This window comes from Lissotriton vulgaris, chromosome 9, assembly GCF_964263255.1.
Source record: "Lissotriton vulgaris chromosome 9, aLisVul1.2, whole genome shotgun sequence".
NCBI classification, from domain to species: Eukaryota; Metazoa; Chordata; class Amphibia; order Caudata; family Salamandridae; genus Lissotriton; species Lissotriton vulgaris.
The window spans coordinates 782,086,756-782,375,113 of NC_141697.1; the positions used below are offsets into that span (position 1 = coordinate 782,086,756).

General features: G+C 46.3%; 1 protein-coding gene across 1 annotated transcript; it reads right to left on the minus strand.

Moving 5' to 3' along the window:
- Positions 1-64,845: 64,845 nt before the first annotated feature.
- ZFPL1 (zinc finger protein like 1) lies at positions 64,846-191,305 on the minus strand. Its single transcript, XM_086938507.1, has 8 exons — positions 191,100-191,305; positions 121,180-121,304; positions 120,081-120,192; positions 118,847-119,040; positions 96,039-96,114; positions 80,898-81,077; positions 70,121-70,244; positions 64,846-68,164 (listed from the first exon to the last, which is right to left on the minus strand). The coding sequence occupies exons 2-8, from the start codon at positions 121,279-121,281 to the stop codon at positions 67,978-67,980; spliced, it is 975 nt and encodes a 324-aa protein (XP_086794633.1). The 5' UTR covers positions 121,282-121,304; positions 191,100-191,305; the 3' UTR covers positions 64,846-67,977.
- Between the last annotated feature and the right edge of the window lie 97,053 nt (positions 191,306-288,358).

The following is a 288,358-nucleotide window of genomic DNA, read 5'->3' on the forward strand; positions in this document are numbered from 1 at the left end:
GTGACTGCAATGAAGCGAGGGCCTGCTACAGAGTCATAGATACCCCGGTTACACTACCTTGGAAACAATGATAAAACAAAGACATTGCGAGGTGCTGGGGAGGTGAGGCGTCATGGGTGCTGGTTCGGCGTTGTTTTTTTGCTGTCGGTGCAGGTCGTGGGGACATCGGAGTTCGGGGCATTGCAAGGCCCAGAGGAGGTGATGCGGTGTTGGTGGCAAGGCATTAGTTCCCTTGGTGGTGCAGGGTCAATGAAGTGTTGAGAGTCAACCCTTGCAGCGTTGATTTCACAGTGTTGATGTCACATCACAGAGCTATCTGTGAGGCAGCAGAGTCGGAGTCGGTGCAACAGACTTTGGTGATGTGGTACTCGGAACTGCCTCTGTGGGGTTCCTCAGAGGTGCTGCAGTGGCGTCAAGTCTGCATTGCAAGTCACGGTCATAGCATTGAACAGGAACCACTGCTCCAGTGCAGGCAGCGGCGCACTGTCTGAGAGCGGTGCCAGCTGGGAAGTCACGCTCAAAATCAATGTGCTGGTATGTTCTTTGTTGAACACAGCAAGGTCAAGTCCAAAGGCCCAGGAACTGTATTTGGCACCACTTGTTAGAGTAGGGCTCACAGCAGAAAAGCCTAGATGCTGCAGGTGAAGTCTTTGATAGCCCTGAGACTTCCAACAGGAGGTAAGCTCAACTCAAGCCCTTGGGGAAACTTTGAAAGCAGGATGTAGAGAGAAAAGTCCAGTCCTCTCACTTCCAAGACAGAAGCAGCAATCAGCAGGCCAGCACAACAAAGCAAACAGCAATGTGGCAGTTCCTCCTGACAGCAACAGAGCTGCTCTTCTTATTGGCAGAATATCCTCAATCCAGAAGTGTACCTCGTATATGGTGTCAGATGTCCAGTACGAATAACTATTTCAGCCTTTGAAGTAGGAAAACTTCAAAGGAAAGTCTATGTAGTGCACAAGACTCTGCCCTTCCTGGCTCAAGACACACTGTTGGGGGGGTAGAGACAGCTTTGGGAAGGGACTGGCACAGCCCTATTCAGGTGCAAGTGTCCGTTCTGTCACCACTCCAGCTCAGGAAGATCCATCATCCTGGTGATGGGCCATCAGGATATGCCATGCACAACTCAGCTCCCTTTGTGTGTGACTGGCTAGAGTGAATTCACAATGCACAACTGTCTTCCAACCCAGATGTGTATTCAGAGACATGCAGAGGCACAGAATGGTTGAAATAAGAAAATACAAACCTTCTAAAAGTGGCATTTTCAGACCTGCAATTTAAAAACCAACTTCACTAAAATATGTTTCTTAATTGTGAATCCAGAGACACCAAACTTCACTTTTCTTTCCGCTCCCGATTGGAAGACATACTTGTAAAATGTTACAGGGCAGCTCCAATGCTAACATATGGGAGACATAGGCCTTGCTGTAGTGAAAAACGTAGTTAGCATTTTTTCACTATCAGAACATGTCAAACTTAAACCTACATGCCCCTCTTTTTAAATACACAGCACCCTGCCCATAATAAAGGGTAAGGTTTGGCCCTGGCAAGTGGATGCACTTGCGAAGTCGAAATGGCAGTTTAAAACTGCACTCACGTGCATTGCAGTGGCAGGCCTGAGGCATGTACGCAGGGCTATTCATTTGGGTGGCACAGTCAGTGCTTCAGGCCCACTAGTAGCATTTGACTCTACAGGCCCTGGGCACACCTCATACACAGTACCAGTGACTTACTAGTAAATCAAATAGGCCAATCATGGAGAAAGCAAATACCATTACATTTTAGACAGGGAGCACTTGCACTTTGGCACTGGTCTGCAGTGGCAAAGTGCCCAGGGTCCTAAAGTCAGTGAACATGAAATCTAGCGCACAGTAAAAAACAGGAGATCAGAGGCAAAAAGACAGGGGAAACAACACCAAAAGATATCAGGTCTAACAGGCTCATTCATGGAGAAAGGAGCAAGATGAAGAAAGGCAGAGAAAATGGAGAGAGGAAGTCATCGAGACTGTAGGAACCTATCCACTGTTGGTAAAGGAAGAAACTGAAAAAGTTAAAGAAAAACCCAAGCAAGAAGCAGATAAAGAAATTGAGGAAGAAGACACCTGGATAGAATAATTGCTTACTTGTAGACCCCCTGTACAATGCCACTACTTTGGAAGTGCCGAGTGCCCCGCACTGGTAATACTCAAGAATACAGTAACTATAGGATCCTTAGTGGAGCCTTGTGAGCCCCCAAGCCCCAGACCTCTGTTCTGACTCCGAATCCTGTAACAGTTGTAATAAGTACCTTACCCTTACCTAACATATTTCCAGCTTCTATCATTGAGACTTTTTCTAACCCTGCCCAAAGGCAACCTGTCCTGAATATACCACATGATACAGCCTCAAGTGCAGAAAGTATGGCTATAGTTCCTTACCAAGGGTGAAATATAATCAGCAGAGAAGGTTGGGACAATCAACTAGTACAGATTTATCTATTGCTTCTGTCAGTTTAGGGATACCCACCTCGAGAATTAATCTATCACAGTTAAAAACTGAATTTGAAGAGATGGTGAAACGAAATGTGGGAATGGATTAACAACTGGGATATGGGGAAAACGAAATGCTGTATTTATGTAAGGAAGCAGAAACAGCAGTGAGTGCTGTATACGAAAAGATGGAAAAAGTGGTAAATGAATGTTATGTTGACATAACTCAGCGGATGCAGCTGCAAAAGAACACTAGAATCGATGCAACCGAAAAAGAGCTGCGAATGTTAGAAGATCGTGAACGCATGTAAAAGAATTAAATGAGAATATTAGAGAATGGAATTACACATACAAACTCTGCGACTTATGGTCAAAAAAGTCAAGGTTATAACGAAACTAAAGGGGAAAGAGGGAGAAGAAACTGAAATGAGAGAAAAGATAAAAGAGTTTCCACTACGAATGGTTCAGGCTGGAGTATATGTGCCTCGTTCTGACCTTTTCTATTTTACTAACACTCTTCCAAAACAAAAGAGAATCCAGATAAGTGGTCCAGATGTAGCATATTCCGATCATATTAAAGGTTTTGTGGGAAGATTTGGATGTGTTATTTGAAGTATCTGTCCTGTGGGCAGACCTGTAGGCAGAATGCAAGAGAGCCACTGATTGTCCACGCAAGAACCACCACAGGTACAAGAGACTAATACCCCTTCACCCATTGTGAAGACCCAATATGAGGAAATAATGAGACATTTAAAGACTAAAGTCGCACAAAAGGAGATTAATTGGCCAAGAATATTTTGAACTTCACAAGAACCAAAGGAATCAGCGAATGCATAGTTTGAGAGATTAATGCAGGTGTAAAGAGAGCATAATGGAATGAATGATCCGAATTGGCAAACATATGGGAGGATTTCATGCATCTTTTGTGAATGGGTTGAGACCAGAAATTAGTAATCAAATTACGCAAGGTGTTATTTGTTGGCAGAGCAGATCACCAGACGAGATCTTACAGTATGCCAAGTATTCTAGAGAGAATCTAGAAGCAAAACAAAAAGGGTTGAAATAAAGGTTTAAGATCGCCCAGACTCAATTAGCTCAGAATTGTGGGACAAAGGGATACAAGTCTCCAGTACAGGTACCTGCGTTAGATGCAAATTAATCAACGCAAATGCAAGGAGTTCAAACAAGCTATGGTGGAAATATACCTGGAATAGGTAGAGTTAGGGGAAAAAAGACAAGGGCTAACATAAGTGCCTTGAAGAAAGTTACCCTGTGCCACATATGCCACAAGGTGGGGCATTGGAAGAGGGAAAGTATATGCAATCCAGATCGATTTGCAGTAAATTCCCAAGGGGTAAATCTGATTAGTGAAGAAGAAATGTTACCAGAATGCTATGGTCGCTCAGAAAGTTCCAGAAGCTGGTGTGCTCCCAAAAAGTTACAATCCAATAAAGATGCAAGAAAATATTACCAGCACCAGCACCAAAAGATAAATTACAGAGTTCCCCCAACACCCGAAGACAAAGCAAGGAGACCCAGTCCTCATGATGTTTGAAACTACCCTAAATCAGGACCAATAGTGTTGCCTGACGGAGGAGGAGTGTGCACGTGGATCAGAGTGGACCATATGTTGAAGGAGAGGTAAATGGGCATCCCACTTCTTTCCTAACAGACACAGGAGCTACTCGTTCAACAGTTAGAACAGCTGAGGTGCCTTAATTACCCCTCTAAAGGAAAAGAAGTACAAGTTGTAGGTATCACTAATCAGAAGCATACTAATCGAATCACTGCCCCAGTGGCAGTAAAAATAGGAGATATCAAAGGACACCATAAATTTCTAATTTGTGATTCGAGTCCTGTAAAACGTATAGGTAGGAATCTTCTTTTCAAGTTGAACTGTGCCATACATTGTTCGTAGGATGGTGTAGGAATCTAGACTAAGCAGCTGATGCTGAGTTTAAACTACAGTCACCAGAGTCTGTTGCCACACTCTTTCCTGTCCTCACCTATTGATTTAAGGGAGACAGTTAAGGAGGAAGTTTGGGATTTCAACGGAACAGAAATTGGGTTGATTAAAGGTGCCCAGCCTCTTAAGATTACCCTTAGACTTAATGCTGTATTTCCTCAGATGTGTCCATATAGAATGAATCCAGAAGCCATTGAAAAAATCAATGAAGTAGGGTTATTGAACATATGAGAGAGCAAGAAATCTGAAAGGAAGTAATTGGAAGTCAGCGCAACTCACCTATATTGGCCTTACAAAAATGAAATAAGAAATGGAGAATAGTCCAAGACCTCTGTAAGATTAATCAGATTGTCGTTCCATGCTATCCTGCAGTACCAAACCCTGCTGTAATTTTGTTGCAAATTCCTTTAGAAGCAGAGTAGTTCACGGCCATTGATCTTTACCAGCCATTTTCCTATGTTCCGTTGCATGAAAGGAGTCAGTATCTCTTCACGTTTGAGTTCCAAGAGAAAACCCTCAAGTGGTTTTGTGCCTCACATGGCTATACAGAGAGTCCTTCCTATTTTAATCAGATTCTGAAAAAGAACCTAGAGACTTTGCAGTTACCATGTAGTTTGACCCAAATCTACTGAGCCGCTCAATGAAAAATGAAGTTTGCAAACAAGATACCATTGCCTTACTCAATCATTTAGCTGAGAATTGACATAATGTTTCACCTAAGAAGTTATAGTACTGCTAGGAAAAAGTCATGTACCTAGGTCACAAAAGATCAAAAGGTGTGAGATGGGTGTCTCGTGAACAAATAGAGACAGTCCTTAAAATTAAATTCCCAACTACTCAGAGAGAAGTGAGAATGTTTTTGGGAATGGTTGGTTATTGCTGACAATGGATACCAATCTTCTCGTTGGTTACGCAGCTTTTTATATTAGGCCCATGCATGCCGATGTCAATGACCCGATATCAAAGGGTGATGATTGCATGGAAGCCTTCCAAGAGCTTACAAATGTACTTTGCAATGCACTCTCTCTTGGAATGCTAGACTATAAAAAATATTTTGTGTTCTTTTTTCACAAAAGAGATGGGCGTACATTTTCTGTACTAACTCAAAGTTTATGGTGATACCAAATGTCCAATTGGCTATTTTTCAGCAACTCTTGATCTTGTGGCCCCAGCTTTGCCTAGTTGTCTCAAAGCGGTTGCAGTGGTTAGATTTAGCATTCAGCAAACAGAAGAGAGTGTGTGTTAGTAAAATAATACACTATATTTGAATTACTGCTAATATGGACCCATGTATACATCGTCTACTATCTTGTTTAGACATCATCCTATGTAAGGTGATATAATACTGCTGATTCCGCTTCTAAAATAAATTGAAACTGTTTTGCACAAGTCAGCAAAATAAGTTCTCAGAAAACGCTTCCTGAATGTACTAAGTTAATGAAAAATCGTGCTTGTTCTAGTTCTGTTAACCATGTATTAGTTAAACTGTATAACTAAGACTGTGAGAACGATTGAACCATAATGTATTGATGGTAGGAAAATCACTGAATGCATTCTAAGCAGAAATGTTTCCTTAAGACTATTTCCTATTTTGTTAAACTAAATAAATCATGTGTTCCCACCGAATCCATGAGCCCATTGTTCAAAGTCCTATATGAGAGTGTGTATTTCTCTCACAATGGAACAGAGACCCCTACTCCCATTCTTAGAAGGCGAAGCCATGCCAGATGTCATACTGAATTGTACTAAGTTCTTTACCTATGATTAGTATGCTATGCTGCTAATTTACTGATGGCAAATTTTGTATTTTGACTTAAACACTTACATAAAGCATTCAAAAAGATCTTTGGGAGGAGGAGCTACGACGGCAAACAAGATGGCTGCTTAGGCTCTCGGCTCCGCCGACCTCTGTATCCCGCCGCAAGATCCTGCATGATATCCTGATTTTACGCCCAGCCCCTGCGTACATGAACAGTTCCTCATTCCGAAGGTGAAATCCGGGGAATTTTATCGGTCGGTTTCACAGAGTTACACCGGTAGTGCAACAACAACGGCTGGGAGACCCAGGCAGGGTCCGGTCGATCCTAGTGGAGGCTTCTTTTGCGCCTGGAATTGGCAGTGACTGCTCTTTTTGCTCGGCACTGATGGAGTGGCGACCTTGCTTGCTCCTGGCGGCGGGCGGGGGTTCCCGTCCCGCGGACCCGGTGCCGGCTCCCTCCGGGGCTCGGCGGGTCTGGGCCCCGGCCTGCGGCGATAAGCCGGATGATCGCGGCTGTGGAGAACAACGGGCAGCTGTCTACGCTTGCATTCTTGTGATCCCTGTCGGTCCCCCCCGGCGACACCAATCCACTCGGTGGGCGATTGTGGTCGGTCTCGGGTGTGAGACTATGGATCGAAATGTATCCGAGCCATCGCTGAGGCCATTATTGGCGGAACTCTGGGCGCTTCAATCGCAAATGACTGTCTCCATGAATAAAATGGATGCAAGCCTGTCGGGGATTTTGCATATTGTACCGGACCCTGCCCCACTATTTGAACTACCATCTGTAGCCATTCAACCAGCGGCCATTTTGCCTCACTGCGAGGACCCGAAGGGGACGCGATTATTGGAATCACCGGACGTAGCCCTGGATGATGGTGTCCGGGAGGTCGTGAGAGTGCCACTGCACCTTCCACTGTTATTGACTCTCGAGGAATTGAATGGCTTCCTACCCCCGGAGACTTGTGTTGTGGACCCTTTTTCATCTGGTGATCGTCTCCCCCCCTTTTTGGAAATGTCGCAACCCCGGGGCAAGAAACATCGAGACTGTCTTGTTGGGAGAGGGAGGCTTTCTGTACATGAAGCTCCCGTGGACTCAATTGCTGCAAGCGGTAACGGATTGACTTTTGGTGACTTTCCTCTCCTCTATGACTTGCTTATATGCCATTGGGTCTCATTGGGGAGGGCTTGTGTGCTGGTCCGGAAGGGTCAGGGGTGAGATTACTTAACTTGGGGCGGATTGAAATGCTATTGTGACTGTTCGACTTATGATGATTTGAGTTCAGAGGCTGGGCGGTGTGTCATGGTTCCCCCTATTTACTTTCATAAGGCTCGCATAACATCCGTTTCTTTGCGATAGGGGGTGCCTGTTTCTGGCGGGGGGAGTAAGGGGCTGGGGGCAAGTACTACTTGGCCCTCCTCCGTTTTTTCTCTTTCTTTCCCTTCTTTTAGGGGTTTTAGTTTTTGGGGCGACAGGCACGCTGCTAGTGGGGTTAGGCTATAGCCATAGGCAGGGGTGCAGGGTGGGGGGTTGGACAGGGGGGGGTTTATTTTGCCTTTCTTATTTTCTATGGCCTTTTTCTCCCTTCCCTTTCTTTCCTTTCGGGTCAGTATCGTCTGTGTACTATTCTGATTACACTGTGTTCTGGAATTTAGTGCTTTCTAGGTTAACCGACAGTCCGGGTGGGCAGGATCTGGGAACTGGCGCTTATGAAACTGTCTCCTGTATTGTTGTTCATCTCGCTGTATAGGTATTGGCACCAGGGTCCCTCATATTGTTGTTTCTGACGTATATCCTGTTTCTTGACCTGTCCCCGTCTCCTTTCACTTGATTATATGGCACCTGATCCGTCTATCTCTATAATATAAAATGAAACCTTTATTATATTCTGTACCCTATTCATACGCTCCAAGATAAACGTTATCCTGAATCGCTGCCGGACCTCAGGGCGGTCGGCTGATGAGCTGTGTTGAACCGTGATATGTTTGGTTACATTTCTGACTAGCGGCCGGCCCCTGCGGTTGTAGGCCCATACTTGTACTTCTATAGTGCTGAAATAAAGGTTTAAAAAAAAAAAAAAAGATCTTTTGTCTGTCATTCTTATGAGAATGTTTCATAAGTGTTATCTGGTCTGATACAATTATTTGGTGACAGTTCCAGTCAGAGAGCACCAAAGTCTGAGTTCAAGGGACTATACCACTTCGAAGATTGAAACTGTGGGCCTGCATTTGGATGCACGCCGTCAGACATATGGAGATGACTCTTTTCACAAAACACACGATACATGACTAATATGGTGCATGTAAAAACTACAGAAACACAACATCCTGGAAAAAGTGAATACTCTTAGGGGATGCAGGAGTAAGGAAAATGTGAAATGTAAGCAGGAACAACATTGCTCTTTCCAGACTGAAAAGGTAGTGTCTGTTTTGGCCAGTTACGGGTGGTGGTGGTAAAGTGGCCATGTTCAAAGGAGGCTGTACAGTTATAGCACTCCTTGGCGATGCCACTAAATCACTGGTGAATTCAGGCACTCAATAAATCATAGTACATGCACTCTGTCACTCATCCATGAACTCATATATTCATTTATCCATCTACTGGTTCATTCTTGCATTCACCCACTTAACCATCTGCAGCAAAACAGAAAAACAAATTTAACAAGCATATGAAAGATTAATTAAAAGAATAAAAGTAAAGTATGTGGCCTCCTAGGACCGTCTAAAGAGCTGCTGAATATATAAACATGCAATGGCATAGTCAATAGGTCTCGCCTTTGGGACCTTTTAAGTGTTTAGCCATGCAGTACATTACCCTGGTTGCTGTGCCGCCAAGAATTAACGAGCTATATAATTACTACACACTCGGTCATGCAGTCTGTTGTGAGATGGTTACTCTCTCGTGTTCGCTTCAGACTGTGTAAGCAATAGAAAGGTTTCGATCTAAATTGATAGGTAGTGGAGCAATATGAGAGCTTTCGGTGACTTCACACCAATCATCAAAGAAACCCACTCCGGCTACTACACTGGAAGATATCTCCTCAATGCCCTGGAAGTAGGTGGGTAGTTGTATTATGTATTGTGTTGGGCTGCATAAGCACACGTGGTGGAGATGTGGGGAGAGACTGTCCAGAAGAGATTGCATCTCCTGTTAATGAGAGGGAGCTCTATTAGCTGTATAAAGATGAGATCAGTACAGCAAGGGCCCAGCAGTGCCCTCTGACTCGCACTTGTGTTGGGAATGGGCTTCTTCTTGTTAGCTTTTAGAGGAGGGGACGTCAGCAACATGTGTTTGGGACACGAGGTCCTAGTGGCAGCATCAGAGGAGTGGCAGGCTTTCACGTGGAACAGTTTAGGACCCTTACTGCAGCATATGAGTTTGCCAGCAGTGACAAAAGATTTAGGATATAAGAACCGCAAGTAATAAGCAGCAGGCAGGTAATTGTCAGGAGGTGGAATGTGCTTGGCCTTACGAAGGGCGATTGGACTTACTTGGGCAACGAACACATGCGCCTTTAAGCACACAAGAGGCATTATGGTGAAGGGACACAGTTAGTGTGTTAGATTAGAGAGGCAGCCTGTGTCTTTTTTGTTAAAGAAGTTATTTATTTTTATACATTCATTTATTTATTATACATTCTGCAATCAGCATAGAGCTATTGACAGCACAGACTGCCTGAGTATTGTCACTTCCCACACCGCCCACACTGTGTAGGGACAGCACTAAATCCAGTAAGGTGGGTCTCAGGCCTGGGCTCTGTATTGCTGTTTAGCTTTGCCCCAACCACCTTTAATTTAAATAATAAAAAAACAAGCATTGCCGCAAGCACAATCTGTAAGAGTTCCAATGAGGACTGTTGGCAAATAGTTTTTAAAAGTGAGCGCGTGAGATTTAAAAATAATGGAGATCAGGGGCCAGGGAATGGGAGGTGGGTTTAAAAACAACTTATAGTTGGAGGAGGGCACGGATGAAGAAAACGGTCTGAAAAAGAGTACTTTATTATAACGGAGATGGGGCGGGGTGGGATTAAATCAAGTGAGATTGGAAGGATGGCAGGGATAAAGACAAGGGCACAAAAACTAAAACTAGTAAAACATTGGCAGCTGAGATGGCTACTGTAGCCAATGATCTCACTGTGACACAAGAAAAATAAACGGAAAAGAAAGTGAAATACCTGCTGCCCCATCCTTTTGCGGATGTATTCAGTGCTCTCTGTAGAAAGAAGTAGCAGAGGTCATCCGAAGCCCTGCGCACACAAGGGGCAGTCTGCGGCCGCACAGAGCCCTGTGATGTCTTATGTTTGCTCCTCCCAGCCCATGCCAAGGGCGAGAGCAGGGAAACCTCTTGTGCCATATTTAGGTAATTGTCGGTTTCTGTCGATTCTTTGCGCTTGCCCGAGGCCACGCAGTGGCCATAGAGAGGGCGGGCTCCTAGTCTCAGAGGGCTGTCCCGCCCCCAGTAGGATGTCCAGCTTTCTCCTCCTCCCTGGTTGGAGGAGGCGGCTGGCGGTGTTTCACGTCCGGGGCCGCGGGGAGGGGCCTCCAGGGGTACTTAAGTTCCTGGACCCTGTCGGAGGGCCTCTTTGCCGCTCCGGACGCCATCGCGGGCTCATCGGGACATTCTTTTTCGTCGGGACTCTCACGGTGAGCGGGGCCTTCGTGCCTACCCCCCCCCCCTCCGCCTACTCCCTCCCTTAGAGGCGTGAGCCTTGGCCAGGCGGCCCGCTTAGCGTTGGGCCGCTGTGGAGGGGGGGACGTTACGGTTTCCCTGGGTTTCCTTGTCCTCCCTTTGGGGGGTCTGGGTTGTGTGCAGCCTGTTGTTTCCGTCGGGCCCCGGCCGGGCTCGGGTCCCGTGCGGCCTTTCCCCCGCCCCCCCCCCGGCCTGCATGGGAAAGTTCGTAAGGCCAGGGGGTGAGGTGATTTTCTGTTCCCGTTGGGCAGGCTGCGCATTCCCTTCGATCCACCGGTCCCGGGCAGTCTTAATCCAGGTTGGGCCCTGTGCCGACGTTCGCCATTCTCCTCTGGTCGGGTTCCCTTAGTTCCCAGGGATCCGCGAGTGAATCCCACCCTCTCCTTCTCCGCCTCTTCGGGCCGCCATCTTGGGTCTGTGTTAGCGCGGCGAGCATTGTAGAAGTTTATTGGTGTTTTGCTCGAAGGGTCAGGGGTGCGTGGGATTCTTTTGTAATGGCGTTTCCTATTGCTCATGCTATGTTATGCGCTTTTGAAAAATGTTCAGTGTGCGGAGCGGGTAGGATCGATTGTTGAAAAGATACATGGCGGCGAGGTCGGTGTTCGGTCCACGTGGGCTTGGGACCCGACGAGCAGTTCATGCAGGGCTGTGTTGGAGTTATGCTGCTTATACGAAATTGTGCTGTTTGTTGTACTGCATTGCCATGTATTGTATTGCTTTATATTTGAATGGTACTTAATTTTCTCGTTATTGCTGTGAAGCGAGGTTTGTTTTCTGGCAAGAGGGGTGCAGGTCTGGCCTGCAGTGGGTTTGCACATGGGTTCACCCCCTTTTGCACTGCTTCGGAGGGGAGGTTCGATCGGATTGCAGTGTGCGGGCTAGTTTAATTAGCTCTGTTGGCTTCGTGATCCGACGTAGGCCATTCGGGCACGTGGGACGTGCTTAGGTGCGGGTGTGGTGCACTGTGATTCATCAAAAGGGTGGGCTAGCCGGGTGCTGGAAGAACGGGGCAGGTGGTGAGCTGTGTGCTTACAATGTTTAGAAAAGATCGCTGGCTGTAGTAAAAAAAATTCCCCCTGGCCCCGCCCGTGCTTTCCGCGTCCCGCTCCCCGCCTGCCCCAGTGCAGTGTCTGCGAGGCGATGCGTGTTCTTGCAGGGGGGCTGTCAGGCGGGTGAGGACGGCCGTGGCCCGTACTTGGGGATCTCGAATTTGTACTTGACTCAGATGATGCTGCCTTCTCCTTCAAGGGCAGAGGGACATGTAGTAGGACTGCTGTGGCATTGGCTTTTATTGAAACTTCTTCATTAGTTATATTATTTACTTGTGTGCTTGTGTATAACACTTTTGTAATGCATTTGTCTCTACCTGATGCTCAGTTGTGGCGTAGCTCAATAGCTAGCACTGCACCCATCAAGGATAGAGCGTGGGGACAAATCACAGTTCAAGACCCAAAACCTGCGTCCGGCGTCGGTAGGTTTCCCTCCCGGGACGTGTGCAGCGCTGCCAATACGATCCGCTCTCCCGCTCCTGTGAGCGCACGTCCTACGAAGCACAGGTGTTTTGCCTTATTTAATGTTGTCGTGTTTTGTTTTGCAGACACAGGTTCCGTCTTGCGACCGCTTGGCGCTTCCTCGGCCCTTTGCGGAGCTTCCGCCCCTCCTTCCAGCACTAGTGCAAGGTATGTACGACCGGGAGTGGTGGGCGCGGTTTTGCTTTTCATTATGCTGTTATCTTTCTGCCTACTGCTTATTGCACGGGTACGGGTATGTGTCGGGGGGGGATGCTTTTCAGCGAGACCAGGTATTGTGTGGTCGCTTCGTTTCCGGTTCCGGCCGGTAGATTTATCCAGTCAGTGGCTAATCTTTCTTTGTCTTACACAGCTTTCGCTCAGTCACAGCAGCAGCCTCGGGGGGCGCCCCATATTCCCGGCTTCCGTTAGCATTCAAAGGCATATTAGGAGAGGTATGTACAGCAAAAGTGTTGGGACTGTGGGTCTGTACTGGGGGGGGTGCTGGACGCTTCCTGGCAACCACTCTCCCCCCCCCATTCCCGGGACAGGATCGGTTCTTTCCCTTCTTTTACAGGTCCAGCGCTAGATTCGCCCCCCTCTCCTATCATTCATTGGCAAGAGAGTACTGGGGGGGGGGCAGTCATTGGGGGGCTTTCTTTCGCAAAATGTTGTGGTCGTGTTGGCTCATGGTTATCTTTCTTTCAGGATACGTACAAAAGGCACCATGGAGAGTCAGGGGTCCCCCTCGCTATTTACGCAGACGTCTCAGGTCGATGATTCGGGTATAGGACCTTCCCAGGACCCACAGATGAAAGCTTTGTTGGATTTGATAAAATCAAATGGGGTGGCATGGGCCAGTGAACTTTTGTTGGCCAACCCCCCCAAAGCCCCCGGGGCGGCCTCCCCCCCCTGGTAACTGAAATAGACATAGAGGAGGACCCGGCCACTGTGAGGCCTAAGCGCACTAGGAAACCGACAGTGAAGGACTTCCCAGCGGAACCTCCCCCTAAGACCAGGGCGGCTGACCCGGTCAGGAACGTCATTGTGCACGCCCCGGCGTCCCCACCGGCGGTGATTCGGGTTTGCCCCCCCTCACCCCCACGCCCGGCAGTGCCCAGTTCGGAATTTGCTACCCGGGAAGATCTGGGTAAGATTACAGACTCGCTGGCTTTGTTCATGTCAGAAATCAGAGCGGGTTTGCACGCTGCCCCGGTGTCAGAACCGTAAAGGATACACTGGTTCGGCCCCCTCAGGATCAGAAGCTCTTTCCTCAGTACCCCTCAAGCCAAGACCAGAAACCACTTTGATAATGCAGTCTCTAATCCTGACCCGCAAGGGAAAGGGGAAGTGGACAGACAAAACAAGAGAGACTTCTTCCTCGACTGGTCTGCCTCAGGAGTCTTTTGGATGAACTCGCTGCAAAGGAAAAGACAAATCTTTAACCCTCTCTACTTAACATTTTATGTTACTCTGTTCTATATTATCGCTCTGAACTCTAAGCCTTACCAATGCAGACTAGGAAGCTAGCCACTCTCCTTAGTGTAGTGTCTGAAGTGTTACTACCGGTTCACTGGAAGAACACTCAAAGGTCATTGGAAAATTCTTGACTGGGTAAGTCGCTCTGAACACCCTCTGAACTGTGATACTCAAAGTCTTGAACTCAGAACTGTGAACTCTCTCACACACTGGAATTGTCCTGAGAATTTCTTGTAAATAAGTCTTTTCAAAATAATAGTCTTTACTATTCTGGCATACTCTGAAGCTTCAAAGTTTTTATCAAGCAATTCTCTTCAAAAAGTCTCTGATAGGCTCTAGACGCAACACGCTCTTCAGCCTTCTTGCTAGAATGAGTCCTTAGAGTCTTTAGTTCATTGCCTTGAGACTTCTCTTGAATAACCCAAAACTACTACGCTTACTTGAATGTCTTTGAGGGAACTTCTCTTGACTGAAGTCTTCCCAAAACTCCGACTCCTCCTCACGGCTACTTCTCTTGACTCCGACGTCGTGATGCTTCTGGTCACGAGGTTACTGAGGGAAAAAATGTTCATTAGGAAATGCTATTTACTTTCTGAGAAAACGTAACTCAGTTACTTTCCTTGAGGTTTCAGTTCGGAAGCCTTGTCTGACAAAACTCTGGTCGAAAGGAGAATTTTCTCTGAAGAGAGCGTGAGGAAACACTCTTCTCCGGTAAATTCTTCAGTTGAAGTGCGCAGCACGAATTGCGCGTGTGCGCGAAATACAGACGCTCTAGGAACAACTGCAAGGCTAACCGCCGGGCGGAAAAAGGAATTACTTCCGCATTCCCAAGATGGCGGACCTCCGCAACGCTGCCACTAGAAATCGCAGTGAAGTCTTCCAGCAAGGGTGTCTTAGCTTGTACCTTCTTCTTGATCTACCCTTTTGATGAGGAGATGGGCGGATCCTGACACCTGGTGCAGTCTCCTGATTTAGTACATTCCCAGTCGGTGGTGCCGACAGCCGTGGCGCCACTTCCTGCCGCCGGGGAGGTGGACGTGGCTCGAGTTTGGTGCGGGCTTTCTGTTCTAGGGGGGGACATTGCCAGCCCCCTGGTGGGTGTGGTTGCCCTGCCTGTCAGCACGGCTCAAAGTGTTGTTTCTCCTCCGCTTCCTGCCCCAGTGTCGCCTCTGGTTCCGAGTGTGCTTCAGGATGCCCCGACACCCGCAGCGGCCCTGGCCCTGACACAGGCAGTGATCTCAGCCGCTCCTACACCCTTGGCGTCCCTTGCCTCTGCGGGAGCGGCCTCCCCGGCTTCGGGGGTGGCCACTTCTGCGCCCACAGTATTGATGACCATGGCGCCTCTCTTGTCAGGCAAATGCTCCCTAGCCTGGCAGGTCCCGCAGGCAGCGAAAGAGGGCATCTGGCGTAGAGAATTTATAGACATTTTCTCCCTTCTGATGTTGGGTGCGGATGGGGTGGATGTGAGAAAAATGGGTTCCAAGGATGAGGAGAAGAAAGCGCGTTTTCAGTCTTGGCCAGAAAAGACAATTAAAAACTGGCGTCAGGCATTTGCCATTCTGGCAGCTGTAATCACAGAGCGCTTCCCAGATCAGGCGTAAGGTTTATTCCAGTATAACAGTGTCATAATTAATGAAGCAGAAGCATCATCCGGCATGGGGTGGTACTTATATGATTGTGAGTTCCGCAAGAAAATGTCTGTCTGTCCAGAACTAGATTGGGACCAGGTGGAAGTTAGACTGTGGATGGTACATATGGGTAAAGGAAAGGCTGAGAGCGGGGTTAACATGAATGTTCAGGTTAAGAAGGCTGAAAATGACGAAGTGTTCACTCAGAAGAAAAGTAATTTCAGGCAGTCTTTTCGCGGGGGCGCGGTGGGGGGAGTTTCAACAGACAGTACTCCAAGAAAAATGTCTCTGCCACTTGCAGGTTGTTCAATGCAGGTAATTGTACCTGGGGGAAGGCGTGTAGATTCTCCCACGCCTGCAAAAAATGTGGGGGTTCCCATCCAGAGTCATCCTGCGAGAAACGGACTTCCTCTGCCAGCGCAGCCAGTAAGGATAAATAGTATCCCCTTGATCCCATCCCCGCCCTTTGCCCCCCCGGCTGCGTCCCTCCCTACTGCTTTGCTCTCTGCCTCTCCTGCCCTAGAGGAGGGTCCTTTCACGGTGATGCCCAGCAGGGACCCCATCCCCTCAGTTCAAAAGGCCCGTCCCCAGTCATCATCCCCAGCCTGCTGGCCCTTCTACGTGCTTATCCCAATGAAAAGTATAGGGATGTCCTGACCTTAGGTTTCCTGGAAGGTTTCAAAATCCCATATCAGGGTCCTAAAGTCAGCAGGGATGCAGAGAATCAAAAATCTGTTAGGGAACTCCCTGAGGTGGTGGACAAGAAAATTAGCAAGGAGGTGGCCTTGGGGAGGGTGGCAGGCCCCTTTCCGTCCCCCCCCTCCCTGACTTTGTGGTGTCCCCTTTGGGTGTAGTCCCCAAGAAAGAACCTGGGGCTTTTAGGCTGATTCATAACCTTTCATTCCCAGAGGGGAACTCCGTCAACTCCTGGTTACCAGAAGCGGCCTGTTCTGTCTCTTACTGTTCCCTTGACATGGCCATCGACTTAGTGAGGAGAGCTGGGGAGGGGGCCTGGCTTGCTAAGGCGGACATCGAGGCAGCCTTCCGCTTGTTACCTGTACACCCGGACAGCCAGCACTTGCTGGGTTTCAAGTGGAAAGGGGGGTACTATTTTGATAAATGTACGCCAATGGGTTGCGCTGTCTCTTGCGCCTTCTTTGAGGCTTTCAGCACCTTCTTACAATGGGCCCTCACAGCAGAGTACGGAGTGTCAGCGGTGTCACATTACTTGGACGACTTCCTCTTCATTGGGAGGGAGGGCACTCAGGAATGTCAGGAGGGCCTGGACTGTTTCATTGACCTGGCTAGTCACTTAGGTGTTCCGCTGGCGCCAGGCAAGACTGAGGGCCCTGCTCAAGTGCTGACCTTCCTGGGTATTGAGCTCGACACGCTTCAGGGGGTGTCGCGTCTCCCAGCAGAAAAGGTAGTTGGTTTAAAGAAGGACATTCATGCCTTGCTAGGTAGGGATAAGGCACCTCTGGGGGTCATTCAGAGTCTTCTAGGCAAACTGAACTTCGCTGCCAGGGTCATTCCGGTGGGGAGAGTTTTTGCGAGGCGTCTAGCCAGGGCTACTGCCAAGGTCCACAAGCATTATCACTTTGTTAGATTAACCTCTGGACTCACGAAAGATTTGCAAATGTGGGATGATTTCCTATCTGATTTTAATGGTGCAGTGATCTGGAGGTCCCCGTGGGTGGAGAGCCCAGAGTTGAATATGTTCACTGACGCCTCAGGTCGGGAGGGCTTTGGGGCTATTCTGGGAGAGCTGTGGTGCGCGCAGGAATGGCCCAATGCTTGGCGCAAGCGTGGTATTACTGCTAACATAACCGTCCTGGAACTCTTTCCCATTGTGATTTCTCTACATCTTTGGCCAGGTACACTGTCCAACAGGAAGGTTTTGTTTTGGTCAGACAATATGGCAGTGGTGCAGGCAATCAATGGTCTAACTGCTAGTTGCCCGCTAGTGCTGTCCCTACTCCGTGAATTGGCTAGCAGGTGCCTGCGTTGCAATGTGGAATTTAGAGCTAGGCACATTGCGGGGGTCACTAATGTCGCAGCTGACGCTCTTTCTCGTTTGCAGTGGGACCGTTTCCGGGCGGCATGCCCACAGGCGAGAGAGGAGATGACCCCCTTTGCACCAAGGCTTTGGCGCATCTTGGAGTGGAGCAGCAATTGAGAGAATTAGGAGAGAAATCTTTAGTGCTGGGTACAAGGAAACACTATGCGAGTCACCGTTCCACTTTCCTTAAAGCCATCACTGACTTAGGTTTACAAGCCTTGCCTCTGGAGGGTAGAGTTCAGGCATTTGTTGTGTGGGCAAAGAAACAGAAAAAATCCCACTCCTGGGTTTGCGGCCACCTAGCGGCCATTAGCCATGAGGCTAGGTTGTGTGGGGGGAGTGACCCAGCCAAGTCCTTTGTGATTAGGGCCGCTTTGAAGGGTTGGGCTCGGGAGGAACCCAGGGTCCCGGATGACAGGTCCCCCATTGATTTCCCCTCGCTACAGGCTATGTTGCTAGTGGTGCGGGCGGTTGTGCATTCGCAGTATGAAGCGGCCCTATTTTCTGCAGCCTTCATTCTAGCATTCTTTGGGGCCTTCCGGAGTAGTGAACTGGTGGCCCGCTCTAAGACAGATGTCTCTGGGGATGCACTGGGAGTGGAGGATATCTCTTTTGTGGAGGGTTTGTCCATCACGCTTAGGCGGTCCAAGACTGATCAAGCTGGCAAAGGCTCTGTCATCAGGCTCTCACCCCTTGGGGATCCCCGCTTCTGCCCGGTGTCGGTCTTACGGGCCTTCCTGGCTATGCGGCCTACTGGGCCGGCTTACCTTTTTGTCCATGCTGACCTCAGCCCCTTGACTAAATACCAGATGGACAAAATCATGCTGGCCTGCCTGGACAGGGCTGGTCTGGTAACGCAGGGGAAGAAGTTTTCTAGTCATTCCTTCCGCATAGGGGCGGCCACATCGGCTTTCCGAGCTGGTATGCAGCCAGATCAGGTTCAGTTAGTAGGGCGCTGGGAATTGTCTTGCTATAAACGTTACATTAGGCCCTGATTCCTTCTCATTTTGTATTTTGTGTGCTTTGTTTGCTGTGTTTTGATGTGGCGATATTGTTTTTCTTGTGATTTACTCAATAAACACCCTTGAACATATTGCGTCTTTCTTTGACAGGTTCAAGAGTATGGGTCGTGGGGCACTCCATGGTCGACAGATTGGCCCGGTGGGCAGCGATCAGGCAGTGGACTAGTGGCTTCACAAGTATTGACTGTGTGTGGTGGGGTTTCCCGGGCATGCGCTGGCATAGCTTACTTTATCGGCTTCGGGAGGCCCTTGCCTTGGATGGACCCCCTCCCCACCACTTGATAATTCACCTGGGTGGCAAAGACATTACGAACTTGGGGAAATCTACTCTGCTGCTTAAAATGAAGACCGACTTGGGGATCATCAGTGGGCTTTTTCGGGAATGCGAGGTCTGGTGGTCCGAAATAGTGCCCAGTAGATCCTGGTGGGGTGCTAAGTCTAGTGAGGCGATTGAGAAGTCTAGGAGGCGGATCAATGAGGCCATGAAAAGGTTCACCCAGCGCAGAGGTCTAGGCTTTATCAAACATGATATGATTCAGGACAAAGTAAAAGGTTATTTTGAGGCGGATGAAGTTCACCTCACGCCTGTTGGCTTAGACCTCTTCCTGCTGGATTTGAAAGAAGCACTCATGAACAAGGGTTGCAGGTAGCGAAGGTAGCAATGGTGGGGGGGGCCGTGGAGCAGCGGGTACCACCGCACGGGCTGTGGCGGAGTTACTGGGCGATCCGGAAGAAGAGAGGTGCAAACGATGTACTTCAGCGGGCACATAGGGGTGCCAGAGCCTGGGAGGTGCAGGAATTCGTGTCGGCGCCCCAGTAGTCCTTCGGGCGGTTGTGGACCTGTGCAACCGGGGGTTTGCCAAGTCACGCCCCGCAATGGGCGTGTCAGTATATATATTTTAATTGTGCAGCAGTTGGGTGGTTCGCCACTGTGCTGTTTGGCTCAACAGGCGGGCAGGTGGCGAGAATGCGGCCTGCCCTGGATCGCCCGTAAGTTAACCCACCATCATTACATATGTTGTATGTAATAAACCTGCAGCAATTTTTTTCCCAAACCTAACTCTGTGTTTGTGTGTTATTTGCGGGTTTGGGCATTGGGGGGTGGGGGACATCTGGTGGCCCTGATGTGACTATGCGCTTGCCCGAGGCCACGCAGTGGCCATAGAGAGGGCGGGCTCCTAGTCTCAGAGGGCTGTCCCGCCCCCAGTAGGATGTCCAGCTTTCTCCTCCTCCCTGGTTGGAGGAGGTGGCTGGCGGTGTTTTACGTCCGGGGCGGCGGGGAGGGGCCTCCAGGGGTACTTAAGTTCCTGGACCCTGTCGGAGGGCCTCTTTGCCGCTCCGGAGGCCATCGCGGGCTCATCGGGACACTCTTTTTCCACCCTTCCTCGAACCCAGAGTGTCAGTATGAGGGGGCTGTTGTGGGAATTTAATGTGTTCCTTTCTCGTTGCAGGCGGAGTTACTGGGCGATCCGGAAGAAGAGAGGTGCAAACGATGTACTTCAGCGGGCACATAGGGGTGCCAGAGCCTAACCTGTAACCTCATGGGAGGTGCAGGAATTCGTGTCGGCGCCCCAGTAGTCCTTTGGGCGGTTGTGGGCCTGTGCAACCGGGGGTTTGCCAAGTCACGCCCCGCAATGGGCGTGTCAGTATATATATTTTAATTATGCAGCAGTTGGGTGGTTCGCCACTGTGCTGTTTGGCTCAACAGGAGGGCAGGTGGCGAGAATGCGGCCTGCCCTGGATCGCCCGTAAGTTAACCCACCATCATTACATATGTTGTATGTAATAAACCTGCAGCAATTTTTTTCCCAAACCTAACTCTGTGTTTGTGTGTTATTTGCGGGTTTGGGCATTGGGGGGCGGGGGACATCTGGTGGCCCTGATGTGACTATGCTAAACGTGAATGACAATTTAAAAAAAACAAGCCCGGTGGGGGCGAGGCAAATGAAGAGGCCGCGTGCCTTTCTTTTATGAACATGGCACCCAAAGTAAGCAACGATGAAGCACGACAAATTAAGTGGCTTTCTTTTAGGTTCTTCAAATTTATCCATTTGCTTCTTTGAATTGCGTCATTCCCCCACCTCTTGCTCTCTGCACATCTTTTCAATAAAAACAGTTACGAAAAGATGTACAGTTTTGAAGGTAATTAGGAAGCAACGATGTGTAGATTATGTTCATTCAACGACTCATGCATTTAGCGGTGCAGCTGGTATGCGTTTGATGTAAGTGGATCGATGGTGATCTTGATCGAACCATGCTAATCAGGACCACAGAAATGGTACCACAAAAGACGCTAATAGAAGACTGATCCTATCATGCCAGTTTAGCTCTCACCGAAATTCTAAGCCACATTTTTTCCATCTGGAGTTTTGTCTGAGAGGAACTGATCTATAACCAATGCCACTGCCATGAAAGACCGTGCGGCTTTCGGAAAGTGTCACCCTTATTTGCCTAAAGCTCCTTCTAAGTTTCATACTGGCACTTTATTTCTTAGGCCATTTTGTCGCAAAACATTGATCAATCCCTAGTGATTTATCACTCTGAGCATGTTCATCGTGTATGCCCCAAGTCTCTTCTGAAACAATACAACCATGGCACTTTTTATAAACCTGAGCCTGCACTTCATACTCCGGTTAATGTGGATGGAAATTCTGGGTTCAAGATGAAAGTTATTTGTGATTCCCTATTTTTCCATGGTCATCTTTGATTTTGCAATGAACAATGTGAAATCAGCACCCATCTAAGAAATGTTTATTGGCAGTCTCTATTGTTCTCAATATATGTAAGAGTTCAAGATCTTGTAATAAATAGGTCCGGACTGTTGCAATGTTTCTGATTCAAATTCTTTATTGTGGTAATCCAAGACAGGCAAAAATCCAAGAACATATGTGGATTTCCCTTCTTAGCCGACGCGTTTCGTCTCAAACACTGAGACATCTTCAGGGCTAAGGATCAAACATAAAATGATTACACACTATTCAACCTTTACATGCATCTTTTTCTGTTAATTTTTCTAAAAACAAAAACAGAATAGAAATTTTAGATCAATATAATTTAACATAAGTGTAATGTAAAATAAATTCATCCGAATTGGCTAGCACTTGGACTAGTATCTTTGACAGAACGAAAAAACAACAATGTACATAAGGAAAAATCTCAGTACAGTACAAAACAGTATCCTATATATTCCCAAACGATACTTTGAGCTATTTGGAGAAGGATCCAATATTAAAAACCTCCTAAAAATAGATTAATTTACAGATGATCATTATAATGAAAGGACTCCAAGGAAAAGAAGTGAGCATGGTGCATACCTCAAACATCAGTATTAGTTCAAAAATCAATACAGCAAAGTGAGATTCCTTGGGAATGGCAGGTTCATGATTCCTGAAGAAACATATAAACAATAAATTTAATTTTATAACAATAGTTATGCTATTAATTAAGCAATTACCAATCAGTAACACGTTTTTTCTATGTTTTGCAAGGAAGAACATGGTCCTAGGCATCTCTATTCACTTGCTGCATAAAAGTGAAAATTCTCCTTCAGAGAGGAGTATCTCAGTTTTATAACATATGATTATAGATTTTTTAGAATTGTAGCACATGTAAGAAATGGTCTTGAATGAAACCCATAATATGGACTTGTTCTACTTTATTCATGATCTTAGTCCATGATTTCTGAACATAACTTTGCACTTAGAAAAATTATTTAATCATCATCAAAAAAGCTCGGTATTTGCTAAACTGAAGTTCTTACGTTTGATTTATTTTTACCTCTAGATCTTGAAAAAACATAATTGGATAGCTTGCACAAGGAATAACTGTGTATATCGTGCTTATTCTTGTTAGGCTGTAAACAAGACATAAAAAGTACATTTGCGACATGAATTATTTCTTAGTCCACAGAAAATAGAATTCTTGACTCTTTAAAAATAAACTTGAATATCATGTATAAAATTAAAGAGTACCTGTTTACATCGTACTTTGTCTTGTTATGCTGTAAATGACGCACCGGAAAGGGGAAGAGAAGGCAAAGGCCATTTTCTGTTACTAATCCATCATCATATGTCAGTTGTTAGTAATGACTTATATACAATCTATCACTTTCCCAGGTTAAAGTTTTTTGGGCTTTGCCCATGAAGGAACATTCATTGCAATTTTTGGTCTTTGCCCTTGAAGGAACATTCATTGCAATTTTTGGGCTTTGCCCTTGAAGGAACATTCATTGCAATTTTTGGGCTTTGCCCTTGAAGGAACAGACGGGGTTGTGTTCCTTGGAGTCACAAGCACCATCGCCACAACTCTCAAGTCACAGGTGAAAGCAGGGGCTGTTTGGTTTGCCTCAACCCTTGCTTTTTGAAATAAATCATCTTTGATTTTGGTTGCATGAAAGAGTTATTCTCCTAGTGATAATTATTGAACCATTTTGTTCAGTTATGTTGTGTGTACTTGTAAAGCGCATTACAATGCAAGTTTATCATGGCGCTGAACCTAGTCCTGGTCTAGGGCAAGTTGGCTAATTTAAAAGGGAGGACTTTAGCTTCTAGCGGAATTCAAGAAGAGAGGAGGAGGCTCTTGTGTGGAGTGGGAGGTCATTCCACGCTTTAGAAGCGATGTAAGAGAATGCCCATCCTCCTGATCTGGGTCCGTGTGCATGCGTGGGATGTCAGTGAGTATAAGTCTTGCAGAGCGGAGGTGTCTTGGTGGTTAACGGAAGGAGATGCAAATGTTTAGTTAGGTGGGGCCTAAGTTGTGTAGTGCCTTGAATATGTGTGTGAGTATGACAAGTTAGCCTGGCTTATGATGCCAACTAGTTCTAGTGGGCACCTTGCAACACTCTAATCGACCCGTATTGATGGTGGTTGTAAAGTCAACCTTATAGAAAGTTATCCTAGGGGTAGCAGTGGCGAGCAGTCTTAAGGCTAAGACTTCAGAGAGTGAATTAAGCTAGTTCTTTTACCAATTATAATCCCTGGAGTACCAAATGAAAGCACACCACACAAGGTATATATCAAATATATATGTATTTATTCAAAACACAACCCCTGTGCACTCTTTATGAGGTCAGAGGTAAAAGTACAATACACGGAACTTAATTAGCATATGATAAGTTGCACTGTATACGTTTTGCCCTAGGGGTCTCACAAACAATATACTAAAATAGTGGTATAAGAACCACATCTGAGATACAAAGCAGGCCTAGGACCTAGGGAATCGCTGGGGCTTCTAGGAACAACAAAGGGTTAGGAAGTTGGAGGCCCACGGGAGACGCGTGCAGTGTCTAAACACAGCCATTGACTTTCTATGGGAATCGAACAAGTTACAAATTTACAATATAAGGACACTACTAAACTAACTACGATGGAACCCTTTTAGACTTAGACACTTGGAGGGCCAATACCCTCGAGACTACCAGAGTACTTGTGTTACCTCACCACACGGAAGCCGGTTGAATAGGTGTCTTTTGATGCCGGGTTTCGTCGTCGATTTCAATGGAGAGCTGCAAAGAAGTGCTGCATGCGTCCAGAGGAATAGTGTCCGGGTGGATCCAAGGGTGGATCGAAGATCTGAAGAACCTGAAAGTAGAAGGGACAGAGTCTGGGTCACTTTCCAGGATTGCTGCCAGCCAATGTCGGGTGATTTCAGGGGAAAAGGTGAAGTTTGTCTCTTCAGCCACAAGGTCCAGGAGGCGTCGACGATAACCATGAGCTGGATTCGAGCTGTCCCACAAAGGATCTAGCTGACTGTGGTGTTGAGATCCGGATTGGACCCAACAAGCCTTGGCAAATGCAATCCATGCAAGATGTCCAGATCGGCTTCCGTGCAGACCAGCAAGGTTTGGGGCGCTTCTCCTTTGTGGGGAAGCAGGAGCAAGACTGGAGCAACGAGGAAAGCAAGTTAGATTCAAAAGTAAGTCTTCAGGGGGCTCACTAGCCAACGGCCTAGGAACCGGGAAGACGCATCGAGCTGAAATGCAAAAGCGGGGCCCACGGGACACTCGTGGAGTGGGGGCCTCGGTGCTTTGATGCAAATGGGGCTCGGGGCTGGGGCTTCAAATACTCCAATGCACAACTTCGGGATACCTCGGTAAGTCAGTGCAGGTAGCAAAATGCAGGATGTCCAGGAGTTCCGGTCCCACGGCTCTCGTGTCCGCTACGGGTCTCAGCTTTGCTGTGAGCGAAGGTCGGGGTCAGAGATGTCTGGAAGTCTATGTCCTGTGTCGCAGATTCTTCAGGATCCGGCGGGAGCCTCAAAAATGCAGACCAGTAAAGATGCTGTTGGTGCCTGTTTCAACAGGGTGGTCACTCCTTGACCACAAGGGAGATGTCTTCCATCTTCCAGTCGAAATGAAATGTCAAAGGTCCAGGATTTATGTTTCAGAGTTTCGTCCAGGGTAATCTAAAGTCCTAGGGACTGGGATCCTATACTTATACTAAGTTTAAGGGTTGGACTAACTTTAAGGTCCCTCCTATGGGTGGACCTGGGGAGGGGGTGGTTACACCCCTTTCCCTTTGTCCAGTTTCACGCCAGAGCTGGGACAGAGTGCCACAGCAACCGGTTTGAACTGGGAAATGCATGGAGCACCTTGTCTGCCCCAGGCAGTGTCTGGAAAGCATTCAGTGAATGCAGCCCTCCCTGCCCCAATACACAAAAGCCTGTCTGGGGAGGTGCCAGCACCTCCCTGGACAGGAAACCTATTGTCCAGGCCTCCCCTGCAGGAGTTTCGTCCAGCAGCAGGAGGGCAGACTCGTGTCTGTGGCAGCAGCATCCAGTTTGTGATGCTGAGGCTCTGTTTAACTTTAACCGGGTTTACCAGTAACTACAAGTCTTCTCCCTCTAGAAGGGTGGAATGCTACCCCCGCCGCCAGGACTGATGGGGGGGTAGTATTCCAAAGTGTTTGACACCTCACGCAACATGTTTTGATAAAGCCAAAGTTAGCATTAACCGCGAGGATTGTAATGCACTTAAGAGTATATGGTATGGCTATATCATAGAACAGCTATAAGGAGATGGTTCCGAAAGCTGCAGAGGGGCTCAGCTCATGCTAGGGCACCCTCTCACATAAAACCAAGCACTCTGCCTCTAGGATTGTCGAGGTCTGCCTTAGGAGTGGCTTATAGGTGTATATGTGTCTATATAGGTATATAGATATAGGTATACTATATCTAAGGAAGGGGTGATTACACCACCTTAGTCAGACTGGGTGAACAGACCTGTGGTGTCAGTTTGAAAGGCAAACCAGGGGTGGCACAATACATGCTGCAGCTCCTGGTAGGCCTAGGGTGCACCTATGCCTTGGGTACCTAGGGTGCACTATACAGGGGCTCACAAGGGTGACCCAGTAACTAATCTGGTATGTACCTAAAGTACATGGTATTAATTTAAGGAGAGACCAGCTAGGCTGTGGGCCTGATTAGCAGGCCACAGCCAGACTAAAGTTGAAAAACCAGAGAATCAGAGCAAAAAGTGGGGGTAACCATAGGAAGCAGATCCTACTCTCCTACCCCCCCCCCCCCCAAACGCAGGGACATTAAACTAACCTTGACCAGTTGAGTCTTCATGTTCTAAGTGGAAATATCTGGAAAGTCCATCTGTATTGGCATGGTAACTCCCAGGTCTATGTTCCACTGTAAAGTCCATCCCCTGTAGGGAAATGGACCACCTGGGCAGTTTGGGATTTTCACCCTTTATCTGTTTTAGCCACAAGAGGGGCTTATGGTCTGTCTGAACTTTGAAGTGAGAACCAAACAAGCATGGTCTCAGCTTCTTCAGGGCCCAAACCACAGCAAAGGCCTCCCTCTCAATAGCTGACCAGCAGACATCTTTGACCCCGACCATCGCTCACAGCAAAGCTGAGACCCGTGGCGGACACGAGAGACGTGGGACCGGAACTTCTGAACATCCTGCATTTTGGTACCTTCACCGACTTCCCCAGCTATCCCGAAGTTGTGCATTGGGGTATTTGAAGCCCCAGCCTCGAGCACCATTTGCACTGAAGCTCAGAGGCCCCCACTCCACGAGTGTCCCGTGGGCCCCGCTTTTGCATTTCAGCTCGATGCGTCTTCCCGGTTCCTAGTCCGTTGGCTAATGAGCCCCCCGAAGACTTACTTTTGAATCTAACTTGCTTTCCTGGTTGTTCCAGGCTTGCTCCAGCTTTCTCACAAAGGAGAAGCGCCCCAGACCTTGCTGGTCTGCACCGAAGCCGATCTCGACATCTTGCGCGGATTGCGTTTGCCAAGGCTTATTGGGTCCAATACGGATCCTGACACCGCAGTCAGCTAGATCCTTTGTGGGACAGCTCGAATCCAGCTCCTGGTCATCGTTGACGCCTCCTGGACCTCGTGGCTGAAGAGACAAACTTCGCCTTTTCTCCTGAAATCACCAGACATTGGCTGGCAGCTTTCAATCACCATCCTGGTCACTGGCAAGTGACCCCGACTCTGTCCCTTCTGCTTTCAGGTTCTTCAGATCTTTGATCCACCCTTGGACCCACCCGGGCAGTTTTCCTCTGGACGCACGCAGCACTTCTTGGCAGCTCTCTACTGAAATCGACGACGAAACCTGACATCAAAAGACACCTATGCACCCGGCTACTGTGGGTGAGGTAACACAAGTACTCTGGTAGTCTTGAGGGTATTGGCCCTCTAAGTGTCTAAGTTTAAAAGGGTTCCATTGTAGTTCATTTAGAAGTGTCCTTAAACTGTAAATTTGTACCTTGTTTGTTACCCATAGAAAGTCATTGGTAACCCGCGGCTGTGTTTAGACACTGCACGCGTCTCCCGTGGGCCTCCTACTTCCTTAACCTTGGTTGTTCCTAGAAGCGCCTGCGATTCCCTAAGCCCTAGGCTTGCTTTCTATCTCAGACGTGGTTCTTATACCACTATTTTAGTATATGGTTTGTGAGACCGCTAGGGTAAAACGTATACTGTGCAACTTATTGTATGCTAATTAAGTTCCTTGTATTGTACTTTTACCTCTGACCTCATAAAGAGCGCAGAGGGGGTGTGTTTAGAATAAATACATATATATTTGATATATACCTTGTGTGGTGTGCATTCATTTGGTACTCAAGCGATTATAATTGGTAAAACGACTAGCTTAATTCGCTCTCTGAAGTCTTAGCCTGAAGACTGCTCGCCACTGCTACCCCTAGGAAAGCTTTCTATAAGGTTGACTTTACAACCATCATCAATAAGGGTCGATTAGACTGGCGCAAGGTGCCCACTAGAACTAGTGGACATCATATGCCAGGCTAACTTCTGACAGTGAGGAGTTTGAAATCATCATGTTTGTTTATCAGGAGCCAGTGAAGCACCCTGAGGTTTGATGTGCTGCGAGTTCTGTGTGGGAGATTGAGGATAAGTCTGGCAGCAGACCTTTGGATCGTTTGTAATCTTCTTATGAGTTTGTTAATTCTTGTGTAGAGGTTGTTCCAGGTCTTCTTTCTGTTGACTAGGGCGTCAGTTATGGTTTTTCTAGTTTTCCTTGGGAACCATTTTGAGATTTCTCCTTGCATGTTCAGGGTGAGGAAGCAAGATGAAGTGACAGCGTGCAGTCATGTCAGTTTGCTGTTGAGTCTGAAATTCCAGGCATGGGTGCTGAGTGTGGGACCGAGTTCGGCCAGCCAGCAGTTGGAGTCCCATGGCGAGGTGTACAAGCCATGTTCAGTCTCTGCTTTGGTTCAGCCTGTCCTTGGATATGTAGGCTATTAGAGTGGGGTGTCAAGTTGAATAGAGCAACTATTACATTGTTATGGTTCAACGAGAGCTGGTCCTAGTCCATTTTGTCAATGACGCTCATCAGAGAATATTTACTTAGAAACTGGGTATCTGTAAATCTAGCCCAAGCACTTCCAAGGTATGCATTTAGCGGCCATAGCTCGAGCCTGAACATAGCACATGCAATTGCAACCCACGAAGTTCTTCTGGTTCTAACCAGTTCATTAATTGGTGGCTCCGGTGGTTTCCAGTCTGGGGAGTTGGCATGGGTTGGTTTGTCGGAGTCGTAGAGGATGTTTTAAAATGGCATCTTTGGGGAAATGGTTATTCGTCCCAGAAGACATTGCTTTTCACGATTTAATTATGGAGATTAGTTATTTCCAAATTTTCTGGACTAATCAGTCATTTATAAGTAGTCCTGTAGTTGCAGCTTTCACCTTCCTTCCTATTTTCTTACAGGTATATGAATGTTAAAACTATAACACTGGAGCATATGCAAGGCTGGTAGTCCTTAGGGCAAGCCTCTCATTTAATAGCTAGAGTGTATGCTAAACAAGTTATCTCCTTCAGTAAGAAAAAAATAATGTATGCAGTTATAATTCATGGACAATAGTGCATGCTGATTGACTACATTCAAGGACCATGAGTGTCTGAAGACTGGAACATCCCAGAAGTGACATTCATAACCTCCATCTAACTGCGGATGACTCACTGTCCCCCATCTCATGGTTCAGCGGGGATACCCGTTTAACATCTAAAAAGGACCCAAGTTACAGAACGGCACACGTCACTAACAATTTTGCCACATTGCTCATCTAAGGGAACAGAATGGGAAAGGGACAAGAAACTGATGACAGGGCGAGGGATGGAGCTTAGCTCCAACACTATACGGCAGAACAGAGCCAATGTGAACCGCACAGAGCCACCTGCCACTGTACTGGAGAACTGCTGTTGAAGGTCCCCAGAACCAATCTGGCACCTTGGGATATTCTAAATGTGAGCAATGTGTGGCTAAATACAGCATAGACTCGAAAGTAAGAACGTGATCACCTTATTGAAACTGCTACTGAATCCCAAACTCTTCTGAGCAGATCAGAAGATCCAAGAGTTCTCCGTCATATACGAATATGCTTCATAGGATTATATGTTAACTGGATTCCTAGAGTTTAGCATGCTGATACTATACTTTTTTTTTTTAGTCCGGTCTCAGCCTCAAAAGGTGCTCGACACTTCTGGTATCTACCCTGGATCATAGCTTTATGTGTAGATTATTCATCTTATGTTAAAGAATGAAAAGGCTGATTGTACATAATTCTTATGAACTATTACTCCTTAAGTGACTGCACTATGAGGGTTTGTCCTTACACCACTACCTGGGTACGCCTAGAAACTCCACTCTGCTCCTCTGTGCAAGTCAAGTGCTAAATGGTATCAGCTAGATATTCAGTTGAGGTTCACTAGAATTGTGGGCCTCCCAAAAAAATGGTTAACGGCCTCAGTTGTAAATTGGAGCTCAGTAACCTATGACTGTCCTGGCAGGCCTCAAAACTCCAGTCCCAGGAAACCTGCCAGAATTAACACATTCATTTACAGTCAGTTTTGCAGGCATTTCCATGAAAAGTGTTGCAATAACACACATAGAGCTTAATGAAATTATAAAGCACGCTATCCCCAGAACATAGGGCATCTTGGCACTGGTATAAAACAAATATAGAAGCATAAATACTAGAAATATTATCTTCCAGTTGGAACTCTTACAAGGAAGATTGCATGTTTCCCTCAGTAAGCTGGGCAAATTGTGTTGCCTTCTTCCAATGAATCAGCTGTCAATTGGTGATGAGGGATCCGTCTGGTTGAGGACACCTTTGTAAACTTCAGGTTCTGCACCTACAATGGCATACTTCCTAACTAAATTAAGGCAGGATACCATTTCTCAGGGCTCTCTCAAGATTCTCCACTTAGGTCTTTATGGGAACGTTTGTGATGATAACATTTCCGGTGTATTTAAATCTATCTTCAGTATTAGGTCTAGGCAGCCTTGCAGCCCTTTCAATTAAAGTATACTGAGAGAGGGTCTTCGGCACTCAAACCCTGGCTTTTTCACTAACTTCTTATAGCCAAGGGATTCAGAATTTGTCCATCATGTCTTGCCTTAGCCCACAGGACCATCACTCTTTCACCTGGTGCCTTTGGCTGTAAGCATGTGTCATTCTGTGTCCGCCAATGCAGTGCTTGCATTGAAATGCATAAAGGACTATTTCACAACTATAGGTCTCTCAGCTCCCACATCTGACGGCTCCTGCCAGTCCCTCCCTTTCCCTGTCTGTCCTGTACTTGATATCTTCCACATACACCACCTATTGTTCCTTCATCTTTCCCATGTACTCTAAGTTCGTAGAATCTAAACAATGACCATAATGATGGTCCCCGGCTATCTGACCCTTATTTGACATAGAAACAGAAAAAACAGGACTGTATCAAAGACAAGGGAACCCTTAAGTTAGACAGTCATTCTTTTCTTTGTCTTTAATGCACATGTTAGAATATTAACCTCACACCTGTTGTCTTTACCAATGCTTATTTTACTTGAGATCGACATTTTCGATTTCAAACTATTGCATCAATTTGGTTTCATGTTATCCTGAACTTCACTTTCCGCACACTTTTTCCCTTAGCTAACTCTGGTCACTAATGGAAATGGAATGTGTTTCTGGAGTTTAGTTCAATTTTATCTTTTTCTTTTATAACGCTAGCTGTGGCTTTAATTCGAGCTACAATAGGTTGAATGGGTTTCTAATGGTGTTCAACAACAATAAGGATTTCCTTATTTTTTGTAAGATTAGGGTTTTACTATCATTCTGCATGGCTGTAGGGTTTTTCACAATGTCTGCTCTTCCACTTCCTGCTGTTTGGTACCATTACTCTTTATCTCCAATTTTTAGCAAAGCTGATCGAGCACACAAACTATTATTTTATGAACATGTACAATAGTAATCAGAGTTAATGTATCACAATGAAAAAACATCCGGTAGCAGAATCTTGGATATTTTTTGGAAGTTCAATCTTTATTTTGGTTCTTCACAATTGTAGCCAACGCGTTTCGTCCTCCACGGACTTCTTCAGGGCAAATAGAATGAATTCTTCCTGCGATAAAATTTGAATGTATTCTTCCATCCAGACAAAGACTGGTATAATTGAAATTTCTTCTCTTTTCGAGTAAAGGACACTTCTTTTTTCACAACCAGGGTCATTCAGGTCAGATAGCCCGATTTGATAGAGATTTGTAAAAATAGTTTATGCCGGCTCCATCGCGTGGCGTCTCCCGTTGTGGCGTCTGAATAGAATTTTGATGAAAAAACACCAAACAGGTAGAGCTCAATGCTCCAGGGTCCTGCTAACAGGAGCAGGAAAACCGAACTGCCAATGGCTGTGCATCACAGGATACTGGTGGTCTCTGGATACTCTTAAAGGCACGTGTCCATTTGAGACATATATTAGCAGCCTATGGGGCTTCTCTGTACTACCCTTTCATTTCTATCATGAAAAAGAAAAAAAAGAGTTTTGTGAAGGGGAGTTTTCTTTATGTATTAAACTCCATAAATTGCAAAATGAAAAGTTGCTGGCTGTCTTTTTTCACTTCAAGATGAAGTAATGGCCAGTGTAGCTTAGTTAGTTATGCTGCATTATTGTCTTTCTATCTCTTAAGTGTCTATGCAGGACTTCCCAAAGAAAGGCGAAAGATGACAACTTAAGAAGATATATCTAAGGAAGTGCTCCGGGGTCCCCGCACGTGGGCAGGACTATTCAAGTACTTATGACTATACACGGAAATCCCCTACAAGAGAATAGAGATGTCCATGCGTATGTATGTATAATAAGATAGAGAACTGCTGAACCGGGTGGTGCCTGTTGTTGAGCGTATGGATGGTGTGCGTGTCGTGGACCCGATTGATATAGTCCAAGCATTTGCCCAGCACTTTCAGGCGGTTTATTCGCCAGTCTCTGATATGCCGGAAGAGGATTCGCATCTATTGCTTCGAGATATCGCCCTTCCTAGCCTGTCGGATTCGTACAAGGAGCTTATGGAGGCGGATTTCTCCACCGATGAAGTAGCGCTCGCTATCCGTTCACTTCGTTCCGGGAAGGCCTCGGGCCCGAATGGGATACCGGTGGAACTGTATAAACTATGCCCCAACAAAATGGCGCCGTATCTTCGTCGGATGTTCCTGTCATCGCGAGATCCCGGCTCTCTTCCTCGAGATCAGAGATTGGCATCCGTTGTGGTCATCCATAAAGATGGCAAGCCCCGTGATCATTGCTCATCGTATCGGCCGATTTCGCTCTTGAACGTTGAGCCCAAAATTCTCGCTAAACGCTCAATCTACGTCGCCTCCATGGCGTCTTAGCAATGGCGTGGTCTCTTCGAGAGCCGGCCATTTTGGTTTCTCTTGATGCCTCGATGGCCTTCGACACGGTTGAGTGGCCATATTTGTGGGCTGCTCTTGCTAAGTTTGGTTTCGGCCCTAAATTCATTGGGTGGATTAGGCTTTTGTATGAGCAGCCGCTGGCACAGGTGGTGGTTAATGGTAGGGCTTCGGAGCCCTTCACCCTCGGACGGGGAACGAGACAGGGGTGCCCCTTGTCACCGCTCCTCTTTGCGCTTGCCCTTGAGCCCCTGGCTGCATGGTTGCAGTGGGAACCATCGCTTAAGGGCATCCAATGGTCGCCTGACTTCGAGGACCGGATATCACTCTATGCTGATGATATATTGTTGTATCTTACCTCGCCTCGTAAGTCGTTGGGAGTCCTGTTTGATGTGTTACGCTCCTTTGGGGGGAATTCCGGTCTGGTCATTAACTGGGCCAAGTCCTGTATTTATCCACTCACGGACGATGAGCCTCTTCTTCCCCGCAATTGTCCGATACCGGTTTCTAGGGATGGCTTTAAATACTTGGGGATCTACATTTCACTGGACCCCAAAGCCCGCTATGAGCGGAATTTGTTGCCTCCGCTCTCCCGGCTTCGGTCGGATGTTGCGGCGTGGTGCGGCTTGCCACTCTCCCCCTTGGGAAGGGCGGCCCTGTTCAAAATGATGTCTCTCCCCCGCTTCGTGTATGCCATTCAAAACACACTTGATTTGGTACCTGCCAGCTATTTCCGAGAGATCGAGGGCTTGCAGAGGCGGTTGGTATGGGGTGGGCGGCCACTTATCGCACTGGCGAAATTGACTTTGCCATGGTACGATGGAGGTATCGCGTTGCCCGACATCAAGCGCTACTACTGGGCTTCCCAGTTGAGTGCTGTGAACCACGCTATGTACGGCCCTGTCCCGAACCCCACGTTTGAGATGGACAGATGGCAACTCCCCGTGGGGGATTACAATCGAGCGCTCTATTCTAGAGCCGACCGGAAGCACCTCACAGGCCCTACTGCAGTGGCGGTGCGAGTCTGGGGAAGCGCGACCGCCGCCACGGGATGGACGGATAAATTGACGAAATCGACTCCATTGTACGCCGCGGAAGCGCTAGGTGGCCTGTGGACGTCGAAGGGTTTTGACAAATGGGATCTCATCGGTATCAGCAGGGTGGGCGACCTCTGGGCCAAGGGCAAAGTTAAGACCTTCGAGGCACTCCAGCGGAAATATAAACTGAGCGACAGGGAATATTACCGTTACCTCCAAGTCAGCCATGCGATTAACTTGGTTTTCCCGGCTGACACTACTATCCCGGAGTCCTCCCCACTTGAGGATAGAGTGCTTGATGGATACATCCCCGACAGCCCTATATCTCTTTTTTTTTTTTTTTTTTTTAAACCTTTTTATTAGCATTGTGCATCACAGAGTCATGACAGTAACAGCATCAATAATCCAATACAGTATCGATTACGGTACATTCAGCGGACAAACATCATCTACACAGGGTAAGGGACAACATAGATGTATTCCTTCAATGTCCTGGAGCCATAAGCCGCTGTGCCTGTATCCACCCTCCAACCAACCTAGCTGAGCAAGTAGCAGAGGGGGGGGGCCTCCCCACCTTCGTATTCAGGTATCACCTCGGCAAGGAAGAGAGCAGTCCGTAGTGTCACCAGTCCACGGTCTCCCCATCCCCAACCAGTGTCCCAACCATGTCACCTGGTATATCAGTATGTTATTTGAGTGCCAAGTGTGCGTGGCCCCGCTTCGCACCCCAGAGAGCTGTCCATGGGAGGACAATTAAAGGCGGAGCTCAGCGGGTCAAGGCCCGTTCTATCGCGCGGAATGCAATATGGTGAATGTGGCGTATAGTGCATACGAGTGCTCACAGGCCAGATACCGGCTCGTCATCTCCAGAGGAGTCGCTGTGGGTCGCTTGAGACAACCAGTAAACCTGTAAGGGGGACCAAAAGTCGCTGGGTTTACAGCGGGCAGGCATCAGGTCTGCATAAACGCCGTGTTGGTCCTGGCAATACGTGAGATCGTCCAGCCATTCCTTAAATTTTGGTGCCCTCCCCCTCCCCCATCTGCAAGCAATTCTCCGTTTTGCAAGAAGGAGTGCTAGATCAACAAACTTGCGATCCGACTTGGGAACGTTTTTGGTATATCCCAGCAGCATCACCACTGGTTCAAAGGTAAGAGGGCCATCGATCATCACCTGGAGCGCAGCATGTACCTGCTCCCAGTATTCCTGTATTACTCCACATTCCCAGGCCAGATGGAGGAAACCTGCGCCCTCTGCGCGGCATCTCGCACATCTGTCGTCTTCCGAGAGTCGAAATCGCAGTTTCCTGATTGGGGTATAATAATACCTCTGTACGAATTTATAGTGGATAATTTTCAGTCTACAACTAGAGGAAACTCTGGCAGTAACCGAGCAGCAGTATCTCCACTGCTCGTCAGTGAGTGCAGCGGGTAGGTCAGAGTCCCAGGCAGGTCGTGCCTTGGACAGAACAAGGGGGCGTTGCTCCCGAATGGCTGAATACAGTTTCGACACCAAGTGTCTGCCGTCCGACACGAGCATGGCGTGCAGCGGCAGGACCGTGCCCGGTTCCTCCGGGTAGCCAGGTATTATCTCCTTCATACCCTGACGGAGTCGGATGTAATAAAACACCTCCATTGGCGTCGGGGGAGTAGCCCGAAAGAACTGTTCCTTTGTGCGGAACCGTTTCTCCTGAAACAGATCACCCCAGGTATGAAGTTGGATGCGGTTGCACATGGAATGAGATCCATTTTCCGTTAGGAGCGATAACATCGGATGGTACGAAAGGGGCAACGCCGGTGAGTAGAGCATGGGGGCTTCCAGTAGTCTAGTCACTCTACGCCACGCGTCCATTGTGCAGGTAACAGTGGTGGCAGGCGTCTCAACGTCTCCAACCAAGCCCATCAGCATGCCCTTAAGCGGCAGCGGGTGAACTATCCAATCCTCAGCTGCAACCTGAGGCATAAAGGGAGTGGGGTTAATCCAGTAGTAAGCATGTTGAGCCTGAGCACTGAGATAATACACCTCCAAGTCTGGCACGTCGAATCCGCCCCTGTCATACGGTTGTGTCAACACTTTCCAGCTGAGGCGCGGTTGTTTTCCGCCCCAGAACAGGCAAAGCAGTTCAGACCTGAGTCTTTTAAAGAAATAGGCTCCCGGGTAATAAGGTATATTTTGAAAGAGGTACAGGAAGCGTGGGAGGATGACCATTTTTATCAGGGAGGCTCTACCCGCCATCGACAGCGGGAGGGCTAACCAGCGAGTTACATTATCGGCTAATTTGGAGATGGCCACCCCATAGTTCAGTCGGATCGTGTCCTCCTTAGTGAGTGATACTACTATTCCCAAGTATTTCAAGTCCGTACTACACCACTCCAACGGGTAATCAAGCGGGAACTGGGCTACCGAGGGCGTGAGGGGGAAGAATTGCGACTTATTCCAATTGATGTGCACTCCGGAGACGCCACCAAACAATACAAATTCTCTCAATAGTGGGTTGAGGTGTTCCTGTGGGGGTCGCACATACAAAGTAACGTCGTCCGCATAGAGGGATATGCCGATCTATCTCTGGTTACAATTAAAGGCGCTGGCCTTATGCAACTGCCGGATCCTGCAAGCCAGGGGTTCGATTGCTAGGGTAAAAAGCAGGGGCGACAAGGGGCAGCCCTGTCTAGTCCCTCTCGTGATTGGCATCTGCGATGACAGCACTCCGTTGACGATGACCCTAGCAACTGGAGAGGTATAAAGCAATGTCACCCAGGCAATGAAGATCCGGGGGAAGCCCATCCTGCCTAATATGGCCAGTAGGTAGCCCCATTCGACCGAGTCGAACGCCTTGGTGGCGTCCAGAAACACAGCAGCGACCGGCAGGTCCGGCGAGATGGTAGGTATGAGGGAGAACAGGGTGCGGAGGTTATGGGACGTAGCTCTCCCTGGGACAAATCCAGATTGATCCGGCAGCACCAGGGTAGTCATAAGTAGGGATAGTCTAGTCGCGAGCACCTTCGCTAGAATCTTTGCATCGCAGTTTAGTAGCGATAAGGGCCTGTAGGCATCGGTATCCCTCGGGTCTTTCCCTGGCTTGAGCAGTGAAGTGATCGCCACCTCTCTCATAGAGCCCGGCAGTATCCCCTCCTCTAACGACTCCTCAAACACCTCCTTCAGCACTGGTGCCATTATGTCGATGTAGCATTTATAAAATTCGGCCGGTAGGCCGTCCAGCCCTCCAGCTTTGCCGTTACTGAGTGACATGATCGCTTCACGGATTTCATCGATCTCAAATGGACATCCCAGGAAAGCCCTATCGCCATCGCTCAGCCAACACAGTGCAATGTCATCGAGGAAACTGCCGAGGTCCACCTCCCCAGTCTGCTGTGTGGTATACAGCCGTTTATAGTGCTGCAGGAAGGTGTCCTGTATCCCCCTAGTGTCCTGGTAGGTTCTGCCTGCATCATCAGAGATTTCCAATACGTGCGTGGCAAACCGTTGATGTCTTGTGAGTGCCGCCAGAACTTTTCCCAGCCTATCCCCCTCGCAATAGCGCCTAGCCGTCCAGTACTTGCCGCGGAATTTGGCTTCCCTGGCTGCTTCCTCCTCAAATGTTGACAACTTGGCTCTGAATGCTATCGCTAGGTCAGGGCAAGGGTTACTGACCATCTCCGCTTCTAACGCCTTGAGTTCCGCTTCAATGCTCGTTAGCGTGCGCACAATTTCCCTTAACACGCCACAGCTCTTAGATATTGTAACACCTCGCACAGTAACCTTGAAAGCCTCCCAGATCGTCTCGACCTTAGCAACAGATCCCTTGTTCCTAGGGAAGAAGGCCTCAATTTCCTCCCCGAGTTCCTGTTTGAAGACCGGGTCAAGGAGGGCCGAGGGGAAAAGCCGCCATGGTGGGCGTACTCTTGCATAGCCAGGCAATTCCAGGACAGTCAACACGGGGCAGTGATCCGAGTATGTGCGAGGCAGGTGTCTCACCTTGACGATGCCACCAGCTAGACCCCGTGAAATGAAACAGTAATCGATCCTGGCCCATGAGCGTGCGTGTGTGGTGAAGTGGGTGCCTTCCCTAGCTGCCGGGTGTGAGTGTCTCCAGCTGTCCAATAATCCCGCTTCCGTCAGTATGCCCTGCAGCGCGTCTCTAGCCTTCGTGTTGTACTGTCCGCTACCGTCTGACCTGTCCGCCCCCGGGTGTAAGGAGAGATTGAAGTCCCCCCCCCAGACTACGTGTGTGGCCTCGACCTCTAGTGCATGTCCCCATAGTGACAAGAAGAACCCAGGTGTGTCAATGTTGGGTGCGTAGCAGTTTATGAGCATTACCACATCAGTGCCCAGTCTCCCCCACAGGATCACGTACCTCCCCTCGTTATCCGTCCGAACACCCAGCTTCTGGAACGTCAGTCTTTTATTAATCAAAATGGCCGTACCCCTGGAATAGGTGGAATAGGAGGAAAACTCCCTCACAGTCGACCATCTATTTGCAAACTGAGGGGCACATCGCGGATTAAGGTGAGTCTCCTGGAGCATAGCTATCTGCACCTGGTGTCTATCTAAATATCCCAGTACATTTCTGCATTTCCGCGGGTTATTAAGGCCTCTAACATTCCAGGACAGTATAGATACAGTATGCAAGGTATGATCACCCGTGCTTAACATCACATCTCTGTAACCAATAAATGCAGAGTGCCTCGGCACTCCGTGGTGCCGCATCATGTACCAATAACCTCATCGTACAGTACTGTCTGTTCTTCCGATCATTCATGCTGATACAACCCGTAAATCCAATCCTAACACACATGCCATGACCACCATCCGCACATTCATTCTCTCTCTCAACAAATCCCACCCCAACAAGTGAACATTCCTCCCCTCTCCACCCACAGCAACAGAAACCCCACTCCCCAGATCCTCCCCCAGCCCACTGAAGCAACCCAAACTTGCCAGTACTATGATCCCTCCCCCCACCCCAAACCCCGTACTCAATAACCATAGAAAAACCATGTGGGGAATCCCCTCCTGGGGGCATCAGAGGTACACATCCACTCACCCCAACACTCCCCTCCCATCCCGCATATACCATATGGGGAAGACAGAGAAGAAGGGGTGGTGCCTGGCATGTAGTAGTCCTGCAGATATAAACCTTGACAAAAAACATCAGTGCCGGACCCACAGCCCCCTAATTATAGAAGACAGCAATAATTTCAATGGCATCGCCCCTTTCCCAACTGCCACTCGCAAAGTCACCTGCAGTGCCATCAGTGCGTGCATCCCAAGCGTCAGTCAATCAATGGAGTAGTTCGCACCAGCATGATCAGTAGTCTGCTGAAGGTCCATGGTGCAGGAGGGCAACTACCTATGTAAAACTGTGAAGGAGAATACCACCCTGGAGCATCCAGGGCATAGATTCCAATTATACCGCCAGCAGTGCCCAGATCCTACTCCAGCAGTGTAATAGGGTGCGAGTGGCCAAGCCAGCATGAGGGTACCTTTATGATTCATCTTGTTCAGCAGGATTCCCTCCCGCTATATCTTCTTCCTCGTTTCGCCTGTCTCTCCTTTCAGTGCGAAGCCTCCTAACATAATCCTCAGCGTGCTGTGGGTTCGTGAAGAAGTGTTTGCCCTGATGGGTCACCCGGAGCCGTGCCGGGTACAAAAGTGCGTAGTCGATCTGCATGTCTCTCAGTTTCTTTTTCACATCCAGGAATTTCCTCCTTTGGTCCTGTACCATGGGCGTGAAATCTGGGTATAGGGAGAACTGTACACCATCACAGGACAAATTCCGGTGCGTGCGAGCAGCTCGCAGTGCCACGTCCCGATCTCGGTAGTTAAGTAACCGGGCAATGATAGGCCGCGGTGGCGCCCCCGGCTTGGGGGTCGGGCCCAGAGAGCGGTGCGCCCTTTCAACGATGAATTGGTTCGAGAAGGCCTCCTTGCCCACCGCAGTTTGCAGTATACGTTCGACATAGTCCTCCATGCGGCCAGTGTTGGTGGACTCTGGAACCCCCGTGACGCGGATGTTATTGCGTCTACTCCTCGCCTCCAACTCCTCATTCTTCGCCGCTATCACTCTGAGGACATTATCCATGCGGGTGAGGCGCGTTTCGTGTGTCGCGGCAGTGTCCTCCGTAGTGGAAATGCATCGCTCTGCCTCCGATAGCCGTTCTTCGTGTACCTCCACTTTTTGCACGACACCATCCATCCTGGAGGACAGCCGATCCACCTTATCCACGACAGTTGCGAAACCCTGTCGCATCTCCTCTATGATCAGGCGCAATTCAGGTGTCATGAGCGCAGGAGGTGTCTCGGCGCTTGTCGGTCCTGAGGAGCTCCCGGCGCCTGTCGTGCCACGTGTTGGTTTCTTTGCAGGCGCGGGTTCAAAGGACAGTTTTGGTTGCTTGGCATCGTTCTTGCCCATGGCGACCTATCTGCTGGCGCCCAGTGGTTCCAGTGAGTGGTGGGCCCACCAGTCTCCGAAATCAGAGCACCCGCAACAGTCGTCCTCAATATGGCTGCCCAGAGACAGGAGTAGCAGTGGCTGATCAGTAGTATTGAAGAAGTCTCTCGTATATCCACTCACACCAGCCTTGTAAGCCGGTTCAACCAGGAGCACTCGCGCTTGCAGTCGTGTCGCCACCACCCTGGGCTCAGCACAGCAGTCCACTACAGCGGGAGCACCCCGGATAGTGAAGGGCAGTGGGGGCGAGGCGAGCGTGGGTATGTCCTCGCCGTAGCTGCAATAGGGACACCGCCAATATCGGCCCGCGATCGCCGGTGGCGCCCCAGGCCGCAGCGTATAGGTGCAGCGGTGGCGCTGGCGTGGTCCGGGGGGGTCCGCCAGGAGATGAGGAGTGCCTTCAGGGAGGTCTGCAGCAGCCCCCGCAGGGACCAGGGGAACACTCACCCTTTCGTCCGCCGCCGTAGTAGGGGCGCTGGTGCGACGAGCAGCCCCCCCCTCTGTGCAGCGTCCTTAGGGGGGGGTGAGACTCACTTCCGCCAGCCCTCGGCGATCGCTCAGCAGGCCACCCGCCGCTCCTGCCGAGTTACGCGACTTCGAGGCCTAGCCGCCTCGTGGGAAGCCGCGGTCTCAAGTGGCACAGCTCCCGGTTCTGGACAGCAGCCCTCCGCAGCAGCGCACCTCGGGGCTCGTTCACGGCGCCACAGCTCGGGCTCCGGACCTCGGAACTTCTCCGGATTTGGACAGGCACCGCAGCTCGGGTGTAGCCAGCAGCGGTGCAAGTTTCAGGCGTCTATCTGCAGGGAAAGCGGATCAATGGAGGATGATTCTGGCCAGCCAGCCAGAGCCTCACAGAAGTGCGGCCATTAGCTAGTGCGCCCTCTAGCGCCCCCTCCGCCCTATATCTCTTATTTATAAGAAACTGATCAACGATCGCTCGAATCTCCTTCTGCAACTGCGGAATGCTTGGACCAGTGACGGGTTAGAACTGGATGATGAAGACTGGCAGGCGGCGATATCTTCCCCTAAAGAGGTGGCGATTCCGGCACATCTTAGGTTGGTGCAACTCAAAATACTGCATCGGGTATATGTCACGGGCCCACGACTGATACATATGGGTTTTTCAGTGGATGGATTGTGTAGGCGCGGATGTGGTATGCTGGCTACTCTTTTGCATATCCTCTGGGAATGTCCGGAGGTGGCAAAGTTTTGGCGCTGAGTGCATGCAGTTATGGGTGAAGTGACGGGTGTTGTGTTGTTGCCTGAGGCCAGACGTTGTCTGTTGAATGTTTGGGAACCGAATGACTGTACTGTTGCTCAAACTCAATGGTCACATTGGGTAATATGGTTGCTAAACGGGACATAGCCCAGTTATGGGGTTCCCCAAGGCCGCCAACGCTCTTAACGTGGAAAGAAAATATGGACTGGTCCATGTTCAGAGAGAAAACTGTATATGTTTCCCGCGGCAGACCCAAGAAATGGGGTAGGATCTGGGGTCAATGGAACGCATACCGTGGAGAGATTTGCACCCCCCCATTCACCGACCTTCCGGATCCGCTTCTTCTCCCTTAACCGTGCGTTCCCTGTACTTAGTTTTTGTTGACTACACTGTATTGTTTTGCCCCTGGGTCCCCCCCCCCCCTACCCTCCCCGATATTTCTCCTCTCTTATATTGTAGCACGTCTTTCACCCGTCTCCCACTGCCATAAGGGACAACCAATTTTTACACAGTAATGCCTCAACCTTTTTTGTGTTTTGTTTGTGGTTTTATTTATATAAAAGATAAAATGTGAAACCTTTCACTGATCCTAGTTATACCACCTGCTTCTACAAGATCACGAGATATCGCTGCCGGACCCCCGGGTTGTCGGCTGAAGAGCGGTGTAGTTTGATGTTGATGATGTTGTGTTTGACTGACCAGCCTCCGTGGTTGTAGGTCTGTAACTGTCTCTTTCTTTACATAATAAAGGTTTTTAAAAAAAAAAAAAGATAGAGAACTGCAATTTGTTTTTCATCGAAGAGGTGTTTTCAGCCGAGAGGTAGGTGACTGCTCCTTTTAGTGATAGTGCGCATGGGCATCGATTCCATTGTTAGATTGTTTTCCCGCAAAGGGTGAGAATAGAGTTAGTAAAAGTAGAATAGAGATGTCCATGCGTATATGTATGTGAAGTAGGAAAAAACTTCAACAGCTACAGGTACCCGGGGAGGCAGGTGGGTGCATGTGAATCTACAGCTGTATATGCCAAGAACAGATGTTTACTGGGTAAGTAACATTATCCATTTGAGACACGTGAGCTGTAGATCACATGCTTTGCATAGATTAAACAGCAGAATTCTTCCAAAGCGCTGGCTAACCTGTAACTGTTGGAGTTGTCTGAAACAGAGTTCCAAGTACTGCTTGGCCCACATTAGCTTGTTGTCTCGCTAACACATCTACACAGTAGTGCTTAGTGAATGTGTGTGGTGTAGACCATGTTGCAGCTTTATAAATGTCAACTATGGGATGTTTCCTAAGAAAGCCATAGAAGCCCCCAATTTGCGAGTGGAATGCGCTCTAGGGGGTATCGTTAAAGTCATTTTTGCTTTTGCATAACAAGTTTGAATGCATTTAACAATTCACCTGTCAATACACGACTTGGAGATATGATTGCCCTTGTGTGGTGGTGCAAAAGCAACAAAAAGTTGTTTGGTTTTACGAAATGATTTTGCTATCTCAATGTAATATAAAAGGTTCTTCTGACATCTAAGGTGTATAGAGCTCGTTCTGCCACAGAATCAGGTTGAGGAAAGAATACGGGTAATTCAGTGAAGTGATTGCAATGAGGAAAGCAGTTTTCCAAGAGTGAAATTGTGGCTAACATTTATGCATGGGTTCAAAAGGTGGGCCCATTAACCTTGTGAGGACTATGTTAAGATTCCACACTGGGGCAGGTGGAAGTCTTGGTGGTATGACTCTTTTAAGTCCTTCCATGAAAGCTTTGATTACGGGCATTCTGAAAAGATAAATGTTGCCAATTTTGTAGATACGCAGCTATTGCAGCGAGATGTAATCAGTTAGAAGTGTAAGCTCATCCTGACTGCTGCAAGTGTGACAGGTAACAAATGATGCTTTGTATTGAAGCATCAAGCGGATTGATGTTGTTATTGCAATAGATAACAAAACGTTTCCATTTAGCTGCATGATGATGTTCATACAGTCTGGTGGGAGATTTAGATAACCAAACTGTATGACTTCAGGAGCCAGATTGCGGGGTTCAATTGTTTGGGATCTGTGTGTCTGATTTCTCCATGGCTCTGTGTGAGGAGACTGGACTTGAGGTGCAGCTTTTGATGTGGAACCAAAGACATCTCCAACAGGGTTTTGAACCATGGTTGACGGGTCCATGTGGGAGCTTCTAGAATCAGTGTGAGGGATATTTGCCTGAGTTTCCTAACCACTGATGGAATGAATGGGAGAGGCGGAAAAGTGTAGGCAAATATCCCTTACCAGTTCATTCATAGTGCATTGCCTTTGGAGAGCGGGTGTGGGTACCTGTAGGCGAAGTTTGGGCATTTTGCGTTTTGGTGTGTGGCAAACAGATCTATCTGAGGGACTTTCCAACTTTGGAAGTATGGGAAGAGAACCTGAGGGTGTAGTTCCCATTTTTGTATTTACTGTCTCTGTCTGCTGAGGAGATAGGCAATCTGATTGTTCACTCCTGGGAGGTGTTCCGCTAGGAGATAGATTTTGTGGTAAAAGGCCCACCTCCAAATGTCTTGAGCCAAGTTTCACAGTTGGATAGTGTGTGTGTCCCCCTGCTTTTGCATGTAATACATAGCCGTCATGTTGTCGGTACGAACTAGGACTGCTTTGCCAATTAGGTGAGTCTGAAATGCTTTGAACACTAGAAAGATTGCTAGTAGCTCTAGACGGTTTATGTGGAGAGATTTTTGCTAATGGCCCCACAGGCCTTGCACTGTATGGTGCTGAAGATGAGTTCCCCAGCCAGTGAGGGACGCATCCGCTGTTAGCATTGTCTGTGGAACTGGGTCTATGAAGGGCCATCCTTTTGATACATTTTGTGTGTTCCACCACTGCAGAGAGCGATGAGTACGGCTGATTACCAACTAGATCGGTTAAAAGACTTTGCGATTGGTTCTACAGACTAGCTAAGTACTCCTGTAGGGGACGCATGTGAAGCCTGGCAGGGGGAACGATGATGATGCAAGATGCCACCATACCCAGTAGTTGCATATACACTCGACCTGGAAGCGAGTGATTGTATTGGAACTGGAGAACTAGAGCCTGAATATTGTGAAGTCTGGCTGTGGCGGGAAAGCTCAGAGCCTTTTGTGTATCTAAAGTGGCTCCTAGATAGTTTTGAGTGTTGAAAGGTTGGAGATGCAATTTCAACACATGGACTGTGAACCCCAGTTGGTGCAGTAACTGTAGTGTCCTGTGAGTATGTTGGAGACACTTTGAATACGTACTGGCTTTGATGAGTCAGGCGTCCAAGTAGGGGAAGACGTGAATGTGTTGTTTCCTCAGGTGAGCAGCGACTACTTCCAGACACTTTGTGAAGACTCTGGGAGCAGTGGTAACTCTGAACGGGAGTACCTTGAATTGGTAATGTTGGCCCGCTACCACAAATCTGAGGTATTCACAATGAGAGGGATGTATTGGAATATGAAAATAGGTGTCCTTTAAGTCTAGAGTAGACAGAAAGTCCCCCTGCTGCAGAAGCGGTAGCACTTGTTGAAGTGTTACCATGTGAAAATGGTCTAACGGTATGTAAAGATTTAATTGTCTGAGGTCCAAGATTGGTCTGAAAGAATCAACCTTTTTGGGTACAAGAAATTAAAAGGAGTATACGCCCGACCCGTGGTATTGTAGTGGTACGGCCTCTATAGCCCCCTTTAGAAGGAGAGATTGAACCTCGTGTTTGAGGAGGTTTAAGTGATCTAGTGACAGTTTGTGTGACTGTGGAGGAATGTTTGGAGGATTGTTAGTTAACTCCAGGCAATAACCAGAATGGATAATTTCGAATACCCATTTGTTTGTACTTATGGACTGCCAGACAGGTAGGAAATGTGAAAGTCGGCACCCGACAGGTGGTAAATGGTCGGGGGTGCAGTGTAGGGAAGTCAGTGTTTGGTATTGGAGGGGGAGGTGCATGTATTGAGCCTCTACCTCTACCTTTACCATTGTTGCCTCTGTAACCCCCTCTGAAGTAACTCTTAGAGGCAGAGGGTTGATTTTTGCCTTTATACGTGGTGGTGGTGGTGGTACTATCTGAGGAGGTATTCTTGGACCCTCAATGGTAGAAGGAACGCGGAAAGGAACCACGTCCTTGTGTTAATTTAAGGGCTCCCATAGATTTGGCAACTTCTGTGTCCTTTTTCATTTTTTCTAATGAGGAATCTACCACAAGGCCAAAGAGGTGTTCCTTGTCAAATGGTGTGTTCAGGATGGAAGTTTGAACCTATGGTTTGAATCCTGAAATACGTAACCAGGCATGCCTTCTTAAAAGGATGCTGGTGTTGACAGGTCTAGCAGCAGTGTCTGCAGCATCTAGGGCACATCTGATAGTATTATGGGAAATGAGCTGTCCTTCTCGCACTAGGTCTTGTGCTTTGGACTTGTGTTCATCAGGTAGAAATTGGAGCAACCTAGCTAACAGAGCTTGTGTATTGGAGATGCACCAAAAGTTTGCAGCATGTGAGGCTAACCTTTTCCCTAAAGCGTCAAGCAGGATTAGTTACTTACCTGTAATCCTAGTTCTCTTCCAGGGGTATCCTCATCAAAGTCATAAGCATTAGAATATTCCCGCCCATGCGCGGGACCCTGGAAACACTATATTATATGTGCCCCACATATATATACACATATATATATATAAATAATATATATATAAAAACAAGCAATAGCAGCCAAATCACATTAGAGCTGAAATATGCTGTGAAGAATTTCCACCATACATATATAATAAGCATTAGAAACATGAGAAACAACACCAAAGATTGTTTAGAAATTGTTTTAATGCTCAGAAAGCAGTAGAAATTCTCATAACTCACTGGAAGCATAAGAAGCTCCCAGGCTGCATTGCAAACACACAGTCTAAAAAGACTGAAAAGCTAACCTGTAGCTGAATAGCAAAAAACTGACACTGTGCCTTTAAGGCACTCATGACCCCCTGTATCCCATCATGCCCCAGGGGTGACAGTTAGGTCAGTTGTTCTTTTCGGAGACTGAAAAACAAACCCAATAACAAATAGGTTAACAATATATCCTTATTAAAGAGTATCCTTTGCCCGGGGAGGCGGGAGGGTTGCTTATGACTTTGATGAGGATACCCCTGGAAGAGAACTAGGATTACAGGTAAATAACTAATCCTTCTCTTCCAGGGGATCCTCATCAATAGTCATAAGCATTAGAATAGAATAGCGAGCCTCTCCTCATCCCTGCGGGCAAAGGAATGATAAGACAGAAAATCTCATCAATAAGCCTGAGTAGACTATAGACTACCCAAACAGATTCCTCAAGGAGGCTTGCCCTACTTGAGTATCGGTCCTGGAATCAGATTCGAGGCAGTAACGCCTCATAAAGGTATGCAAGGATTTCGCACAGGGGGATACACTTTCTTCAATCCCTGGAGGAAATCCTTGACCACTGGAACCTGAAAGAAAGACACCTGATCAGGTGACTTTCTGTAAGCCACAATAGCTGACAAATGCACTCTAATTGAAGCGTACTTTAAACCAGCAGTTGCGAGGGAAAGGAGGTATGGTAAGATGACGTCCTCCTGCCCCTTAGTCGGATCCAAATGATGATCTCTACACCATAAGTAAAACCTTTTCCACTTGAAGGCATAGGATGCTCTCGTGGACGGTCTCTTAGCCTCCTTTAAAATGTTCATGCAGTCTGGAGGCAGGTTCAAATGTCCATGCTGTTAGGTTCAATGATGGGAGGTTGGGATGCATTATCCTCCCGTTCATTTTGCTCAACAGGTCCGGCCTGCAAGGGAGTCGTTTGTGTGGACACACAGACAGATGTAGAAGGTCCGGATACCACCACTGCCGAGGCCAGTATGGAGCAATCAGGATCATTACCATGTTCGTCCTGAGGAGCTTGGAAACCACTCTCGGAATCAGTGCCAGGGGAGGATACGCGTATGCGAACATCCCTGCCCAATCCAACAGCAGAGCGTTCCCCTGCATCCCTGGCCTGTGGAACCTGGACGCGAAGGCGTGGCATTTGGTGTTTTCGTCGTCTGCAAACAAGTCTATGGATGGACGACCCCAGCAACGAAAAAGCTCTTCTACTACTTCGTCGCTTAGCACCCAGTCTGGCTGATCTTCGAAGTGCCTGCTGAGTGTGTCTGCCTTGACGTTCAACTCGCCCGGAAGGTGCACCGCCACTACTGTGAGACCTCGAGCGAGAAGCCAATGCCATATTGCCTGAGCCTCTCGAGACAGTGGGCGAGATTTTGTGCCTCCTTGTTTGTTCAGATAGAACATGGTTGTCGTATTGTCCGTCTGAACCAGGACTGAGTTGGATTTGATCGCTGGCAGAAAAGCTTTGAGAGCCAGGAATACCGCTCTGAGTTCCAGCATGTTGATGTGGTATGTCTGCTCCTGCGCAGACCACTGGCCTTGAATCTGAAGCGGACCCATGTGTGCTCCCCAGCCTTGCAGGGAGGCATCTGTCACTATAGATTGGGACGGAATGGGTTGGTGAAACGGCACCCCCACCATCACATTGTTTCTCCGAGTCCACCATCTGATGGACTCTTTTGTCGCCTGGGAAAGATTGATTCGATCCTCCCAACGCCCTGTCGTTTGGTCCCACTGATCCTCCAGAGCCTGTTGTAGAGAACGCATTCTCAGCCTGGCGTTTGGGATGAGAAAGATGCAGGACGCCATGGAACCCAGTAGAGATGCTACTTGTCGGGCTGTTGGAGGCCGAGACTCTAGCAGAATCCCACATTTCTGTTTCATGGAAGAAAGTCTCTCCTCCGAAGGAAACGCTTTTCCCACGCTTGTGTCCAGAACGGAGCCTAGGTAGTGGATGGATTGCGTAGGCCGCTGGACTGACTTCTCCAGGTTCACATGGAGGCCGAGCCTGTGCAGTTGGTGCAGGCACAGTTGCAGATCTTGCGTTACCCGTACCGGAGATGGACCCTTTAGGAGCCAGTCGTCCAGGTATGGGTAAATGAAGAGACCCTTCTTGTGAAGAAAAGCCGCCACCACTGCCATGCATTTGGTGAAGACTCGTGGTGCGGACTTGAGACCGAAGGGTAACACCTTGTACTGGTAGTGTTTGTTTCCCACAACAAACCTTAGGTACTTGCGATGTTGTTGGGCAATCGGGATGTGAAAGTACGCATCTTGCAGATCCACCGAACACATCCAATCTCCGGCTTGTAGATGAGGACATATCTGGTGAAGCGCTAACATGCGGAACTTTTCCTTGACGATAACCTTCTTTAGGAGTCGTAGGTCGAGTATTGGTCTGAACTTGTCCTCCTAATCTTTTTTGGGGACAAGGAAATATCTGGAGTAAACTCCCTTTCCTCTTAGAGCGAGAGGAACTTCTTCTATCGCTCTTTTTTGCAGCAGGATTTTTACCTCTCGTCGGAGCAAGCTTAGTTGGTGAGGGCAAGAGCTCTTCGGAGGGACGCTCTTTGGAAGAGCACGGAAACATATCCTGTATCCATTGCGCAGTATATGCAGCACCCACGGATCTCTTGTGATGCTGACCCACTCTGCCAGGTGTTGTGAAGCACTTCCTCCCACTGGAGTGGGCAACGGCGTCAGAGGAAGCCACCGTTCAGGCCTTTCCTCCTCTCGTGGTGTTGGAGGACTGTTGGTGACCTCCTCTACCTCTGCTGGGCTTGCCACGAAACTGGGGTTTCCCTTGAGTTTTGGTTTGGGACCACTGAGGGGTTTGAACCCTCTGTTGAGCCCCTCTCCCCCTGTTGGTCTTGAAGCGGCGCTTGAATTCCTTTTTCTTCTCCAAGCCCACCGCCTTCACCGTGTCCAGCTCAGTCTTCATTCGGGTCATCTCTTCGTCCGCATGTTCGCCGAAGAGAGCGGACCCTGAAAAGGGAAGATTCAGAATCCGATGCTGAGCATCCGGTTTCAGACCTGTAAGGCGCAACCAGGCCGATCTTCTGGCACAAACTCCATGGGAATAGGAATGAGCCGAAAGCACCGCCCCATCCGCGGCCGTGCTTATCATCTGGTTCGCCACCAGACACCCCTCCGTAACAGTTTCTTCAAAGTCCTGCTGGTCCTCTTTTGGTAGCTTGGCTTTGAATCTTTCCATCGAGTCCCATAAGGCTCTGTCATACCGACCCAGAAGCGCAGCTGCACTAGCGACCTTAAGGGTAGAAGCAGCAGAGCTGCAAACCTTTCGACCCCAGGAGTCTTGAGTTTTGCTGTCCTTATCCGGCGGGACTGAAGAGGAACCAGCAACCACATGTGTCTTCCTCGCCGCTGCCACAATGACAGAGTCTGCTGGAGGGTCAGATTTTACAAATACCGGGTCAGAAGCCGCCGGTTTGTACTTCTTCTGAATGCGTGCCGGTACTGCTCCGATTGCTGCAGGGGTTAGGAAAACCTCCTTGACAGGGTCCATAATCCCCGGAACCAAAGGCAGCAGAGGTCTGGAGATGGCCTTCTTGTGTAAAGTTTCAAAAATGACTGTCGTCGTTACTTGAGGGACAGACATCTCGATGTTCAGTTTAAGCGCACCTCTCTGCAGTACATCCAGATACGTGCCAATATCATCCACTGGGGAGGACCTGGACGTTGGACTGTCCGTCAAAGTCGGGGAGTAGTCCCTCTTGGACGATCTGGTAGAAGAGGTTGAAGAAGTAGACGGAGTACGTCTATGTCTACGGTGAGCACTGGGTCTCCGCTCCGGTGACCTCCTTGAATGCTCCTCCCGTTTAGGGGAGCGAGATCTGATCCGATCTCTTGTCCGAGGTTCCTTTCTAGGAGATCGGGGTGTTCTGGGAGATCTGGCTGGCGATCTCACGGGAGATCTGCCCCTAGGAGAACGAGACCTCATCCGACCTTCCATTCTAGGTTCCCCTCTAGGAGAACGGGATCTTCTCGGCGCTTTGGTGGGTAGTCTCACAGGGGATGTGCGCCTGGGAGGGATACGCTTGTCCATCTCCTCCACCAGGTCTTGGAGAGGAGACCTGTGGTCTGGGCTGGCATATTCCTGCATACGCTTGGTAGGCCCAGCATCTCGCCAATGGTCCAAGGCTCTGTACCATCTAGGCGACAGTCTGATTCGCCCTGTCGATGGATCTGGACGACGCTCAGGAGTTCTGTGTATAGGGCTTCTGGACCTTGAATGCTCAGTTGAGGAGCCAGAGGACCGATAAGATGAATGGTGAGAAGCAGATTCCGTCACCAAGATAGTATCTGAATGTCTCGACGTCGAGCGTTCTTTCCTCGCCGTCGAACGCCTTCGGGGAGTCGGAGGATCAAACAATCTCGACCCCGAATGTCCATGAGAGGTTCTGTAGTCTCTCGACGTCGAGCGGCGATGAGTAGCCGTCGACGGAGCCCTCTGCTTCGACGACGAACGGCGGTGTCCGGCCGCCGACGGAGACCTCTGCCTCGACGTCGACCGACGATGTCCTGTCGCCGACGGAAGCTTTTCTCTCGACGTCGAACGACCTCGTCCTGTCGTCGACGGAGCTTTCTGCCTCGACGTCGAACGGCGATGGTCGGCAGTCGACGGAGATCTCTGCCTCGACGTCGAATGCCTGTGCGACGATGGCGGAGGGGTATTGGGCACCCTCGACGCCGAGCGCTGATGCTGCACTGACTGAGACTGCGTCCTCGATGCCGATCGACGAGCTACTGTCGACGGCGGAGGGGTCTTGGTCCTCGACGCCGATCGCCGCTTCTTGGACGACGGCGGAGGGGTCACAAATCTCGACGCCGGTCGTCGCCTGGTTGACGACGGCGAAGTGACCTCCCTCGACGCCGGTCGTCGCCTGGTTGACTACGGCGGAGGGGTAATGGATCTCGACGCCGACCGTCGCCCGGTTGACGGCGGCGGAGTAGCCTTCCTCGACGCCGATCGTCGCCCGGTTGACGACGGCGGAGGGGATTTCGACGACGGAGCCGGTTCTTTCGACGCCGTCGACGTACCTGGTCTTCTTCTCGACGGCGAGCCCGCCGTCGACGGTAGATTCGAAGAGGAAAACTCCACCTGTGGTTCTTTTCTCAGCGCCGAGCCCGACGCTGAAGTCGAAGGGTATGAAGATTTCTTTCTTGAAGATGTATGAGTCTTCTTGGAGCCCTTCTTTACTGGAGATCTCCCTCTTGAAGCCCTGTGAGCCAGGCCATAAATTCGAATTCTTTCCCTGTTTTTGAGAGTTCTTCCTGACAGGTTCTCACAATGTGAACAGGTGCCTGGATCATGATCTTCAGGCAGGCAAAGGATACAGACGTCGTGGCTGTCTGATTTTGCCTTCTTGTTGCCACAAGAAGGGCATTTATCAAAGAATGAAGGCATTCTCAGAGGAAAATGCTCACTAAACTGCAGAAAACAAGCAGTATCTTACTTGACTAGATGTAAGACGTCGAAGTAAGAGCAAAAGTTTGTAGGAAGGTAGATACCTGACTATGGTTACCCCCAACTTTTTGCCTGGTGTTTTGCTGGTTTTCCGACTTAGTTGACCTGGGGCCCTGCCAATCAGGACCCCAGGCCTACGGCTCTCTCTCTAAAATGGATTCCATGTACCTTAGGTACATTTCCAATTGGGACTGGGCCACCTTATCAGACCCTGCAACTCAGGGCATAGGTGTACCCAGGGCCTACCAGGGGCTGAAGCATGTATTATGCCACCCCTGGATGGCCATCTAAATCTGACACAACTGGCTGCACGACAGCTGGGGCAAGGTGGTGTAATCACCCTTTGCTTTAGATATAGTATACCTATATCTAACCCTAAAATGGACACACAGATTCCTATCAGTCACTCCTATGGCCTTGACAATCCTGAAGGCAGAGTGCTTGGAATCGTGTGAAATGGTGCTCTGGCATGAGCTGAGCCCGTTTGCAGCTTGCGGAACCAAGTCCTAACAGCTGTTTCATGATAGCGCATACCATATACTCTTAAGTGCATTATAATCCTTGCGGTTAAATGCTATCTCTGGTATTGCTTTATCAAAACATGTCGAGTAAGGTGTCATACGAATTGGAATACTAACCCCTCGCCAATTCTGGCGACGGGGTTAGCATTCCACCCTTCTAGAGGGACACGACATGTATGTAACTGTGAACCCCGGTTAAAGTTAACTGAAGCCTCAGCTCCACAAAATGGATGCTGCCACCACAGACACGAGTCTGACCTCCTGCTGCTGGGAGTCCTTCCAGCGAGGAGAGCTTGGACAAAGGGTTTCCTGTCAGGGGCGGTGCTAGCACCATCCCAGACAGAGTTTTGTGTATCCTGGGTAGGCAGGGCTTTACAGGAAGGTGACTGCTGAGTGGCACCCCGGTGCTCACTACGCATCTGCCGGCTAGAACCAGTTCCAGGGGCACACCAGCCCCTGGCCTGGGGAAAGTCCGGCATGGGAGAGGGGTGTAACCACCCGCCTTCCTGGTCCCACCCCTAGGGCAGGACCTAGTCGCGTACCCACCCCTTTCTTTAGGATAAAGGCAGGAGCGGGGACCCTTCCAAATTAGATCATCTTTGAATCCTGAAACTACTTTCTGCGAAAGGAACTCAAGACTTCTTCTCAAGATTTCTCCAATGTGACTAAGGAGTAGTCACCCTGCATCCGCAGGCACCATCTAAGAACTCTGCGGTTTGCTGCACGTCCTTCCTCAGGAATCCGACCGACCAGCACGACGAGACCCGGCTTCCCTGGCACCTCTGACCTCTACCTACCTCTACAGCTAAGCTGAGAACCGTAGGTGCGACGAGACCTCGAGGGACCGGCCATCATCAGAACTGCACGACTTCCATCCAGCACGACCGCCGAGGGATCCTCTGGTGAGTGCTTTGGTGTCCGAGAAGCCCCGACCCTGAGCAGCTCCAGCACCGAAGTCCAGCCTCCCAGCATCTCCACGATCTGCGTGGGGCCCTTCTGCTTTTTGCTGCTCACCGCGTTGTTTGGCTACTAGCCCGCTGGCTTGTGGCCTTCTTAACGACGCCCGACGACATCACTGCTGCTGGTCTGGTTGCTCCAGACTGGCCCTTGCTCCCTGCCAAAAGAGGAGCACCCCGGACCCTCCTGGTCCACTCCAGACGCCATTTTGAGTCCACCGCGTGGGCTTGAATTTGCCAAGACTTGTTGCCCCAATCCTGGGTCCAGCGACGTCGACAGCTTCATCCATCGTGGGACAGCTCGCACCTCCATCCTGGTTGCCGACAACGCCTCCTGGTCCGTGAGATCTGCAGAGCACAGCGTCGCCCACTCACCTAGTCGAGGTGACTACCATCCGGTGCCCTCCTGGTGCCACCTGACTACTGGCTAGTAGTCACGAACTTGGTCCCCTCTGCTTTCAGGTGTCATCCATCTTCGATCCAGGCTTGGATCAACTCGAACTATCTTCACTGGTCGCCTGCCAGCAACTTCTTTCTTCAGGCTCCTGGTTCGTCTACGAGGATTCCCGACGTCTTTTGAGACATATGCAGCTGCAGCCCCTGGGCTAGGTAACTTCGGCATTTCGGTGCCCCAGCATAGCCTCACTATCCAAGGGTCAGGATCCACTGTCGTTTTCGATCTACCTTATCGGGTTCGCCCGAGAACACTAACTTTGTCTTTACTAGCTCCCATAGACTTTGTCCCGCATCCCGCGTGAGAGTGCACACTCTGCACCCGAGTCCCCTAGGCCTCCTACTAGTAATCTGAAGGTTCAGTAACGTAGTCCTAGCGATTCCAAAGCCTATTAGTACAGTACTTACCTGCTAGTAATTGCGCATTCCACTTTCATAGTATATGGTTTATCGTGCCCCTCAGGCATTTGTGTAAATTGTGCAACTTGAAGTATTTTTATAAGAGTTTTGTTTTGTGCTTAGTACCCTGTCCTCATAAAGAGTACAGGGATGTTGTGATTCTAATAAATACACTGTTTATTTTCATAACACTTGTGTGGTGTCCTTTCACTTGGTGTTCAAGGTGTATATGTGATGTTATAGCAGCTGGCTTAACACGCCCTCTAGAGTTTAGCCCGAAGACTGCTCGTATCCACGCTACTAGGATAGCTGGTCCATAAGGTTGACTTACAACCAATCACCTTAAGGGTTGTTTGGACTGATACAAAGTGCTCACTAGAATAGTGAACATTATATATCAGGCCAACTTCTCACAAAGTTGACAAAAAGAAGTATTTTTCTGTCAAAAACCAGAAAAATAGTGGAGCTGTGTAACCAGGGTCCTTCACTGAAGGAGCCGGAAAGAACAACTGACCTAAATGTCACCCCTGGGGCATGATGGGATTCAGGGGGTCATGAGTGCCTTAAAGGCAGTGTCAGTTTTTTGCTATTCAGCTACAGGTTAGCTTTTTTCAGTCTTTTTAGACTGTGTGTTTGCAATGCAGCCTGGGAGCTTCTTATGCTTCCAGTGAGTTATGAGAATTTCTACTGCTTTCTGAGCATTAAAACACTTTCTAAACAATCTTTGGTGTTGTTTCTCATGTTTCTAATGCTTATTATATATATATATGGTGGAAATTCTTCACAGCATATTTCAGCTCTAATGTGATTTGGCTGCTATTGCTTGTTTTTATATATATATTATTTATATATATATATATATGTGTATATATATATGTGGGGCACATATAATATAGTGTTTCCGGGGTCCCGCGCATGGGCGGGAATATTCTAATGCTTATGACTATTGATGAGGATCCCCTGGAAGAGAAGCTTAGATTCTTTGTCTGGGGGTGGAGCACCGCCTGTTGTTTGTGAATTGGCCTTTTGCGTGCGTTGAAAACTACCAAGGAATCCGATGGTAACTGCCCCCTTATGTATGCTGGATCTGATGGTGCCGGCTTATACTTCTTGTCTACCCTAGGGGTGAGGATATGTGCCCTGAAGAGGTCATTAAAATATTGTCTACGTGCCTGATCATACTCTTGGGCATGGGGAGTGTGTGCAAGGACTTTTGTGTGGTGCTAAGAGTCTCAAACAGGAAATCCTCTTCTAGGGATTAGTTATGCAGCTGGACCCCATGGCAGTTAGCAGCTCTACCCAACAGTTCTATGTATCCTTTATAGTCGTCCGGTGGAGAAGGCTTGGCAGGGTACAGATCAGGATCATTTCCTGTGGGGGAATTGGTGTTATAGTGTGTCCAGGGGTCTGGGGCTATTGGCTCATTGTCTCTAGCCCCATTCCCATCATCCCAATCTGCAGGTGTATGTGGAGGTGAGTGCTCAGGTGAAATTAGTAAGTGTTGAAACTGAGGAGAAGGAGATGATGGAAGAGGAGGAGAAGGATTAGTACCAACATTTTTCCTTTTTAAAGGAATGTCGTAGACCTCTACTGTGTCAGGTTTGCGTTTAATTGTAGTTGGGTTGATACATAGCTCCCTTTGTTTCGGATTCAGTTTGGAAGGCGGAGCACTGAGATGTTGTTCTTAAGATGGAATCGGCACATCCGCTTGTTTCGGTATCAGAAGTTTTGGTGCCGGTGTTTTGGATGCTGGGGTTTTAGCTGCAGAGGATTTCGGATCCGAAGTTGTTTTCGGTGTCTTAGGGGGTGGGATGGTGCCTGTCTTTGACTTGGATCCCAAAGCTTTTGGCTCGGTGCCCTTTTTTCGAACAGCTCTGTTCGGAGCCTTAAGGCCTTTGGGTGTGTTTCGGTGCCGAGCCGGAGGGTGGGGCGTCAGAAACATGTTCTGGGTGCCAACCATTGCCTGGAGGCAGGGGTTGGACCGAAGCCTTCTTTTTAGGCTGAAGTGGAGTTTGGGGCAAGGGAGGATCTGTATGCACGGTACGCTGCCCTTGCTGTATTTATTCGCCCCCTTGGAGCTGTAGTCAGAGATGGAGATTGGGTCTTGCTCTTCACTGGCTCCCATGGCGTCTCCTGCCTCTTGTTCCGAATTTTCTCTGAAGAGGTCCGGAATGGAACTTGTGTGTAGGCTCTGCATGTTGCGATGTCGAGCCCGATGGCTGCGAAGCTTCTTTTTCGACCAGAAAGCCTTACAAGCATCACAGTCCTGTTCTCTTTGCTCGGGAGAAAAGCACAAGTAGCACACTACGTGTGAGTCGGTGCGCGGAAACTTCACGTGACACTGAGGGCAGAATTTAAATGGAGTTTGTTCATCAACTCCAAGGCGGATCAACGTGGGTAGGCCCAACGGCCTTCTACGAGCTACCCGATCGAAAGAGGGTTTTTTCAGTAAATACGATACACAGAGAATGGGATTACAAGATTGAAAACAATACCGTTGAGAGTGAGTGTCTTGGGCACTGAGGGAAACCAAAGAAATGGTGTCAAAATGGAGCACAGCAATTCACGTCCGAACCCGATGGCAGAAAAAAACAATCTAACAATGGAGTCAATGTTCATGCGCACTATCACCGAAAGGAGGAGTCACCTACCTCATGACTACTGGAAAGATTTCTTCGAAGAAAAACAACTTGCAAACATACAGACCCAACACTAGATGGCAGGAGTATGCAAAGCATGAGATCTACAGCTCACATGCCTCGAACATAGTTTTAAGAACATGAATCTACCAACTGTAGATTCAAGTTGGATGTGAATTTAAATGATAGCCCTGAGGAAGCAGAAGAGATAAAACTCTCCGAAACACATGTTGGCTGTTGAAGAAGCAAACCAGTATATGTTATTGCAAAGGGATGGACTACAATTTTTCTTAATCCTTCCACTAACATTTTCAATCTCTAGCAATGCTTCGCTTTTCAAGAGAAGCATTTATTTATTTATAAAGTTTTATATAGCGAGAACTTGATCCCGAAGGATATCAGAGCGTTTTACAATTTGAGGCAATTCAAGAGATCTATATTTATTGTAAATTACCTAACCACTGTGCCTTAAATAGAGAATCAAAATTTAGCACTTTTTAAAAATATCCAGGTGCGGGATGTGCCCCATGTGTCATGTGGGAGCCTTTTGCCTAAAGGTGCAGGATGGGCTTGTGCTGTCTTTGTTCGACATGTTGGAGGCACCCTTTGTGCGTGTGTTTCAAAAGGAATTTTAGCTTCTATTTAACATTTCAGGAAGATTGGAGAATTTTAAACTGTTTAGGATTGGAATTTAGGACGGAAATCTACTTAAAGCTAAACTTATCTTCTAGAACCGAGAATTTGCATTCCCCTTCAACTCATGTCTCATTGCAGCTGAATCAGGGAGAGTAATACATTTCGTGTCTGTGCCTCAGCAAGGAGCCAGTTGCTGTTAGAAATTTCTTTGGTCCGAGAAAGAATCCAAAGTATCAGACATCTTTCTGTTGCACAGATACACAGTTTTGTATCCCAGTGAGGTGCCTGCTCATTGCTTGAGTGTTTTCTTCTCCTCAGATGCCCTTGCTGGCCTGTCGACACATATGTCTGCTCCTGGCATCATCAGGCACCTAGGGAAACATATAGTTTCTTACCTGTCGGTGTAGTTTTGCAGCTTGAAGAATTTCTGGATTCACTATGCTGTGCATTATTCTGCCATCTAGTGGTTGGGTACGGAATTGTAGTCTTATTTCTTTTTTACGTGTCCCAGGTAGGAGTCGACATACCACCATTTGGTGTACTTGGTGTCGTCGGCGTGCTTCCTCCGGAAGCTCCCACCTTTAGCCACCAACTTTGGATTCTTTTTTCTTTCTTGTGTTACTCTTGTTTTCCCCCTTATTTTTGAAGTCTTGTTCATTCTTATTCCCTTTCCTCCTGTCTCATCTTTCTGGCGGAGGAGGGTGGGTTCGCCAGTGAATCCAGAAAGTCTTCAAGCTGCAAAACTACACCAACAGGTAAGAAACTATACATTTTGCAGCGTGAATCTTTCTGGATTCACTATGCTGTGCATAGACTTTGTAGCAGTGTGTCCTTATTGTGGTGGCTGGGTGGAAGATGAGCACAGGTTACTAAATATGTGTTGTAAGAGCTGTCCCACATGCGCTTCTTTGTTCATTTGGATGTCCACACAGTAGTGCTTAGTGAACGTGTGCACTGAAGACCATGTTGCAGCTTGGCAAATGTCTTTGAATCGGTGTGTTAGCTAGGAACGCAATTGTAGCTCCCTTCTTCCTTGTTGAGTGAGCATGAGCTGCTCCCTGTAACTGTTGCCCAGCTTGTTTGTGGCATAGTTGAATGGTTTGTACAATTCATCGTGCAATGGTATTTTTGGTAACTGGTTGTCCAAAAAACTGCGTGCGAATGAAACAAAGAGTTGCTTTGTCTTTCTGCACTCCTAGTTCTTTCTTTAAAGTGCATCACCGTCCTTCTGGTGTCCAGTGTGTGCAGCGCTCTCTCCGTGCTTGTGGTTGGTTTTTGGAAAAAACAAGGTATTTGCATTGTTTGGCTGATGTGGAACCGAGACATCACCTTTGGCATGAAGTGTGGGTCTGGCCTCATTACAATCCTATCACTGTGTATCTGCAGGTAGGGCTCTTGAAGGTTTAGCGCCTGCAACTCACTCACTCTCCATAGTGATGTGATAGCTAGTAAGAAGGCTGTCTTTAGTGTGAGCATGTGCAGTGTAACCTTGTGCATGGGCTTGAATGGTGGTTTCATCAATTGGGTCAGCACTACGTTGAGGTTCCATGCTGTTGCTGGCATTCTATTTGGAGGTGCGATCCTCTTCGCCCCTTCTAGAAATCTCTTTTTGACTTGGGAGGTGTAGAAAATGTTCCCCGTTTCTCCTCTAGTGTAAGCCACAATCGCCGCTAAGTGCACCCTTAGGGACTTGTAGCTTAGTTTGCTTTGCAGTAGATGTGTTAAGCATTTTAACACTGTTGACTTCCTTGTGATTTTACTTTGCATTTTTTCCCTAATGCACCATTCTGAGAATCTCTTCCACTTTGCTACGCAGCATTTCCATGTGGTAGGCCTTCTTGCCTCCCTGAGCACTGCCATTGTGCTCGCCGGTAGTTTGAGGTGTGCAAACTCTAGGTCTTCAGGAGCCATGCCGCCAGGCTGAGGCTCTCTGACTCTGGGTGTAGCACCCTTCTGTTCTTCATTGTTAACAGGTCCCTTCTTTATGGGAATTTGTGAGCTGGTGCCTGCGCCATCTCCGCAATTTGCAAGAACCATGACTGTCTGGCCACTGAGGCGCTATTAAAATCAGTGACATGTTGCTGATCCTGCATTTGCGGAGTACCCTGTGTATCAGTGGGACTGGGGGAAAAGTGTATGCAAATGTATTTGACCAACTTATCCATAGCGCATTTTCTTGAAACCGATGGTCTGATTGTCTGGATGCGAAGTGTTGGCATTTCGCATTTTGGTGTGTTGCAAATAGGTCTATTTGCGTGTACCCCACTTCCGGACTACTCTCTGTAATTCCTGTTCGTTGAGCTCCCATTCGTGGGATGCTGACGTCTGCCTGCTGAATCTGTCTGCCTCCACATTGTTCTTCCCTGGGAGATGTATTGCTAGTAGGTCTATCCTTAACCCATATGTCCTGCGTTAGCCTCGATAGCGCTACTGACTGAGTTCCTCCCTGCTTTTTGATGTAGAACTTGGTTGTGGTGTTGTCTGTTTGGATCAACACCCCGTTTCCGTACAGCTGCTTCTGAAATACTTTCAGGGCTAGGAACACTGTTTTCAGTTCCAGGTAATTGAAGTGCTTGACTGCATCCTGTTGCGAGCATAGCCCTCTCACCTTGAGCTTGTGCATATGCGCGCCCCACCCCAGCTGGGAGGCGTCCGTCGTGATGGTCACTGTTGGAGTTGGTTGTGTGAATAGTTTTCCCTGACATATGTTTTGTTTTTTCCACCACGCTATTTCCTGATGCACTGCGTATGTGACAACCACTAGATCTTCCCAACTCCCTGTTGCCTGTGACCATTGCTGCTGTATCCATTCCTGGAATGGTCTCATGTGTAGTCGAATATTTTGGACCAGGTGAATGCAGGACGCCATCATTCCTGTTAGCTTGCTCACCATCCTCACTGTCAGAACTTGCCCCTTGCGGTAAAGACATGTTTCCTTCAGTATCACCAATGTTCTCTTCCTGCTGGGGAACACCTTGGCTTGTATGGTGTTGATCTCTGCCCCTAAGAATGTCTTGATTTGCTCTGGCTCTATTGACTATTTCTCCCAATGAAACGAGAAGCCCTTTCCTGTCAGTGTTAATATGACCTGCTGGATGTGTAGTTTTGCATTGATCATACGAACTTGCCTTTATGAGCCAGTCGTCGAGATAGGGGTATACGTGTATCCCTTGCCTTCGTAGGTGTGCTGAGACAGCTGCTAGGCATTTTGTAAACACCCTTGCTGCGGACTTTAGGACGAATGCCAGTACTGTGAATTGGTAACAGCTTTGATTGATCACAAACCTTAGTAGGCGCTTGCATTTGTAATTGATGAGGATGTGCAAGTATGCGTCCTTTAAATCTATGGTAGCCAGGAAGTCTCCTTGCTGTATTTGTGGTATTACCTCTTGCAAGGAGGTCATCTTGAATCTTTGAGTCCTTATGAATTTGTTCAGGAACCTTAGATCTAGGATAGGTCTTTGTGTTTCGTCCACCTTTGGCACTAGGAAGTAAGTTGAGTAAACCCCCTTGTTCCTTTGGTTCTGTGGTACCACCTCTCTTGCCTCCTTGCTGAGCAGTTCTTGTGCCTCTAGCTGCAAGAGCAAGAGCTCCTTTGCTGTGTGGGCCCTTCTTCTTGGTTTTCTGTTTGGAGGTTGTCTTTCTAACTCTATACAGTATCCGTGTGTATGATGTTTAGTATCCATTTGTCCGATGTGACCTTCCTCCATTCCTGGATGAAGTCTCTTATTCTTCCCTCTACCGGTGTTGAGTGTTTGAGGTACTGTTTGTCGTTGAACGTTTGGCTACATTTTAACTTTTTGTCCTTCCGCCCACCCCGAGGTGTTGGTAGGGTTGGGGCCTGATGCATGGCGGAGTCACTTGATGGAGGGTTGTTGTCCTCCCCTTCGTGTTTGTCCTCATCCGTTTTCGCACCCTCGAAAAAACTGTCCCTGGGGCTGGTACTGTCAGTTTTGCTGCTGCTGTCCCTGCTGCTGCTGCTGGCCTTGGTTGTTCCCTTGGTAGCCTTGCTGGAACGTGTGGTGCGATGTGGTCGGCACGTTGCCTCCACTTCTACCACCTGGCCTCCTTGTGGGTGTGCCTCTTCTCAGTCCCCTGGACCTTGCTGTTTCGTTGTCCTTCGTGAGCTGTGTCAACTTGTCGTCCACTGGTGTGCCAAACAGTTGGTTTTCCATTAAAGGGTGTATTTAAGCCAGAGGTACTTTGTACCTCTGGCTTGAATCCCGAAATTCTGCGCCAAGCGTGCCTTCTCTCAGTCACTCCTATCATCATTAGCCTGCTTGATGTTTCTGCAGCATACAAAGCCGATTTCAGGCATGTGTTTGCCATGCTTTTTCGTTCTTCTACCAGGTGAGCTGCCCTTTGTTGGTACTGGTCTGGTAGATGCTTTAGGAGCTGCCCCACTTCATCCCAGTGTTGGTATGCGTGCCTGTTGATCAGGGCATTGAAATTTGCGATGCGCCAATGTATTGCCGCATTTCTCTCCACCTTTCTCCCTGTGAGATCCATCCTCCAACTCTCCTTGTCTGGAGGTTGGTCTGGCATTTGTGGGAACATTAGCCCTCTTCCTAGCCGTTGCTGCAATTATGGAGTCGGCTGGGACTGACCCTTGGATGGATGCAGTGTCCTTTGAAGAATGTTTGTACTTCTTCTCTGTTCTAGGTGTCACAGCTTTGCATACTGCTGGCTCCTTAAAGGACTCTCTTCCCTGGTCCAGCACACTAGGGAGCATGGGCAGAAATTGGCTCCTAGTTTGTTGAGGCAGTAGAGTTTCCAAGAGGAAACATGCCTTGGGCTTCTCCTCCTCCATTTTCACTCCATAAGTCTGTGCAGCCTTCTGTACGACCATGTTGTAGATCCTTATGTCGTCTGGCGAGGGCCTCGAAGGGTAAGAGTCTACGCCTTCTTCCGGCGATTCAGCGTCGAGATCTTGCCATTCCACGTCTTGTGCCTCTGAGGACGTTGAGTCCCGGTAGGATTGCAGATCTTCGTCGCCTTCTTCCACAAACTAGTAGTCGTCCTCTCCCAGTTCCTCGACCAGTTCGGGCGTTTTCGGCGGTTCCGCGTCTTCGTCGCCCCTTTCGACTTTGACCACGGGTTTCGACAGGGTGGTATATTGGCTCATCTTCTCGTCAAAGTCCTTTTTCTGCTGAAGGTTGCTCGCCATTTCAGCCTCGAGCCTCCTCCTCTTCCTCTCCATCTCGGCGGCATGTTTGCCGTCGAGGGTTGGAGTGCTTCTCTTCAAGTCCGTCGACATCGACCCTTCTTTCCTCGGCGCCGAGGTGTCCTTCTCGAGGGCAACCTTCGACATCTTTTTGAGAGTTTTCGCCGATTGGGAGTCCTTTTCAGAGGATCCGCTCGGATGTCTGTCCCTGGAGGCTGTTGCTTTCGTCGAGTGCTTTGGCGGCAGAGCTCCTTTCCAGGACTTAGCTTCACCTCTACGAGTGTCGCTCAGGGCTTTTGCTTCACTCTTTCGAGTGTTGCTTGGATTTTTAGGGGTTGACTACTCCCTTACCTCCTTCGACGTCTTCTTATGGACCTCGACGACTGTGCAGTCCTCCGGTCCTTCGGCTATGTTGTCCTCTTCTCCACTGGAGAGGCGAAGTCTCGTAGCGTTGGAGGTGGACCCTGCCCCTGCATGCTGTGGTTCGCCCTTCTCTGCCTCTCCCTTACTCTAAGGGTCTTGGGTGTAAACACTGAGCAGGCGTTGCAATCTTCGCTTCTGTGGTCGAGAGGCAGGCAGAGGTTGCAGACTGGATGCTGATCCTTCTGGGCATTCTTATGGTGGCAATTGGTGCAACACTTGAATGGTGTTTTGTCCATCCCCGCGCTCAGGGAGCCCCTTGCAAGCGCATTCTCCGTCGAATGTTGAGGTTTTGTTTGTTAAAACTTCTCCCTCGTCACTCCGGGTACCTGACCTGTAGTCCGGTGTAGTTGAAAACTTGATTCTTCGTCGATTTTCTTCAATTTTGCTTGATTCCTATTCCAAAACTCTGGAACTCTTCGGCAATCCAGACCCAACGGCGGAAAAAAGAATCTGAAGATAGCAGCCAAAGGTGGGAGCTTCCAGAGGAAGCACGTCGACGTCACGAAGGACACCAAATGGTGGCATGTCGACGCCCACCTGGGCCACAAAAAAAAAGTAGAGAAAAAAAGACTACAATTTCGGATCCAACCACTAGAATGCGGAATAATGCACAGCATAGTGAATCCATAAAGATTCACACTGCAAAACCTACAATCTTTAACTATTTTCTAACACTAGACACATGAAGGAGCCTCGGGTAGGGTACCTTACAAGGATGCCACTACTTTTTCTTACCTACAATTCCTTGCACTGACCAAACATTGGCTTTACAAAAAAGTTTTGCCTCACATTTCAGGGACAGAAAGACGAAACTCCCACCACTCAGTATTCCCAAACTTCTACCAATACAAACAGAACATACAATGTTAAGGTGGAACTATAGTAACTGACGGAAACAGACCACATATGAGACTGTGTGATATTAATATAGTGTTTATGTGGTCTTCGCATGATCACAAATTTGGCCCGTTCCTTACCCATGCTTATATCTTCTAAGGCCTCATTACATGGTTCCCAGAAATCCCAATTCGGCCAGTAACAGGAATTACTGGCTGAATAGGGATTACAAGATCTGCTATCACTCTGCAGATCAGCAGTATTTCACCCAGAAACTCCACCTGCTTAAAGGTAGAATTTCCGTGTGAAAAATCATTGTGTGGTAAATGAGGAATGATAGAGGAAAAAATGGTCCAAAATTACAGTTTCTTTAGCAATTCTACATTTGTCAGCCCTCAGTGTTCCAACAGTACAGTTTATTGGACTTCGTAATGTGGCGTAACTATTGTGGTGAGAGATCGGTATGGTCGCTGAAAGTAGGAGAGCTTTCAGTGGTACAAGGGATCTTTTAAGAGCTTTAATATTTAAAGTTTGGCTACGACAATGGTATCAATAACAGTCCCAAAGTCTGTTTGGCTTTTAAGTGTATTTTAAGGAAAACATGACTGCTGTGGATGACTTAACTGTGCGTTCATGTGTGTTTTCATGAAGAAGTTGAAGTTTATCCAAACACCAAGGAATGTATCTTCTCAGGTGAGATTAGGCAGAATAAACTACTTGAGCGAGAATAACTCTAAAAGTGATCTTAGCTTACAGGGCACTGAAAACTTGGATTTGGAAGGATGTGCAACACTCGTAATAGGAGAACATGTTTAACCCTAATATAGATTCTTTCTTCAAGGTTCAACTGCTTTGGTTCATAGCAGCCCCTGTTTAAGGCATTGTTAGCGACACTTTTTTATATGAAAAGGAAGAAAAGTCATACTGCTGATGTGAAAGTCATACTGCTGATGTGATCAACTAAACACTGATGAGACCCAAAAAACAGGAAGCCAAAAAATGAAGAGGCACATGTGCACCGTGCTCATGGCAACCACCTGCCAAGGTTCCATATTTTATTCAAACCATAAGAGTTACAGTCCTTCCAAACAAAATTCAAACATAAATATAATATTGCAAAGCGGAATTTGGGGCAATAAAGTGCACAAAACTAAATTTTAAAATAATAGCATTTTACACAGTTGATTGGAAAGAAGTACATAATATTGTCTGGAAGAATTTTACTTTTTTGTCTTCACTGTTCACCCCTTCTGCCAGACTTTACATGTTGAGAATCCATGGGGGTTTGAAGCAATCCCTAGAATCAGGTCACATCACAGTAATGCAAGAATCAAGACTTGCAGCAGGATTCCGAGATGGGCAGAATTAGGTCTATTCTCCCTGCTACCAACATGAGAGGCGTCAGTAACACTGTGCACCTTTTGTCATATTCAGTTCTATTTACAGCCATGTTCTTGAGCACAACCACACCTTTGCTTAAATCAACATTTTTCCAAAAAGACCAATCCTCATTTTTTTTTATGAACTAGTCACTTCCTCTCTGGAACACTTCAACATTCTGCGATGAAGGAATTTATTGAAATTTGGTCTGGACTAGCAGAGATCTTTTTTTGTTGTTGTTGATTTTTTCAAGATGTAATGTGGGTGACCATTTACTATGGTACTGGAATGGGCAAAAAATGTATATTTTGTTTTGGGTGCAAACGTTTTCTTAGGAATGTTGCAAGCACATTTTTTCAATATTTAGTTAGCTGTAAAAATGTAAAACAAGGCAGGTATTCAATTAGTTTTTATCCATTTCTTGTTTCACCTCTATTAAAATAGCAGAGAACATAGTTTGCAAAGAGTAGATTACTAACTTTCACGGGAGTATTGATGTCAGCTGAAAGCAGGCTGCTGCTTAAGATTGATCTTGCCATGTGTTGTGTGGGGAACAATGGTACCTCCTATTTTGTCATAACAGGCCCCTAAAGACACAGGTAGAGTTGTTCATATGGTAGAGAGTACCATGTTAAACAAACCATGGAGATTTTATAACAGCAAGGAATCAAAAAAACAAGGCTATTTCCCGACTCAATTCTCATTGCTGGGTGCATTGTTTAAGGTCAGTTCATCTCACTGTGTTTGTCTCTCAATAATTAAGTTTACAGACAGAAGACCAGACACGCTTCAAACGTTAGAAACTGCAAATCAGCAAAAGGCAGAATTATTGGAAATCTTTCTGTACGGCTACCGGTGTCCCTTTGTCTGTTAAAGGTGGAGGACTTTGAACTATGACTGCTTTGTTCAAGAGATTTTGGGGTTTAGAGGCTGGTAGATCAGATTGTGAAAGAAAATAACATGATACATCTTTTATACTCACCAGACTAGTATTTTTTTTCTATTTTTGTTTATACAAATCATGTAAAACTTCAACAACAAGCAAGCAGGCATCTTGCCGTTCAAACTAGAGGCAGGAGAGTAGTTTGTCCATCTTGAATCTGTAAGCGTTTCTCCTCCAAAAAACCTTACATTGAAACGCTTCAAGGAACTGAGGTCTCCAGCACAGTTGTTAACCGTTAGAAGGATGTGAGTCTGTAGCACACAGAAGAAAGTGGACGGGACAGTGCCAGTGGCTCTTAGGTCTCCCTAGAGAAGTCTACAATCCAAAAATACAACAATAAAAATATTAAAAGTATGAGCTCTAGTTTATTCTACCACAGAGAGAACCTACTTTCAGCCACTATGTAAATGTCCCCAAGTGAATAATTCAGTAAGATCTACAGCCATCAGCGCTGAATCCTGGTTGGCTGACAGAGAACATTAACGGTTTAAAGATATATTGTGAGCTCTCTCTCTACATACATTTTATACATAAGGGTATTACTGCTGAACTAAAAGGTGATTGCCTATGGTGATCCTGCTAAAGATCATTTCAAATGAATGAAAAAATGTTGTGAGAAAATTGAACCCTGGTGAGGAATCCCCATTTGTCAGGAAAACAAGTGATCAGAAAGACATTGATGATGATGGTTGGTTCTGTGCACATGTATAGTACGTGTTCATTTTTTAAACCTTAATATGAAAGACTGGCTATATGTGTGTATGGGAGCAGGGTAAAGTGTTATGGAGTTAGAGAAGCGGGTGGGGGGAGGAAAGAGCATTTTATATTGTTAAGTAAATTCTGTAACCTTTTTTTAAATATGTGAAAGATAATCATTTCCAAATTAAGATAGTGTAATCCCTTATCCTCAGAGGCAAAACAAAGTTTAAGTATTATCTGTTTTTCCTCCTGCAATAAAGTGATTTAGTATGTCTAGCATACACAATGGCACCAGTCTTGGGCGACAGGTGCTTGGCATCCTTAGACCCATTCGGTGCCTTGTTAGACATCAGCAGGGTAATGGATAGAATAACCAGTCACTGGATGTTCATCCAATCTAGTGTCCCAATTGAATTCTACGAAGTATGTTCGATTCACTTAATCTGGTGCCCCACTAAAGTTATACATCATTTTAGTTGAATGGTTCTGTCTGTTAAGGCACTATGACTCATGTTATTATGCCAGGAACAACAGTTGTAGACCTTCCACGTCCATATTTATGATGCACTTTTCTCGCAACATAGCTGTTCTGACCTTGGTGCAGCTGAAAATTACAGGTAGTGGTAAAAAGAGCCAGTGCTTTAGAGAAAGAAACATTTATAGAAAACTAACTGTCAACACCATTTGTTTCTTCTTCCATTAAGCCTCATATTGACTTCCATTACCTGATATACCCTGGTATGTTCTTGCATAACCCATGTCCTCTTAAATCCTAAACATCCCTCCATAGGAGGAGTGCAGGTAGTGTAGAGCAAAACTGACTTGGCTCTACGATGCCTCTAATGCCACCTGGCCATTCTACCTTTTTCACCCAGCCTCTTTTTTTATTTTAAATCTATTTTTATTTATTAATCTAAGCAGAAAGAAACTTCTCCCCCTGCATCGATATTTCAAAAGCCTGCGAAAAAACACAGCCAGTTCCCATAAGAACACGCCCAAAGCTGTGAAACGGAGATGGGAGATACTTAAAGAGTAGCTCCGACTCTATTCTGGGCCTCCAAAACCGGTGCTTTTACTCATTCTTGCCAATCCCCCATTTAAGTCTTATAAAGCACAACTTGGCACAGTCCAGTTTCACTCTTGCCCAATTCGGATGTTAGGGTTCAGCAATGGGTTTAAGTTTGGGTCATTGTCAGCAGATGCTCGCCCCAGCTTAGACATGACCAGGATGAGGGTGAGAAAACCGATGACGCCGATTATCAAGATGACCAGGCAGCGTTGCATCCGAGAGGCTGGGCGCTTCTTGGACCCTGAGCGGTTTCTGTAGGGGAAACAAAAGAACGTTTAGATTAAACAAACAAACACCTTCAGTGGAGCCCTGAAGAAACAGACATTGATGGCATCTTGTCTCCTCCTGGGCCCTGCTACATTTCAGGCTCTGTTTTTGCTGTCACACACCAATTCCCACCCTGTTTGTACCACTAGCTTAATGATTTGGTCCCCAACAGAAAGTACACAGGGAAGACAGTTTAGTACCTTCAGCATGCTTTTTCTGGAGAGCATTGTTATTACTGTGCTTTGCCATTCAAGGCATGTCCTGTCATGTATCATACCCCCTTATTCTAGTGCTGCACATTTGTTTGATTTGTTAATTATATACTTCTCTCCCATCCACAGAAATACGGACACTCCGAAAAAGGACATACCTGGTGAGCGTCCACAGTTGTGATTTATGTTTACACATGCAGCCACAGTAGGCAAGTGATGTGTCCTTTCACCTCTTACAATAACGTAGACACTGCAGTGATTAGGGACTTCTATTAATAAAGGGCAGTGCTACCCTTTATTGTAGGGATCACAACCCTACTTGCTTTACGGCAGTGTCATTGAGGGTTACGTCAATAATCCCTCACGGTTTATGAAAACGATTGGACGGCTTTCTACCAACTATTCACTAGAAAGTGTGCCCCAAACAGAAAGTGTTATGTTACAAAGCGACATCCTTATATAACAACCACTACACAGTCAAGGTAAGTGCCACCATGGACTGCGGGGTCTAGCCTTACATTATTACACAGCTTCTTTTCTGATGTACCATGAAGCTCACAGAATACATGTAACCTACCTACATATCACATGCATATCAGCCACCTTTTCAAGATCCACCTGTAACCAACACCTTTGCAACTATGCACCAAATGGACAAAAGGACAAACGGCGTTCAGGAACCTGATGAAAGGTGAAGTTCATCAATTACCTTTGTGGCTACTTATCCATCAATTCACAAGGATTATGGACCGTATTGCATTAATACCCACACAATACGGTAATCCATCCACAATTTGGGGAAGAGTCAGTTTATCATAAGGGAAAATGTCTACCCAACAGAAACCACTGAGTGTACAACTTTTTGAACCAAAGGTAGTCTGACAGGGCCCGACTAGGAGACAGTAAGACAGCCAGACTGTCATAAGCAGTTCCTTGAACTGTCTGGGGTAGTGCTGGAAGGTGGCCAGGATCTGTTATCCACCAGGGGATATATTCTTGTAATTTGTGCCTGAGAAAATGGGTTGCTGGATGACTTGCTTCTAAAATAATGTTTCTGGTTCTTGGCTTTTGTGATGAGATTGTCTGTAAAAGCTCCAATGAGATCTTTGGAGTGAAGGATCTTGGTATAAATGCATTCTGTGTAACACAATTATGAGATGAACCTATGCTGTTCCTTGAATGGGCATTTTGCTTCGGAAATCTGACAAGAATGCAAAGGTTGTTTTACTTCTTTGGCAGCAATTTGTCCATACTGTGTGATGATGGCGAAAGAAAGAGTGAATGACAGCTCTGAAAACAAGAACAGTAAGTCAGTTTCGGAAGCTGTCACGCCAGACTAGGATAAATACAGTGCTGTAGGGAGGGCTGCATTCAGCTGCATCTTGGTGATAGAAAAGTTGGTGATGGAAAAGTGGGAGATGGCGCAGGTATCATGAGTGGGGACTGTCCTAAGAATCTCCTTGCTAAGCACCAGTTTCCATGCTTCCACTGTAGCAGTGTCTTAACAACCAACTCAACATGAACCCAACCCACCATAAAAACAGAAACAATTACTCAAATTAGTATCCTGCTCAGCCTAAAGGTAGTTTTCACTAGGGAGGCAGCCTCAGGTATCAAATTCTCTTACTCTCCCTGGCTTCTGAATACTATTTATAAGACAGCCCCTTGCATGGCAAAGTCATCCCTTCCACGCCCCACACAGCCAAAGAAACAAGAGAAAATTCTTTACTTGAGTAACTGTGCAAACCAGCTAAGGGCAGGCCGCCTTCGATACTTGTCGTCATCAAAGTCAATCTTTGTATCTGTGCTGTTGCCTCCATCCCGTGTGTCATACACTTTCCTTGGCGTAGAGGCTGTTGAGTGAGAGACAAGACCAAGTAATATCTTTGAAACTCATTAGTAAATCATGTACTGTAGGATTTCTATGGTTTAATGGTTCCACTTTACTTTTATAGGTCTGACCTAGAGAAAACTGCAGCCATCTCGCCTAGCTCATGTTTTCCAAAAACATAATAAAAATACATACATATACAAATCAATACAGTGACTTTCGATTATCCATCTTCCTCCATTGATCTGTTCATTTGTCACACAGCAAAGAATACAGGGTAATGGGTCAGACCGCTTCAACTTTTAGCTGTGTCACACTGTGATTTATGGCAAGATTGGCAGAAGTGAGAGTCCGCCTGGAAGGATAAGGTATAAGTCTTTTTTAAGATAGGCAGGGCTCGGGTGGTGGTAGGTGCTCTGTGAGAAACAGACATTTTTAAAAGAGAGCGTTTTTTTTCATAAGGAGCCAGTGAAGGTCTTTAATGTACTGCCAGATGTAGGATCTAACCACAATATTAGGGAACAGTCTAGCTGTTGAATTTTGGAACAACTGTAATCTTTGTATTAAGTAGTCTGGAATACCATAGTAAAGAGCAACAGTGAGTGTAAGCAGGGAGTGGATGACAGATTTGCATACAGATAGGGGCAGCAAAATGAAAACTTAGAGCAGAAAACAGTCATGGTGATTTTATTGACCTGTTTGATAATGCAAAGTTTGCCATCAGTTATGACACCAAATGTTTAGACAGATGATGCAGGAGGAGGAGATGTGCTCTAGTCAGCAGGCCACCATGCTGCGGTACAGCTGGAGGCGGAGCTTGTCAAACAGAAGGACCTCAGTTTTATCACTGTTTAGTTTAAATCAACTGGCCCTCATTTGAAACGCAATGCAGGACATACAAGACCTACAGTTTATTTAGATGAAGAACAAGTTTTCAAAGACCGAAACAATAATTTCAGTGTAACATAGATAGTAATTATTCCAAAGCCGAATTACCTAACTAGACTGAATGAGGGTGAATGTAAACATTAAAAAAGTGGGAGGGGGGGGGGGGACTCAGTGAGGATGTGTGAGCAACGCCTCAAGATATCGTAATTTTAGATGAGCAATATGGAACTAGATAAGATATTCTCTGTACTGGAGGATAAGCAAAAGCTCAGCCAGTTTAGGACTGTTAAGCAGATGCGTAAACAATATGGGGTGGGATACAGGCTTGAAGGTTGCAGAGAGGTCTAGTAGAATGAGGGCGGCAGAGCTAACCTGGTCCAAAATAATACAGAGGTCGACTGTGGTGGAAAGTAAGGCAGACTGAAAGTCACATTGTGAAGAAGCTAGTAGAGGGATGGACTCAAGATGGTTGTAAGCTGTTTATTTTCTAACTTCTCAACAAAGATTGAAGGTAGAGGAAGGAGGAACATAGGACAGTAGTTGTGGAATTAAACAGTTCAGCAGATGGGTTTCCAGGAGTAGCAGAACTAAAGCTCGTTTCCAAAGTTTGTGAACTGAATCAGAAAGTGAAGCTGGTTCTGTAAAATCAAAACATGAGGGCAAGGATCTAAAAGTGAATCAGACTAAATGGTGGGAAAGATCTTGACAGCTTCCTCATGAGATACAGGAGGGAATTCGGTCAGAGAGTCTAAATTCAAAGCAGAAGAGTTAGATTTGAGGAGATCTAAGGAGTCCAGAGACGGCTAAGGCTCAAAATGACATAGAATGGTGTTGATTTTATCTTCAAAATGCTTAGGAAGCGCTGTGCACAGTTTTTGGGAAGTTTGGGTGACAGTGCTACAAAACTCACGATACAGGAATACTTGGCAATGGTGAAGGTTTTCCTAGAAGTATTACTATTACAGACCACCTGTTCAGGGTAGTAGAAATGGAGCAAGGCTCTTAATGCCTACTGTTAGAATTTGATGGCCTCCTTGCAATCTGCTATGTACGTATCAGAGTTTGAGCATCTCCAGCTGCACTCTGTGGCCTTACATTGGAGTGCTTGTTATCTCTTAGCTCTTTCATGCAATTGCACATTTTAAAAGGGGCAAGGATGTTAAGAGCTTTAGACAAAGACACTGAAATTTATTGTAGCAATTTCTATGTCTGGATTAAGATAAGGTACCTTAACATTATTAACTTGTTTCGACTTATCTAAATCTATTTTGGCCTAGTTGTGAGTGATTAAAGTAATAGAGGTGGAATCGGTGGGCCAATGTTGATGGTTGAAAAGGCCATTGGAAGTGGACAGCTAAATGGACCCTCCAAAGTACAGGTGACAGGGCTGAAGTGGTGTTACCACGAGAATGGGGAACACAGGATTGAGTGTGTGCCCTGTAGAATACGTGGGATGACTGAACTATTGATAAGCCCCAAAGAGTCCATATCTGAGAGCGAGTATATGGAACCAGATTTTCAAGGTTGCCGAAGTTTACACTGAGATCACCAATGACAGAAAAGTTGGAAGTATTAACAAAATAGGAATGGAGAACGTATAACAGTTTAGAGTTATAGCCTGCTCGAGAACTAGAATGGCAGCAAACAATTGCTCCTTATGAATGAATGAATGAATGGATTTGATATAGCACACAGCTACTCAACAAGAGTGTCCTGGCACTGGAGGAACAAGTGTCAGGACTCTGTTCTTGAAGAGCCAAGTTTTAAAATGTTTCTTAAAAACTGCCAGGTCAGCAGTGGCTCTCAGCGCAGCCTGAGCACCCAAAAACCCGAAAGATTTGCCCCTCATGCGAGCCAAGCATACTTTATGGGTGCGGTTGAGATCAGAGGAAGAGGATCTTATTGTGTTGGAATGTAGCGGTTTACGCACTTATTGAGATAGCTGGCTCCTATACCATGGAGGGCTTTAAAGAATATCACCAGGGCTTTGAACTTGATACTTTCCTTCATTCGCAGCCAATGTAGGGTATTAAGGATGGGGGCATATGAGACCTGGGTTTAGGTCTAAGGATCGCCCTAGCCGCAGTATTTTACACCATCCGGTTAGCCGGGTAGGCCCAGGTACAAGCTGTTAGTGTAGTCCAGTTTTGACTTCACCAAGGCTTGGACCACTATCTTCCTGATATTGAATGACAAAAATTGAAGGAATTATTTTAGCATACAAAGTATACCAAAACAGGAGCCAACCAATGCTTGAACCTGGGAACTAATGGAGAGGGCACCCTCAATGAAAATGTCCAGGTTTTTAACCATCTTTTGGGATGAAAGGGGGTGGGGAGGGGGGTGGGGGTGGGGGGGGGGGGGGGAGACGACAGCTCCTCCCGCCACCATAAACTCGAATTGCTCACTACAGGCTGGCTGAAAAAGACAATCTCAGATTTATCCAGATTGCATTTCAACTGATTCACTTTGAGCCAGTTGAACACCTCTGTGAGACTAGATCTAATATTGTCTCCATCAAAGTTGACTCCTTTTTCACAGGTAAAAATCAGTTATGTATCATCTGCGTAGGAAATACTCTTGGCACTGTAATCCTCTACTAAGGGTGCAAGAGATGACATATATAGATTGAAGAGAGTGGAGCTGAGAATGGAACCCTGGGGTACTCCTATATTTATGCTAGGCATGGGGGATGAAAAATCAGGTATTCATATTTCCTGAGATCTGTCTTTCAAGAAGGAAGTCATCCAGGCCAGTGCCGTACCACCCATGCCCAAGTTCCTCAATCTATCAAGAAGTCTCTCATGTGGGACGGTGTCGAAGGCCGCCGACAGGTCCAGTAATATCAGAAATGTGCTACCTCCCTGATCAAGTTTTTCCTTCAAGTGCTCTGGCACTTGCAACAGGGCAGACTCTGTGCTATAATATGCTCTGTGGGACATATGCAGCAAATTGTGACTTTCTGCATGCTCTGAAATTACGCTGTTAATGTGTTTCTCTAAAACTTTAGAGAGGGCCGGGAGGAGAGAGATAGGCCTATAGTTAGTCGAATCATTCTGATCTGCGGCCATTTTTTTAAAGAATGGTAGGATTTTTGCCTGCTTCCAAATATGCAGTATTTTGCCAGTGGACAGAGATAGATTAAGCACCTTATTGACTGTGGGATTGATAGTGGGAGTTAGAGGTGCTAATAGTTTAGCTGGACAGGCATCTATTGGGGAGCCGGACTTGAGGCCTTTAAGGTAAGTAAGTGACTCGGCTAATTGTATTTCAGGGAACTCTAATAATGCAGGAGGCTGCAAGGGACCAGACTTTTCGTTCAGATGTTGATATAAGAACTCCGAAACCTTATACAAAGACTGTTGGATTGTAGCAATCTTATTGTGGAGGGATAGAGCCACCTGCTTGGTCCACTAAGCTGAATGCGAGGATTGGGGAAGTAAAGGATTTCACAATATTGAAAATGTCCTTTCCCTTGTTGTGAGCCATTTCAATCTTCGCTTGCAAATAGTTCTTCTTGCCCTCTTTCAACACAGAATAATAGGATTTTAAGGCGGCCTTTTAAATCTTCCAATCTTCAGGTGTGTAGAATTTCCGCCATTTCCTTTTAAGGCCTCTACAACTACTTTTACCAGTTCTTAGGGATTCATTGAACCATGGAATGGAGGGGCTTGTCCTCCTTGAAGGACGAGAGGTCATAGGGGAAGCAGTGCCAATGGTGGACCTAAGCCTGGATTCGAGCGCAGGGGCATCAAATTCAGGGTTGCCGGATAGCGCCAGGATGGAGAGTTCTAGAGCCTGTGCCTGCACCGGAAAGGATATTTTGTTTAAGGCTCTGAAACTGTGTTCTGTCCCTGCTGCTTTTGGCAAAGAACCAATGCCTAAGCTAGGTATCTTAAAATGTATAAGAAGGTGATCAGACCAGGTAATAGGGGGATGGCGGATCCGCCACCAGTTCTGTGTTGCAGAAAATTTGGTCAAGAGTATGGCCCCTATTATGTGTGGGAGTAAAAATAAGTGGGGTCAGATTACAGGCCAACATCGTATCAGACAGAGAGATTGCTGAAGGATGCAGTAGTATGTATGATGTACTAGGATTGACTTCCAGGTTAAAAATCATACATTTAATTCATGGCAAAGTGTGAGATGCCATGATTTTGCACAGAACAGAGGAGCATTGAATAACTGCAAGGCCGCCACAAGTTTATTGGAACGGTCACCGTGTCAGATAGAGTGTCGTTCGTGCAGTGGCAGCTATGTCAGGATTAAAACTGGGTCGTTAAAATGTCTCATTCATTAACAAAAAATATCTTTAGACGAAATGAAGTCCTAAATATTTTTCTGATATTTGGGTAGTGAGTGAACATTCATATGGCAGCAGTTCAGAGTATGAACAGTGTGTAGGCCAAACATATTGAAGTAGTGATTTGCTCATGGTTATAGAAGGTGAGAATTTATAGTAGAAACTAAAAATGTGTTGTAATAAATGAGATTTTAGTATACTACACGGATGCTGCTTACCAGATGGAGGCTATGAAGGCAGCAGGCAGAGTAGGTGACTTTAGGAAGGGGTTTGGAGTGAAACATGTAGGGTTCATCGTTGCATTTGGCACTCTAGTGGCACGGAGCACTACCAGTTAAGTATCCTTCCATTAGAAGGGGGCATGACCCAAACGAGGAACCACTAGTGCGCTAATTGAGGCACCAGGATTAAATGGAAGAAGTTAAAGAAAACCCAAACAGGAATACTCCTGAACTGCCCAATCAGCCCTCAAAGCAGTGGCCGTACTGGGAATGCAAAACCTAATTAACATTAGTAGCAGTAAATAAACTCATAAAATGAGTAAAAAAAAAGTTTTGCCTAAAATGACTATTAGCCAAATAGTAGAGCCAGGCAGATCCAACAAAGCAGAAGGAAGAAAGGTAATGGGGATTCCGAGCCCAGAAGTCTATGGCTTGAAAAGTTCTTTTTAGCCAGTGTATCTGGGTTCAGATGTGCAGCAGTGTTAGGTAAGTGCCCATTTATTAGACAGGCTTCCTTTACTCGTGTTACAGGCAACAATACATTTCTCATCTTGTCACAGAGGAAAAAACATTCAGCTTTGGCTTTATTGAGGTGCTCCTGGTGAAGGGGATACAGAGAGGGACAACTTTTAACAAGGAAGAATGGAAGTTTTGAGGGAAATGTTTCAAAGTAAGAAGGTGGAAACAGTGACCGTAAGACTTTACAGGTGGTGCTGGGCATTACTGAGGTGGTGGAGGTTGGAAGTGCAGAGAGAGCTTAGGAATACGAGTGGTAGGAAAGAGTATCAGGCAGATACGTATTGGTCTGCACACCAAGATGAGTAGCTAGTACTAGGATCTACTGCGTGATAGTTGGCAAAAGGAGGGTGTGGACTAGTGACAGAGAAGAGTGAAGAGAATGCAGGTTGCAAAGTTTTTGTTAAGTGGGCAAAGAAATATTTTAGAAGACTGAGAAGTTACTACTGTTATTGTAAAGTTTGCTTGTAACCAGCATGTTTATGATGGACCATAAGGGTGGAACAGGAGTTGGGTGTGGGTTTTACCGGTATCAAATAGTTGGTAACGTGCTTAGGCAGACAACGGTGATGAAGGAGAATTTTACTTTTAGAATAAAAAGTACTCCATAATTTATATAACGGAAGGTTGACAACATCAAGGGACTAGATGGAGTTAAGGAGGAAGATAATTTTGATTACATCAAAATTGCGGTTAGAATGAGGGACCGTAGACCCGTCTAATGCTTCATAGCAGTGAAGTTTGTGTGAAAAAAGGAGGTGTGAATAAAGTGAAAGATAACATGATTTGGGAGGTCATGGGAGTGGAGGCAGAAGGAAAAGCCAAAAGAATAAATATACCCAAGGATGAGGTGTAAGGAGAAGATTAAAGGGTCCACGACAGAAACTTGGGAAAGGCACAGACAATGACCAGCCCTTTCCAGATTTAATGTCCATATATTCTTTAATATTCCATGCTGTGGTGACGGATGTTAACTGTTAAGCTAAAAAGGGATCCTATGTTTGGGAATCAATGCAATGATTTCTGTTTTTTTGTTTTATATAGCGTGAACTCGACCCAAAGGTATCAGACCGCTTTACACGAGCACCAGTTACGTTACAGACAGACACATTCATTTTTATAAGGCACGCAGAGATTAAGTCATTTTCCCAGAATCACAGGATGTTGAGCGCCCCTGCTAAGACTTGAACCCAGTTCCCCAGCTTTGAGGTTGACTGCTCTAGTCGTTAGGGCACAACCCTTCCCCACATCAGGGTAGCTAAGCCTGCCTCTGTCAGATTGTCGCCAGTAATGTAATGGGGTAACCCAAAAGGTACTGGACCAGGGTATCATACGATATTAATAAACAGTGGTCCGAAACCTCTACACTTTATAAGCTGAATTATTCAGTCAGCAATCATCATTTAAACCAATTTTGGAGCATGTACAAATCAATCAGCTCTATACAATATATGCACATATTCATACAGAAACATAAGAAGACAACAGCACCAATATAGGACCAAGAGCAATTTTTTAATCCATTCTCTCTAGGTCAATCAAGCCACACAGTTCCTGGCTATAGATCAATGCGCATCATATTGGTTGCCCCAAATGGAGCGTGCAAAAATAGAAAAGGGGTGCGATAAGACGTGTTTGGTGGTTAGAAAGAAAGGAAAAATTCAAAGAATAGTGACATATAATATTCACAATAGCTATACAAATCAGTCCGGATCTTCAATCATCCGTCCTGTACAACCTGGCCACTAAAGAAATTAATAAACCAAACATTTTCATAAATTTTCACAAAACAAATATGTAACCTTAATATTTGCACATCAATATAGAAAGCAAGAAGGTACAGGTTTTAATATACAGAGCGTCAACGTAAACCAAACAACACTATGGGGTCTCCTCCCAATGAAAGGCCACACTAAATGTGGTTCATGCAAAACATGTTCTCTCACCATAGAATGCACTACATTTACCTATAATAATCAAGTACATATGTTGAAAGAACACAGTAATTGCAATACCACAGGGGTGATTTATGCCATCTTATGCCCCTGTGGTTTTATGTATGTGGGCCAGACAATCCAGAAATTCAAATGCCGCATTCTACAACACACTAGCCGCATATGCTGCAAAACTGTAGGAGCACCATTAGTGGAGCACTTTACCACTTTTGAAAATGAGCCTAACAGTTTAAGGTGGTGGATAATTGAAAAGGTGAGAGCTAATCCAAGAGGGGGTGACCTGAGCAGTACCTTGAGTCGAAGGGAATGCAAATGGATACACGGTCTAGACACGGTGAACAAAGGATTGAATGAGGTGGAAGAAATTAACAGACAGGTGGCACTCCTGTGAGTATAGTGTTCATGTTAGTTGAGATATAGTCTTAACTTTTTTGCCAAATCCCACTTGCATACACCAGGAGCCCATATGAAACAACTGTCATTGATCCATAAGTTCAGCATATGACTTAATGTAATTCAATATGATATGACTTTTTATGTAATTGTGTTTATTAATGTTTTGTTATATGTTGGTCAAGAAAGGTTTTATGTATATATGTTGTGGGTCATAGAGGGCGGTATATACATCTAATGCCCTACTTGAATGATTGAATCCCACCTCCTGTTGCCTCTGTTAATGCAATTAGTGATACAGTAGCTTTGAGGTTTACAATCAAATATGGTTTTTTAATGATTGCTTTAGCTGGTTTGCGCGATTTTTAGCGCCACAATGGTTGTAATAAATAGTTGTCCTGGGCCACTTTTGGCCTTGTTGAGCGGTGATACAATGGGTCACTTATGATAAATTCTTGGGATGATCCTTGTCGCCTCAATTTCCGCCCGCTTCAACCGGAAATTGAGTGGAAAGGTTTTATGCAAATAACAGCATGAATATATAGCGGAACACAGATAATAATTGATCTTGGCCTACATCGACATTATCGGCATAATGTGACATCTTTTGCATGTAATAAGTACAACTATGAACTTAGTTAATAGACAATTGGATTGATCCATGTTGTTCCATCCCAAGATGGACGACATTTCGAGGACCATCTTTAATACACTAAATTGCCTTATAATTGTGTATAATACGATTCATGCACAAGAGCGCGCCAAGAATTAAGTGGCAGTGACATTATTGGCTCCACGTGACAACTGTGCAGTCTGTTTGTAGTTATGCGTGAAATAGCACAAACAGGAACTAATGTAAAAGACATTCGGTCCGAGGTGTTGTGCCCCAACCTAAGATGGCCGCCGCTCTGAGGATTATCTCAAATGTATCAAAATTGCCTTAAATCTCACTATTGTAGACATAACGATTAATGCACATAGGTGCACCAACAATTGGGTGGCTGTGACATAATAACACGACCATGTCCGATTTTCCGGCATTACGGGACACGCGTGAAGTCCTTCCTCAATTTCCATCAATTCAGATTGGTTTTCAGCCGTTCGTTGCAGTCGCGTGGTGACTCTGGATTATGATGGGATGACGTGAGGTAGACGAAACGTGAGCGTTTGCTTTGAGGGAATTCATTTTTTGACTGGCTTTCTTTTGGATCATGCCAGCGTTTTGAATATCCTGTATGCCTTGGATATATTTCAGCTACCTGATTCGTAGAAAAGGACCTACTAGTACCTAGCACGATGGGTTACTATTTTTAAAGAAGAGGATTGCTACTTCTTTAATTCTGGATTGCTGGAACAGGTAACATTCCATCTTTCTGGACAATCCCTTTTATTAACATCAGCAGGGATGTGAAGGTCCTGATACACACCACTATTAATTGTTTTACAGATAAATACTCGTGAGTGGCAGGACATTGACGCTCCAACTCCCATATTTGAGCTTAAGGTAATTACTTTTGGTCCTCCTTGTTAATACTTTACAGCAAGCAGTTTCCAATATCGATTTTGATACGACCCTATTGTTTATTGCTTTATAGGATTGAAAACTATTTATTTGAACGTGGGAATTAACACCACTTCTACACCTTTGAAAGTAAGCAACTTAGATATACTTGGGGCATCAACTTTAGATACACATGCCCTGGCAACAGCCTAAATATTTATTCTCCTCCTTTGTAGGGTCATCTCTAACCCTTGGTTGCCCCGTTTTTATTGTCCTGATGAAGACTCGCATGGCCCAGGCATAAATGACCGAAAGGCCCTAAGACGATTCGAAACGTCGACGCTCTGTATATTAAAACCTGTATCTTCTTGCTTTCTATATTGAAGTGCAAATATTAATGTTACATATTTGTCTTGTGAAAATTTATGAAAAAGTTTGGTTTATTAATTTCTTTAGTGGCCAGGTTGTACAGGACGGATGATTGAGGATCCGGAATGATTTGTATAGCTATTGTGAATATTTTATGTCACTATTCTTTGAATTTGTCCTTTCTTTATAACCACCAAACACGTCTTATCGCACCCCTTTTCTATTTTTGCACGCTCCATTTGGGGCAACCAATATGATTCACATTGATCTATAGCCAGGAACTGTGTGGCTTGATTGACCTAGAGAGAATGGATTAAAAAATTGCTCTTGGTCCTATATTGGTGCTGTTGTCTTCTTATGTTTCTTTATGAATATGTGCATATATTGTATAGAGCTGATTGATTTGTACATGCTCCAAAATTGGTTTAACTGATGATTGCTGACTGATTAATTCAGTTGATAAAGTATAGAGGTTTCTGTCAGATTGTCAGCCTACCCACAAATGTCCACTCATGCCTCAAAAACTCACCTGCATTGAATGAGGCTGCATCACTGCTCACATTATTCATGTTGATGACGGAGTGTATCTCCTCTTTAGCGTCTCCACCATTTGCAGAATGTTGTGAAAGGTGGCTTGAGGTTGCACTAGAGTAAGGAGGCTGTGTTTCCTGTGGAGATGCATCCTCATTGTTGTGATGATTCAACGTTGCTGTAATAAGAGGAAAATCAGGAATGATGTGACTCCTGTAAACCATCAAACACACATAAGGTGATGGGAGGGTGCTTGCGAAAAGTCTGACCCCTAAAACAAATTGCTCGATGTTGCATTCCAACACATTGTTCTTTTGTTCACCATGCCACCTCAGATTAGACCCAGCCATATGCAAATCAGTCTTGACCCTGCTCCAGAAGTGACAGTCTAGACTGAACTGCCAAGCCAGGTCCTTTCTGAACCAGAACACAAGCGACCCAAGACCGGTTTTGCCATGATTGGGGCTCTACCGTTGGGTGGAAATTGGTTCCAGTGGCACAGTGAGCAAGGGACCCATGTCTGAGAATACCTTTGGCCACTTAGGTCAGTACTGCAAACAAAACCTAGGAGTTTTTCCAATAACTTCACCATAACTTATGAAAGATGAAAAAAATCTAATCTTGGGTGGAACAGTTTAAGCAGTTGGGTGCCAGACCACAGAGAAACCTGTTCTTGCCCATTGGCAGATAAAATCTGACCAGGCAATTTTTAGAAAGCGACAAAACTGTTTTAACCAACAGCCATAGCAGAAAAGGGACCCTAGAATGCACATTAAATGCACTGCAATGTAGAATCACAAACAGAAACCTGGGTAAGGTGCAGTGCGACATTGTTTCAATTGATTCTCTGTCCCATAGTGGAAGATGTGAGAATTAACATTTCAAATAACACATTTTACTGAGGAGAGACTCTGCAAAACTAGGACACAACTGACCTGGCGATGTAAGCAGGAAGAAGTGCCATCATTGACTAGCTAAAGAAGAGTGTTAATACATGCTCAATAATTGTTTCCATAGCTTTTATTTGAGAACAGAAAAGGTGGAGACGGGACTGTGGTACTTCTTTCTTAGGAGAAAATCTACACAGACTATGATAATCTATTTCATTGATCATCACATCTATTGAGCTGAAAAACAGTTTTTTGAACATGTAAAGTATTTTAGCTATACAACTTTAGACTTCGAAATAAATCTCTTTGCTTCCACAACCCAAAGACTCCAGATTTGTGCACTAGTTCAGAACAGAGATCAGGTGTGGAAAGTTGGCTTACTTTCTAAACAGGTTTGTTGTTTGAGCTTTACCATCATTGTCTGCCTGTCACACTAGGAGTGGTTGGTGGTTATGTGTGGAAAATGCAAAACAAACCGGCTTAAGAAAATATGAAAGATAGAGGAACGTGGAGTCTAATATTCTTATGAACCAATAAGAGGCACCTGTTTATTAGAGGTTAAAAATGTGAAGTAAGATGCTAGAAACTGATGCTAATAGAAAATCATATGCCACAATCAACTCTGAAGCGTAAATTGATATTCAAATGACTGATCTTGCGAATGCAACTGACTATAACATCTAAGTGATAGTACTGCCTGCAGGACAAATCATTAACCACAGTGAGGCGAGCCACACAGTAAGGACTGGCTCTTCTGAAATCTTGTAGATACTCAAGTCTTCTAAAATGTTTTTCTTCCTATCCCAGTCATCTGGTTTCTTGCAATTTAGGCATCAGTCTCTGGGTTGGGAGAGGGAAGGCAGAAATCATTTAAAGTGAAATACAAATTCATGCACAGTCAATGCATGAATTTAAATTGCCCATAATCAGTTTACAGTTTAACCTGTTATGTTAGTTAAATGTTTGTTTCTTGTTCTATCATATCATATTACTTTACCCGACAGAATGATTAATTTGTTGTAGATCAATACAACATACTAAATATTTAGAATGCTTTTTATCTCAACAAAAGACACACAAACGATGGACGGAATGCGGACTAGATCAAACATTCACCCCCAATCTGGAGATCTGGGTTAAGTCCATCATTCTTTTGCTCACCATGCCACCCCAGTTTAGACCCAGCCATATGCAAATCAATCTTGACTCCGCTCCCCATGGGAACAGCGCAGGCCGAACTGCCAAGCCAGGTCCTCCCTGGACCAGAAACAAACATCCAGGGACTGGTTTCGGGGTATCGCTCCTCATCAGCTAGGCTAGCTTGAATCCAGTGGCAGAGTGAGCCTGGGACACACACCTGGGGATACCCAACACACTTAGGGCAAAAAAGCAAAAGACACACAAATGATGGACAGAATGCAGAACAAATCATACATTCACCCTCTGTCATGAGAACAGGGTTAAGTCCATCGTTCTTTGGCTCACCATGCCTGTGGGCAGGGACGACCTGGCTTGGCAGTTCACGCTGACTGTTCTCATGAGGAGCATGGTCAAGACGGATTTGCACATGGATGGGTCTAAACTGGGGTGTCATGGTGAGCAAAAGAACAATGGATTTAACCCATCCATCATTTGTGTGTCATCTTGATAAAAGTCATCTGTATGCACCCCCATTTGCATTCCCAAAGTTGTACTGCCCTAAGCTATGCATACTTTTGTCTTGCCTACCCTATGCTTTTCCTCCAGTAATATGTAACAGGCTAGGTGTACACAGGATATCTGCCACAATGTTGATTGCTTGTGAGCAATGCCTCGTTCTGCTGACATGGTTGATCCTATGTGAATCTCCAAACTGAGTCTGTGGATACTGCCACCTCCTTTCATGCTATGATAACACTGCAGATAGAAGCAGTGTGATTCTAGCCCAGGAGTACAGGCTCTGCCAAATAAACACCTTCCTATCTTTCTCAAATAACTAGGTTCCCCGGGGAGAGAGAGGTTGTCTTTGTGATGAGGCAGACTCCACACCACTAGCCAATGGCACACTTGCCAAAAACAAACTTTATGTCCAGCGGAGGTTATGCATGGCACATGTTACCCAAAAACGGTGATCCCTTCCCATCTCTTTATGCGTTTCTGGCTGTCACTTAAAAACAGTGGGCTTCAACTGGTCCATGATGCCCCTATACCAATTTAAAGCTAAACCTCAACCAGGCAGAATAGGTCTGGCCTCAGACTCTCTGCTCTGGATGCCCAATAAAACGCTTCTGTAGAGAACAACACAATCTTCTAGGACAGGCTGAAGTACTCAATTTTGGAAAAGGTTGCACTTATGTTGGCTAAGGCTTCTCACTTGTACCCCTAAAGTGGTATATGGTTTGGCCCTCTGTGCCCACTGACCTGTACATCATTTGGAGCTATAAGAGAATATGTGGACAATCCACAACCAACCTCTTGCCATGAACTGAGCCTCTGCTAGGTCACAGGTTACCTCCAGAAGGTGGGGACAAGTGGGCAAACACTTGGAAGAACCCTTGCTGCTATTACCTCTTGAGAGAAGAGGAGCAGAGCTGCCCTACAAAAGGAGGAAACTAATTGTTCTCTCTTACTATTGAGAAAATATAGGGAAAAGCTGCATAGGGACAATCAGAGTGGCAAATATGTGAGGAGGATGACCAAGGGAATGAGGAAGCCCAGGAGCCACAAAATTTCTACAGCCCAGCTGGCACACCGAAGTAAGGATTAGGAGCTGTCAAAGTCACTGAGTTTCAAAGACACTATTAATTTAAGTGAACTAATGAGCCTGCTCAGCCCTCACCCTATGTACTTTTAGGGTGCCCTGTTTTGCACCATCCACAAAGCTTGGGGAAAACAGTGGCCAATGTCTGCAGTCTTATCACCCATAAGGGTGTGGTTAGGATCGGTCTTGAATCTGAAACCTTCTGAGTCGTCTCTCTGACTCATATGACTCCAAAATACATTTTTATTTGTAGTGGTGGCTGACCCCAAACCCCAATGTCGAATTCACAGTGGAAACTGGCAAAACCCTGCGGCCCATTACATGTCCCAGTCACTGGAGATATCTAACAATGACTGGTAATTTCTGAGATTTGGTACGCCTATGAGAGCTTATAGGAGGCATTCATCCACAATTGCATCTGACTCACTGCAAAAAGTCTGTTAAGGCATACATCGGTTTTGAAAATACTTCAGCTAAGTCTAGATGGCATTTTAGTCAACAGATCCCAAGACGCCATTGAATCAGACACCAATGGACTGAAGGAACCCTAACCTGCATCGCTGACTGCATTTTGGTGTCAATGCAAGTTATTGGTTTAGTAACATTACTAGGTTTCTTTTTCGGGTGAGTGGAAACTGAGCAGCTTCACTTTGCTCGGTTGTCAAGGTGCTTTCTTTTGTTACATGATCCTAGATGAGAATCTTTGAAGCATTAAGGACAATGTTACTTACCCAGTAAGCATCTGTTCTTGGCATGTAGAGCTGAGAAATCACATGCTTTGCATACTCCTGCCCTCTAGTGTTGGGTCCGATGTTTGCAATTTGTTTTTCTTCAAAGAGGTGTTTCCAGTCACGAGGTAGGTGACTCCTCATTTTGGTGATAGTGCGCATGGGCTTCAATTCCATTGTTAAATTGTTTTCCCGCAAAGGGTGAGAATGGAGTTAGTAAAGGTAGAATAGAAATGTCCATGCGTATGTATGTGAAGTATGAAAAAATACAACAGGTATAGGTGCCCGGGGAGGCGGGTGGGCGCATGTGAATCTACAGCTCTACATGCCAAGAAAATATGCTTATAAGGTAAGTAACATTATCCGTTTGCGGCATGTGAGTTGTAGCTCACATGCTTTGCATAGACTATACAGCAGTAACTCCCAAACCGGTGGCTATCCTGTAGCTGTTGCAGCTGTTTGAAAAAGCGTTTTAAGTACTGCCTGGCCTACATCAGACTGTTGCCTCGCTAACACATCTACACAATAGTGTTTGGTGAATGTATGCAGTGTCGACCATGTTGCTGCCTTACAGATGTCAGCTAGGGTAATATTCCCTAAGAAGGCCTTAGTAGCCCCTATTTTGAGGGTGGAATGCGCTCTAGGGGGTATTGCCAAGGTTCTTTTCGCTTTCACATAACATGTTTGGATACATTTCACGATCCAACTTGCAAGGCCTGATTTAGAAATGGGATTGCCTTTGTGTGGTGGCGAAAAAGCAACAAAGAGTTGTTTTGTATTACAAAAATCTTTTGTTCTTCCCACATAATATAGTAGAGCTGTCCTAACATCTAGTGTATGTAGAGCTCGTTCCGCTACAGAATCAGGTTGAAGAAAGAACACAGGTAACTCAACTTATTGATGTGAAAAGCGAAAACTACTTTAGGAAGAAATTTGGGATTAGTTCCAAGAACCACTTTGCCTTTGTGAAGTTGAAAGACAGGCTCTTGTATAGGTAGGGCCTGGAGTTCACCAACTCTCCTTAAGGAAGTGATTGCGATAAGAAAAGCAACTTGTGCATTGGTTCAAAAGGTGGACCCATTAGCTTGGTAAGGACTTTGATCAAGTTCCATACTGGAGCAGGGCGAGCTCTTGGTGGTATTACTCTTTTTAGTCCTTCCAAAAAGGCTTTAATCACTGGTACCCTGAATAAAGATAAGTGTTGTCTGTTTTGTAAGTATGCAGCTACTGCTGCTAAATACAATCGAATGGATGTGTAGGCCAATCCAGATTGCCGTAAGTGTAAAAGATAACAGATTATGTTTTGCACTGAAGCATCAAGGGGATTGAAATTGTTAAGGTATATAACAAATCTTTTCCACTTTGCTGCATAGCATGCTCTAGTAGCAGGTTTCCTAGCTTATTTTAGGATATTCATACCGTCCGGTGGTAATTACAAATAACCAAACTCTATGACTTCAAGAGGCAAATCGCCAGGTTGAGTTCCTTGGGATTTGGATGACTGATTCATTCATGGCTCTGAGTGAGGAGACTGGAGTTGAGATGCAGCTTTTGGTGTGGAACTATTGAGAGCTCTAGCAGTATAGTGTTGACGTGCCCATATGGGAGCTATGAGAATGAGTTTGTTGGATGATTGTCTGAGCTTCCGAACTACTAACGGAATGAGTGGGAGAGGCGGATAAGCGTAGGCAAATATCCATGACCAGTTCATCCATAAGGCATTGCCTTTGGAAAGCGGGTGTGGGAACCTGGAGGCCAATCTTGCATTTTGCGTTTCGCGCTGTGGCGAACAGGCCTATGTGAGGAAATCCCCATTCCTGAAAGTAGGGAAGAAAAATACGGAGAGGAAGTTTCCCACTCGTGGATTTGCTGTCTTGTTCTGCTGAGAAGGTCTGCAATTTGATTGTTTACTCCTGGAAGATGTTTTGCTAAGTGATAGATTTTTTGATGTATGGCCCATTTCCAAATGGCTTGTGCAAGGCATGACAGTTGGAGAAAGTGTCCCCCCCCCTGTTTTTGTATATAATGTCATGTTGTCTGTGTGGACGAGGACAGTTTTGTCTATTAGGTCAGTTTGAAAGGCTTTGAGCGCTAGAAACATTGCTAGTAGCTCTAGGTGATTTATGTGAGGTCCTTGGATTGTGTGAGTTTATAGGTGAGCGCCCCAACCAGTGAGCGATGCATCTGCTGTTAGCACGATCTGTGGAACAGGGTCCAGAAAGGGCAGCCCTTTGGATAAATTCTGGGGGTTCCACCACTGCAGAGAGCGAGGAGTGCGGCCATCTACCAACACTAGATCGGTCAACTGACCCTGCGATTGGTCCCACTGACTTGCTAAGCATTCTTGAAGGGGACGATTGTGAGGTCTTGTGTGGGGGAACAATTATAATGAAAGTCGCCATCATTCCCAGCAGTTGCATGAATACTTTCACTGGTAATGACTGGTTGGGCTGAAATTGAGTGAGAATTGACTAAATATTGTGAATCATAGCTGCATTGGGAGAGGCTAGAGCTTTCTGAGGGTCTACTGTGGCTCCCAGATAAGTTTGTGTGTTGGAAGGCTGTAGATGAGACTTTAACGCATTCACTGTAAACTCTAAATGGTGAAGTAAGTGTGAGTTTGAGTGTGTTAGAGACACATTCGCTAATTGCTGGCTTTGATGAGCCAGTCGTCCAGGTATGGGAAGACATGGATGGGTTGTCTTCTTAGATGTGCTGCGACTACTGTGAGATATTTGAAAAATACCCTAAGAGCAGTGGTGACTCCAAACAGGAGTACTCGGAGTTGGTAATGATGACCCGCTATCATGAATCTGAGGTATTTGCGGTGAGCGGGATGAATTGGAATGTGGAAATATGCGTCATTTAAGTCTAGAGTTCACATAAAATCGCCCTGCTGTAAAAGTGGGAGCACTTGTTGAAGTGTTACCATGTGAAAATGCTCTGACATTAGATGGCAAGAGTATGCAAAGCATGTGATCTACAGCTCAGATAACTCGAACACACTGTTTTCACTCGTCAGCTCAGCTCCACTGTAGTGCACATGTACCAAATAACATCAGGGCACACACATACATACCTTCGGATATATAGTCAAGGTACAGAGATGTGAGACCAAGAACATTAAATCCAAACTTGCTATATTGTCACTTATGTTCTCAATATTGTAGATACAGTATTTTTGTATGATGATATTTTTGATGTTGATAAGCAGACATACAACCCAGGATACTTGCTAAAAACTTCTGACTGCCCCATGTAAAGGCCTCATTACATAAACTACTGATTGCCTCTTAAATCTTTAAATCTTAACTTTAAATAATAGTCATTGAAATTGAATAATGTGCATTCAAGTTAATAGAAGGTGCAATGGTTCATGGAAAATAACAAGTTTAGACCAAGATTATCACCGTAGGTTCCATATGTCGGAAATGCAACTATTTTCATTTATATACATCATCTAAACTTGCGGCTCATATGACCTTGTGGAGAGATGCTGAACTTGCTTTCTTAATGAATCCTCATCAATGCTTTCTGATCTCCATATTGTTAAAGCTCTCCAAAAAATGTCCAGATCACAACTATAGTCCAATGAATTAGTGCAGCAATAAATCTTTTAAATTAAATGAAGACTTAAATAACTGCACTCTTTTTTCAAATACATACATTTTATTGCTCAATAAAATCATTTAAACACTTAAAAACCTTGTTAAGAGTTGGATCCATTTCCTTTTTATCATGAATGTTTTTTTTCCCAGTTGATACAATCAATTAGCTTGAGTTGTTCTTTTTATTTTTATATAACAGGGCTGTGAGTCTGTTTATGTGAACTTATTAAGGTGTGGACTGCTTTTATAAATTATTATTCATTGTAATGTGCATAAATCAAATACTGCTACTGGTATAAGAACCCCAGCTGATAAATGTCAGTGCAATCCTATTTTATCACAAACGTTTTGACTCAGAATGTGCCACTCATGTTATATGTATGAACGACTGCAATTTAATAGCTATTCTGTGCTGGTGACAATGATAGCTTTATTTACTAAGAAAATAGGTTACTTACCTGTAACTATGATGCTCCTGTATTGGTATCTTTCATAGACTCACATGCTTGAATCATTCCCCGTCGTCAATTTGGGAGTCCCATATACAACTAAGTGCAAATATTGTTTCTGATGCGTTTTTCGAAAGGCTGGGTGGCTTGCGTAAGGCCTCAGGTGTCCAATCAGGCAAGCTGGGGAATTTTCAGGAGCTTTACATTTTTTTTATCTAAATATGGCAACACTGCAGCTACTGTTGAAGGATTTTTCATAGTTTTAATACTTCACTCATATATATATATATAATCTACAATTAAAATAACTCCTATGGTCTTGCGAGATGTCTCTTTGAATTCGTACAAGAAACTGTCTGATTGTTTTGTAGTCATCGGAAAATCAAATCTCTTTGCTGCTCTTTCTAGGAGATTATGAAAGCCTCCTCTATCTTCAGGCGGAGAAGTAAGTAGTCATCCCATTCAGTATTTACGTCTCTCACTTTCCCTTCCTCTCTTCCTACCTCTAAAGACATACTATCATCCACTGGATTTTTTTTTGTTTGTGGTGTATGCCTTTGAGAAGTGGCTATTGGTATAATATGCTGCATTTGTGGGGTCGAAGGCTGTATTTGTGGAGATAGAGGAAGCACTGTAACCTGCCTAGATGAGGCAGATGTAGTAGGGAATCTTTTTTAGTAGTCTGTAAGCATCAGTTGTAAGTCTGTCATTAGTGCTTTTGGTACACATACCATGTCCTCCTGAAATTGTTGTTGTGGATATGATTGGAATTGATCTGCGTAACGTTGTTCCTCTTGTTGAGGAGGATACTACTGGCCATAGCAATCATCTTCTTCCTCCTCTTTATCCTGCTGGTACTTAACATGCAGTTATGATGGACTATCTGCCACACCAAATGGGCCACTGTCGTCAGTCTTGTCCTCATCTAGAAGATCACTAGGTGGTAAGGAAGATACTCTACTAGGAGATGTGTGCTCTGGCATTAGAGAAACCGCTTTCTCTACTTCTTGTCTTTCCCTTGTCGACATCGATGTCATCAACAATGGCCTTATTTGCTATGTAGATGGTATTGTTTTCACGGTCAACAGAGTTACCACCGACAAAGGAACAACACACTTGACCATCAACGGTATTGTTGACATCGACTGTGTGGTTGTCAATGTAGTTGTCGTCGTTGGAGAACTGACTATGATCACCGCCATCACTGGGATTGTGGTTAATGCCTCTGCAGACAGCATAGAAGACTATTTCTTAGTCTATATGTTACTGAAGTGAATGTATGAAAGCCTTTTCAAATTATGTTTAACTTTACACTGCTTTTCTAGTTGTACCATGGGACACACACTTCGATTACAGAGAACAGCAAATACCAGCTCAAATCAAAGTTCTAAGTAACAAAGTACACATCCAACAGATTCAAAGAGCAAAGCATTTTTGATTGGAACATGAGAATAACATAGGCAACTTCCTGGCTGCACAAACTCTAGAACAATGAAAGGTTAGAGAGCTTTGGAAACTAAAATGACCAAAGTGGACTTGAGTTTGGACCAGACTGGAGTAGCAGAAGAATTCTGTGCATCTACAAACAACTCTATGCTTCTGAGCATAACATCTGTACAATAAGGTATATGGAGACGAAGCAGTTCTTTAAATCAAGGAACTAACTCAGACCGTTTAGGCAAGACCAGGACAAACTAGATAGACCAATCACTTTGCAAAGAGTGCTTGACAACATGAAAAGTGACAATTAAGGAAAGCAATTCAAGTTGACGAAATCCCGAGTGAAATATATCAAGCACTGATCTCAGTTCTAGCACCATTATTCCTAAAGATGGCAAAATAAGTATAGGATGGGGGAACTTTACCAGAGTTGTGGCATTGTGCCTGTATTATTATGTTTTGTAAAAAATACTTAAAACTCAAATATGTAACCTTTGTGGGACAATGATTCAGAGGATCTGGATTTGCACCTCAGATCCATTCCCTGACTTGAATTATAGAGATCCAGAGATGCAGGTCCATTACTGGAATGTCCATAGTCTAGAGAATTTCCTGAATTCCAAGCCAGAGGTACGTATATCCATTTAAAGGCACAATATATGCAAGGTGTCCAAGACGTAAGTGAAACCAAGCTGGTTTGACCTGATCAGGAACTGTAAAGCTCCGTATCATATGATGGTGTTACCAGGATCTTCTTTTACTTATGACTCAGTTCTAGCTTGGTGGGTGGAGTTCCTGACCTATTTTGTAGGTTAACAGTGCTACTCTATGCCACAGCTGCGGACCATACAGAGAATACTCGAAGGCTCCAAACAAGAGACAAACCTTTTAAAGGTTTCTTCCCCCAGAGCACCTATTATGGCAACCCTAGACCAGACTCAACTGCCAGTGGTAAGATTGCATAAGGAACTACCTGGTACAGAATCGGATTCTGCTGGATCTGGCTGTGATCACTTTGTGACAACAAGGCACAAACAGAGCAAAGAGGCACACGTTATACAGCTTGTCAATCTATAATATTGCAGGTCTGTCTGCTTCACAAGGAACGCTCATGTTGGCAGGCAACCCACAACTTGCTAACAACAGTACACACTGTATGTCCTTCCTCATACATTTCATTTCAAAGACCTTTATTTCGATCACAGATCATAAAAGATGCATAGTATTTGTACACAGTAAAAAGAGATTAAACATAATGTGATCCAATGATTAAGAACATTTTAAGAAAGAGGAAACATACGTGCAATAAAAGTAGTAAAATTTTCAGGGGTGCTATTATATAAGTCTTTTGAGCGCTCGATTCCGGGTGAACCACATAGAAGTCAAGAATTTAGAGAGGGCGTAAACCACAATGGGAGAGAGGTCTGACTTTAAAATTCTATAGGCAGGTTGGAAATTTCTAAAGCCCATGTTCTTGAGTAGCGGGACTAGCCAGTATCTTCTGCTCTTCTCGTAGCCCTTACAGAAGAAGACGGCATGAACATCGTCTTCTTTCTGGTGAGCACACACTGGGCATAGTTCTGTGGTGGATCGTAATTGCCATGACGCTGTGAATGAAGCTAGAGGGAGGCATCCATACCTCCACTGTAGGAATAGTTTTCTCGTTAGTGTTGGGGAGATTGAGTCAAGGACACTTTCAAGATAGTAAGAGTCTTTCACTTTGAGGAACGAATGTGTCAAGGATCCTTCTCTCGTGACATCAATGGCTTTTGTCAGCATCAGTTCATAATAGGCTCTCACAAGTACTTTCTTTGGAGTCTTTGCACAAGAGTTTAAGGGATCCGTCCATAGTTCCGGAAACCCTATCTCCTCCAGCATTGTCCTGACATAGGTCAACCATGGAATTCGTTTGGCGTTCCTCAGCTCTAGAAATTCCTGTAATTCCTCTCTGTAGCTTATAAGGTCTGGGCTAGACCACAGGCGTCTCCAAAAGGTTAGCGGTTTGATTCCCAGCTCTTCTGTTATAGATCGAATTCCCAGGTCTAATCTGAGGGGGAGTAGGGGGGTGCTCTGGGGTAGGGCGACAACCTGTCTCAGGAATTTGTTTTCAATTGTCTGTAGTTTTGGGAGTTTGGAATGCCCCCACAATTCACCCCCATATATGACACCCGCCCGGGCCTGAGTTTTGTAGATATGAATAATTGGGGATAGTGGACGATACGAAGATTTGTTCGCCAGACGCATCGTGCCACCCGCCAACTGAGCCAGTTTGATGGTCACTTTGGTCTGGTGAGTCGTCCAGGTTAGATGTTCATTTAAAGTTATCCCCAAGTATTCAATGTTATGGACACGTTCTAATTGGACAGTGCCTAGCCTGGGTGGGGCTCGGTTATGGGGGTTTGGATTTAATATCATAAATTTAGTTTTTTGTGGGTTGATCTCCAATCCACGTTTGGAGCAAAACTCCAGAAAGCCATCTAAGATGCGCTGGATTCCCATAGGGGATTTAGACAGCAGCAGGGTGTCATCTGCAAACATAATTGCTGGCACCCTGCTGCCTGTCAGCTTAGGAGCGTCGGTGTTGGCAATCCTGTTTAGGTGGGCAACAACCCCGTTCACAAAGAGGCAAAACAGGGTCGGTGCGAGGACACAGCCCTGTCTCACTCCTCTGCGAACGGGGAACCTTTCGGTTAGCTTACCACCTTTGCCACACCTTACTCGGGCATAGTTGTTGCAGTGGAGTCTCATCAGGATTGCCAAGATATCCCCAGGGACGTTTAGCTCCTCCATGACCCTCCACAGCCTCGCTCTGGGTACCAAATCGAAGGCGGCACGTAGGTCTACAAAGATGGTATATAGAGTGCCGCCCTCAATTACAGCTGTTCTCCAGTAGAGTAGGTTTAACCTGAAGATCTGATCTATGGTCGAGACACCCTGCCTGAAACCTGCCTGGTAGGGGAACAGGATGTCCATCTCTTCTATCCAGGCCTGTAAACGATTCAAGATCAGTCTACCAAAGAGTTTCTGGGATATGTCGATGAGACTGATAGGTCGATAGTTCGAGGGAAGCAGAGGGGATCCCTTTTTATAAATTGGAACCACCTCAGCTCCCCTCCAAGTATCGGGCACCTCCATTCCCCCCAAGATGGCATTGAAAATCAGCGTGAGGTAAGGCGCCCATATCCCCGGTTCTTGTTTAAACAAGTCCCCTGGCACCCCGTCTAGTCCCGGGGCTTTTCCTGCAGCTAAACCTTTTATGGCGTCTCTCACTTCTTTTTCATTGAAGGGAGCTCCAGTGGCACTGGGTGTGTGTGTTATTGTGTCAGTATTTTGATCCCCCCCTCCCTCCGCATACAGGGCTTCAAAGTGACTGTGCCACACCAGAGGGGATATATTGGGCTCTATTGCGGAGGATAGGTCCTCCGTACCATTCGCGACTATACGCCAGAATTTACGGGAATCTCTTGTTGTTAGTGCTTTGGTGAGATTTTCCCAATAGTCGTGGTCCCATTCGGCCCGGGCATTCTCCAGGAGAGTTTTGTACGCTTTCCTCCTGGCACGGATTTCTTCTCTACCAAGGCGTTCTTTTATGGCATGTAGCAGGAGGGTTTTAGCTTCCCTACAGGTGGCGTTATACCAAGACGTCTTGGGCGTGGGACCTTTCCTTTTCCCAGAGGAGAAAAATAAGTCCTCTTCTAGGGAATTAATCATATTGGCATGTGTTAGTGCAAGCTTATCTCTGCTGGCATTGTCTTGAACCTCATTCCCAACCTGGAAGGCAGTCTCCAGGAAGGGGATGATCCGTTCATATAGGCGGGATATCCTGTCTATACTGTTAGCCAATTTCTCCCACTTAACTTTCCTCCGATTGTTTTCTAGTAGGAGACCCTCCTTTTCTTTGCCTGTTCCATGGGGTGTGACCTCACCCCCGGGCAGGGAAAGAATCAGTTCCAGTGCGTTATGGTCACTATCCTTCCTCATACAACATGAAGGTCCCAATAAGTTACTGCCGCTAAGCATGCAGAGTGGAAAAAAATCCTATTAGTTGGGTTATTGGACATTTTTTTCCAATTTCAAACTATTATGAACAAGTCTCTATTATCTGTGTGAGATGCAGTGGTGACAGAAGAAATCATCATAGTAATGCCACATTTCTCATATATAATATTGGCGGAAACTCCAGTAGCATTTTTATGATGACAGAATTGTAATGGCCAGTTATAAATATATCAGAAATGTGTGCTGTTAGAGGTTCTATTGGCAGCCCTTTGCACCAAATTTGCTGGCCAAGTTCATAATTGGAGATTAGACGTTAATGGTGGAGTTCCAAAATAAGAGTTTTGCTACATAGTCCTCTAGAAAAGGTGGCATAATTGTTTCTGCAAAGAAATATAGTGCACAGTCTGGAAAACAGGATTGGTGCTAAACTTTGATTTAAAGCCACTTTTGGTCTTTCCCACGTGATATAGTTTTTCGAGTTTTGCCATTTTGTGTACATCTCTATTTTTTCCATACTTTGCCACGCTACTTTCCTGAATCTAATAAATGTTGTTTTTCTATTTTTAGAGGAAAGTGCAGCTATCAAAAACTCCATACTTTTAAATTTACGTGTATCTTTTTAGCCATTACATAACTTTTTATTCACTGGCGTTCCTGACATTTTCTAGTACTAGTTAAAAGAGATGCAGGTAGTACATCATGCAGATGTGTAGAAGGCACTGTCATCCGGGAGTGTACTCTGGCCCTGAACAGATGTCAGTCTACTTTTGCACTCCTCTTTCAGCATAGATGTCGATGACAAGGTCAGCATGCTTTCTTCTCATGAGGTTCATGCGATCAGTCATGAAAGAGGATATCTGATCCTCTTTGTTTAGAGCTGCTTTGAACTGTTGGTGAGGCAAGTGTAGGGTCCACAAAGTGGCAGCGCCTTTTAACTCCAAGGCTTCTGTGAAGGCTTTTGACCAAAGACTGTGAGGTGGCAGGCTACTTGGGGCGCTACTTCCAGCCACATTAGATTCTTTAGAAAACCTTCCAAACTGCTTTTGTGTGGTGTATGTACTTCAAAAAGCTAGCTTTCTGTACGAGATGTTGGAAAAGTTACAGTTTAGCCAACTGAGTTTAATATAAACCCTACTGTGGATCATGGACCTCGTTGAGGGAGACTTTACATCAATCCCAGGTCTGAAGTGAGGGGAAACAGTACAGATACCTATTTTTTCTATTAGATATAATAAGGAAACCAATCAGTGCTCCTCCACATTCGAAAGGGCTCAAAAACACTCACAGTTGAAACTGGACCAGTCTGTGTAGTCAGTAGTGTCCTGGGGCTCCAGCTCTTGGATTAGCTCAGTCTCTTCAATCTGAATGGTTGCAAAGACAAAGAGGTTAGGAAAAGAACCAAATAAAAAACCTCTGTAAGCCTCATATACCGAAGTCTAGGCACTCCTATTTTCATATCTTGCATATACTGTTTTCTCACAAATGTAACAAAGATAGTCAACTATAAGCTATTCCAAGTTCAAAGAATTACATTGTTTAGATCAGATATGTGCTGTTTTTGTTGTAAAAGTTATCATCACCATAGCACTGGTCTCAAACAAATGCGAACATGCAGATTAAATGTTCCAGATACCATCTACCTTATGACTTTTTAGTAAAACAAAAGAACATGTTAATGAATCTATCATTCCAAAGAGAAACAAGAGATATTAATGCTAATCGGTATGTCTTATAAATGAAGTACTCTTTAGTCAATAGTAAGTTTGGATATGAGCTCCATCACTCATTCGCGTACTCATCCATCCATTCACCCACTAATTAATTCTTAACCCGCTTACTAACCCAAAACAAAAAACAAAGTCATTGTATGCAATATAAACAGATAACAAAAAAACACATGCTGCAGCATAAATGTGATTGGTGTTTGTATGTAACAAAAAATAAAATTATATATACTGGGCAGCTGCCTTACAATGGTATTGTATATACTGGATCGTTCTTTTAAAGTTGCAACATGGCTATCACATTTAGAAGCAATGCGCTAGCCAACTAAAAGCAATAAAACAATAACACACTATGCAGAGTACCATTCCAAAATGGCTACTCAGTGAACATAGCACTGTCAGCCACCTTGGAATGGTATTGTGCTAAATGTAGAACTGTTGCACTGATTCAAGATGGACAACTCAAAAGGAGACAGCTTCAGGACTGAATGCAGAGAATGCCTCACAAGTACCCTTTTCAAATGCTGGCTGTAAGGGAGACTCCTCCCAGCAGTCAACATGATTTGCTTTGATTTGGGTTTTGTAGAGCAATGCATCTGCCCGTGGGTGTCTTGGTGCTGCCATCTGCTGGAAGGTAAGAGAGCTGCCTAAAGTCTGCCTAAATATGACCTACAAGGGAAGAGTAAACAGACAGGTTTTAATGAGTTTTCTGAAAATAAGGAAGTTTGGCTGATTTCTTTAAATGCCATGCAATGGGATTTGATTCCAGAGATGGGAAGTAGCACGGGAGAAACCTTTAACACCCAAAGAGGCTTTGTGAATTAAGGAAAAGAAGCTTTCCTAGCTGTGGCTGATCCAAGCAATTTATTAGGAGGGTATCAGGATATTTGGTTCTTAAGAAAAGCAGGGCTAGGGTGATTATGTTTTGTATGTTAGGCAGAGTGCTTTGAAAGCTACTCTTTTTTATAGAGAGACAACATAGTTCTTCCATGGCCTTAGAGACTGGTTCAAATTTCTTAATATTTTTAAGAAGTCTGACTGCAGCATTTTGCAGTCTTGAGTTTTTTTAAGAAGCTCTGCTGAGCACTAATAAAAAGGGCAATACAATAGTCCAACTTTGATAACGCAAGAGAAGTGACCACTGCTTTCTGAAGGTCAAAAGCTGAAAAGGGAAGAATTTTTCTTGAGGTTTTCAAAACACAGAAATATGAGGAAGTGAGTTGACTGATCTGATCTCTAAAAGAGAGATTGGAATTGAAGATGATTCTCAGGTTCCTTGGTTTTGATACTGGGATGGGGAGAGAGCACAGACCACAACGCAACATTCCACGGGGACGTGTCCCATCCAAAGAGGAGCCCCTCCGTCTTTTCGGAATTTAATTGAAGACAGTGGATGCTAAACCAATTGACTATTGCACTCATGCACTTTAAGAAATCGAGAGGCCACCTTATCTAAGTTGTTGTTCATAGACACCCCAATTTGGGTATCAGCAGCGTAGGAGACAGTGGAGAAGCCATAGGATCTTAGCAATTTCAGAAGGTAAAACACAAATATATTAAATAATGTGGGACTTAATGAGGACTCTTGTGGTACGCCACAGTGAAAGTTGAAACCCATATTAACTATTTTCTCACTTCATTAAACAAGCACTGGCGTTGCCAATAGGTCTCGCAGTAGGAAAGTTTGAGCTATTGGTTGTGTAAATGACAAAGCCCTTTATGTATTCTAAATGATAACAACAGTGAAAGGCATTGTTATTTGTCATTGTAATAGTTCCACCTGTCGTACTGCGCGATCTATTGGCAAGGTGAGTGTTGTTCGTGTGTGAGTGGCGTTGTGTGTGTGAGTGGCGTTGCGTGTGTGAGTGGCGTTGCGTGTGTGAGTGGCGTTGCGTGTGTGAGTGGCGTTGCGTGTGTGAGTGGTGTTGCGTGTGTGAGTGGCGTTGCTTGTGTGAGAGGTGTTGCCTGTGTGTGAGGCGTTGGCTGTGTGATTTGTGTTGCCTGTGTGAGTGGCGTTGCCTGTGTGAGTGGCGTTGGCTGTGTGAGTGTTGTTGGCAGTGTGAGTGGCGTTGCATGTGTGAGTGGGGTTGCATGTGTGCGTAGTTGAGTGGCGTTGCGTAGTTGAGTGGCGTTGCGTAGTTGAGTGGTGTTGCGTTGTTTAGTGGCGTTGCATGTGTGAGTGGCGTTGCATGTGTGAGTGTCGTTGCGTAGTTGAGTGTCGTTGCGTAGTTGAGTGGCGTTGCGTAGTTGAGTGGCATTGCGTAGTTGAGTGGCGTTGCGTAGTTGAGTGTCTTTTAGTAGATGAGTGGCGTTGCGTAGATGAGGGTGAGGTGTTGAGGGTGAGTAAGGATGAGTGAGAGTGAGGGTGAGTGAGGTGTTGAGGGTGAGTGAGGAGTTGAGGGTGAGTGAGGTGTTGAGGGTGAGTGATGGTGAGGTGTTGAGGGTGAGGTGTTGAGGGTGATTGAGGTGTTGATGGTGAGTGAGGGTGAGTGCGGGTGAGGAGTTGAGGTGGAGGCGTTGAGGGTGAGTGAGGGTGAGTGTGAGGTATTGTCATTGAGTGTGAGTGAGTGTGAGTGAGGGGGTGTGAGGGTGATGGGGTGTGAGGGTGAGGGTGTGTGAGCGTGAGGGTGTGTGAGTCAGAGTGTGAGTTATTGTCATTGAGTGTGAGTGTGTGTGAGTGAGGGGGTGTGAGGCTGATGGGGTGTGAGGGTGAGGGGGTGTGAGTGTGAGGGTGAGGAGTTGAGGGTGAGTGCGTGTGAGGGTGAGTGAGGGTGACTGTGGAGTTGAGGGTGAGTGAGGTGTTGAGGGTGAGTGAGGTGTTGAGGGTGAGTGAGGTGTTGAGGGTGATTGAGGGGTTGAGGGTGAGTGAGAGTGAGTGAGCGTGAGGGTGAGTGAGGGTGAGTGTGAGTTTGGGTGAGGTGTTGAGGGTGGGTGAGGGTGAGGGTGAGGCGTTGAGGGTGAGTGAGGATGAGTGAGGGTGAGTGAGGAGTTGAGGGTGAGTGAGTGTGAGTGAGGGTGTGTGCGGGTGAGTGAGGGTGAGTGAGAGTGAGTGAGAGTGAGTGTGAGTGAGGGTGAGTGAGATAGTGAGGGTGAGGTGTTGAGGGTGAGGTGTTGAGGGTGATGTTTTTTGTGTGAGGTGTTGAGGGTGAGGTGTTGAGGGTGAGTAGTTGAGGGTGATTGAGGGTGTGTGAGGTGTTGTTATTCAGAGTGTGTCTGAAGGTGTTTGACGGTGTGTGAGGGTGAGGCTGTGTGAGGGTGAATGTGAGTCATTGGGATTGAGTGGGGGTGTGAGGGTGATGGTGTGTGAGGGTGAGGGGGTGTGAGTGTGTGAGTGTGAGGGTGAGTAAGTGTGTGTGAGGTTGAAGGTGTGTGATGGTGTATGAGAGAGATGTTGTGTTAGCGTTATTGAGCGTGTGTGAAGGAGTGTGATAGTTTTGGTGTGTGAGGGTGATGTTATGAGTGTGTGTATTTGAATATTAATTAAGTAATGTGTTGTTTTGAACAAAAGGTGTCAGATGTTCCCTTTGTATTCGTTCTGTCTTATGTGTATATTTGTATGTAATGTAAGTGTGTATGTTGTGTACTAACTGTGTGTTCTGTTTTTAACGTGTTTGTGGAGTCCCTTTTTTATTTTATTTTTCAAAATGGCCGACGTTTTGCGTCACGTCGACGTCGGCTATGTTTAGCGGTCTAGTTTTTTTTTGAGTTGTGTGTGTTTTTTGTTTACGTTTTTTTTTAGCCAATCGGAGCGCGACGTTTTTGACGTAGCGTTCCGATTTGCATACGTCAACGGTGGAATTCCCCAGAACTCGAGAATGTTGGTGCGCGGAAGGCGTGTTCTTGTTCCTGTGGTGTTGCTGCGTCGTTTGACAGGTAAGAATGTAATCCTAAGTTTGTTTTAATGTAATGTAATGTAGTATATATACTATTTTTAAGTTAAAGACTTGCGAAATGTTTTTATTTCGATCGTAATATTTGTAAATGTTTGTAATGTAACGTAAAGTATATTTTTTTATTGGCGATATGTAATGTATATGTTTTGTAAAACTGTAATGTAATGTTTTTTTTGTTATTTTTGGTAATTCGACGTACAAAAGATGTTTTTTGAAATTCGAAGTGTCAAATGTGTTGTAATATATTGATGTAAGTTGTGTCTGCATTATGTTTTCGTGTGATGCTGAAGTAGTCGGATAATATGTTATTGACGTACTTGATGTATGAAAGGAAAATTTGTGTCTTTGCTGACTTTAGTATTCGTAGCAATGTATGAATTACATGTACAGTGATGTAATGTATTTTTTGTTTGCTTTTTGTGAAAGAATAGTTCTATTTTCGTAAGATGTATCTTATATTAGAACAAATTAAGTGTGAATAACTGCTATTGTGGTATGCTTATGGCTTTTTGTGTAAGTGTCGACTATTGTCTTTAATCCGTCCCATTTTACGGATGAATCGTTCTTGTTTATTGCCCTCATAAAAAGTTGACTGTTTCCGAATAGTTGTCTTTTTGTTAATTTTTTTTATATTAGATGCAATTCTGTGTGAAGAATTGCTATAGTTGTATGCGTACGGTTTTTAGTGTAACAGTTGACTATTGTCTTTAATCCGTCCCATTCTCCGGATGAATAGTGCTTGTTTATTGCCCCACGAAAAAGTTGGCTGTTTCACTTTTGTCTTTGTACATCCTCGTCCTCGCTTCCTGGCACATATTTGTATTTGTTTCATTTGTGTAATATTGTTGTAATATTGTACGAATTAGATTTTATTTTTGGGCCGAAGCCTGATTACCATCCTTGCATCCTTTTCGGTCAATTTTGTGAATTTTTTTTTGTGTCTAACGTAGCTGATGCAGTACTCCGTCGACCCCCTTGTTTTCCGTTGTGAAATTTTTTTATGTGTATGAAAATGGCCTAACATTCCTAAAATTGCAGAGTGGGTGAATGATGCATATTGTGTGAATGATGGAGATTGGGTGAATGATGCAGAGTGGGCGAATGAAGCATATTGGATGAATGATGGAGAGTGGGTGAATGATGGAGAGTGGGTGAATGATGGAGAGTGGGTGAATGATGGAGAGTGGGTGAATGATGGAGAGTGGATGAATGATGGAGAGTTGGTGAATGATAAAGAGTGGTTGAATGATGCAGACTTTGTGAGTGATGGATAGTGGGTGAATGATGGATAGTGGGTGAATGATGGAGAGGCAGAGTGCTGTGGCGTTTTTGAGGGTCAGTGTGGGTAACTGAGGGTGAGTCGTTGAGGGTGAGTGAGTGTGATGGTGAGGGTGAGGTGTTGAAGGTTATTGAGGGTGAGGGTGATGTGTTGAGGGTGAGTGAGGGTGTTTTTCGAGGGTGTGCATTTATGTGACGAATGTGTGTTGTGAATGAGACTGAGGTAAAGACAAGGTGGGATAAGGTAAGTAAGGGTGGATATGCTTGCAAGATGCACGTGTAAATGTTGTGAACGTGTGCGTGTTTCCGTGGATGAATGGGAAAAGACAGAGTCAGAGGGCTGTGTGTTAGTTACTGTGGTGCGTGTGGACGGGCGTGATCCGCACACGTAAAATATGGTGTTATGATGGTCGATTTGTTGTGGGTGAATGGCCTAAGCAGGCCCTTAGGGATGTTGCTATGCATGTTTTGTGTGTAACTTAGCACTATGAAACGTAAGTATAAAAACAAACAATAAGACCATTGTACGTGCATGTCATCGAATGTGTAAAAGAACGTGCTGCTTGACACATTGTTTCTAAAGTTGCTTCCCTTGCTTTATGGTTTGTGTGAAAAAAAAGGCGCCTTTCGGTCTCTTTAGTTAACATTTGCATTTCCCCGCGGATGGCCGACAACAGATTACAATCTTTACGACTCTGCTGAAAGCAATTCAGTCTCCTGGGGTGGTTAGGCCACAGACGTTTGACTCTGGCCCCCTCCCCACCTTACAGAGGTGAAAAGAAAGAAGAAAAAAAAAAAGTTGTCGTGCATGAAAGAGAAAGAGTCTAGCCTGTTTGTTTTAGTGCGTATTTGCGCGAGTAAAAGGACGAAAGATGCAGATGAAGGAATAATGATAAAGTTAAGACAGGGATGGATAAGCTAAGGCAGGGTGGGTATGCTTGCAAGATGCACGTGTAAATGTTGTGAACGTGTGCATGTTTCCGTGGATGAAAGGAAAAGAAATAGAGTGTGATGGCTGTGTGTTACTGCCGTGCGTGTGGACGGGCCTGATTGGGATAGAATAAGCAAGAGGCACGACCAGAAAGCTGTTTTTGGTGGACTGTTTGTGCATGTTGCCTTGCGTGCTGAATGCAACCGAGAGATGTTTTGATGTTATTGTTTCATTAATAGAAACACACGGTGTTATGCTTAAAATGAAAAAAAGTGCACGTCTGAATACGAAAGTCAGAAATGTGTAGATGAATGAATGAATGAGACAGAAGGAAGGGGGTGTTTGTTTGCAAGAAGCCCGTGTAAATGTGGTCAAGGTGTACGTGTTTCTGTGCGTGAATGCAAAAGAGAAAGTCTGTTATTTTTTTTGTGCATGTTGTCGTTCGTGATTGGGATAGGATAACAAAGACACGAACAGAGATGTATTTTTTCTTGTATGTGTCCCAGCCATTTAAATATTGTAAAATAATTTGATAGTATGGATTGCTGAGTCCGGTGTCACTGCACCTGCTGCACGAACGGAAAGCGTGTCTCTGAAAGAGTGTGTGCAAGGGAGAGGGGAGAGGCATGGTGAGCTGTGCTTGGTGTTTACTCAGAAGGAACATGTAGGGCGTTGTAGGTGACAGGCCAAGTCAGCATAAGATATATATATTCCAAAGAAATGCGCGTCCAACATTATTTACTGTGAAAATAAAGATAAAGATGTGTCATAAATGTGCTAGACGTAGAGGTATTGTTCGGAAGAGACAGTAGCAGGGGGATTTTGTTTACAAGATGCACGTGTAAATGTCGATGCTACAGAGTTTTCTATATGTGTCGGCGTGTTGTGATCTGTGCGTGCATTAGGAGGGAGCTGCCGAATTGGATCAATATACTGTGTAGATAAAAGGTAGTGACGAAGGGTGTGCTATTTAAGAACACATACATCTGTAGTTACTATATAGTATTGAAGACGTGTGTCGTTCTTTAGAGTGAGTGATGGGTGCACTGTAAGTTCTGTCTGTGTGCAGTAAGTGTGTGCAGTACGCACTGATAGCGTACTGTATGCAGTGTGTTTTCTGAAGTCTGTGTAAAGTGTTAGTGAGGGCTGTGTGCACTTTGAGTGAGGCCTGTGTGCAGTGTGAGTAATTGCTGTGATCAGTGACTGAGAGGTGCTTTCACTGAGTAACGCACTTGCTTACAGTTTTATTTTGATTGAAATGCGTTAGTGATATGTTTAGAATGAGTGTGCCCTGTGTGTTTGCAAAAGGAGTGAGCTGCGGATGGCCTATGGAGTCATGGGCCAAATGTGTCTAAAATGCCGTGTAATATTTCCTGTTATTTTTCACGCAAAATATTTTCCAAGATGTTGCGAAGTTGTGTGATCTGCATGTGCAAACTGAGTGAGCAGCAGAGTTGTTTGTCGAGGGTGTGCATTTATGTGACGAATGTGTGTTGTGAATGAGACTGAAGTTAAGACAGGGTGGAATAAGGTAAGGAAGGGTGGGTATGCTTGCAAGATGCACGTGTAAATGTTGTGAACGTGAAAGTTTCCACTATGAAACGTAAGTATAAAAAAATAAAAGTAAATAAACAACAATAAGACCATTGTACGTGCATGTCATCGACAGTGTAAAAGAACGTGCCGCTTGTTTCTAAAGTTGCTTCCCTTGCTTTATGGTTTGGCGGAAAAAAAAGGCGCCTTTCGGTCTCTTTAGTTAACATTTGCATTTCCCTGCGGATGTCCTCCAACAGATTACAATCTTTACAACTCAGCTGAAAGCAATTTTGTGTCCTGGGGTGGTTAGGCCCCAGACGTTAGACTCTGGCCCCCTCCCCACCTTACAGAGGGGAAAAGAAAGTTGTGCATGAAAGTGAAAGAGTCTACCCTGTTTGTCTTAGTGCGTATTTGCGCGAGTAAAAGGACGAAAGGGCCAGAGGAATGAAAAGACTGAAGTTAAGACAGGGAGGGATAAGCTAAGGCAGGGTGGGTATGCTTGCAGATGCACGTGTAAATGTTGTGAACGTGTGCTATGGATTGCTGAGTCCGGTGTCACTGCACCTGCTGCACGAACGGAAAGCGTGTCTCTGAAAGAGTGTGTGCAAGGGAGAGGGGAGAGGCATGGTGAGTTGTGCTTGGTGTTTACTCAGAAGTAACATGTAGGGCGTTGTAGGTGACAGGCCAAGTCCGCATAAGATATATATTCCAAAGAAATGCGCGTCCAACATTATTTACTGTGAAAATAAATACAAAGATGTGTCAGAAATGTTATTTACTGTGAAAATAAATACAAAGATGTGGTAGAAATGTGCTGCAGGTAGAGGTGTGGTTCGATGGCTGTGTGTTACTGTCGTGCGTGTGGACGGCCCTGATTGGGATAGAATAAGCAAGAGCCACGACCAGAAAGCTGATTTTGGTGGACTGTTTGTGCATGTTGCCTTGCGTGCTGAATGCAACAGAGAGATGTTTTGATGTTATTGTTTCAGCAATACAAAGACACGGTGTTATGCTTAAAATGAAAAAAAAAGTGCACGTCTGAATAAGAAAGGCAGAAATGTGTAGATGAATGAATGAATGAGACAGAAGGAAGGGGGTGTTTGTTTGCAAGAAGCACGTGTAAATGTGGTCAAGGTGCGTGAATGCAAAAGAGAAAGTCTGTTGTCTGTTTGTGCATGTTGTCGTCCGTGATTGGGATAGGATAACAAAGAGACACGAACAGAGATGTATTATTTGTGTATGTGTCCCAGCCATTTAAATATTGTAAAATAATTTGATAGTATGGATTGCTGAGTCCGGTGTCACTGCACCTGCTGCACGAACGGAAAGCGTGTCTCTGAAAGAGTGTGTGCAAGGGAGAGGGGAGATGCATGGTGAGTTGTGCTTGGTGTTTACTCAGAAGTAACATGTAGGGCGTTGTAGGTGACAGGCCAAGTCAGCATAAGATATATATTCCAACGAAATGCGCGTCCAACATTATTTACTGTGAAAATAAATACAAAGATGTGTCAGAAATGTGCTGCAGGTAGAGGTGTGGTTCGGAAGAGACAGTAGCAGTATACTGTGTAGATAAAAGGTAGTGACGAAGGGTATGCTATTTAAGAACGCATGTGGCAGAGATGTAAACAAACTACATGCGCGGCCGCCATTTTTTTTTTGTTTCCTGGGAGGTGCTGGTGTGGCCGGAGTGCTGATACGGCAAGGCTGTGTTGGCGGGGAGAAAGAGAGGAGGTGCTGATGTGGGAGGGGGAAGTCACGAAGAGAGAGGGGAGGTGCTGTTGTGAGAGGGGGGAGTTGCTGGTGTGGGAGGAGTGCTGCTAGGGCAAGGCTGTGTTTGCGGGGAGAGAGAGGGGAGGTGCTGTTGTGGGAGGGGGGAGTTGCCGGTGTGGGAGGAGTGCTGCCAGGGCAAGGCTGTGTTTGCGGAGAGAGAGAGGGGAGGTGCTGGTGTGGGAGGGGAGAGTTTCTGGTGTGGGAGGAGTGCTGCTAGGGGAGGAGAAGCCCTGGACGTGAATGCTCGTGCATGTTTGATCACGTGATTCACATGAACTGCAAGAAAACCGCGGCTGAAAGCCCTTTGGTTTGAAGAGAAAATAGCCGACTTGAATTCTCCCCATTTCCCATTCCTGCGGAATGGTAAAGGCGAGACCTAAAAAAGGAGCATAGTAGCTTGAAAGCTGAGTTTTGAACACCGATCATGGTCAGCAAGTGCTTCAAAAACACGTGACTCACCATGTCAAAGGCTGTGGATATGTCCAAAGGGACCACCACAGTTAGCCTTGCCACCCTTGTCCATTATGTCCCTTATCTCCTCTGTAACTGCTACCAGCGCTGTTAAAGTGTTGTGAGCTTTCCTAAAACTGAACTGGGCTCTATCCAGGATGCCATTCTGGTCCAAAAATTCAGAGAGCGAGAGATGTTTAAATGTCTTTCTAGAACTTTAGCAAGCGTGGGGAGCTGGGAAATTGGTGGTAGTTCTTTTCATCTAAGGGATTTAGAGTTTGCTTTTTTAGTAACGCCACAATGGAGGCCTTTTTCCATTGTGGGAAAAGAACGGGACTGTAATATATTATTAAGCAATAAACCCAGTGGGGCTGCGATTAATTCAGCTATCTCTTGCACCACCTTAGCGTGACAGGGGTCCGATGGGGCTAAGGACTTAGTTCAATTTATCAACTCGTACATACATTCTGTTGTGATAATGGGAATCTCTCAGACAGCAGGATGGTCGGGATCTAACAGAGGGCGCTTGAGGTAATGATTCAGTAAACTTGCAAAGGTTAAAATCAGTGTAAACTGCCTCTACTTTACTTATAAAATAATTTGCTAAATTATTGCAAAGCTGTTGTGTGGGTAGTATCTTGCTGGCAGCAGGGGGAGTGGATAATCTCTGTACTGTTTGGTACAGTTCCCGAGGTGAATTTGTGGTGGACTTAATCTTTTCAGAAAAGTAGCTGGTTTTCTCTGAGATTATCAGGTTTTTGCAATCTTGGATAAGTAATTTTTATTCAATTTTTTCATCTGAAGCATAATTACTCCTCCAGACTCTTTCTTGACGGCAACTCTTCTTCAAGTCCCTGAGCTTGGGGAGTACCAATGGGCCGAAGGACACAATCTATGATTAATAAGCAAAGGCACTGTGATTAATAACCTTCTTAAGCAGGCCCAGTTTATTTGCTACATCCGGAATCCAGTAAAGGTAGTTAGAAGCCGCTATGTTAGTATCATCAATAAAGATGGGTTGAGAAGCCTCTAGGTTCCTTACTAGATCCCTTCTATTGACATTTACTCAAGGGCTAACCAATTTTGCCTACCTTGTTTGGTTAAATATTAATTTAATAACCTTGACACAGTAATATATGTGAAAGTTGTCAAGTATCTCCTTAAGAGGGTCACAGTTAGATGGAAAAAACACCACTAAGAGTAAAAAAAACACAATGGAGATAGTACTTAAGTAACAGCAAGGAACAAAACTCCTCCAGACATCAGAAAGGAGAAAAAATCCAGGCAAACTTAAGAGTAGATTTCAGAAGAATGATGCAAAAAGTGAGAATCAGGGACAAAAAACAGAAACAACGGACGAAGATTGCGATGATAAATCAAGAAAATAATAAGTTGAACTGCATTGCTTAATAGCCTCCTTTATATATGCCTTAAATAGGAACTGACATCACAAGAAATGTCTATGCTACATGTAGGATTGGAGAACCCAGTCAAATCGCTACTGCGGAGATGGCCATCAATCCAGGTGCAGAGGACACCCAGCCACAAGCTAAGTGTTGCATCTATCAGATGGGCAGTGCGTGGAACACTTCTTCTATTAAGTGCAATTGGTCCCTAGTACGCTCTAGTTACTGTTCTCATCATAGAACGTGGCACAGATGTAAAAGGCAGCCATCTTGCAACTTAAAAGAATAACACACACTGAACAATATCATTCCAAGACGGCAGTGCGGGATGGAGCGCAATACAGATGGAGTGAGTGGTAAGTATCCTGGTGGCACTGGCTGGGGAGCTGCAGGATGCACTAAAAATGGAAATGGAAATACATGAAAGTGGACCTATGAAAAGAGAAAATGCAAAACCAAAGGACTGGTCCACCAGTCATGTCACTTAAGCGCACTCCTTTTCCAGTGGATGGGCGCATGTGATCAGGCAAAATGCAGAGTCAATGGCTGTAATGGGCCAACTTATTGTGCCATGCTGTATTTGTCATAAGCAGAAGAAGAATGTGACCGATACTTAAACAGACCAACAGCAGAAGAGGGCTGACTGAAAATCCCTCCAACTGTGTGTAGGTATGTATGGGTCACAATGTTAACACTGTGTAACCAATATAAAAATATTAAATAAAACAAATAGTTGTGTAAAAAATATCATCTGACACAAAGATTGTCGGCAAATATTGTGATGACCATATCATCGTGGGGCAGAATTTTGACAGTAAGATTATAGACTGCTGCACCACGCCTCTCCTGTGATATGTTTGCGCAGACCACCCATACCCATGTGGCGGTTATGGTCGGAGGTTTTAGCAGATGCTGCGATCCTTTAACATACCAAAGACTTCACTAGACATTACTTCCTGGAAAATCTGGGGTCTACATACAGACAGTAGAGCAGTGGAGTGGGTGGCCTATAAGGTTGCTCTTCAAGGAAAATGTAGATCAAAGAACTTTGGATGCGGAACACCTGGAGAAAACCTTGTTAGATTAAGACACATAGTTAGCAGGCTTAGACTTCCGTGCTGTGACAGATCTGGAGTGTTAAAAACAGCCATTAGAAACTAAACGCCAGATTGAAGACACCTGGTCCCAGATTGATATATACACTTGTAGGTGCCACAGGCTATTTTGGGAGGGGGACAAGCCAGGCCACCTTCTAGCATAGCTATTAATCCTGGAGAAACCTCACACTCGCATATTATCCCTAAAGTGATGTGATGGGAACATGGCGGGGTCCAGGGAGCACATTAACGACCTCTGTAAGAATTAATAAGAGAGAGGGGGATTCAATCGATTATAGTGAATGAACAGAAAGTTAGCAACTTATTTGGTGGGTTATGACGCCGTGGCTTTTGCCCACACAGTGGGAGGCACTTTAGGTCCCACTTGCCTTGTTTAAGGGGAAGGAAGATTTGGCCGGGATGGGCCAAGGTAAAACCCTAGGGTTGTATGGTCTCCCAGCAGACCTCTATCAGAAAATGCCCTTGCTCCTCCTGGAGAAACTGCTGAAGGTACTATAGGAGGCCCAAAAGGTTGGCTGACTGCCGCCCATGATTCAGGAGGCTTATATAGGCATAGATGTCATCCTATCATCCGATCTCCCTGTTAAACGCGATGTCAATGAATCGAGTAAGACTAGGTACAACAGACCACTGGGAGTCAGTCAGTCCCTTGTGCATGACAGTGTTCAATCCCGTAGGATTACGGGATGATCGGTCTGTACGTGGAGCGTGCTTTTGAATGTAGATGGACTTATCTATACATTCTCCTGGACTCTCTGGGGGCTTGTTCACTATTTTATAAGCTGGGTTAAACTATTTCATACAGACCCACGGACTAGGGTACAGACAGGCAGCATTGTTCTGGGATGCAAGGATTCTAAAACGTGGTACCTGTCAGGAATGCCCACCGTCTCCTATGTTTTTCAGCTGAGAGATCGGCTAAATTGTTGGGGGGAGTTCGGTGGGGGCACAGGTACATACAGTTTCTGTCTAAGCCAATGATGCATTGCTATATTTGAGGGATTGGGCTCAGTCATTGCCATATGCGCTGGCAGAACCACAAGGATTTGTGAGATTGTCTGTGCTACACACAAATGCAACTAAGTAAAGTATTTTCCAGCTTGGTCAGTTGGCATGCACTCCAGTGTTTCAGCTACCTGAAAGAGAATATACTTGTTAGATGTAGGGTGGAAAAATGAAAGAAAGTTAAATATAGAAATGCCGATAAATGCTGGTCTTGTGAAATTGCATTCTTTTAACTGTCCGTACCGCAAAACAAATTTTTTTTTTTTTTTTATAGAAATGGTGCTGAAAATGCTCAGTTTTGCCACCATTTTCTGAAAATTATCTTCCAGGAAGGAGAACCTGCAGCACTGCTGGGTATTATCAGGACTAGTTATAACACCAAGAAAGGGATGAAATAGTTCATGTACCCCGCTTCAGAACTTAAAGCTGCGTAGCAAAGGTAAGTGAAAAATGTCTTTTAGAATACACTATTTAACCTCCTTTTTAGGTCGCGTCTAGGAGAGGGCCTCTTGGAATCACTTCAGACTTCCAAGAGACTTCTCCGTGTGGGTCTGCCTCCTCCCACACATCCCATTTGCCTTTGCGTGTGGCTTTCAATAATGAAAGCACACAAATGGCCAAAAACTGGTTCATGTCCCGCCTTTTCTCAAAACGTTCACTCCCATGGCCTAGGGGTCTCGGGAGAAAGCAGCGGCGCGCTTTATGCCAGCTGCATTCCGACCTGATGGTTAGCTTGGCTTTCGCGGGCACCCTTGTTTACACTTTGTTTTTCCCTCCCTCTTTCATGCTTAGAGCTCCTGCCAGTTCAAAAGGTCCCTTTAAAAAAAATAAACACCAAAACGTTTAAAGCATCGACCAGTGGTACATTAAGGATCTGTCTACGCGCATGGGGCAGGCGGGACGCTCTCTATTACCACCAAGGAACTTAAGCCAGGAAGTGCTTCGGAGCCCTTCATGTAACACGTTCACGTCATGAAGACTCTCCCTGGTATTGTGCAACTGCCAAGTGGTGCGTGTTAGAAAGAGGATGCCCGGAGCGCGCGTTATAACCATCGGTCTAATGCAGCTTATGTACCAGTGGTCGGGGTTTCAACCCGCTGAGCTGTAGCGGCGACTTCATCCCATCGGTCCTCTTCTAGCGCTATGCGTTCATAAGGGCGAGTTTGTTGTTGTGTTTGAGTGGATTAAAGTCAGGCGGAAGCCTGCAGCCTAGCTCCAAGTTGAATTATTCGGTGTTGTGCAGTTTGTTTACCCGTGGGTGGGGTGTTAACCCCACTGAGTTGGCGAGGTGCTTTCTCTCTGTTGGTCCTCTTCTAGCGCTTGGCGGGCCTGGCGACATTCTGTGTAAGAGGAGCTCTGCACACATCTTCCAGGTTCCCATCCTGCAGTGACCCACCGGGTTGAGGTGCGCGTGCAAGTCACGGGGCGCTAGTGAATGTCACGCGGGACCCTCCTTTTTTCCTGCAACCTGATATGCAAACGCTCCTGTGCAGTTTTTTATATTCACGGAAGCAAAATGCAGCTAATTAGTCTGTGCTCCTTGGAGCTCCACCTCCTGGCAGATTACATAAATTAGATAAAACGAGCCCTGTTGTACGAGTTACTTACCTTCAGTAACGATGTATCTGGTAGAGACGATTCTAACCGCAGACTCCTTCTAGTAGAATTATCCCCATAATAAACGAATCAATGACGTGGGGCCACCACCAAATCAAATCCCAACTTAAATTGGCTCAAGTAGCAGGAGGCATCACTAAATTTGCGAACAAATCCACTATCAAACCAATTGGGCCACCCCATGCGATATATCGACTTCAGGCGAGGGGTGCCGTATTATACGGTGGCGAACTCTGGGGTCATACGTGTCGAAATGAAATTCTTGCCACTGAGAATAAATTCCTAAGGCAGCTCATGGCTCTGCCCCCAAGCACTCCACTATTACCCCTGAGGCTCGACACGGGTCTCAGACCAATAGATGAGGACCTGGGCCTAAAGCCTCTCACTTTCTGGCGGAGACTATGGTCAACGCCAGAGTTATTGAATTACAGTCTCGAGCTACAAGAAATTTTAAGTCTTCCGAAAGCGGGGAAAATGCCATGGCTCAATTACGTTAAAAATGGCCTCGGGATGTTGGGCCTACATTCACTGTGGTCTGACCCGGAGACCGCATGTAGTCGGGTCTCACGTAAGCATTTGGTTTCACTGTATCACAAAAGCAAAATCTCGGCCTCTATACATAGCACACTGACCGGCACCCTTTCAGGATTGTTTTTAATGACTAAAGATTGTTACCAATTTGAGCAAGTTTTAGATGAGATTTATCCTAAAATCACCAGGAAACTATATCTGCAATGGAGGTATGGCACATTGCCGATCAGAAATTTTACAAGCAACTGGTCCCCGACCTCCTCCAAAAACTGTCCTGGTTGCAATTAAGAGCAGGAAAATTGTATACATATAATGTTTTTTTGTCTAGTTTATGGTAAAGCAAGAAGGCACTGGATCATACCCACTTACGATTAAATCTTACTTTTTAGCCCATGGGGCACTGTGACAAATGTTACACTATCCTCCTTGTATTGTGAGTTGATGTATCTGACTCATTATTACTGTATTGTTTTTAACTTCTATTATGCTGTGTTCTCTTTTATGGCAAAATTGCCGAAATAAAGAAATAAAAGAAAGAATTATCCCCAGGCGTGAGACTGGATCCGGACACTTTTTGCTACAACATCCCTGCGCGCCAGGGGAGGGGCAGCATCACGCGACTCCGCCCAGGCGGCGTCCGCATACGTGACGTCAGCGAAAGTCAAGGAAGCCCCACCCCGGGGCGCCTACGTCAGTTTTCTTCTGAGAACTTTTCCGCACCACGACGTGGAGCCACCAGACAAAAAACAGTGGGAGCATGGGAACAGTGTGCGAGAGAGTAGAAAAAGAGGGAAATGGAGACAAGCGACCCCATAGGGAACAGTACAACACTGCAGTGTCCAAAGGCAGGGCAGAAGAAAGAGCAGAGCCCTGAGCAGCCACCGTGCCAGTACAGAAACAACCCCACTGTCCCGGAGACAAGGAACATGCGTCAAAAGTCACGGCACATGCAGCAGGCTTACCACCCTCGTCCAGAAACAAGGAAGGGGAGCCAGTTCAAAGGCAGACAGGAACCACAAACTTCCAAGCCACCCCAACATAGAGGGCAACCACCCCCCCAAGGGACAAGGGCAAAACATGGTCAGATGACCCTCATTCAGAGGTTAGCAAAGGGGCTAGAATCCCAAGCAGTCAGAAGAAGGGAAGGGAGGAAAGGATTGAGATTGAAGGCAAATCCCCCCAAACCTGGAGTAGCCAGAGCAGCGGGGCACAGGGGCACCGTAACCCCATCCTCCAAGAACCAAAGAGGAGTAATGAACCGCAACAAGAATGAGCCATCCGTCAAGAGCAAAGAAGGCACTCACAGGAGACACAGTCCCCCACAGGGAGGCAAGTACCGAAGACCAACCCAAGGGTCCTCGCAGATCGGTGCAGAAGGGCGGGCCGTGAAGGAATCTGCGGCTAGAATCATCTCTACCAGATACATCGTTACCGAAGGTAAGTAACTCGTACATCTGGTAGAGACTACTAGCCGCAGATTCCTTCACATAGAATAGATACCCTAGCCATAACCATGGGGAAGGAGGGTCTGCGAAAAGACCCCACCAGCCAGCACACAACTGAAATGCCCACACAGGACAGGGTGAAGAGCTCAACCCTCTCAAGAAAGGAGGCGGTTGACCCCCACAAGCAGAACACCACCAACCCCGAGAGGGATGTGGGAAGAAGAGAGAGAGTGTAGAAGAATTCAAAAGAATTCTATTCACCCTCAGCAGAGGAACCATGGGCAAGGCCAGGAATGCCGAAGCACTCCACGCCCCTACAAGGCAACAGAGCTTCCATCCAATGCCAGGCAAGGAAGAGGAAGAAGAAAAGCCAAGAGGGCCCAAGGAAAACGAGGGGAAAGTAAGCGAGCCCACCATAGATGGAAGGCAACCGACCAGACAGAGCGGCGCACGCAGCAATAAGCCGCCGGAAGCTGGACGAACAGCCCGGGCCCTCATGTAGACCAGGCAGGCTGCGTCCAACAAGGGGAGAAACAGAACCATCCCAGCCCCCAGGACAGGAGGCTGGAGGCGAGGAAATGCCCAGACAGAGAACCACGTGGGGTCCGCGCACACGGCCCAAGTACCATCAGCAACATACATAAACACCACGGAGAGCGGCGGCCCAGAGACAACCAGAACTCCCTAGCATAGCACAAGCTATATAACAGCTACCTCACATAGGGTAAGTTAAGTCACAAGACATGGGAACCCTCTTTGGAAGGAACTTCCGCAGCAGAGGAAAAATCGAAAGAGCCACAGGAAAAAACCCAGCGGGAGGCTTGCCAAGCAGCTCAAGAGAAAAACAGAAGGTCTAATCTCTGGGCCAAGTCTGTGCAGATAAATCAATCAGATAACACACAGGTAACAACGGGCCGTCCAGCAGCCAACAAAGCCACATTCCCAGCAAGGAGGACTCGAGTGACCATAAAACACACCTCACAGCAAGGATAACCGGCCCAAAAAAGATGTCCAGAACCAGCTCAACTCAGCAGTCACTGAGGAGGGGGAGGAGGAGGAGGAGGAGGAGGAGGAGGAGGATGGAGCCCTGTCAGGAACCCTTGGATGGCGAAGTCAGCCGGGGCATGGAACAGGCTGCCATCGAACGGAAGATCAATCAGCCGTTCCCAAATATTTTCAGGGACCACGCCATCCCGAAGCCAAGCATGGCGACAGAGGGCAACTGAGGAAGCCATGGCCCGTCCCAGCACCTCCGAGATGTCCAGAGCGGAGCGGAGAATAAACGTTACTAGCTCCCTGCCATCCAACGCATGATGCCGTAAATCCACCTGAACAGTCTCCGAGGAAGCTGCGGATCCCAAAGACTCAGCCGAGTTCCACAAACAAGAGGAGGCCCTAGCCAACACACATAAGGTGTTAAGGGCCCGCAGGGCAGCGCTGGTCGAGGCGAACATGTTGCGTCCCCAAGAGTCCAACCAGCGGGCCTCCCGGGACGGCAGAGTAAACAGTGGCGGCAGGGAGGGAAAAGCAGTTCGCAAAAGTGGACTGGAAGCAGAGGGGTGGAGGGAAAGACACGCCGGGTCACGTAGCGCCGGGAGGTGCCGGTGCAGAAGGTGGTGAGGCGCTTCCAAGCCCCCCTCAGGGAAGAAAGGAGCGAACCTTCAAAGGGCAGCAGCTCCTCCGTGGGCGACGGCTGCAAACTAAGGCAGCCGTCCCCGAAGCCAAGCAGGGCGGGCAAGGGCCAGACTTGGAAGTCAGAAGGAACCGAAGAATGGGGGACCTGCTGCTTCTCCGAAGAACACCTTGGGCTGGAAAATGGCGGGAGCCGCCCTTCGATGATGCCGGTGAAAAGGACACCACGCGACGGCCTGTCTCCGGGGAGGATGACACCAAAATGCAGCCAACCTCCGGAGAAGAGTGTGCGTCCGAAGACGAATCCGCGGCACGACTCCTGTGCGGAGCAGTAGAGTCCGCCGCCCGAGGCTGAACGTTGACACCATCCAGCGCTACAGAAACGCCGAAGAAGGCTCCTCAGAGCCACCCCGCGCCGTGGACCGGAGCAGGGCCAGAGCCGAAGTGGCGAAAGGGCGGCGCTGGAACGGCTCTGACTCGACCTCCGCCGAGGCAGCCTCCTGCGTGGAGGAACAAGAGGGACCAGGGGAAAGACACGTAACCCTTCTCCAGCCCCGGCCCAGCATGCATTGGAGGTAGTCCGGCGATCCATGCGGTGCAGCCAGAGCAGACTCAACCTCCGACTCGCCCTCCGACGAGGCAGCCCCCTGCGCGGAGGGATGAGAGGGGCCCAGAGGAGGACGAGGGGTACCCAGCCAGCCTCGACCCAGAGCGGGACGAGGAGGGGCCACCGAAACCTGTGGCGTCGCCTGGACCAGCAGGTGCCGGCGCCGTTGCGGCGTCAGCTCAGCCATGGACAAGGCCTTCGCCCGCCCAGAGGGCCGAGCGGGGCTCGGGGATGCGACCCGAGTCCCGGCAACCTCCAGCGACACCACAGGGACTCCCGTGGGAGTTTGCGGCGGTTCAGAGGCGCCGTGGTCTTAATGAGGGACCCCAAAGAGCCGCACTCCGACAGCACCACATCCTCCAACCCTGGATCCGAAGCAGTCGGCGCCAGAGCCACCGCTGGCGCCACGGAGGGCCCCGCACAAGGCAAGGGATCCGCTGACGCCCCAGGAGGGGAAGGAGGAGGAGACGATAGCGATGCCTGCAAGGCCGCCGCATAAGTCTCCATCTGAACTCTTAGCACTCCGTCACCGGGAAACGGTGGATAGGAGGTCGACACGCAGGGCCGCAACACCCGCGGAGAGCCCACGCCCCAGGCAGGCCGCACACCAGCCGGGGACAGACTGCAACACTTACCCACTGGGGAGCGACGCTCTCGCGACATCGGAGAAGGACGAGGACGACGACAACAGCTGTATCTGAAGCCGTCTGCCGAGGCTGATCGAGGAGAGGAAGCCGACCTTGAGAGACGCGCCGAGAGTAGTTTCATCTGGCACTCCCGCCGTGACTTTGGCTTCAACAGTTGGCATGCCTCACAATCAGTGGTGCCGTGATCCTCACCTAAACACCACACACAAATGAGGTGAGGGTCCGTCGCCGACATAAGACGTCCACACGATCTGCAAGTCTTGAAGCCCGATGGCATTCGCACACTGTTCCACCAAAAATGTAGACCATGGGGAAGAAAAAAGGGGCCCCAAACAGGCATGTAACAGAGACCGGATCCGCGTTGCGCGCGGAAAAGGAAAAACTGACGTAGGCGCGCCGGGTGGGACTTTTGTGACCTTGCTGACGTCACATACGCGGACGACGCCTGGGCGGAGTCACCTGATGCCGCCCCTCCCCCGGCACGCAGGGATGCTGTGGAAAAAAATTTCCGGATCTAGTCTCATGCCTGGGGATAATTCTGAGTGAAGGAATCTGCGGCTAGTAGTTTCTATCAGATACTTTATATATCTCACCTGAGGGGGGGGGCAACCAGGTGGCGGAGAGCGAGCCCCCCTTCCGTAGGGTTTGGTCCAAAGGGAGCAAATATCCCAGTCTTGGACTGTAAACTCGTTTCTTCCTTATTACTTTTGGGGGGGGGGGCGGGTGGGGTGCAGTAGGTCCATTCCTTTGAGATGGTCAGATAGCGCCAAGAGGTGAACCACTCTCTGCCCTCTTGTCTACCTTATTGGTGTTTCTATGCACCCTTTCTTATACCGCAGTAAGATTCTTCTAGGCGCTGATGCCAGGGCACGCTTTGGATTGAGCAATGCAGAGGAGGATTGGTGCGGGCATGGAATACGAACACAGGAAAGAGGGCTTCATTGAGCGAGGCTGTGTGGGTGTCCCAGCACTCCTGGTGAAGTCCGTGCGGCGTGCTCGTGCGATGGGACTGTGGCCCTGGTCTTTAGGTGTGCTGGGTAAAAGTCTGACACGAATGGACCAGGTGTTTACAGGATGGTTCTTGAGCACAGGTCAGGCCGTAATTATGCACCTTATTTAACATGGCATTCAATAATGAAAGCACGCAAATGGCCAAAGAGGTCAACTTCACAAACAAAACTTCACTAGATGTGACTGAGCAAATCTCTAGAGAGGTCAAAATACCCTTGGATAGTACGTTTTTAATATTTTCTTTACAAACCTAGATGGACAGTTTTAGCCTTGGGGACACTTTTATGTAAAATGCATTTAGAAGGTTAAGGGAAAAAAACTTCAGGATAATGTGCTGCATGGCTAAATACTTATAAGGTCCCAAAGGTGAGATCTATTGGCTATGCCAATGCTTGTTTAAAAATATTTCTCAAGCAGAGGGAATCCAGTACCCCTCATCCTCTCATTGGACGCTCCATGAGAAAGCGGGGATTGCTCTTTTCGTCGCTGCAATTTGCAGCATATATTATGCGCCATCATTTTAAAAGATCACCAGCAGCCCCTGTGTGCTGGTAGCACTGGCAGCTACACCACAGTCTGCCATTAGCAGCCAAGCACTGAGGCATTGGCATATATACTCTGCGCCAGCAGTAGACTGGCAGTGGAGGTGGAAGAGGTCTGTGCCAGCAAGTGGAGTCCTCCAAAGAAAATCTTTGGGCTATGGAGTTTATTTACAAACCAAGCACATAACTGCAGTACATAATATTAGAGGCTTTTGTTCTTAACTAGCCCTTCCAAAAACAAGTAATGGCTCAATGAAGCAAGCGGCAAGCAGGTGTACACATTCTGCCTAAATGGACATGAAGCATCTGCAGCACATGATGTACGAGGCCGAATGATGGTCTGATAGTTACAAAGCCTGAACCTATGCGCATAGAGACACTGCACACATTGGTACGAATCATGCACTCTTTCTTTTTGGCTGTGCAGCCTTGTAACAGTAAAACACCAGGTCTGTATTGGCACCTGTGAAACTAATTTGAGCAGCTATCCAATTTGCTTTTATTTGCCACAATCAATGGCAGCCTGAGCCCAAGCACTGAAAGTGCAAAGCACATCTGCTGCTGCAATGGGTCACATGACCTCTACACCAGGCTGCACTATTGACAAGTACACCATCTATCAACAGTAGCATGAAATCAACCACAGGAGCCAATAAAATAAAGGTCGTAACTGTGACTGCCTTGATAGCAACATATAAAATAACCCTGACATCCAGCCATGAACTTAACATACAATCAACAAGGAAAGCACCAAAGAACAAGTCCAAGATGCTCTAAGTGAGCCACAGGTGAGATAAAAACACGACTGGCAAGGAAACAGGCAAAAAACAGACTAACACTCTTAATGTGGCCATACAACTGCATGGGCCCTAATATATACAATGGCCCCAACCAAACACCTACCATCACTCCCACGAGTACACAAAATGTAGCCTTGTAGTAACACTCACCAATGGAAGGCCTAGACCAGCCCGGGCCCAGTTGACAGTAGATAGCTTCTCTCGTAGGGAGGAGGCCACAGGGCTCACCAGATTGGCTGGAGGGAAGACAGGACCCTGGCAGCTTGGACACTGATAGCCAGCAGGGGCAGTATTTTCCGGTAATTGGTTGGCCATTTCATTCAAACATGACCAATGGAACAAGTCTAGGAAAGAGAGAGACAGGGCTGAGTAGCTGAATTTCTCTGAAATACAGAAGGGTGTAGGAGTCCTGAATACATCAAATCTGCATTAAAAACGTTCTCATGTTTATGTTCTTGCAGAACAATGACATATCGTACACCCACATCATTTTAGCAATAAAGAAAATCCCACTCTCTCCTCCTCCTCCTCCTCCTCATTTTTGAAAAGGAAAATAAGCAGTCAGGGAAATAAAAAATAACACAAATCTAACAGCATATCGGAAAACAGTGGCGAGTCAGAAGAGAGAGGTTATCCAGGAACAAAAGTGGGAAAATAAGAATGCTATAATACCCAAAGATAATGTCAATCACATGTTCCCCAGAGCATGTATTCCACTGTTATCAGTGTACAATGGCCTAGTAAAACTACTTAACTGAAAATTCAATTAAAAAAATCAAACACATTGTTAAAAAAAATGAGTAAAACAATTCACCAGCAACCTTTTGGTCGCTTCAAAAGCACATAGCTATCAGCATAAATCTCAAACTCATATGCATATCTTTCACCCCTATAAACGTTCTGTAGAGAACACTTCTCTTTTTAAGATCACAGATAAATTTTTAAGTAACTTTTCAGTCATAGAAAACGGAATCTGGCCTCATTGGAAGCTAGAAATTCCCCTACCCTTTTCAACCTTTGGCATAAACAACTGTTCCAACTGTCAGATAGGTAAAAAGGAGAATCAGTGTGCATTTGATACTCCGATTTCGTTATTTGCACCAAATTCTTTCTATGCAAGCCGTGGAAACAGCACCTTTAACGCCTGGTCTCTAACTGCCTATAGGAGAGATGATCCAAGCGCACTGGATGTATACGTACACCACGTTACATTTGCCATCACAATGTTTGCTATGTTGCAAATATTACACTCTGCAGGTGGTTACAACAGATTCCAGAAGTAGCAGTCTGAGCTTGTAACACGCCTTAGACTAAACCATTGTTCTAATCCAATGATGCACTGCACAGGCAAACAAAGAAATCTGAAGTAAAAAAGCCAGATTACCATAGCAGACAAGTCGTGCGGTCTCTCTCGAGGACAGAAGTGTGTTGCACAGTCGACAATTTGGGTTGTAGTCGCTGTCCTGCAGCCACTGAAGATATGACTGGACAATGCACTGAAAAAAACACAGAACAGTTGATTCTCTTTAAGATGAGCTGCAGATTGTCATTTCTGAAAAAAGGGTAAAACAATGCTTATCATCAGTTTTCATTAGGGTCCATGAAAGGGAGGCTTCAAAGGCGTGCTGCCTTTGAGAGCAACCCCAGCCATTTTCTGCTATCAGCAACTGGCCCCAACCGGTTCCGACCCTCACTTTGGGCAGGAGAATTGGAGGGAAAACCAAGTGAGGAAGGGAGGTGTGCCCACCTTTGCCAACCCCACCCCTCAGGTGGGAGAGGCAAGGTGAAGCACAACTTTAAGTCCCCGCCATCTTGCAAATGGGGGGACCCATCCAACCAGAGAGAGGCATATGGCCCCTCCCATTGGAGCGTGGTATAATAGGGGTGTACCCACCCCAAGAAAGGCACCCATTGGTACCGACCTTTACCTACCAGCAACAACCCTAAAATTAGTATTTGGGGGCAAGCCTGAACCTTGCCTCCTCAGCCAGGAACTGGCCAGAAGAAGAGAAGAAGAAGGACCGAAGAAGCCGTGCTGAACTAAGAAGAGGAGGACTCCCACTGACTTGGCCCCAGCATTACCGGCCTGTCCTCACCTCAAACCTGCTCCAGCGAAATCCTGGTGTGTCCTGCACCCAGCAGCCCTCACGAACCCTAAGGACCTGCCCTGCTTATCTGGCGAGATAATTATCACATCTGACATGGGACACTAGGAATCAGGCTAAAAGTGGTTTAAGATCAAAAGTGCACTTTCAAAATTGAGTAGGTGGACAATTATTTTTAGAGCAAGTAATGGACAAGCTGCTACGTACAAAGATATTTGCTGTAATCATTAAGGTACATTAAAAAACCACCACAACATTAAGCACCTGTTTGGAGAAGCTCAGTAGATAAAATGAGTATACAATCAGTTCTTTTTGGGGAACATTTGCCACTGCAGAGTATTTTGCGAGCAATGATATACTTGATGTCAATTGGCTTACCTTGGAGTGATTGGCCACCAGGCAGTGCTCGCACACATTGACACGATGCTCAAAACAGAACAGATTGGTCACTTTCCTCTTGGGACACTTGCATAGCCCCATTTTGCTTCAGATATTCTGGGAGACTGGGGAATAAAAAGAAACTGTAAATGCTTTTCAGAGAATATATTGAAATATGAAAAACTATGCAGACTTAATGCAAAGAAGGCCGTCCTATAAAAGAGTAGCATTCAGAGGTGACAGCCTAGAGAACAGGTGATCAACACAGGTTCAGGAGGGATGGATTCATGCCATATTTTCAGGTTAGGTTCAAACTAACAAGAGCACAACCCAAATGTCCATGTGAACATGGGTATCAAGTGTATAACTTGGGACAAGTGTTCACATGGAACTCATTTTCTAAAAGCAAAATATGATAATGGGGGAAACACCAACCAGTAGTCGCAATAAGTTCAATTTAGCCAAATCAAAGTTTCTTCCTTCATAAATTAAAAAACCCTGAGTCAACAGTCAGGTGAGTGGTAAAAAGATATTGTGCAAGAGCCCCAAATGCAAAGAACCAACACCATTAAAAAAAAAAGAAAAAGTGATAATGTGAATAAACATTCATGGTATATGGGTTATTACATTAAGACAGCCAAAATGCATTACATATATTTCAAACACAGAGGGTAAAATCTCTGTGTTAATTCACACATAAAATTCACACATAAATATGGTCTGTATTTTACTGCCGTCCATGGTGTTTCGACTCAGGATGTGTTAATTTATAAAAGAATAAACTTACATTTGACTGATTCGAAATCTATTGTGAATACTGGTTGGTGTTTCTTTTCTGTAAAACTTGTACTGTTCTTCGTAAGATTAAGTCTATCCAGGAGTTTCTATATGATCATATTTTATTTTTAGAAAATGGGTACCATGTGAATATGTTCAGGTTAGCCACTGTGTTAAGTCTTGAGGAAGGTTCTTCACAAATGATTACAAAGGCCATCAAGTAGAAGAGGGCATGTTTGTTATTTACATGTTCTGCCCCTAGTACAGTGTCCGGTATCGAGCTCTGGTCCAAGCTCTTTTATGCTGACAAAGCCCTGCACAAAACAGTGAAATGCATTGATAAACAAGCATTTGCAATGCAACAGGTCTCGCATTTGCGAGAGTTTATGCTATTGGCATTGTAAATGACAATGTCTTTTATTTATCTGTTTTGATAATTAACATGTTAAAAAAAGGCATTGTCATTTACAATGCCAATAGCTCGAACCTTTGTAAATGGGAAACCTATTTCACTTCAAAGAAGCGGTCGTCATTGTCCCGTGCTGCTTGGAAAGTGAAAGTCCGCACGGCACTGAATGTTGCAGGAAAGCATGTCGCGCCTGCAGTAGGAGAAACTCTTTAAAGAAAATTGTGCCTAAAGACCAAATAAGACACACTGTGTAACAACAGAAGTTAAAGGGCCAGACAGTCCTCCTGGGAGGTTTCAAATGAAGAAAAGGTGATACTAAGGAGGGACTAACAAGCCTATTAACGAATCAGAAGCCAGCATTTTCGAACAACAAATACAGTGAAAAATATGGGCGGAGAGTGGGTGGAGCTTTAAGTCCATACTACAATACAGCATGCCTCTTAGAGCAGTGCATGCGCTGCCCAGGCTCGACCTAAAATATGAAAGACTCATTCTGCCTCAAATCAATCAATCATAACACTTGTATAGCGCGCTACTCACCCGGAAGGGTCTCAAGGCGCTTGGGGGAAGGGGGTCGCTACTGCTCGAACAGCCAGGTCTTGAGTTGTCTCCTGAAGGCGAGGTGGTCCTGGGTCAGCCGAAGGTGGATGGGGAGGGAGTTCCATGTCTTGACCGCCAGGTAGGAGAAGGATCTGCCTCCGGCGGTGGCTCTTCGGATGCGTGGTACGGCGGCGAGGGCGAGGCTAGCGGATCGTAGCTGGCGGGTGGGCGTGTGGAAGGTCAGGCGGTCGTTGAGGTACTTGGGGCCCAGGTTGTGGAGAGACTTGTGTGCGTGGGTGAGGAGCCTGAACGTGATCCTCTTGTTGACGGGGAGCCAGTGCAGGTTCCTCAGGTGGCCGGAGATGTGGCTGCGTCGAGGGATGTCCAGGATGAGTCGGGCGGAGGCGTTCTGGATGCATTGTAGTCTTTTCTGTAGCTTGGCTGTGGTTCCGGCGTAGAGGGTGTTTCCGTAGTCCAGCCGGCTGGTGACGAGGGCCTGGGTGACCGTCTTCCTTGTCTCGATCGGGATCCATCGGAAGATCTTGCGGAGCATGCGGAGGGTGTGAAAGCATGAAGAGGAGACGGCGTTGACTTGTCCGGTCATCGAGAGGGAGGAGTCCAGGATGAATCCCAGGTTGCGTGCGTGGTCTGTCGGCTTGGGGGCGGTGCCCAGGGCTGGGGGCCACCAGGAGTCGTCCCAGGCAGAGGGTGATGGTCCAAGGATGAGGACTTCCGTCTTGTCTGAGTTCAGTTTCAAGCGGCTGTTCTTCATCCACTTTGCGACGTCTTTCATCCCTTCGTGAATGCTGGATCTGGCGGTGTCGGGGTCTCTCGTGAGGGAGAGGATCAGCTGGGTGTCGTCGGCGTAGGAGATGATGTTGAGGTTGTGTTGGCGTGCGATGGCTGCGAGAGGTCTCATGTAGACGTTGAAGAGGGTGGGGCTGAGTGATGATCATTGTGGGACGCCGTAGATGACTTTGGTGGCCTCGGAACGAAACGGGGGGAGGCGGACTCTGCGTTCTTCCAGCGAGGAACGAGATGATCCACTTCAATGCCTTCTCTTGGATGCCGGTGTTGCGGAGGCGTTGGACTAGGGTGCGGTGGCAGACAGTGTCGAACGCGGCGGAGAGGTCCAGGAGGATGAGTGCCGCTGTTTCCCTGTTGTCGAGAAGGGCTCGGATGTCGTCGGTGGCTGCGATGAGGGCGGTCTCGGTGCTGTGGTTGGCTCTGAAACCGGACTGCGAGGGGTCGAGGGATCCATTCGTCTCGAGGAAGGCGGCAAGCTGTCTGTTGGCGATCTTCTCAATGACTTTGGCAGGAAAAGGGAGGAGCGAGATGGGGCGGAAGTTTTTGAGGTCGGTGGGGTCCGCTGTTGGTTTCTTCAGTAGGGCGCTGAGCTCGGCGTGCTTCCAGCTCTCCGGGAAGGTGGCGGTGTCGAAGGAGGTGGTGATGACGTCTCGGAGTTGGGGTGCGATGGTGGAGTCGGCCTTGTTGAAGACGTGGTGGGGCAGGGGTCAGTCGGAGATCCGGAGTGGATGGTGTTCATCGTGCGGGCTGTGTCTTCGGTGGTCACTGCGGTCCAGGTGCGGAGGGTGGCGGTGGGGTGCGTTGGTCCAACGGTTGGGTGCGAGGATGGTGTGGTTGTCGGCAATCTTGCGGTGGAAGAACGAGGCGAGGGAGTCGCAGAGATCTTGTGAAGGGGTGATGTCGTTGTTGCCGGTGCTGGGGTTGGAGAACTCCTTGACTATGCTGAAGAGTTCCTTGCTGTCGTGGGCGTTGTTGTCCAGTCGATCCTTCAGAGATTTCTTCTTGGTGGTGCGGATGAGCTGGTGGTGGTGCGGATGAGCTGGTGGTGCTTGCGGGTCGCGTGTTTGAGGGCGGTCATGTTGTCAGTGGTCCGGTTGAGGAGCCAGGCTTTCTCAAGGGTGCGGCAGGTCTTCTTGGAGTCCTTGAGTTCGTCGGTGAACCAGGGGGCCTTCTTGCTTCTGGGTTTGCTGGGAGGGTTCTTCGGTGGTGCGAGGTCGTTGGCGTCCGGTGTGCTGGCAGGTGGGTTCTGGCTGAGGGAGGCGGTGAGCTGGTCGGCGGTGATCTTGCTCCAGCTTCTGTGAGGAACCTGTTGTGGGTGGTGGTGGGTAGTGGTTTTTCTGAAGCTGAAGTGGACGCAGCTGTGGTCGGTCCAGTGAAGTCCGGTGGAGTGGCTGAAGGCGATGTGCTTGCTGGATGAGAAGACGGGGTCAAGCGTGTGGCCGGCGTAGTGGGTGGGGGTGTTGACCAGTTGCTTGAGTCAGAGGTTGGCGAGGTTGTCCAGCAGGGTGACGGTGTTGCGGTCCTTGTTGTTCTCCAGGTGGAAGTTGAGGTCCCCTAGGAGGATGTAGTCGGCGGAGGGGAGGGCGTGTGGGCTGATGAAGTCCGTGATGTCTTCGCTGATTTGTGTGCGTGGTCCCGGGGGTCTGTAGATGAGGGTGCTTTTGAGGGTCGTCTTTGGGTCGGTGTGAATCTGGAAGTGGAGGTGTTCGGCGGCGGTGTAGGTGTCGTCAGCGTCGGTCGTGATGCGGATGGTGTTCTTGTGGACGATGGCGATGCCTCCTCCGGTCTGGTTGATGCGGTCCCTCCTGATGATCTTGTATCCATCCGGGATGGCGATGGCGATGTCGGGGGCTGAGGAGGCGTTCATCCATGTTTCAGTGAGGAACGCGACGTCTGGTGATGTTGTGTCGAGCAGGTTCCAGAGTTCGACGGCGTGTCTGTGGACGGAGCGGGTGTTGAGCAGGATGCACTTGAGGTCGCTGCTGGGGTTTGGCTAGGCGGGCGCGGTGCATGTTCGGAGGCAGGTGAACTTGCAGGTTGTGCAGGTGAAGGGTCCGTGGAAGCGTTTTGGGGCGGCCCGGCAGCAGGCGGGGTTCCGGCCGGCATTGAGTGCGTTGAGGGCGGCAGCGTATTAGGTCTGTCGGGTCGTCTTGCGTCGGTGGGGGCCAGGGGTCCTGGCGCTGGGCGCAGTCCGGGCGCGGTCCAGGCGCGGACGGGCGCAGACGGGCTTGCCTTTGGCGCGCCTTCGGCGCGCCCGCTGCGCGTGACCGCTGCACATCCGCGCGGTCCCCAACACAGTATTATTCTATAGATTTGAAAAGTGGTGAAAATATATTTAAGAAAAGCTATAGTTAGTGCAAAATAAAATTTCAACAACACTGGTGCTAGGATTTGAGTGCAACAACAACAACAACAACTGTTGTGTGGCTAAACACTTAGGCAAATGCTTGCTGGGACTAGGAGCTGCACCAAGTTCTGCAGTCCACCAGTCCACACACACACTGTAAAATGACTTCTACATTTTTAGACCTGGAAATTTAAGAAAACGCCCAAAAACTTCAAAATGCCCACTGTGGCTGTGCATATTGCTCCCTAATTAAGGACAATAAGCCACTGCTTGCTTTTTTTTTTCAAAAACGCGCCTGGAGACGAGCATTTTAAAAGAACCAAAGAGCTGCACTTTTTCCTGTTCCTGTAGTGAAATGCCCGGACTGTTAGAAACATGTTTTTTATGGCCCTCAAGTTTACACCTGTGAAATACCAGATATGGAATTATTTATAAGAATAAAGAACCTATTCCATATAAAGCGCCTTAGCATGATCTGTGTCTGGTAGAAAAGGGCTATCAAAAATAACGTTTTCCAGGACAAGCTACAACCTGCAAATCGAAACTCAACAGAACAAGCTTTACCCCTACCACCCCCTCCAAGCCCCTCAAAGATGTATCTACAAAGAGTGTTTCACATACAGTAGCACTACGAAGCCCCCATGTGCTACTACGAGGCCACCACGGACATTCTGCAAGGGTCTGATAACACTCAGGGGCCTCCGTGACACATGCGCACCAGCCCCTTCAACAACAGGTGCAGCGGAATAGATCTACGCACAGAGCCCATCAAACGACAGGTTGACAGCTTGCACCTAATTAGGTTTAATGAGTTTGGGGTGCTCCTGTGAGGGGGCAGAGAGAGTATGTTCCCAACAAAAGGTTTAATGTAACTAGAAGGGACAGGCATTAAAAATACCCCGACCCACAAAGGCCTCATCTTTTAATATACAAATCGCTGCTAGGAGTTCCGTTAGTGTAAATAGGTCCAAAACAATGGGTGATTTTTAAGTGCTTTGGGCGAAGGGACTTTAATCAGCAAGAGCTTTTACCTCATTTTCCTCTAGTATAGAGATGGCTGCTCCGTAAGATGCTTATTTTTCCAGTCTCCACAATGAGCCAATGACGGATCAGCAGTGAGCTGGGATCCACCCCCTGCAGCCAACCGATGCCCTCACTGGAGTAAAAGACACATTTGCATGGGCGCTGGAGAGGATTCAATAGGCGCCATCTGAGGACCCGCCGCACAATGGCAGCCTGTCAGTGTCACCCGCCAGTCCCCGCCGCAGTGTGCCTCCAGACAGCTCTCCTCCCTCAGCTGTGAGCGCCGCCTTGAAAACCGGAGGAGCCAAGCCTTCTTGGCAAAGCTCGGATTATTCTGGTGAGAGGACAAAGTCATAAAAAGAATAAAGCGCTGCGAATGAGCAAAGGAGAAAGGGGTGTCAGGCAGTGTGCAAGGCCCATGCCTGTGGCCCCTGTTCTAGGTGCCTGTTTAACCCGTGCTGTCCCTTGTTTGTGGACATCTTGGTCGGAGTATTTAAATTATTGTATTTTTATGCGTTTTTTTTTATAGAGAGTACAAGACTCAGCCGGACCTCAATGTACTGTGAAAAGTAATTTTAAAGTTTATAGTGTGAACACAGAGAGCACTCATATCGGTAACATCAGATCCAATCGAAATAAAAGTATAATTTTATGTGCACCTCCTGAAAAGAGATAGTGGAAACTCTACGAGCAAGTGATTTCTAAGAAGCAGCACCCAGAATAAAAGAAAAACAAGCGCAGGGGGGAGGACCTGCACTTGCGAGAGCGATAATTGCTGCCATTCGGCGGCGCGCGCTCCCGCAAGTAGATCGCCTCACGTGCACGCGTTGCCATTGATGGCAATAGAACGCGTGCACAAGTGATCGGAAAAGGTATTTTTGCCTATGTAGCGCATGCGCGCTGCATAGGCGAGACCTAAATAAGCACTATGATGCCAGTTCCTGACAATGCTTTATAAATTACCTCCAGCTAGGCAGTCATTTATAAATATGGCGGGCGGTCCCTTCGCCAGGAACAACAGAGTAATTTACTCCGTCAACCTGGTGGAACAACAGGCCATGTGCCAGGATTTAAATCGGCCTCATAGTCTTTTAAGTCCCAAGGTGTTTGCTTCCAGGACCTTGGGGAAGTCCATTAGAGACTCAAAAGGAGCCAGGCAGAGACTGTATACGGTCCAGATCTAGTTGCCAATGGTCAGCTGGGTACCTCAATGAAAAGGCCTCTTGGAGCTTGTTGTCTGTGTGTAGGCCTGAAAAGTCACCCCTGGAGTCCACTTCTTTGCCTTGGATAAAGAGAGAGCAGGTCCAGTCCTGCAGGGCTCCTCTCAGGTCACAGACAGCAGGTCCAGTCCTCTTATGAGCTTCCTCAGGTCCATAAAGTGTTAAAAGAGTACCTAGGGGTGCCACATTTATGCCTGGTGCCAGCTAACGAATGGAGGTGACTAGTGGGCATAAGGGCCAGGGGACACTCCAAAATGACATGCATTAAGGCATTTTCCAGATGGCAATAGTCTTCTGTCACTCTACACTTGGTCTCTTAGGACGGTGGGATGTGTGGGGTGTCCTGTGGTAATTTTAACACCCTCCCACATCGAACACTAAAACGTAATTTGAAGCAGGTAGTGCACTGGCAACAAACCTAGAGACATAAATCTGATAAGATAAAAGCAGGGTCCTTTAGAAACCAGACAGGGAATCTACAAGAATTGTCTTGGAATTCTGTTCCCTACCTTTCAAGTGTGCCCCAATTGTTACATGTGGCTCAACAGACCTGTAGCAGGATTTGCAACGTGGTTTCACAGGCTGCGTTTAGGCCACACTCTGAACATTTTGTGTTCTTCAGGAGTCTTCTGTGCCCATTCAGGTCAGCCTATTGTTTGCTCTTGGGGAGCATTTAATATCTATTTCACACCAGGTTATGCCAATTAGCCATCTGACAGTTCCTGCAGATAAAGGGTGACTTTCTAAAACGTACCTTTCCTCAATACTTATTAAATATCAGACCTCACCGTTGATTTGAATTTTTAATACCTATTACAACAGTTTAATTATTTTTCCAGCTAGTCTTGTGCTGAGATTTTGTATTATTAGTTTAATGGTTATTTACATAGGATAGTTAGCCACAGTGCGCACACTATGTTGGGTCTTATCACTGTACAGAGATTGTATAATTCATTTTCTATATGTCCCATTTTTAAATAAAATGCCCATTCGTTGTGGGCTGCATGGCCTATGTGGGGATGATTTTTTTTTTTTAATTATACTTCTGCTTTTCTGATTGTATAGATGTGAACAATAAACAGTGCTTGGCAAGCAGACACGTTAAGAACGTACGTATGTAGCAGATAGTTTATAATCCTGTAACAATTATAACAGTCCATAGTAGTCCCACTATTTACCCAATTTTCTTGGGTTTGTGGGGGCAGCATCTTGACACATGAATGGGTTTCTCCATTTTCGAGCACAAGTCCATTGCCCCACCCCAGGCCGATAATGAGGGCAGATTTGCAAACATCCAGGCTTGGAAAGTCCCATTTTCCGAAGCTGTCCAACTGGGATACTGTCTTAACCACTGGCCCCTCCAGAAGGGAGTCTCAAGGGTAATCTTTCCCTCCTATCCAATCCACAATAAGCCCACTCTCTAAGCCAGGCCACGAACACCACCCGGGTGATTTTTGGAAGGAAGCGTGCCCACAATGGATTCGACCTCCATGAAGGCTATTTTGGTTCTGAATGCTGGGTCTACCCATCCACCACTAATCCAGTTATTGAGGACCATCAGCTAGGAAGCCCATTAATGTGGTCACATGCCTGCAACTGCCATGCCCCTGTCAAAGATGGATGGGAGGCATTTGCCAAATTTGATTCGCCCACAGGAAGGACCTTATTTTAGCCTTAACTTCAGCCAATTACGGCTGGGCCGACCGTCCTAGGATGGTGAGTGGCAGATGGGCCCATTTCTGAAAATACATTTGCATTTAGGAGACCACCGACACAAGATTAAGGGACAAGGCGAAGGAGGAAAGTAGACATTTGTACATTTATTAAGTATTGGAAGTTCGGCCTGCGAATAGGCACCCTGACATGATGTCACTTCGGCATGTCCCGTGAGGGGAAGCAGTAGCGACTTAGCCCAGTTAACGTGTAGACATGAGGCCTGCCCATAGAGATCCAGGATCTGGAAGAGTCTCAGTCCTTTAGCGTATAGGCATGCCAGGAAGAGCAGTATGTCATCCACATATAATGCAATGCGGTCCGCTATGCAGCCCCTGCAGAAACCTGACACCTGCATGTCACACGCCGCCAGGATTTCCACTGCTATGGTGAATAGCAGGGGGGATGGTGGGCGAACTTGTCTGGTGCTTTGCTGGATAAGGATTGTGTGGGAAGGTACCCACTGGCATGTACTTGAGATATACAACAGGCATACAATAACCTTACATATGAAAAGAAATGGGGACCAAACTATAGGTCGAGAAAGGACTTTCATGAGAAAGTCACAAGCAATAAAGTCAAAGGCCTTCTCAAAATTGACAAGCAGACGTTGGGACTGATAAGGCGATGTTGGTGTGCCATGGCCGCAAGGGACCTGTGATTACAGTGCCTGGTGCTTTGTGGAGGCATGAAGCAACATTGGTCTGGGTGGACCAACCTTGGCAACACTGTAGTAAGCCTATTAGCTAATATTTTGGCATCAATTCTGAGTTCACAATTAAGAAGTGAAATAGGATGGTAGGGTGCAGAGTCTTCTGGGGGGACAACCTGCTTCATAGAACTATGAATGCCACCAGATCCAAGCCCTCTGTGATGCTGCCTCTCCCAATCACCTTGTTGTAGACAAATGGTAACAAGGTGGGGGGTTTTCTCTCTCAGACATGGTTAAAGTTGGTAGGAGCAGGTCTGCAATAAAAGGCACATCATCCAGCTCCCTCTGAAGTTTCTGCTGTTTTGCATACAGGGCTTGATAATATTCAGCAAATGTGGCTGCAACCTCTTGGGCCTCCGTCACTTGCTTCCCAGTAGAATTCAGAATGCCCAAGATCACTCCATCAGCAGCCCGGTGGGTCACTAACCAGTTTAGTAATTTACTGAATTTGTCACCCAACTCATATGTGCGGCTAGTAGAAGCGATCCAGCATTGGCGCGCCTCATTGAGGCAAAGGTGTAACAGAGATGCTCGGTCTAGCTCCAATTGATGGCTTTCTGTTTCATTTGCCCCAGAGTCTTGCTTAAGTCAGACAATACGAGCCTCGAATACCATTATTTACTGCTGTTTCTGTTTCTCGGCTTCTCAAAAGGTGAGATTTAGCTATGCCCGCATGTAAGCCTGGCCAGATGCCCACAGGATCCCCAGGTACTCCACTGACCTTTAATTGCCAGCTAAGTAGGCACCCAGCTCCTGTGAAAGGAAAAGGGTCACCTCTGTGTCATTCAAATATCATGCGCTAAGTCAGCAGATCAGGCAGGTGCCTGGCTCGGGCCTCCCAAGTACAGGACTACTGGAGAATGGTCTGAGGTTTCCCTAGGTAGAATATATTTGCCTGTTGAATGGAGCATTTCTGTGGCAAGCAAAAAGATGAGATCAATACAAGACATAATTTTCCGAGCCATGGATGTGCGAGTATACTCCCTCGTTGACCAGTTACAGACGCACAGAATCTTAGACCTGATGCCTATGTCGTAAGCTTCAATTCACACCCATGGCAGACCCAGTGATTCTCAAGGAATCCACCTGGGTAGCCATTATCACATTGCAATCTCCCCAATAATGGTTATCCTGTGTGGGAGCGAAAGAGCCACTGATCGCACCACCTCCAACGTAGGCCCTGCAGAGGAGAAGAACATATTAACCAATCAAGGTACAGAACTCCCCGGCAAATGCTAGCTCGAATACAAAAAATGGTCCCTGAGTGTGCGACTCCACAAGGGAGGCCTCCATTTGTCGCCACTTATGCAAGAGGATCACCATCCCCCAGAAGCCCCTGGAGTAACCCATGTGGAACACCCTGAAATAGCCATAACCATTCTCAAAAATGGGGTAACCCAATAAGTCAAGGACCTGGGTAATATGCGATAAAGGAATCAATGGTCCAGGACCTCAATTTACTGATGTCCGTGTCAATACCTAGTTACTAAATCAAACAATTATGTAGAGCATAGACTACATCAACAGCTCAATGTAATAAATACTGTACTTGATCATACAACAAAAAGGGGAGAAGGAAAAAAACAACAAACTAGCTTATTACCAAGCAATTTTAATTCATTGCTTATTCAATATGTTCATTTGTTATCATTCATCAATGGACAGTGTATGAGTACCAATTCAATAATGTCAACAAATCACAATAATACAAAAATGGTGAATGTACCCCAAGGAGGAACGTGCATAGGTAGAGGTGATCAGAGATGAAGTAGGTGTTATAGAGAAGATAAAGAAAGATCAGGGAAAAAGTGGCAAAACCTTTTAAAATACAGTTTATAACAAAATGGATCGGTTGGTATTCACCGTCCAATTAGTCACCCGGCCGATATATTAAGTATATATAGAGTTTTTTACAAATGCAAATGATTGGATCTAGGTTCCAAGTTAAGCACGTCTATGCTGGGGATCAATCCAGGTCCAGGTGTAGTCAAGAAAGTGGGCGCCGACGTTTCGACTCGTCTAATGGCCCGACGGGTAAGTTACACCCCGGCCGTGCGACTCTTCATCAGGACAAACGGGGAAAGGGCAATATCACCAGAGCTTGGTAACATTGAAGTCCCTACAATAATTAAGGACATAGTAAGTCTGTTGCACTCCCATGGCTGTTTATCAATACTCCCAAATGGGCCAAAGCTTAACCGTAGGAACGAAGGAAGAAGGTTTTCAGCCCGAGTGCGGACTCTCTCACACAGGGTAGGGGGGTATGATTTCACCTAAGGGACAAACATGCTGATGATTAAAAACAAGAATTCTTTTGGAATGGCCCTCCACAATCTGCTGCTCGTGTGGTAAGGAAGAAATCTACATACCTCTAGAAAACGCTCGGTGGGTATATTTAATCTGTCCCCAAATTCTCATGTACATAAGGCACCCTCATGCCCACTAGTGGCTTGGATTCCGTGTAAGTAGAAACAATCGTCACACCAAAGTACCTGAAACGGTAATATGGTGTATTACAACACATTTGATCAGTCAGCTGACAGTGTCACGCTCATTATAATCACAGGGAAGGCTATAGATATACCTTAAGGAGGAGCAAATCATCCACATTCCTGAGTGCAAAACCTTCGCTTCACTCTAGCGGGAAGTCTCGAATCGAAGGGATTCAACCTGTAATAGATTAATACCCGTAAGTACCAATCCGCATATAAAACTAACCGTATACGAGCTTGAACGGAGCCTCTCATACCTTCTGTTCAAAGTGTTCTCTGTTTCATATCAACTGTCGGCGTTTGCAAGTAAATGCCTTCTACGCGGAAGCGCCTTTACAGGGGAAAAGGAGCGTCATCATGGACCTAGTGGAAAGACTCCACTGTGACTACGGGATTACTCCCCGGTCAACGAGTTCATACGGAGGTGCGAATTCTACAATATCCACTGTACGGCAATTTAAAAAGGCATTTCGCCTGAATTGTTTGCACGACGTTGGGGAAAATTATTTGATTATTTACAGAAATCATTTCAGGTTTCGAACCAGTCATGGTATAATAAACATGTCCTGGTCCAACACTCACTATAGTGTGCCAAGGCATTCGGTCTCTATTTGGAGGTCCAAAATAGGGTTAGTGTAAACGGGGATTGTTATATATTAATACCTACACCTGTAGTTGCTATAATGTCAGAGTGAACTATTGATTTTTGATGTACATCACATACGGATCCACATGATATAGTTCAAACTAATTGACCCCTTGTACATGCCCCATAATGACATAGCCATGTTATCGGGACAACGTTGATACAGATTCATAGTTCCTGAGCAATTGACATGAGACATAACAATCAAAACAAACTGACATACATGCTCACTGCTTAACAAAACATGTTGTTAACAAACATTAACAAATATCCCAAATGAAAATTTCACTGATACAAATACATTTGGAAAGGTACCTGTTTCAGACAGACAATACTTTTAAGTCAGATTGGCATAATAGAGATAAATAGTGAACCGTCACAATAGCAAATGCTTATTAGAAAACAGATGGACAATTATCTTAAAGTCAGACTACCATAATGAAGACCCATCAATATACAGTATGTTGGAAACGGGATCCTGGCTGGCCAAGACTCGCGTCGAGGTCAGTCAGGGATCACCATTCCCAAGGTCAGGGCAAGGGAGTCACACACCAAGGCAACCCCCACTCGCCCTCTAGGTAACGTGGCGCGAGCAGTCAAGGCTAAACTTGGAGGCGATGTAAGTTAAGTATTTGCGCACGCACCCCAGCAACAACAACCAAAGGCCCACCACAAAGGAAAACTCCACACAAGGTTATATAAAAATAGCCTTTGTATTATAATAAATATACATCAGATAAAACACACATCTTGTTACACTGTGCCAACAGGCACGGGCGGAATTTACAAGGGATATTTGTACAGGACAGGGCCACTTGGACCACTGTCAAGGGTATCAGCACTTTTAGAAGCAATACTTTCAGTAATAGCACTTTAGAAGCAATACTTTCAGTAATAGCACTTTAGAAGCAAAATCAGTGTAGCACACAATATAAACATAGAGCATACAACCAGTAATCACTGGTAACAGGACCTCACTAGCACCACCTGTACTAGGGAGAAAACAACCACCTACATATCACAATACCTGTAGGGGTGCAAGGATAAAACACATGATGTATTAACATTCAGGGGTGTAAAATCAATAACAATTGCGCCAAACTCAAATCAGTCACCACCTGTGACAGTCCCTGTGTCCCAATGTCAGTGGCCTAAACGTAGCAGTTGCCCACAAAGTGCTGGGCAACTGGTGCAGGGAAAGTTAGGGCAAAGTTGGAGCCTCTCTGGGCTCAAGAACCACCACTGTGGCACTGCGGAGCCTCACTGGACTCTCAAAGCGAATGACCCTCTCAGAGCCTCTCTGGGCTCACAAAGCAATCTGCCTCCTCGAGCCTCTCAGGGCTCAAAACCAAAAAGGTGCAGCCTCACTGGGCTGTGGGGGTCCCTCACGGGGGACCTAGAGCCAAGAGGGGGGGGGCCACGAGCCTCTCGGGGCTCGGTAGCAACTGCGGGGTCTGGGAGTCCCTCACGGGGGACTCAGGACACAAGAAAATGCCCCCAGAGCCTCTCGGGCTCACAGAACACAGAACGGGCTCCTCTCAGTGGAGCGGCCCTCCCTCAATGGGGCCGCTCGCAGGACACACCGAACCCGCCCTCGCACTCACCGGCTGATCAGCTGGGCCGCGGGCGGGGCTCCTCTCCTCTCGTCCCGGGGCTCCAGGCACGACGCGGCAGGCTCTGCTCCTCGAGAGCTCCCGCTCCTCGGGGCTCTCTGGACACTTCTCCCTGGGCTCTCCCTCACTTTGGGAGCCTGGGGAGGAAACGGGAAGACGCCGGCTTCTCTCTTCCCCGGCTCGGCCTCGGAGGCGGGACTTCCGGTCGGCCTCTCCTGGGCCGCGCTAGGATTGGTCGGACTCCCAACCACTTCCGGGTCGCCGCGGGCAGCGCGGCGGCTCGCTTTTAGGCAGGCAGGCGGGCTCCCATCCGAGGAGTGGCTTCCTCGTGGCAATAAATCACGGACCTGGGCACAATGAAAGCGGCAATGAGCGGGGTGGCACCCGCGCCGCCAACTCGCCACACGGGGCAGTCAGATGCCGGGTGGGCACCGGCTGTGCACACCCAGCGCTAGCAGTGCTAGTAACGAAGGGCAGGCGCTCCCAAGCGCCTCCAGGACAGAATACAGCGCTCACAGCGCTATGGCCAAAATCCAGCGCTTTCAAACGCTAGTCAGCAGATTTCAGCGTTCCCCAGCGCTGAAGGGCAGAGAGCAGCGCTCTCAGGCTGCAGGCAAGGAGTCCTCAGTGCTCCCCAGCACTGGAGGACAGGACAAGGCTCCAGCAGGGGCTGGAGGCAGGCAGGGGGGCAAGGCTGGGCCAGAGCCAGCACACTGGGTCTCCAGGCATGATCACTAGCGCATTACACACAGCGCTTCCACTCCATGCTGACTTGCTAGCTGCTCTCTTGAGCTTTTTAAAATTACTCGTTTTCGTAATTTTTGCACTTTTTAATTAAAATTGTTGACCCTGTTGTGAAATTAGCTGGCACATGCCTAATTGTATTTGCATCCTCTGACACGCACTGTAATCGGTGGAATCACCGCTCTTTGCCGGTCCCTCGCCTTCGTTTGTTGGTTGTTGGCGGACATCTTTGGTTGGGGAAGAGGGTGCACGCGCTAGTCCTCTCTCTAGGAGGCGACTAGGGCTTAAAAGCAGACAAATCAGGCAGCTCGTTCTTGACCACTAGCGCATTACACACAGCGCTTCCACTCCATGCTGACTTGCTAGCTGCTCTCTTGAGCTTTTTAAAATTACTCGTTTTCGTAATTTTTGCACTTTTTAATTAAAATTGTTGACCCTGTTGTGAAATTAGCTGGCACATGCCTAATTGTATTTGCATCCTCTGACACGCACTGTAATCGGTGGAATCACCGCTCTTTGCCGGTCCCTCGCCTTCGTTTGTTGGTTGTTGGCGGACATCTTTGGTTGGGGAAGAGGGTGCACGCGCTAGTCCTCTCTCTAGGAGGCGACTAGGGCTTAAAAGCAGACAAATCAGGCAGCTCGTTCTTGACCACTAGCGCATTACACACAGCGCTTCCACTCCATGCTGACTTGCTAGCTGCTCTCTTGAGCTTTTTAAAATTACTCGTTTTCGTAATTTTTGCACTTTTTAATTAAAATTGTTGACCCTGTTGTGAAATTAGCTGGCACATGCCTAATTGTATTTGCATCCTCTGACACGCACTGTAATCGGTGGAATCACCGCTCTTTGCCGGTCCCTCGCCTTCGTTTGTTGGTTGTTGGCGGACATCTTTGGTTGGGGAAGAGGGTGCACGCGCTAGTCCTCTCTCTAGGAGGCGACTAGGGCTTAAAAGCAGACAAATCAGGCAGCTCGTTCTTGACCACTAGCGCATTACACACAGCGCTTCCACTCCATGCTGACTTGCTAGCTGCTCTCTTGAGCTTTTTAAAATTACTCGTTTTCGTAATTTTTGCACTTTTTAATTAAAATTGTTGACCCTGTTGTGAAATTAGCTGGCACATGCCTAATTGTATTTGCATCCTCTGACACGCACTGTAATCAGTGGAATCACCGCTCTTTGCCGGTCCCTCGCCTTCGTTTGTTGGTTGTTGGCGGACATCTTTGGTTGGGGAAGAGGGTGCACGCGCTAGTCCTCTCTCTAGGAGGCGACTAGGGCTTAAAAGCAGACAAATCAGGCAGCTCGTTCTTGACCACTAGCGCATTACACACAGCGCTTCCACTCCATGCTGACTTGCTAGCTGCTCTCTTGAGCTTTTTTAAAATTACTCGTTTTCGTAATTTTTGCACTTTTTAATTAAAATTGTTGACCCTGTTGTGAAATTAGCTGGCACATGCCTAATTGTATTTGCATCCTCTGACACGCACTGTAATCGGTGGAATCACCGCTCTTTGCCGGTCCCTCGCCTTCGTTTGTTGGTTGTTGGCGGACATCTTTGGTTGGGGAAGAGGGTGCACGCGCTAGTCCTCTCTCTAGGAGGCGACTAGGGCTTAAAAGCAGACAAATCAGGCAGCTCGTTCTTGACCACTAGCGCATTACACACAGCGCTTCCACTCCATGCTGACTTGCTAGCTGCTCTCTTGAGCTTTTTAAAATTACTCGTTTTCGTAATTTTTGCACTTTTTAATTAAAATTGTTGACCCTGTTGTGAAATTAGCTGGCACATGCCTAATTGTATTTGCATCCTCTGACACGCACTGTAATCGGTGGAATCACCGCTCTTTGCCGGTCCCTCGCCTTCGTTTGTTGGTTGTTGGCGGACATCTTTGGTTGGGGAAGAGGGTGCACGCGCTAGTCCTCTCTCTAGGAGGCGACTAGGGCTTAAAAGCAGACAAATCAGGCAGCTCGTTCTTGACCACTAGCGCATTACACACAGCGCTTCCACTCCATGCTGACTTGCTAGCTGCTCTCTTGAGCTTTTTAAAATTACTCATTTTCGTAATTTTTGCACTTTTTAATTAAAATTGTTGACCCTGTTGTGAAATTAGCTGGCACATGCCTAATTGTATTTGCATCCTCTGACACGCACTGTAATCGGTGGAATCACCGCTCTTTTCCGGTCCCTCGCCTTCGTTTGTTGGTTGTTGGCGGACATCTTTGGTTGGGGAAGAGGGTGCACGCGCTAGTCCTCTCTCTAGGAGGCGACTAGGGCTTAAAAGCTGCCATGTCCACGCGCAGCGGAGACGCGCAGCGGGGATGCCGGAATATCGCCGGAGTTTCGCCAGAGTCAAGCCCGTCTGTGCCCGTCCGGGCCCAGACGGGCTCAGGGCATACCACTCTGCTCATTCCATCTAGACCTCAGGCCCCCCCCTCAGGTATTCACGAGACTCTCTGCTCTCGCTTCGCGCGACTAAACTGCCTAGTTGCCATTATAATTGGGTTGAGGGTACTGCCTTTAAACACTGTCTTGGGTGTCCTGTGTCTAATAACTGTGTGGCTTTAAACTCACTCACTATGGCCCTGCTTAATTGCAGATCACTGCCTTGTCACGCGATAGAAATACACTCCCTCCTTTTGGACCACTGTCTGGATGTGTTATTCCTGACGGAAACGTGGCTGACCGCGTGTTCGGGTCCTGATATTGTCAATGCTCTCCCACCGGGTTACCTTATTTTCCATCTCGATAGGCCGGATGGGAGAGGGGGTGGAGTGGCCATCGTATATAGAGATACTTTCGTGTGCAAAGCTGTAGACTGCGGTATTACCAACACTGAAAGCTGTCATTTCTCCCTTGGCATATCTTCTTCCGTTTCCATCTCCGGCCTCCTTTTGTATCGCCCTCCTGCTGCGCTGGGGAATTTTGTGGACTCTATTATTGAGGCCATCATTCCACTAGCCGCTGCCTCATGCAACTTTGTACTTCTTGGGGATTTTAATCTTCACTTTGATGACCCCAATGACGTGGTGGCAAGAGATTTAGTGAGCTCACTTGATGCTCTCGATCTTCACCTCGCTCATTCGGGAGCCACTCATAACAGAGGTCATCAGCTTGACGCTGTTTTTGCTAATACTGCCAACCTGCAAGCCCTCCAGATGTTGGCCCTTCCCTGGACGGATCACCACCTTATTCCTTTCAGCTGGTTGTTGAAGAACCGGGGAGATCCCGTGCCTAGACAATACACTGTGGAACGACTCTGGTCGAAGCTGCCGGTTGACAGTTGGGTTGAAGAGCTAGCGATAACTCGCCCTGACCCTGTAGATGACCCCAATATTGCTGATCAACACCTGGCTAATTGGCTCACTAACTCTCTTGATCTACTGATTCCTAAAAAAAGGAGGCTTATCAGGGAGAGAAGAATTGCGTCTGCCCCCTGGTATACTCCGGAACTTAGGAGTTGCAGAACATCTTGCAAAAGGCTTGAACGTGCCTGGAGGAGAGAGCAGACGGAAGAAAGCCGGGCTAATTATAAAAGAGAGATGAGAAAATACAAAAGTGCACTGAAGGATGTAAAAAAGATTTTCTTTAGTGATAGGATTGAGAGGGCAAGTAACTCTCCAAGAGAATCGTTTAAAATTTTTAAAGAACTCTTGAAAGCCCCGGTTCCGCCAGTCGTGCACGTTAATCCTAAAGACAAATGTGAAGAACTGGCTAGTTTCTTCCATTCTAAAATAGATACAATCCTATCCTCTCTGCCCGCTATGCCTCAAATCTCTGAGCCGGCTACTGGTTCAATAAGCTGCCCGACCGAACTTGTCTCTTTTGGCCCCTTCTCGGAGGAGGAGGTTACAAAGGTCTTGGTGGAGATGAAGAGTGGATCTCCGAGTGATCCAGTGCCTATGAAACATCTTAAACTTGTGGCCAATACTCTGTCAGCTCCGCTCACTGACCTTGTTAACCTCTCTCTCTCTCGTGGCATAGTCCCTCAGAGATGGAAAAGGGCAGTAGTAAAAGCCTTACTGAAAAAACCAGGCTTGGATCCCGCCAATTTGACCAACTTCAGGCCTATCTCGCTTCTACCGGGGTTTTCTAAAATCGCCGAGAAGCTGGTTAACCGTCAGCTCTCTTACTATCTTGAGTCCAACCACCTGTTGGGAGACTCCCAGACTGGTTTCCGTCCCGGCCAAGGAACGGACACAGCCCTGCTGGCGGTAGTGGAGGAAGCAAGGAGCACTCTTGATACTGGAGGATCAGTGGCAGTGATCCTCCTGGACTTGAGTGCTGCCTTTGACACCGTGAGTCACCAGGTGCTCCTCCAACGCCTGTCAGAGGTAGGTGTCTCAGGGACGGCCCTGAAATGGTTGGGATCTTTTCTCTCCAACCGTTTCTACCAAGTCTGGGAAGGGGCAGAGCAGTCTTCCCTATTCCCTCTTCAATGTGGAGTCCCTCAGGGCTCATCGTTGAGCCCTACTTTGTTCAACGCATATATGACTCCACTTGAAAGAGTGGTAGCCCCTTCGGGGTTGAAGATCATCAGCTATGCTGATGATACTCAGCTGGTGGTGGGCCTCACTCAGCTGGCGGAACAACCCAACTTGTTGCATGACTGCCTGGCTAATGTCTACCAATGGATGTCCAACTCGGCTCTTAAGCTCAATGGAGGAAAAACTGAGTTGATGCTCTTGGGCAACTCCAGTCCCTCCATCATTGCCAGCTGCTGGCCCCGGTCTCTTGGCGACCCTCCATCTCCCAAGAAGGAGATCAAGTCCTTGGGAGTATGGTTGGAGGAAGATCTGTCCTTCAGGACCCACGCCAGAAAGACCGCGGGGGTTTGCTTCGGTCTACTGAAGTCAGCCCGAAAGGTTCTCCCACTGCTTCCGGATCCAGCTAAGAAGCTTTTGATGCGTGTTTTTTTTTTTTTTTTTTAAAATTTTTGAAGACCTTTATTGTGCATGTTGCAGAAAAACAAATACGGGCCTACAACCATCCGGCCGGCCACGACATATATGAGCACAGGTGGCAACAATACGGTCTACCGACGGCATCATGTGATACAACAACAATTAATAACAATTACACTGAAAAGGACGTGCCGCCAGGGAGAAGGATCAGTGAGGTCGAGTTTTAAAGTTTTTAGTGAAATAAAACAATAAAGGAGTGGTGTAAAGAACATCCGAGTCCGTACATTGAGTCCACATGAATAGGCAACAATAGAAATGATATCAATTACGTAAAGCTCTTCGTCAAGGCGACAGAACAATAGGTAAAACAAATCGGACAGCAGTAATCAAACTCGTGTCGCGCCCAGTGCCACCCACTCCCAACCATCCTCTGTCACAGACCCAGAAAAGAAATTAGTACAAGAAAGCGCAGGAAAAGAAGAGAAAAGGCCCATAGAAACTAAATATGTAAACTAAAATCTACCCCCCCACCCTGCACCAACGCGGAGGCTACGGCCTACCCCCCCCGACAATGTGCCTGTCGCCCCATAAAGAACCCGAAATATAGTTCAAGCAAGGAAAGAAGAGAGAAAAGGAAGAAAATAAGAAAAACATTACCATGAAATATAGAGAGCGAGAAAAGGCCACCCTAATCTACAACCCTCAAAAAAAACCCCTACAAGTGGAGCGGGAGGAGGAGCCAAACGAGCCATTCCCAGTATTCCCGTCAGCGACAAAGTCCCCATACAATTTACAGTCATTGAAAACCAATTATTAATACAAAAGCAGCTAGGGAAAAACATTATAACTTGTGCGACTTAAGCAAGGTTGTACAACTTCCCGTCCCGGTCCCACCCGCCCAGCAATCGGCAGTACAAGGAGAACCTAGCCCTGACCCGACCTTGGACAGACCCAGGAAAGAAGCACAGGAAGAGGGCCCGCCCCCACCAGGATAAAGAACCAACATGGCCGCCCATCAATGGAAAGTAACCCCATAACACAGAATGGCCAGTGAACGTCACCAATAAATACTGTCTTCGTCGCAATCAAGTTCCATGGTCCATCGGGGAAACACAGGGCCTCCGGGGCACAGGGCAAAGGCAACAGTGGCAAGACCCGGGCGTGAGGCCGTAACACTGTTGCAGGCGGCATATCAACCAGTCCCGGAGACAAAGAATACAAAGTAACACAGGCAAATGTACTGGTCGGACCATGGCAGGCGTCCATAGAGGCAGAGACAGCCACGACTGCACCGTCAGAAATGAAGGGCCCTGCATCCCTCGTCGGTTCGGTTGAAGATGAAGCCAGATCGGGCTTGCCCTCCACATTACGATCGTCGCGTAGATCGGATGACATTGCGTCGAGACATTCACCCAGTGCTCTAAAGCCCGCATACATGTCCAAACGGAGGCTAGACAGGGCGGCCAGGATATCCCTGTAGGAGAGCGGTGGTTGGAGCTCCTCACATTCGTGTTCCCGGAGGGGAACGAGCATATCGGCTTTCAGGGCTCGTCGGGCGACACAACCCGCAGACAGGGGTATGCGCACCCCCTCAGTCTCCGAGGCAATCAATCCCATCCCGAAGTGCGAGGCACAGAGCAAGCCACAAAACGAGTGTAGCGCAAACCGTCCACAACACAGGGCTCCAAGCCCGTAGAGCCAATGAAGGTCGGGCTGTCGAGACTGGGGGCTGTAGTACCACTAGCCGTCGCCCCGGGACAGGATAGCAAGCATCCGCCGTTGCACCAAAATGGCCGTGTTCCCTTTATCTTCCGCTGCCAGTCCCAGACAAAGGCGCGTTACTTACGAGGCATCTTGAGGGGCAGGTAAACCACAGGGCTCCGAGCGCGGCAGTCCACTGCAGGCAGCTCAGTCAGGAGCTCAATCCGGGGAGAGACGGCCACCCTCTCAGAGTCAGCGAGTCGCGGGCAAAACGGCCTCTCCACAGCCTACTCGGCTCGGGGACGGCCAGTGGCGTGGCTCTGGGGTCAGGGCTTGACTGCGGCTATCGCGTATCTCCGGCTGCCGGGCGAGCTGGGAAGCCCGGGAAGGATGAATAAAGTCAGCACAGCCGGGCGCATCGTCCGCCGTAGGAGAAATCAGGATATGAAGCAGGACAGTAGTGCGGAGGACAGGGAGCCGCCGGAGCCGGGAGCCTACACGTCCTCACCAGTCGCCATCTTGGCTCCTCCCCCTTTGATGCGTGGTTTAATCCTTTCAAGGCTTGACTTTGGTAATGCCCTGTTTCTTGGTGCCCCTGAAGCCACCTTTAAAACCCTCCAACAGGTGCAAAATGCAGCTGCCAGAGTTTTGATGGAGATCCCTAGAAGGCAGTCCGCTGCCCCGGCTCTGAAAGCACTTCACTGGCTCCCTGTTAAGGAGCGGGTGAAATTCAAGGCGCTGTGTACGGCCCATAAAATTCTACATGGCAAAGGCCCCCCCATCCTTTTTAATATGGCCCGTCCTTATAAACCTCCACGCCTTTTGCGCTCAGACCAGCAACATCTTTTGCAATCTGCGAGAGTCAGGAGAGCTCGGACTGGGGGCAGGCGTTTCTCGGTACAGGTGGCATCTCTGTGGAACTCTCTGCCCCTTAAGATTCGCTCAGAGCACAAGATCCTAATATTTAGGAAACTTCTTAAAACCTACTTGTTTCCACAGTAGTGAGTTATCGAGTTCCTCCTTCTTTGGTCTGTTGCGCCGGGATGCCCCCGGGTAAGCTGAGCGCATTACAAATTTCATATAATAATAATAATAAAGGCAGGGAGACACCCAAAGTGGCGGTCCTCCTGGCCCCAGCAGCAGCAACAGCCCCCTCTGGCAGGATCCAAAAGCAGAACATTTTCTAAGGGGACACAGCCCCTTCTTATACTAACAAATCCTTTGTTTCAGGGTGCCGGGTGGGGGAAAAACCAGTCGCAGCTGGTTCTGGAGCACTCTTGATGGCCCAACCACCTATTTCTTTCACTGGGGAGGCTAGGGTCATTAGACACACCACAGGGGGGCGGAGCCAGCATTGTGTGGGGAAAACCCAGCCCATCCAGGACACAGGTACACTCCTCCCACACATCACTCATGCTAATCTCCCACTCACCACCGGGCAGACCCATCCAGACTTCCTGGAGCCTGGCATGCCAGCCAGCTCCAGCACCCTCACTGCACACATATCTCAATGTCCAGAAGTAGCACTTCCCTTCTAGACACATACATGCCGCAGACACCATCTCGCAGCATTCACTCTCACGAGTTTACACATACTAAACTCGAGCCTGCACTCCCCACGCATCAGGAACTACCAGGGACACACACATTCCCCATGCATTCCTATGGGAGGGCAGGCCAGCCATACTACACGCACGCACTTTCACTCTGGGACCCAGGGAAAAGTGCGCAGGGACCCAAAAATCACTAACACAGGGTCACAAATAAAAGCAAAAAGTCTAGGGGTGAACCTGCCCTAAGGGCCAAGTCCAACACAGTATAATAATCACAGGTCTAACAATGACACTTGTCTCCTGATCTCCTCCTGTTCGTTAAGACCCCTTCGTACGGTATCAAGGGAGTATATCCATCTACATTCCCTACGACTTAAGATACTCCCCAAATCCCTACCACGGGGGTTCGGCAGAACCTTTTCAATGACCCACCATTTTAAAGAGTCAGCAGTGTTTTCAAACTTCATGAAATGGTCAACCAGTGGGGCCCCCTGTACATTGAAACGGATACGACTGCAATGTTGCAATATACGACATTTGATTTTTTGAATTGTCTGCCCGACGTACATAAAGCCGCACGGGCAGATAATGGCGTATACTACCCCAGAGGTGTTACAGTTACTGAATTGGTTAAGGGTGTATGACTGATTATTGTAAGAGAATGTGGTTAATTCTGTGGTCATCGAGTAGGCCTTACACATCCCGCATTTTTTATGACCTAGTACAGGTGGGAGCCCCCACAAAGTACTTTGTTTTACATTACCTACCCCAGAGAGTAGTGATTTAACCAGAAAATCCCTGATGTTTTTACCTTTTCTAAAAGCATGTAATGGAGGTGGTATATTGCCCAATTCATCAGTCACAAGGTGCCAATGGTGATTAATTACCTTCTTTATGGCATTGCTTTTGGTATTAAAAGTCGTTACACAGACAAGGCGATCCTCACTGGTAGATCTTCCTTAGGAATCAGTAAATGTTCCCTATGATTATGCCATGCCCGTTTCCGATTTTTTTTAAGCAGTCTAAGCGGGTATCCCCGTTCACTCAATCTGGCCAACAGAGGGGCTGATTCATCAAAGTAATCCTCCTTTTTGGCACAAGTTCGCTGCAACCTCAGGAATTGGCCAAATGGCAAATTGTCCCTGAGGTTACGGGGATGATGGCTCGTGTAGCGCAAAAGAGTATTACGTTCACTTGTCTTTCTATGGAAGCTCGAGTATAACCTCTCAGAGTCACTCTTAATGGCGATGTCTAGGAAGTTAACCAACATATTGTCTGCTTCCAGAGTGAATTTAATATCATCCGAGCAATTATTAGGCCATTCATGAAACGAGTAGAGCTGTTCCTTACTTCCTTCCCAGAGTAACAAGACATCATCGATGTAACGTGTCCATAATGTTATTTGACTCACAAAGGGATTATCTTGGCTAAATATGTGATGTTGTTCATATTCGCTCATATATATATAATTGCCAGATTCAGGGCAAAACTTGCCCCCATTGCCACGCCCTTTGTTTGAACATAATACCTGTCTAAAAAGACGAAAAAGTTTTTTGTCATGGCAATGGTTAATAGTTGTATTATGAATTCTGTAGGAACTCTATGTGGTGCCAGCCTCTGGTCGAGGACTTTTTTTGATGCAGGTCCAGGCACTGTTCTGGGGAATGTTCATGTAGAGGGCCGTGATGTCCATTGTGGCCAACAGACTAGTGGCTGGATCATGTGGGCGTCCATCGATCAATTTAATGGCTTGCATCGTATCTTTTAAGTAAGTTGGTTTAGCTATAGCAATGGGTTTTCAAAAATACATCAATGTATTTACACAATGGTTCTAGCAAGGAACCGCACCCCGATATGATGGGTCTCCCCGGTGGATCCACCATCCTTTTGTGGATCTTGGGGAGAGTATAGATTGTTGGCATACGTGGATGTTTTTTATTCAGAAAATCATGTTCGTGTTGAGTGATGTAACAATTAACCAGAGCCTCAGCTGTTACCTGTCCAATTTCTTTAGTCGGATCTCCTTTGAGGGGCAGATAATTACCCTCCACTGCCAATTGTGATAAAATCTCTGATTTATACTTTTCCGTGCTCTGCACCACTATGGCACCGCCTTTATCCGCAGGCTTTATAGTGATATCGGTGTTATTTTTCAGCAAACTCTGACCCTCTTTCTCCCCCTTGCTTACGTTAAATGGAATGTATTGACGGTTGTTCAATATCACATCCACATCGCGTAGAACAACTTGTTCATAGGCAAGCAGTTTATGTGCCATCATGTGTGTCGGAGGGTTAAATCTCGAGATGGGGTTATGTTTAGAAAGTGATATTTCAATCTCACTTTTCGGAAAAATTGGTGGAGTTCGATTTTTAAATTAAAGTTATTGGGGATTGATGTCGGAACAAAGGAAAGGCCCTTTGACAACACCTGTTGTTCATTAGCTGTCAAGACATAGTTCGAAAGATTGACTATAGGATAATCAGGCTCATGTGCTATCATCTGTGGTGTTGACGCCTCGTTTTGATCTCCCCATGATCAAACAAAGGGCGTGGCAATGGGGGCAAGTTTTGCCCCGAATCTGGCAATTATATATATGAGCGAATATGAACAACATCACATATTTAGCCAAGATAATCCCTTTGTGAGTCAAATAACATTATGGACACGTTACATCGACGATGTCTTGTTACTCTGGGAAGGAAGTAAGGAACAGCTCTACTTGTTTCATGAATGGCTTAATAATTACTCGGATTATATTAAATTCACTCTGGAAGCGGACAATATGTCGGTTAACTTCCTCGACATCGTCATTAAGAGTGACTCTGGGCGGTTATACACGAGACTCCATAGAAAGACAAGTGAACGTAATATTCTTTTGCGCTACACGAGCCATCATCCCCGTAACCTCAGGGACATTTTGCCATTTGGCCAATTCCTAAGGTTGCGGCGGATTTGTACCAAAAAGGAGGATTACTTTGATGAATCAGCCCCTCTGTTGGCCAGATTGAGTGAACGAGGATACCCGCTTAGACTGCTTAAAAAAGCTCGGAAACGGGCATGGCATAATCATAGGGAACATTTACTGATTCCTAAGGAAAGATCTACCAGTGAAGATCGCCTTGTCTGTGTAACGACTTTTAATACCAAAAGCAATGCCACAAAGAAGGTAATTAATCACCATTTGCTTCTTGTTACTGATGAATTGGGCAATATACCACCTCCATTACATGCTTTTGGAAAAGGTAAAAACATCAAGGATATTCTGGTTAAATCACTACTCCCTGGGGTAGGTAATGTAAAACAAAGTACTTTGTAGGGGCACCCACCTGTTCTAGGTCATAAAAAATGCGGGATGTGTAAGGCCTGCTCGATGACCACAGAATTCATCACATTCTCTTACAATAATCAGTCATACACCACCTCTGGGGTAGTATACGCCATTATCTGCCCGTGCGGCTTTATGTACGTCGGGCAGACAATTCAAAAAATCAAATGTCGTATATTGCAACATTGCAGTCGTATCCGTTGCAATGTCCATTTTATGAGGTTTGAACACACTGCTGACTCTTTAAAATGGTGGGTCATTGAAAAGGTTCTGCCGAACCCCTGTGGTGGGGATTTGGGGAGTATCTTAAGTCGTAGGGAATGTAGATGGATATACTCCCTTGATACCGTGCGAAGGGGACTTAACGAACAGGAGGAGATCAGGAGACAAGTGTCATTGTTAGACCTGTGATTATTATACTGTATGTTGACGGGTCCTCATTATGGTAGTCTGACTTTAAGATAATTGTCCATCTGTTTTCTAATAAGCCTTTGCAATTGTGACGGTTCACTAATTATCTCTATTATGCCAATCTGACTTAAACGTATCGTCTGTCTGAAACAGGTACCTTTCCAAATGTATTTGTATCAGTGAGATTTTCATTTGGGATATTTGTTAATGTTTGTTAACGACATGTTTTGTTAAGCAGTGAGCATATATGTCAGTTTGTTTTGATTGTTATGTCTCATGTCAATTGCTCAGGAACTATGAATCTGTATCAACATTGTCTGATAACATGGCCATGTCTTTATGGGGCATGTACAAGGGGTCAAATAGTTTGGACTATATCATGTGGATCCGTATGTGATGTACATCAAAAATTAATAGTTCACTCTGACATGATAGCAACTACAGGTGTAGGTATTAATATATAACAATCCCCGTTTACACTAACCCTATTTTGGACCTCCAAATAGAGACCGAATGCCTTGGCACACTATAGTGAGTGTTGGACTAGGACATGTTTATTATACCATGACTGGTTCGAAACCTGAAATAATTTCTGTCAATAATAAAAAAAATTGCCCCAATGTCGTGTAAACAATTCAGGCGAAATGCCTTTTTAAATTGCCGTACAGTGGATATTGTAGAATTCGCACCTCCGTATGAACTCGTTGACCGGGGAGTAATTCCGTAGTTACAGTGGAGTCTTTGTCTTTCCACTAGCTCCATGATGACGCTCCTTTTCCCCTATAAAGGCGCTTCCGCGTAGAAGGTGTTTACTTGCAAACGTCGACAGTTGATATGAAACAGAGAACACTTTGAACAGAAGGTATGAGAGGCTCCGTTCAAGCTCGTATACGGTTAGTTTTATATGCGGATTGATACTTACGGGTATTAATCTATTACAGGTTGAATCCCTTCGATTCGAGACTTCCCGCTAGAGTGAAGCGAAGGTTTTTTTGCACTCCGGAATGTGGAGGATTTGCTCCTCCTTAAGGTATATCTATAGCCTTCCCTGTGATTATAATGAGCATGACACTGGCAGCTGACTGATCAAATGTGTTGTAATACACCATATTACCGTTTCAGGTACTTTGGTGTGACGATTGTTTCTACTTACACGGAATCCAAGCCACTAGTGGGCATGAGGGTGCCTTATATACATGAGAATTTGGGGACAGATTAAATATACCCACCAAGCGTTTTCTAGAGGTATGTAAGTTTCTTCCTTACCACACGAGCAGCAGATTGTGGAGGGCCATTCCAAAAGAATTCTTATGTTTAATCATCGGCATGTTTGTCCCTTAGGTGAAATCATCTCCCCCTACCCTGTGTGAGAGAGTCTGCACTCGGGCTGAAAACCTTCTTCCTTCGTCCCTACGGTTAAGCTTTGGCCCATTTGGGAGTATTGATAAACAGCCATGGGAGTGCAACAGACTTACAATGTCCTTAATTATTGTAGGGACTTCAATGTTACCAAGCTCTGGTGATATTGCCCTTTCCCCGTTTGTCCTGATGAAGACTCGCACGGCCGAGGTGTAACTTACCCATCGGGCCATTAGACGAGTCGAAACATCGACGCCCACTTTCTTGACTTCACCTGGACCTGGATTGATCCCCAGCATAGACGTGCTTATCTTGGAACCTAGATCCAATCATTTGCATTTGTAAAAAACTCTATATATACTTAATATATTGGCCGAGTTACTAATTGGACGGTGAATACCAACCGATCCATTTTGTTATAAACTGTATTTTAAAAGGTTTTGCCACTTTTTCCCTGATCTTTCTTTATCTTCACTATAACACCTACATCATCTCTGATCACCTCTACCTATGCACGTTCCTCCTTGGTGCACATTCACCATTTTTGTATTATTGTGATTTGTTGACATTCTTGAATTGGTACTCATACACTGTCAATTGATGAATGATAACAAATGAACATATTGAATAAGCAATGAATTAAAAATGCTTGGTAATAAGCTAAAGGGTAGGAAGGCCTTCAAGGGATTTAATTCAAAGAAGAGATCAGTTATTCCGTTTACTTTTAGGCTAGAATTAAATAACCTAATGTATAAATCATGTAATTAAATACACACAATCAATTCATGGAACACATAAAAACATATAGACATATAAACAACAAAACACAAAGGTGTATCAAAAAAAGAGCTTTATCAAGAAGTTCATTAGGTCAGCAATAAATCAAAGAAGCAGGTAAGGAAATGCTGATATGAAAAGCCTAGTAGCAAATAATCAATAATACAGCAAAACCTAGAAAAAGCATCTATCTCAAGAAACAAAGTGAATCAAACACTGTAGAGATAAGATGAAGGTCGACGTTTCGGTCTCTCTACAACACAGTTATCGAGACCATCTTCAGGACTGTTGTCATTAAAACACTGCTATAAGCTGTGCTGTAATCTGTAACATAAATATTAACAGTTACAAATCCATTCTAATTAAAAACCATTACTCCATACACCCATGTGACAAAACCTCACTACAAAAAATACGTGACTTATACAGACTGAACATAACATACAATATGAAAAAATAAACTACACAAGTACATGACTAACTAAAGATGGACAAACACTAAGTGCATATGAACGATGTATGACTGCATTATAACGTTTTCAGAGAAGCATATATATTTTAACCAAAGTTCCTGACTATTAATGAGCTCATCTTTTCGAGCTGGTTATGCACATCTTTTCGGCGCCTATCTCTTACTTAGAGGCAAGCCCATAGTGGAGAAAATGCAAGTCACATTGTTTGTTCAAGTCATAAAGAAAGCCAAGTCTTTTGATGGCATATCAAGTAGTCAAATATTAAATTCCACAACCTAAATATGTCGACATTTATCTGCAACAAGCCTATAGAGATAAGGTTGTAAGTGCGAGGGCACGACCGTTACATGTAATAATTATCAAAATAATGTCGATGTTTCACAAACATACCCAAATTGACAGAAATACCGCACTGTTGGTATCAAGGAAATGTTAAGCGATGGAGACCTGGACGAGATTCCTGCATAAAGAACCACGTGTTTAATATTATTAAACACGTGGTTCTTTATGCAGGAATCTCGTTTGTGAAACATCGACATTATTTTGATAATTATTACATGTAACGGTCGTGCCCTCGCACTTACAACCTTATCTCTATAGGCTTGTTGCAGATAAATGTCGACATATTTAGGTTGTGGAATTTAATATTTGACTACTTGATATGCCATCAAAAGACTTGGCTTTCTTTATGACTTGAACAAACAATGTGACTTGCATTTTCTCCACTATGGGCTTGCCTCTAAGTAAGAGATAGGCGCCGAAAAGATGTGCATAACCAGCTCGAAAAGATGAGCTCATTAATAGTCAGGAACTTTGGTTAAAATATATATGCTTCTCTGAAAACGTTATAATGCAGTCATACATCGTTCATATGCACTTAGTGTTTGTCCATCTTTAGTTAGTCATGTACTTGTGTAGTTTATTTTTTCATATTGTATGTTATGTTCAGTCTGTATAAGTCACGTATTTTTTGTAGTGAGGTTTTGTCACATGGGTGTATGGAGTAATGGTTTTTAATTAGAATGGATTTGTAACTGTTAATATTTATGTTACAGATTACAGCACAGCTTATAGCAGTGTTTTAATGACAACAGTCCTGAAGATGGTCTCGATAACTGTGTTGTAGAGAGACCGAAACGTCGACCTTCATCTTATCTCTACAGTGTTTGATTCACTTTGTTTCTTGAGATAGATGCTTTTTCTAGGTTTTGCTGTATTATTGATTATTTGCTACTAGGCTTTTCATATCAGCATTTCCTTACCTGCTTCTTTGATTTATTGCTGACCTAATGAACTTCTTGATAAAGCTCTTTTTTTGATACACCTTTGTGTTTTGTTGTTTATATGTCTATATGTTTTTATGTGTTCCATGAATTGATTGTGTGTATTTAATTACATGATTTATACATTAGGTTATTTAATTCTAGCCTAAAAGTAAACGGAATAACTGATCTCTTCTTTGAATTAAATCCCTTGAAGGCCTTCCTACCCTTTCACTTAAACTACCCAAGCCCTCAAGGGTGTAACTGGGTCTCTCACTTTTTGTGAACCTGGTAATAAGCTAGTCTGTTTTTCTCCTTCTCCCCTTTTTGTTGTATGATCAAGTACAGTATTTATTACATTGAGCTGTTGATGTAGTCTATGCTCTAAATAATTGTTTGATTTAGTAACTAGGTATTGAATGGGACATCAGTAAATTGAGGTCCAGGAACATCTGAAATAGCCATAGGTAGCCAGAAACAAGCACTTAGTACCCAGTAAGTGAGTTACCTGTAATAGCAGGACATCTGGTGAACGGCGTCTCATGAATCCTAGAACTAGATTTTAAGACCCTCCTGGTGGGGTGTAAAGGAGATCTGAGAGTTATGGTGGTCTGTGGGGGTCCCTGCCATGTCCAAAACTGGCGACCATCCATCCATCCCTGCCAAAGGGAACCGGCAAAAGAAGAGTCAGTGAGGAGCCTAAGACTCAGAGAAACCCCTTCCACGACCCCCAGCATGTCGCAGGAGGCCAAGTTTCCTTCAGTGGCCACTGTTGGACTGAGTCTCTTCCTTGCATCTGGGCGATCGATGTTCGACACTGAGGAGTCTGATGAACCTCTATGGATCCCTATCCTTTTCCGGACCTCGTCGTTTATTGGGACTCCTGGCCCTTGGTGGGTCCCCGTTTTCCACCTTTGGGCGTTCCTGGGATGGGAGCAGATTGCATTGAACAAGGCATTGCTCAAATGCCCATTCACAAGCTGCCTCCAGGGGTATTAAAAAAGAAGAATTTAGATGCATGAATCTCCCTGACTCTTGCAGGAAATATGAAAATATATTGCAGTTTCATAGCCCTCAGCGTTTACTTGATGGTATCAAATGACTTGTGATGCAGCTGTATCTGGCAGGAGTAGTCTGAGAATATCAGAATCCTAGAGGGGTGGTACATGAGTGCCTCTTTCTTCCTGGCTGTCTCTATCCCTATAATTCAGAACGTTTGCAATCAAAGGACGAGGAGGTGCTTCTGGAGGATGTTCAGGTGTCAATGATCTGTGTACTCTTTTGACGATGATGCAGTTGGAGAGTTTCCCCTTGGGTGCCTACGTTGTGATTCACTGGTTGAGGAAGTGCTCCAGTGAGTCCTCTTTCAAGCCCTCAGGGAAGCCCACAAAGCGCAAATAGCACTTTCTCACCGAGAGATAGTTGTCAGGCATGTCACTTAGGTTCGGAGGGTGGCAACAGTATCCTGCAGCTTGGAAAATGTGCCCCTGAGGCCTGACATTCTTTTCATGGCATTGTGTAGGTCCTGTGTCAATAGGGCAACATCTACCCAAACTTTCCCAATCTTGGTCCCGAGTGCTGAGCATAATACCTGGATAGCTTAAAGGATGGAAATAGTATCTGTCAGGTTGGAGCATGCTGTTGCTGCCCACCCTCGCCAGCTGCTTTGGTTGGATCTGTTGGGAGGTGTGGTAAACGCATCAATTTTTGCTTGTGCTTGGTGTGGTGGGGGTCTGTCCTACCCAATCTCCAGTCATGGGGCCCCTGAGTCTCGGAACCCATGAGCCATAAGCATTGGTAATAACCAATGCGAACATCCAGATAGAGTCCACCCGAGGTCCACTCTCTGCTCAGTTTTCAACGCCCTTGTACCGCCAGCGCTTCGCCCTTGTTCCAATCACAGTGGGCTGTGGTACCAACCTCCTATTCCAGGCAGCACGAGCAGTCGGGCTAGTCACTGGACAGGGGTGATGCAGCCAAGCCCTCCCTTTGAACTGCAGCTATGTCAGTAAATATTCTTGCAAGGGCAACCCACTAACAAGCCTGCTACATCCTGTGCACTCCAAAGCAGCATTTACTGCCCTCCCGTGGTAATTTGGCCAACGGGGTACGCACCTCTGCACCGTTTAGGGCTCTGGTCCAACTGCTGCTCTGCCATGGTCCTCACCAGTGAATTATGTCCTGCGGTCTATGAGGAGGCAAGGGGGGCACCACATGTAATATGCTGAAGTTCACTGAGCTGCAGCTTCTGAACCCCAGTGCACCATTCATTAGCACCAATGCGTAATATCACCAGGTGAAAGGTACTGACCGCAGGCCCCCTGGATGCACCTTGCTCCGCCTCAGATTACCACGCCAACTTAAAGGCCCAGCCTGTCTCAGGGCCCCTTTGACCCAGCCACCAGTACCCACCTCTACTCCTTCTTGCAGGCTACTGCAGAGCACCGAGGGTCTTGGGACCAGCCGCCAGACTTCAAGGATGCAAGGGGGCTCCTCTTAAGCTCTGCCGCCCTCCAGGAGGTCCTCGCTCTCCTGGTTGCAAACTATGCGACAGCCGACGTTTTGCGCAGTGCTTGCCCACTCCTGTTCAGTCGTGGCCGCTCACCTCTGGCTGCCTTCACCAGCATTTGTCTCTTCTCCAGGGCTCCAAACAGGATCTCAGGGGGCTCACGGTCCCAGTGGCTCCCAAAGAACATCCAGCGACCAGGATATTGGCGCAATATGTCCCCGGGGTCTGGGAACTTACTCTGGGTCATCCACCATGTACGCCCACTCAGTCACTCCCCAACTTAATAATATTTAAAATTCCGTTTTTTAAATCTTTCTATTTTATTAACTCTTCATTCTTACAATGGGTAACAAAGTGCAATTGGCAATTGATAGGAGCGTCACAGCATTTAGACATTGATCAAAGATTTAGTTCGGGAATCACAACAGCTGACATGGTTAACACATCGCAAAGCAATCCCCTTTGAAAAGGGTAACCACAGTCTTACAGACATGTCAAACCCACTCTCAACTAGACACCACCATGTATTAAGAGTAGAAGTACCCAAATACTGAAATTACGTGCTCAAAAGCATGTTGTCTGAGAAAGCACCTTAATCCTCTAGCGTCTCCTCCAGTTCTCACTCCGCCTCCACAGTTTTTTCCTTTCCTACTAAATAAGCCTGATACGGACCCCAAATATTCTTACGATGGCTCTGCAATGAGGAGGAGAGTATTGTAAGCATCTGATTGCGTGTTACAGTATGTCATGTCTTTTTGCCATGCTTCTAAAGTTGTGGGGTCCACATGACCATCTCATCGCAACCCTGCGTTTGGCTAAGAGGTAGCCACCAATTTCCTCACTCCTTTGCTGGTATCTATATCTAGCCCCAACAGAGCTAGAAGTAGATTGGGTCTAACAAGTTACCAGTGATGATCGACAGTTCATGAAATATCTTTACCCAAAACACCATGACGTGTAGACAAAGCCATCCAGTATGTAAAAAACCTGCATCTAACACATGGCATCGGGAACACCCTGCTGAATCATGTAGGCCATAGCGGTGTAATCTCTCAGGTGTATAGTAGACAAGATTTATGTATTTAAAACATATGAGTCTATGTCTACCATTGAGAGAGATCTCTCCTGTCCTAGTGCAGCAGTATTGCCATGTTTTGTCATCTAAGGTTACCTCAAGGTCTCTCTGCCAATCTATCAGTGCCTTGAGCATTGAAGGCACATCTGGCCTCCAGTGCTAAAGCATAGAGCCTGGAGACTAGTTTCTCTGGGATAGTGTTTTGTATTAGAAGCATGGTGCATTCAAACCTCCCATTTCGTACAGTAGTGTGATGACTTCCCATTTGACCCTGGTTTGCTTGTGTGCCCAGGCTAGCTTAATCATCAGTGAAGGTAGGGATATGAAGAATGTGCACGGCAAGGACATCAGTATATTCTGGAATAGAAATAGAAAACGGGGTAGTGCTATAATGTTCATTAGGGCAATCCCTCCAACCAGAGGTAAGGTAGGATGGTGGCAGTGTTCTCCCGACCCGCTTAACTGCAAGAGACAGCTTAATTAATTACGAGCTCAATCCAATGGTGCTTACATTTTAATCTTTTAAATTCACGGACTGCGAATTGTGACATTGTGATATTTATGTTTTAAATTGGAAACTGACCTCTGTGCCATACGGGGAATTTAAGGGGGGGCCTGGCACTTACTATCTCTTCGGGAAGCCTGTGCTCAGTGTTGCTCCTGCCCACCCCAGTCCGACTCGGTAGCCAGTACCGTTGAGCGGAGGGCGGGACAGGGTGAGCCAGGAACTTCCACTCTACCACTGGAGCGGTTAGCGCTCTAGTTGCTGCAAGGGAAGGGCTATTTAGGCTGAGAGGAACAGCGGGCTCTTGGCGGTAAGGTAGGACGGTGGCAGTGTTCTCCCGACCCGCTTACCTGCAAGAGACAGCTTAATTAATTTTGAGCTCAATCCAATGGTGCTTAAATTTTAATCTTTTAAATTCAAGGACTGCAAATTGTGACATTGTAACATTTATGTTTTAAATTGGAAACTGACCTCTGTGCCATACGGGGAATTTAAGGGGGACCTGGCCCTTACTATCACTTTGGGAAGCCTGTGCTCAGTGTTGCTCCTGCCCGCCCCGGTCCGACTCGGTAGCCAGTACCGTTGAGCAGAGGGCGGGACAGGGAGAGACAGGAACTTCCGCACTACCACTGGAGCGGTTAGCGCTCTAGTTGCTGCAAGGGAAGGGCTATTTAGCCCTCTAACGTCACGAACGCGCAACGTTCGCGCGCAGGAGAAGCGCCTTGACGCGCTGAAGACAAGCCAAAGAGAAGCCTGTCTGCGCCCGTCCACGACTGGACGGGGCAAGGGGCCATGAATTCTGATTCTTCAGGTCGGGATCCCAAAATAGGTAGGCACATCTGCTATTCGGCCGAGTCACTGTTAGATCTACGGGCCATCCCGTTGCAGGGGTGCGCAAGGGAGACTTGGCCATGTCCTGAAGGCCCGTTTTCATGCCGGTATTGTCAGTTTCAGGCCTCGCATGTCTACCAATTTTTTATACCCCCTCGGGAGGTTAAATACTCTCCAAAAGGGTGGAAGAACCTGCTTTGTAATGTCAGATCCCTGCCTAAACATCATACTGAGGTTTGGGACCTTATCTCCTCTACACAGCCTGAGCTGTGTTTTCTGACGGAGACTTGGCTGAAGCCCCACTCTGTCCCTGCAATCGCCTTGGGTATCCCAGAAGGATATAAAATGGCGAGGCTGGACAACGGTGGCGGCATTGCCATAGTTTATAAAAGTGGGATTACTATCTCCATACTTGATCACAGGTGCACCGAAAACATGGAACTGATGATCTTTAGGGTCAACACTCCCTTAATGGCTACTTGGAAAGGGGCCCTGGTTTACCGTCCACCGGGCCCATGTACGACATTTGCCATATCTCTAGTAGAAGCATTGGCCCAACATATTAAATCCGGCAACAATTTTCTACTGTTGGGGGATTTTAATGTACATAGTGAGTTAGTGGATAATGTTGAGGCTCAGTCCCTCCTGGCTGATCTATCCTCATTAGGACTGACACAGCTTAATAAGGGTCCCACCCACTTAGCAGGCCACACATTAGACATGGTTCTGTCCAATTCCCCTAAGATTGTGTGCAATCCCCCCACGCAGGTCAACTGGACTGACCATTTTGTTATTGAATTTGCCATGCTCAACGTAGTTAAATCTAGAAATTTTCCTGCCCCACCTCCTTTATTGCGCAGGCAGTGGCACAAAATAACATATGAAACTCTTCAAGAGACATTGATTGTACCCTCAATTATAGCCTCAGATAACATAAAGATGGCAATGTTTAAATACAATCATGCCATTCTCACTGCAGTGGACGTCATAGCTCCCACAAAACTATGTAAACTGCACCCCCCTCATCGGCAGGAAGTCTGGTTTTCTAACCAATTGCGCTTACAAAAAAAGGCCTGCAGAAAGATAGAAAAACCTGGAGATCATCCCGCTCTGAGGCTGACAAGAATTGCTATTACTCTGCTCTGGCCATATATCACAAGAATATCAGATTGGCCAGAAAGAACTATATTGCCTCGCAACTTACTGAGCCGGGCAAAGCTCCTAAGGTGTTGTATCGGATTCTTCAATCTTTTACTAAACCCATTGCCTGTGAGAGTCTAGATTTATCTTCACAATAATTATGTATAGATGATCTATAACAAAATAATTTCTCTAGCCTCTCTTCGAGCTGCCCTTTATCATCTTCTCTTAAGAGTGGGCTCCCTAACTCCCTCTCGCTCTCTGAGTTCCCAGTGGTCTCTCAGAGCGAGGTAGAAGCTTTCATGAGCCAAATCAAGAGAGGATCCCCCCTAGATTTTATTCCAGCTAGAATCATGCCATCGCTAGGCAAACTGCTTGGCCTGATGGTTCAGTCTTTGGTCAACCTCTCTCTCTCTGAGGGTAAAGTACCTCAAGAGTGGATGACGGCTCAGGTTAGACCTATCCGCAAAAATTCAGCCATTCCCTGGACAGAATTATCTAACCTCCGTCCCATTTCTCTCCTTCCGTTCCTGAGCAAATTAACGGAAAAGCATGTCAACATCCATCTCTCGAGCTTTATCGAACATACTGCTGGAGGGCCTGGATTATTCCCAGTCCGGCTTCAGGCCAAATCATAGCACCGAATCAGCTCTCCTTTCAGTGACAGCTGACCTTGGATAAGGAGAACTCAATGATTCTGGTTCTATTGGACCTGTCAGCAGCGTTCGATACTATATCCCATGACATTCTGTTCAGTCGCTTGGAAGAGGTGGGGCTGGAAGGCCAGGCACTGGCTTGGATGCGGAGTTTTCTATCGGGTCATACACAGTGTGTCAGCATGGGTTCATTTCGATCTGCCTCTGTTGAGCTCACCAAGGGGGTGCCACAGGGCTCTTGTTTGAGCCCAACTCTTTTTAACATCTACATGGCCCCCCTAGCAGGCCTTATGAGATCACACGGATTTATCCCAGTGTCTTACGCTGATGATACTCAGCTTCTTTTTCCTTTTAAGACACTTAGCGCCACGGTCAAACAGTCCTTCTCTGAAGGTATGAAGCCTGTGGCGAGATGGATGGTCTCTAACTTCCTACAGTGCAATGTGGGTAAGACCGAGGTGATGCTCTTTGGGGAGCCACATCCCTAAGCAGGTTGTGAAGAACCTTGGTGTACGGATAGATCAGGGGCTTTCATTAAAGCAACACGTAAAACAAACAGTTGGATCCTGTTATCATGTAATGGGACTTCTTCGTAGAGTGTTCCCTCTTTTACCGGATTCGGTTAGAAAGACCCTTGTTCAGGCCCTGGTACTTAGCTGCCTGGATTATTGCAACGGACTGTTGCTTGCAGCAAATGATAGCCTTCTTTGTAAACTTCAGGTGGTTCAAAATACTGCCGCTAGGCTGGTTTTAAATGCCCCACCCAGGTCTCCTTCACTCCCGTTGCTAGAAAAACTAAATTGGCTGCCGATCCGTCAACGGATTAAGTTTAAGACCTGTTGTGTTGTTCATAAGGGCTGACACGGCTTGGGCCCTGCGTATCTGGCAGAAAAGTTTGTTTTCTACAACCCAGTACGCAACCTTCGTTCCAGCAACCAGTCCCTTCTTTAAAGGCCAACCATCAGAAGGGCCAGACAGGGTGGAAAAGCACTTTCCTATCTGGGCCCATGTCTGTGGAACAAACTCCCTGATTCCCTTAGACAGTGCACCAATCATCTGACATTTAGGAAACTGTTAAAAACATTTTTATTCCTACCGTAGTCCCTCCTTTAGCTCGTTTAGTCCATCTTTTGAGCTGTTTTCTTGCTCTGGCGTGGAGATACTCCTTCGGGAGTCGATTCCAGCGCGGTACAAACCCATAAATAAATAAATAAAATAAATAAGAGACAAGGGTAATTTGATCCAGCGATCTATATCCACCTCTTACCTGTGGATAGCCTTACCCTAATTATCAAGTATAACTATAGCTGGGTTAGTATATACTGTATAGGGTCAGTGCTTCACTGCAGGGGGAACTCAATTATTGGCTGTATGGTAGAAGATATCCAGGGGAAAATGGTGGACTTGTTCCAGTTTATGCGGAGCTCGGAGAGGGCTCCAAATCGACTACTTCTCGAAGTATGGGGGTGAGGTTGTGTTCTGGGTCACAGACAAAGAGCAGTGTATCGTCCACATAGGCCGATATTCTAAATTGGTGTACTGAAAAACGTATGCCTCTGTTAGTGGTATTTTCTCAAAGCACAAACGAGTGGCTCCGCCAATAGCACATTCAACAAGGGCGGTAAGAGGGCAAACCTGGTGGGTGTCCCTGCCTATCTCAAAGGGGATGTGGCGTGGTTGTTAACCCAAACTCTGGCCGCTGGGGCTCTGTAGAGCAATGAGACAAGTCTTAAAAATATCTCCCCCACACTGATCCGGCGTAATACCATCTTCATGAATACATAGTCTACTGAATCAAATGCCTTTTCGGTGTCTACGAAGACAGCCGCAGCTTTCACTTCAGGGTCTGTCTGTTGCATTAGGTCAAATAGGGTATGGAGATTGCAGGTGATACTTCTTCCTGGGACAAACCCAGCTTGTTTTCTACGAGTTCTGATATATCTATAATGGCTCTAGCAGCAGCGGAAGACTGCCGTGGGGGGTACTTACAACGATCTCTGATAGGGTCCAAGATACAATTAAAGTCGCCACCCCATATCGGTGGGGGGTCTCCCCATTGAAGTAAGGGGGCACTCCATGCATTGTAGAACTGTGGGTCATCGTAATTAGGACCATGTATTCCAACCAGAAGGAACATATCTATTCTCTGGTACAGTGAGCAATGACAAATCTAACCTCTTGGCCCGTACATAGCTCTTGTATTGCAATGCCTGACCTACGTGTGGTCCATATCAAAAGCCATCAGGCATGGGAGGAAAAACCAGCGGCACAGAGGGACCCCTGTCATTTACGATGTATGAGTAACCCGCTTTCTGCGGAAGGTGTATCTCTTGTAAAATCGCTACGCCCATGCTATGTCTTTTCAGGTATGCTAATACCTTACATAGTTTCCTGTGGTCATTTAGTCCCCTCACTTTCCACATGTGCAATCTGATAGCTAGAGGGACGTGTTGAGTATCAACTGTTTTGTTTAGGTCACTCATCCCTTATCTAACCCACCAGAACATCTAGTAAGTCCGACTTACCATTGCACTACAGCATTTTCACTATTAACATCATGAATTTGTTCCCCACTAAACAACCCACCCACTCTATTCATGCCCCAACTAAGCATAGCCGAATGAAGACCCACCCCAACACTCCCAAACAAAATTCATAAAACTAAAAACAAAACAAAAATATCTGCATATGGTGGCACACACATGGGGCGAATGTTGCCTGTTCTCAGGTTGTGCCCGAAAGAGATAATAATCCATATAATAGGCCAGCGTCCCAATTTTTCCTGCACAGCAGGGACTCCGGCATCATACCATCAAAGTCCAGATCGGTCAGAGCAGGAATGGTGCATATCCGAGTAATCATAGTTTTTAATCTGTTGCATTCTGGAAACAAAACATTTGCAAGCCCAATTCTATGATAAGACTTTTCACCGGCACCTCCATCCCTGCACCCAGGGAACCATCTTACCTGTGTCTTCAGAGCCCCTGAAGGAGGAGCAGAGGGCAGTGCCTAGACCCAGGCTAAGGGTGCCACAGTCGCTCAGGCAGCACGGCCCGGGAACACCACGCTCAAGGCTCACATGTAAGGGATCACTTATGCAGGGTGGTTGACCCGACCAGAGCGCCACCCTGCACCATCTGCCTGAAGAAACAGGGGGCATACAGCGATGTCTCAATTCAACAAGTCATTGTCTACAATGGGTGAACTTCTGGGTGAGGCCCTACGGGAACTTGAGCAGTTTTAGTTTTTGAGGAACGTTTGCACCCGCTTCGGGTCTGTGAAGAAGTAGGTTTCCCATCCGATAGAATTCGTAATTTTGCTGGATAGAGCATGCTATATTCAATGTTCAATTTTTGCAACTTTCTCTTTACTTGGGTGAACTGACGGCGGGCTTCTTGCACTTGCTATGTAAAGTCCAGGAAAAGAAAAAACTCTATGCCCTCATGCTGCCGCGTCCCCAACTCTCTGGCTGTTCGGAGGGCAGCATTGCGATCCCTGCAATTCAGGAGACGGGCTATAACTGGGTGCGGATTGTCTCCGGGATAGGCCTTGGCATCAGGGCACAGTGGGCGTGCTCAACCACGAAAAAAATCTGACAGTGTCTCTCAAGAGAAGGGTTATGAGCAATTGTTCTACATATCTCTCCATGTTGTCAATGATTTTAGATTCTGACACACAAACGATTCGGACATTATTCTGTGGCAAGCGCGCCTCTAAGTCTTCAGCTTTGGCTTGCAACGTGTTCAGCATTTTAACCATTTTCGTACGGATCACAAGTTCAGTCTGGATTATATTGTAATTGTAATTGCATTTATATAGCGCTTACCTCCCCTGACGAGGCGTTGAAGCGCTTTTTCGGCGAGTAGCACTCTACTCTGGGACCCATAGAGGATTCATGTTGAATTAGTACAGTGAAACATGCAAGTACATTTCAAGTCAGTTATTTGGATTTTGAATGATAGCAGAAGGATAGAGGAGGAAAAAGGTTTGTATTTAAATAGCGCTTGTTGATGCACGCTATTCAGGAAGCCCATAAAGGATTAGTGGTGAATTAATATGGTGTAATATGAAGTAATTTCAGTGGTGGATATTTAGTCAGATTATTTGGAGTGAGAAGGATAGCGGAGGGATAAAAGGGGAAGAAAGGTTTGCATTCATATAGCACTTGTTACCCCTGATGGGTATTGATGTGCTTTACTGGCGAGTAGCACGCCACTCTTGAACCCATAAAGGATTAGTGTTGAAAATTAGTATAGTAAAATATGAAGTAATTTGAGTAGTGGATATGTTATTCAGTTATTTGGGTAGAGAAGGGTAGGTGGCAGGATAGAAGAGGGAAAGAGGTTTGTATTTATATAGCGCTTGCTACCCCTGATGGGGCTTTGAAGCGCAAGTAGCACGCTACTCTGGAACCCATCAGGATTAGTGTGAATTAGTATGGTGAAACATGAGAGTAATTTTTTTAATGGTGGATATTTTAGTCAGTTATTTGGATTGAGAAGGGTTGGGGAGGGGTAAAAAAGGAAATATTTTTGCATTTATATAGCACTTCTAACCCTGATGGGGTGTTGAGACTCTTTATTGGCGAGTCTACTCTGGAACCCAATAAAGGATTAGTGGTGAATTAGTATAGTTGAATATGGAGTTTGAGAAGTGAACATGTTAGTCTGTTAATCTTGATTGAAAAGGATAGTGGAGGGATAAAAGACTGAAGGATTTCTTTTTTTTTTAGATCTTAGCAGCAGTAGGAGGAGGCTTTTGGATGAGTAAAAAGGAGTTTTGGAGGGGAGGAGTCAGAAGAAAGAGTTTAGAAAGGTTTGTATTAGGGGATCCGTATAGTAAAAAGAGCTGTTAGATGATGCAAGGAGGGGTAGAGTAGGAGAGAGTCTAGAAAGGGTTGTTTTGGCGATCATAATAGTGGCATGGGGTTTGGGATAAATGAGAGAGTGGATGTAGAGGATATATTGATAGATGTATAGGATGAGAGATAGGGTAGTGCATTGGAAAGAGTAGCAGAAAGAAGTGTGAGATGAGTCAGAAGGTTGAGCTAGAAGATATATTGAGCAAAATATAGGCTGAGAAATAGGGTAATGCATTGGAAATGCTAAAGTAGAAGAAAGTGATAAATATATAGATCCATAAGTACATTGAAAGTATATAGATACATAAACGAGGTAAGTATATGTAGATTAAAGATATTGATAGGAGGCACAGGATGAGAAATAGGATAGTGCATTGGATATGCTTTTTCAGGAGAAAAGTAACAGACACAGAGATCCAGGTACATGGAAGGTACATAGATGCACAATGGAAGTATGTACATGTAGATGATTTTTATTTATTATTATTTTTTCTCTCAACAGAATTATTTTACATGTTTATACAAAGTAATACACAAAGATAGGTACATATCTATAGTGAAAACAAATGCTTATATACAGAGGGATATGCTGTAAATTTCGGTTTGCGTATTGTGCTTATGTGGGGAAAAGCCAAATCTTGAGTCGTTTTCTGAAGATAAGGTGGTTGTTGGTGGACCTTATGTTGGGGGGGTGAAGAGTTCCATATTTTGGCTGCTTGAACAGAGAAGGATGTGCCACCCATGGTTTTTTTCTTGTATGGTGAGATTTTGAGGCGAGATGCTCCTTTGCAGCGGAGGTTCTTTTGTTGAATGTGTTTGGTGATTTTATTCCTGATGAAGAGTAGTCCCATTCCATGTATTGCTTTGTGGGTGATACAAAGCAGCTTGAACGTGGATCTTCTGGCAACCGGTAACCAATGCAGGGCTTTCAAGGCAGGGGAGATGTGGTCTCGCGGTTTGATGTGCAAGAGTAGTCTGGCAGCAGAGTTCTGAATCCGTTGTAGACTTTTCATGGTCTTTAAAGGTGATCCGTGGTAGAGGCTATTGGTGTAATCGAGTTTGGACAGAACAAGGGAGATGGTAACTTGGACCTTGTGTGGAAATCCTAAATGAGGGAAAATTTGTTGCAGTGTTTTTATAGTGACAAAGCTTGATCTTGCTAGTTTATCCACTTGGGCATTCATCGACAGCTTGGAGTCCATGGTCATTCCGAGGTTTCTTACTTCCTTCGATACTTTAGGCAGTGGTTCCAGTTCATTAGGCCATGCGGCAAGCGAGTTGTAATGTTTCCAATCGCCACACATGAGTATTTCAGTTTTTGAAGCATTCAATTTGAGATGGCTCCAAGTCATCCACTGATCCACGGCTCTGAGACAGCTGAAAATGTGTGATTTTCCAATGTCTTTGGGGCATTCCAGTTGAAGGAGTATTTGCGTGTCATCTGCATAGTTATAGCACGTGAGGTGAAATTTATTGATCAGTACAGGTAATGACTTCATGAAGATGTTGAAAAGCATGGGCGATATGATAGAACCTTGAGGGACCCCTGCTTTTGTGGAGTACAGTTTGGACGAGAAAGGTGGGGTAGGATGACATTAGTTCCGTTTCGAAGGTAGGACACAATCCAGTCTAGAGCAGTTCCTTCTATGCCGGCTTCATAGAGTCTTTGTTTCAGAGTGCCATGGTCAACCATGTCAAAGGCAGCTGAGAGGTCCAAGAGGAGTAGCGCAGCAACCCCGTTGCAGTCAACTGTATTCTTCAGGTCATCCCAGAAGGCAAGGAGGGCAGATTCAGTGCCTCTTCCCGGAAGGAATCCTGTTGGGAAGTCTGAAAGTATGTCATTCTCTTTAATGAATTGTGACATCTGGGCGAACGCTGCTCTTTCTATCAGTTTGCCCAGGAAGGTCCATTTGCAATGGGTCTGTAGTTGTCAGGGTTCAGCGGGTCCACGTTTTTTTTCTTCAGTAAAGGATGTATGTATGACTTTTTGAGTATTTCTGGAAATATTCCAGTAGTTAAGGAATTGTTGATGATTCTTCTTACTGGAATGGCAGTAGAGGTTGTTAAAAGAATTGTCTTGAAAGTTTGTGGCGGACAGGGGTCAGAAGGGCTGCCGGCAAGCCTGCTTGCTTTGACCAGGTCCATAAATTCATCGTGTGAGATGATTTGAAAGGAACGGAGAGGCTTGATTAGAGCATTCTTGGATTGTTGTTTTGTACAAGAGTTAGTGCTGGTGCTTTGTTTCTGTTTTAAGTACGAGTTCAATGTGTCAGCTTTGTCCGTGTAATGATTTGCCAGTTTGTCTGTGAAATCTTGAGGAACAGGATGAGTTGCTTCTGGGCACTTTGTTTTGCAAAATTCATTGAGTAGTTTATAGAATTCTTTATTTGTACATTTAGTGTTTTGAATTCTGTCTGAATAGTACCCTTTCTTGGCTTTTTTGATAGCCGACTTGTATAATCTGTTAATTTTCTGTAGGTGAAGTTTGTCTTGTTTGGCGTTTGTTTGAGCCAGGTACGTTGCAGCTTTCTAATTTGTTGTTTTATGTCTTTTATTTCTATGCTTCTCCATGGCGCTCTTTAGGTCTCGTGACCTACAATGCGCGCAAGCGCATTGAGGGAGCGAGAATTCAAGTCGGCAAAATCCTCGTCAAACCAAGGGCTTTCAGCCACGGTTTTCTTGAAGTTTACGTGAAACAAGCACGCGCATTCACGGCCAAGGCTTCTCCTCCCCTAATTATTCATGGCCGGCCGCAGGCCGGCCGTACCTCCCCAGCCAGCACTCCTCCCACACCTTTGAAGTGAAGCTTAGCTTCACTTCAAAGGCCCCTGCTGTCGCATTTTTCCTCCCCCTCCCCTTCTCTGCCTTCCCTCCGTCTTCTTTCCATTGCTTTGAAAACCAGCCAATGCATTCCAACAAGCGGTGTAAGCTAACGCACGCAGGTAAAAGAAATACTCTTTCCATTGCTTTGAAAACCAGCCGATGCATTCCAACAAGCAGTGTAAGCTAACGCACGCAGGTAAAAGAAATACTCTTTCCATTGCTTTGAAAACCAGCCGATGCATTCCAACAAGCAGTGTAAGCTAACGCACGCAGGTAAAAGAAATACTCTTTCCATTGCTTTGAAAACCAGCCGATGCATTCCAACAAGCAGTGTAAGCTAACGCACGCAGGTAAAATAAATACTCCTGAAAGGTTGAACAGTGGGTGCAGAACACGCCTATAAGGGAGATTGCATGACTCCGTCACTGATAATGGAGGTGGGGTGGCCCCCATGCGTACTTAACGTTGCGTCGGTCCCGACTGCTCGGATCAGACTGCAGCAGACAGGCCGATCCGATGGCCGTTGTGTACTTCCAGTGCCCCAGGACGCCCACCCCATGGGTGTTTTAGAAGGCAGCCCCAGACAACAACAGCGGCCGCGACCTATTATACGAGCTCTGTGCTACCCGGCCCGGGGCCGCATTTAAGTTTGGTCAGTTAGCAACGGAGGCACACGGGTCCCTCAGCACCCAGCAGATTGTTGCACTGGTGTACCTAACATACATTATCTAATACACAAAACCGCAGACTGGAAAGGGTGCGGGGTCGCTCGGTTCTCTCATCCTCAGCCCCATTTTGTTACCCGGTGCTCTCGGCGCTGGTGATTCACAAGTGTATAAACAGGAGCGACGTTGAAACGCCAAAGGAATACTTATATTTACTAGTTTTATGGAACCCGAGTTTTCGCAGGTAACTGAAGAAGCACTTTGCAGGGGCAGGCGGTCGGGCTCAGACATGTTCTGTAAACTCAATTGCTTTGGACAGAGAGAACGTGTGATCTTAACATCCATACATTATAACGATGGCTTCATGGTTCAATCGTATAGGTAAGGTCTGAAATGGGTAAGGAAGTCAAATCTCTAAGCTAGGATGTCAAACCGAACAAATTAGAGCAGGTGTCGGGGACAAAATAGGCACAAAAGCAGAACGAGAAAGCGGTTATTCATAAACGTGGGAGCGCCCCCCACTCCACATTCCTATTCATTTGGATCAGTCAACCGATTCCACGAACGAGGAACTGGATGGCACACAGACCCACAGTGGACAGAACGAAGGACTTTTGGATGCCATGTGATGTGCACTTAACAAAATCAGTAAAACAACAGGTTTCGGCGCGATTACTTTTAGTGGGGTAAAATTTACAAAACCAAAAGGTGGGGTGGGTGAAGAAATGATTGGGATGGAGGTAAACTTTTACAACAGGCCTCTTGTTAAAATATGCCAGCAGCAACACATCTAGCGCCCCTCCCCCAGAGACAGAGGAGAAAGGACTAACTGCGTGACAAAAGCCAGGCCAGCACTGCTGTATTTTCTTGCCATTATTTTCCCTCCAGTTGCCTTATAATGCAGCTCCTATGCCTCATGAGATCTTTTTTGTCCGTGTCTCTGCGTGACTTTCTTCCTATCAGGTAGCTGGTCTGAGCATTGCTTTTTGGTCAGAGTTATGTATCCCTTGCGAGGTAATCAAAACCTGAGCCACTCTCTAGTGCCATTGCTTAATGCAACACACCTCTGACATATAATGCACCATTGTTTTACAAGTTAGTGTCACAAATAATCATTAGCCACGCATAAAAAGCGGACTGAGTTGTGTGGCTTATTCAGCTCGTGGAATCATATGTAAACTGAAACGTCATCTAGTGTATGTAGATTTTTTAAATGACGTTGCGCCGGTCCCGACTGCTCGGATCAGACTGCAGCAGACAGGCCGATCCGATGGCCGTTGTGTACTTCCAGTGCCCCAGGACGCCCACCCCATGGGTGTTTCAGAAGGCAGCCCCAGACAACAATAGCGGCCGCAACCTATTATACCAGCTCTGTGCTACCCGGCCCGGGGCCGCATTTAAGTTTGGTCAGTTAGCAACGGAGGCACACGGGTCCCTCAGCACCCAGCAGATTGTTGCACTGGTGTACCTAACATACATTATCTAACACACAAAACCGCAGACTGGAAAGGGTGCGGGGTCGCTCGGTTCTCTCATCCTCAGCCCCATTTTGTTACCCGGTGCTCTCGGCGCTGGTGATTCACAAGTGTATAAACAGGAGCGACGTTGAAACGCCAAAAGAATACTTATATTTACTAGTTTTATGGAACCCGAGTTTTCGCAGGTAACTGAAGACGCACTTTGCAGGGGCAGGCGGTCGGGCTCAGACATGTTCTGTAAACTCAATTGCTTTGGACAGAGAGAACGTGTGATCTTAACATCAATACATTATAACGATGGCTTCATGGTTCAATCGTATAGGTAAGGTCTGAAATGGGTAAGGAAGTCAAATCTCTAAGCTAGGATGTCAAACCGAACAAATTAGAGCATGTGTCGGGGACAAAATAGGCACAAAAGCAGAACGAGAAAGCGGTTATTCATAAACGTGGGAGCGCCCCCCACTCCACATTCCTATTCATTTGGATCAGTCAACCGATTCCACGAACGAGGAACTGGATGGCACACAGACCCGCAGTGGACAGAACGAAGGACTTTTGGATGCCATGTGATGTGCACTTAACAAAATCAGTAAAACAACAGGTTTCGGCGCGATTACTTTTAGTGGGGTAAAATTTACAAAACCAAAAGGTGGGGTGGGTGAAGAAATGATTGGGATGGAGGTAAACTTTTACAACAGGCCTCTTGTTAAAATATGCCAGCAGCAACACATCTAGCGCCCCTCCCCCAGAGACAGAGGAGAAAGGACTAACTGCGTGACAAAAGCCAGGCCAGCACTGCTGTATTTTCTTGCCATTATTTTCCCTCCAGTTGCCTTATAATGCAGCTCCTATGCCTCATGAGATCTTTTTTGTCAGTGTCTCTGCGTGACTTTCTTCCTATCAGGTAGCTGGTCTGAGCATTGCTTTTTGGTCAGAGTTATGTATCCCTTGCGAGGTAATCAAAACCTGAGCCACTCTCTAGTGCCATTGCTTAATGCAACACACCTCTGACATATAATGCACCATTGTTTTACAAGTTAGTGTCACAAATAATCATTAGCCACGCATAAAAAGCGGACTGAGTTGTGTGGCTTATTCAGCTCGTGGAATCATATGTAAACTGAAACGTCATCTAGTGTATGTAGATTTTTTAAATGACGTTGCGCCGGTCCCGACTGCTCGGATCAGACTGCAGCAGACAGGCCGATCCGATGGCCGTTGTGTACTTCCAGTGCCCCAGGACGCCCACCCCATGGGTGTTTCAGAAGGCAGCCCCAGACAACAATAGCGGCCGCAACCTATTATACCAGCTCTGTGCTACCCGGCCCGGGGCCGCATTTAAGTTTGGTCAGTTAGCAACGGAGGCACACGGGTCCCTCAGCACCCAGCAGATTGTTGCACTGGTGTACCTAACATACATTATCTAATACACAAAACCGCAGACTGGAAAGGGTGCGGGGTCGCTCGGTTCTCTCATCCTCAGCCCCATTTTGTTACCCGGTGCTCTCGGCGCTGGTGATTCACAAGTGTATAAACAGGAGCGACGATGAAACGCCAAAGGAATACTTATATTTACTAGTTTTATGGAACCCGAGTTTTCGCATGTAACTGAAGAAGCACTTTGCAGGGGCAGGCGGTCGGGCTCGGACATGTTCTGTAAACTCAATTAATTTGGACAGAGAGAACGTGTGATCTTAACAGCAATACATTATAACGATGGCTTCATGGTTCAATCGTATAGGTAAGGTCTGAAATGGGTAAGGCAACAATTGCAAATAACAATGCCTTTTATTTTTAAAACATAAAGGGCTTTGTCATTTACAAAACCAATAGCTCCAACTTTCCTACTACGAGACCTATTGGCAACGCCAGTGCTTATTTTCTTTTGTTCTGTTGTGTGGTTTTGAGTGGTATCAGGGTGTCAAAAGCTTCCTGTAGCCACTCATAGATTTTGAACAGAATTTATGGTTTCCAGATTTGTACTGGATGTTAGTTGTGTTTCTAAGTGTTCGAAATGGAGTTTGTTCCACGGCCGATAGGGGGCTGGATGTAAGGTGGTTTTAGGTGAGTCGCTTAGTGTTGTTTTATGTTGGAAAGCAAGCAAGTGGTGGCCTGACCATGTGACTGGAATTATAGTTTGAAAGGTAACTAGTTCAGTATTAGCAAAAATGACATCTAGGATATGTCCAGCGGTGTGTGTCGGATTGTAGACAATCTGATGCAGGTTCAATGCGTCTAGGCCAGTGATTATTGTTTTTGGCTGGGTCATATTGGGTTTATCAAACCAAATGTTAAGGTCACCCAGAACGCATAGGTTGGAGTGTATTGTTATCAGGTTTGAAACTGTGTCTAGAAGTGTGTCTGGGAATGTTGCCTTGCTAGGTGGAGGTCTGTAAAGGAGCAGGAAGTTACAGGAGGAAGACGGTGTAGGATTGCATCTTGTTAAAAGAGCCTCAAAATTCTTTATGGCGATGTCAATTTTAGCAACATGTATTGTTTGCCTGAATACAACAGCTAGACCACTTCCTTTTTTCGGCTATACGATTTTGGGATATTGTTTGATAGCCTAGAAGAATGGCTTCATGCAGGACTGGAGCCATATCCTCTCCCAACCATGATTGGGTTAGAAGGTCGTAGATGTGATGCTTGTTTTTAGAGAGGGAGAGCATTTATTAGTAGATAGTTTAGTGAGTGGCCTTTGGTGATAGTGGGACTTTTTTGTAGAAGAGTGATCAGTATTGTGTGTGTTTGTAGCAGGTGTATTTTTAGTGCTGGTATTAGCTGGATAGCAATCGTGTAGCTGTTCTGTATCGTGTTCCTTATCCAGCATGCTAGGAAGGCATTTTGATGGGTCTGTGTGTGTATGTGTTGGATATGGTGTGTGAGAGTGAGTTGGAGTGCTGTGTTGCTTTTGTGGTGTAACATTATTGTGAAGTAGACATGGGGAAGCAAAGTTGTGAGGCGTGGCATGTTGCTTATATTTTTTGCGTGTGTTTAAGGCGGAAGGTGTATGAGTCAGGGGAGGTGGTGCAGCATGTGGGTCATGTAGTAATGTTCTAAATTGTCCAATGGATGAGAGTCGGTTAGAAGAGAGTTGCTGTATCTGTGTTAGGTGAGGTGGAAGAGGTAAAGCTTGGCATTGGAGTTGGTTCCTTTGTGAGGTTTGAAAGGTGGGTATTTGTTTGCATTTTGTTATGGTAAGTATTATGAGGTGTTGTGCTTTGAAGATCTTGTTGTGCTGGTGTGTGTGATATGTTTCGCTTTTGAGGAGTAGTGAAAAGGGGTGCTGATGTATATGTTTCATGCAATGGATTTGGTTGTATAGTATTGTTTGTGAGAGGAGGTTGTGATGTGGTGATATGTTTATGAGTAGAGTATGTTGTGTGTAGGAGAGAATGAAGTAGAGGCGAGAGTGTTTATCTTAGACTGGTTTGTTGTAAGAGTTACAAAGTGTGGTGGTGTGCAGTGTGTGTGTTGTGCGTGTCTAGTCTCTCTGTGTGTTTATCAAATCTTTTGGTCATTCAATCCATTCAATCCATTCTATAAGAAAGTGCATCTATTTTACTGTCGATCTTTGTGAGGCTGCGCTGCATGTCGGATAGAATTTATTTAAAGATTTGTTTTGACGAAGAGTGATTAGACTCCGATCCGGACTCCACTGCGTCAAAGTCAACCGCTCTGTTCCTGGGTGTCTTGCATGGTTTGCATTGTAAGGAGTAGTTTCTGTCCTGTAACTCCAGTTCTGTAGTAGGGGTATCTCTGTTATAGTCATAATCTAGTGAATAGTCCCGCCCATGTGCGTGGACCCCGGAGCAATCAAAAATAATCTCTTAAAGTGTCGAAAAAATGCAGAACTGCACAGACAACGAACGCATCTCTGGTCACCTGAAAGACCTCCACTGGCTACCCGTCAATAAGAGAATCACTTTCCGACTGCTAACCCACGCACACAAATCACTCTACGACATCGGACCAGAATGCCTCAACTCACGACTGTCCTTCTACACCCCCTCCCGCCAACTACGTTCTTCCAGCCAAGCCCTCGCCACTGTACCTCGCATCAACAAGACCACCATGGGTGGCAGATCCTTCTCTTACCTGGCTGCTAAAACATGGAACTCACTCCCCGCGTACCTTCGCCTCACCCAGAACCACCTAGCATTCAGAAAGCAACTTAAAACATGGATATTTGACAAGTAATCCTCCTCCCCTTTCTAAGCGCCTTGAGACCCTCTGGGTAGGTAGTGCGCTATATAAATTCTCTAACTTGACTTGACTAGACACATAAGAGAGAATTTAAAGACAGATAATGCAGCCTATAATCAGGCTACACTGTCCAGTACTTCAACTAGAAATTCCACCAAAAAAATCCACAAACAGCAAAGCCTGTCCAGATTTCCCTTGCCTCAGCAGCAAAAACCCTCTGGAATGATAGAGAGGAGGACATGGACAGACAAGCCCCATAGGCTGCCATTATGTGGCTCAAAACAGGATGCTGTGCCTTTAAGAGAACTTTCCAGAACTTCACAGTATCCCAGAATGCACTGCAGGTCCCTTTTACTTTCAGTTCTTTTTGAAGGCGTAAAACGCCAGACCTGTAGCATTCCTTACATGAATATCTCTCCACCGAGGAGGAGGGCAGGCGCTTATGACTATAACAGAGATACCCCTACTACAGAACTGGAGTTACAGGACAGAAACTACTCCTTCTGTAGTAGGGGATCTCTGTATATAGTCATAATCTAGTGAATAGAATGGCAAGCCCATCCCCACACCAAAGCGGCGGTGGAGAAAAGAAATCAACACCACTATTGTGCGAACAAATTCCGCAGCGAAGCCTGTCCAACCTGAGCATCTGCCCTGGCATCAGTGTCCAGACAGTAATGCTTAGCAAAGGTATGAACCGACTTCTATTAGGAGCTTTCTGGCCGATCTTGAGGCCTTACAGCTCTCCCAGCTGATCACTAGCCCCACACATCGAGATGGTCACATTCTTGATCCTTTTTTTACGAACTTAGAGGGAGTCAGAGCTCTTGGTCCCACTCAGCTGGTCTGGACAGACCATATGTTGGTGAAAATATCCTGCCCTGTGTCTGATTCCCTTTTCATACCTCAGGATAGACTGGTTCTCAAGCGACACTGGCATAAACTACGACTAGAGGACTTTTATCATCTGCTTGAGGAGGCTCCCCTAGCTCCTTTCACTGAGGTTGATCGTGGATGTGACTCCTTCTGTGAGTGGATCTCTGGGGCCCTTGATTCCTTGATCCCCTTGGGCTGGTCCAAGTGTCGTCGGAAGGAGCCTAGTCCATGGTATGATAGTACCTTAGCATCCCTTAAAGATCTTGTAGACAGGCCGAGAGATCTTGGAGGAAATCGTTCGCCCCTGAATTGAAGGCTTGCTATTTTGCTAAGATCAAAATCTACCATAGGGCGGTATGTAAAACACAAGCAGCCTTTTATGCTCATGAGTTTCAGAATTACTCGAACCCTTCAAAACTCATTTTTAAGGTGCTAAAGGACCTGACGGCTAAGAGGGCATCTGCGGCTGATATATGTTCGGATTCCCACTGTGAGGGATTAGCCTCCTTTTTCCGTGAAAAAGTGCAAGCCATTTATCGAACTTTCCCAATGGGTTCTTTAACCCTGGAGGGGGGTAGCTGCACTTTGGAAGATAGTGAGTGTCTTACCACCTTACCCTCCCTATCTATGGAGGCCTTTGACTCTCTTAGCCTGAAAATCAAGTCAGGATCCCCGGCAGATCCGCTGAAACCGGCCCAACTTAAGAATCTGGCGCCGCTCTGCCGCACTCCTGTACTTTCCTTGATTAACCTGTCTCTTTCTTCCGGGGTAGTTCCCGTCAGATGGAAGCAGGCTGTAGTCACACTGATTTTAAAGAAGGCGACTCTTGACCCCCTTAAGCCTGAAAACTACCGCCCCATCTCTTTACTTCCTTGGGCCACGAAAGTTGCGGAGGCCCATGTAAACACCATTCTCTCAGACCATCTATCTAGGGCTAATATCCTTGACCCTACCCAGAATGGGTTTCTTGCGGGGCACAGCACGGAGACGGCCCTTCTTTCTATGGTCGAGCATCTGCGTTCTGTGCTTGATGCGGGTCGGACAGCGGCGCTATTGTTGTTAGATCTCAGCGCCGCGTTCGACACGGTCTCGCACGGGATTTTGCTGCAGCAGCTGGAGGAAGTGGGTGTCTCGGGCTCCGCCTTATGCTGGTTTCGATCTTTTCTTGCTGATAGGTCATTCCAGGTGGCGATCCCGCCCGGTAAATCGAAATCTCATTCGCTAGATCTGGGAGTCCCACAGGGATCATCGCTGAGTCCCACTCTTTTCAATCTCTACGTGAGACCGCTGGCTGCAGTCGTCAAGCAGTGGGGCCTGACGATGGTCTCTTATGCAGACGACACGCAGCTGGCGGTCACACTGAGTAGGGACTCAGATTTAGAGGCTCCCAGATTCTGCGATGGTTTACGAGCAGTGGCTAACTGGATGAATTCCAACTGTCTCCAGTTAAACACCAAGAAGACTGAGATTATGGTAGTGGGTAAGCAGGTAGAATTGTGGGGTGACAAGTGGTGGCCTTCTGAACTGGGTGTGACTCCTTCCCCAGCATCAGAGATCAAAAATCTGGGGGTATGGCTTGATCCATCCCTCAGTTTTGCTTGTCATACCAAGAAGGTGGCGGCTTCCTGCTATGGCATTATCAGAGGACTTAGACCGATCCTCAAATTCTTCGATGCATCCACTAGACAGCTGGTGGTTCAAGCATCAGTGTTGTCTAGGTTGGACTACGCCAGCTTTTTACTGGCTGGGATCAATCAAGCGGAACTCGCTCGATTACAGCGAGTCCAAAATGCTGCAGCCCGAGTGGTGATAGGCTTGCCAAGGCGCTGCTCAGTGTCTAAATCCTTGCACTCCCTACATTGGCTCCCTGTGCATCAGAGGATTAAATTTAAGGTCCTCTGTCTGGCCTTTAAAATTCTCAAGGGTCTGTCTCCTCAAATCTTGGAGAATTTGCTTACACCATATACTCCTCAGCGTGCCCTTAGATCCCTGGGTCAGAATTTAGCAGTGGTCCCGCGTTTTAGATTGAGCAGAGCTGGTGGCCGCTCTTTTCGAGTTTTGGCCGCAAATTGGTGGAACTCTCTCCCCATGCATATCAGGCTCATTGACGAGCTTTTCCAGTTCAGACGGGCCATTAAGACCTTTTTATTTGTCTAGCTCTTCTTCTGCGGTCTATTCTTCTGAGTTCCTTTAGTGTTGTGTTATATCTGCCTTGTCAAAGCGCCAGGACGCCCCTTTGCTGGGGCAGCTGTGCGCGGTATAAGTAAAAATAACATAACATAACATAACTTCCAAGTGGCGGCCTTGCATATTTCTGCAATAGGAACATTAAGGAGCAAAGCCGTTATGGCAGCTTTGCCCCTGGTGGAATGAGCCTTAGGTTTACCTCCTAAGGTCTTATTAGCTTTCTGGTAACACAGTTGTATGCAGGACACAATCCACCTAGAGATGGACTGCTTAGAGGTCGCAATACCCGTCCTGACTGATCCATAATTGATGAATAATTGGTCTGACCTACGAATATCTTTGGTCTTATCCAGATAAAATTTCAACACCCTCCTAACATCCAGGGAATGTAAGGACCTTCCCGCTGGAGATGAAGGATTCTGAAAAAACGTAGGCAAAGTTATAGTCTGGTTGACATGAAAATCAGAAATAACCTTGGGAAGAAATTTAGGGTGAGTACGCATAACAACCTTAGCAGCATGAAATACAGTATAAGGTTCTTGGCAACACAACGCCTGAATTTCACTCACCCTGCGGGCCGATGTAATGGCCACGAGGAACGCCGCTTCCAGGACAGGTGCTGCAATGAAGCCTTATGAATAGGTTCAGAAAGGCTCCTTCATCAATCTGGACAGCACCACATTCAATTCCCATGAAGGCGAAGAAAGCCTGACAGGAGGGAACACTTTCTTCAAGCCTTCCAAAAAGTCTTTGATCACAGGGATCTGGAAGAAGGAAGTCTGTGAAGGGCTTTTCCTGTAGGCAGTCAATGCAGCAAGATGAACCTTAATGAAATGAACATTAAGGCCACACCGCGCCAAATGTAAAAGGTAAGGAAGGATGACATCTTCCTTGCACGTTGTCGGGTCAAAGTTCTTGGACGCACACCAGATACAAAACCTCTTCCACTTGTAAGCATAGGATGTCAGAGTGGAAGGTCTCTTAGACTCCTTCAGTATGTCCATGCAATCTTCGGGCAGATTCAAGTGGCCATATTGCACTATCTCAGGAGCCATGCCGCCAAACTCAAAGACGAGAGGTTGGGGTGCAACATCTGCCCCCCGAACTTCGAGAGAAGGTCCGGCCTGCACGGCAGCCGTATGTGCGGAAGGAGAGACCGGTGAAGCAGGTCCGTGAACCACCACTGCCTGGGCCATTCCGGGGCAATCAGGATCATCCGTGCCCTGGACTGGGACAGCTTGATGAGCACCGCTGGAATCAGGGGAATGGGTGGAAAAGCGTACACAAAGCTGTTCGACCAGTTGATCCAGAGTGCATTCCCCAGCGTCCCTTGCTGGTAGTACCTGGAGGCGAAGTCTCGGCATTTGCTGTTTTCGGCGGTGGCGAACAGATCTACGTCTGGAGTCCCCCACCTTTAGAAGACTTCTCCTAGTACTTCGTCGTTTATGACCCATGCGTGGTTTTCCTGAATAAGTCTGCTCAGTGCGTCTGCCTGAAGATTCTGCACACCTGGTAGATGGGTAGCCGTTATCGTCAGTCCTCTGGCCAGAAGCTAGTGCCAGATCATCTGCACCTCCTGAGACAGGGTGCGCGATCTCGAGCCCCCCTGCTTGTTGAGGTAATACATCGTGGTCGTATTGTCCGTCTGTACAAGCAGAGAGTTGGTCTGGAAGGACGGATGAAAGGCCTTCAGTGCCAAGTGAACAGCTCTGAGTTCCAGGAAATTGATGTGATACGTGGACTCCATCGGAGACCACGGTCCTTGAATCTGTAAGTCTCCCAAATGCGCTCCCCAGCCGTGGAGAGAGGCATCCGTCACGATAGTCTGAGTAGGAATGTCCTTGTGGAAGAGAACCCCTCTGAGGAGATTCTCCGCTGAACACCACCACTTCAGGGACTGAAGAGCATGCAGTGACAGTCGTATCTTGTCGTCCCAAGATCCTTTCCTCTGATCCCAATGGTCCTCCAAGCACTCCTGCAGAGGTCTCATGTGTAGCCGCGCATGAGGAGTGAGGAAGATACAAGAGGCCATCGACCCCAGTAGAGAAGACACCGTGCTCACTGTTGTAGATGGAGCGGTCATAAGAGCCTGAGCCTTCCGAAGGATCGATCGCCGTCGCTCCTCCGAAGGAGACACGCTTGCTGACAGCGTATTGATGGTGGCTCCCAAGAACTGAATTCCTAGTATAAGAATTGGCTTGGTAGTTTGGTCTGCCCTGTTCCCATGATGCACTGGGCCAGGGTCAGACTAATTTGCATATAGCCAAGTTCTGAGCTGGGATGGTGCAGTGAGCTGAAAAACGGTGATGGATCAAGCCCTGATCTTTGGACTGGGTAAGAGTGGTCTGCTTAATTCAGACACTCTGTTCATCACCACCCCCTTTTCTGAATCCCAAGAACTGAATGCACTGGACCGGGATCGGGACAGACTTGGACATGTTGATATGCAACCCCAACTTGTTCAGGAGAACGCACGTCTTCTGGAAGTGTGCTTGAGCTTCCGAGAAGGAGGAGGCCTTGATCAACCAATCGTCCAGGTACGGGTAGACAAACACCTTGTTCTTCCTTAGGTGTGCCGCTACCACTGCCATACACTTCGAGAATGTTCTTGGCGCAGATTTCAGCCCGAATGGCAGCACTGTGTACTGATAATGGTTGGTGCCGACTTGAAATCGCAGAAACTTCGTGTGTTTGCATGTAATGGGAACATGGAAGTACGCATCCTGTAGGTCTATTGCACACAGCCAGTCTCCCTGTTGCAACTGAGGGTAAATCTGATGCAACAACAGCATGCAAAACTTTTCTCTGCGAAGCCACTTGTTTGCCTGCCGCAAGTCCAGAATGGTCCTGAACTCGTTCTTGTCCTTCTTGCGAACCAGGAAGAACCGGGAGTACAGCGTGGAAGGGTATTCTCAGATGTGAGACCCTTGCTCATTGCACCATCAGGATTCAAGCAAACCGGGCCGAAGACGGCTGTAATGCCAGAAACCGGTCCCCGGGAGCTTGTTTCCTTCCCAGTGTAAGAATTGGCTTTTGTAGTTTGGTTTGCCCTGTTCCCATCATGCACTGGGACAGGAACAGACTAATTTGCATATAGCCAGGTTCTGAAACTGGGATGGTGCAGTGAGCTAAAAAACGGTGTTGGATCTAGCCCTGATCTCTTGACTGGGTGAGAGCTTTCTGCTTAATTCAGAGACTCTGTCCCTCACCACCCCTTGTTGTAAATATTTTTGTCCACCCTAAGTGTGGAAGGGTATTCTCAGATGTGAGACCCTTGCTCATTGCACCATCAGGATTCAAGCAAACCAGGCCGAAGACGGCTGTAATGCCAGAAACCGGTCCCCGGGAGCTTGTTTCCTTCCCAGTGTAAGAATTGGCTTTTGTAGTTTGGTTTGCCCTGTTCCCATCATGCACTGGGACAGGAACAGACTAATTTGCATATAGCCAGGTTCTGAAACTGGGATGGTGCAGTGAGCTAAAAAACGGTGTTGGATCTAGCCCTGATCTCTTGACTGGGTGAGAGCTTTCTGCTTAATTCAGAGACTCTGTCCCTCACCACCCCTTGTTGTAAATATGCAAGTCCAGAATGGGCCTGAACTCGTTCTTGTCCTTCTTGCGAACCAGGAAGAACCGGGAGTACAGACCTCTTCCTCTTTGAGACAGAGGTACGTCTTCTATCGCCCTTTTCCTTAACAGGATATCGGCCTCCGCCTGGAGCTCGCGCAGTTGATACTGCGAGCTGACCGGTGGATCGCTGGAGGAGTTCTGATGAACCAAATACTGTATCCATTGCAAACAATATTCAGCACCCACTTGTCCTGAGTAATTTTTTTCCACTCTGCCACAAAAAATTGAACGCTTCCCCCCACCGGAGAGGGTAACGGATGAAGGGGAAGTAACTGCTCAGGGTCGAGACCCGGCCGGGCCCTTGTTCGCGGTAGAGGACTGCTGTCCCCCTCTACCCTTTTGCCGTTTCTGGAAGGGTCTCCGGAACTGCTGCTGTTGTTGCTGTTGCTGTCCCGAAGACTGCCCCCGTCCTTTTCCTTGTGCACCGAACTGTCTCTGGAACGGTCGGTAGGACTTCTTCTCTTTGGGCTTCTCCAAGCCCACAGCCGTAAGGGTCTCCGCCTCCGCTTTCATGCGGGCCATCTCATCATCACCGTGTTTTCCGAACAAGGTTTCCCCGGAAAAGGGCAGATTGGCAACCCGCTGCTGGGCCTCTGGCTTGAGTGACGTGAGCCGGAGCCAGGCATGTCGCCGCTGATTGATTCCATGGCAGTAACCATGGCACGCAAATCCAAACATTCCCCCTGGCCTATTTCTATCCAACTCCTACTGGGGAAAGAGGGCAACAGTTAAGGGATGTCCATGTTTCCCACGGATCTAGGACCCAGGACACTCAGGTTCCATGGGTGGGTTATAACAACAATTCCCCCAGCTGGGACCTGTTTGCGCTGAGTAATAGATTTAGTGTCCTAGACCAGATAGATTGACAGCAGACCCCCGACCCACTCCAGTCTAGTAAGGAGGATAAGGAGGCCCTTCATATGGATTCTTTTAAGTGCCCTATAAGAGTATGTAGTTTACACGAGGAGTGGTCAGCTGGGAAGGATCGAGAGTGTGCTGCCAAGGGGACCAAGAACGGTAACCAGGGGGTGTGTATAGAGAGCAGAACTCCCTATTTAGATAGCCAAGTGGACACCAGAAGTGCAGTGTCCCAGTTGGTTGTGGAAAGGGCTTTTGTGTCTGAGGGGGGTGGGACAAGCCACATCCTCAATGACAGTAGTGCTGATGCTCTGACTGCTCTGACTGCCTTTGGACCGATTACAGATCCAGTGGTAACTGGAAGCAGGGAGGGTGAGTCGGAGGATTCCATTAAAATTCTTTCCTGGAACTTGGCTGGAATTAAAAACAAACTGTTGTGCCCAGATTGGGGAACATTTGTGGAGGCAAACGACGCTTGCCTTTTCCAGGAAACCTGGGCGCTAACTGATACACCACGGCGGGGGTATTCTACCTTTAGTATACCGGCAACTAAGAAGTGAATGGGGAGACCTTCAGGGGGTCTTAGCATTTGGGTGGGCAACCATTTGGGGGCCCAGGTGGTCCAGATCCCTACTGGGTCTTTAGATGTGCAGTGTGTCTTACTTACATCCCCAGGAAATAAGCAAACCACTTTTATAAATGTATATTCTCGACCAACTCCGAGTGGAAAGGAGTCCGGCACTATTGATCAGCTCAAGCAGTTCATTTCGACTCTTGATCCTTCTATTATTTAAATTGTGGGTGGTGATCTTAACTGCCAGTTTGAGCCACTTATTGATGCAACTGAAGTTGGTATAGAGGATGAGGACTACATTTGGCATGTTCCGGAACCGCAGAGACAGGTAGTTAGAGCTTGGACCCCTCTAGTATTACAAATTAATTCATTTATACTCTCGTCCTCCCTTAGAGCATGCAATGGGAGAACAAAATCTGACAGACCTGGGTGTATGACATTCAACAGAGTAGGCCATAATTCTATTTTGGACTATATATTAGTCGAACATAGAACTTGGGGAATGGTCCTGGACTTTAAGATACACGAAAGAAAAGACAGTGACCACAATCCATTGTTCCTGACCTTAAAACCAGAGAGTATGGGTATTCCAAGACCAGCCCCGGACCAAAACTCAGTCGGATTGCCACTTCTTTTAACTAACAATAGGCGGAGAGTGAAGTGGCCACTGATAGTAGATTCGCCAGATAAACTTGCAGAGGTGTATCGAAGGGTGCTGCCGTACCTTAGAGATATGGGTGAGGTGATGGACAGAGACATGCCCTTAGGGGTGGAGAATGAGCCTCGGAAAATTCATCAGGGGCTAATTCAGAGTCTCTCTGTTGTGTTCTGCTCAGTAGGGTGAGCAAAGACAAACTTAGATATAGTCAACCCCTGGTATAATGCACATTGTAGGGAAGCTAAAAAGGATTTGCTCCTTGCCGTTAAGCTAAACGATAAAACCAGGATAAAGTACTGTCGGCGCATATATAAACAGGCCATCCAGAGGGGGAGGAAAGACTGGGAGGCAGAAAATTGGGAAGACCTTAGAACTGCGCTTAACTCTAAAGATTTTAAAGCTTTCTTGGCAATTGTTAGCTGCAGGAGTAGGGCTGGCACCGTGGCCAATGAACCAAACATAGCTGCCTCAGCCTGGGAAGCACACTTTGGGGCTCTGTATTCCCCCCTGAGCAATGATTGCACAGAGACGTCTCTCCCATGCCTCCCCCACGAGTATAGACTAGAGGGGGCATGTGAGATCACCTTGAAGGAGGTAGAGGAGGCGATCTTGACGTTAGCCCCAAATAAGGCCCCTGGCCTAGACAAGATACCAGGAGATCTATATCGTTCTGAGCCAAAAATATTGGTTCCCTACCTATGTGTTCTCTTTAATAATATACTGAACGGTATGGATCCCCGGATACTTGGCGGGGTGCGGAAATTGTACCCATCTACAAGAAAGGATGCCCCCTTATGCCATCAAACTATAGGCCCATTAGCCTTATAGATGTGACACAGAAACTGATGGGCCGAATAATTTAGGGTAGAATACAGAGCTGGATGGAGGATAACGATATTCTATCCCCTTTTCAGGCGGGCTTCAGGCAGGGCACATCAACAGTGGACCAGTTGTTTAGACTGCAGGTCATTTACTGGAAAACGGTGACTGTAGAGGGTGGCAGCCTCTACATGATCTTTGTTGACCTGCGGTCGGCATTCGACCTAGTACCTAGAAGTAAACTGTGGAAGGTACTTCAAGACCTGGGCCTACCACAGTATTTACTTAGGGTCCTGGTGAGTCTGCATACTGACACTTATGCCCGGGTAAGGTGTGGGAAACAGGGAGTCCTGTCAGGTCACTTTCCGGTGAACCAAGGGGTGTGCCAGGGCTGAGTACTGGCCCCTACCCTCTTTTTCCTCTATATAAATGGTTTGGTTGACCATCTTCTTGGAGAATGTAACATCGATGCCCCAAGATTAGCCACCGGTAGGGTGCCCGCTCTGATGTTCCCAGATGACACTTTGTTGTTGTCCAAGACATCAACGGGCATCCAACGTATCCTTGATGGCTTTGCCAACTTTTGCGTACTGAGGGGGCTGGAGATCAACCTGGATAAAACCAAGTTCATGATCTTCAACCCACCGAGACAGACACGCCCCAATCCCCTCCTAGGTGGAACCCCATTGGAGAGAGTGAAGACGCTCGAATACTTAGGTATCACTCTGGGAGAACACCTGGAATGGGACCCGCAGCTGGCTACAGCCGCACTCAAGCTAACAAAGGTGGTGGGGGGGATCCAGCGGTTGCATAGAATGTCCGAATTCAAACCTGCGGCCCCAGTAATTGAAATTTACGGTGTACAGACTAGAGCGGCAGCCCTCCATGGGGCCGAGCTTCGGGGGCACGAGAAATCTCAAAATCTAGCCAGGGTAGAGCATGCATTTGTTAGGAACCTACTGGGTCTTCCTGTAAGTACCCCTAGGGTACCACTGCGTATGGACTTAGGGCTACTCCCTATTGAGGAAGTTATGCCCTTACGTATTCTATTATATTGGGAAAGACTGTGGTCCGTCCCGGAACTCTCCTGCTATAAAAATGAATTTGTGGAAATTTGGGGCGCATTAAGAAGCAAGAACATTAGGTGGCTCGCCCACATAAAGTTAACAATTTACAGGCTAGGCATACCGAATTTTTGGGAAACACCGGAAGTTGCTTGCCCGGAGATATCTAAAGCCGACTTGAAACGCCACTACAAGAACTATAACCTAGCTTCCCTGCAAGAGAGAACTACGGGGGGAGACTGACCATTGAGTTCCTCCAGGTCAAAGAAGATTACAAAAGGGAGGAATTCCTAGACTTAATATTCACCGCAGTAGCACGTAAAGTGTATATGCAATTCAGACTTGGCACTCTCCCCTGCGTGCGGCTCTGGTCTAGAGGGTGAAATCCACGTATTTTTCTTCTGCCCAGCGTATCAGGGTCCACGCAAGCACTGGTTTATTGCAATTTGCAGAAATCTAGGTTTTCGTCGGTGTGCGCATGCATTTAGGGTGTTATAATACGATACCCATCCCCCAATAGTTTGTGCAGTTTCCCTTTTTTTTAACGCAATGTGGCACAAACGCAGGAAATTAATTATTGTTCCTAGTGTTTAGCATGAGATTGCTTTTCTTTTATATCTATTATGAAGTTCGATAATGAGAAGTAGTTTAATCTTGTTTTATACTATGTACAGTATTGTATGTTTTGTATATCTCTATACACAATGTACTTTTAATTGTTATTTTTATTTATTGTCTTAAACTTATTATATGTATAAACTTTTATGGTCCTATGCGGCCGAAATAAAGTTTTTGAACGACTATGACTTGTCACAGCTGGAGGGTTTAATTAAAAAAACTGACCTCTAACAATTCCAATCAGCACTCATTTCTACCCATGTGGTGTCTGGCTTCATACGACTGAAACAATTCACTCCAATATTGCTCACCCTTGCCTGGCTTTCTATAGAAAAGAGAAGCTTATTCAAAATAGCTTACAGTTTCCATACAACTACACACATGGGCTCACCTAATGAAGTTTAAATTTAAACGCTCAGGTAGATCATGATAATTCCAGAGTACAGACTCTTTCCTCCTAGAAACACTATGTTCAAGAAATCTGAAACTTTAAATTAAGCTTTTTCAGGAAGTGGAACTAGAGTATGTAACTCCATTCTTCTCCCTGTCAGGGGAAACCCTGCTTGTAGCACATTCAAGAGAGAGATCCAATTTCTGCTCTTCTATACCACTTCCAACTGAGAACCTCTCTATGATTAGCTTCGTACAACTTGAATGTTGGTTTACTGATTAAAGATTATTTTAAAGAGACTTGGATGTTCAAATTGAGTGTTATGTGGAGGCTATGAATTGGGACTTGCCATTTGGCCTCAAATGTATACCTCATAGAATCCATACCAGAGGTCACTTAACAAAGGATACTTCGCAATTATAGAATACAGTGATTTCAGAGTTTTACTATTTATAGATGTCAGCTAGGTTCTTGTATCTTCATAATCTTTAATTTAATATACATCTGATTATTTGTAAAGTACTCTGCTTACCCGAAGGGTATGGATTGCTACACATAAAACTAGAAATAAAATATGAATACTAAGGGCCCGATTCTGATGCGGGTTGAAAAGCATTCCCACCCAGGCCCTGATTCTGATGCGGTTAGGAAGGCCCCTTAATGGCATTTTCTCCTTCCAAATAGGATCGGGAGAGACCCAGTGCCCAATTATGATGCGGTTAGGAACATGTGCTCCCATTGAAGTCAATGGAAGTCCAACCAAATCGTATCTGGAAGCATCCGGATGCATCGTACTTGCTCGGTCTGACTCTCCCGATCCAAGTGGGTTGGAAACCATTTCCAACCCGATTCGGTCGGGAAGCATTTCCAACCCGCATCAGAATTAGCCCCTTAGTAGGGAAAACTCTCTGGAATTACTCAATTTTAAATTAAGTAATAAAGAGACTAGAAGATTTTGATTCAATTAACCTTCTTTGATTCTGCACATATAGGTTTGATTAGTTTAGTTTCAATTTACCAGAAATGTAACTTTTTTCCTTTATTTCCCCAACCAATCACAAGTAAGGTCTCAAGTATTTGCTCAGTGAATTCTCTCATCCTTTCCAGTAAACGTTTTGTAGCTGAGGATGGGCGTAAACCGACACCAATGTGACCTTCTACCCTGTGCAAATCCACAAAATTATGTCCCTAAAGAACAGATCAGTTTGATCAATACTAAATGCCAATGATCACCTGAATAAAGTAACCACTTCCCTACACCCTGCTACCGCACAGCCACAATGAATGAAGTAGAACATATAAAAACAATAGCCGTTAATGCTTAGAGTGCCACATGAATTATAAAAAAAAGGAAGCAAGGAACTCTGGGTAGATCCCAAGTGTAGGTGGAGAGCAGCTCCTACAGAGTACCCTACAACATCAGCAACGCTCTGAATCTGCTCACCTCTGATGTCTGCTTTTCTAGTGAAGTTTTTAAGCATAGTATTAGCACAGTGCCATCCACACCACGCTAGAAAGCAGCAAAAATATTTTGCCATTTCTACTGTAAAGTCTTTAAGCATAAAATTAGGTGGTGCACAGGCTTACAGAACTGGAAGTGTGTACATATATATATATATATATATATATATATATTATACCAATATTTATTTATATGTGTGTTTTTTGTACATATTTATATCTATTTACCTCATTATCTCTTTTTAGCACAATTCATACTGTTATGATCAATTTTAAAAGGCTATTTATATTATTTTAACAATTTTATCTCAGGGATCTGGGATATTCTATTGTTATAAATATTGATATGCTTCTTGAATCATGCAGGTTGCACTTTATAATGCTTCTTTTTTGCACATGTTTTGCACAGTTTTTTGCACTTTTGAATTAATTGCTGCTTTGCTATTTGCACCATCATTACCATATAAAATGTAATAGACCATGGATAAACTTTTGTAACTTTTTAATCATATAACAAGAGGAAAAAGGAGAAAAACTAGTGTATTTAAGAAATCATCGTGTTTTATGTATTTATACAGACAGTGCCACATAATATTAAAATTCTCTTTAAAGATAGAGGATATATAAAACACGAAAGTTACACTGAAATATCCATGTTTAGTAACTGTTTTATTGATGCCATTATATCTTATAACAAGAATTATTCAGCAAGAAAAACAATATGTATGTTTTCACTTTTTATGATCACGTGACATAATGAAGAAGGGTGTGTATCACCTGGCATATAAAAAAGCAACAAACATTTTGACAATTGCAGTGTGAACAAGGGCTATATATATATATATATATATATATATATATATATATATATATATATATATATATATATATATATATATATATATATATATATATATATTCCACCACTATGTTCCAGTTGCCCGGGTTTGCAGCGCTCCTCATAGGGAGCACTATCTTCGAAGCCAATAAACGAATATTAGAACATGTTCGGGCCACGATCCACAAGGATCGCCCAAATACTGTTGCAAGACATATGGAGCAATTCCATGAAGGAAATTGGGAACCTCTGAAATACTGCGCATTGGAACAAGTACCAGTTTCTGAAAGAGGAGGCGACCGAATCAAAAAACTCCAACAACGGGAATCAAAGCATATCCTCACCTTTAGGACCCTGGACCCGAGAGGATTGAATCAAAATGAGGAATTGTATGTTCATCTATAAATACCAATACATTTAAAATCTGAATAATACACTCACCAGAGAGAACAAAACATATGAGAAAGCCACTTGGGGTGAAATGAACCCTGGGAATACAAGGAGTTATAAATCAGAACAACAGCTCACCGGAGAGCAAAAACTCCAGCAAATAAATAAAACAATAGATTAAAGATGAAGATGAATGATCATACAAAACGGCATTATTTTGAACACTTTTTACACACTAAAATGATTGAATGCTCACCAGAGAGCGAGAAGACAAAAAGACAAAACTAACTGGTCTGAAATCATGCCACACGGACAATTGCCAAACCTGAAAAGTTTATTTTTCCTTTATAAAATCACTGAGCACAGAAAACTGTAAAAATGTAAATCACACACTACTAATACCACAATGCACTTGTAATTTAGTTTGAAAAAAAGAGGAAATGACCTCATGATGAAAATATAAAAAAAATGTGTTTGCTTTAGCTCAGTACCCGTGAACAAGCCTTGTGAGAAGGTGAAACGCGTTGGGCAACAGGCAAGCGTTAATAAAGTCGCTGTAACCTTCTGAAAAACACTCGAGTGTGTGCTTTCCTACTTTTTTCAATTAAGGATTGGAAGCTTTGTGGAATTTACGATCGGCTGGACTCCTGCCGAAAGGAAAAGCACCCGTGGATAATAGAGCGCCAGCGTTAAAAGAAGGAGTCAACCCGGTTTGAGGATATAATATATTTGCTCCACTTGCACCTCTCGTTCTGCACTCCCGAGCGGGTTTTTGGTCCACGGGGGTGCTCCCTCACAAATTTCTCACAGCTCCTTCAATAAAAAGAAGGAGACCAGCACTCGCGGGGGTTGACTCCAATGGTTTATTGGATTAGGGATACGCGCACAATCCCGTTTCGGCAAAACTGCCTTTATCAATAGTGGCTGCGATATTATATATACCTGCAGGAAAGTGTCACTCTAAGTGTCACACATTTTGCAGAGTGCTAGATGAAGAGCAGCATTTTGTCCAATAACAGTTTTCCCAAATGAACATGAAGCACCCATATTTGCAAAACTGTATTTTATGAGGATTAGCCGGGAGTTACTGCTTTTTACTAGGTTAGTGCCCTTCCATTTCTGTTTTTTGCTGCAGTTGTAAGATCTTATTAGTTTCTCATAGCTCAAATGGGTGTAATTTCTGATATTCATATGATTCCCTTGTCTTCATTTTGCTTGCAAGAAAGTGTTTCATAGTCGTTGAATATCCCTCATAATTGCACTGAAATTTTGAAAATGTCACAGATAAGCAATCTGAAACCTTGGCAGCTATGAATTAGGGGTACAATTATTAAAGAAAGTATCAAATGTGCACCCATGGTATATGTCCTTGCATTAAGTGCAGATTTACAGCTTTCCTGAATTCACAAGATTTTACAAAAGTAGGTCAGGAAATAGTACTCCTAGAAAATATTTGTGAACTGCATGTTAGCATGAGCAAACTTGAATGTGTAGAGTTGCTCATGCGAAAATCTGTTCAGTGTTTGCAAATTCACTTTCCCTCAAGCCACTTTTTTCCCTGCCCTATGAGAAGTTTTACCTCTGCCATTGTCAGGAGTAAATTTCCAACCTTTCTCAGTATGGGAAAACATGCAACATGCAAGTTAGTAGGTTTCATAGACTCAAAAGGGCATTCCAACCCTGTAACTTTTGCTTATCACTACCTTCAGCACCAGTATGTAGATCTGCGGAAACGTGGAAAAAATAAGAATATTGCTAGTATTCAAACCCTACAATGGTATGAGCCCTCGAATAATCAGAGAGGCTATATCAGAGCTCTTATATAATGAGATTGTGTCCATAATTTGTTGTTGCATTACATGGCACAAAAGGGATAAGTGGATTTTGTTACAGGACAGGTGGATTTATGAAGCAACCTGCCCCATTGACAAGTAGATATTTTAATAAATTCCACACCCCTGAAGTATAAATTGTGTCTGAACGATTCACAGAAACGATCTAGAATTTGGTGGTGTCCAGAAATATCCCTGGGAAATGGCACAGGTGCCAGCACAAGAGGCCCTTGATTTGAGTTGAGAAAGCTTCTAAGACCCACACTGGTGAGAGCAGAGAACAGACAAAGAAGAGGAATGTCTCTGGAAAAATCACACAGAGACCAAATAAAGGAATGTGAGGCAGTGGCACTTCGGCTTGGAAAGTGATAAAGATAGCGATAATCTGGAAAGAGAGGATTCAGAGAAACACGTGTAGGTGGGCAAACCCACCATGATAGGAAACTAGTTCAAGAGGTAGGAGTACTTTACAGGTACACAAATCAAAAGGAGGGCAATTCTGAGAAACACAGTCTACATGAGTAGAAAGCAAAATAACAACATAGGGAAAACCCAATTAGGATGTATAGGTCGGCTCGGATCAGACACGAACACGTTGCTGGGAAAAACATTCAGAGAAGCAACAATTCAATGGAATAAAGCAAACTATTCTGATTCAATTCCTTTCTATTCAATTCAGAGGAGCACAACCAAATGAACACTTTTCTGCGGTACAAAAAGAAATATCATTAGAACGTAATCCCGAACTAGATGCTAGACATGTGATAAAACTAGCTAGTAAGCAAATAAGAGGCAATAAAGAGGCGCAGGTCCTGTGAGCATAGATAGGAAACAGAGAGAAACACAATTAGGGTGAAATGTACATACAGATTTGACTTCAGCACTCTGACCGAAACAATTAAAAAGGAGTAGTAGAGTGCACAAAAACACAACTAAGAAAAACACCCTACCTAAGCAACTAATCAGAGGATCGAGAAGCAAATAATCAGAGAGGCACAGTTCAGAAGCAAACATTCAAATATCATTCATAAGCAAAGGTACATAAGGATAATTCTGAAACACGTGGTACAGAGTGAGACAAATTACAGGGAGCAGTTACAAAGATCAAAGATATGTACAACTGTGAACATCTTGCACAGAAGTGACATAAGTACATGGGGATACATTTCCTTAAAAGACATACCTCTGCACCCTGTAACCTACAGTAAGAATTCTGGGATGATCAACATCAGGAATATACTTCAAAGGTAGAAATACGGCATTACGAGCCATGTGAATGGAGATATAGAGAGGCATGTTGGAAACTCGAATCTAGTTATCCAATAAAATTGACCGCATGCACTAAGATAATATTGTGCAGGTCAAAAATGTTAACTATTAACATATTGCATGATTAAGTTCATGTTCAGCTTTCTTTTATTGTGGTTTACATTAACCTCTAACTGGCCTTTTAACATTAAAATGATGGTTGTTACTCAAGATATGTTTTTCTTAGGCATTATTTCTAAATACAGAGAAATGTACATGTAAAACTTCCCTACTTTCCACCGCCAGCAACCACTCATAATTTCAGATGCATTCTTTATCTTTTCTCTGCATAGGTTCAACTTTCCTTGGCACTAAATTATGGGTGGAAATATTACATATCGAACACTATTCCGAGGCTAGAACGTTTAGAGGATCGACAGTTTGAACTGTGCTTTTTTTGTTGGAATTATTTCACCTGGTAGAAAACAATGGGTCATCATTTCACCAGGACCTGTATTCCAGAAACATCACTTACATTTCCTGAGATTAGAAGCCAGTGGTATTATTAGTTGTCACATTACTACATAAGAGAGTTATCCCTCCTCCACATTTGCAAGGCTCTGCCGGGCATACTTTTCATTACTACTGTATTATGACATCTTCCCCTGTACTCCAAAGATACCATTGAGATTGCTTTTTTTGCAATAAATTCTTGCTTCTGGGTGTTTACTTAGGGAAATATATCCTATCAAGAGTTTACATTTCTCATCAAGATTTTCCCCTGAGGGTTTATCAATATTGGCATCGGATGCCACTGCCACTATTTACCCAGCATGCACAGTAGTGAAAGGCTCCTGTAGTGAGCAAGTGTCAATCTGACTCTTCAGTCTCAACTGCTTCCCTGTCAGACAGGTACGTAATACTAACCTCAGACCCGAGGGCGGCCGCGACTTGACACTCCTCCTTTTACCGGGGCGCTGCTCTGTTTGATTACGGGATCAGAGGTGGGTTGACTCCCACCAGCACTTCGTAAACAGCAGCATTCCACCGTTCACCAGCTCCTGCCACGTCTCTTCCGGGAAGGGCTCACAAAGATGACGTCATGCGCTGGGTTTGACAACAACCGCTGCGACACTGTGCTGAGAGCGCAGCTGCGGATGACGCTCCAGGAGATGGGGTCACTCAGGGCTTGGCGCACGGCCCGTGCACCAGATCTCTGCTGTTGAACACCTGTTTTTTCTACGATTTCAAGTGTCGGGTTTACTAAGGTGTCGCACCACTCTACGTGGAACCAATTTCCCCCTCACAATATGCTATGTTCTTAGTATTTTCACGATTCATTGGGTTACTTGCCTTATCCTAAACAAACATTTGCAATGCAATAGGTCTCGCATTAGGAAAGTGTGAGCTATTGATATTATAAAACATTTTTTTTTTAATATGTGTTGGCTTTGAAAATATATAAATTAATAGCATCGCTATTCACAAAGCCAAAAGCTTACACTTTCCTAATGCGAGTCCTATTTGGCTATGGCATTGCTTGTTGGTAGCAAGCAAGGACAGTGTTGTTGTGGTGCTGAGTGACGATGTGGTTGGGCTGAGTGATGTGGTGGTGTATTAGAGTGATGTGGTGGTTTCCCAGAGTGATGTGGTGGTGTCCCCGAGTGATGTGGTGGTGTTCCCGAGTGATGTAATGGTGTCCCTGAGTGATGGAGGGTGGAGTTGGAGGGTGAGGGTGGAGTTCAGTTGGAGGGTGAGGGGGTGTGATGGTGTGTGGGGGTGGGTGCAAGGGTGTGTGATGATGTGTGGGGGTGAGTGAGGGTGTATGAGGGGTGAGGGGGTGTGTGATGGTGAGGGGTGAGTGAGGATGAGGGTGTGATGGTGTGTGAGGGTGAGTGATGGTGTGTGGGGGTGAGGAGGGGTGAGGGTACAAAGTAAATGGTGGCAGGGCAGACATCATAAGAGAGAGGAACACAAATGTTAAGATAACAGTGCTCGAAGGGGTTGCGAGAAGGTGGAAATGGGATTAAAGAGTTTCAGAGGGGCTGGGGCCATGCAGTGGTGGTAAAGAGAGCTTTGGTGGGGCAAGGCGATACATGTGAGGAGTGTTGAACTGGGGTGCGATGTCGAGCACCGGTTGAAGCTGAGCAGCAAAAGTGGGCATCAGATGTGAATGAGGAAGGGGGGTGGGGGGGCGTAACAAGGCGCTTTGATGAGGGGCGAGGGGGTTGCATTGGCATGGGGGATGAGTGCCTAAGGCACGGCATTGAATATTACAGTCTGGGCTGTGGTTGGGAGGTGTAGGGCGTCTGAAATAATCCTAAAGCCTCATATGGAATGGAGTGATTTGAGATTAAAGAAAAAGCCACGAGTTCCAACGTGCCCCGGTTCCGGAAAAGGATAAGACCTTGAGGCTAAAAATACATTTTAAAGTGGGCATCAGATGTGAATGCGGGAGGGGGGTGGGGGAGCGTGACGAGGCGCATTTGCCAAACTGACTTTCACATATACTCAACCACACATTCCCCCTTTAAACCTCAGCCTCTTTGATCACCCTCTTTGTGTTGCAGTTTAATTAGAGAATGAAGAGCTTTATTCTGAATCATAGGATATTATGCTGAGGTGGAGACCAGCTGCAAGCCCCATCAAAAATGAATGAAGAGAGCGCTAGGATCAGCTCGGGCCATGAAGGACTGTTTTGAAAAAAATAAAGAGTAAACAGACCCGGTCCTGCTCTTCTCGTGACCCTGCTGCCGGAAGTTCTTCAGCCAGGACAGCATGGCATGTGGGCAGAAAGCATTGCTGTGGAGAGATATTTAAAAATAAGCAATGAACGTGGGAACTGGAGCACTTTTAATTGCAAAGAAAAAACAAATGACCGAATTCCACAGTGGAGTAGCAGGCTGCAGAAGACATGATTGAAAGCAGGGCTGGTTGGAACTTCCATGAGAATAGCCAGCGAGTGGGGGCTGGGTGAAGCTGCACACCCCCAGCCTAGCCAGACAGAAACCAGGAAAGGGGGCTTTGTGGCAAGAGAGCAGAGAAGCAGTCTCCGGAGGCAGAGAAGGGCTGCAGCTGTTGTTTCGAACTCCTCCTTTCCGTCCCTACGGTGGTTGCTGGAGCATGGGGAGATGGAGTTCACGCTCTGCCTGGCTTAGTGCTGGAGGGGTAGGCTTAGAATGGGGGCTTGAGCACATCCGCTGCTGTTCACCCCGATGTGTCAGCTGCAGCACTAGCATTTAAAGAGTGAAAGGCTTAATTAATCAATAGATGACAAGTTGCATTAAAATGAAGTCCCAGGAATCTGGTGTACGCAGACACCCCCTTGTGGGAATTGATATTGACTCATGGCTGGTATGTGTTATAAGGGTGTGTTTGGGCTGTGCTAGGTGAGAGGCATTTTAAAATTGCACAGTGTAACTAAATGGGAACCGCTTGCTTAAATGTGCACGAGCTGATGTATTCCAAGTCTAGATGGCCGGGGCACCTACAAGCCTCGACAAAGCTTCACGGCGCTTGGTGTTCGTCTCCTGATTAGTGACATTGAATGTACTATTCACAGACGGATTTAGACCCCTTGTGCTGCAAACCTAAAGAGCGCATTTATGGTTAGAACTGGACACCATTTTTAGTTCATTGACAGAAGTGTTTGGTAGCACTTCAGAGGGTTAAACACGTTATCGGTTGCTTAGAAAGTCCGAACACAAATACTCCAATGGAAAACAAGCAATGGTGGCGCGAGCGGGCGCGATATGGGGAGAAGCGGGTTTTGCGTGCACGCGCGGCCAAGGCTTAGGAAGAAAAAACAAGTCGGATGAGGGTAGGGGAGTGAGCCGACCATATGGGCATTGCTGTGGGTGGTGGTTGATTGGGGGAGCAGCAGCCTTTGATAAAGCGCGTGCCTGGCGAAGCGTCACGCTTCAGTAGACAACATGCATTTGGAGGAATCCGGCTTGGAATCCTCTTGGTCAGAGAGTTTGTTTTAACTCCAATAGTTCAGAGCTATAAATAGCTCGACCTAAAAAACAATTGGTCACGTCTATTGATTGTAATGGTATAACCGACCGCAAACATTTAAACGTCTTACTTGGAGACTTATGCTTAGGGTATGTAATACTTCATCAATTACGTACTAGCAGTTTTACAGCCGTATCTGCGGAAGATAATTAAACAAAATAAGTAGGTGGCTTACTCGCGCACAAGTCAAAATAAGTTCACGTCCTTGGAATGTATAATACATAGCAGGTCTACCCAAACATTCTGTAACTGCACTTAGAGGTTTTTTTTTAAACGGCATTACCAGTTTAGCCTGCATTCCCCTCTATTCTCAGTTTTGTGAACTTGAAACCGTTTTTTAGTGGATTATACTCACCTGGTATAGGCTTGAGGGCTGTGGTTTAGAAAGGAGTCTCTCCCTGTGTAACTTGCTATAGTGTACACTTACCAAGTGAACTCTAATAGGGAAATGATTTCCAATACCTCCAATAGAGAAATGCCCACCCGGAAACTTGAGCCAGAGAACCCACTAGCATAAAAGGGAGCACCAGAGAACTGGCCAACAGTTCATTGCACCAGGTAGTAGCCAACTGGGATATAACGCCACACCTTCCATCTATGTTGTAGTTCAATGTAGGGAAACCATAGACGGGAAAACGTATTTTAGGCATCCCACCACGGGGGAAATTCATCCCAGGGAATCAACCAGCAATGAGCCACATGGCAGTGAAGACTTTCATCAGGTTAATTCATGCTATAAACCACCAACAGGGAAAACACTAAAGTTAACTAACCAACACAGAAATGTGTGCCAGGAAGGTTACCCCAGGGATACTTATGCTGTGCATTAGCCCATGGGGATAAAAGCTTCTGTTCTTTGCTAATGTTGAAATGTAAGTGAGGTAACCCACCAAAATGTAAACACCAGGGAAATGTGCAGCAGGTAAACTGCAGACAAAAAAATAATTTTTAGGTCACCCACCAATATGGAACCATATCCTGCAAACCCAAAACACAAAAAGCAGAGAAACATGCACAAAATAAACTCAAACAAGAAAATGTACTTCAGGTCACGCACAAAAGTGAAACCCGTTGCGGTAAATGCACCATGAACCTCAATATGAATCTCACACAAACCAAAATGTAACTGATAATTGTGCTGCAGGGGATCAGAGCAGCATCAGTAACTTCCTTAGGGAAGGGAAGTGCACAGTAGACATATGGATTGGCAGTTTCTCTCGATCAAGTAAAGGTTATCTTCAAATTTCTTCCCCCTACTTTCTTGTTGCTTTTGATGGAGGAGCATTAAGGCCCAGTTTTCTTTCAATATTCCCCTTGCAGTGAAGCTCATTGAATTGGCCCCTCTTGTGTCCCATCTGATTCAATTGCCCTTTCCAGTGCTGATAATGTTCAATTCTGGGGATTCACAAGTAAGCAAAACTCAGTTGCATGCCCAGGAATCCTGTCTGACTGGCACTGGCCGATACGTGATATGGAGTTTCCTGAAAGTCATTGGATGCAAAGTGGAACTTTGGCTGCTTGTAATCAAGCACACTACCACCGTCCAATCAACGAAACCCCCTACACTTAACTTTGGCCAGTCAGTCATCCCCTCCTGTTCCTAGATGAAAAAATTGGAAGTCATTCCTGACTCCTGAATTATTCTTGACACCTAGATGTTCCCACTTCTACTGCCTTCAAGGACACCTTCTCTTCTGAAGCCAGTCAGAGAAGCAGTCCACCTTTCTATCACAACTAAGTTAACTCACGATACCCTGGACTGTTCAGATAGCCAACCACCCATCTCTAAGTGATCCTGAACTCTGCTTCAGGATTGGTATAAGGGAAGCAGTACGAGGACACCATCTGACCAACACTAAAATCTGTGCTTTACCTCTCTGTTAAATCCACAGCCCCTCAATTATACCCCAACAACAGAATACCTTGCCACTTAATTTATTTATTTATTTAAAAAATTTTATATAGCGCTAGCTTGACCCGTAGGTATCGGAGCGCTTTACATACACACTGTAAAAAACAGAAGGACATTACATTACATAGTAGGCCGGCAGTAAGGAAGCAGACCAAAGATAAAAAATACAGCATGGGAAATAAATATGCAGTGCAGCGGAGGGGGTGAGAACAATAAAAAGAAAATGAGATTAACATAGTACGGTCACCAACTATCCTTGAAAGTCAAGAGAGAGAGGAGTCAACTCGGATATTGAAGTCTAGGTTAGTTGACGTTGGTTAGGAAAGTATTTGTTAAGGAGATGGAGTTTCAGGTCCCTTTTGAAACAGGAGAAGGAGGGGTTGCATCTGAGGACTCCAGGAAGAGCGTTCCACATCCTTGGAGCATTGCCAGAAAACAATCGGTATTGGGTGGTTTTCTTTTTCAGTTTCGGAGGAATAAGAAGGAGTGAGTTGGAGCTTCTTAGTGTTCTGTATTGAAGAGCCTTTACTATTGAATTTCCTCTAAATAGACCCCCCGGATATTGCAATTTGGTGATTAGGAAAAAAAATGGCAAAATTGGCACTTTTGTAAAAGTTCTGCTTTTGTACAAAAGTGCCTGCAAAAATTGTCATTAAAAAAAGCATTGAGGCCCATCCTCCTTTTATTGGCTCTTCGCTATGCTGAGCCACTAAAAGAAGGGTGAGCAACAGGTTACCAGGTGACAGAGTGTTAAATTTCTCTGTCACCTGTCTGTTAACCTGTTAATTCCTAGGAAATTGACAGGCCCTCTTCTTGTGCCAGGCTGTCTGCTTACCTACCTGTCTCACCTGGCCCCTTCCTTTTCATTGCCCTTCTTTGTTTTGTGGCACCCAGCATATCTTGACTTTTTGTGCATTTTCTTTATAGGGCTACACAACCAGGATTATGCGCTTTACATGAGCCCCAGTTGTATTCCATTGGGGAGAGGATGTGTCTTAACGGCTAGGGCAGTCGACCTCAAATCTGGGGAACCAGGTTCACGTCTTGGCAACAACGCTCAACATCCAGTGATTATGCACGAATCTCTTAATCTCCCCGTGCCTAACAAAAAATGAATGTGTTTTTGTGTAACGCAACTGGTGCTCGTGTAAAGCGCTCTGCTACCTGCTGGTCAAGTTTGCACTATATAAAACTCAGATAAAAAAAAATTACACAAGTTCACATGAGAGTAAGTGATGTGCCAATCATTTGAGAGAACACCAGTACTCATGCCTGGTTTCCCAGTCTGCAGGTCTGGACTTAACACTACAAATCCACTCCATTATGTCCCCACAGCCCCCTCTCCTCTCAGCCATGACCGAAATGCTCTTTTTGCAATTTTTTTTATAGTGCTACGCAACGAGTATCGGAGCGCTTTACATGAGCCCAGATGCATTATACAAGGTCACATTTGTTTTTTTCAGTACAGTCTGATAAAGTGAGTTGCCCAGAATCACAGGCTGCGGGTAGGATGCCAGGATACAAGCATTGTTTCCCAGCTGTGGCCATAACGCCACATCCTCTCCTCTACACCCCTTTCCCTCCCCCCTCTCTCCTGTGAATGAAACAAATCCAGTCTTTAGAAGGAACAATGGTTCACTGGGAAATACATTTTTAAACAAAGTGAAAAAGTCTAAGAAAATATGAAGACAACCAACGGATAAAATATTTTTATGAAGACACATTAAACAACAGTCCCAATACCAAAAGAATCTTAAGCAAATAACTGTATTTATTTGGATCATCTAAACAGTTTATTTCTCATTAAAGAAAGCGAACTTGTGCTCATGCTGTGAATAAGAATCAGCACAGTGCATGGTTCTAGATGAAACAGAACCGCATGCATCACTACTAAAAAGACATATGACTCCTATCTTTACAAATATTCCACTGTCATTGAAGTCTATATAAGTCTGTTGTCAATGGCATTTCGACATCTATGACTTTGAGGTCATCATCAGGACTGGAGCAAGAGCACCTGGTATCTGAAAATGTAAAGGAGAAAGTTTGCATACGAAATTGTTCAAAATTCAAACTACCTGCATTAAATGGATATATGACCAGTGATTGTCTGATAAGGTGATGAATAAATCAAATCTGGGGGTTGATCAATAATTTGGAACCTCTTTCAGGGCTGACAATATAGCTCTAGGCATAAAAACATATAATTATGAAAGGACGAATAGAAAAAAAAAGTGACAACATTTATATAATGATAAGACCAGGGACTTGGCCAGGCAACATGACCGACAGGACATGAGCCCTTCAAGCTCCCAGCCGGCCTGTCCAGTAATCCTGCCCGGCAATACTCCCTGGCGCTTCTGAACCTAACTCTGTGGTACCCTCCGCACAGAGCCATTGGCTGGGGACTGAAGCGTGAGGAAGACGCCCTGTTTAAATCGGCGTACCATACGGGGCCCAGTGGATGAGTGGCGGCCCCTCAGTGAAGCTTAGGCCCAGCCCTGAACTCTGCTGCCCGGGCTGCCTGGCAGTGATACTATGACCCGGGCGCTTCCTACTTGCTGCACTGGATCCAGACCCTGGTCTGGCGGTGTGAGAGTTGGCCCTGAATGAGCTGGGTGCCTTCTGGGAGCTGCGCACGAAAGGGCAGCCTGCCTGCAGCTGACAAGGCCCTCTGTGCCTCATCCGTTAAGAGGGTGAGTTCTAAGCCTCCCGCCCTTAGCCACGATACCTGCACCGCCCGATTGGGGGTGAACCCTTGATTCCTGTCCACACATGAGACAAGCTGCCCCGGGACACCGCATGAGCCCGCCTGACCCTGCCTGGCTTCCCTGACAGTTCCGTGGCCTGTCCTAGTAGTGAGGCCCCGCCCTGAACTCTGCTTCCTGGGAAAACTGACGGTGATTTCAGACAACAGGCGCTTCGATCCTTGGCCCCACACATGACAAGATGCACTGACATGCAGCAGGAGCCCCCCTGACCTTGCCTGGTCCCCTTGGCGGCCCTGCGTCCTGCACTGGTGGTGAAACCCAGTCCCGAACTCTGCTGCCCGGGCCCCCTGGTGGTGCTCCTGGGCCTCGGGCGCTCCCCTATTGCTGCACTGGGGCACAATCCGACACTGCCTAGGAAGGAAGCAATCCTGATTGTGGCTGGTGCCTTTTGGGAACCACGAATGTAAAGGCAGCCTACCTACTGATGCAGAGGCCCTGTGCACCCCAGCCGTCAGGGAGGATGGGATCAAAGCCCCCTCTCTCTACTGTGACTCCTGCCCCAGCCCGATTGAAGGCGGATCATCGATTTTTGACCCAATTAAACGTGAGGTGTGTTGGGACGCCGCCGAGGCCCAACCTGACCTGCTCTTGGCGCCGTGGCCTGTTCTGGAATGGGGGTGCTGATGGAGTGGAGAAGTGGAGTCCACATCAGGCCCTCCCTGCGAAAATCATGTCCACTGTTGACCTCGCTTTGGTAGTGCATGTTTTGGGTCCACGGCTCCTGGGGCCAATCTGATACGAGTGGTCCCGGGGCGCCTGAGGGGAAACCTGCGGCCACACACTCGTGGCCCTGAGACTGACGAGGGCACTCCGGCGGTGACAAAGGTGAGGGAATTGGATGCGGGGATAGAAGAATTAGCGGGACAGACGGATTCTCTCCTGCTGGCCTGGTCAGTCCTCCCCCGTCATTGCCGAATGGTCCACAGCCCCTGGGTATTTGCTGGGTTAGAGCCGTGAAGTCACTGTGTCACAGACTTAGACTCCCAGCTCAACCTGTAACCAACGTGCGCAGAGGCACCCAACTGCCCAGAGATGGGTAAAGAGAAGCCAGCCCGTGCCACCGATCTAACACATTAACTCAATACACCACCTCGCGACTCCCCCCACAGCGCATCACGAGACAAACGGGTACTGGCAAGGAGAGTGGAGATGGTGGAAGTGGCAAACCTTTTCATGCAGATATTCTTGCCGCCATCCAGGTGTCCAGGAATGCCCTGGAGAAACAAATCGAGACGGTCTCCATTGATGTTAACTTATTGAAGGCCGACGGGGGGGGCGTGGCTTGGACGCCGATCGGGATGGCGGCGTGAGCTTGCAGCTCCGCGCAAGGTCCCGCTATTTCTCCTGAAAACTACGCCCTGGGGGATCCCTGATCGGCGAAATCTATCTGTGAAGTATTGGGGAACCATCGGAGAGCAGCTGAGAGCTCTTGGGAGACCGAATATACCGCCGAGACCCGAAAGAAGTAGTCGGAGGTGCTGTGCGGAGCGGGAGGAAAATGGCGGCGGAAAGGGACGGTGGTCTCTGAGCCAGGATCGAGGTGGACTGGAATCGGACTGCGGTGCGAACCGCCTCTAGCGAGACTGGTGTAGCTGGGGCGCACCCGAACGGGCCTGAGAGGTGGAACTGGGGGTACGGAGGCCAGTGTTGGACTGGTGTACAGCTTGTACGCACTCGTTTATACCTCCCCCCTTCCCCTCTGTCCCGGCCCTGGCGACAGTGAAGCGGGCGGCCCCGGTACTCCTGGTTATTGGAGTTGCCAGCACGGCAGGGGTGACTGCCCTACGATAACTGTTGGTGCGCACGACTCCCGGGCAGAGGATAACGGGATCTGGAGGAAGACCAGGGGCGGCCGTATGACGACGCCAGAAGCACCTAAAATGGCGGCTGCAGGTGGGGCGGCCATTGCAGAACAGGGCCGGGAGGACTCTACTGCGCTGTCCCATGAAGGTGAGGCCCGAGCTTCTCCGCTGATGATGGAGCAGGAGCAGCGGCTGAATCAGCGCCTGGATACTATTCTAGAGGCCATAACCTCGACTAAGGAGGCTTTGCAACAGGACATTGCGCAGGTCGCCACAGGGCTGGGTCTCCTGAGGGCGGATCATGCTAAGCTGGCGGACAAAGTAAAGGGCCATGAGCAACTGCTTCAAGACCTGAAACCGGCGGTAGTGACCGCGGAACATAAAATAACGGACATCCTCAGCCGCCTGGACACGTTGGAGAGACGAGTGGAGGATGCCGAAAGCCGTAATCGACGGAACAATATACGGGTTGTAGGCTTGCCGGAGAAAATCGAAGGGGATGACGCAGTGGCCTATATGGAAAATTGGTTTCGGACGGTGGTGGCGCCGGAGGGCCTCTCATCCTTCTTCTCACTGGAACGGGCACATAGGGTGCCGGCTCGCCCACCGGCGCTCGGCCGCCCTCCTAGACCGATGGTGGTGAAGCTCCTACACTATAAAGATCGGGACCTGTTAATCCAGAGGGCTCGAACACTGGGCCCATTTGAGGTGGAAAATAGCCGAGTCACGATATTCCCGGACTATACGCAAGAAGTTCAAAAGAGCAGGGCATCCTTCCTGGCGGTGAAAAAGGAGCTGAGGGAGGAGGGCATTCAGTACTCATTGCTCTTCCCGGCTAAGCTGCGAGTAATCCTGGACGGGAACACTCAATTTTTCCAGACTCCTGATGAAGCGTGGTCGTGGCTAGAGTTGTATCGCGCCGGCACAGACAGAACTGGTAAAAGTCAGCGGGAGAGGCCTAAACCGCTTCAGATCCGGAAATCTCAAAGAATCCGCTCGCGTAACAAGCTTCAGAGAGCGAAACGGGAAGGTCAAATGGCTGCGGACAAAAGAGGGGCGCTGGCAGCGACGGCGAGCATCACGAGGTCGCAACAGGAGAGTGGACTGGTTGAATCGGACTCTGGCGAGGACGGAGGCAGGACCGGAGAAGAACTATTGGAGGCGGAGAGCTCGAAGGGCCCTGCGGTCACCCCACAGACATCTGATGGGATCTTTAATGAATAACTCGTGTATGGGACTTATGACACTGCGCTTCTCACGTAGCAATACTCAGTTGGTACTAGAAGGGCTGGCAGGTAGGGTGTTGCATAAGCAGTGTGGGATGGAAGACGCGGGGCGCGGGCTCCGCCTGCCCTGGGTCGGCGGTAATTCACCCCCTTGGGGCCCTTAAGGCCTTCTGTGGTGGCGACCACAGATTAGACTGATGTGTGTTGAGTTCAAGGTTTGGAACGGGGCTGAAACTGAGTTATTAGGCTCTGTCCTGGGGAGTGGGGTTTGGGGAGTTTTTCTACAATTGTTTTGGGGGGGAGCAACTGCTGCGATGTGGGCAATGACTGGCTGTACTTGAATTGGATCGTTAAGGATTATCATGGGGACGTTACCTAATTTGAAATGCCTAACATGGAATGTCCGAGGACTGCGAACAATGATCAAACGCCACAAAGTGCATGCTTATCTGGTGAGGTGGGGTGTTCAGATTGCAATGTTACAGGAAACTCACTTAACTAAACAAGAATGCACTGCGCTACAGAAGAGGTGGCGAGGTCAGGTTTTTGGCACCACTTATTCAGCATTCGCTAGAGGGGTGCTGATATGGGTTCGAGCGGGCGTACCGTTCCAGATGGTGAACCAGCTGGTGGATCCTGAGGGTAGATATGTGGCGGTGGAGGGGAGTTTATATGGCCGGGATGTGGTTTTGTGCTGCGTATATGCCCCAAATGTTGACCAGGCTCGCTTCTTTGATGGCCTGTCGTGCTCACTGGCCTCCTTCTTGGCAGGTCCTGTGATTCTGGGAGGGGACTTTAATTCAATCACTAATGTGGCATTGGATAGGTCGCACCCACCACTGGCTGATTCCTCAGTACGTAGACTAGCTGCACATAGGAAGGATTGGCAAGAGAGGTGGGGACTGCTAGATGTATGGCGGGAACAACATCAGGACAGTAGGGACTATTCCTTTTTCTCGGCCCTCCACGCTTTACACGTCAGGATCGATTCGGTCCTGTGCAGTGGTTCCCTGGCTGCAATGGTCACCCATACAGAATACCTGACTAGGACCATCTCGGATCACAATCCCTTGTTGGTATTCGTACAATGGCAACGTGCGAGATCCGCAATTCCAACATGGCGGCTTCGGCCCGACACCTTGGAAGATTCGGTGTTCAGTGATGCGGTCCAACGAGGCATAGACCAATACTTTGGGGAAAACGAGGGTACAGCTCATACTAGGTCCACTGAATGGGACGCGATGAAAGTGGTGGTGAGAGGAGTGTGTATGGGTAGGTTCTCGAATGCCCGAACATCGGTGTTGAATGCGCTTGCAAAAGTGGAAGAGGAGTTGAGGGGTCTGGAACAGCGTAGACCGGACCGACCGGACTTACAAGCCCGGTTATTAGAAGCCAAAGAGGTAGTGGCGACTGAAACGGAACGGCTGCGGAGCTATGATTATAGGCAATATGCCATTAAAGCGCATGCTGAGAGGGATAAGGTAGGCACGCTCCTGGCCAGGCTCGCTAATCCTGAAATCAGAGGCTGCCCAATCTTGAGCATAAAGACTGCATCAGGGGAGATGGTTTACTCGCAGACAGCGGTGCTGGAGTGTTTTCGGACCTATTATGCGAAGTTGTATGAGTGCCAGCTGGGGGTGGAGGCCTCGGAGATCAGTGATTACTTGGAATTGATGCAGCTTCCGGTGCTGGATGAAGACGATGCGAAGGACTTGGGAGGGCCTATCGCGCTCGCCGAGATCAGGGCGGCCATTAAACACATGGCGAGGAATAAAACGCCTGGGGTGGATGGCCTGCCGATTGAATTTTACCAGAAGTTTGTGGATAGTTTGGCACCCAGATTACTGGTGGTGTACGAGGAGGCTAGAAGGTTGGGGTATCTGCCCAGATCGATGAGGGAGGCGTTGATAGTACCATTGCTGAAACCCGGCAGAGAGGCATCAGATGTGAAGTCATATAGGCCTTTGTCCATGTTGACGGTAGACTACAAGATATTGAGCCGTATACTAGCCACCAGGTTGGCTCCACATATGACCAGGTTGGTGCACAGGGACCAAGCAGGGTTTATCCCTACAAGGAACACGACGCTCAATATTCATCGCCTAATTGGGATATTGGATGGCGCTGCGGATGCAGATGGTGATCCGGCAGTGTTATCTGTGGATATTGAGAAGGCCTTTGATAGCCTGGAATGGGTCTACCTGGAAGAAGTCCTGGTGAAGTTTGGTCTTGGTGAGGGGTTTCGTAGATGGACGAAAGTGTTATATTCATCGGCCACAGCGAGGGTGCGCCTGGGCACTCTTGTGTCCGCGGATTATCCGGTTTGTAGAGGGACGAGACAGGGGTGTTCGTTATCCCCATTGCTGTTTGCATTAGCAATGGAACCATTAGCAGCGCAAGCCAGGTCGGGAGTCATGTACCGGGGGATTGAACGAGGTGAGCAATCGCACTATATATCTCTATATGCGGACGACTTACTGCTGTACATGGCGGATGCAGAGCAGGCTCTGGAGGGGGCGATGGATATGTTATCCGAGTTTGGTCGGTTGTCGGGCCTTATGGTTAATTGGACGAAGACTTGCATCTTTCCGCTTAAGGCGGACACACCATGCCCCCCTCGTGATTTGGGTGTGGTCTGGGAGCCATCTTGTTTCACTTATTTAGGAGTCCGCATCTACCATGAGGTCGCGAATCTGTTGGAGGGTAATATTGGGCGTTGTATAAGAGCACTGAGAGGCTGTATATCCTTTTGGGCCTCCCTCCCTTTGTCAGTACTGGGTAGAGTAGCTCTATTGAAGATGGTGGCGCTCCCAAGGTTACTTTATTATTTCCGCACGCTGCCCATTTGGATTCCTCAGAGGATCTTTAAGGATCTGCGGACGATGATAATCGACTTCCTCTGGGGGCACGGACGACGTAGAGTAGCTTTGAACATTTTGCTTAGACCCAAGCTTGAGGGGGGGATGGCAGTCCCCGATTTTGAATTGTACTATTTGGCTGCGCAGCTTCAGGTTCTTACGCAGCACGTGGCTAGGGTGTTCAGAGGGCCGGAACACGAGCGAGGGAATGGTATACAGCGCCACGTCCTGGCGTACATTATTATGCAGCAGAAATTAGAGTTACGAGGCCTCACTATGGAGGAAAAGACGCTCAGGTTGTGTTGGCATAGGAGTTTGAAGAGAGCAAAGACGTCCCGACCTTATGCACCGGAGATACCATTAGGAATGCTGACCGCGCTGCCGCATGGTGGCGATTGGTCTCCGTTGCTGGAATGGGAAGAGCTGGGATTGCAGATGGTGGGTGATCTGTATATAGATGGAACGTTGGTCCCCTTCCAGACGCTGCAGGAACAGTTTGGGCTGCCGGAAGGAAGCTTCCTCTTGCATGCGGCTGTGGTGGCGGCACTGCAGAAACATTGGAAAGGAGGGCTCCTTGAGCCGGAAACGACCATGGCCTGCCAGTATGTCGTGATGGCCGCAGGTACATTTAAAGCGGTGACCTGCCTCCATAATAGGATGTTGCACGAGGGGTTGGATCCGCTCCTAGGCCTGAAATCGAAATGGGAGGTTAGCATAGGTAGGCCCATCCCAGACACGGTGTGGGGACATATCTTGAAGTGAACATGGAAGGGGACAAGGAATGCACGCTTTCAACAAGTACACTTTTACGTCCTGCATAGGGCTTACCTGACCCCGGAGAAGATGAAGCGGTATTTCCGGGTGCAGGAGGCGCGATGCCCGAGGTGCCTGGCATTGGAGGTTGATATAGATCACTTGTTGTGGGGCTGTCCACAGCTGGAGACATACTGGTTGGAAGTTGGGGAACTCCTGAATGCGGTGACTGATTGGGAGGTGGATTTTGACATGGCGGCGTGTCTGTTGCTCTGGTTCCCACACACGAAGAATACCAAGGTGACGAGTAAATTCATTGATCTGGGGCTTATACTGGCGCAGAGGGAAATCACTTGGCACTGGAAGTCCAGGGAGGGACCATCAGTGAGGAGATGGGTGAATGAACTGCTGAGATGGTCTGAATGTGAGAGTGTGCTCCGAATGAGACAGGCAGTCAAGATTGATAATGAAAAGAGCTTAGAAATGGCGAGGGCGTGGGAGATGATAGTCCAGGCGTTGCGTGATTTCATGGTGGAGGACGAAGAATAAGCTATTTGTGTATACGGGCTCCATGAGGCTTGAGAGTGTAACGGCATCAATCGATCTGTAGCGAGCCCCATTGTAGTGATGAGAATAAGGCCCATATTGTCAGCGGTTGCAGGGGGGGGGGAGGGGGTTGCTTGGGGACTGTTTGGGGGTACCATTAGGCACCGAGGCCCAGGTCAAGAGGCACAGCAGTTATTCCCGGGGTTGGACTTGTCCCCAGCGTGACAGGAGAGCTCAGATAGGCAGCGAGGGAGGGACAGGGACACATCAGACCAACGCGATAGGGGCCCACCATTAGATGGGCTGGGGTCCGGGATCACAAGTGTCGCTCGCCTAACTAGAATGCTAGTAACTGCTGGCTGGTGTGGGGGGAGGATTAGGAGTTTAGGGGGGTAAAACGCAGATACGTAAAGCTGTTATTGACCAATCATCCCTACGGGATGCTCACTGTGATGTTCTTGCTACCTCCGGGATACGGGCTAAATGGCTGTGTACGACTTACTGTTTATTTTATCCATGCGTGGGGACACCATGAGTGTGCTGGTTGATCTATTATATGCAATGGTTTCTAATTCTGCAATAAAAACAAATTAAAAAAAAAAAAAAAAACTTATTGAAGGCCGACCTACACAAAGTGGCAGACAAAGTGACCATGGCCGATGGGGACATACTGACCTTACAAGGAGAGATGGCGTCACAAAAGCAGTAGGTGGCCCAAATGTACGCGACCATGAGGGCCCTTGAGCTTCGAGCCGGGGACATGGAGGGTTGGGCCCGGCGCAGAAACATCAGAGTCCTAGGGATTACTGAGCAGACTGAAGAGAGCAAGGCCGAACACTTCCTGGAGTGCTGCATATGCACTCAGCTATGCTCAAAGGGCCTCTTTGTCTTATTTGCAGTGGAAAGAGCACACAGACTTCTCTATTAAAAGAGAGGGACCCAATAACCCAAAGGAGTAGGGTACCAAGCAACAAATGTCAGAAAATAAGTTCCCCTTTGGTAACTATAGATCTAGGCATTCATTCAGCTCAATAATATCACCATAAAACATTAGTGCAACATTTTCAAACAACACATAAGGAAATGCAGAATCAATCAATGTAAAAAATATAGTAAAAATACAGTTTATTTAAACAAGTTAAGACCAGCTCAGGCTTGTATTAGGCATATCCGTTAAAAATTACATTTGAAATCGCATATACATTAACATTGTACACATACACAATACATAATAAATGGCAAAAACCAATTCTAGGGACAGAAAAAAGAGGGAATAAAAATTCCTGTTAACAACGGAAGAACTACAGAGGTAGATCAAAGATCAATACTGATTATTGTTATTGATATTCCATCAGATTTGTTGTCTCCCAAAACTCAAAGTAGTTCTCCCTTTCTTGTAAATCAAAGAGCACACAGAGCCTTGGTTCCCCCTCTGCCCCCGGGGGCTCCCCGAGCCATAAGTGCCAAAATCTTAAACTACCAAGACAGGGAGTGTATCCTACGGGCTGCTAGAGAGACACCAAACTTGTGCTGTGAAAATAATACCATTTTCATATACCCTGACTACACCAGCAAAGAAAAAACTTCCTGGGAGTGAAACAGAAGCTTTGCATTATGCAGCTGCAGTATATGTTACTTTACCCTGCCAAGCTGAAGAAGGAGATCGCACAGGGGAAGGCCCATTTATTTGCGACTCTGGCTGGAAATCCATGGTGACGCTATTACCCCCTGGGAGCAACACGGCAGACGGATGGACTGGGGATCCCAGCCGGGCTGAGAAACTCGAAATTAATAGCACTTAGACCGGAACACTAATGGAGACCCACCGGATAAACAGAGGATTGCGGTGGGGGAAGAAGCCACTATGCAATTGGAATACATTGACTTGGGTGCTCTCTCCCTGCTGTCTGCCCGAACCTGGGTCCAACCTGGTGGGTGTCCCTGAGACGCTCAGTCCTACGTCAGATGTGGTCCCTGACACTATCCTGGACTCACTCAGACCTGATCACAGAGGACACCGAATAATACAAGAAGCATCTGCAAACATTGAATCATCGTTTGGTATCCCCCATGTGCAATCACTACAGAGTACAGCACTAACTAGTGAGACTTGTGGTTGCTGCCGGGGTGCTCTTGGGGGGAGGGAGAGAGGGGTGCGTATGAACATGTATGGGATGAGAGGGAGCTACTCTTTAGGGACCCGACCTGATGGGAGGGGGCCTTGGGGTAAGAGGTGAAACAGAGCTTTGTAATTTTCATTATTTACGGCCCATGTGCACAGGGTACCTTGCTGGGTTACCACAGTAAGCTGAAACTCTGTAATGCGGGGAGGCTGGTTTCTCTGGGAAGTTTAGTGGCCGCTGTTGGGCCGCAAGTGAAGCTGTGCACGTCCAGACACAAGTATGGGGAGGAGGGTATAGTCAAATGCACTGTTGCACGTAATTTGTCCATGGGAGGGGGTAGGGGGGACTTGGTACAGTTTACACTGTTTGTTACCAGTTATTGTATACAGCATAAGTTGAGTATGAGAGGTACACACATGCAGGGACCTGGGAGCAGGCAAGTGAGCTGTTGCTGGGACAATGGGGGTTAAACTTGTGAGCTGGAATGTAAGGGGACTGGGCACATGTACAAAACGCTACACTTACTTGCTTACAAGAAACCCATCTAGATGACGCGGGAGCCAATAAGTTAGAGGAATAATGGAGAGGCTAGATTTTTTACTCATCCTACTCTACATATGCATGGGGTGTGCTGATATGGGTGGCCCGAGCACATCATTCGTCTTCTAGTACATGGAAGCTGATATAAACAACAGCAACATCCTGCTTAGGGCAAAACTGGACGGACGTGAGATGGTTATCCTGAACATCTACGCACCGAACGTAGATGACCCAGACTTTTACAAGTCCATACAAGATGCACTCATCTCAGACCTAGAAGCCCGCTTCTCTGCATGGGAGACTTCAATTGCGTACTAGAAACTGATCTGAACAGGCACCCCCCTCGAAAGGCACCAAGCCACGGATGACTGCGAGGTTCCGAGAGGTGATGGGAAACCTAGCAATACGGGCATATGGAGAGATGGACACCTGACTCAGAGGCTGTATACCCGCCACTTTCACCCATAGCATTCACAGTACACTGGACAGGGTTTTAGTGTCTGAGACCGAGGCTGACCTAAATGTTGAAGTGACCCACTTGGCACATTTCCTTTCTGATCACTCCCCAATTAACTGCATGGTCTGTTGGGGGCCCCCCTCCCACCTTCCTAGAAAGTGGTGAATGTCGTCGGATATCCTAGAAGATCCGGTTGGAAAGGAGAACATATCTCATGTCCTGACTGACTATATGACAATGAGCTGGGAGGGAGAAAACACCACTAGAGCCACTTAATGGGAGGCACTGAAAGCTGTGGTACGAGAGGCCTGTATGAGGCTGACATGTGGAGTCTGCAGGCAATTGCAATGGGACCTTGAAGCAGAGGAATTGACATTGGCTGAGGCACAGGCCTTAGACCGGGCTGACCAGACTGCCACAGTCCGAGACTGGGATATAAATACTCGTATAAGCAACATATGGGACAGATTAGACAAGTACACACTCAGTCAGTATCAACAGCGCTTGCATAGAGAGGGGTACAGGTCGGGCGGCTTTTGACGTGGATCCTCCGCTGTGAACTGTGAGAAGTTAGTCTGGCATATGATGTCCACTATTCTAGTGGGCACCTTGCACCGGTCTAAACGACCCTTATTGATGGTGGTTGTAAAGTCAACCTTGTAGACAAGCTATCCTAGTGGTAGCATGGACCAGCAGTCTTAGGCTAAACTCCAAAGAGCATGTGAAGCTGTTTGTTTTACCAATTATAATCCGTTGAATACCAAATGAAAGGACACCACACAAGGTATATATCAAATATATATGTATTTATTTCTAACACAACCCCTCTGAACTCTTTATGAGGTCAGAGATCGAAGTACATCTAAAGTTACTTAAATAGCATACGATAAGTTGCACAAATACAGTTTTGCCCTAGGGGCCTCACAAACCATATACTAAGTAAGTGGTATAAGAACCACTTCAGAACTAGTGAATAGGCCTAGGGCCTAGGGAATCGCTGGGGCTACACTAGACAACCAAAGGTTAGGAAGTAGGAGACCCACGGGAGGCACGTGCAATGTCTAAACACAGTCGCGAGTTACCATTGACTTATAATGGAGAACGAAGAAGTTACAAAGTTACTGATTAGGGACACTTCCAGGTGGACTACGGTGAAACCCCTTTTAACAAGGACACTTGAAGAGTCAAAACCCACTTGAGCGCCGGAGTACTCGAGTTACCTCACCCAGGAAAGGAACTGGTTTGAACCGGGCTATGCATGAGCACCTTGTGTGCCCCAGGCAGTGTCTGGAAAAGCATCTTTCCATTCAACCCACCCTGCCCCAATACACTACAGGTTGTCTGGGGAGGTGCTAGCACCTCCCTCTACAGGAAACCTATTGTCCAGGCCTCCCTTGCTGGTGTTTCCCCCAGCAGCAGGGGGTCAGACCTGTGTCTGTGGCAGCAGCATCCATTTTGTGATGCTGAGGCTCGGTTTAACTTTAACCGGGTAAAGCAGGAACATACATGTCTTTTCCCTGTAGAAGGGTGGAATGCTACCCCAGCCACCAGGATTGGCGGGGGGTAGTATTCCAAAGTGTTTGACACCCTACACGACATGTTTTGATTAAGCCAAACCAAAGTTAGCATTAACCGCAAGGATTGTAATGCACTTAAGAGTATATGGTATGACTATACCATAGAATAGCCATAAGAAGATGCTTCCGAAAGCTGCAGAGGAGCTCAGCTCATGCTAGGGCACCCTCTCACATAAAACCAAGCACTCTGCCTACAGGATTGTTAAGGCCTGTCATAGGAGTGACTTATAGGTTACTATGTGTCTATACATAAGGTAGATATAGCTATACTATATCTAAGTAAGGGGTCATTACACCACTTTACCCAAGCTGATTGATCAGCCTGTGGTGTCAGTTTGGATGGCCAGCCAGGGGTGGAATAATTCATGCTGCAGCCCCTGGAAGGCCTTGGATGCACCTATGCCCTGGGTACCTATGGTACACTATACAGGGGCTACAAAGGTGACCCAATACCCAATCAGGTATGTACCTAAAGTACATGGTATCAATTTAGAGAGAGAACAGTTGGGTTGTGGGTCTGATTAGCAGGCCCACAGCCACACTAAAGTCGAAAAACCAGAGAATCACAGCAAAAAGTGGGGGTGACCATAGGAAGTAGACCCTACTCTCCTACAAGAACAGACCCAGCACCAATTATTGTTCTTCATACACCGATGGGCGAGGTAGAATACACCAGGTCTGCAATCCTGCACACCGGCTCCACCTAGCCCCTCCCTGTAATTGTGATCACTTCTCTACCCAAGACACCATGCACTTTGTCATGTTTTGTGGTTTTTATTTAGAACCAAGGAAAAAATATCTGGTACCAGTATTGAAGGAGGCTGGTTTCACTCAAGTGAGACCAGCCCTACTCTACCTACAATTATTGTCCAACCCACGTACCACTTTTTGCATGGCCAATTTCTTGGTAGCTGCGACAAGAATTAAGAAACATATCCATTAGTTTAACGACCCCTGTAAAAAGTGTAAATTAAGAAGTGAGATTCTGGTGTTTTACTAAATGAATTACGTTTTATCAATCCAACGCATACTCTGATTTGTTCGTTGTAAATGTTTTGTAAATAGCTGTATTGTATATATTTTTTAAAGTCTGAAATGTTTTTATCTCTTTGTATGATTTTTAACTAAATCGAATAAAGATATTTTGACTGACTGACTGACTGAATTAAACAAAATAAGTAGGTGGCTTACTCGCGCACAAGTCAAAATAAGTTCATGTCCTTGAATGTATAATACATAGCAGGTCTACCCAAACATTCTGGAACTGCACTTAGAGGTTTTTTTTAAAAAAACGGCATTACCATCTTAGCCTGCATTCCCCTCTATTCTCAGTTTTGTGAACTTGAAACCGTTTTTTAGTGGATTATACTCACCTGGTATAGGCTTGAGGGCTGTGGTTTAGAAAGGAGTCTCTCCCTGTGTAACTTGCTATAGTGTACACTTACCAAGTGAACTCCAATAGGGAAATGATTTCCAATACCTCCAATAGAGAAATGCCCACCCGGAAACTTGAGCCAGAGAACCCACTAGCATAAAAGGGAGCACCAGAGAACTGGCCAACAGTTCATGGCACCAGGTAGTAGCCAACTGGGATATAACACCACACCTTCCATCTATGTTGTAGTTCAATGTAGGGAAACGATGGACGGGAAAATGTATTTTAGGCATCCCACCACGGGGGAAATTCATCCCAGGGAACCAACCAGCAATGAGCCATATGGCAGTGAAGTCTTTCATCAGGTTAATTCATGCTATAAACCACCAACAGGGAAAACACTAAAGGTAACTAACCAATACGGAAATGTGTGCCAGGAAGGTCACCACCAGGGATACTTATGCTGTGCATTAGCCCATGGGGATAGAAGTTTCTGTTCTTTGCTAATGTTGAAATGTAAGTGAGGTAACCCACCAAAATGTAAACACCAGGGAAATGTGCAGCAGGTAAACTGCAGACAAAAAAATATTTTTTAGGTCACCCACCAATATGGAACCATATCCTGCAAACCCAAAACACAAAAAGCAGAGAAACATGCACAAAATAAACTGAAACAAGAAAATGTACTTCAGGTCATGCACAAAAGTGACACCCGTTGCGGTAAACCCACCAATGTGGAAATGCACCATGAACCTCAATATGAATTTCACACAAACCAAAATGTAACTGATAATTGTGCTGCAGGGGATCAGAGCAGCATCAGTAACTTCCTTAGGGGAGGGAAGTGCACAGTAGACATATGGATTGGCAGTTCCTCTCGATCAAGTAAAGGTTATCTTCAAATTCCTTCCCCCTACTTTCTTGTTGCTTTTGATGGAGGAGCATTAAGGCCCAGTTTTCTTTAACCCCTTGCATGCTGATGACGGAGCGGTTCTGTCATCAGCTACGGGTGAGCTGTGCTGATGACGGAACCGTTCCGTCATGACTCCGCCCGCGCAAAGCGGAGTCAGCATGGGCGGGGAATTCCCGCCGCACGCAAGGGGTTAAATATTCCCCTTGCAGTGAAGCTCATTGAATTGGCCCCTCTTGTGTCCCATCTGATTGAATTGCCCTTTCCAGTGCTGATAACGTTCAATTCTGGGGATTCACAAGTAAGCAAAACTCAGTTGCATGCCCAGGAATCCTGTCTGACTGGCACTGGCCGATGCGTGATATGGAGTTTCCTGAAAGTCATTGGATGCAAAGTGGAACTTTGGCTGCTTGTAATCAAGCACACTACCACCGTCCAATCAACGAAACCCCCTACACTTAACTTTGGCCAGTCAGTCATCCCCTCCTGTTCCTAGATGAAAAAATTGGAAGTCATTCCTGACTCCTGAATTATTCTTGACACCTAGATGTTCCCACTTCTACTGCCTTCAAGGACACCTTCTCTTCTGAAGCCAGTCACAGAAGCAGTCCACCTTTCTCTCCCAACTAAGTTAACTCACGATACCCTGGACTGTTCAGATAGCCAACCACCCATCTCTAAGTGATCCTGAACTCTGCTTCAGGATTGGTAGAAGGGAAGCAGTACGAGGACACCATCTGACCAACACTAAAATCTGTGCTTTACCTCTCTGTTAAATCCACAGCACCTCAATTATACCCCAACAACAGAATACCTTGCCACTTTATTTATTTATTTATTTTAAACATTTTATATAGCGCTAGCTTGACCCGTAGGTATCGGAGCGTTTTACATACATACTGTGAAAAACAGAAGGACATTACATTACATAGTAGGCCGGCAGTAAGGAAGCAGACCAAAGATAAAAAATACAGCATGGGAAATAAATATGCAGTGCAGCGGAGGGGGTGAGAACAATAAAAAGAAAATGTGATTAACATAGTACGGTCACCAACTATCCTTGAAAGTCAAGAGAGAGAGGAGTCAACTCGGATATTGAAGTCTAGGTTAGTTGACGTTGGTCAGGAAAGTATTTGTTAAGGAGATGGAGTTTCAGGTCCCTTTTGAAACAGGAGAAGGAGGGGTTGCATCTGAGGACTCCAGGAAGAGCGTTCCACATCCTTGGAGCATTGCCAGAAAACAATCGGTATTGGATGGTTTTCTTTTTCAGTTTCGGAGGAATAAGAAGGAGTGAGTTGGAGCTTTTTAGTGTTCTGGATTGAAGATCCTTTACTATTGAATATCCTCTAAAGAGACCCCCCCCGGATATTGCAATTTGGTGATTAGCAAAAAAAATAGCAAAATTGGCACTTTTGGAAAAGTCCTGCTTTTGTACAAAAGTGCCTGCAAAAATTGTCATAAAAAAAGCATTGAGGCCCATCCTCCTTTTATTGGCTCTTCGCTATGCTGAGCCACTAAAAGAAGGGTGAGCAACAGGTTACTAGGTGACAGAGTGTTAAATTCCTTTGTCACCTGTCTGTTAACCTGTTAATTCCTAGGAAATTGACAGGCCCTCCTCTTGTGCCAGGCTGTCTGCTTACCTACCTGTCTCACCTGGCCCCTTCCTTGCCATTGCCCTTCTTTGTTTTGTGGCACCCAGCATACCTTGACTTTTTGTGCATTTTTTTTATAGGGCTACACAACCAGGATTATGCGCTTTACATGATCCCCAGCTGTATTCCATTGGGGAGAGGATGTGTCTTAACGGCTAGGGCAGTCGACCTCAAATCTGGGGAACCAGGTTCAAGTCTTGGCAACAACGCTCAACATCCTTTGATTCTGGACGAATCACTTAATCTCCCCGTGCCTAACAAAAAATTAATGTGTTTTTGTGTAACGCAACTGGTGCTCGTGTAAAGCGCTCTGCTACCTGCTGGTCAAGTTCGCACTATATAAAACTCAGATAAAAAAAAAATTACACAAGTTCACATGAGAGTAAGTGATGCGCCAATCATTTGAGAGAACACCAGGACTCATGCCTGGTTTCCCAGTCTGCAGGTCTGGACTTAACACTACAAATCCACTCCATTATGTCCCCACAGCCCCCTCTCCTCTCAGCCATGACCGAAATTCTCTTTTTGCAATTTTTTTTATAGTGCTACGCAACGAGTATCGGAGCGCTTTACATGAGCCCAGATGCATTATACAAGGTCACATTTGTTTTTTTCAGTACAGTCTGATAAAGTGAGTTGCCCAGAATCACAGGCTGCGGGTAGGATGCCAGGATACAAGCCTTGTTTCCCAGCTGGCAGCTGTGGCCATAACGCCACATCCTCTCCTCTACACCCCTTTCCCTCCCCCCTCTCTACTGTGAATGAAACAACTCCAGTCTTTAGAAGGAAGAATGGTTCACTGGGAAATACATTTTTAAACAAAGTGAAAAAGTCTTAGAAAATATGAAGACAACCAACGGATAAAATATTTTTATGAAGGCACATTAAACAACAGTCCCAATACCAAAAGAATCTTAAGCAAATAACTGTATTTATTTGGATCATCTAAACAGTTTATTTCTCATTAAAGAAAGCGAACTTGTGCTCATGCTGTGAATAAGAATCAGCACAGTGCATGGTTCTAGATGAAACAGAACCGCATGCATCACTACTAAAAAGACATATGACTCCTATCTTTACAAATATTCCACTGTCATTAAAGTCTATATAAGTCTGTTGTCAATGGCATTTCGACATCTATGACTTTGAGGTCATCATCAGGACTGGAGCAAGAGCACCTGGTATCTGAAAATGTAAAGGAGAAAGTTTGCATACGAAATTGTTCAAAATTCAAACTACCTGCATTAAATGGATATATGACCAGTGATTGTCTGATAAGGTGATGAATAAATCAAATCTGGGGGTTGATCAATAATTTGGAACCTCTTTCAGGGCTGACAATATAGCTCTAGGCATAAAAACATATAATTATGAAAGGACGAATAGAAAAAAAAGTGACAACATTTATATAATGATAAGACCAGGGACTTGGCCAGGCAACATGACCGACAGGACATGAGCCCTTCAAGCTCCCAGCCGGCCTGTCCAGTAATCCTGCCCGGCAATACTCCCTGGCGCTTCTGAACCTAACTCTGTGGTACCCTCCTCACAGAACCATTGGCTGGGGACTGAAGCGTGAGGAAGACGCCCTGTTTAAATCAGCGTACCATACGGGGCCCAGTGGATGAGTGGCGGCCCCTCAGTGAAGCGTAGGCCCGGCCCTGAACTCTGCTGCCCGGGCTGCGTGGCAGTGATACTATGACCCGGGCGCTTCCTGCTTGCTGCACTGGATCCAGACCATGGTCTGGCGGTGTGAGAGGTGGCCCTGAATGAGCTGGGTGCCTTCTGGGAGCTGCGCACGAAAGGGCAGCCTGCCTGCAGCTGACAAGGCCCTCTGTGCCTCATCCGTTAAGAGGGTGAGTTCTAAGCCTCCCGCCCTTAGCCACGATACCTGCACCGCACCGATTGGGGGTGAACCCTTGATTCCTGTCCACACATGAGACAAGCTGCCCCGGGACACCGCATGAGCCCGCCTGACCCTGCCTGGCTTCCCTGACAGTTCCGTGACCTGTCCTAGTAGTGAGGCCCCGCCCGGAACTCTGCTTCCTGGGAAAACTGACGGTGATTTCAGACAACAGGCGCTTCGATCCTTGGCCCCACACGTGACAAGATGCACTGACATGCAGCAGGAGCCCCCCTGACCTTGCCTGGTCCCCTTGGCGGCCCTGCGTCCTGCACTGGTGGTGAAACCCAGTCCCAAACTCTGCTGCCCGGGCCGCCTGATGGTGCTCCTGGGCCTCGGGCGCTCCCCTATTGCTGCACTGGGGCACAATCCGACACTGCCTAGGAAGGAAGCAATCCTGATTGTGGCTGGTGCCTTTTGGGAACCGTGAATGTATAGGCGGCCTACCTACTGATGCAGAGGCCCTGTGCACCCCAGCCGTCAGGGAGGATGGGATCGAAGCCCCCGCTCTCTACTGTGACTCCTGCCACAGCCCGATTGAAGGCGGATCATCGATCTTGGGCCCAATTAAACGTGAGGTGTGTTGAGACGCCGCCGAGGCCCAACCTGACCTGCTCTTGGCGCCGTGGCCTGTTCTGGAATGGGGGCGCTGATGGAGTGGAGCAGTGGAGTCCACATCAGGCCCTCCCTGCGAAAATCATGTCCACTGTTGACCTCTCCTTGGTAGTGCATGTTTTGGGTCCACGGCTCCTGGGGCCAATCTGATAAGAGTGGTCCCGGGGCGCCTGAGGGGAAACCTGCGGCCACACACTCGTGGCCCTGAGACTGACGAGGGCACTCCAGCGGTGACAAAGGTGAGGGAATTGGATGCGGGGATAGAAGAATTAGCGGGACAGACAAATTCTCTCCTGCTGGCCTGGTCAGTCCTTCCCCCGCCATTGCCGGATGGTCCACAGCCCCTGGGTATTTGCTGGGTTAGAGCCGTGAAGTCACTGTGTTACAGAGTTAGACTCCCAGCTCAACATGTAACCAACGTGCGCAGAGGCACCCAACTGCCCAGAGATGGGTAAAGAGAAGCCAGCCCGTGCCACCGATCTAACACAATAACTCAATACACCACCTCGCGACTCCCCCCACAGCGCATCACGAGACAAACGGGTACTAGCAAGGAAAGTGGAGATGGTGGAAGTGGCAAACCTTTTCGTGCAGATATTCTTGCCGCCATCCAGGTGTCCAGAAATGCCCTGGAGAAACAAATCGAGACGGTCTCCATTGATGTTAACTTATTGAAGGCCGACCTACACAAAGTGGCAGACAAAGTGACCAAGGCCGATGGGGAGATACTGACCTTACAAGGAGAAATGGCGTCACAAAAGCAGTAGGTGGCCCAAATGTACGCGACCATGAGGGGCCTTAAGCTTCGAATCGGGGACAGGAAGGGTTGGGCCAGGCGCAGCAACATCGGATTCCTAGGGATTACTGAGCAGACTGAAGAGGGCAAAGCCGAACACTTCCTGGAGTGCTGCATATGCATTCAGCTATGCTCAAAGGGCCTCTCTTTCTTATTTGCAGTGGAAAGAGCACACAGACTTCTCTATTAAAAGAGAGAGACCCAATAACCCAAAGGAGTAGGGTACCAAGGGACAAATGTCAGAAAATAAGTTCCCCTTTGGTAACTATAGACCTAGGCATTCATTCAGCTCAATAATATCACCACAAAACATTAGTGCAACATTTTCAAACAACACATAAGGAAATGCAGAACCAATCAATGTAAAAAATATAGTAAAAATACAGTTTATTTAAACAAGTTAAGACCAGCTCAGGCTTGTATTAGGCATATCCGTTAAAAATTACATTTGAAATCGCATATACATTAACATTGTACACATACACAATACATAATAAATGGCAAAAACCAATTCTAGGGACAGAAAAAAAGAGGGAATAAAAATTCCTGTTAACAACGGAAGAACTACAGAGGTAGATCAAAGATCAATACTGATTATTGTTATTGATATTCCATCAGATTTGTTGTCTCCCAAAACTCAAAGTAGTTCTCCCTTTCTTGTAAATCAAAGAGCACACAGAGCCTTGGTTCCCCCTCTGCCCCCGGGGGTTCCCCGAGCCATAAGTGCCAAAATCTTAAACTATCAAGACAGGGAGTGTATCCTACGGGCTGCTAGAGAGTCACCAAACTTGTGCTGAGAAAATAATACCATTTTCATATATCCTGACTACACCAGCAAAGAAAAAACTTCCTGGGAGTGAAACAGAAGCTTTGCATTATGCAGCTGCAGTTTATGTTACTTTACCCTCCCAAGCTGAAGGAGATCGCAGAGGGGAAGGCCCATTTATTTGAGACTCTGGCTGGAAATCCATGGTGACGCTATTACCCCCTGGGAGCAACACGGCAGACGAATGGACTGGGGATCCCAGCCGGGCTGAGAAACTCGAAAGTAATAGCACTTAGACCGGAACACTAATGGAGACCCACCGGATAAACAGAGGATTGCGGTGGGGGAAGAAGCCACTATGCAATTGGAATACATTGACTTGGGTGCTCTCTCCCTGCCGTCTGCCCGAACCTGGGTCCAACCTGGTGGGTGTCCCTGAGACGCTCAGTCCTACGTCAGATGTGGTCCCTGACACTATCCTGGACTCACTCAGACCCGATCACAGAGGACACCGAATAATACAAGAAGCATCTGCAAACATTGAATCATCGTTTGGTATCCCCCATGTGCAATCACTACAGAGTATAGCACTAACTAGTGAGACTTGTGGTTGCTGCTGGGGTGCTCTCGGGGGGAGGGAGAGAGGGGTGCGTATGAACATGTATGGGATGAGAGGGAGCTACTCTTCAGGGACCCGACCTGATGGGAGGGGGACTTGGGGTAAGAGGTGAAACAGAGCTTTGTCATTTTCATTATTTACGGCCCATGTGCACAGGGTACCTTGCTGGTTTACCACAGTAAGCTGAAACTCTGCTATGCCGGGAGGCTGGTTTCTCTGGGAAGTTTAGTGGCCCCTGTTGGGCCGCAAGTGGAGCTGTGCACGTCCTGACACAAGTATGGGGAGGAGGGCATAGTCAAATGCACTGCTGCACGTCATTTGTCCATGGGAGGGGGTAGGGGGAACGTGGTACAGTTTACACTGTTTGTTACCAGTTATTGTATACAGCATAAGTTGAGTATGAGAGGTACACACATGCAGGGACCTGGGAGCAGGCAAGTGAGGTGCTGCTGGGACAATGGGGGTTAAACTTGTGAGCTGGAATGTAAGGGGACTGGGCACATGTACAAAACGCTACACTTACTTGCTTACAAGAAACCCATCTAGATGACGCAGGAGCCAATAAGTTAGAGGAATAATGGAGAGGCTAGATTTTTTACTCACCCTACTCTACATATGCGTGGGGTGTGCTGATATGGGTGGCCCGAGCACATCATTCGTCTTCTAGTACATGGAAGCTGATATAAACAGCAGAAACATCCTGCTTAGGGCAAAACTGGACGGACGTGATATGGTTATCCTGAACATCTACTCACCGAACGTAGATGACCCAGACTTTTAAAAGTCCATACAAGATGCACTAATCTCAGACCTAGAAGCCCGCTTCTCTGCATGGGAGACTTCAATTGCGTACTAGACACTGATCTGAACAGGCACCCCCCTCAAAAAGCACCAAGCCACGGATGCCTGCGAGGTTCCGAGAGGTGATGGGAAACCTAGCAATACGGGCATATGGAGAGATAGACACCTGACTCAGAGGCTGTATACCCGCCACTTCCACCCATAGCATTCACAGTACACTGGACAGGGTTTTAGTCTCTGAGACCGAGGCTGACCTAAATGTTGAAGTGACCCACTTGGCACATTTCCTTTCTGATCACTCCCCAATTAACTGCATGGTCTGTTGGGGGCCCACCTCCCACCTTCCTAGAAAGTGGCGAATGTCGTCGGACATCCTAGAAGATCCGGTTGGAAAGGAGAACATATCTCATGTCCTGACTGACTATATGACAATGAGCTGGGAGGGAGAAAACACCACTAGGGCCACTTAATGGGAGGCACTGAAAGCTGTGGTACGAGAGGCCTGTATGAGGCTGACATGTGGAGTCTGCAGGCAATTGCAATGGGACCTTGAAGCAGAGGAATTGACATTGGCTGAGGCACAGGCCTTAGACCGGGCTGACCCGACTGCCACAGTCCGAGACTGGTATATAAATACTCGTATAAGCAACATATGGGACAGATTAGACAAGTACACACTCAGTCAGTATCAACAGCGCTTGCATAGAGAGGGGTACAGGTCGGGCGGCTTTTGACGTGGATCCTCCGCTGAGAACTGTGAGAAGTTAGCCTGGCATATGATGTCCACTATTCTAGTGGGCACCTTGCACCGGTCTAAACGACCCTTATTGATGGTGGTTGTAAAGTCAACCTTATAGACAAGCTATCCTAGTGGTAGCATGGACCAGCAGTCTTAGGCTAAACTCCAAAGAGCATGTGAAGCTGTTTGTTTTACCAATTATAATCCCTTGAATACCAAATGAAAAGACACCACACAAGGTATATATCAAATATTTATGTATTTATTTCTAACACAACCCCTCTGAACTCTTTATGAGGTCAGAGATCGAAGTACATCCAAAGTTACTTAAATAGCATATGATAAGTTCCACAAATACAGTTTTGCCCTAGGGGCCTCACAAACCATATACTAAGTAAGTGGTATAAGAACCACTTCAGAACTAGTGAATAGGCCTAGGGCCTAGGGAATCGCTATGGGCTACACTAGACAACCAAAGGTTAGGAAGTAGGAGACCCACGGGAGGCGCGTGCAGTGTCTAAACACAGTCGCGAGTTACCATTGACTTATAATGGAGAACGAAGAAGTTACAAAGTTACTGATTAGGGACACTTCCAGGTGGACTACGGTGAAACCCCTTTTAACAAGGACACTTGAAGAGTCAAAACCCACTTGAGTGCCGGAGTACTCAAGTTACCTCACCTAGGAAAGGAACTGGTTTGAACCGGGCTATGCATGGAACACCTTGTGTGCCCCAGGCAGTGTCTGGAAAAGCATCTTTCCATTCAACCCACCCTGCCCCAATACACTACAGGTTGTCTGGGGAGGTGCTAGCACCTCCCTCGACAGGAAACCTATTGTCCAGGCCTCCCTTGCTGGTGTTTCCCCCAGCAGCAGGAGGTAAGACCTGTGTCTGTGGCAGCAGCATCCATTTTGTGATGCTGAGGCTCTGTTTAACTTTAACCGGGTAAAGCAGGAATATACATGTCTTTTCCCTGTAGAAGGGTGGAATGCTACCCCCACCACCAGGATTGGCGGGGGTAGTATTCCAAAGTGTTTGACACCCTACACAACATGTTTTGATAAAGCCAAACCAAAGTTAGCATTAACCGCGAGGATTGTAATGCACTTAAGAGTATATGGTATGGCTATATCATAGAATAGCTACAAGGAGATGGTTCCGAAAGCTGCAGAGGAGCTCAGCTCATGCTAGGGCACCCTCTCACATAAAACCAAGCACTCTGCCTACAGGATTGTTAAGGCCTGTCATAGGAGTGACTTATAGGTTACTATGAGTCTATACATAAGGTAGATATAGCTATACTATATCTAAGTAAGGGGTCATTATACCACCTTTCCCAAGCTGATTGATCAGCCTGTGGTGTCGGTTTGGATGGCTAGCCAGGGGTGGAATAATTCATGCTGCAGCCCCTGGAAGGCCTTGGATGCACCTATGCCCTGGGTACCTATGGTACACTATACAGAGGCTACAAAGGTGACCCAATACCCAATCAGGTATGTACCTAAAGTACATGGTATCAATTTAGAGAGAGAACAGTTGGGTTGTGGGTCTGATTAGCAGGCCCACAGCCACACAAAAGTCGAAAAACCAGAGAATCACAGCAAAAAGTGGGGGTGACCATAGGAAGTAGAACCTACTCTCCTACAAGAACATACCCAGCACCAATTATTGTTCTTCATACACCGACGGGCGAGGTAGTATACACCAGGTCTGCAATCCTGCAGTTGCTCCAACGAAACCTACAGACAGTATTTGCTGCGGACCCTGCTGTGAGGGAGGATCGTTATGTCCCATACTTGCGGACCTTGAACCTGCTGCACCTCCCTACGCAGGCTTATGATGAACTCGAAGCACAGCTGACCACTGAGGAAGTACAAGGAGCACCACAAATGCTCCCAGGGGCTAAGGTTTCAGGGGGGGATGGGTTCCCACCAGAATTTTACTGTGCATATTCGGCCACTGTGACAAAAGCTCTACTGCAGATCTACATGGAGGCCTTCGATCATTGCATCTACACCCTACCATGAAGCAAGGTAAAATCTCTATGATAGAAATCTACGATGGATCGCACATCGGTAGCCCGTGACGGTTACGAGGCGGCCTTCTCTTCCACCCCTATTGACTTTCTCTACTGATGAGGGAAGATATCCCGAAACCCGGGCAATGTCCCGGGTCTAGAGATCGGGGGAATAACAAGTATCTACTTGCACCTACATAGGTGAACCATTTACCAACTTTCAGTAATTCTTCGAACTTCAGGCACTTCACATACCAGAGTGCTTAGGGGCGACCCGTAGGAAGGGTTAGCGGTGTGCGGTCCATTGCTGTTTTTTCTACATAAGAGCTCGCATGAGCCTCCCAAGCTGACGAGCTTCTGGACGACGCACCTGTGTGCTGGGCAACAAGGCCCATGACGGTTACGAGGCGGCCTTCTCTTCCACCCTATTGACTTTCTCTACTGATGAGGGAAGATATCCCGAAACCCGGGCCATGTCCCGGGTCTAGAGATCGGGGGAATAACAAGTATCTTCTTGCACCTACATAGGTGAACCACTTACGAACTTTCAGTAATTCTTCGAACTTCAGGCACTTCACATACCAGAGTGCTTAGGGGCGACCCGGAGGAGGGGCTAGCGGTGTGCGGTCCATTGCTGTTTTTTCTACATAAGGGCTCCCATGAGCCTCCCAAGCTGACGAGCTTCTGGACGACGCACCTGTGTGCTGGGCAACAAGGCCCGTGACGGTTACGAGGCGGCCTTCTCTTCCACCCTATTGACTTTCTCTACTGATGAGGGAAGATATCCCGAAACCCGGGCCATGTCCCGGGGCTAGAGATCGGGGGAATAACAAGTATCTTCTTGCACCTACATAGGTGAACCACTTACGAACTTTCAGTAATTCTTCGAACTTCAGGCACTTCACATACCAGAGTGCTTAGGGGCAACCCGGAGGAGGGGCTAGCGGTGTGCGGTCCATTGCTGTTTTTTCTAAAATCTCTATGATACTAAAACCGGGCGGGGACAGGGGGAGCCCCTCTCTTATCGTCTACTTACCATGATCAATACAGATGCTAAATTTCTATGCAAACTCCTTGCGACTCAACTCGCCCAGCAAGTGCCACAAATTATACACAAAGACCAATGCGGCTGCATACCTGGACGCAACACTGGCATGAACCTGCGCTGGCTAACCCACATTATGCAGGAAGTGAAACACTGGGGCGCAGAGCTCGCTCTTATGTCAATAGACCTAGCAAAGGCCTTTGCTACAGTTGATTGGGGTTCCCTGGTTGAGGTCCATAAGACAGTGGGGTTTGGGCCTCATTTCCGCAGCTGAGTTACACAGAACCAGGTGTGCGAGTGGGTAGAGACCGCTCAGAGGAGGGGACTTTGGGACGGGGCACTCAAAAAGGGTGCCCGCTCTCACCTCTCCTATTTGCAATGGCCCTTGAGCCCCTGGCGGTGCAGATGCGGGAGGAGATGGAGGTGTGGGGTGGATCCAGGTGGCAGACACGACGCACGTGATCTCCTTGTATGCGGACAATGCCCTCGTCTTTGTGGCATCTCCTCCTGCAGCATTTGGAGCAGTTTGGTAAGGTCTCTAGTCTGCGGCTCAACTGACACAAATTTTCCCTCTGGCTATATATAGATATATATATGGGTATTATAATAATAATACAGACACTTATAAAGCGCAACAGCTACCTCAAACAGAGGTGTCCCGGCGCTAAGCGAACAGTAGTACAGCGTTGCCCCTAAAAACTCTTCCAGACCATGGAGTTAGGCGGGACCAATCACACATCTGGTATCTTGGTGTCCAGGTAGCATTTGACAATGCACAGCTAATAGCTTCAAATGTAGACAGGGTCATCGACGTGCTGCGATGTTCTGTGAAATTCTGTAATACATTGCCACTGTCATTAATGCGCTGGTTTGCAGTAACTAAAATGGTGATGCTGCTGCGCTGCCTTTATGCACTCCAGAATTTACTTTGTCCGATTCCCACTCAGATCTTTGAGCAGCTAAATACTATCCTTGTCTCCTTGTTATGGGTGGGACGATGTAGCAGAGTGGCGCTGTGCGCACAGACACGCAGGTATGAAAATGGGGGCTGGAGGCTCCACGTTTTGACTTATACTACTTTTCCACGCAGCTTCAGCACGCATCCAATTGGCTAGAAGACAGGGACAATTGGGAAAAATGACTGCCCGGACGAGCGCACTAGGACCATCTCGTGATAGCACTGATGCAGAGTAGGGGGAATAATGGCAACCTGCCATATGTAATTAACCATACAGCAAATATATGGCAACAGTACAAGGAAACGGTACTAAGACACACGCTGTTCCATAGGGAACTCCCCTATGGATACTAGCTCCTATTAGAGCTATGAGCGCACATATGTCCTTTCAGGCATGGAAAGATGGGGGCTGTGATGTCCTGGCAGACCTTTACCCGAACAAAACATTTCTATCATACGAACAAGCCTGCAACAGTTTCACACTAGGACAGGGTCACTATCTATACTACATGGGCATTCTGGAGATTGCTAGAATAACATGGCCCGAGTACCCCGACATCCCATGACTGACCCACACACTTTTTTTTTTTAAACATTTTTATTATCACAATCACAGTTGACACAGCTATTTGCCCACAACCCTGAGGCCGGCAGCTTGTTATACAGTTGGAGTGACTAATCAATACACAGCTCTTTCGCCTACAACCCAGCGAGCCGGCAGTGATATATAGATCTTGCGTCATTCAATCCTATATGTCAACCATCAGTCTTAATATATCGAAATTTACGACACATCCCAGATAAACTAATTAAATTTCAACACCCACCCTTCCCCCCTGCCTTTCCCCAAGCTCCACTGCACCCATCCTTGAGTCATGTAGGGGAAACGCCTAATCTAACTGCTGCTGACCAGGGAGCTCACTGGATTATCCCTGCAACGTTCCTGCTGCTGGATTTACCTTTGCTGCCGCTACACCTCGCGGAACCCGCTGCGCGGGTCCCGCATCGCCCGTTCTGTTGGGCTGCCTCGTTGAGGAGAAGGACCTAGTTGGCGTACAGTGTGTCCTACAGGGCGGGCGAAGGGAACACTCTGCCAGGGCTGCGAGCACCAGGTGAGGGACAGGGACTCCATTTCCCAGGAGTCCCTGTGTAGCCATCTCCTGCACCTGGACGCTCTCCCTGGTTGCCCCGCCCCCGACCGCCGGGCTAAAGCTGCCGCTTGCCGAAGTCATTTGGGAAACGCCTAATCTAACTGCTGCTGACCAGGGAGCTCACTGGATTATCCCTGCAACGTTCCTACTGCTGGATTTACCTTTGCTGCCGCTACACCTCGCGGGTCCCGCATCGCCGTTCTGTTGGGCTGCCTCGCTGAGGAGAAGGACCTAGTTGGCGTACAGCGTGTCCTACAGGGCGGGAGAAGGGAACACTCTGCTAGGGCTGCGAGCACCAGGTGAGGGACAGGGACTCCATTTCCCAGGAGTCCCTGTGTAGCCATCCCCTGCACCTGGACGCTCTCCCTGGTTGCCCCGTCCCCAACCGCCTCATCTCCTCATTAGGAACAGCTGATACCCGCTACGCGGGACGCGTGCGGGACGCCCGGGGCTAAGCCCGGGCAAAGGGCGGGCCCTCTGTGGCCCTCAGAGGCCTGAGGAGCCTGGCCTGGGCCAGCCCCTTTGTCATTTGTTCGCCAGCCTTTGGTTTAATGGACCTTCCAACACAACTGTAAGTTTGTTCTTTTGTTGTTTTTGTTATCATTATCAGGACCAACATCACAGGTTGATATTTCTCTGCCTATACGTAATCTCTGCAACTCCGCGCTGCAATTTCTCTGGGGCTTGTTATGAACTACCGAGAGACTAGAAGTATGGCAGCCGCTGGAGCCAAAAAACTGACAGGTACCCTCGATGATTTCATTGTTCTGACTCATGCTCTAATAGACAAAGGGATCATATTAATGGATAGAAGGGTGTCTCAGGACTTGGCAATGGCCAGGAGATCTTCTCTAGGACTCATAGCTCAAGCTTGTACTCCACACGCAGCGACAGGCCCAAACACCTTTGCTATTGTACATAATGAGGGGGCCCACGATGACACTAGCTCTCAAGAAGGTCTGGAGGCAACACCCAATCTTGCTATGTTAGTAGAGAGCGGTTCATCAAACGCGCCCGAAAATGTTTCTGTGGTTAATGTACATGAAAGGGGTTTGAAAGAGGGTGCAATCCCTAAAAAAAAGTCCAAATCTGTTACACGTAAAGGAAAGAAAGCACTGTCCACCCAAAACCTAGATCAAACCACTTTAGACCTGGCGCCCTCGAACAGCATCCTGGTAGCGCATACAGTTGACACGGATGGAGCTGCCCAAACTAATGTGGGCCTATCCCTAAGCCTACCAGATGACACGGTCATAGATAGTAGCTTAGAGGAAATCTTGGATCTGGGTGGTGAAGTAGATAACCATGTTAGAAGCAACGAGGATAGGAACAGCTTAAACATGGTAAATAATAACATCTTTGAAATGTTAAAAATCCTGCTTGAACCCATTGAGGTTAGGTTGCGTTGCTTAGAAACCATCTTAAAAAACATTCATAAAGATATAAGTGCTCCCAGCTTTAGTTTGGAAAATAAGATACCCCCCGCAAAAAAGGCCACGAATAAGCCTCCCATAGTTGACAAAAACACCCCTTCTCTCAAAAAAATTGTGCCCAGCAACTCCACTAATATTACCATCTCAGGAGGCACTTCTTCAAAAACCACTGACTCAAAACAGACATCGAATTCTGCAAAATCTAAGGTAACCCCTCAGGTCAAGTTTAAAGATCCCACACCCCGACCCCTAAATTAGATCAGACCCCAAAAGAAAAGAGAGAACCAGGGAGAAACATCCACCTTCCCCCGGATGCATGCTCCTACGTAGTGATCCTGACTGGGGTCACTGAACTTGTATCAACTGAAACGGAGTCCTACCAAACCCTAAAAAACAAGGTTTGTCACTGGCTGTCCAAAAATTATCCTTTACCGCCTGGAATGCCCAGTAACATCCTAATGGTGGAGAGAACTCCTTGGGTGGGAGGTAATAGGAAAAACCTACAAGGTGACTGCGTTGTGGTCACCTTTGAGCACCCACAGGTAGTAAATTACATCTGTGCCGGTACACCACGCTATCAGGCGAGCACGGTCACTGCCAGGCCTCTCTCCTACTTCTATGTTCAGGGGAATCAACCCAATAGTAGATGGAGTTGGTTAAAGGGCCCCCAGGAGCTTAATAATAGACAGAAGTTCAATCCCCCATGGGAGGCTCAATCACGTGGTTGGGAGGAGAGGGGTGAGGACGGGTGGAATGTGGTCAGGAGAAGAAGAGCCAGACCTTTTCAGGGTGGGTTTGCTGCAGGCCCCCAAAACAAACAGTCATATTATGACCATCACTATGCAAATGGGGAAGAAAATTATTTTAATGTTCCAACGTTTAACCGCTATGATCACCCGTCCTTTATGGATTGGGTAGATTGACAAACATTGGACCCCCCCACTATACAATTGTTAACTGCCCCACACACCATCCCACAGAGCAGTCAACCCTCACAAGAACTAAACCCTGAGCCAAGTACTGAGCCAATGTTAACCACAGGACAGGGCATGGAGGGAGGGACAGCTTTGTGTGTGACTGATGGGAATAAAAGTAGCAGGCGGGTGATTGCAATGGCCACATGGAACATAGCGGGCCTTAGGAATAAGATTGATGATCCTCATTGGAGAGACCTAATAGGCACTATGGACATAATTGCCATGCAGGAAACGTGGGCGACCGAAAATTTGCTCACAGTGGATGGGTACACCACCTTTTACCTCCCAGCTGTTAACTCATTGAGAGGGCGGGCTAGAGGTGGTCTGGTTACCTTGATATCTGCAAAAATTTCAGGCACCTATAAAGAAATTCCCACTGGCAGCCCCTATTGCCTGGCAGTTTTAATTACACATAGGGGATTTAATGCTGTATTATTAGTGAACTTCTACAACTCCTTTGATAGAGAACACCCAGTTGATAATCTGCTGAGGCTAAACTCTTTCCTAATTAATTTTCAGGAGTCTATGGAGGCTAATTGCATTGTAATTTTACTGGGAGATTTCAATGTCCATAGTTGTCAGGAAGAATGCCCCCCGAACCTTTTGTTTGGTTCCCCAGAAGAAGAGAATATTCACTTTGAACATTCAGAACAGGGTTCCTATTTAGAATCACTGTTAGCTGAAAATGGTCTAATGTTGCCTTTTGGGGGGGAAGAGGGCATTCCAACTTTTACGGGACATGGCAGTGGGTCTACCATTGATTATATATTTTTGAGTAGTAGTTATAGTAGTCATATTATTAGTTACACCGTTGTAAGGTCTCATTTTAGTGACCACAATCCTGTTGTATTAAAAATTGAAAATGTACTAGCTATTAATGTTAGCAGCTTGAGTCTGGCAGATAAATGTGATTTAAGACCATCTGATCAGGCCCGCCGAATTAAATGGTGTAAAATAATTCCTGAGGATTTTTTTGGTAATTTGTGTATAAGTAGTCAGGAGGCCTTTGAACTCTGTTTGAATGATCAGGCGGGGGACACCGAGGTGCTAGAGGCGTATAAAAGGGTCTGCGCCAACATTGTGTCCAACCTGACACAACAGTGTAAAAGGAAAACCCAAGAAAGGGTAGGCTGGTTTGACAATAAATGTTCTGCTGCTAACCATAAATTAAAATCAGCCTTAAAATCCAAACCAGTAGACAGAAAGCTCGTGGCTACCCTCAGGAAAGCATATAAGACCACCATCGAGAAAAGACGGCGCGAGATCAGAGAGGATGCCTGGGCTGACCTGACCTCAACTGATGTTCTGAAAAGTAGCGCCAAATTCTGGGCCGTGGTCAACCAACCATTTTTTGCGGACTCACACAACAGTGAGTTAGATTGTGGCATTCAAGAAGACAAATGGCACTTGCACTTTAAATCTGTGTATGAACAGGAAGCTCCGGGGGCAGAGGATATGACCAGCTCATACCAACTCCCTTATAGCCTAACGGTGGATGAGGAAGAGGTGGGCTTAGCCAATGAAAAAATGACCAGCAATAAAGCTCCTGGGCCCGATGGGGTTCCCGCTGATCTTTTTAAAGTGGATATTTTATTCTGGTCCAAAATTTTAGCCAGAGTTTTCAACAGTATTTTTAAAATAGGCATCCCAGAATCATGGACCCAATCAGTAATTGTCCCTATTTTTAAAAAAGGAGACAGGGGGGAACCGGGAAACTACCGCCCCATATCCCTAATAGATTTGGCGGTCAAGGTCATAGGGAGAGTGGTTCTCAGTAAACTTACTGATTGGTTAGGGGAGACAAACATTCTCTCCCCCCTTCAGTACGGTTTTAGAAAGGGAAGGAGCACCATCGATCAGAGTTTAAACCTACAACTGCTGATAGGAAAATACACCATAGCAAAGTCCGGATCCCTGTACATCGCCTTCATGGATCTGTCCTCGGCCTTTGACCGAGTCAACAGATCCAAGTTGTGGGGCCAGCTCCTTAGCATAGGTATCGACCCAAACATCGTGTACTTCCTAGCAGACCTCCATAAAGACCTTACCGCCACTGTCCGTTACGACAGAAAAGGGAACTGCACAGGGAAAATTCATATCACCAACGGTGTTAGGCAGGGCTGCATCCCCTGCTTTTCACTTTATATATCAATAATCTGGGTGGAATACTGGGCACAGCATGCATAGACATACCTAGGGCAGGGAAATACACATTGCCCGCATTACTGTACGCAGACGATGCGGCTCTCATAGCTAGAACCGCAGTGGGTCTGCAAAGTCTGTTGAACTCTTTTTATAATTTTATGATAAAACTGGACCTAAGCATCAACTTTGGTAAATCCCATGTAATGGTGGTAGGACACAAAACAAAGGCCAAAAAACATGCCATGACCTTACACTGTAATGGCCACAAATTATCTAGAGTTTCCAGATTCCCTTATCTGGGTGTAGTGTTTGACGATCGTTCTACATGGCTTCCCCAAATGTCGGAGAAAAAAAGGTCTTGGCACGCTCCATATCTGCAGTCCTCGGTTTCTCACGTAAAATTGGGGTGAAGCCCATAGAGGCCGTCCTAAAAGTGTACGCTGCTAAATGCATAGCCATCGTTATGTATGGCGCAGACCTGTGGGGCTTTAGGCCTGTTAAACTTCTCCAAGCGATCGAAGATAATTTTTTTAAATCCATTCTTTCCTTACCAAAATCCACGGCAAACTTCATTGTACATCAGGAATGCGGGGTGGATTTCTTGGAGGATCGAGTCGCTATGGCTCCCCTCCTGAAATGGATATCTGTGTGGCTCAACCCAGAGCTTGAAGTTAATCACGAAATCCTGAAGGACTGCCTTAAATTAGATCATTGGAACAAGATCCCCTGGCTGAATTATGTTGAACAACTGTGTGCTAAGCTAGAAAGGCCTGAACTGTTCTATAACCCCTCTGCCCTCGTGAAGGCAGATTTGAAGTGGACAAAGAACACCTTTTTGTTGTATAGTGGAATGGACAGGGAAAACAGGGAGTTGATAAAACCCTCTGTGAGGTTGCATCAATTGATTGTTTCTTCAGACCATGATCCGGAACTTTATTTGAAGGTCGTAAACAACCCAAGCCACAGGTACCTTCTCACTAAGTTCCGCTTGAACAAAGTCCATTTGTTAATTTGTGGCCGCCCTGGTTGGACCAGGGACTCGGAACTGAATATATGTAATTGCGATGGCCACTCAATCATGGACACTGCCCACTACCTGTTCTTTTGTACCCACTTCAAATCTATTAGGAAAAAATTTATTATTCCCCTGCTAAAAGGGAGAGGGTTTAGGCAGGTTAAACCAGCTTTACTATACCTTCAGATGTTAAATGATATCTGGGAAATCTATAATGTGGCCAAATTCTTAACTATTGCAGTCAGACTGGGCAAAAAGATCAATTGGATGTAGAATACCCATCAACAATTTTGCTTATTGTAAAACTGAATCTAGTTTTCTTTTTATTCTGTAATGTTTTTATCTGATCATTAATTGTAACTTTTTTAATGATGTACTGTGATTCCTGGACCATTTTTTATGTGTGTCTTGTACTTTTATGGTTTTGAAAATTCGAACCGAATAAAGTATTTCTTGAATTGAATTGAGTCATGTACTTTTTGTTCCATTTAAATTATTTATTGCATTTGCATTATCAAAAGACATAACATTCAAATGATTTCCCCCTCCCCCCCAGAAGAGCACACAACGTATAGCAAACCAAGTTCCCAGTTAGCAGCGTTCAGGCACGCTCGTAACACAGCCTTTGAGCCAAGAACCCGAGACCGGGCAGGCAGCGCGCAGAATCATGACACTAAACGGACCATGCGACAACCAGGTTCCCTGCAGCCCAAAGCGCTCCCCTCTTATCTCCTGTGCGTACCTGCCCCTCCCAACTCCCCTAACCACTCATTCCCGCTATTGAAGTTGACGCGGATGAACCCCCGGATCCCTGCGTTTAGTTAGTTGTAAGGGTCACGTCTTGTACCCCTAAACCGAGTCGCCTAGTGTAGAAGTGTAGAGGAGGCGGCCTCGGCGCCATGCGCAGTCGGAGACACCTCCCCCAATCCAGCTGAGCCTTCCGAAGAGATAGGAGATCTTGCCAAGTCCTCGCTGATCTCTCCAGGGGGGTGTGTGGTTGTAGCACCGCTGATGTATCTCTGGTATAGACCCCAGAAGTTCTTTGGGCGGCTGTAGTTCTCTGTCTGTGTACAGCAGTATAACATGTCGTGCAGCCAGCGTTTGGCAGTAGGTACCGGGCCTCTCATCCAGCAAAGTGCTACCACTCGTCTCGCTATTAGCATCCCCATTTCTACCAACCTACGGACAGCAGCCGGCAGCTTCCTCGCGTGGCCTACCATCGCGAGCGCTGGGTCAAGGGCCAGATCATCCTCCACAATCCTGCTCATCTCTGCGAAAATGGAAACCCAGTATGCCTGCATTCCCGGACACTGCCAAGCTATGTGAAAGAAGTCCGCCCGCAACGCATGACACCTGTCACACTCCGCAGTGTCGCGAAGTCCATACCTGTGTAGCCGTTCCGGGGTGTAGTAGACTCTATTGAGATATTTGAAGTGGATCAGTCTATGTTTCCCGTTTAGAGAAATGCGCTTGGTATTTAAGCAACAGTAACGCCACATGTCGTCTATGGAGATCTGCAGGTCTTTTTGCCATGCAAGACGAGCTGAGGTGAACTGCTGCTCCCTCTGTGACATCGCAAGTTTGTATAAATTGGTCAGTAGTTTGCGCGGCGATTCGGTTTTCACTATGTTCGAAAGTTCAGGTACATCAAGAGGTTCCGCCAGGTCATCCCCCAATAGTCCCAAGAGGGCGCTGCGGACACGATGGAACTGGAATCTCAGAAGCAGGGTGGTGTTTGGGCAATCCGTTGCAACCTGTTCCCAGGTTTTTACCTTCTCGTCTTGGAATAGGTCTCCTGCTTGGTTAATGCCCAGCTTATGCAGGGACTGCACTACGCCTGTCTCTGCTATAGGAGAAAACCACTGCGCCCACTCTACCGGTATAATAGGGGAGTAAAGCAACGCCCCACCCGAAGCCGCAGAAGGCTATGCCACGCATGATTCGTGGCTGTCATGGAGTCTAAGATGCCGGTCCTGCGGTCCGACGGGCCAAAGACTGTCGCTGGGAGCGAACGAGGGGCGGCAAACACCCTTTCCATGCAAACATGGGGGATGCGTTCATCACCGTGAACCCAAGTGTGCAGATGTGCCGCTTGGGCTACCCGATAGTAAAGCTCCATGTCTGGGGCCCGTGGCCACCCATGGCGTATGGTAATGTGAGGATAGTCCATTTCGCTTGTGGCTGTTTGCCGGCCCATGCTAGTTTGATAAGGAGCTGCGTCAGTCTCTGAAAGAAGACTTTGGGCAGAGCCATAGGGATTGTGGTGAACAGGAACAAGAATCTAGGGAGCACCACCATTTTCATAATCGAAATGCGGCCAAGGAGAGAGAGCGGGAGTCTACACCAAGCATCTATATCGTCCTCTAGTTTACTAAATGCAATGCCATAATTTTCCGGGAATAAAGTCTCAGAGTCAGTGTGGAGTCGAATTCCCAGGTACCAAATTGGGTCAGTAGTCCACTAGAGTGGATTCTCCATGTCAAATTGTCTGGTGACTGGGGTGAGAGGGAAGGCCAAGAACTTTGCCCAGTTTACTTTTAATCCAGAGAGGGCGCCAAAGCGTACTACCTCTCGCAGCATAGATGTCAGATTGGATTCCGGGTCACGAACGTATAGCAAAGTGTCATCGGCTTACATCGAGACAACGATTCTATATGTGGGGAAGCCTATTCCCTCATTGCCATGGTACTCTCTCAGTGCACAGGCTAGCGGCTCTTCTACCAGTGCATACAGCAGGGGAGAGAGTGGGCACCCTTGACGTGTCCCCCTACCAATGGGGAATGAGTCTGTGTCTAAGTTACCAAGGCGTATTCTGGCCCGAGGCTGATAGTATAGAGCGCCAATCATCTGGAGGAACGGTTTACCCAGCCCCAGGCGGCGCAGCACCAGGCGCATAAAAGGCCACTCCACAGAGTCAAAGGCCTTCTCCATGTCCGGGAACACAGCGATTGCCTTTCCGTCTTGTCGCACGTGCTGCATGGTGCCCAGGACCATGCGTATATTATACGCAAGGTTCCTGCTTGGGACAAAGCCAGCTTGCTCCGGAGCAACCAACAACGGCGCCAGGAGTGCTAGTCGGTTGGCCAGTATTTTGGCGAACAGCTTGGTATCGACATTGAGTAGAGAGAGAGGTCTATAGGAACTGCAGTCATCATGCGCCTTCCCGGGTTTCAGAATGGTTACTAAGAGGGGACTAACCCATACACTTTACCTATTACTCACATGCAGATCCAGGCGCAGGTTGATATCGCTCCAATACAAAGCCATGAGGTTAGACTCATCCGGTCCACCCCCTCGGGCAAGAGCAGTGTGGGAGGGGGATATAAACATACAAATAGAAGATAAGATCTGGACGGGCATTAGCACACAGTTTCCTGCAAAGCCCGGTTCAAACTGATCCATTCCAACTACTTTCACTGCATCTACCTTACACCCCTGAAACTGAGGCGTATATCTCAGAACCACATTGATACGTGTCCAAAGGGTAACACAGAATGTGCAGACTTCCTACATTTGGTTTGGGCATGCCCTAGGCTGCAGAAAGTCTAGCCCTGAGTTGTGGCAAAAGTGCGCGAAAGCACAGGCCTCCACTTATTGCAGGAGCCACTGCAGTACCTGCTGGGGCATGTACGAAGACCCAGGAAGTGGAAAATGGCATACAAATTGCTGTAGTTGATGCTGGCAGGGGCGACTCTTCCACGTGGACGTCTGAGCGTCGCTTCGACTGCTTTCTCACGGTGCAAGAAGCAGTAACGTAAAATAGTATAAATACCATTTTACGTTGCTGCTTCTCGCACTGTGAGATTTCAGAAGAAGGGTATGCCTGGTTGGGGCAGGTGGGTGGGCAGGTCAGGGAAGAGTGGCTAGCCCAGTGTTATGGGCGCTGACTGTTTGGTCGGCCCCAGGACCGACCAGACCAGTCATAGCACTCTCCGTTTTCTACATGCAGGCTTTGCATAGAAGCCTGTAAGGACGGCGTCCTAGCCAATCACAATGCTGCCATTGCAGTGTTGTGATTGGCTTAGGGGAGGAGAGGGAGGCTGCCTGCTTCTGCTTCCTATGAGCAATGAGCAGGAGACGCGACACGGGATTCCGGGACCGGGGGCAAAGGTATGTTTTTTCAAATGTCTTTAGAAAAATTTCAATGAAACCCCCCCCCCACGAGACCTCCTGCCCGTCCACCTGCGAGTCATGCCGGCCGCGACTCGATGCAGGTCCTAGCCAGGCATAGAATTGCTATTACCTGGATGGGACAGAGAGGCCCAGACATATTATGGCTTAGCGATGAGCGAGAGTGGGCTTTAGCAGAAGAAGTTCATATTAAGTTAAATCGTACAGATGACAAGTTGCAGACGGACCAAACAGAGTGGGGGGAACTGTGCAACTCTGCCCTTAACTCCGATACTCACCAGAATGACCAGAATGAGCCTGAGTTAGATGAGCGCGAACCAGGTGGGGTGGATAATGGCCCCGGAGAGTAGTATATGTGTACAGAACAACTATGCGACTCCCCCTAACTACATGTATGTATAGTGATGTTTTTATCTTTCCTCATTGCCGCTTGAAATTCTGTAATCAGGAGATTGTTGGCCTCGAGGTACCTGCTAATGTACATAAGATAATTGAATTTTAAGTGCTGCTGCTTTGCTTGTTTTTTTAAAAGGAAAAAAAAGTTTAAAACAAATAATAATATTAAGAGCAGGGAATGGTCACCCGTGGAAAGACAATGGAATTCACAGTAGTTTCCATCTATTTAATCTTGGAGCGAATTAGGGTAAGTATTGCATGGCCAGCTGGTCAGCAGAGTAGGACTGTAGCAGCTAACCTACAACGAACAACTAGAATTGAGACAAGGGAATAGAAAACTCATTGTTTACCTCGCACAATTAAAAAAATTAGTGGTTGAAACAGAGTGGCCAGAAAGTGAGAGGGCAGCAGTTTTCTATAGAAGACTATGCAGGCAGGGTCTTTTAAACCTTTCATTCCTGGTCGGAAATCCGGACTGGTTTACACCACAGTTCCAGTAAACACAGTATCAACTATCAGGAACATACCCCCGGAAACATCGCCAAAGTTTGGGTCATTAGGCATTAGCACTACCATTTAGGATCTGTAATCACTGAAACTGAGCTACCAGCAGATATGGCGGTGGTAGAAAACTCTAGGCTACTAGACATAGGGCCAACTGAGGAGAGTACCCACATTCAAGCCACTTTTGACAACTTAGATGATACATCACAAGGCTTACTGTTAACAGACATGTACCCACAGGAGTATAGTATGGCCCAACTCGAAACTAACGATATGCCAAACCCCTATTTATCTTTCTCCGTTCTATATTGGAATGTAGCAGGTCTCCGCACGAAAACTAATCTTCCGACATGGTTAGCTACAGTTAGAGAACACCAGATTTTATGTTTACAGGAGATATGGTCCACTGTGCCTACACATTTAATAGGCTTTAAAACCTATTATGTTCCTGCTAGTCCCAGTACATCAGGCAGACCCAAGGGTGGACTTGCACTTTATGTAGCAAATAATCTCCCATCGATGGAAGCAAATATCTTGAAGTGTAACGAGAACTATCACATTGTAAGGGTTACATTTAAAAAATGCGTGACGTTCTTTCTTGTTAATTTCTACAACAATCTCTCTCAGGCAGACTGTGTAAACACTCTAACTGAAATAACATCTTTCTTGAACGAACAGCGGATTAAGCTCATTGCCAAAGCATCTTACTTGATATGGGGAGGGGATTTTAACATGCCATTATGTACCAATTGTAAGAACGGTAATTGTGGTCTTATGGATGTAAATGGTTCTCCACTAACACACTATCACCACACAAAGGAAGGTTACTGTTTGAATGAGTGTTTATTCTCTTTAGAAATGGATTTTGCAAATGACCTAGTCGAACCCCCTGTTGATTTTATGCCAACGTTTCACGGGAGGGGTCTGTCAAGTGTAATTGACTACATACTTTGTTCTCAAAATATAAAGGGCCATCTGACTAATTTTACCACAGGTTCTGATACCAGCAGCGATCATTTTCCCAACAGTGTTTCACTAATACTCAGAAATGTTCTCTTTGAACCTGACAGGCTGAGTTTATTGAACGAACAATCATTGTCCATGGACAAAGTAAATGGGTTTTCAGTAAAATGGGCTAAAGTCGACCCAGCAGCGATTTCTAGTAAAGTTGTAAGCAGAGCCCTTCCTTGGTTGAACACTTGTCTAGCACTAGACTCTTCTCCAAAGTTGATCATTGACAGATTTTTGGAAATTGTCAGAATAATACGGGAAGAGCTGACTAGCTATCAAAAGTCCAAAAAATCAAAAACTAACGGCTGGTTTAATTCGGATTGTCGTAAAGCCCTGAGTAAATTAAAAATAGCCCTGCATAAACCTGTTAGAGATCAAGACGAAATTAAATCACTCAGAAAGGGCTATAACTTAACTCAATACAATCGCAGGAAAGAAATTAGGAAAAAACTGTGGGCCCAACTTCAAGAGAGCTGTGTAACAAAAGACAGCTCCCTGTTTTGGCGCACGGTTAAATCACCCTTTTTGATTGATACCACCACTTCCCGCCATCTTGATGTGGCGGTGTCGGCTGAAGAGTGGGTAGCACACTTTTCCAAAATATTTGGTGGTTCAGCTACACAGACTATCACCGAAGGTAGGGAGGATGGAAGTTTAAGCCAGACTTATCCAATAGATCTTGCGTTTAGCCATGAGGAGGTTACTAATGCATTATCTTCCTCTAAGACTGGCAAGGCACCAGGCCCGGACGGGGTCCCTTTGGACATCTTTGCATACTGTCCAGACCTTTGGACACCTCTTATCACTCAGGTTATGTCAGCTGTTACAAACATAGGTCTAATAGACTCCTGGTCCACCTCAATTCTCCTTCCTATCTTTAAGAAAGGCGAGCGTAAGAACCCAGCATGTTACAGGCCGATCTCCCTCCTGGATTCCTTGGGCAAAGTTGCGGGTCGGTTAATCCTGGAGCGTCTCCAGGATTGGGCAACTACGAATAACATCATGACCGACCTGCAATATGGTTTCCAGGAGGGCCTTGGCACTATGGAGCAGGCTTTAAATTTAGCTCTTTTGATTAGCAAGTATGTAGGAGTTAAAGGAGCTAATTTATATCTAGTGTACGTCGACCTTAGCACAGCTTTTGATTGCGTCATCCATTCAAAGCTGTGGTCTATACTCGGCGAGCTAGGGGTCGACCCCCCTCTCATCAACTTTCTCCACGAACTCTATTCTAACGCCTCTGCTTGCGTCAGATATGGAGTGAATGGAGAACTATCACCAGCTTTTGCCATCAATAGGGGGGTTAGACAGGGCTGCGTCCTGGCTCCCTTCTTATTTAATCTGTATACAAATGGCCTAGAAGTGGCCATGCTTGAAGGGAGTCAGGACCTTCCAACTATTAAGCATCGCCCTATCCCTGCATTATTATATGCAGATGATTCTGTTATATTAGCAAGAACACTCAACCAACTACAACTACAACTAAATAAGTACTGCAAATTTATGTCTTCCCTGGGTTTAGAAGTAAATAAAAACAAAACTTTTGTAATGCATATTGGGCCTAGGGCGAAGAAAACCAAACCAATAGTTATTGATAACATCAGGTTGGAACGAACCAGGGAGTACCCATACTTAGGAATCCTAGTGGATGACAAGTTAAGTTGGAAGTTTAGTCAGTAAAAAATTGCTCTTTCAGAGAGCAACCTCAGCCCTAGTTTCCTTTTCAAGGAAACTGGGTAAGCCCGCTGCAGCGGAATTACTAAAAATCTATTATGCTAAATGCCATAGTGTAGCGACCTACGGTGCAGGGGTCTGGGGGTACGCACCAGTTGAAGCCCTTCAAACAGTTGAGAATGGGTTTATAAAATATCTGCTTGCTGTACCTCAAAGCGCCCCTACGTACGGTTGCCACATTGAGCTGGGAATCGATTATCTGACCGATAACATCAAGGTTCAGCCGATCCTTTTGTGGCACCGTGTTTGGATCAAAACGCAGTGCTGATGGAGCAAGGATTCGCACGTATAGCGCTTTGCTCGTATGCAAAACCCTTGTCTAAATGGAATAATAATATTAACACCATTGTTCGTCATTTGTAACGTGTTTTCCCCTACACGCGGGTGTCCCTAGGATGCTTGCTTGTTTGTCTTTTCACGTACTAACGAAGCTTGCACTGAAAATGGCTGCTTTGCCGCAATTCAGTCTGCGCATGCGTCGGTCATACCCATGTGATGTGACGCACTCGCATTCTGGAGGGATTCTGTGCTCATGCGCATTGATGCTGAATATGGCCGCTTGTCTCTCACCACGCTCTCTGCTTACTGCAGCAGCTTTAGCCTATCTAGTCTTTCGCATTAATCCCTAATACTATAGTTATTATAAAAGTAAGGGTTGGTTATCTCTTATCGTGGTATACAGTGCGATCATTTTTATGTATGATTCTAATTTGTTTTCGCTTACTTTTCATGTACCGTGTCTTTGTGGGCTGGGTAATCATGAGCGGAGCCATGCTTGAAGCTCTGCTGGGCATTGTCACGTGACCGGAGAAAGTTCCAACTGCGCAGAAGCTAAACCTAGCCAGCTGGCTCCTGAAGCACAATGCGCCTGGGAACATCACTGGGAATACGGAGTCTCACCTTGAGAGATGCAACACTGTTGCTACCTATTGCAAAGACTGTCCTGTATTACTGTATTCTGTGCATGAGAACGTGAACCTGGGGGGCGGGTATGAAAACTGAATATTAAACGTGCGAAAGTTGAATTCTAGGAGGTGGTAAAGACCACACCACCTCTCCTGACCAATCACAATATGGGAAACTGTCACTTGCAACATTAGGGGGTGGTCTGAGGGTCCCCAAAATTGTATAATTACCCTAGTTTAGCTTAGGAAAATTGTCCGACTTGTCCGAGTAGCAGACCTGTCACTGACCCTACGATCTCAATAGGTGCTCATTCTGAAAGTGCTGCGGAGCACTTTGTCCATACTTTCCACAAACTCCCAAGGGGTGGAAAATCCTAAGTGCTGGCGAAGCACTTTGCTGGGGAATTCGAAATCCATCAGGGTTTCTGGCGGATTACTTGCAGGAGGGGGGTAACGCAGGCGTTGCTGTCCGAAGCTGTGGGTGTTGGTCGTACCCTGGGAGGCCCAGTTCTTGATCCGAACCTGAGGGGTATCCTGTCCTTATTCTCCGTGAGCTGTACCTGCTCACAGTCTGGCATTCCTTTTCTGAGGGTCCCTGTCCCCGTCTTCCCAACTGACCCGTGGCCAGGGTTGGTCTTCAATCTGAATTAGGTAAATATAGATTGTGGGTTTGCGTATCTTTTCTCTCTCTCTCTCTCTGATCTGATAAAGCTTTCTTACCTGTGTTATCGCCTTATTGCCATTGAACTTATATGTGCCTGAATTTTAGTTGGTTCCTTCTCTCCCCCTCTCCTTTAGAAATTCATCGATGTTATAAAACCATAGCATGTTCCCGTTTTTCCCTTTCCTTTAGTGGATTGCAGTGAAAGTAGCAAGAATAGTTCAATACTTAGGTTAAGTACATGTTCTAGGTCCCATCCCATTCCTATGTTCTAGTATAAAGTTGCAGTGAATAGTATGTGCTAAACTTCTCCCTGTAGTTTCCCATATATTCTAAATGGTCATATTGTTTGTGCAAAGTTATCTTTTGGTATTGATTTTGATGTTTGATATATTACTCTGTGTATCGCTTATCATTTTGGCTTCTTCACTTTGAATTCATATATAAAAACTAGAACTTAATCAGGTGTCTGTGGTCATTTTACAAAAAACTGTGGAAAGTATATTGTGGATTTTAAGGTGTATTGGATGTTAGGCCTGTCTACTTTTCCATAACAGCTCCAGGTCCGTCAAAGAATTGCGCCTGTGGTAAGTCGGGTGCATGGTAGCAGAGGTAAACCAAACCTGATTACTCCTAGCAGCGTGCAGGAGGAGAAATCCTCACCCAGGTTCACCCAAACGAAATTAATGAGTTCTTCACGCCAAGGGCCCAGTGCGTGTTAGAGAATTGGTATCCCGGGTGACCTGGGGAAAACTGCGCGCTCTAGCAGTAATTTCTGGCTAGCAGAGGATGGTTTGGACTAGTTAGATTAGGTAGACAGGATAGTCATAAACAAACCGTGAATACAAAAACGTGCTGTTGATTGTTACTGTATTTTTACAATAATTTTGAAATATGTTTTTATATGTAAAGGTTCATGAATTTGCATTGCTGTTATAAATACTGTATGTTGAATTAACCCAGAATTGTTTGTAAATGTTCAGTGTAGTCTGAATCCCCGGGGAAGTATTTTAGCTAACGGTGAGTAGAATCCGGTTAGCTGTTGAAGTCACTAAGTTTGAATAATTAGTGCAGGGTTAAGGATAACTGGAAGCACTAATTAGGACCTTTGTTTCTGGAGTGAATGATAGCTACGAGTCCGTTATAAAACTTTCATTGCGATATCACCTAGTAAGGGTCGCATACGGAAGGAGTAGTAGGGTCTCCGAGGCTTGTCTGGTAAGTAAAATAGTTCGCTGGTGAAATCCTGGCTCAGTACATATCCCCGACTAAGGTGGATGAGCCAGAAGAATAACGGGTTCGATGTTACTAGTGTGAAGGGACAGGCAAAGAAGTCTATCCAGAGTGAATGAAAAGTAGACAGAAGTGGTTTACTAGTAGCGAAAGAAAAGTCTTTTCTCTTTTTAGAACACTCAGACATAGTGGCAAACGTTGCGTATTGTTAACTAAAACGTGCACTCGTACTTTAGAGAGAGTAAAAAGTTTCCGTTACCTTGTGAAGGCGGGAGTCGGTCGGAGAGCTGCTCTGACGTCACTCCGTGCCGCGCTGGTATTGGTCAGGACAGCGGGCGTGTAGCGGAGCTGAATTTGTGAAGGAGGGGTGAGTGCCGAAACGGGAGACTCTGTCTTGCGAAAAGGCCGCGCACCCATTGGTTGACTGTAGTTGTATTCTCTGACCTGATTGGGTGGCGCGAAATAAAAGTCGCGCTAGCATTGGAAGCACGAAAGTAAACAAAATTGATCAAGCCGAGTTCAAAGAGAGTCCCGAAGATTATATGTGGTATCCAGATTTTATACCTCATCCCAAATACCTAGGATTTTATAAGGATCAGCTTAGACGAGGTAGACCGCACATGATGTATGGAATAAAGAGAAAATTGTCATTTTCGGATAAAGTAAAGAATTTTTTCAAAACTGACAAGCCCATTAGAACAAGAGAAGGTGTACTCATTCCCCCACCAAATACCCCTGCTTCTTTCATGATGTTTGATAAAGGGTATCACACTTGTGTCTGGCTAGAAAATTGGGCAAAGTATACTATAGATGACGGAGTCCTGGCATTCCCTGTTGAAGGTACATTTAATGGTCGGATCCTGTTTAACTTAAGGACCCGCATGAATGAATTACACCCTAGACCTAGGTTGACCCAGTACGAAGCTTTGGAGGAATGGGAGATTGAGGCTGCAGAGCGAGATAAACCCCGAATGGATAAAGGAGTGAGTAAGTGGTATCCCAGACTTCCAACGCCGACCAAAGAGCAGAAAATGAAACAGTGGAGGCAGTCTATGTTAACTGAAGGACTGTTTCCCATGATGGGAGTATTAGAGGAGAAGAAAGGAAAATGTAAAGCAAAAACCCATCACCTAGCACCTATGGGGGATGTAGAAGATGAACACCTGGAAGACTTGTTAATGAAGGATCCACCTCCCTATGTAGCAGAATCAGATTCGATGCATTCTCAAAGCTCTGTTACCACTTACCCCCGGAGTAGGAGGGAAAGTGATACAGACAGGATAGCTACAAGCAGTAAACCTAGTGGAAGGGATGAGTTTTGCAGACCCAAGTCCACAGTCCCGAATTATCAGCCATTCGGGGAAAGTCCCCCTCGATTGGTTACCCCGACTGCCCCGAGTATTTATCCCTCCTTAGTACCCCAGGTATTACATGGCAATACTGTTGAAAGGGGGTTGCAGGAAAAAGAGAGAGAAGTCCTCTGTAAACAACGAGAGGATTTAGCCAGAACCATTGCACAGATGCATCCCCATCCTGAGGCCTTGACCATTCCGGTAACTATTGGTCCTGCTATCCCAATGTATAAAAATGACTTGATTAGTCCCCTTCCTCCTGTCATCACCCCAATACTGCCTACGCCTAGCTGCCAGACCCCGAGGAAAGAAGTATTCATAGATGAGGATCAGGAAAGTGAGTGTGAATCTGGAAGTTTAATGGATTTGCCCATAAGGGAGTCGAGGGCCAGTGTAATAGGGACAAGGAGTCAGCCCAGACAAAAGGAAGTGGTGATTGAAAGTGCATCTGGAATTAGGAACGCCTCTTTAGTTTCCCCTGAAGAATTAGACCGGTGGACAAAGGAGATAGAGAAAGAGACCACTTCTCAACCTAAAACATTGGAAATATATAAATTAAGAATAGAAATAGAAGAAATGATGGCTGGGAACGTGGGAGTTGAGCGCCTGAGCTCGTATAATGAAGAAGAGTTACTATTCATCAGTAAAAATCTTACCCGGAGTGCTAGGGTGCTCCACGAAAAGATAATGGATGCCGCTACAGAGATGGGAGTTGATGTTAGTCGCTCCAAAGTTCTTCAGAAACCTTACAGAGTAGACTTCACAGACAAAGACTTAGAAAGCCTGAATGTGATGGGGAAACAGATCCAAGTAAAGGAATTATTAAAACTCCTGCAGAAATGGGGCGAAGTGGGGAAGTGGAGAACAAGGTGGGCAAAGAAAAAGGAAGGCAGCAGGGCTGGGTCAGTAACCTCAGAATTTGTATTAAAGGAAGTAACCCCAACAGAAAAGTTGTGTCCCATGAGGGAGGTCCCGGGAGGAAAGTATGTCCATGTCCCTTGGTCCAGACAAGACATTGTGTCATTTACAAATGACTTCCCGAAATTACGTGAGAAACCAGTTGACTGGTACCGACAGGTAGAGCGGTTCATAAAGGTTCAGAAATGCCTGTTGAAAGACCTGGATGGGTTTTTCGATATTGTGGTCCCTGTAGATCTGTGGACAGAATGTAAAATAGAAATTGATTGGCCTAATGATGAATACCCCAGAGATGAGAGAACGGGAGCCCCTTCACCAGATGTAATGAGGAAATATGACCAGGTCATACAGTATCTTAAGAAAAAGGTGCCAGCCAAAGAGACAGATTGGACCCGAATAGATAGAACAACCCAAGAACGTGATGAGACAGTGCATTCATTTTACGAAAGGTTACTACAGGTATTCAAAACTTACAGTGGTATTGATAATGTGGACATGAAAGACATGACCCATTTCAGTTACAGATTTGTGCTAGGATTAAGGCCTGAAATATCACAGTGGATTCGAGATAACAAAATCAGTTGGCAGGGAAAGCCCATAGATGATGTCCTGAAATATGCAAAATACTGCGAAGATGAAATCGAAAACAAAAAGAAAGCCCTCAAGGAGAAAGTGATGTGGGCACAGGTGAAATTAGCTGAACAGCAAGAAAAACAGTTAAGTAAAATGCCTTCTGATAATAATGTTCAGAATACCAATTCTGGGGGGGGAGGAAAGCCCAGACCTAAAATGAGTCGTGAGGAGGCCATGAAAAAGTTTCCGTGCCATGGGTGCGGCCAGATGGGGCATTGGAGAGACGAGTGTCCACACCTACAGGCTGGTAATGCCCCTGTAAATGGTTTAAATCCACAGGTGCAGAAAGAGGGGACAAGGAAAACCCAGCAACAGGTAAAATTACCTCCAGTACCTCGCGCTCCTAGACAGAATTTTAAGAGTCAGGGTCAGCAGAATGAGAGGGCGGAAGTATGGGAGGTTGAGAGTGAAAGAAATGCAGTCATTCCACAGTACCTGCTAAGTGATACCTTCCTTTGTGAAGATCAAGATTGACGGGGCCTGAGAGGGGAGGATGAGGAGTGCGTACTTGGCGCCTCCTTACCGGTAGACCAGACTGGACCATACATTGAAGGAAAGGTTGAAGGCAGAGATGTCACCTTTCTGTTGGACACTGGTGCTACCAGATCTACTGTAAGAACAGTGGATGTTCCTAACCTACCCCTCTCGGGAGAAGCGATCCAAGTAGTGGGCGTATCAAATCAGATAATAAGTACCCCTGTAACTGAACCAATGGAAATTTCTATAGGGAATTTCAAGGAAATGCACAGATTTGTGGTCTGTGATTCCAGTCCTGTAAACCTACTGGGACGTGATTTGTTGTGCAAGATGCGTTGTACCATTTACTGCACACCAAATGGCGTTGAAATTCAGACCCCCGATGAAGATGGCCTGTACAAACTAATGTTAGTCAGACAAGATGCTGATATCAAGCCTTTGACAATTGAGGATTTACCTGAGGAACTCCAGCTAAGAGTAGTACCCGAAGTGTGGGATTTCACGGGAAAGATGTAGGCCTGATGGCAAATGTGGACCCGGTTAAAATAACAATCAAAACAAATGCTGTATACCCCAAAACAAGACAGTACAAAATGAGTGCAGAAGTGAAGGCAGGAGTAGCGACTGAAATAACGAGGCTGCTAGAAGCAGAAATAATTGAAGAAGTGCTGAGCAGCCCCTGTAATTCGCCTATCATTGGGATCAAAAAGCCTAGTGGGAAGTACAGGGTAGTGCAAGATCTGCGCAAGGTAAACCAAATTGTCGTACCTTGCTGTCCTATTGTACCCAACCCTGCAGTCATTCTCTACCAGATTCCCTGGAATGCAGAATGGTTCACTGTCATTGATCTGTGCCACGCGTTCTTTTCCATCCCATTGCACCCTGAAAGCAAATTCCTTTTCAGTTTTGAATTCGACAGCCATATCTATGTCTGGAATCGTGTCCCCCAGGGGTACACTGAAAGTCCATCGATTTTCAACCAGATACTGAAAAAGTGCCTTGAAACCCTAGTGCTGCCAAGAGAGTCTGTTTTGGTGCAGTACATAGATGACCTGTTGGTGGCATCTAAAACCCAGTCTGACTGTGTCACTGACACAATTGCCTTGCTGAATCACCTAGGAAAGGGAGGACATAAAGTGTCGCCTGACAAATTGCAGTTTTGTAAAAACTCAGTGAAGTATCTGGGGCACCAGATAGAAAAAGGAATCAGGAAAGTAACCACCGAAAGAATCAAAATAATTAGAGCAATGGAACTGCCCAAAACTCAGAAAGAGGTGAGAATGTTCTTGGGAGTTGTGGGTTACTGCAGGCAATGGATTGCAGGATTTGCGGCTCTAGCCCGACCCCTGATAAATATGACAAAGAAGGGAGTGGAGGACCCCGTCCATTGGGACAGTGAAAGTATGACTGCTTGGGTAACTCTGAGAAACTGTCTGTGTACCGCACCTGCATTGGGTATGCCTGAGTACAATAGACCCTTCGAACTGTTCTGTGACACTAGAGAAAATTGTGCTCTTTCAGTCCTAACCCAGGAGCACGGATCAGTCAGAAGGCCGGTCGCCTACTTTTCGGCCACCCTAGATCCAGTGGCGGCTGGACTGCCTGGCTGCTTAAAAGCCGTTGCTGCTACTTGCGTCAGTCTGGAACAAAGCGAGAGCATTGTCATGGGACATCCCGTCACTGTCTATGTTCCTCACTCTGTTGTCATCCTACTGACTAGAACTAGGACCCAGTACCTCACACCTAGTCGGCTGACTAAGTATGAGAGAATTTTGATTGGTGCTGAAAATATAACTATCTCCCGGTGCAATGTCCTAAATCCTGCGACACTGTTACCTGTCCCTCTGGATGCAGAATCGGATGAGGGTGGGGAACATAATTGCATTGATCTGACTGAATATAGCACCAAGCCCCGTCCTGACATTCGTGAAATAGCACTACGGGACGGGGATAAAACAATGTTTGTGGATGGCTCGTGTTTGAGACATGAGAGTGGGAGTCTGAGTGCTGCCTATGCTGTGGTTACTCTGACAGGAGTCATCGAGGCATCTTACATGCGCGAGGTGAAATCTGCACAAGTGGCGGAGCTTATAGCGTTAACTCGAGCATGCAAGAGGGGAAAAAACAAAAGAATTACTGTTTACACCGACAGTCAGTACTGTTTCGGGGTTGTTCATGACTTCGGCCAATTGTGGTTGCAAAGAGAATTCATGACTTCCTCTGGCACACCTATCCGAAATGGGAAAGTAGTGCATAACTTACTGGAAGCTATCCAATTGCCCAAAGAATTGGCTGTGGTCAAGTGTGCGGCTCACAGGTCTGGAAATGACGACGTGACTGCCGGTAATAGGTACGCTGACAAAATTGCACAGTTTTGTGCCCGACACCAGATGTCCCTACAAATTGCCCGGTGGGATGGAACCAGCTGCCAACTTATGCTGTTTGATAATGTGTCAACGTGGGAAGAATTGAGAGAGATACAACAAGCCACAGACAGGCAAGAAAAAGGCAGGTGGGCCGCAAAGGGATGCGAGTTGCGAGAAGATGGTGTGGTGGTAAATCCGGATGGAGTGCCTGTACTGCCTGATAGTTTGATCGACCCCATGGTCAGAATGATACATGAGCCAACACATATGGGAAGAGATGCGATGTGTCGGGTGTTTGAACAAGTGTTCTGCAATTCAGGGTTCAGGGACCAGGCGGACAGGTTTTGCCAGAGGTGCCTAGTGTGTCAGCAATTCAATGCAGGAAAGAAGACTGTAGTGAAACAGAGTACTATTGGAAAGGCAGTAGGTCCCTTCGTAAGAATACAGGCAGACTTCATAACCATGCCCAGATGCAACGGATACAGATATGTTTTAGTCATAGTTTGTCTATTCTCTAGGTGGGTGGAAGCATATCCAGCTAAGAAAAATGACGCTATCACCACAGCCAAGCTATTGCTCAGGGAGTTGATACCTAGGTATGGGATCCCAGAGACAATCGAAACGGACCAAGGTGGGCATTTTGCCAACGATGTCCTATTGGAACTCTGTAGAGCATTCAAAATGAAGCAAAGATTGCACTGCGCCTACCACCCAGAGGCTTCTGGGGTAGTGGAACAAATAAATGGCACTCTGAAGTCCAGACTGGGAAAAATGTGTGATTCCACAAAAATGAACTGGATAGAAGCTTTACCCCTGGTACTGATGAGTTTGAGAAGTATCCCAAATCGAAAGACTGGCCTGAGTCCCCATGAAGTGTTGATGGGAAGAGTGATGCGCCAGGCATGGGTACCCGGAAACAAACTGCTAAGCATTTCTGATGATATGGTGCTAGAATACTGCAAGCAGTTGGGTGACCAAGTGCGTTCTCTCTCTCAGCAGATTGGAGAGACTGAAGACGAGTGGCCAAAGACTCCAGCACACAACCTGCAGCCAGGAGACTGGGTGGTGTTAAAGAAACACACCCGGAGCAGCTGCTTGAAGCCAAGGTGGGGAAAGCGACGACAAGTGATCCTCGTCACTACCACTGCTGTGAAGTGCGCTGGTGTACCGAAGTGGATCCACGCCAGCCACACAAAGCGGGTATCTGGAGAAAACGCGACTGGAGCTGAAGGCAGCACAGCTGAAGAGACCTCCGAGGAAGAGAGTCCTGAGCTAGCTGACATCGAACTGCCGAGCACAAGTCAAAACGTTGAATGGTATCCCGCCGACGAACCGGTTCATGATCCAATACGAACCCGGAAATATTCTTACTTAGACAGTGAGTGGGATAGTCCAGGTGAGTCAGAAATAGAAGAAGCAGGTCAGGTCAACGAAAGCCATAACCCACCTGATCAGGAAGTAGGCCAAGTAGGGTCAGATCAGGACATCGACACTCCTCCTGAAACTCCCGAGAAGGGAGAGGGACAGTTAGAAATTAGGGCTGACGTTCATGCAGAAGAAAGCGAAGAGGTCGAAGAGCATGAACAGGAACAGATAGAACTAGATCAAAGTGCTCAGACAACGGAAACAACAGTAAAAAAAAGTAAGAAGAAAGTGCGATTTGAATCTGAGCAGGAACAGATTAGCGACCAGGCAGAAGAAATAGATGAAAGACCTGGAACTAGTCAGACAGGCAGGACAACAGAAGTGCCACAACAAAAAGTGAAAAGAGTGCACGGAGAAGGAGAAGTCTCCTCAACCACTGGGAGGCACGGAGGAAGAAATACACCTCGATACGTCAAGAGACTAAGGCTCAGACTAAAGACAGTCGAAGAAAACGATAAAGACCGAAAAAGGGCTTTAAGTGAAAGGAGTGCAGCCCAAGGCAAATCGCTGAGAAAGAGCGACAGAATAAAGAAACAGAACCGACTGTATCGGAGCCCTGAGTGGACGTACTTTGTGTTGGAAGAGATTGACGAGCCTCACCACAGTGGCAACAGTGACCACGAGTCCATTGCTGATCGGAGTTCGGACGAAGACCCTCCTTAAGAGAGCCCGAAGTGAGCCTTTGGTGCAGAGAAACAAAGAGGGGTAGCAAAAGCCACCTGTAAGCTAAATATGTCTGATCCGAGTGTCTCTGGGAGATCCCGCTGTGGGTGTCTCAAAACCTGTTGTAAGATATGCTTGTGTAGTGTAGCTATGCTAATAGTAATATGGATAGGACTAACAGTTTTTCTACCTTTTATGATAAGTAAGAATCCTAACTTGTCCCCTACTGAACCCGAAGCAGTAGATGTAGGGGTTGTACAGACTGCAGAAACACCACGAAGACTAGAAAGACGCGACCAAAGAGTAGGACTGACACACACACGACCTGATTTAGAAGCACCAGATGAGGACGGACTACATTTTCACAAAATAAAGAACAGGACGCACTTAAATGTTTTTGCTAACTTGTTAGTGCATTATGTAGAAGCTATGGAAATAGAGGACTGTTATGTCTGCATGAAGCTGCCAACTTCAGTGGCTGAAGGCGTGACATACCACCACCTACCTTTGACCTATGGAATATCCTGTAGTATACTGGCTAGCTTGTTCTATAGAAGCACCTTGCAGTACTATTATTCAAATGATGACGTAGTGTTTTCTGAACTTCCTGTTAGAGGACATTTGAACCGTGTACATACTACAAGTGACGTGACCCGCTATATGGGAGAATATTTCCTGACTATAGGTAACATAGACTTAGATCAAGCAAGGGAAGACAATCTGACCTGTTCACTGCAAGAGCAGGAAAAGATGTTTATAAAGATGGCAGACAGAAGGAGAGAAAAGTTTCAGAAGAAGGCAAATGACGAGAAGGATAGAATCCCAAAGTGGGCTGAGCACATGAATAACACCTCAGAAGGCGAAGCCAGTCCTGCCTTGTTGCTGGATTTTGAAAGAAAGGGGAAACTTTGTATCCATAGGGAAAAGACAGAGTACTATAACAATGTATTCATCGGTTCCAGCGAGTGTGAACATAATTATAAGGTAATTGGAGGTTGGGGTTTCAAAAATGGGTCAGAACCTGTGTTTCCCGGAATATATTATATATGTGGGAACAAGGCTTATTTCAAATTGCCGGATCACTGGTATGGGAGCTGCTACTTTGGCATTGTTTTCCCGAAAATATACCATGTGAACAATGCAGCTGGAAGCGATGATGAAACTAATGGCTTAGTGCGTAGTAGACGCGAAAGTGTAGGCGAAATTGTAGGGGATATTTTTAGTGCACTGATACCTGGAATGGGGGTAGTTCTGAACACCCATAGAATCTGCAAATTGTCTACAGTAGTGGACCGGTTATCAACGGACACTGCTGCTGGTTTCCTGCTGGTCAATACTGAATTGGTTGCGATCAGATCAATGGTTTTACAAAACCGTCTTGCCCTTGACACCCTATTAGCAAAAGAGGGCGGAGTCTGTAGAATGCTGAAAGCGCAACATTGTTGCACCTACATTCCTGACAAGAGTATCGAATTAAAACAATATGTGAGGAACATAACTAATTTGGAAAAGGAACTCAAACCATTGGAGGTTGACAGTGCCTGGACGAGACTGACTGGAGGTCTCTCCTCTATAGGTAGTTGGTTTACTAATCTAGGTAGAAATATTTTGTGGAAAATACTGATGCCAATAGTCATAATAGGTGTGATTGTATTGATCATTTTTATCTGCTGCAAATGTCAGAAGTGTAAGAAGAAATATACAGTCAATCCGAGGGGGGTGAAAAGAAACATTGATGAATTAGAATTAGAAGAGCTGAAAAGTGCAATTTATAAAAAGGCGAAAAATCACCACTCTCATAAGGAAGCTGAAAGAAAACTAAACAATAAGTTTATTGAAATCGAAATGGACGATATGAATGAATGAGAAAAGTTGGCATCTGTTTCCTTCATGTAGTGATGATAGTAAATATCATCAAAGAGGGGATTGATGGAGCAAGGATTCGCACGTATAGCGCTTTGCTCGTATGCAAAACCCTTGTCTAAATGGAATAATAATATTAACACCATTGTTCGTCATTTGTAACGTGTTTTCCCCTACACGCGGGTGTCCCTAGGATGCTTGCTTGTTTGTCTTTTCACGTACTAACGAAGCTTGCACTGAAAATGGCTGCTTTGCCGCAATTCAGTCTGCGCATGCGTCGGTCATACCCATGTGATGTGACGCACTCGCATTCTGGAGGGATTCTGTGCTCATGCGCATTGATGCTGAATATGGCCGCTTGTCTCTCACCACGCTCTCTGCTTACTGCAGCAGCTTTAGCCTATCTAGTCTTTCGCATTAATCCCTAATACTATAGTTATTATAAAAGTAAGGGTTGGTTATCTCTTATCGTGGTATACAGTGCGATCATTTTTATGTATGATTCTAATTTGTTTTCGCTTACTTTTCATGTACCGTGTCTTTGTGGGCTGGGTAATCATGAGCGGAGCCATGCTTGAAGCTCTGCTGGGCATTGTCACGTGACCGGAGAAAGTTCCAACTGCGCAGAAGCTAAACCTAGCCAGCTGGCTCCTGAAGCACAATGCGCCTGGGAACATCACTGGGAATACGGAGTCTCACCTTGAGAGATGCAACACTGTTGCTACCTATTGCAAAGACTGTCCTGTATTACTGTATTCTGTGCATGAGAACGTGAACCTGGGGGGCGGGTATGAAAACTGAATATTAAACGTGCGAAAGTTGAATTCTAGGAGGTGGTAAAGACCACACCACCTCTCCTGACCAATCACAATATGGGAAACTGTCACTTGCAACATTAGGGGGTGGTCTGAGGGTCCCCAAAATTGTATAATTACCCTAGTTTAGCTTAGGAAAATTGTCCGACTTGTCCGAGTAGCAGACCTGTCACTGACCCTACGATCTCAATAGGTGCTCATTCTGAAAGTGCTGCGGAGCACTTTGTCCATACTTTCCACAAACTCCCAAGGGGTGGAAAATCCTAAGTGCTGGCGAAGCACTTTGCTGGGGAATTCGAAATCCATCAGGGTTTCTGGCGGATTACTTGCAGGAGGGGGGTAACGCAGGCGTTGCTGTCCGAAGCTGTGGGTGTTGGTCGTACCCTGGGAGGCCCAGTTCTTGATCCGAACCTGAGGGGTATCCTGTCCTTATTCTCCGTGAGCTGTACCTGCTCACAGTCTGGCATTCCTTTTCTGAGGGTCCCTGTCCCCGTCTTCCCAACTGACCCGTGGCCAGGGTTGGTCTTCAATCTGAATTAGGTAAATATAGATTGTGGGTTTGCGTATCTTTTCTCTCTCTCTCTCTCTGATCTGATAAAGCTTTCTTACCTGTGTTATCGCCTTATTGCCATTGAACTTATATGTGCCTGAATTTTAGTTGGTTCCTTCTCTCCCCCTCTCCTTTAGAAATTCATCGATGTTATAAAACCATAGCATGTTCCCGTTTTTCCCTTTCCTTTAGTGGATTGCAGTGAAAGTAGCAAGAATAGTTCAATACTTAGGTTAAGTACATGTTCTAGGTCCCATCCCATTCCTATGTTCTAGTATAAAGTTGCAGTGAATAGTATGTGCTAAACTTCTCCCTGTAGTTTCCCATATATTCTAAATGGTCATATTGTTTGTGCAAAGTTATCTTTTGGTATTGATTTTGATGTTTGATATATTACTCTGTGTATCGCTTATCATTTTGGCTTCTTCACTTTGAATTCATATATAAAAACTAGAACTTAATCAGGTGTCTGTGGTCATTTTACAAAAAACTGTGGAAAGTATATTGTGGATTTTAAGGTGTATTGGATGTTAGGCCTGTCTACTTTTCCATAACAGCTCCAGGTCCGTCAAAGAATTGCGCCTGTGGTAAGTCGGGTGCATGGTAGCAGAGGTAAACCAAACCTGATTACTCCTAGCAGCGTGCAGGAGGAGAAATCCTCACCCAGGTTCACCCAAACGAAATTAATGAGTTCTTCACGCCAAGGGCCCAGTGCGTGTTAGAGAATTGGTATCCCGGGTGACCTGGGGAAAACTGCGCGCTCTAGCAGTGCCACCTAACCCGCTCACTCTTAACAGACTGCCTGGCCCTAGATAACTGGCATAATATTCCATGGCTCCAGTATGTAAAAAACTTTCTATGCGATCTGGATTGTATTGTATATTTCCGGGATCCATCAACATTGATGGACATTTCTAGGAAAATTTTCAAAAAACTTTGCCTCTCTCATCTCAGGGAACTACGATTGGCACAGGAAATAACCAAACCTTCAAACGCTCATATCCTAACACTTCAGACTACTCGGGGGATCCAGCCATATTTAACTTTCTATTTAAGTACATACGACAAATACTTATTTACTAGGTTTAGATTTAATACATTTTACCACCTAGTCTCATATCCAAAGCAGCAAGACTGGTCACACAACTTAATGAAATGTCCCTACGATGGGATCTCGGACCAGTCAACAATTCATATAATACTGTTTTGTAGATATTACACGATCCCACGTAAGCGCTGGATTTTGCCTGTATTGCGCGCAATGGGTTTGAGAACGTGTCGGCCCGCTTACTTGGCACTACAGTCCTTGGACTGTGTATATAATGCAAAATGTGTAGCTGGCTTTTTAAAACTATGTTTAAATATTCGGCGCAGTCTTTGTGTGGCTTAGCTACCTTTGATTAAATTATACTCTTATTGTTTAGTGTTGTTCTCGGAACTCGAACACAACGCCAATTCTGTAATGAGTATATTAGAACTACGCTCAAAACTTGTCGCAGAAAATCCAAGGCCCAGTCTATTTTTCTAAATGTACGTTATTTGTTAAACAAAGTTCTTTTTTAATCTTCTTAAAAAAACATTTATTTAATGAATTGTGCTTTTATTAATTAAGATGTATTCAGAAATGTAGTCTTTTAATCAGTATATGTACTTTTTATGGTTATGCAAAATTGTAACCGAGTAAAAGTTTTTATGATGATGATGATGATGAGTTTAAGGACGCATTGGCCCAAATTCCGAATCGCCCAACAGAAGTCTCTGAATTAATAGATTTGGTGCTAGAAATTGATTTTCGGCTACATGAAAGGAGAGAAAAGAAAAGAATTTTGCTATAATGTACCAAGGTTTAACAGTGTCAAAGTGGAAGGTTCACAAGTCTCGAAAGCACAAAATGGAGTATAGCGGATGCAGATAGGAGCCATACGAGGTCCTCTATCAAAAGACGGAAAAGAAAAGAAGAGGCAAATAATCAATGTTTGTATTGCAGAGCTATAGACATTTTGTGAAGGCATACCCAAAGAAGCCAAAACAATCCTCGAAAGAAAACTTGCGGCACCATCAGTCAGAGGAATTGGACTGATAAGTGCGACCAATGAAAGAACTTCCGAAGCCCATCAATTGGCCAATACCATGCAGTCATCATCTCATCTGGTTCTCAGTATGACACTCAAATTTTGAGAAATAACCTTATCTGAAAGAATTGGTAATGGTCGATTCGGGGCTACCGGAAACGTTTGCGATCTAAAATTTGCTCAGAAGATAGACTTGGTAGCCATCAAGAAGACAAGAAGTGAGGCTGTTCAAGCAGTCGATCGGACAAACTTTTCATCTGACCCCATTATAAGTCATACTGAACCAGTTGAACTAATCTTGCATGAAGGGCACAAGAAAATGTAGCAATTTAACCTCATAGATGCGCCACAATTTCATCTGAGTTTGCACATAATAATGCCAAAAATATGTTTAGGGTTATTCCCCATTCTATCTGAATTATGGTAGGCATCAAAACTAATTAGTTGAACTTCAAGAGCTCCCAGTCCCTGTAGCTAAAGAAAAAGTTCAGCACCTAACATTAGTTTACAAGTCAGCAGTTGAAAATCCAGCTCAGGCACCAACAAAATATAAATGTAATGTCAAAAAGAAAAGAAGAAAGGAGTAAGACTTAAAAGTTGGGGAAAGGGTATGGCTAAATGCAAAGAATCTCAGACTCAAGGATATTAGGAAGTTTCAACCTTGTTTTGTAGGGCCATATCCTGTTGAGAAGGTCATCAATCCAGTAACATTTCAAATAAACTCACCTCGACATGTAAAAATTCATTCTGTGTTTTATGTTTCACTATTGAAGAAGGTCTCTCAGAATTTAAGAAGAATTCTACCACCAAAACCAATAAAAATAAAGGGTGGACTAGAGTTTAAAGTGAAACGAATTCTGGATTCAAAGGAAGAGAGCGGTCAAGTGTTTTACTTGGTGGATTGGAAGAGCTTAGTCCAGAAGAGAGGTCTTGGGAATTGCACTCTGATTGCATGCTCCCAGGTTAGCCAAGGCCTTTTATCAAAGGTTTCCAGGCAAACCTCGACCAGTAAGACCCCCTTTGAAAGGGAGTACTGTCAACCATCCCCAAGACACCTAGATACAGATTTAAGACAATCAATGCAATCCTCTTTCAAGGAAATTCAGGCGCTTCAGGGTAGGTTACATCAAACCAATGGAGGGTTTAATGGAATCGGAGGAATTTCAAAATGGCTGCCAAAATGCACACAGTTCAAAACCCCTCTAGAGTTGCCAAGATTTTCCACTGAAACCTAGAGTGGAATGTTCAGCGTTCAAAAATTATACTCTGCGCACTTCACTAAGGTTTTCCCCCTGTGAGATAGGAATTCTTGTTTTTCTCATCGAGTTAGTTAGTTAAGGTAGAGGCATCATTTTGGGGCGTCGTTTTAGATCCTAAGCGAACCCCTAGTCAGGGTACTTACCTGTTTTAGTGATTAATGACTTAGTAGCGAGTCTCCTCCATTTCATAGGGTGGAGTTTCGTTTATTTCCTGTCTACGAAAGCGCTAGTATCTCCTAAGGCTCCAGTTAGTAGTGTCTGACCCAAGAGACTAGCATCTCATCTCTACAGCCGCCCAAAGACAAGACCAGTGTTCAAGAGCGTCCTCAGGCTCTGAAGACCGAAAAAGAACCAGAAGCAGCAGGGGCATTCAGGAAACTCAAGCAGCCAAATTCTTTAGGAGTCAGAAATTTGCTAGCATTCGCGCCAAGAGTTTTCAATTCTATTAAGGACACAGAGGCGAGGATTATGCTTCTCAATCTTTACTGCAATAAACACAGCAGCCAATGAAAATAAAACAAACTACATTTCCCATGAGTACACATGAATATAGGCACGCCCCCATAGTCCATAAGTATCCCTTGCGTGCTCCCATCATCCTCTTTCTTTGAGGCGAACCAAGTCCAACAATAACTTGAACAATTAATAACTCCTCCAACATGGAAGAAACACTGTCTCAGGCCAAACATCTTGTGGTCCGTCGTCGATTAATCAGACTTCTTATCTGATCCTGAAAGAAAAGAAACAACACCACCGTAATCACTGCATAACTGGTTGGGCAAGCTTATTTACTGTAAATTAAGCCGGGTGGGATAATCCTCGCCTCCGTGTCCTTAATAGAATTGAAAATTCTTGGGCGAATGCTAGGAAATTTTTGATTCTATCACAGGACCGGAGGCTTCAGATTATGCTAGTTTAACGCTCATTAAAAACCACAGAAGTAATATCTCCCACCGGCTTATAATAAAACGTCTTAAACGTTGATTCTGAAGACCAATCTGCACATTGCATAATGTCTTGGATACTAGATCCCAAACTATAAGATTTGACGCCATAGCGCCTCTCAGTGAATGAGCACCAAAGATCTGCGTATCAATACCTGCTTCCTTCATTATGAAGCGAAACCATCTGGCAATTGTGGCAGCCGCCACAGGTTTAAACGGCTTTTGCAAGGCAATTAAAAGCTGTGAACAATCTTGAGGCCTCAAGGCCTTTGTGCATTCCTCATATGCTTTTAAACATTTAACCACACATACTTTTTCATTATCTGTAAATGCATTATAATCAATGTGTCTAGAAATAGTTTTGGTACGACCTGTAATAGTAAAAGACACCCCTTCCGGGGTAAACACTCTACCTGTAACGTCGAGTGCTCTCACATCCGAAGACCGTCTGCATGCTGATAGGCAAAGTAACATGGCCAATTTTGCAGATAATTGTTTCCTAGACAAAAGTGCATTATCCGGCCATCTGTTGAACAAAGAGATGACTAGTGAAACGTCCCACAAACCAGTATATTTGGGTTTAGGGGGATTAGCTACCCTAATTCCCTTAGTAATTTACAAACCATCGGGTGCATGCCTACCGGTTTCCCGTCTATCTGGGCATGCCCCGCAGAAATGGCTGAACGGAAATTGTTTATTGAGCGATAAGCCAGGCCACCAGCCGCCTTATCCGCCAAAAAGTTTAACACGTGAGGTAACTCTGCCCCCACAGGATCCAGCTGTCTTCCCAATCCATCCAGTTCTTCCAGGCCGTGGAGTATCGCTTCCTGGTGGATGGTGCCCATGCTTGTTTGATAAATTCGGAAATCTGGCTCGAAACTCCTGGCAGCTGCCACTGTTCCCTGAAAGCCTCTATGCCATCAGCGTTAGCCTGCCCTCTAATAGTAACGATTGCTGCTCCTAACGAGGGCCCTGCAACAGCCACTCCGAGTCCGGCAGAAGCCGGGGACGATCGCAGCTCCACTGTAACAACTTGGGAAACTAGGCTTGTGACGTCCACCACGGTGTCACCATGACCACTTCCGCCCGTTGTCTGATCACCTGAGTCATTGTCCTGGGGATCAGCAAGAACTGGGGAAAGGCATACTGAATCCCCTGCAACCAATCCTGAAGGAAGGCGTCGGTCGCCATCGCCATCGGATCCGGCCTCCAGCTGAAGAACCTGGGAATCTGATAGGTCAGCCTGGAGGCAAATAGGTCCGTTTGAAACGGGCCCCAAATTGTCTGTAACCACTGAAAAACCCGGGGAAGCCGCTTCCAATCGCTGTAATCCCTGAGATGCCTGGAATTCCAGTCCGCTACCTGATTGGACTGCCCCGGAATGTATTCTGCTATCACCGAGATCTGATTCTCGAGGCAATAATGCCAAAAGTCTTTGGCCATTTGAACAAGTAGAGACGACCTCATGCCGCCCAACTTGTTGATATACCTCACTGCGGACACATTGTCCAACCGCAGAAGGATACAACAGGATGTCTGCCTCGGGGATAAGGTGCGAATCGCAAACGACCCCGCGAGCAGTTCTAAGCAATTTATGTGTAGTGCGAGCTCTTGTGTTGACCATCTTCCTCCTGTGGAGATATCTCAGCAACGCGCGCTCCAGCCCCATCTGCTGGCGTCTGACTCGATCACCACCTCTGGTTGTGATCCGAAGATCGCTCTGCTGTTCCAGGCCTCTACATGACCTAGCCACCACTTCATCTCCGTTCAGACCTCCTCCGATAGTGGAATGGAGTCCGTGTACGATAAACCTCTCTGAAGATGCTTGATCTTCAGGCGCTGGAGTGCCCTGTAGTGAAGGAGACCCGGGAATATTGCTTGGATGGACGAGGCCAATATCTCCACTACTCTGGCAATTGCCCTGAGTGTAACCGCCTGGCTGTCCAGCAACTTCAGAATTTCCTTCTTCAAGTCCCTCAATTTTGCTTGAGGAAGACACAGCTGTGCTGTCTGAGAGTCTATCGTGAACCCCAGGAAGTCTATTATCTGAGTTGGAACCAACACCGACTTCTTCTGATTGATGACAAACCCTAAGCTCTGAAGCAGCGACATTGTGAGGGTCAACTGCTGCTTGAGCGTGGACTGGCATTGTGCCAGGATCAGTATGTCATCTAGGTAAATTATGAGCCTGACTCCTCTTTCCCTGAGGTGGGCTACCACTGGCTTCATCACCTTGGTGAAGCACCAGGGAGCTGAGGAGAGCCCGAAAGGAAGAGCCGAATATTCGTAGCACTGGCCGTTCCAGAGAAACTGCAGGAACCTGCGGTGTGGGGGAAAAGTTGGTATGGACAGATACGCGTCCTTGAGGTCCAGTCGGACCAACCAATCCCCTTCTTGTAACAAATCCGCCAACAGGTAAATACCTTCCATTTTGAAATGGTTGTAAGTTAGGTACTGGTTGAAATCCCTGAGGTTGAGCACTAACCTGTTGCCACCCCCTTTCTTCTGAACAATAAAGAAGTTGCTGCAGAAACCGCGAGGTTCGCCTTGGCACTGTACGATCGCGTGTTCCTGCAGCAAGTCCGCAATTTCTTCTTCTATGAAACTGCGATCTTGTTGGGAAAAATGAAGAGCATGGGGAGGGGACACTGTGTCGGACGAGAATAAAATTCCAACTGAAAACCTTGTATAGTCTGTAGGACCCAAGCATCCTGTGTTAATGTCCGCCACTATGGAAGACAGTGCCGTGTACGACCCCCCAGTGGAAGCAGAGAGAGATCTGTTACACTCACCTGTCTTCTGCTGGGACTTGAAATTCGCCCTGTTGATTCCCGATTGGAAACAGCCTCTGTTGAAGCTCCTGCGGGACGGGTAAAAGGTTCCACCGCGGGTGGAATCCCACTCTCCTCTTCCGCGGCCATAATCGCCTCTCTGGGAGCCTTGCTGATAGGCCCGGCCTGACGAGCGGCCCCCGCCTCGCCCGGCCCTGTTAAAAACACCTTGCGTAAGGGCTCGCTTAATCCCGCTCTGGGCTATGTCCAAAGCTGTGAATGTCCCTACATATTTGGACACTTCTTTGACAAATCGATCACCGAACAAGTGACCATCAGCCAGTGGGCCTGGTTCAGCCTCGGCCAATTCCGCCAGGTTACTGTCCATTCTAAGGAGTAATGACTTGCGTCTCTCAGCGGAGATCTCACAGTTAGCATTGCCTAGGAGGCAGATCGCGCGCTGAGTCCAGCCTGCCAGGATGTCTGGGTCGACAAGCGTCGTACCTTCTTTGGCCGCCAGAGCCATCTCTAGTATTTTTGCCAGGGGACCCACTACGTCGAGCATTTTATCTTGGCAACCTCTGCAAGCCCTGTCGAGTCCACGTTTTGGGTCCTTCAAGAACTTTTTCAGGAATGTCAGCATGGTGGCATCAATTTCTGGAGTTTCTGCGACGTTGTTGGGCAGTTCCGGACGGGGACACTCAGATCTCAAACGATTGCGCACTTCTCTAGAGAAGCTCCTCCGCCGGTTTTCATAGAGATATTCCGACACCGCCGTAGGCGGATCCAGTCTGAGGACCGGGGATGCATAATGTCCGATGGGTCAAAAGTGAAAGGCGTGTTGGCCTTGTCCGCCACGGCCTTAGGGGCCACCTTGGCTTTCTTCATAGGAGGGGGCTCCTCCGAAGTGTCAGTGTCAGTGTCGGTATCCACCTGAGCCTGTCGCTTAGCTTTCGCCTTCCCTCCTGCATAAGCGTGTTCCGCCGTACCGGACGCTGGCAGCGACGCCAGTGTCTGAGAATGTGGCCACTGATCTTGAGAGGTAGTGGCGATTGCAGGTGCTTGCTCCTTCTTCTGCTTCTTTGGTTTGTCATACCCATGACGTTTTGCAAACCCTTCTAGTTGCTTCCTAATATGGTGGAGTGCCACAGCCAGTGCCTGCTGCACTGTTTGAAGAACCTTAGTTTCCATGGCTTTGTTCACCGAAGCCTGGACTGAAGCATCTAATACTTCAACAATGTTGTCTTCTAATACAGCCTTTTGCTGTCCATCTCCAACTTCCTCCTCTCCTCCATAATACTCCTCAGGGTCCTGGGCCCACTCTTCCATGGTGCCAATGTATGGAATAAGGTACACTGTGACAGTAGCCCACTGTCCACACTTAGGAGGGGTAATGGGGGGGGGCAGCCCACAGCACACAGTCAAATCGGAACGGTCCCTAAACCCCCTCAGCAAAGCTGTACTCAATATGGTCGGTGACCTGGCCCAAAATATTCCCAGAGCGTGTGCTCACTCTAAAGGCCTCTATTTTTACAACCTTGCTCACTTCTCATCCAAGGCGATCGAACAGGGAGCCTGCCGGTGTGTCAGACGCCAAGCAATGCGTCCTGTGTAAGTTTGGGGATCGCGCCGAGGCGCGCAGCCCAAACGTGACCAAATCCGACTAAAAACAAGCCCAAAACTGGTCGCGTTTGGGTGCGTGCGTCGGCCGTGAGCCACCTGGCCTCTGCGTGATGGGCGTACAAGGGGGGGCCCAATGTGCGCTGAAGCGCTGCCGGGAACGGGCTCTCCGGGGTATTGCGACCGGCTCCCTTCCGGTCAGAGACCGTAAATTAGGCGCGCCTGAAGCGCGAGGCAGAAGAGCGTCTAAATCTGCGGAAAGCCAGCCACGCTAAAACCGGAGTCTTTGGGCACCTCGGGGGCGCGTTACAAGCCCCTATGACGAGCACCAATAAACCGTCACAAACGGAAGGTAAAAGATAAACGCTATCAATAGTAAGCTATCAATACTTAAATACAGTACTAAATTCACCATAAACCTTGCATATAGATATATGCTTTCAAAAGCAAAATATCCCCATGCTAAAGCAGAGTGAGGGGACCAGTAAAATAGGTGCACTTAACTCTTGCTGTGAGCAGCAAAGAAAGAGGATGATGGGAGCACGCAAGGGGTTCTTATGGACTGGGGACGTGCCTATACTCATGTGTACTCATGGGAAATGTCGTTTGTTTTACTGTTATTTATGAAAATATCCATTTTCATTGGCTGCTGTGTTTATTGCAGTAAAGATTGAGAAGCATAATCTGAAGCCTCCGGTCCTGTAATAGAATTTCAGCGCACAAAGTTAAGTAAAAATTAAATGTCTCTAGCTATTGAAAATTCAGTTTAAAATAAAATTACGGTTAGCGTTATGCATGAGTTGTTAAAAAAACAACTGTAATAAGAACTGTTAAAAGTGACTTACATTTAGGAAACTAGTTATCGAGCAGTTTTACAGAAACCGTTATCTTCTGTTGTCCCTGGAAAATAAAAGATAAGTTATTTCCACTTGTACATAATAAATTGTGGCCAAATATCAAATAGAAGATAGGCACATTCCTGATTAACTCTGGGTATGTAGTCATGGCATCAAGAATATCATTTTAGTTAAGAGATATCGATTTACAGATCTTTTGAGTAAATGTTTGATTGTGTTTCTTACAATTTATAAATTCAACAACCTGAAGTAAAAACTACAAGTGGTTTGTGTCTGAATACAACTCGCGTCCACAAGAAGTTAGAAGACCAGAGAGAATCAGGCAGTCTCTTCTTTGTACTCATCTCCTCCCCCCTTGTTGCACACGTCATTCTGTAAATACAGATGCCGGAGGAGTTCCTTGAGGTGCATTGGGAATTATTGGCCTTCTGTGCCTGTGTAAGTTTGTTCAAGGGGTATAAGGGGTATGACAGCACTCCAAAACAAAAAGCTGCTATTGAATTACAATATATTAGCTCACACCAGGTTGGCAGTGATGTCCGCTTTATTAAGTGTTATTCCTCCATTAGAGCTCACTGACATGTTTTGGCTATGAGGACCTCATCACAATCTGTGATTCATTAAACCACTCTGAATAACATGAACAATGATTTTTTAAAAACTCTTTTTATTGGGTACATGACTTGTTAGTTTAATGCATACAATAAGGTCTTGTGTACATGGGATTAATATTTTCATTTTACAGTTCTGGTCACAGTTATACATTCCGTAACATAAAATATACAATAAGTTGTTTCGCATTTTTGTCTTTGGTTGTTAGCTATCCTCCAATGAGGGTTCCATTAGTGGTAGTGCACAGATGCCCCCTCTAAATACATTCCATTTTCCCCATTTCCATTCCCATTTTTAGGACATGCCCAGTGAACATAAACAGCCTTTTCAGCAACCATTGCACTATCCATATCTCTGTTCCATTCCTCTGGGGTCGGAGTTTGTTGCGCCCTCCCCCCAGTGCTTAGCAATGTACCACTTGGCTACCATCATTCCTACTGTTGCCCATTCTCGGGCTGCTATGTGAGATCTGTAACATCCCATATATTTAAAAGACATTGCTTGGGTTGTGGTACTACAAGGGCCCCACTAACCTGTGTTATCATGTTTGTGAACGCTTCCCTGTATGCTACAATGGCTGGGCAGCTCCATATTGTGAGATAGAATGTGCCTATTGTACAGCATTGTCGCAGGCAGAGTTGGTTGTTGTTTTTTTGTAGGGTTGTTCTAGTGAAGTATGTTCTGTGGAGCACTTTAAGTTTTCGCGGGGACCCATATGCTTCCTGACAGTCTGCGTCGTCTAGTTCCCCTATGTTGATCTTTCATTTTCCCCGCAGGGTCTGTGTAGGGTCTGGTTGGTTGTTTATAATTTTACATATATTACAATATGGCTTTTTTATCCATATGCTCAATTAGTAATCTATCCTCCAATGGAGAAGCCTCCGGAAGGATAGTGTCCGGTGGTATGACTGCCTCGAGTGCGTGCTTGATTTGTAAATAACAAAACATTTCTGTGGGTGCCATCTCATATTGATCCTGTAGTTGAGCGAATGTTTTAACCATGTGAACAGTGATATATTAAAAATCTAAATGTTTATCAATGTGCTTTCCTAATTTATATAAACATCTGTAGGAAAGTAGGATCTGCTTCTTATGGTTACCCCCACGTTTTGCTTGATGTTACACTGTTTTTGACTAGTCTGACTGTGATCCTGCTAATCAGGACCCCAATCTATCTGCTTTCTCCCTAAAATGTTATGCATGTACTTTGGTACACTCCAGATTGGATACTGGGGTAGCCTTTTCAGTCCCTAGTATATGGTACACATGTACCCAGGGCATAGGTACCACAGAGGCCTCCCATGGGCTGAAGCATGTATTATGCCACTCATAAGAGGCCATGCAAAATCGAACTACAGGCCTGCCATTGCAGCCTGTGCAAGATGGTACATGCTCCACTTACTTTAGATATAGGTTTACTATATAGGTCACAACACTTAAAAATTATAAGTCACCCCTACAGCAGGCCTTGAAAATCCTTTGCCACAATTAGTGATGCTGCCAAAATATGTTCCCCTCACTCCCCTCATGCTTGATATGGGCAGATGCTCCATAGGTGATGTAGCAAGACTTCGACCTTTGCTCTTTTGGGTTCGCATTAGGCGAACCGAAGAGCTTCTGCCGTATACCGAAGTTCTAGCTGAGGTCCTCAGGCTAGACACGAGTAGTAAAATGGGTTGGATTGCTAATATTACGAAAATGACGACAGCCACAGGGCTCAGAGCCCACTGGGACAAACAAGGTCCAAAGAGGAAAGAAGAACTCAAGCACCTCTGCTGGGATTAGGTGGCTCAACAATAATCTAGCAACCCAAACCTGGGCAGACTCACTGCAGAAATCTATCTCCACAAGCAGGAAAGATATTTAGAGCCTTTTCTAGATATAATCCAGGTTCCACAGGACAGGTTCCTATATATCCATTTCAGGTTTAGTACACATCCTGTCTGTGAAACCATAGCCAAATGACATACATGCAACCCAGCGTCTAAGGACTGTCCGTGCTGCAAGGCCCCGTAGAAAGTGTTGCCCATTTTATGTTTGTATGCCAGGCATACTCCACCCCAAGGGCAAAGTGGTTAAAACCGATTTGCCATCAGCTGGGCACACAGGAGCATTGTGTTGCCCTGCTTATCCTTAGATCGGACCCAAGACAGCTTTTTGCCTGCAGTGTAGCCACCCCTTCTAGTACATGCAAAAGGCCTAACTGTGGAGTACGAGGAAGTTCCCATCCCCACACCTCAGACACACAGTCCCACACCGCTTTCCAGAACCTGACCAAAACGCTACAGCTCCATACCGTGTGGATTAGGGTGCCCACCTCCTGGCTGCATCTCAGGCAGTCCGGGGACGCAATCAGACCCGCCAGCCACAGTCTCACCCTTGTGAAATAAGCTCTATGAAGGTACTTGAATTGGATGAGCCTTAAGCGAATCGCAATGGCTGCACCTCTGGGGTCTTCAAGTGCTTCCCGCCAATCTTCCTCTTCCAGCGTGCCTACATCCCTTTCCCAGGATTCCTGCAGTTTGTGCAGTGAGGAGGAACAGTGTGTAACTAGCGTCTGGTACATGCGGGATATCTTTTTATCCGTCAGCTCGTCCATAAATACCTTCGCTTCTAGGGGGCTAAATTCAGGTAAGGAGTTGAGTCCCTCCAGATTCGGCGCAATGGCGTGGCAGAATTGAAAATATTTAAAGAATTGGGACCGAGGCATGACATATTCCTCGCTCAAATCCTGAAATGATTTAAGGACTGTTCCTACCATAACATTTCCCAGCATTGAGATTCCTATATTATCCCATCTTCCAAACCCCTGCAAGGACGCCAGTGCAGGCAGACGACCGTTACGCCATAGAGGGGTCTGCCTCCCGATCTGGAATACCACCTGGGTGGCCTGTGGCAATCTCCTCCTCAATCGCGCCTAGTACAGAATTGTATGCAGAGTGTCGGAACACATGAGATACCGCTCCAGCGCGTACTCAGGGTCCCCCCTATCCCCAAACCACCATTCATTCAAAATGAGGAGTTGGGAAGCCTGATAATACGACAGGATATCGGAAGTTGCCAACCCTCCACAGTACGTTGATAAGAAGCAGGTGCGCAGTGAAACCCGCACCGCACCTCCTGCCCAGAGGAATTGTCCCAGCACTGAGTTGACTTGACGAAACCAGTGGGGTGAAATTGAGTAGGGGGGGTTCTGCAATTGGTATAGTAGACGTGGAAGGGCAACCATCTTGAAGATAGCCGACCGGCCATAGATAGTGAGGGGCATGCTGGACCACGTCTTCATCTCTGTTCAAACCCGGTCCCAGACCGGCACTATGTTGCGCTCCCAGAAGACTACTGAGGACTCAGATAGGAACACTCCCAAGTATTTAAGTCCTCCCACTGCCACCTGTAACGCGGATGCCCATGCCCCAACCTCAGAGCGTTCCTCCATCACCCACAGGGTGGATTTACGCGGGTTCAGGTAAAGCCCAGAGGTTTCGCCGAATATCTGCATGATCTCTAAAATACGCGGTCCCGACCTATTAATGTTAGTAATAAAGAACAAGACATCATCCGCGTAAAGCGCGAATCTATCCGATGGTCCGGTTTCCCATTCAAAGCCATGTCATTGTGCGTCGATGCACACCCACGCCGCCAGCGGCTCCATGGCAAGGGCAAACAAATACGGCGAGAGGGGGCACCCCTGCCGTGTGCCTCGCCCAATGGAGAACTTGGTGGATATAGCCCCCGCCACTCTCACCGAAGCCGTCAGGTAGGTGTATAATAATTTTAGGTATGACAGAAAACGGGGCCCAAAGTTTAATCGAGGCAGAAGCGCAAACAGGTAGGCCCAACTCAATGAATCAAAAGCCCTGTCTATATCGGCCAACAGGAGCGCTGCTTGTTCCCCGGTGCCTCTGGCCGCCTCCACCGCGATATGGGCGCGTCTGATATTGTGTCTCGTCGCCCTATGGGGCATAAACCCCGCCTGATCTGGGTGGACCAGGTCTGCTATATGGGGAAGGAGACGGTTCGCCAGCGCCTTGGCTAGTACCTTAGCTTCAACGTTCAGGAGAGAAATGGGCCGATAAGACTCATGTCGTTCCGGGGGCCTGTCGGGCTTGTGGAACACCACTACTTCCTCATGCCTCCAGTCTGCCCGTAAACGGCCCTGCTCTCTAGCCTACTCCAATGCTGCCCTATAGTGTGCACCTAGTTGGAGGTGGTATTTCTTAAAAAATTCACTCGGGAACCCATTAGGCCCAGGAGCCTTACCGGTATTAAGCTCCCCTAAGGCCGTGCCCAACTCTTCAGCAGACAAAGGAAGTTCCAGGCGCTCACGCACCTCCTCAGACACCGCGCGAGGTAGCAGGTCCGCAATTATTTATCCACCATTGCCGCAGAAAGACACTCCCACTGAGCATACTGATCGGCATAGTATAGTGCAAAGCTATTCGCAAGCTCCTTCGGGTCCGTGATTGAGGCCCCGGCCGCATCCCTGATCCCCGGCAATGTCTGTGCATGGAACGCGTTTTGACAGAGGCTATGTAGCATAGTGCCTGACTTGTCACCCCATTGATAAACTCTGCTACGAGTCGCCAACCACACCTGACGAGCCTCGTCCAGTAGCAAGGACGCATAGGACTGCTGTGCTTGTAGGAGCTGCCCTACTTCTCTACCCTCCCCAATTCCACTGCATCGTCCCTCCAGGGTCACAATAGTGTCAGCAGCCCTCACTACTTCTTCTCTACGCTTTCTGTGGGCTGCCGCACACCAGGCGATGTCCACCCCACGAAGTGTGGGTTTCAAAGCCTCCCAGATTGTCACAGCATCTGCAACCGAACCAACATTTTCAACCCAGTAGTGAGCTATGCCTCCCCCATGTGCTTTCTATAATCCTCCTGCTGGAGATGCCATGTGGATAAGCGCAATCGGAAAGGTTGCCTCCCCTTTTCTAACAGAAGGTCGACCGCCATCGGTAAATGGTCTGATAGCCCCCGAGGAATATGGTCGCCGATTCCACTCTACCTACAGCTGCTCGGGGGACGAATATATAGTCCAATCTAGAAAAGGACATATGAACCGCTGATAGAAAGGTATATTCCCGACTATGTGTATGTAGGTATCTCCATGTGCCCACCCAATCCATCCCCCTAACCAGGTCTCCTAGTTTAGTGGGCGTGTCTGCCACCTGTCCACCCCCCGTCTACATCTATCCATCCGGCAATTCATGACATCATTCCAGTCTCCCCCAACCACCGCTAGAGCCTCTGGAATATCCGCCCACACAGCAAACAACTTCTCCACCAGCGACCACTGCAGCGGGGGTGGGGCATACACACTCCCCAATATCAGGGGTTCCTCACCAATCATCCCTTTAATAAAAATGTATTGTCCTTGCGGGTCGACCCACTGTGTCGAGTGAAAATAGGACACTCTGCGATGTACCAAGATGGCTACTCCCTTGAACCCCCTAGCAAACCCTGCATGATAGACCTGTAGACAAAGTGTTTTGTTGCCTAACAAATGCGTTTCTTGCAGTAGCAGGACATCAGCTCGTTCCCTTTTCCCCAGCCGCAGGACTGCCCCCCTCTTTACCTTGTCAAGCACCCCCGCACATTCCAGCTAAGAACACGTAGATTCGCCCTGGGAATCATTGGCCTAATTCCTTCAACTGCCAACCAAGGGCATGTACGTTAGGGGCCCAAGAGCTGGGCATGATAGACAGGTATACACAAACCATTGAGACCTCAGATACATCGTGCAGTTCAAACCAAACACCCCCCTAACAACACCCATCCCACTCCCCTCCGCCAAACACCCACCCCATACCTCAAAAACGCTGAAGTACCTGTCGCGGCATGGGCAACCCCCGATCCCAAACGCAGGACCTGAGGCCGACCACACCAATGGATCCCCAGCAAACAGCCCATTCACCCAACTCCCCCCCCCCCACAAACCCTAAGCCTGGGGAAAGGGTCTGCCCCTCAACTAACCCCCCATCTCCCCGCCACCCCATACTATCATAATTACTGTAGTTTAAATGTTTCAACCGCCCCTCACGGCCCTATGGCCACACCGGCGGAGTTCCCCCGCCATCTACACCCTGTAGGGGTACAAATACACCAAAGTTCCACCTCTCGCAGGCCGAAGGTTCAAGGATCCATTGTCGGATGTTCAGGGGCAGTCATACTTCCGCCGGCAGCGCCCCCCAGGGAGGAGCGCCTCCTGGATCTGGACTTCCAATTCCCTCTGCTCCGAGAGCCCCGGGCGGTCTGCGATTGTACTCCGTTCGTGGATGAGTCTGAGTCATGGCCTGGTGGCGTATGCGGCCTCAACTTCACCATCTCATCTGTCCAGTGAAATACTTCCTCTGGGGTGTCGAAGAAGTGGGTGAGAGATTGAAACACTACCCTCAAACGGGACGGATAAAGTAAGGGATAAGGAAGTTTAAGGTCCCGAAGGCGCGCCTTGGCTGCTGTGAACGACTGCCTCTGCAGCTGGACAAGCCTGGTGTAGTCCGGAAAGATCAGGATTCTCGGATTGTCATACAGGGGAGGGTCCTTCGCCATTGCCTCTCGTAGGATGGTATCACGGTCATAATAGTTCAAGAGCTTGGCTCTCACAGGCCGGGGACGGGCCCATACTGGCGGCTTTTGTACCAGAGCTCTATGCGCCCGTTCTATCACGAAGCATCGTGATAAGGAGTAAGGAGGAAGCCAACTTTCCAGCCACTCGGCCAAGAAGCATTCCATGTTGCCCTTCTCGCAGCCATCCGGGAGCCCTACGAATCGAAGGTTGTTCCGCCGGGCCCGCCCTTCTGCGTCTTCTGCTCTAAGTGCTAGCCCCTTCTGGACACTCTCCATGTCAGCCACTTTGCGCTTTAGGGTCGCCACATCATCTTCCACACCCGAAATTCTGGTTTCCGCCATCTGTGATGCGGGCCACGGCATTCGGCAGGTCCTGCAGCAATAGTGTGACATCTGCACCCACGGCTCCTATTTTCGCGTCCAGCATATCCCTGGACTGGGTTATTGCTGCCACCAATGCTGCATTGTCTGGTCCCGGGCTTTGCTGGCCCCCGGTGCCCCCGCGCCTCCACTCGGCCCCGGGAAATTATCAATGGGCCCTTGTTTCACAGTCCCTCCGCCACTCCCGCCTCTGGTCATTGTAGGCCGTGGCCGGGGACACTCACCACGAGGATCTGCTGCCTATATGCTAGGATCCTGTCCTCAGTATCTCCGGCGGGCGCTATGTACTAGGACCCACAACTCCTATCCAGGGTGGTCACCGTATCCCTCTGCCAAAGTCCTTGCAAAAGCGCAACCCAGCTGCTCACTGACTATATTCTGCAAGAGTGTCTCTCACTATGCCCACACACTTCCGGACAATCGACCCCCACTGCCGTTTCTTGCGCAGGCTATGCCTTCCCCGCCTCTCAATCTCCTGCCAATAAGAGCCGCTGCTGGGGCCGTTGTCCTGGGCGGCGCTTGACTCTGGTCCCAGTCGCACCACAGATCACCAGGCCTCGCTGCACAGTAGCCCCTACACAACTGGCCACAGAGAAAGGTCGCCGCTACTCAGTGTGTCCTAAGGGCCCCTCATTAGTCACCGGCAGCTTCATTCATGGGGCACTGAGCTCAGGCAGGCGAGAGACCCACCCCCGGGCCGGCCCTCTCCAGAGCAGCTGACCACTATAGCCGAGCCCCACTGCCCGCCGTGTACACCACCGCAATGCCCTCTGAAGGCCGACCTGCCCCCCGATCACCTGCCGGTGTAGTCCACTGCCAGGGGTGCGTCTTCTCCAATGACGCCAAACTCTGGCTCCCGGCTGAGCCCCGGCCTCCAGGCCTCGTCGTGGTAAGTCTCTGGCCCCACTCGCCAAGGATATGAGCTAGGCCCCCCAGTGGTAGCCCTCTGTCCTCCGGATTCGCTCAGGGGGGGGCCCTCCGATGTCCCCAGTCGCGGCTCGGCTCTCCAGCACCCTCCGGCCGCATTCCACTGCTCGCCGCCGCTCCCCCGCACGTCAGGGTCGGGGAGCGCGAAACTTGAGGCCCCGGCTGCAATCTCCCAGACCAGGCCACAGATCGTCGCTCCGCTCCCTCTGGATTCCGGGACCCTCAGCGCTCCGCGTGTGACGCCGGAGCTCAGCAACCCAGCTCGGGGCACTTTTCCTTCCTCCTGGGGAGCGGGAGGGATGGGGGAAGACAGGATAAATAGGCGGATAAGTGTCAGGCTGGACGGAGCTCTTCTAGGCTACGTCCACCATGGTAGCCCGCTAAGCCACGTCCCGACCCACCTCTTTTTTTAAATGTAATCTATGTATATTTTAACTTCACTATGTTGTATTACTGACAGCTCTACCCATGTTGCGCTGATTAGCATGATACTTTCTGGTTTTAGCATGATATTAGAGTGGCCTAGTTGTATATACTTGTTGTAACATGTTCTCGACGATGCAACTATTTTACATTTTTTATATATATGTAAAATTGTGTTTTTGTAGCTTTTATGACGCGAGCTGTCGAAATAAAACTTATACAACAACAAAAACGACAGGTGTGAGCTGAAGAAAAACATGTATTCATTTAATATCATTTTACATAGCATGAACCAACCCATGGTTTGTCAGATTGCTTTACAAATGGTAACATCATTTGTTATAATCGTTCAACAAATGCTAGAAATGGACAAACATGTAATGAATGCACAATGCACTATCAATAATATATGGGCTATTGCTTACGCTAACTGTTTTATTGTTCCCCCTTCGGCATGTTGCCACACTGCCTCGAGCGGTCTGTTCCCCATGCTCTGTGCACCTTGGTGATCACGGTCAGAGGCACTCCCTTCTCCCTTCAGCTCCGCTTTACCTTGCCTTGCTCGTATTTGGGAACCAGTTTCCTTTCTTAATTTTTCCCTGCCATTATGGCTTATGCTCAGGCTCCGGTCGGTGTCCTTCTCCAACACAAGTTCCCTGCCCGCCCACAGGTGTGGCATTAGTTCCAGCTTCTTTTCTCTCATTTTCGGCCTTTGCCTCGCCCATAAGGAGGGAACTAGTTTCTCTCTCCATCCAAATATTTCTTTAACCCTCAGTGAATGATTTCTAACTTTCACTGTTTTTCCTACACATTTGAATTTGGAGATGGTTAGCACTCCTTTGCCATATGACAATTAGGAGGAAGAGGAGTCTCTTAAGGACAATTTAAATGACTTTATACAGTCTTCGGTGGAACAGGCTGTTGCAGCATCTATGCCAAAGTTACTAAGAATATTGAAAATTCTGTGATAAATTTAATGTTGAAGATTTGGCCCAATTCAAAAAATACAGCTGCACTACAGACTGGTGAGGTTTGCTCACTCTTGGCAGAGGACGTGGTACCTCCCAGGCCTCCTTTTAAGGAGAGGTGAGGAATAGAATTAACAATAAGAGAAATATCAATAATAATACTAATACCAAATGTAAAACAATATCAAAACATTTGACGTACCATTGTTTCCTATTCTAATATCACAGATAAATTATACTAACTTGGATTCAGACCATCATCAAGATGGTGTTGGAGATGTAGATTATTTTTTCTGCAGCTTCCTCTAAAAAAGCTAAATTGGCCTCCCCTTCTTACGATCCCTTCAAAGCCAAGACAGTACTAGACTCAAAGAGGGTTCCCATGTTTGACCCTAACCTCATTCACCATCCTAATTCCACGGAGTGGTTTCCAGTGGAACATGTGGACGATAATGTTGCTTCTACATTACATTTGCCTCTGGACAAACAGACAAGAGCCAAATTTGAATCAGAATGTCCTTGATCTTCTCTTCCTTCCAAAAGTATGGTTACACCTTCCATTGACCCATCTTTGCTTACATTCTTTTCAAAATTTGGAAAGGACCCCCGTAAAGAAGTTGAGAAGGCCTAGTCAACTTGTAAAGACAAATTATTGAATATTGTCAGTGATCTGGCTCTCATTTGTGACCTGGCAAGATCCTCCAGACTTGATCATTCCTCCATTGATCCCGAAGTTCTCTCCCTGTGAGTCCAAGGAGCCTTCTGTCTTTTAGGCAATGCAAACTCCACCATAACACACCAGCGGAGGAAAGGAATGTTGTTAAAGGTAGATCTAAGCTAGTGAACCTCGCCGCCACGGATCGTGGTATAAAAGTGGAAGGTCTTTTATTTGGGGATTCATAAAAGAACTCAGCAAATATGTGTGCACCTTTGCACCTGTTGCCAAGGCTCAGCAATCACTAAAGAAGGTATTTTCCCAGCGTGTTTTTGCCAGGGCGGGTGAGGCAGGAGCCATTTTACTGGCAGTATCTACCACAAACAATGCTTCAGAGGCTCCGTCAACTCATCCTACCAAGACTACAAGCCTCTATGCCAACCCTGGAGAGGTAGATGCTTCCGTCGCTCTGGGCACAAAGGTACCAGGTACAACACTCTAGCGGGTAGGTCTCTCTTCTGGCCATTCTTCCATAGGAGACATCTTTATTTGTTTCTACCACAATAGCATTTCATAATGTCAGATCCATGGGTGTTAAACATCGTCCAAGGTTATGTTATAGAGCTTTACTCCAAGCCTTTCCAAACTGTTTCCTTTCCCTCCACATTTTTCTACCAAAATGTCCAACCTCCTCTCCCAAGAAATTCAGACCCTTTTACAGAAACAAGCAATGCAGCCATCCCTCCCGACCCCTCTGGTTTTTCCAGTTACCTCTTTCTAATAAAAAAGAAAAACAAGAGAATGAGGCCAGTCATCAGCCTCAGTAATTTCAACCAATTTGTCATAGACCGCCATTTCAAAATGGAAAACATTATTCACCTCACAGATTCCTTACTCCAGCACAACTGGATGATTCGTTTGGATTTACAGGATGCCAACCTCACAGTCTCCATTCATTCGGACCACATGAAGTATCTCCAGTTTCAATGGTTGGGGCTAACCTACTATTTCTCATTTCTACTTTTTTTAATTCACCGTGGTGCTTTACAAAACGTATTAAACCCATTGTAGCCTCTCTCAAGGCCCAAGGTGTCAGACTGATCCTCTACTTAGATGACATTGTTTTAATGAGCCAAAACCTACCCTCTTTACAGACTCAAGTTCATCTAACACTTTCCCTTTTGTCATTCCTGGGTTTTCTCATCAACACAGAAAAGTCTTTGCTAATACCTATAAAACAGATAGAGTTCTTAGGTTTCCTAATAAACTCGTCTATTGCCACTCTCCATCTTCCCTCCGTGAAAGTGAAAACAATAAAATCTGAGATTCTCTAGACCCATCAGAGTTCGGTCATTTCCCTCAGAACTCTAGCAAGAATATTAGGTCTCCTGTCATCTTCCATACAGTCCATCTTCAATATTGGGGCCTTCAAAGATGAAAAATTCACCACTTAGAAAGAGGCCTCTCTTACTCCGATACCATCTACCTATATTAGGAATCCCTACTAGAACTTAAGTGTGGATAGACCATTTAGACTTCAGGAACGGCAAGACTATTTTTGCATCAGCCCCCAATCTTGTGTTAGATTCATATGCAAGTCGAACGGGCTGAGGTGCCCGCTGTGGACCAATCTCAACTGGGGATACAGGATCTCTAGAGGAGTCCAGACTGCATAGCAACTGTTTAGATATGCTTGCATGGTCTTTTGCAATCAGAAGCCTAGCTCCATTCTTCTGCAGATGGACAGCATTTTTTCTGTTTGTTACATCAATCATCTGGGCGGCTCCAGATCACAACCTCTAGTGGAACTGGCCAAAGGATTTGGGGAATTCTGCCTGTTAAACAACATTTTGTACATGTAGAATACTTGCCAAGAAATCCCATCTCTGTAGTAGACTGGCAATCCTAATATCTTTGAGATTCCAGCAATTGGAAACTTCACCCTACAGTGTTCAATTCTTTGCCTCACAAATGGGGTCCTTTTCAGATAGACCTATTCGCTTCCCGACTGAATTGCCAACTTCCTCAATTCTTCAGTTGACGCCCAGATCCTTTGGCCTTAGCTTCAGATGCTTTTCTTCAGGACTGGTCCTCCGTGATCAATTATGCCTTTCCACCATTCCTCGTGATGAACAAGGTATTGGCGCAAGTCAGGCATCATCAAGCAGTTCTTGTCTTGGTAGCTCCCTTCTGCAATCACAGGAGGGGTTTCTCTACTTCTGGAATTAATAATGGACTTTCCAGTTCTTCTTCCTTCCTTTCCTGATTTCCTCTTGGACCACTCGGGCCTTCCTCACAATCTGGTACAAGACAACTCCTTTTTTCTTTCAGCCTGGAAGGTAAGAGAATCTCCCAATCTTTAATTTCGACAGAAGCTTCAAGGTACATTAACAAATCCTGGGCCAAAGGAAGTACAAAATCTCACAAATCAGCTGATGTGTGGGAAGTAGACCCCTTTTCAGTGGATATAACTTACATTGTTGATTTCTTGGCAGCCGAGGCTAGCGGCGGAAAAATCTACAGCTGAATCAGCCTGTACAGATCTGCCGTTTCTACCAACCATCCCTACATCAATGGAAAAATAGAGGAAGAGCATCCGCTCAATTGTTTACTGTTGATGGGAGTAACGTTTTGCAATCCTCCTATTCTTTAGTACATTACTTTGTGGGATGTGAATGTGGTTTTGAAATAGTTTCTCTCATGGCCTGTTAATGCTCTCCTTTACCTGAAAATATATCAGCTAAAATTACCATGTTATTATGTCTTGTTTCGATCAAACGTTTGTCTGACGTTAGAGTATTAGATATTTACTCTCATCAGTTTAAGCTCACAGGTGTACTATTTACAGTTCATAAACGCACTAAGAAAAATTTAACCTCTGTGTTTTATCCCTACTTTCCAGATTAATTCAATGGATAATGCCTAAAGATTTATGAACACACCACAATAGACCCCAGAACATCCTCAGCCACCTAACTTCTGATCTTTTTTCAGAAAACCCCACAAACAAGTGTCTTCTCCTGCCCTTGCTGGCTGGGTGAGGTGGGTCAAGTCCTTGGCAGGTATCACTTCCATTTTTGATGCCCATTCTTCCAGAGGAGCCATGGCTTTCAAAGCCTTCTGAGCTGTCTCCCGTCTCTAAGACATTCTGAGATCAGCTGATTGGTCTAATGATACTAATGATACAGTGTTCAGAATGTTTTGCTGCAAACCTGTACTTGAGGCTTCTTCTATTGTTGTTAACATGCTTTAAACAAGTATAGTAGGAGCCTCTGGTCTTGCAATAAAATGTAGATTTCAATAGTCATTTATGAAGTCTTAATTTTATTAAAGACACAGAGGCTTAATTTCATGTTTCTTTCCATACCTGACAGGGGCTCCAGCAAATCCACCTTTTTCCTCTTCAGGATCTCTTATATCCTCCTGGTACTTGCCTTCAGGCTTCAGCTTCGGACCTCCATGGTGCTCCAGCGTCTCCTACAACTTCATCCATTTGCCTGGGACATGATTTTTTGAAATTTTGCCATACAATGTTTTCTCTGACTATGGCAGTTGCTATTGTGTGTTGTTTCATTCCTTTGTTCAATCCTTTTTAACTTCTTGCACAAGAAAAGAGGACTAGGTATTATAGGTGTTGGTTGGTTGTTAGTGGCTGATTACTGCAATACGTTCTTTATTCATTGGCAGTGTTCCCTAAGCCTTATGGAATGGGTAGTAGCTTTCTTGACTGCTTCTGGTTAAAATAAAGCAATATTAGAAAGCGTAGTAGGAGCCTCCGGTCTTGCAATAAAATCATGTATAAAAGGTTTATAGAATGGGAGTGCCAAGGGACCAGCAGATGTCGGATCACAGTGCCGTTGGGACTTGACACCGTATATGGTTGTAGGTCTCAATATTGTCTACAGAAATATCATGCTACAACAAGATCATATCAAAAAAATCGACATCCAAAATATTAGGAGGTAAGTATATATTGGTAAGTATAGATTAACTATTCTTAACTCCAAATCCATGTATACTAAAGATCGAGAATCTTGACTATGGCCAACAGGGACAGTGGAGTGTAGATTAGAAAACATAATACTTGCCTCTGTGTCTTTTATAAAATGAAGACTTTACTTCATAAATTACTAGGAAAATCTACATTTCTGGTAGATCTAGTAGCTAGCATTTAGCAATCTGCTACAAAAAATCCCAATAGATTCCAGTGATGTCATGACACTATTTGGTGCCTATTCCTTGTACTTGGTATGTTTCTTTAATATTGCAAGTTAACGGAATCCAGTATAGAAAATTACCAAACGGAACTAATACGTGGGTTATCTCTGTGCCTAATTAAATGGATTTTGCATATGCTCAAAGTTTGTCAAAAGATACGCTTTTTTGTGTCCTTTAACCATCATTTACACGCTTACCAGATACCTCTTTGTCACCAGGACCTAAATATTCTAACCAGGGTTTTCCTTTTGAATCATTTGTTCCAGGTCATTTCATTCAATTGTTTAAAATGATCAGAGACCAAAATGCAACTCCAATAATGTTTTGATTTTTTAAATTAAAGTATAGAACTTCTTCGAGTAACAAGGAAACATCTGATAAACCTATTAATTTATAAGGTGGACAATTTATAAACCAATGACTGTCCCCTAGGGTGTTAGGGTCATCAAAATATTGACTCTTTACAGGGTATGCATCTTGAAACATTTATACATTGTGGGCTTTGGAGCTACAGAGAACATTTATGAAAAAACACGGTTGTAACGTTTATACTTAGATTAATGAATATGCCTGCAAAATTAGATAACTGTTACAAATTAGGAAATCCACCTTATGGTAATCAACACCTATTTTAAATGGTTACATTGTCTTTCTTCTCCAAGCCCACACAAATAAAAGCATGAAAATATAAACAGTTTGTAAATGTATCCAGGGGCGTAGATTAGACAATAATGTTAGAGATGTGTGTCTGAGATTTCCCAAAAAGCAAGGTGGTGTACCCTACTAAAATAGGTTGGGCTTGGGCCGCTGGATGAGTTAATTTACAGAATTGGAAGCATTCATTTTGAGTTATTAATTTAATTAATTCATTCATTTATTTTGGATCACAAGGGCACATCAAACCACAATAAATAAAAAATACTTCTCAGTAATAAATAATCACAAGAATTAAAACATAGAGATAATAAAACTGATAAAATACACAAGACAAAGAAAGCACATGAATATTACTTAATTCATGTTTTACTAAAATATTACATTAACATCTTATCAAACCAATAAGTGCTGGTGCTTGAAGGAGTTGATTAATATCTTCTTGTGTAGGATTTCAGAGTACTCTGATGACCATAACCTTGTCTTATGGGCCTGCCATCATTGAAGCATGCATATGAGCAATTCTGCACAAAGGTATTTGGATACTGCAATCACAACTACTTCTCTGGTATCTGTGGGCAAGTCTCTGAGTGCAGTGGAATACTGTCTGAAGTCCAGTAGCTTGCATACTGGCTTAAGCCACGTCCCGCATGGACGGGAATATGCATTACAGAAAAACGCAAAATGATGCAACCTTTCCGTTTCCTGATTGCACAAAGGACATCTTTCATTATAAGCTTTATCACCCGCCCAGTTTACTGTAAAGCTTTTAACCAGTAGTACACCATATCTCCACTTAAAAAAAGTTGTTTTATAAGGCCCCGGGATGACATCGAGAAATGGCTCATATGAGGGGGCAGGCTTGCAGTCTAAAAATGTACCAGTCAAGTTACCAGACTTGATGCTCCTCATCTCTCTCTCCTAGAGATAGTCCCTACAACGCTCCTTTATCAATAGGCGTGAAACTTGCTTGCATAGATCCGGGTTCTCCCATAGATCTGGTAGGCCTAACTACTGCAACATTGTCCTAATAAAAGCGAGCCTCGATATCTTCTCCCACCCCTTTTGGGCAAGAAGTGACAACTGCCTGTAAGTTTCCAATTCTCATTGAACCACAGCCCATGCCAATAAAGCAGGGGTTTAGATAGCAAGGTGATACTAATTATAAAAATGCCTGTATCAAGGAGCTGGGGAAGGCAGGGGGCACTATGCAGGAGATTCAGGAGACTCCTAATAAACCTATTTTCGACTTTAGCAAGAGGTTTGGTTATCGCATTCCCCCAAAGTTATGAGCCATACATACCAGCACCTTTAACTTTTATATTATAGATCTCCATTGCTGGTGTTATAAGACCAGCCTGGGTCTTCTTCTGTAGCTTGGCCACAGAGCCAGCCTCCTGCTGGAATTTCAGAAACGTAAAATTTGGTCTACTGTGCTTATGTTTTCCTGAATCCAGCCTAGCAATCTGAGAGTATACCATTTGCCTGTATCCAATCTAGTAACTCCCCAAGTACCTGATGAAAGCAAACATTTTGTGAGACATCTAGTAGGCTAGTTGGCCTACCGCTGCTTGGGTCATCTCTCGAACCCTTTTTGAAATAGGAACTATTTCTGCTTATTGCCATGAACTAGATATAGGACCCCTTCCCAGAATGGACTTAAAGAGTGCATGGAAATAAGATCCCCAAACAGATAGCTCCAATAAATATATTGCCTGCCACCAATTCGAGACCTGGGGCTTTCTTTGGGCAGATGGCCTTAATTGCCCGTGAGGTCATTAAGAGAAAAATCTAACTGCTCAACTGTATTCCTTACGGATGGAAGGTGATCTAGACTAGTGTTTAGAGCATAGGGAACCTTTGTTGCATGAACCTTTTAAATTGTTGGACACACACCTGAGGCTGACGATGACAGTCAGTGGGGGTCATGACCTTTCAGCAACCATGAGCCAAGGTGCCCCAAAAGAGCTTGTTATCTCCCTCCCTAGCTGCCCCGACCAGAGTCTCCCAGACCTCCAATTCTCATTATCTTTGTGCTGCTAACAAGATATCTTTATAAACCTTCCTAGCGGTGGAAATTTTCACTCCAATACCAGCCGTTAGTGCCTTATTGAGGTGTACCCTGGCTGCCCTGTACTAGCCATTAAACAAGGAGCCGCGTGTAGCGACAGGATAATTTGCCCTATTTGGATTGTTGATGACTATGGTCCACTTCCATCTCAGTATCTTGCTATGAATCCTTTATTTTAGCCTATTTGTAGGGTTTGCCTATTGGCTTTGGCATGATTCTATGCCTATTTTGCCTCTTTTCGGGCCTAAAGGCCTAAACTAGAGAGCAGCCATCTTGTCTTCCTGCCTCAGTTGTCTGAGGCGCTTGTAGGTCAGAAGTGATATTTAGAGTTGAGTTGTTATTCACTAGTTAGAAACCGGTGAGGAACGGCCTTTATCGAAGGAATGTGTTTTTCCCCGGGCTTTAGACGCAACTACAGCTGGCCACTGTGGGAGCGCAGGGAGCGCGGGGCTTGGCACAGGAATTCAGTGGGAGGCCGGGTGCTTGCTGGAAATTTCCATGAGCAGATAGCCTCCCATATTATCAGAGAACAGAAGAGCAGAGAGGTCAGATGGTTTACAGCAGTGGAGAGGTCAGATGGTTTTTGGAACTGAAGAGAGCGGTCAGATGGAACTGAAGAGAGAGGTCAGATGGTTTTTGGAATTGAAGAAGTCAGTTGGTTTGCAGAGCTGGAGCTGAGAGCTGGAGCTGTGAGTTGGACAGCTGAGCTGTGGAGCAGTTACCAGTCAGATGGTTTTTGGAACTGAAGAGAGAAGTCAGATGGATTGGAGCAGGTGAAACTGTCAGTCAATGAAGAAGTCAGTTGGGAGTCGGCTGGAAGAGTTAGAGTGCAGTTGGAGCCAGTGGAGTGCAGAGACCATGATGAACATCAGAAGTTGGTCCGTTGGTGGTGGTGCCATGGTGATGGATAGAGTCCTAATTCCACCAGAGAGGGACAGAGAGTTGGACCCTTCTTAATAGGGTGAGCTGTTCTTAAAATGTTTCTATTATATCTGTTCACAATTAATCACTTTTCTTTCAGCTATCTTTTTGTATGCCATGATTATTCACTTTACTTTTCAGTTTCTTATATGAATGTATGTGTTGGTGATTGCATTCTATCATTGCGCTATATAGAGCATTAGTCATTTAGATCCTTGTCGTTGTAATAAAGAGACGCCAGTTTGCAAATCATGTTTGTTTATTGTCTCTGAGAGAGAGTAAAGGGTTCCTTTTTAACCAGATGCTGATGTATAGAGGGCTGGGAGACACCCCCACTTGCGGGTAACTGTTGCTAACTAGGTACACTACTCAGGATCAGGGATGGTTGCAAGACAGAACATATAATTTGCCCTTAATTTCTGTGGAGGAAGGTCGGGACCCTTTTTTACCAAATGCTGACAGAGAGATGGGTGATTCCTCTCTGGTAAGTAATTGTAGATACATAAGGGAAATCGGCTCCTAAGCAGGAATGCCCAAATTGTTGATAGAGCTACCCAATATAGCATAGACAGTCGTGAGACTATAAAGAATCGTCGGGGGACGTTAAAGATAAGATAAAGATAAAGATAAGATAAAGAATCATCGGGGGACGTTAAAGATAAGATAAAGAATAGTCGGGTGACGTTAAAGATAAGATAAAGATAAAGATAAGATAAAGAATTGTCGGGTGACGTTAAAGATAAAGAATCAGTTATTCAGTGAGGTGACTATAGGATATGATATGGAATTCCTTAGATGTTAGTGGTATCTTTGATTGTACAGGCTTGTAAATAGCTCTTTTTCACCTTCTCAGGTGAGTATTCTAGATATCATGTATATAGTGGCCTGAGAAGAGTGTGGTTACGGAACGACTGGGTTAGCTACGGTTGGTAGGCTGCTTGGTCTGAGAATCCGGTCGTTACACCGCGTCGTTGCGGCTCACATACCTTACTTGGCTCTTTAGTTAATAATGCCTGTAGGTCACTATAAACTGATTATAATCAAATAAGAAAAACAGTTATGGTATACTTCTGCTGCACACTGTATAGTTTTAGTGCTAAGATTGTCAATACTGGGGCCAACCACAAAAAAAAAAGTAGAGGAAGGATCTCTCAATTATAAACTAATTCATAAGGAAGATTGATTCAATTCAGTTACATTGAGCTCAATGCCCACAGCAGGTCAGTGTTCTGACAATTAATATATATAAAATAAGCATATCCCAAAGCAACATAAGCTGTGAGTGTTCTCTGTATTCATTCCTACATTTCTAATTTCTACAAAAAGGACAAACATGAACACAACCAAAGCATTTCGTATCTTAACATAAGGACTACTTCAAAGTTGTTAAAACACATAAAAAGGGACGTGGGTTTGACGCCAATACAAGATGGTGACTCTACCATAAGCTCTGATGCGGAGCTTTTAGCAATTTTGTGGCTTCTTGTTTACAGCTCATACTCCACACAGATGTGGTCTGCAGCCTCTCTGATGCGGTCTGCAGCCTCTTAACGCCTGCGGTAAGCCCACAGATGCCGTTTTGCACCATGAGGGTGCGTTTCGAGACCAGTGTGATGCGGGGGTGATTTTTCCCTAATAGACGCGAGCGGCCGCCATTTTAGTTCGCGTCACTCATGTCAGAGTGTTTTTTTCTTTTCTTTTTGGCAGTATTCAGTGCTCCTTCTTCACAAGTGCTCTCCGATTCAACTGGGACCTCTCTACTTACTACAATTCTCGGTCCTGGTTGCTGCAAGCAGTGATTTAGCACCTTTTGTCTGCTGATGCCTCCCCTGGGTCTCCTCAGACATGTCTGTTCAATTACATTCTACATTCATAACCTGGGGTTGCCTCTCTGATAGTCTTATTGTTGGATAACTACTGTAGCCCTTCTACAGGATACCCTCTTTTTATTTTTTTTATTATGAACAGCATTTAGGAGACCTGGTTTTGTGACCTCCTTTTCCTAAATACTACTACTGGGTCTACTGTTTTCTTCACTGGTGTATGGGCCGTATTCGTTCCTTTCACATCTTTACGCAGCGTTCCACTCAGTATAGCAAGATGCCTAGCAATATACATGTGTCTTCCAAACCATCCTTCACAGGAACTAAACCAAAAAGAGCAAAGAATGACCCCCCTTCTCCTATTTTCTCATCCCAGAATCGTGTATTGGACTCTATTCTGGATGAGGTACGTGGTCTGCAACCATTTATGATTACTACTAATGAAAAATTGCAACAAATTGAGGATCAATGGATTGTTATGGAAGGGAAGATGATGGAGTTGGAACAATGTGTGGGAGACTTTCAAGATATAACTACCAAGATCTCGACACTTAGTCCAAAGTATATTGAGGAGAGCAGGGAACTGTGATATCAAAACTCAGAGTATCAATATATTACCTCTAGGTTATTTTTTACCAACCACTAGTTGTGCAATTTAGGAGTCCCACTAGTAGGAACTACACGGATATGGCACACTGTACATACAACGTCCCAGACCGTAATCAGTTTGATACCCTTCATACTCTAGAAGAGGTAGACTGACTAAAAAATGGTAAAGACTCATACACTACGCAACCTGAGAAATACAATAAAGTGGTGATAATTGAGCCATGTGTACGCACTCTTGACCAAGAGTTAAGTCCTGATGTAGCAAACAAACGGAATTCCCAAGAACTCCTGCAAATTTTTTTTATCACCCAGCAGGAACTCCGTGCACTACTGAGGATACTATATCCACTCAAGTTAATTCTGTAAATTCTGTATCACTTTTCACCCATTCGGAAACTTCGGATAACATAATAGATGCAAATACCATGGGCAACAATAACTCATATCTTTGTCATCTTGTCTTCTGGAACATTTCAGGCATTTGTTCAAGGCTTACCAACCCTCTAGGGGTGGACTTTATTCTGAAATATAATATGATATGTCTCCAAGAAACCTGGTCAGAAGAATCTGTTCATATTAATGGCTGTAGAACTTTTCATACTTCAGCTATCCCAGCGGAGCGTGGAAGGTCCAAGGGTGGGCCATCGACATATGTCTCAAATCTTGTTAATATGAGGAAAGTTCAATTGAAAAAAAGAGGAGGTATATAATCAATTCATTGTATTTCACATTGACAGATTGCACTGTGTTGTCCTGTAAAATTTCTATACCAATGTGCCAACTAAACAGATTGGAATGGTAATCAAAAAACTGGATCATGACCTTAAATTTTTTCAAAAAGATATCGCAAAAGATGTGTTTATAGTGTGGGGCTGGGATTTTAATTCTGCCCAATGTCCAAGAGATGGGAGAATTTTGTGGGTTTATATCTGAGGATGGGACTAGTGTTACACATTTCCCACATACGAAATATGGGGAGCTCCTTAATGAAGTTATGTTTGGCTTTGATTTAGGGTTCGTAAATGAGGTATGTACTCCCCGGTCCTCCTCAGACCTACCTTCAATGGAAGAGGTTGCTTTACGAGTATTGCCTATATACTTTTGTCAAACAGACACTCAGCTAGAATTAAGACTTTCGTAATCCATAAAAATGCTTTAAGTGACCACTTCCCAGTAAGTATTTTTTTTACTTTACCACACAAACAGTTAAGTTCTAAAAATAAACTTTTCTATGCGCCACAGGAGATGGCCTTAGGCAAAATAAATGGATATTCATTGAGATGATCAATGGTGGATTCTAGCGAAATTACAAAGAAAGTAGTAACCAAATGTAAAACTGCCTTCATAGCCTGTCTAGATGAAACATCGCTTATGAAAATGTCCTAGATTCATACCAGCAGATAGCAAGAGCTGTAAAAGCAGCCCTAATTGTGAGGAAAAATAATCAGAATAATCGGAGTAATAAAAAAACAAGGGTGGTTTGATACTAAATGTACTCAGGCATACTCTAGATTAAAACGCAAGATTCATAACGCCCCAGGGCATTCGAGTGCTATATACATTTCAAAATCAAATCAAATCATACATTTCTGAGAAATGTTAACGATATTAGAATTGCTAAGGGTGCATACAAACACGCACTTAGAGAGCAAAAAGAATAAATGAGAAAAAAGCTTGGATAGCGCTTCACGAAGCCTCCCTATTAAGAGATAGCTGGAAGGCAGTTAAAGTCCCTTTTTTGGCTACCCAGTATGCCCCCTCGATTGAGATGGCAATAACAGAAGAACAGTGGGCGGAACATTATTCCAACATGAATAACTGCCCCATGGTTGAAAAATCCATGGGAATCCAACCATCACTTGAGAATACATCGTCATCACATATATTTTCCATCGATCTCAAGTTTACACTGAATGAGGTTAACTGTTCCATAAAGGCTAGTATGGGGTGGAAAGCTCCCGGGCCTGATTGGATCCCCGTAGATTTACATAAATCCAACCTCCCGTATGGGGCCCACTTTTAACCCAGGCAATAACAGCAAGCTGCTCCCATTTTATAAAAAGCTAGTCGGAATCAATCCTGGTCCCAATTTTTAAAAAAGGTGATCACCATGACCCGGGCTGTTTGCGTCCCATCTCTTTGTTGGATTCCTTGGTTAAAGTTGTAGGGCACATACTACTTGTAAGACTACAGGATTGGGTCGAAGATAACAAGATAATTTCAGAACTACAATTCGGTTTCCATGAGGGTCTAGGTATTATTGAGCAGAGTTTAAATCTGAATATTATCGTAGGGAAATCTATACTGGCAAAGCAGGGCAGGCTGTTTTAGCATTCTTAGACCTCACAGTGGCTTTTGATTGTGTTCTCAACAATATGCTATGGAAGATTTTGGAGGACCTAGGAGTGGGGTCCCCGATAATATAATTTTTGAGGCAACTATATAGTGACGCAAACGCGAGGGTGTGGGGGGGGATGCACTGCCCCTTTTAAGATACAGAGAGGGGTAAGGCAAGGTTGCGTGTTGGACCCATTCCTATTTACACTAAACATTAACGGATTAGGCCAAGCATTGGGGAACCAGTGCCAAGACCTCCCACAAGCTGACAGACGGCCCATACCGGCCCTTTTGTATGCAGACGATGCCGCCTTGATGTCACGCACTCAGATTGGACTTCAAAGGATAATCACTAATTTTTCACTATTTATGCATAATCCCAGTTTTAGAGTTAACACATCAAAGACCTTTATCATGAGATGTGGTGATGGTAGCTCTAAATGAAGGGACATTTTTATATACAAGAAAAAGGCTTAGTTCACAAAAAGCTTCTCGTATTTAGGAATTTTTTTCAAGCAAAAGGGAACTTGGACTGAGGCAATACAAGCAAGGAAACTAATGATCAAAAAGCCACTGCGGCTTTAGTTAACTTTGCAAGAAAACTTGGCCAGACGTTCGCCGGCACGGTAACTTCACCTTTATCAGGCCAAGTGTGTTTACCACAGCCATATAGGGCTCAGGTATCTGAGGTTATGCTGATTCACACCCAATACAAGTAGTCGAGAAGGGCAAATCAGTCTATTTTAACAACTTATAGTATGCAAACTTATTTGGAAATTGTTCAGGGTGGATATGATAGATTTTTGTTGGCTAAAGTCAGATTGCGAATCTTGAATAGATTAACAAGTTTTCCAGAAATGAATAACTGGTCAAGAACCACGAGAAAATGCCCTTGTAATGATGTATCTGAACAGTCAACATTACATGTTGTTTTTTTCTCCTGAAAATGTTATTCTGTGCAAAGAAGGAGATTAGTCCTACATATTTTAGAGTTGCTCGGGCTTAGGCAATGCCACCCTGCATTTATAACTCTTCAACTTTTAGAAAACACATTTTTTACCTGGCATATATTACCGTATTTAAAAGGTGTATTAATATGTAGAAAAAACATTTTAATGTAAACATGTAACCAAGAATGCAATTTAATCTAATTTTATCTGTATTGTACATATGATGTGCATCTTAACATTCTGCTTTGTAATTATGATGATTTGTATTACTCTGTGCTTTTATGATTATCTAAAAAGAAATCGAATAAAGCTTGGTTGACTTGACTTAACTACCAAGATACCTTTGCTAGAACAAAAAATTCGGAAACTTAAGCTCCACGTCTGGGCATACCCTTCCCACATAGGGTGAACAGCAAAACACACAAGATGATGGACTGAATGTTGCACAATGGCAAAACATTCACCCCAAGTCACAGATCTGGGTTTAATCCATCGTTATTTTGCTCACCAAGCTCCAGTTTGCTAGACTCATCACAACATGGCTTTAGAAGAGCCCACAGTACCGAATCTGCCCTTACTGTGGTCATTAATAACATCCGCTCGAAGGTCGATAAGGGCCACACCGCTCTTTTGGTCCTGCTCGACCTTACGGTGGCCTTCGACGCCCTGTCTCCCTCTGTCCTGGTCTCTCGACTCAGGGAGCAAGGAGTCGGAGGCCCTGCTCTGAGTCTTTTGGCCTCTTTCCTTACCCAAAGAGAACAAAGGGTGAAGTTGGCCGAATTCCTCTCTCCCTCCAAACCTGTGCAATGTGGGGTCCCACAGGGGTCCTCTCTAAGCCGTCCATCATCTTGTGTGTTTTGCTGTTCACCCTATGCAAGAAGGGTATGCTCAGACGTGGGTCCTGTGCTCACTAGGCCACTGGAGTCAAGCTATCCTGGCTGAAGACGGCTGATAGCTAGAAACTGGTCCTAGGATTCTTGATTCCGGTCCAGGGAAGACATGGCTTGGCAGTTCGGGCTGGACTGTTCCTATGAGGCACAGGGTCAAGACTGATTTGCATATGGCCATGTCTGAACTGGGGTGGCTCGGTGAGCAAAATAACAATGGATTAAACCCAGATCTGTGACTGGGGTGAATGTTTTGCCATTGTGCAACATTCCGTCCATCATCTTGTGTGTTTTGCTGTTCACCCTATGTGGGAAGGGTATGCCCAGACATGGGTCCCGTGCTCACTAGGCCACTGGAGTCAAGCTATCCTGGTGAAGACGGCTGATATCCAGAAACCGTTCCTAGGATGCTTGATTCCGGTCCAGGGAAGACATGGCTTGGCAGTTGGCTGGACTGTTCCCATGAGGCACAGGGTCAAGACTGATTTGCATATGGCCATGTCTGAACTGGGGTG

Excerpts from the sequence above, each read along its gene's own strand:
- ZFPL1 (XM_086938507.1), bottom strand. The coding sequence starts at position 121,281 with ATGGGGCTATGCAAGTGTCCCAAGAGGAAAGTGACCAATCTGTTCTGT. Across the intron at positions 119,041-120,080 it reads CGCACGACTTGTCTGCTATG|ACTTGTTCCATTGGTCATGT; the intron begins GTAATCTGGCTT and ends TCTCTTTCCTAG. Across the intron at positions 81,078-96,038 it reads AGACTGGTCCAGTTTCAACT|CAACGTTGAATCATCACAAC; the intron begins GTGAGTGTTTTT and ends CTCTTATTACAG.